At 39.5% G+C, this 287,379-nt stretch overlaps 8 protein-coding genes, 1 long non-coding RNA gene and 1 pseudogene across 18 annotated transcripts; 5 read left to right on the top strand and 5 right to left on the bottom strand.

The window, feature by feature from the left end:
- Positions 1-830: 830 nt before the first annotated feature.
- Positions 831-5,220, bottom strand: adora3a.2 (adenosine A3 receptor a.2). Its single transcript, XM_088339116.1, has 2 exons — positions 4,892-5,220; positions 831-1,503 (listed from the first exon to the last, which is right to left on the bottom strand). The coding sequence occupies exons 1-2, from the start codon at positions 5,218-5,220 to the stop codon at positions 831-833; spliced, it is 1,002 nt and encodes a 333-aa protein (XP_088195242.1).
- A 40,997-nt stretch (positions 5,221-46,217) lies between these two features.
- tulp1b (TUB like protein 1b) lies at positions 46,218-81,442 on the top strand. The gene is made up of 15 exons (XM_088338991.1): positions 46,218-46,306; positions 51,087-51,135; positions 59,073-59,190; positions 59,270-59,383; positions 59,448-59,576; positions 65,390-65,509; positions 65,643-65,780; positions 65,854-65,936; positions 68,786-68,950; positions 71,033-71,145; positions 72,911-73,019; positions 73,107-73,205; positions 77,179-77,350; positions 80,483-80,624; positions 80,687-81,442. The coding sequence occupies exons 1-14, from the start codon at positions 46,260-46,262 to the stop codon at positions 80,614-80,616; spliced, it is 1,590 nt and encodes a 529-aa protein (XP_088195117.1). The 5' UTR covers positions 46,218-46,259; the 3' UTR covers positions 80,617-80,624; positions 80,687-81,442.
- Positions 81,443-86,979: 5,537 nt separating this feature from the next.
- Positions 86,980-165,593, top strand: LOC148364786 (transcriptional enhancer factor TEF-5-like). Of its 8 annotated transcripts, XM_088338982.1 has the most exons (16): positions 86,980-87,146; positions 87,486-87,575; positions 117,025-117,282; positions 131,686-131,750; positions 139,409-139,471; positions 139,624-139,686; positions 143,356-143,367; positions 146,182-146,307; positions 146,382-146,425; positions 146,566-146,622; positions 149,272-149,336; positions 149,437-149,573; positions 155,298-155,471; positions 160,125-160,268; positions 160,351-160,503; positions 161,981-165,593. In XM_088338982.1, the coding sequence occupies exons 3-16, from the start codon at positions 117,276-117,278 to the stop codon at positions 162,092-162,094; spliced, it is 1,224 nt and encodes a 407-aa protein (XP_088195108.1). In that variant the 5' UTR covers positions 86,980-87,146; positions 87,486-87,575; positions 117,025-117,275; the 3' UTR covers positions 162,095-165,593. The 8 variants fall into 8 exon arrangements, with proteins under 8 accessions (XP_088195108.1, XP_088195112.1, XP_088195111.1 ...); XM_088338986.1 differs by lacking the exon at positions 139,409-139,471; XM_088338985.1 differs by lacking the exon at positions 139,624-139,686.
- Positions 165,594-169,209: 3,616 nt separating this feature from the next.
- On the top strand, positions 169,210-184,918 carry smpd2b (sphingomyelin phosphodiesterase 2b). Its single transcript, XM_088338992.1, has 11 exons — positions 169,210-169,441; positions 171,452-171,517; positions 171,631-171,727; positions 172,672-172,748; positions 173,019-173,112; positions 176,170-176,259; positions 176,328-176,410; positions 176,968-177,100; positions 178,801-178,905; positions 179,291-179,459; positions 181,981-184,918. Exons 2-11 carry the CDS (start codon positions 171,471-171,473, stop codon positions 182,385-182,387), a joined length of 1,302 nt encoding a protein of 433 aa, XP_088195118.1. The 5' UTR covers positions 169,210-169,441; positions 171,452-171,470; the 3' UTR covers positions 182,388-184,918.
- Positions 184,919-186,811: 1,893 nt separating this feature from the next.
- On the top strand, positions 186,812-210,629 carry LOC148364783 (plakophilin-1-like). Its single transcript, XM_088337264.1, has 14 exons — positions 186,812-186,866; positions 187,921-188,143; positions 193,536-193,612; positions 196,191-196,543; positions 198,192-198,333; positions 199,622-199,829; positions 200,971-201,139; positions 204,313-204,430; positions 204,502-204,678; positions 206,094-206,264; positions 208,187-208,340; positions 208,443-208,629; positions 210,316-210,400; positions 210,555-210,629. Exons 2-14 carry the CDS (start codon positions 187,948-187,950, stop codon positions 210,627-210,629), a joined length of 2,112 nt encoding a protein of 703 aa, XP_088193390.1. The 5' UTR covers positions 186,812-186,866; positions 187,921-187,947.
- On the bottom strand, positions 209,124-209,244 carry LOC148364784 (U2 spliceosomal RNA; annotated as a pseudogene).
- A 4,086-nt stretch (positions 210,630-214,715) lies between the features above and the next one.
- On the bottom strand, positions 214,716-232,163 carry tnnt2b (troponin T type 2b (cardiac)). Of its 2 annotated transcripts, XM_088337263.1 has the most exons (11): positions 232,097-232,161; positions 229,834-229,857; positions 229,725-229,743; positions 228,147-228,210; positions 227,944-228,060; positions 227,793-227,870; positions 223,536-223,637; positions 223,357-223,463; positions 222,152-222,242; positions 217,938-217,978; positions 214,716-214,872 (listed from the first exon to the last, which is right to left on the bottom strand). In XM_088337263.1, the coding sequence occupies exons 5-11, from the start codon at positions 228,040-228,042 to the stop codon at positions 214,833-214,835; spliced, it is 558 nt and encodes a 185-aa protein (XP_088193389.1). In that variant the 5' UTR covers positions 228,043-228,060; positions 228,147-228,210; positions 229,725-229,743; positions 229,834-229,857; positions 232,097-232,161; the 3' UTR covers positions 214,716-214,832. The 2 variants fall into 2 exon arrangements, with proteins under 2 accessions (XP_088193389.1, XP_088193388.1); XM_088337262.1 differs by having other exon boundaries at positions 223,357-223,637; positions 232,097-232,163.
- Positions 232,164-241,707: 9,544 nt separating this feature from the next.
- On the top strand, positions 241,708-244,435 carry LOC148364781 (uncharacterized). The gene is made up of 3 exons (XR_015850644.1): positions 241,708-241,762; positions 244,156-244,261; positions 244,340-244,435. It is a non-coding gene; the product is annotated as an uncharacterized LOC148364781 (long non-coding RNA).
- On the bottom strand, positions 244,036-249,239 carry tnni1b (troponin I type 1b (skeletal, slow)). Of its 2 annotated transcripts, none has more exons than XM_088337260.1 (7): positions 249,170-249,239; positions 248,374-248,700; positions 248,146-248,258; positions 247,949-248,080; positions 244,553-244,642; positions 244,314-244,490; positions 244,036-244,243 (listed from the first exon to the last, which is right to left on the bottom strand). In XM_088337260.1, the coding sequence occupies exons 3-7, from the start codon at positions 248,152-248,154 to the stop codon at positions 244,142-244,144; spliced, it is 510 nt and encodes a 169-aa protein (XP_088193386.1). In that variant the 5' UTR covers positions 248,155-248,258; positions 248,374-248,700; positions 249,170-249,239; the 3' UTR covers positions 244,036-244,141. The 2 variants fall into 2 exon arrangements, with proteins under 2 accessions (XP_088193386.1, XP_088193387.1); XM_088337261.1 differs by lacking the exon at positions 249,170-249,239 and having other exon boundaries at positions 248,374-248,517; positions 248,596-248,937.
- A 2,402-nt stretch (positions 249,240-251,641) lies between these two features.
- Positions 251,642-262,675, bottom strand: csrp1b (cysteine and glycine-rich protein 1b). The gene is made up of 7 exons (XM_088338981.1): positions 262,656-262,675; positions 257,669-257,749; positions 257,160-257,269; positions 254,842-255,010; positions 253,301-253,430; positions 253,131-253,224; positions 251,642-253,016 (listed from the first exon to the last, which is right to left on the bottom strand). Exons 3-7 carry the CDS (start codon positions 257,266-257,268, stop codon positions 252,940-252,942), a joined length of 579 nt encoding a protein of 192 aa, XP_088195107.1. The 5' UTR covers position 257,269; positions 257,669-257,749; positions 262,656-262,675; the 3' UTR covers positions 251,642-252,939.
- Positions 262,676-287,379: the final 24,704 nt, after the last annotated feature.

Raw genomic sequence — 287,379 nt, 5'->3', positions numbered from 1 at the left:
GAGAGAGAGAGAGAGAGAGAGAGGAGAGATGGAGAGAGAGAGAGAGCGAGAGAGAGAGAGAGAGAGAGGAGAGAGAGAAAGAGAGAGAGAGAGAGAGAGAGAGAGAGAGAGAGAGAGAGAGAGAAAGAAATACAATTACAGTGTCTTTGTTCGAGGCTTTTGCAACATCAAGTTGACATATTTCAACTTGCAGCTTGTTTTTCTCTAGCGCTTCTGAGTGTTGTCTCGCGGGCCGGATTCAATCCCTTAGTGGGCCTGATTCGGCCCGCGGACCGCCCGTTTGACACCAGGGACTAAGAGGCAGCTGACGTAATTGTCTGCCATCCTGGTGCTACAGGCACCCAAAAACCTGAAATGGGCTGGTCAGTCTGGTCACTTTGAGTCTCCAGTGTTTGATGTCTTCCTTACCCATTTTCGGTTGCACAATTCCATACAGCGAAATCAAGTAAACAAAATGTACACACTGTTTGTTTACGAATACAATTGCACATGGGGCAGCACGGCGGCACAGTGGTTAGCGCGTGTGCAGGCACAGTTCTAAGGTCTTGGGAACCTTCTGTGTGGGTTCAAATCCAGCTACCGGACTTCCTGTGCGGAGTTTGTATGTTCTCCCCGTGCTTGCGTGGGTTTCCTCCGGGTACTCCGGTTTCCTCCCACGTTCCAAAGACATGCATTTCAGGTGGATTGGCCGGTCCAAATTGTCCCTTGGTGTGAATGAGCGAGCGAGTTGTCTGTCCCTGTGTGCCCTGCGACTGGCTGGCAACCAGTTGAGGGTGTCCCCTGCCCACTGCCCGATGATTGCTGGGATGGGCTCCAGCACCCCCGCGGCCCTACTGAGGATAATGAGATGAGATGAGATGAGACAATTGCACATTATTGTCCAAACTGCTACTCTGGTTATTGTCTGTGGTTTGACTGGACTGAGAGCTCTGGAGCTCATCTCCACATACCAGACATCGCCTCCAGATCTTCAGGTAAGCCATCCTAATTTTTCGGATCTTAAAAGCGTACACTACCGGGTTGACAGCAGAGTTGGCGTGAGACAAAAGGATGCCAGCGTGGAAGGCGCCGGTCGGCACCGCAGCCACTTCGAAGTAGGCCATGCAGTTCATCACATGCAGCGGGATCCAGGAGAGCGCAAAGAGGGTCAGAACCAGGGCCAGAGAGCCCGCCAGATGTTTCTCTTTCTTCAGATAGATGTGAGATTTGGCCTGTGCCCCGTTGCCTGGCTTTTCTCTGAGGTTGCCACGAATGACGCAGAAGATGTAGCCGTACAGTGCCGACATGATGAGCAGCGGCGTCAGGCTGCAGAGGAAGAAGTTGAAGTAGACCAGGTAGGACATGGGGATGACAGCAATGAACTGGCAGGTAATGGTAGAGTTGGAGAGGTTAGCGTCTTCGTTGTGCCAACCGAGCATGGGCGCGAAACTCAGAGGCAGGGCTGCTAGCCAGCAGGCGGAAACTGCGTACCAAGAATGTTTTTGCTTCACCGTCCTCTTGTACCTGGAAACATTGAAACAGCAGAAGTTTCCTTCAAAGGACTGTATGGAAGTTCTTAACTCGCTGCTGCCATCTGGCTTATGCCATCTTTGCAGCCTCATTCAGCTCATTCATAATCAGGGTTGGGTAGGGTTACTTTAACTTGATTACTTTCAATTACTTTTGGATTACTCCAATACCAAATCTGCTAATAAAGGACAAAAGAAACTAAATATGAATAAAATGATGACTCACAACCCGTGGTAAGTTTTCTCTCCTGGCTTTGATCTCTGGCAAAACTAACACAAAATGCGACAGAAACAAAATGAAAATAAATCCAAACAGCTTGCCAACATCATTTTTGCCATTCCATGTGTTCCGTTACTCCCCAGGCCTGCACAAAATTTAGTCATTTTATTCATATTTAGTTTCTTTTGTCTTTTATGAGCATATTTGGTATTGGAGTAATCCAAAAGTCATTGAAAGTAATCAAGTTAAAGTAACCCTACCCAACCCTGGGTGTGGGATATAAGTAGCCATTGAACCTTGAATTTACCCTCATGTCACTCGACATAATGTTGATTGTTTGAAATGTTAAATAGTTGTATTCTTACCAAATGCGTCATGTCCAGCATGGTCGCCGTGGCGACCGGCTGGCCCCGCCCCCTTGGCACCGGCTGTAGCAGATTTTCTAATTTGCGTGTGTGCTTCTTAAGGGCGGGTTTTGGGGATTGCCGGTGGCGGGTTCATTGCATTACTTTGCATTATTCTGTTCTGTTTGACTTGAGGAAACCTGTACTTGCCCGTTCTGAGTAAAAGCCTGTTTTTGTGAGTATTCCTAGTTCCTGTTTGCCTGTAAGCCTGTTTTTGTTTTTGTCCCTGAGTGTTGGACGACTTTTATTTCCTTAATAAAAGTAACTGATCGTTAACGCGAATGAGTTCACCCTTCCTGCCTCCGATCTGGTCCGGTCTCATGACAAAATGTGTATAATAGGTGAACTGTGAGCCAAGTGTCATAGGCTAATGTTAAGACCTTGACCAGTAATTCTGAATTGATGTGCATCTCCGGGGACAATCGTAAGAGGTAGCATTAGCAAGCTAATTCTCAATGCTTGGCCTTTATCTCGAAAGATTGAAATTTAAGTTTTCCGGGCTGGAAATTAAATAAAAGCAAGTTATCAATGCCTTATTAAAAAGGAGAAGATCATGGATTTCACAAATAAGAAAAGGCAAAACAGTGAGATTTTTTTTCTATGCTACTGTTTCTATATTGTTATGAAATAACTGATGTTTTTAAAAAAGTTTATATAGTTAAATTTTACCAATCAAATGGTGAATAACCTATCCAGTAGCTTCATTTATTTAAAGATATGACTGTGCCTCACCGGATCGACCTCAATGAACATCAAGTCAAGTGAAGTCACATTGCTTTATATAGCCCTTAATCACAAAAATGTCTCAAAGGACTGCACAGGATTACAATTACCGTATTTTCCGCATTATAGGGCGCACCGGGTTATAGGGCGCACCCCCAAAAAGTAGTTTTTGGTCCTATGTCTTCCATACATAAGGCGCACCGGATTATAAGGCGCTACAATGGGAACGTCAACAAAACAGTCGGATAGTTCAATCCAACTTGTTACCCCCCTTAACATTCCGAAAGCTTGCAAAGAAGCAAATACGTATCTGAGACATGTTCGGAACAGTGTCTATACGATGTCACTCAAATGCATCGTTCCAAATATCATTCGGAAGGTTAAAGTCTTGGGATTCAAGAAATGCCAACCATTCCTTAGTTTCTATTTTCTTTTTCGCTCGCAACTTCACTGTGCATATGGCAATAAACACTTGGAATTGAGTTTACCGTATTTTCCGCACTATAAGGTGCACCTAAAAGCCTGAAAAAGATGAATGCGTATAGCATGTGGCTGACGGCATAGAGAAAGCGTTTTTTTCTATTCTGTATTTGAAAATATTTTATTCTCCTGGATTTACTACTCTCACGGATATAAGAGGACATTGCCTGCACATTATTATGAACACAACGACTTCGGTGAGCTACTCCGGCTATATATCTTGTTTCAGACTGAACTCGATGTTTCTGTGATAAGCGGTGCAGATAATGGATGGAATGCAGTGTCTATTTTTAAATTAAACTCAATTCCAAGTGTTCATTGTCATATGCACAGTAAAGTTGCGAGCGAAAAAGAAAATAGATACGAAGGAATGGTTATCATTTCTTGAATCCCAAGACTTTAACCTTCCGAATGATGGAAAGATGCATTTGAGTGACATCCTACGGACACCGCATCCGCACGTGTTCTCGACACGTATTTGCGTCTTTGCAAGCTTTCGGAATGTTAAGGGGGTAATAAGTTGGACTGAACTATCTGACTGTTTTGTCCACGTTCCCATTGTAGCGCCTTATAATCCGGTGCGTCTTATGTATGTCAAAAATAGGACCAAAAACTATTTTTTCGGGGTGCGCCCTATAACCCGGTGCGCCTTATGGTGCGGAAAATACGGTAATTTAAAAAAAGACCCATCACAGAAACATCGAGATCACTCTGAAACAAGATACTGGGAAAATATATAGCCGGAGTAGCTCACCGAAATCGTTGCGTTCAATAATAATGTGCAACCATGGTCCTCTTATATCCGTGAGTGTAGTAAATCCAGGAGAGTAAAATATTTACAAATACAGAATCGTAAAACATGTTTCCTCTATGCCGTAGACAACCAAACTTGCTATTCACATTCATCTTTTTCGGCCAATTGCAGACTTTGTTTCGCCCCTTTAGCCTAAGCCAGCCTGTAAATGATAAAAAGGATCCGCCTCCTTTACCTCCGAATAACTTTAGCCAATAGTGATGGATTCAAATGATGATTGACACATTGGCTGGGAAATGAAACGCCGGCATATGTATCCCAGCATACACCGCGGACGACTTCGCCTTTGGGGGAAAATGTACAGGTAGTCGGCGGCTGCTTGCCTTAGTTGCAAGACTTTGCGACTTAATATTGACCCATGTATAAGGCGCACTGTATTATAAGGCGCATGGTCAGTTTTTGAAAAAAATAAAGGCTTTTAGGTGCGCCTTATAGTGCGGAAAATACGGTACCCAATTACCTGATCTCAAACCAACATGCGAGCAAGGAACAACTCAAAACCTCAGCGTGAGGAAAAAGAGAAACCGTGAGAAGGGACCTCACAAGTGGTATCCCCCTTCCATGATGACCAGGGTGAATCACAATTAGCATTACTATACACAAGCATAGTAAACCCTGGGTAACATGTTGAAAATTTATCCGGAAAGTGCAGTTAGGTTACCATTTCTCTGGTGGTTTCACCTTGATCCGTCTCGACAATGAAATTATAAACGTTGCAAAGTTGTGTTGTAATTTTGGTTACCTGATCGGAATGTATACACGTAGAAAGCGATCCACCGAGATGGCCGTGAGGGTCAGAATGGAGACTAGAGTCAAGAGGACGACCATGCAGCTGAAGAAGAGACAGGCACCGAATGATGTTTTTACCCTGCCGTCTACCAGCACGGCCAATGGTACGGCCAGAAAGCCCACTGCACAGTCCGCCACAGCCAATGACACGATCAGACAGAATGTCGGCTCCCCGACACTTTTGCTGGTCTGCACGGCCACCACGACGAGAGCATTTCCTAGGATGCAGCAGACAGCTACCAGCACCTCCAATGAGGCATAGGCTACCTCACCCGGGTTCATGGCGGCTCCTCAGTGTAACATGTAAGCATGGATTTTGGTTTTGAATGATTTGAGGAAGTTGAGTGTCCTTCTTTCTATTCCTCTTAAAAGGGGCACGCTTAATGTATTTGCAGCACCAGGAAGAGATCATTGCACATGTGTCTGAATGAGAACTGAGAAGCTCTAAAAAAAGTACAGTGAAAATTAAGTGAATGAGTTCTCAGATAAACTATATTAAAGTCTTAACCAAGAGATCACGGACGGGTAGCACAATTGATGACGTACCTGTCAACCTCAGCAGGGTTGGGTAGGGTTACTTTAACTTGATTACTTTCAATTACTTTTGGACAAAACCAAAAACAGGCTTACAGGCAAACAGGAACTCAGACTAGGAATACTCACAAAACAGGCTTTTACTCAGAATGGGCAAGTACAGGTTTCCTCAAGTCAAACAGAACAGAATAATGCAAAGTAATGCAATGAACCCACAACCGGCAATCCCCAAAACCCGCCCTTAAGAAGCACACACGCAAAATAGAAAATCTGCTACAGCCGGTGCCAAGGGGGCGGGGCCAGCCGGTCGCCACGGCGACCATGCTGGACATGACACATTTGGTATGAATACAACTATTTAACATTTCAAACAATCAACATTATGTCTAGTGACATGAGGGTAAATTCAAGGTTCAATGGCTACTTATATCCCACACCCAGGGTTGGGTAGGGTTACTTTAACTTAATTACTTTCAATTACTTTTGGATTCCTCCAATACCAAATATGCTAATAAAAGACAAAAGAAACTCAATATGAATAAAATGACTAAATTTTGTGCAGGCTTGGGGAGTAACGGAATACATGGAACGGCAAAAATGATGTTAGCAAGCTGTTTGGATTTATTTTCATTTTGTTTCTGTCGCATTTTATGTTAGTTTTGCCGGAGATCAAAGAGATCAAAGCCAGGAGAGAAAGCTTACCACATGTTGTGAGTCATAATTTTATTCATATTTAGTTTATTTTGTCTTTTATTAGCATATTTGGTATTGGAGTAATCTGAAAGTAATTGAAAGTAATCAAGTTAAAGTAACCCTACCCAACCCTGAACCTCAGCCACTCAATGATTGCGTTTCTTCTTTTTAAACAATAGAAATCTGTCACAATCACGCGGATCTGGAACACCTGTGCTCAGGATTTGGCGCCAACAGCCAGGACAGCTGATTGGCGCACCCTGTCCATTTAAATCCTCAGCTTCCGGAAACAACTTGTCTGATTGTACTATGCTACCTGTTGCCATCTGCTCAGAAAGCCCGTACCTCCGACTCTTTGCCTGCCTCCTGTTTTTCTGCTTGATCTCCGTTGCCGACCCGTTTCCGAATTTGCCTACGACCTGCCCTGCCCGTCTGATTCCTGACCACATTTCCGAACACTACGACGCCCTTCTTCTCCAGCCCCGACCAACAACACGACGATACCGCCTGTCCGCGACCATTCCCGCCAAGCCTTTGCCCGCCTGTCAAGCTTCGTCCATCTGTCAAACAACGGATCGAAGAATCACGTCTTGTCATTCCTTCCTTCCAATAAAAACCAAGAAACGAGTGCAAGTGATCTCAGTTTTCCTTCCGTCCTGCCTGACAAAAACCTTACAAACGCAACGCATCATCTATTTCAAGGATGGCCAACCCGGCCCTGAGACCCGTATGTCCTGCATGTTTTTGGCGTTTCTCTGATAAATTAGCTAGATCATTATCAAGCTACCACACATCTTGCTAACAAGCTGATAATTTGCATTACCTGAGTTGGAGAAGAAAAGCATCCAAACCACACAGGACATTCGGCTCTTGAAGACCGAGTTGGCCACCCCTGACCTATTTACTCACAGCAAGAGAGACTGTACAGAATTAAAAACAAGGAAAATGTATATAAATGTGATGAAAGATAACATTTGCTAGTGTGCTGATATACTAATGTCGCTATGAAGATGTCATCTGGTACCAGTACCGAGACAATCCAGATTTCAGCCAAAATGGGCATGACGAGGTAGGTCTAACAAAATAATAGTTTATTATTTTTTCACCCATAAAAAAAAAATCTCATCTCATCTCATTAGCTGCAACGCTTATCCTCAGTAGGGTCGCGGGGGTGTTGGAGCCCATCCCAGCAATCATCGAGCAGTGGGCAGGGGACACCCCGAACTGGTTGCGAGCCAGTTGCAGGGCACACAGAGACAGTCAACTCACTTGCTCATTTACACCTAGGGACAATTGGGAACGGCAAATTAACCTAATATGCATGTTTTTGAAATGTGGGAGAAAACCCACGCAGGCACGGGGAGAACATGAAAACTCCGAACAGGAAGGCTGGTAGCTGGATTTGATCTCATGACCTCAGAACTGTGCTGCGGACGCGCCAACCACTCGACCGCCATGCCGCAACCAAATTCCTGCATGACATCCATAATTCCGAATGGTCACCATGCACAATGTCAAAAGGAAAAATAAACCCTCCCTTTTCCTTGAGGGTATCGAGTGTAGTCCCAAAACTGACCAGAAGAGGCACCAAAGAAAAATGGCGATGATAAAAGAAGTGGAAGAAGCAAGCCTAACTTGTATATGTGGTATTTACACTGCGGTATAAAACTCTTTCAGTTTTATTGGAGATCGTCTAGAAAGTTTAATTCATTTATTTTTCGAACCACTTACCATTACAATGGTCGCAAGGGTTCTGGAGCGAATCCCAGCTAACATCGAACAGTTGGCAGGGGATACTCCTGGACTGATTGAGAGCCCACATAGAAAAAGAACCATTTATACACTCATTCACGTAAATTTGGAGAAACCACTTAACGTTCCATATACGGTTTAAGAAAGTGAAAGGAAACCATAGAAAACCAACATAGGCACAGGGAGAACATACAAACTCCCCACATGGAGGCTGGCAGCTGGAAACAAAACCCAGGGCTTCTAAACTCAAGTCTTGTGCAGTCATAGATACCGATACCAAAAGTAGTTGAACTTCCCATATTTCTGCAAAAAAATGATTGATGCGTTTGAGGAAATGCCTTTGTATTCTATAATAACAGTTCTCTTTGATATTGCATTTATTTAACAACAATTCATCATTTCTCATTATTTCTCAGAGGAAAGCTGTACCAAGTACCAATATTTTAAAAGGGCTAGTAGTGTTACACATACCAATAACTGATATCAGTGTCACGTCTGGCGCAGTTGCCATGGCGCCCAATTGGTCCCAGCCGGGTGGCGCCGGATTCTGGCGCGGTTGCCTCGGCGCCCAGTTGGCCCCGCCCATGAGTCGCATTTGACTGAGTGCTTCTTGGAGTACTTAAACGCGTTCCTTTGAACTGTGCTTTGCTGGAGCGTTTGCTATACTTGTTAAACTTCTGTGAAACGTCTGTGAGACTTCTGTGAGACTTCTGTTAAATCCTGTTAAATGCCTAGTTCTGTGAATCTGCCCGTATTTGATCCTGTTTTATTTTTGGCCTGATCCGTTTGTTTTTGACAACTTTTCTTTTGTTTGGATTTCTAATCCACTCCACGACCATCGATCCCCGGATTGAGTGTGAGCACCCTCCTCATCCTCCCCCAATAAATTGTGAGCACGTCTACGCGAATGGGTCCTTATTTCCTGTTTCCCGCTCCGCTACGTGACAATCAGTACTGGAGCATACCTAAATATTATTATTGATTATTTTGAATATAATGGATTTGGGGCAGCACAGCGGCGCAGTGGTTAGCGCGTGTGCGGCACAGTTCTAAGGTCTTGGGAACCTCCTGTGTGGGTTCAAATCCAGCTACCGGACTTACTGTGCGGAGTTTGTATGTTCTCCCCGTGCATTAGTGGGTTTTCTCCGGGCACTCCGGTTTCCTCCCACATTCCAAAAACATGCATTTCAGGTGAATTGGCCGGTCCAAATTGTCCCTAGGTGTGAATGAGCGAGCGAGTTGTCTGTCCCTGTGTGCCCTGCGATTGGCTGGCAACCAGTTCAGGGTGTCCCCTGCCCATTGCCCGATGTTTGCTGGGATGGGCTCCAGCACTCCCGTGACCCTACTGAGGATAAGCGGTGCAGCTGATGAGATGAGATAATGGATTTGGATAATGATGATGATTATTGATATTGTCATCAACATCCTTACCTTGAAAATCGCACATTTGCAAACTGGACATTTCCCAGAATATCTTCCCAAAGTTTCATGAATATAATTGCAATGTTTTACTTCCTACATTGATATTATGTCATGGTCGCCGTGGCGACCGGTCTGCCCCGCCCCCTGGGCACCAGCTGAAGCAGATCAGCTAATTGCGTGGCTGCTATTTAAGGTTGGGTTGTGGGTATTGTGGGGGTTGGCTCATTACACCTTTTCTGTTCTGTTATGCCTTGTCCTGTTTAGTTTAAGTCGGAGGAAACCTGTACCTGACCATTCTGAGTGTAAGAATGTTTTTGTTCTGTTTTTGTCCCGGAGTTTTTGGACAACTTTTATTTTGCTAAATAAAAGTTTTGATCGTCTCGCACTTGAGTTTTCCCTTCCTGCCTCCTGCCTCCGTTCTGGTCCGGTCACCTCACCCACCTCGTGACATATTAAGGGTACTTATTGTATGTTCATGACAATGTCTGGATTGAAATGAAATGATCTGCATTTATATAGCGCTTTTCAAGTCAATGAAGACTTCCCAAAGCGCTTCACATTTCACATTAAGGCGCTAACCTGCTTATTGGGGGTATTAGGGGTTCAGTGTCTTACCCAAGGACACTTTGACATGTAACACGGAGGCGCCGGGATTTGAACTGGGATCCTTTGATCCCAAGATGAGCGCTCTACCTCCTGAGCCACTGCCGCCCCGAATTACTTAAGCTGATAAAAAGTAAAGTAAATACACAAACTTTGTGGAGCAAAATTAGAGGGTGCAACTTCATTTACGCTTGCTTAAACGATATGGGGCGAACTAGTACTTTTTTATTCAATCATGTATGATTTAAAAATACGATATTTCTACCAATTCCCAGGATACTATTAGGCATTATGTCTGTACATAATAATAATAATAATAATAATAATTTCCTTGTATTGTCATTCTGTGTAACAATGTACACAGAACGAAATGTCGATTGCACCTGACCCGTTGTAGCGAGCCGATACAGCCGCAGCCAACATAGGGCGCCGCCGACCACTTTTCAAGTCTTAGGAATGACTCGGCCGGGGCGCGAACCACCGACCTCCCAGTCTCAAAGCGGGCGCCTTACCATCTAGGCTACTGAGCTGGTGAAGCATAATGTAAAAGATAATGAGGATTCCCTCCCCAGAAGACTTTGGAGCTACCACCCTTTTTCATAACACGTTAGTTAACTCTGAAAAGTGAACATGAATATCGGAAGTGTTTGTCACCTGGGATTTGAAGTCAAAACGATACTTTCAAATTTTTTGGCAACTTCTCCCTGTGTTCAAGTGCCCGGTTTTACATCTCATGATAGTTTCTCTCCCAGTTTCACTTCTCTACACCGCACATCACATGCCTCTAGAATTACTCACAAAAGTCTGTAACATGTACTTCACATCAATGTATCACCGGCAGCAGGCAGATATATTTCTACTTTGCATGTCATGTGCAGCCTGGCAAAAATGATAGTTTACCCTATATTAAGGGTCTTTTGGAGCTGAGAGCTATTTTTGTTACTAATTTGCGTATATTTTAAAATATAATGTTATTACCATGTTGTTACTATGTTATTACAAGGTTAATTATAGATGGTAGAGTTAGATAGACTCAGTCAACCACTAAAAAATCATTTAACTGGAAAATCACAATGACCAAGCACTGGTGGGCTATTTTCAGAACGCTCCACAGGCTCCTCAGCTGTCCTCTGGAGACCCCCACCCAATACAATATTGATGTAGAAAAAAAATAGATGTTGCCATTTTAAACAGACTGCTTTATTTGTACAGTGAATTTAAGATAAATAACTCAAAGTGATTCACACAATTGAAAGTACATCACAAAAAATGTCAAAAAACAAAGTAAAGATCTAAAATGGGTTGTTGGAAAAATCACTGAAACAAGAGAGGGCAAACATATTCCTTAAGAATGAATAAGGAGATTCTTATATCTTTTTACAGTATATTCCGTTTGCATGCAACACAAGTTACATGCTCCCTCACCATGTTTGCGTCCAATATATACTTACGCTATAGCATATGAATAACCTATACTTTTCGTGGACAATATCTCTGTATTATTTGTGATTGCAACATCCTTTGCTGTCTGGTAATCCTGGAAGGGGGATACCACATGTCCGGTCCCTTCTCAAGGTTTCTTCATTTTCCTCATGTTGAGGTTTTTTTTTGAGTTTTTCCTTGCCCTCATGTTGGTTCCAGATCAGGGGATGGTGTAATAATAGTCTGAAAAAATAGTCTGAGTAATAACCTGTGAAGCCCTTTGAGACTCTTTGTGATTAAGGGCTATACAAATAAAAATGACTTGACTTGACTTAGTTAGCATTTAGCATATATATCCAGGACATAAACAATTCTGTGATTTACAAATGAGTAATAGGACTTTAAGAACTCTTATACAGCTGATTTTGTGTCAGTAATAAGTCTATAGCAGGGGGCAGGAACCTTTTTGACCCAAAGAGCCATAAAAGCAAAAACTGTTTTAAAAAGAAATTGAGAGAGCCACATCATATATTTTCAGACAACTTTGAAAAAACTACCAAACATGCTCTCTAGACAAAAGCTTATTCTTCAGCACATTTTATTTTACTGTGTGTCTTTTGGTGATCTAATCAAATGTATGAAATGATAACAATGCCAGATCCTGTGTCCCAAATCTATGTAAATATGCCATTTACAATTTGTCTTTTACCTTAAGTTAAGAGTATTGAGGCAATTTTTTTCCATGAAATTTGTCCTTAATAACGGTTTCAAAGCAATGTGCATGCAAAGTTCTTTTGTAAAACTGTCACAAATTACTGCAAACGATAAGCATATCGTCATCTTCACTTTCGGTGTAGACTGCACTGAGCGAGAGAGAGAGAAGGAAGGATCCGTCCTGCTGTACTGCTCACCCAATCAAAGTCGTTTGCCAGCATTCTTATTTATCAGTTGAAATGGTTTCTTATCGAACTTCTGCATTAAGTTGCTTCGGCTTTATATGGACCAAAATAGGGATGAAATCACTTGACTTTGGAACGCCACAGAGAGATGTGCGATAGTTACATTTTCTTTCGGAGCCATATGTAGTCATGAGAAGAGCCATACATGGCTCCCGAGCCATAGGTTCCCTACCCCTGGTCTATGGGCTTGGAATATTCATTATGTGGATTATTCAAGTCTATCAATTGAAAATCAATGTGCACATTAAAGCTTCTGACTTGGTCTACACAAGTATTTACCATAAAAAAACATACTATAGAGAACATTTAAATACTTCAGAACATCAGATGTATTATCAGCAGGGTTGGGTAGGGTTACTTTAACTGGATTACTTTCAATTACATTTGGATTACTCCAATACCAAATATGCTAATAAAAGACTAAAGAAACTACATATGAATAAAATGACTGAATTTTGTGCAGGCTTGGGGAGTAACGCAACACATGGAACGGCAAAAATGATGTCGGCAAGCTGTTTGGATTTATTTTCATTTTGTTTCTGTCGCATTTTATGTTCGTTTTGCCGGAGATCAAAGCCGGGAGAGAAAGCTTACCACGTGTTGTGAGTCATATTTTATTCATATTTAGTTTCTTTTGTCTTTTATTAGCATATTTGGTATTGGAGTAATCCAAAAGTAATTGAAAGTAATCAAGTTGAAGTAACCCTTCCCAACCCTGATTATCAGACAGTTTTGTTGATTTTTTTTTTTCTATAATGTAAACAGTGTTTTTTTCTTTGTAATTTTTTTGTTTATGTTGTTTTTGTAACGTGTTCAAATGAAAAAGTCACAAACAAGACTTTTTCATTTGAACACGTTACAAAAACAACATAAACTTACAAAATTTACAAAGAAAAAAACTCAATACTTGCATGCAATCAGCTGTACAATATAATTTCATTTATTAACACATGTATGTGTCGTTTTTAAATATGTATTGAACTGGACTTAACATTAAAACTCATTTATAAGGTTTGAATGCTGCTGTGTTCGTCTTTTGTCATGTTACGTCTTTTTTTGGGTGGGGGAAAGAAGGGAAATTGTTGTTTATTTTAAGGCAGTATTGAATATATTCTTATATGCATCTTGTGTCATGATGAGTGATTAGGATCACCTGTGCCCACTCGTTTGGCGCCAGCCGTTGCGGGCAACCTGCTTGGCTCCCTGTCCTTTTCAAGCCGATTCCTTTCACTCACCTGTTGTCAGTCCGTCAACAAACCTCTGTTTCTACAAGGCAAGCACTTTGACTCTGACTCCCGTCCGTCCCGCTTTTTGCACCCGTTTTTTCCACCCGCCCGTTCCTGATCTCCACATTTGCCTACGATCTGTTTTTGACCCCGACCACGTTTTGCTCTCCCGTCCCGGCTATTGACCTGTTTTTTCCGTCCTTGACACCAGCATCTCGAAGATCAACCTCCGTATTCGGATCACGATCCGATTGTGTGAGCGGCTTGCTTCCTACGTCCAGCGAGCATCGGATGGCGGGCGCTGCCCTTCCTCTTTCTATCAATAAAATTGTGGTTAACGCTACGCGTTTGGGTCCTGATTCCGTTCTGGTCGTTGCCTGCATATTCTCAGCGCACAAGAAAATCTAGCCAGCTGTTAAAGTTAAACATTATAACTTTTGGTGGCTGTATTACCCAAGTAAAAACAGATATTAAGTTGTAAAACTACTTCGGGGTAGCTGCAGCGCCATGCTCACCCGGCTGTGTCTCTCGGCGAACTGGAACTACCACTCCGTAGGCGTGGTTTATTATTCGTCAGTAGAAAACAGGAAAAGGAACACACACATGAGCACGACTTCACAATAAAAGAATATAAGATTGATAAACGAATAAAAGTTGTAATTAGACTGATAATTGAAACGTTACTTTATGTGTGTGTGTGTGTGTGTGTGTGTGTGAGAAAGATTGTTCTTATATTTAGGAATATAAAAACAAGTTTTTTTCATTGCATTGAATTCTGAGAAATGCACATATCCAAAACGGCAAACTTTCCACCAGCGCAGGTAAAAATACACGGCTTCCCCTGACGTTGTGTCCTAAATGCGGTATTATGAAGTCAATGTCGAATGAAGTTGAAAAGTAAAGTCAGTAGAGTTTTTTGAGAACCGGCTTCTTTGGCTTGGCTCACTAAAGAGAACCGGCTCTTTCGGGTCACAAACGGCTCTTCAGGTTTTTTTTTTGCTTATTTCATACCTACACGACCAAATATTACGTAAAATTGTGCACAAAATGACTTAAAGGAAGGGGGGAAATAGAACAAAAAAGAAAAAAATACCAAAATCAAAAAGTAGTGAAAAGTTGAGAAAAAAGAAACAAAAGGAAGAGAAAAAAGAAGGAAAAATTCAGAAAAAAAGCCAGCAAAAAAGAAAAGAAAGAAACAAAGGAAAAAAGTAAATAGAGAACAAAAAGAAAAAAGTAACAGCTAGGAAAAAATAAAAACAATTAGATTTTTTTAAGGAATTAAACAAAATTGAAAAAAAAAACAGGGAAAAAGAAGAAAAAGTTTGTGTTGCATTTAAATAATTTCCAATTAAACCGAGTCAATCTTGTTGCCAACATTGTACTTCCACTAAAAAAATGTGATTAAATACAGTTGTGTATCGTGCAACTGACTCAATAAGCCCCCAAAAATGTTAGTATTATACGTCAAAAGATACCAGGAAAAAAAAAAAGAAAATCTTGTGAAAGAATTGTAAAAACAAATGAAGGCCATAAAACCTTTGCAAAAATACATGAGTTAATTCATTCAAAAGTGAATATTTTTTTTTCGCATTGCCGGAAACTCAGCAAAATGTAACTTGATGTCAAGTTTTGGACATGTTTGATAATGATTTAGTTGCCACACTTGGGATTGCCGTTGCTCACTGTTGTTTCAAGCGTTGCTCACCGACTTTGTGTGAGCGCTCAGACCCGTGGAAAATTACAGGGAACATTGATCTTGACCCTATGAAAATTGTTTATGTAAAGTTCTTCTATCAAAAATAGAACTTTTTATTCTTAAAATGAAACCACATTGAATTTAAAAAAATGCCACAAAGAATGACAGCAGTATCACTATCAAGTTTTTCAGAATAAAATCCCCAAATAAAGAGTAAATGTTTCCAAATATGTCAGTGTGCTTCTAGATTCACTTGTGCCCCTCGGGGAAGGTAATAGACTGTATAGTTATCGTCACTCATGGGGACTTGGCAGAATCCCACAAACTATACAACATACTACCTCACCTCGCGAGACTCCACTCACCATTTTGTTTCGTGCAGATCCATTTGTGATAATGGTGTTTTTCCTGTCGCTGAGCGAGCTGTCTCACGGGCAAAGACAGTAGATTGTATAGTTATCTCAGAGGGGACACCAACCCCACAACTATTCAATCTACTACCTCAGCCGAAAAGACAACAAATAGAAGGGAGAAGGTTGCATGCCGTCTGCATCTGTGGCACAAAGAGAAAAAACAAGTTATTATTATTATTATTATTATTATTATTATCATTATTGCCTGGCAACCAGTTCAGGGTGTCCCCTGCCCACTGCCCGATGATTGCTGGGATGGGCTCCAGCACCCCCTTGACCCTACTGAGGATAAGCGGTGCAGCTAACGAGATGAGATGGGATTATTATTATTCATCTTATTTTTTGTAGATAGACAATACACATTTCTTTTAAGTCATTTTTATGACAACTAAGTACCGTAAATTCCGGACTATAGAGCGCACCTGATTATAAGCCGCACCCACCACATTTTAAGAGGATAACCGCTTTTGTACTTACACAAGCCGCACCTGTATACAAGCCGCATGCGCCCACATCATAATATGTAATTCAATCACAAAATTAACCTAAACCCGACTTTGAGTCCCACAATTGTAACTAAATATGAAGTACACAGACCAAAAACAACCGCCGGCAAATTGAACGTAAAATGATACCAGTACTTAAGATATGACGCAGACCTGCAGAGTCCGGGTCCCGTTGAAAATAATCCAAGGAAAAGAATGTATATTTCCAAAGATAAGGGTGGGAAAAATACATATCCACTATTGTCCGCCGTGTCCACAAACACGTCTCACCTTTACTCCACTTCCCGTCGGCCCCCGTTTGTTTCGCCCCTTCTTTTCGATTCGCCCGTGGAAAACATATCAGAATAAGTCTCTAAAATAAATACATTACAAAAAGATACAGTTGCAAATACATATTATACATGGTTACACATATTTACAAAGAAAGACGGTACACCGAGAGAGTTTTCAAAGCTTTAATAATAATATTATAACTTTCATCCCAAACCATGTCTGTGAAGGGTAGCAAAACGCTACTAGGAACACGCTCGCAACACAAGGAAACGGGTCTGTAAAGAAAAAATACGGTACTTGTAAAAATCATGGTAAACCGTGCTCATCTTCCTCCTTACAACTGGCGTCAAGTTGTCTTCCTGAGTATGGGTAAGAGACTTTGCCATATATCCTACGCTCCTTTATTCAAAAACACGCTAGCAACCCACTCGCATATATTCCACCGGTCTAAATCTTACCTTTTGTACTCGAGCGCCGCTGGCGGCTGTTAGAAAAAATACCTAAATTGGCCGCATCACTGAATAAGCCGCAGGGTTGAACATATAGGAAAAAAGTAGTGGCTTATAGTCCGGAATTTACGGTAACTGTATAGTGAGGTAAAAATGCATTTAAAGTCCAACATAGATTCAAGTCACAGAGGGTGAAATTGCAAAACTCTAACAATACACTTAAAATTGGTACAATCACTTTTAGATGTCACAATGGCTGCCATCATGCCAATGATGGCAGAGAAGTACTACTGTTATTCTTTTTTGTTGGAAAATAGCGTTGCACACTTTAACTTTATGAATGAACCTTTTTAATATCACATACGAAATGAAAGGCAGTGTTTCAAGCTTTCTTTTTCCCTTCCATCCATCCATCCATTATCTGCACCGCTTATCCTCAGTAGGGTCGCGGGGGTGCTGGAGCCCATCCCAGCCAACTCTGGGCAGTTGGCAGGGGACACCCTGAACTGGTTGCCAGCCAGTCGCAGGACACACAGGGACAGACAACCCGCTTGCTCATTCACACCTAGGGACAATTTAGACCGGCCAATCCACCTGAAAAGCATGTCTTTGGAATGTGGGAGGAAACCGGAGTGCCCGGAGGAAACCCACGCAAGCACGGGGAGAACCTGCAAACTCCGCACAGGAAGGTTGGTAGCTGAATATGAACCCATGACCTCAGAACTGTGCCGCACACGCGCTAACCACTGCGCCGCCGTGCTGCCCTCTTTTTCCCATTTAGACCAATTTTTTTTTCAAGATAAATTAAAAAAAAATACATAGTAACATTTCTAAAATTCGTACAGTGATATGTTTTAATTATCTCAATGAAATTAAACGACTACAACTGCAGCCTAGGGTGTCTAGGTGCCAAGTGCACAGATGGACACCAATATGTTTGAACATTGTGTTCATTATGGACAAGCCATGAAGGGCACAGAAGTCCAAAAATGCTAAACAACTCGGTTTTAGGCAATGTTCCCTCAAAGCTGCGCACATGCGCAATCGCGCACTGCCCGCACATTCTCAGCGCACAAGAAAATCTAGCTTATATACAGGTGCGGCTTGTGTAAGTACAAAATCGGTTTTCCTCCTAAAATCTGGTGGGTGCGGCTTATAATCAGGTGCGCTCTATAGTCCGGAATTTACGGTAAATTGATCTTTCCAGCAAGCCATGGCCTTTGTTGACAGACTTCTTTTCATTGTGTGAAAGTGATGTTTCTTCAGTGATTCTTTATTAAATATTAGAATGAAATCTCTACAGAAATGTGAGTGGTGCACTCACTTTTGTGACATACGGAATATGCCTACAACAGATGAATAAATAGTTCCTAAACCAGAAGTCAAAAATAACACTATAGTGTTAAAAAAATGTAACGACAATTTTTTTTAAACATCGATATTATTTATTCAACAATTAAATGACATTTGTCATGGAAGATGGCAAAAAAATTAAGAGACAGTGTTTTATTTAGCGCCTTCAAGTGGTTAAAAGAAACACTATTTATTTTAAAAACAATATTTCTTTAAGTAAGAAACAAAAATACATGCATGTAAATATATTATGTATACTGAACTATCAAATACTCTTACTCAGTGTTCATTTTACCTGTGAAAAGTGATGGGTCCCGGGGACTCGCATGCTCAAAAATCTATGGGTCTCTTTTCATGTTGTCCTTTTATACTTCCTTTTTTCTTAACTTCTTTATACAACATAATCATTCGTAATATAATGCATCAAAGCAAGTGAGCCGTTTCAGAGCCGGCTCTCTTTAATGAGTTGAGCCGAAAAATCCGGTTCTCTAAAAAGAAACGGACTTTCACTACACAACTCGAACTGGAGATGGGCGTGCAGACGAAAACTCGAACCGCGAGACCAAAACAACAATGGCGGATCTGCCTGACGAAAAGTTTGGAGTGCGGTAAATCTTTGTTAAAAAATGATAATGAAGATTTTGTGTCAAAAAAGTTGCGTCCCGGGGACGCACGTTGATTTGACACAAAGCGTCCCCAGCAAAAATAATGCGTCTAGGACGCAGGGACGCGGGCAAACGAGAACACTGCTCTTTGTTAAAGGAATTTGCAGTATTTGACACACTATTTGCTAAGCAGACGTAATTGTCCACCATCTTGCTGCTATGGATACACAAAAAATCCCAAAACCTCACGAAAAGCCGGGCAAAAAAGGAATGGAAGATAAAATGTGTTACTTGTTATTTTCAGTCTCCAAAATTTGTATTTTTGCATGTGCTTTTTAGCACTCATTTTCAGCTGCCCAACACAATTCAGTGGCATCTGATCAAATAAAATCAGGTCGGTAGCCTAGATGGTAGGGCCGCTCCGAGACTGGGAGGTCGCTGGTTCAAGCCTCGGCCGAGTCATACCTAAGACTTACAACATTGGTACCCATTACCTCCCTGCTTGCCGCTCGGCATTAAGGGTTGGAATTCGGGGGTTTGGTCACCTAATGACTCCCAACACAGCAGTTGGGTCTAAAAACCTGGCGCCGATCGAAGGCGACGAGTCACGTCGATAGCTTCGCGTGACAAAATGATTTCCGTTAGATATCATGTTCGCTCAAATTTAATCCACGTACCTCTAATAATTACAAGGCGTTTGAGGCTCTTGTGATGCGGTCCTCTCTATTGTCAATTTATGTAATAACTATCTATCGTGCACCTGGGCCATACACAACTTTCTTAGACGAATTTGCTGAACTTTTGTCTGAACTAGTAACCTATGCAGACAAAATTATAATTATGGGAGACTTTAACATTCATATGAAATCCCCACTCAATTTACTTACTATTGCGTTTAGGTCTCTAATTGATGCATTTGACTTTAATCAACTGGTTGATTTGCCAACCCATAAAAATGGGAACACGCTAGACTTGATTCTGACTCGAGGAGTTTTAACCTCAAACATTATGGTGTTACCGTGTACTACCGTTATCTCGGATCATTATTTAGTTACATTTGAGGTGCTAGCTAAGTGTAGTGTTAAAAAAGCTGAAGTATTTAGCGGACGCAATATAAGCACTGGCACAGTTTCTGAGCTCTTTGAACTCCTTCCTGGAGCAGTTGCGTCCTTTCCTACATACAATGGCTCGATTGACTCACTCATGAATGAGTTCAATACCACCCTGACTAGTGTGCTGGATTCAATAGCGCCCATAAAACTAAAATCACGTCCTAAAAGACGCACGCCTTGGTTTACTGATGAAACTAGAACCCTTAAACAAGAATGCAGGAAATTGGAAAGAAAATGGCGCGCTACCAAGCTTGAGGTTTTCCATCAAATCTGGTGTGACAGCTTGTTAAAGTATAAAGCGGCCCTTGCCTCTGCAAAATCGGCCTACCTTTCGAAGGTGATTGCGTCTCAAAAGAACAACCCCAAAGCCCTTTTTGACACTGTAGCATCGCTTACAAGGCAACAGACTATCGCAGATAGTTCGACACACTCTGCTCAGGACTTAATGGTCTTCTTTACTAAGAAGATTCAATGCATACAGGAAGAAATTGCTAAAGAAATTATTAATACCACACATATTAAAGGACTGAAATTTACAGATGCACGACAGGGTGACTGCCTTGGGAAAATGGCCGGTTTTAGTGAACTGTCACTTGATGATCTCAAACAGGTGGTAAATGCGGCCAAACCGACAACTTGCCAGTTCGACCCGCTCCCAGGTTCACTTATTAAAAGTCTTTTTGGCGTCCTTGGACCTTCAGTTCTAAATATTATAAACATATCACTCACCTCAGGTGTAGCTCCAGCAGCTTTTAAGTCCGCCGTTATTAAACCCACACTGAAACGACCCAACCTTGATCCAGAAATATTAAGTAATTACAGACCTGTGTCAAACCTACCTTTCCTCTCTAAAGTACTCGAAAAAGTAGTGGCACAGCAGCTGAATGCTTTCATATCCGAGAATAACCTTTTTGAATCCATGCAATCAGGATTCAGGGCTAACCACTCTACTGAGACAGTTCTGATCAAGGTAACAAATGATCTCCTAATGTCAATGGATTCTGGCGCTTCATCACTTTTGCTGCTGCTGGATCTTAGTGCTGCTTTTGACACAGTGCACCACAATATCCTACTAGAACGGTTGGAAAAATGGATTGGTCTCTCAGGAACCGTCCTCTCGTGGTTCAGATCCTACCTCTCAGATAGGACGCACTGTGTTAATTATGGTGAAATGACATCTGAGCCCTTTAATGTTACCTGCGGTGTTCCGCAGGGTTCAGTGCTTGGCCCCCTTATTTTCAACATTTACATGCTTCCATTAGGTGACATTATTCGCAAGTACAATATCAGCTTCCACTGCTACGCAGACGACACTCAACTCTATCTTTCGTTGGAGGAATCTTCCACACTAAACTGTGGAAATTTGGAGGCCTGCCTCACTGAGATAAAAGAGTGGATGTCACTCAATTTCTTGCGTCTTAACTCTGAAAAGACCGAAATGTTAGTCATTGGTCCATCTAAATGCCGTGACTTATTCTCAAAAACTGCTGTGAACATTGACAAATGTCACATCACACAGAGTGACTCAGTTAAAAATTTAGGTGTCATATTTGACCCTGATCTAACCTTTGAGATGCATGTAAAGAAAATTACTAGAACCGCTTCCTTCCATCTTCGTAACATTGCCAAAATCCGTTCAATACTGTCTCAGTCTGATGCGGAAACTATAATTCATGCATTTGTTACCTCCCGTCTCGATTACTGTAATGCACTACTCTCCGGTCTCCCGAAGTCCAGAATCAAGTCTCTTCAGCTAGTACAAAATGCCGCAGCGAGGCTTTTAACTAGGACAAAAAAGTACGATCACATAACACCGATTTTGGCTAACTTGCACTGGCTCCCAGTTAGCCAAAGATGTGACTTCAAGGTTCTCTTAGTATTGTACAAAATCATACATGGACTTGCTCCCTCTTATCTTTCAGATCTGATCTGCCCCTATGTCCCGGTCCGAAGCCTACGATCTGAGAGTGCCGGTCTTCTGGTGATCCCGAGAGCAAAGAAGTGTTCTGCTGGTTCGAGAGCGTTCTCCATTCGGGCACCGGTGCTGTGGAATGCTCTTCCCCCTGAGATCCTATCTGCAACCTCAGTGGAAATGTTTAAATCTAAACTTAAAACTCACTTCTACTTCATTGCATATGAATAATAACCTACTCTTCTTGTCGGCTGAAAAATAGTCTGTGTAACATAGTGTACTAATCTGTGAAGCCCTTAGAGACTTATTGTGATTAAGGGCTATACAAATAAAAATGACTTGACTTGACTTGACATGGTTGATACTGGCTGAATAATAATAAATAAAAAAAAATAAAAAATCAAATAATCAAAATCAAGTGAACATTGCAGTCAAATAATAAAAATGTCGTGTCCAGCATGGTCACCGTGGCGACCGGCTGGCCCCGCCCCCTGGGCACCGGCTGTAGTAAATCAGCTAATTAGCGTGTGTGCTACTTAAGGGTGGGTATTGCGGGTGTTAGTTCATTGCGTTTTCTGTTCTGCATTATTCTGTTCTTTCTGTCTTGAGGAAATCTGTGTTGTGAGTATTCCCTGGTCTTAGTTCCTGTTTGCCTGTAAAACCTGTTTTTGTTTGTTTTGTCCCTGAGAGTTGGACGACTTTTATTTTGCTAAATAAAAGTTCTGATCGTCAACGCAAATGAGTTCTCCCTTCCTGCCTCCTGCCTCCGTTCTGGTCCGGTCTCCACAAAACACTGTCCTTTTAAGTCTGACATAGATCGATATGGGCCTTGGCCCTTAAACTTAATAATTGAAATAGTCCGAAAAAACAACTTTAGTACATCTACCGTGTATTTAGATTTTAGGTAAGGGTGGGGGGTATTGGGGTGGGGGCTGGGATTGTCAACCTTTCCATAGTGGATTTACTGTATTCAGCTGTGGTTACAGTTGTCTTGTGGCAAGCAGCGCAAAAGGCTGTGGACTTTTTGCATAAATTAGCATGTGAACAGCAGCGGCTGAATGAGTCTGGGCCGTTCATTATCGGCCCCGATTCCCTTCTGGCCCAATTTGTAGCGACGGTGATTGAAATGTTTTGGCGGCGGCGAGATTTGTTCGTTGTGGCGAGTGGTGGGGGGTGGTCCAAGGTCATGAGAGAATGGGGTGTCCTGATTGAGATGCTAAATGCGTTAGGGCCAAGAAGAAAAAGATGGATGATTGACATCACAAATAAATGAAGGTACTTGCCTCCTTATATCCGTCCAACAACTGTTTTTGGTTCTCGTTAGGACTGCGACTAACAACTATTTTAATATTCAACTCGTCACCGTCTATTTAAATCAGGGGTGTCCAACTCAATTATACAGAGGGCCAGAACTCAAACCACACAAATAATAATTGAATACACTTCCCTTTTTTTTAATAAATAAATAAATAAATATGAATTTAAAACAGTCAGGAATATTATTCCAGAATATACAAACTTAAACATAAAATGAATTAAAAATGGTTGCTCTCCATAAAAATGTCTCCAGTCAAAATTATAAAAATGAAAATATGAAAAAACGGAAAATATAAAAAAAATGTGTGCTTTTCACTTCATATTCTTCATATTCTTCTTTAACTCTTCAACTGTCTGTATCTTTTCTCTGGATTCAAGGTTTTTCAGCTTACTCTGAAGTTTTGTCTTGTACAGGGTTGCGTAGGGTTACTTTAACTTGATTACTTTCAATTACTTTAGGATTACTCCAATACCAAATATGCTAATAAAAGACAAAAAAAACTAAATTTGAATAAAATTATGACTCACAACACGTGGTATGCTTTCTCTCCTGGCTTTGATCTCTTTGATCTCCGGCAAAACTAACATAAAATGCGACAGAAACAAAATGAAAATGAATCCAAACAGCTTTCCAACATCATTTTTGCCGTTCCGTGTATTCCGTTACTCCCCAAACCTGCACAAAATGTAGTCATTTTATTCATATTAAGTTTCTTTTGTCTTTTATTAGCATATTTGGTATTGGAGTAATCCAAAAGTAAGGTAGAGCGATCGTTTTAGGATTAAGGGATCCCAGTTCGAATCCCGGCTTGTCCGTGTTACATGCCGAAGTGTCCTTGGGTAAGACACTGAACCCCCAATACCTCCAATAAGCAGGTTAGCTCCTTACATGGCTGCACAGATCACGGCCGCTATTGGGAAATGTGAAGCACAATGTAAAGCGCTTTGGGAAGTCATTGACTTGAAAAGCGCTATATAAATGTAGATCATTTCATTTCATTTCATTTCACCTGGCTTAATGGGAGATCAACCGTGCAGCTAGCACGCTTCTCTCTGAATTGGTTTCTTGCTCTGAAAGGAGAAGCCCTCCAATTTCATACATTTTTATAATGACAATAAAGAGCATTTATTCAACTGCAATTCTGTAGTCTGCTTTTTCATTTGTAGTTGTTATTTTTTTTACATTCGTATAGTCTTAGTCGGTAAGGACGTCATCTTAAGGTAAGTTTGACCCTTGGGGACTTTTATGAAGGTGCGAAGCTACCTCACAGGTTTTCTTTTTACTGTATAGTATTGATCCGATCCAAGTAGAAGAAGAATTTACTTTTATTGTCATTCTTTGTAACCATGCACACAGAACGAAATGTCGATACACCTGACCCGTACAGTTAAACTGTAGCGAGCCGATGCAGCCGCAGCCAAACAGAGCGCAGCCATTTTAGTCATTAGGTGACCAAACCCCCCAATTCAAAGCCTTAATGCCGAGCGCCAAGCAGGGAGGCAATGAGTACCAATGCGAGGCTTGAACCAGCGACCTCCCAGTCCCGGAGCGGGAGCCCTACCATCTAGGCTACCGAGCTGGTAAAAAAATTGAAATGGTCTGCATTTTATGTAGCGCTTTTCAAGTCAAGATTTCCTAAAGTGCTTTACATTTCCCAATAGCGGCCGTGCAGCCATATAAGGCGCTAACCTGCTTTATTGGGGGCATTAGGGGTTTAGTGTCTTACCCAAGGACACTTCGACATGTAACACGGAGGATTCGAACTGCAATCTCTTGATCCCAAGACGAGCGCTCTACCTCCTGAGCCATTGCTCAGCATCGATAATCACGACATTTGGAATGATCCGCCCTCCCTGACTCCCAGTTTTTCTATTCACCTTTTCCCCTCGGATGAACATCCGTTCTTCAGATGAACCGATGACCAAAGTGTGTTGAATTTCCTCAATTAAGTGTCTGTCAGCTTCAGCCATTACACGAGCATCTGTTAGCCTCATTGTGTGACATTGTTTCCCTCACACCAATTTCTCAGCCCTTTATCTTGCCTCATTGGCATGCAGCGTGCATGCTGACCACAACCCAGTGCTTTCTTGGCACCAAATGACCTTAGGAAACAGAACAGAAATCCGAACAGAAAACCTTTCTTCCCCCCACATATTTTGCACACTAAAATAAAACTTTCCTTTATATGTGGTGTTGTGCACTTCAGGCAGTTGGTAGAGAGTCTTCTATATCTTCATTGAAAGTTGTAATTCGATATCATGGGGTTATCAATCTTTTTGACAGTATACCCCCTGTGAATTCATTAATTACTCTTCACAAATAAAATAAAATGAAATAGATAACACTTGATTCTATCGTGTAGATCAATTTGATTTTTCTGGGTGGTTTAGTACAAATTAAGTAAAAAAAGAATTCGGTTTGTGTAAAAGACGATTTTTTTTTAAATACCGTATTTTCCGCAATATAAGGCACACCTAAAAGCCTTTATTTTTTTCAAAAGCTGACCATGCGCCTTATAATACAGTGCGCTTTATATATGGATCAATATTAAGTCGCAAAGTCTTGCAACTAAGGCAAGCAGCCGCCGACTAGATTTTCCACCGAAGGCGAAGTAGTCCGCGGTGTATGCTGGGATTTATATACCGGCGTTTCATTTCCTAACCAATGTGTCAATCATCATTTGAATCAGTCACTATTGGCTAAAGTTATTCGGAGGTAAAGGGGGCGGATCCTTTTTATCATTTACAGGCTCGCATAGGCTAAAGGGGCAAAACAAAGCCTGCAATTGGCCGAAAAAGATGAATGTGAATCATACGTTGGGTCGCACTACGGCATAGAGAAAACATTTTTTAATAGTCTGTATTTGTAAATATTTTACTCTACTGGATTTACTACACTCAGGTTGTAAGAAGACCATGTTTACGTATCATTATTGAACGTGATGGCTGCAAGAGAACTTAGGTGACATATGCGGCTTTATATTTTCCCGGTATCTTGTTTTAGAACGATCTTCATGTTTCTGTGATGAGTCTATTTTTAAACTAAGAATAGAATAGAATAGAATAGAATATACCTTTATTGTCATTGTTACAAAATGGGTTAACATATTGTGACAACGAAATTGGGCATGACACTCCAGTTTTACACATTCACAGTGAGGTATGAGCCAAGAAGATAAAGGAAAAGAGAAGATAAGGTTATAAAACAAGGGGGATAAGGCTATAGTTATAATTTACATGGTATTTACACAAGAAATGTCGGCATGTGGGATGTTACATACAGTGTTGTCGTGAAACTAAATTCAATTCAAAGTGTTTATTGTCATATGCACAGTAAAGAACCCCGTTTCCCTGCACAATAAAATTCTTACTTTGCTGTCCACACAGTTGAGAGCAAAAAATAAAATGGAAACTAAGAAATGTTTGGCATTTCTTGAATCCCAAGACTTTAACCTTCCGAATGATATTTGGAACGATGCATTTGAGTGATTGGTGACATCGTACAGACACTGTTTCCGCACATGTCTGAGACACATATTTGCTTCTTTGCAAGCTTTCGGAATGTTAAGGGGGTAATAAGTTGGACTGAACTATCTGACTGTTTTGTCGACGTTCCCATTGTAGCGCCTTATAACCCAGTGCGCCTTATGTATGGAAAATATAGGACCAAAAACTATTTTTTGGGGTTGCGCCCTATAACCCGGTGCGCCTTATAGTGCGGAAAATACGGTACATATTTTAAGGTTATGAACCAGGGGTGAGCAAACAGTGGCCGTGTCTTAGTCCTTATGCTCTGTCGCACTCATTTTCAGTTACACTACACAATCCAGCGACATCGAATGGTCAAAAATGACACAGTGTACCTTACGTCAAATCATTTGTGTTCAGCCCAAAACATCTATCTCAAATATAATGACTAATTTGACGAATAATCTCCTATTCGTATAAATTACAATCACATGTGTTCGCTAACTATTATTGAGTTTTTTAAAAACATAAAATATACCAAATTATCGACATAGTTAATTGGTGTTCTGTGATAAAATAAAAACGATGATTAAGCAATCAAAGAAATTTTACTGTTTAGAAGATCTCATTATCTCATCTCATTAGCTGCACCGCTTATCCTCAGTAGGGTCGCAGGGGTGCTGGAGCCCATCCCAGCAATCATGGGGCAGTGGGCAGGGGACACCCTGAACTGGTTGCCAGCCAATCGCAGGGCACACAGGGACAGACAACTCGCTCGCTCATTCACACCTAGGGACAATTTGGACCGGCCAATCCACCTGAAATGCATGTCTTTGGAATGTGGGAAGAAAACCGGAATGCCCTGAGGAAACCCACGCAGGCACAGGGTGAACCTACAAACTCCGCACAGGAAGTCCGGTAGCTGGATTTGAACCCACACAGGAGGTTCCCAAGGCCTTAGAACTGTGCCTGCACACGCGCTAACCACTGCGCCGCCGTGCTGCCCTGTTTAGAAGATTACATTTGTAAAATTTGATAAATGATAAGTTTCGTACTATTGCAAACAAGATTTCATGAGATGCCAGTTCCTCATCTTGACTCACTGTTGTTCGTGTTTTTTTTTACTATTGCATCCTCGTCACTATCGGCCAATCATGTTGCTGTTTGATTTTCTGACCCTTCACGGTTAATCTGTTTTTTGTTTTTTTTTATACTGAATTTTTAATGAATAAGAGCGTGCTGGGAGGAGGGCATTAATAAGGGCTAAAAAATTTCCTATCCGAGAGCACTTCTTCCGGTTCTCTTGCAAGTTCAAAATCCATTGATGTCTTCTGGCCTGATTTTAATTGGGTTCTAAAGTTTAAACCTAACAATAAACAAGATAGAAGATACAAAAAATTAAACAATCATACTCATTAATATGATTTTGTACAATGCAAAATATAGTTGAAACACAGTGCTGCCCAAACCTCTTCAATTTTTCAACCTAAAACGTCTACATTTCAGAAACTGGTTTGCCATAAGAAAATGGTCATAAATCAAATTAGAGTGAATCCACAATAACTGGCATGCGAAGTAGCAAGGGGTAGACCTTTTTCCGTGTGCCTGTGTGTGTATTTAGACCGCTTAAATGATCCTGTGAGGTTAAACTCACGAAACGTGCTGATGACTGGGGTTAAGACAAATGTGCAGATGCAAACAAGACATCTGGACCGTCCAGATGTTAATTTCAAGAAGGATATCACATACACACACTCTTATATGTGCATACTACACCTCCAACCTTTCTACATTTGGGAATCCATTGCTCATTTCTGCAACTCTTAAAATGGTCGTTGCTACAGAGAAGCACGAGTCAAAATTGCAGATCAGATGCTGTTTATAAAGGAAAACTAACAAACAGGAAGAGCAGCGGGTTTATCTTGAGATATAAAGGACCAAAAAGGACACTTTGATCCCAGCGCACGATCAGTGATATGAGCAGTGGTTCACGTCAGGAGAACAGAACCAAATTGACCATCCTTATTAAACGATATAATCTCTGCACGAGTGTTGGCATTTGTGTGTGTGTGTTTTTCAATGCACGTATGGGCTGCGACATTCAACATTGCATTGCAAGTTTCTTCATGCAACAAACAAGGAATTCAGGTTGTATTAATATGGGGTTCATGTGGATTTGGAAGATAAACCCCTGTACAGTGTTAAACATCAAACCAATCAAGACTGAAATAAGAGTTGAAAGTAGTATAGTGGACCTTCGGTTCTCGACCATAACCCGTTCCAGAACCCTGTTCGAAAACCGATTTGTTGGATCACCGAAATCATTTTTCCCATTAAAAATAATGTAAATAGTTTTAATCCGTTCCAACACCCTGAATGTTTACATTGAATGTTTAACGTAAACATAAAGCTAACCCAGGCTAATCGTACGTTCGCGTTATCGTAATCTTCCGTACGAAGATTCAGGTCGTTTACAAGTCATTTAGCACCCGGGTCTCCACAACAAGTGGTGAGCGGTTCATTGGAAAGGGGGCTCCGTTCCAACACCCTGAATGTCTACCTCGAATGTTTAACGTAAACATAAAGCTAACCCAGGCTAATCGTACGTTCGCGTTATCGTAATCTTCCGTACGAAAGATTACGCTAACATGAACGTGTAAAAATAAAAAAAAGGCTAAAACACTTTGTACACCTATATTAAAAGCGAAAGCAAAACGAAGCACGTCCGCACGCGATAACAGTTGGTCACGAAAAGAGCGATCTACACCCGTACGCTGCTCAGCATCGCACCCTAGCGTACGCACTCGCGCATTACCGGCGTTCGAACTCTGATTTTTTGACCGAAAAGCGAAGCAAGAATTTCTCAACATTTTTGGTCGGACTCCGATTCGTTCGAACTGAGAGGCGTTCGAAAACCGAGGTTCCACTGTATATATGAAGTTTGCTGTTACTTAATAAAAACATAAAAAGCCCAATGTTAGAAAACACAATGCGTGTATCGCAAGAAGACTTAATACTTGTTGCTGATGATATTGCCGGACTGGCAGAAGAAAAACAGGAACTCAGATAGCTGGTCAATCACCTGGAAAAAGCATCATCCCAGTTCACAGTTCACGGTTCACGGATCCCTAAACCGCAAAGGTCACCGGGGAACCAATGAGGACGAAGCTCTCTCCACAGTTGACGGTCCCTGGCCTGTACCTGGCAAAATTGGCACCAGTTCATTCCTCAATGTTGTCGGCCAGGTTCTTTTTCGGAATTCCTCTCCTACTGCATCCTTGGAATGTACCCTGGACAATCATCTTGGTCAGTCCTGATGTTCTTGTGACCAGACCATACCACTGAAGTTTTGATCTGCACACAGTTGACAACAGTCTTGGTAGGGTCCAATGTGCCCTCTGATGGTGTTGCGCACTATTTCGTTTGTCACATGGGCTAAGTAGCTTATGCCCTGAAGTTTTATGTAGCAACGCATCTTCATGGGCTGGATTTTATTTGACAGAGGAAGATGAAAGTAACCAGCGCTTGCATGCTTAGATTTCACTGCTATGTTCTTGTCCCTCCACATCGGTTTAAGTCCAGAAAGTGTGGCTGTGGTTTGAGCTATCTTGGCCATGATTTCTGGTTCTGACCCCTCTTCTTATATGACAGCTCGAGATATCTACATTTTGGGACAGGTTCTAGCTCTCTTTGGTTGATGGCGATATTTGTGGACCTTTAGAATAACTTTACTTGCAAGGCTTATGAGACTGATGGTTCGGTAGTTGGAACATATTTGAAGGTTTCCTTTCTTTGGTAGCATGATAACTAGCAACTTTGTCCATGCAGATGGCCACAGGGCTATTTGCCAAATCTTTCTGCAAATCTTTGTCCAAATGTCTAGAGTTTGCTTGCCACCATGTTATATGAGTTTTGATGGAATGTGGTCGATTCCTGGAGACTTTCCATTCTTCAGTGAGTTAATTGCCGCCTCTACTTCTTCTCTGAGGATAGGCAAGTCATCACTTTCTTCTGGGCTGAAATTCCCAAGGACCTCAGGGACTCACTGTGTCGGGTGGTTGTAGAGTTTAGAGCAGTATTCTGTCCATCTATTTTTCTCGAGTTAGGTCTTGAATCCATTTCTTCTTTACTTCTCTCAAGCTTTTTCTCATTTTTTTGTTGGCTGCTTTATACTTGGCTGCTCCTCCGTGGCTTTTACTTTTCTTCTTTGGTTCCCATCTTTTGTCGCACTGTTGGAGAATTTCATCTGAAAACCAGTGCTTAATCTTCTTCCAGGGTTTTCCCAAAATTTATTTTGCTGCTTTAGTAAGCTTCGTATCTGAGAACTTGGTGGTCAGGGTTTCAACCTCTTCGTTCAACGCAAGCAAAGGAGCAAACTTCCCGCCAATAAAGGCCTGGAAACTCTTGAGCACCTGTGGGTCTTTCAGTCGCTCAAGGTCAAACTTGTTCTGTGGGTTCCGCGAGTTCTTGACCTTCTGGAAGCAAACGCCAAGTAGGTTTTAAGTATCGCAGCGTTTTGTTCACAAGCGAGAGTAAGATGAAACGGGAGATTGACGGACAAATTGGTGCAGTGTTTGCCGTCATACGGGACCCTGAACCCATCCGCCATGATGAAGAAGGAGCTAAGCTGAAAGGCAAAGTCAATCTATGTTCCTACTCTCACCATAAAGTATGAACTGTGGGTTGTGATCAAAAGAACAAGTTTTCGAATACAGCCAGCTGAAATGAGTTTCCTTAGCAGAGTGGCTAGGCTTTAACTTAAAGATAGAGTGAGAAGCTTGGTTATCCAGGAGGTACTTAGTGTAGAGCTGCTGCTCCTCCCCTTTGAGAGGAGCCAGCTAGGGTGACATGGGCGTTTGATGAGAATGCCTCCTAGATGCCTCGCTTGGCAAGAGTTCTGGGCATGTCTCACAGGAAGGAGGCCCCAGAGATGACCCAGGACACACTGGAGAGACTATATCTCTATGTTGGACAAGGAACACCTCTGGATCCCGTCGAATGATCTGGACGATGTAGCTGAGGATAGGGAGGTCCGGGCTTCCCTGCTGAGGCTGCTGGCCTCGAAACCTGACCTCGATAAGTGCTAGTTAATGGATGGATGGATGAATGGATGGATATAAGCATGTTCTGAAAAGTACTGAACTCTAGCATTGAGCGGTTCAGGATAATTATAGAGGGGTTTGTGTTGGAATGCGTAATAAATCGCAATTCACACTTTCCCGGTATCTCCGGATTTACAGTACGAGCGGTTCGTGTGACACAATTCCAAGTAGTTTTGGATATGCATCAAAGCATTACAAGTAGGAAAAACATACATCCGATACCTGAATGGAATCAGGCCTCCTCCAAATGTGGATGCAAACTTGATACGTCTTGCGTTTCTGCCAACTATTGCGTGAATTGTTGGATGGAATATACGCTGTCAATGCCAGCTTGATGAAATACTTAGATCGACCTCCTTAACAACATGAATACCAGTTATGAATGTCAACTGAAGCGAAACGTTAAATATGGTCTAAAAAAGTCTGGATTAGAGATGTGGCCAAAATTCAATTGTTGGTGGAAGTTACTCTGATTTAAATTAAAAGGATTTTTTTCCCCTTCAAGCATTTTGTAAATATAACCTGAGTTTACAGAAAATTATTTCATTGAAATATACAGGTATTAAAACCTGTATATTTGATTTGTGCACTCAAAACAGGGATCTCAAACACCCAAGGAATGATAGTATGAGACCCCCCCTTAATAAAAAAATGTAATGTGCAGCCCACGTGAGTATTGGATACATTTCTTACTATTGATTCATTTATTTTCATAGAGGTAGGGATAGAATTTCTCATTGAAATATTTATAATGTACAGATAATTACAATCCTGAAGTGACAGATGATATACAATAAAATAAAATACTAGATTAATTTGTACTGTGGTAATTTTTTGTGTTTTAAAATATTGTTCTGTGTAAAAAAAAAAAAAAATATATATATATATATATATATATATATATATATATATATATATATATATATATATATATATATTTAAGAACAGCCGAATGTTTTTATCACAGCTTTTTTTGTGTAAAATCCAATTTGGCCCACCGTCATCTAGACCCTAGCTCCAACAGCCCCCAAGTAATTTGAGTCTAACTTAAAAGCATGGTTAAAGTATATAATTCAGTCATATATGTCAGAGTCCTTATCATTGGACATTGCTTTGGATATATATATTTCTACTTTGCATGTCATGTGCAGCCTGGCACAAATGATAGTTTACCCTATATTAAGGGTCTTTTGGAGCTGAGAGCTATTTTTGTTACTAATTTGCGTGAGAGGCACCCAGTATTTCTTAAACTATAATGTTATTACTATGTTGTTACTATGTTATTACCAGGTTAATTATTAAATGGTAGAGTTAGATAGACTCAGCCAACCATTAAAAAATCATTTTACTGGAAAATCACAATGACCAAGCACTGGTGGGCTATTTTCAGAATGCTCCACGGGCTCCTCAGCTTTCCTCTAGAGACCCCCGCCCTATAGAAGATCTCATCTCATCTCATCTCATTAGCTGCACCGCTTATCCTCAGTAGGGTCGCAAGGGTGCTGGAGCCCATCCCAGCAATCATCGGGCAGTGGGCAGGGGACACCCTGAACTGGTTACCAGCCAATCGCAGGGCACACAGGTACAGACAACTCGCTCGCGCATTCACACCTAGGGACAATTTGGACCGGCCAATTCACCTGAAATGCATGTCTTTGGAATGTGGGAGGAAACCGCAGTGCCTGGAGGAAACCCACGCAAGCACGGGGAGAACATACAAACTCCGCACAGGAAGTCCGGTAGCTGGATTTGAACCCACGCAGGAGGTTCCCAAGACCTTAGAACTGTGCCGCCGTGCTGCCAGAGGTAAAGATCAGGCCTAAAAACTCCAACCCGATCGCAGCCCATAGATATTGACCAGACCAATTGACTTGCAGGGCGGAGCTCGAAACAAACCTGAAATTTCAGATTTTTTTGGGTAGGCCTCCGGAGGACAATACGTGATTCAAGATTTTTTTTTTTAAAGTAAAGCCTGTCTTTTGTCAACACACTCGTAATTAAAGAAGACTGCGTAAAATGTACATGTTTTATATTTCAGTCTTTGCAGAGGTTACAATAACTAACAGTAGTGGACTCGTTTACAGGCTGGGGGCGTCGCTGCTGTCATGAAACGGACACATTTTCAACATGTTACCTGGTGTTTACTATGTTTGTGTATTGTAATGCTAAATCTATTTCATCCTGGTCATCCTGGAAGGGGGATTACCACTTGTGACGTCCCTTCTCAAGGTTTCTCCTTTTCCTCATGCTGAGGTTTTGAGTTGTTCCTTGCCCGCATGTTGGTTTAAGATCAGGTAATTGTAATGGTGTAATTGTAATCCTGTGCAGTCCTTTGAGACATTTTTGTGATTAAGGGCTTTATAAATAAATGTGACTAGTAGTCCATCATTGACAGATATTTTAAGAGTTAACAGGAACATTTTACGTACGTCCGTCATTTTGACAGGTTGAAAACCACAACAGTAGTACGCCCTAAAGAACTTTAAGAGGGAGAGATACAAAGAAGAACATGAGAGACAGACACTGGAAGGAGTTCTCTTGATTGATAAGAGTTCCATACAGTCCGTGTTAAGATGAGGCGACTCCTGTTTTTTTGTAGACCATGGTTTGCATAAATAAAAAATTAACATCATTATTTTTTTTCTTTTTTCAATATGTATGTGTTGTGGTTGTTTTTTATTATTCACACATGATTTTATTTTATTTTCTTATCAACATATATGTTTTTTTTTTAATCAGCAGGAAAGAAGCCCCACCCGAAAGTAACGATTGGTCTTTTAGGCCCTACTCGGCCTGCTTCAGCTTGTTGGGTTTAAGATTCTACCTCTGTTTTAGTTTTTGAATTCAAATAAATGATTAACCCGGCGCCCTTCCTAACCATTACACCGGACAAAGTCCCATAATCACCACCACAGCGATTATTTTTGGAGTGTCGAAATACAAACTATTTCCACATACTGGGAAAAATGAAAGCAAGAATTCCCAGGACTAAAACAGGTGACGGAACGCTTTTAAGCTTGAGACGATGAAAGAGGCTGAGCAGTGGAAAGCCTCGTTCTTCTTTTTCCTGCCTGCTTGAGTGAGGAGGAAAGAGGTGACAAAGTATGAGTAGACTGCATAGCGGATGTTCCTTCAAGCCAGCAAGCGACTTCAAAAGCCTCCGGGTTTAGGGCTGCGTTGTCCCCGCAAAGACGTCTCATTTATTCGCGGTATTACAGGAACGAAAAATGCAGTTTACGAGAATCCAAAGTGAGTACTTACAGGCAGGCTTGAATCGGTGTAAACGAGGTCCGACGGCGTTCCGGATGAAGCCGTCCAAACGCTTCTCCGGCGCGATTCGCTGCAAACGACTTGTTCCTCGCTAAGCCTTTTGTCAGCACTTGGCATCAGTCCCAGGTAGTCCATGCCTGGCGGATCTCATTCGTGGCTGTTCGTTTTTTTTTTTAGTCGTCCTGCACCTGCCTGGCTGCTTTTTTTCCCTCCTGCCCAAGATTTCCTGCCAGGAGAGTCAAACGAGGACAACAGCGAACGTTTTAATCCACCGCTGGGTTTTACAGTGGCGAAACAAGAGCAAAGCAAACAGAAGCATAAAAAACCTCAAATCTTTGAAGATTCCTTTTTTTATTCAAAGCATATTCACCATGTGTCAATCGTCTTTCCTCAGGCGATACGCGAGACAGCCCTTCCTCTTACGTCAGCATGAAAAAAAAATCCTCCTTCCTCTTAAATTGTTCACTTTTTTTAATTACAAAAAGCAGAGGAGAAAAATCCCCCCTCTCACGAGTCTGCTCCGTGTCTTTTTGCCTTCCTGCTGGCGAAGGCTCGGCTTGTAAAAGTCGCGCTGCAAGGGTTTGGGCCAGCCTCCGTTGGCAGCGGTTCAACAGATCACTGCTTATTTAGGAGAAACAGGGGTGACGGGGCAGCTCTCTCGCTTTCCAGTCCTCTTTTATTTCTCTCTAGGGGACTCCGGGAAGTGACCACTCACTCTCAGGGACTTTGTGACAGCGTAAAAGGAAGTCCTTGCTATGGACTCAGCCTCCTGGCAGCCAACAGCTTTGTGTCTCTCTGAACCCATTTCCAGGCTGACCAGCATTGGTTATGCACAGGGTTGGGTAGGGTTACTTTAACTTGATTACTTTCAATTACTTTTGGTTTACTCCAATACCAAATATGCTAATAAAAGACAAAAGAAACTAAATATGAATAAAATGATGACTCACAACACGTGGTAAGCTTTCTCTCCTGGCTTTGATCTCTGGCAAAACTAACACAAAATGCGACAGAAACAAAATGAAAATAAATCCAAACAGCTTGCCAACATCATTTTTGCCGTTGCTATCAGGAAACCAGAACAGACCAGGAAACCCCAGAGCATTCGTTTTAGTTCTTAATTTAAGGAAGCATTCAGGGCTTGCGGGAGACGTGATGGCCGTCAGACGTCAGCAGCGACGCCGGGGAGAACACTTCGGAACGAGTCGGTAATCGAAGTGCAGGTCGTGTTTACCGGGGCTGAAGAGGAGATCGAAGCGTGGGACAGAAACAGGTCGAATCGGAGGCAGGCATAAACGGGTAAGCCAAGTTCTTAAATAAACGGGATATCAGGAGAAACACACAGAGTTACCAAACGTACACTCTGACACTGAACTCTGGGCACAGCGCGCCAAAGAGAGAAGTGCCAGCCAATCAGAAGGCGCCCACCCAGGCGCTACATGATTGCTCCAGGTGATCAGAGTTAGTAATCATGACAGTTCCATGTATTCTGTTACTCCCCAAGCCTGCACAAAATTTAGTCATTTTATTCATATTTAGTTTCTTTTGTCTTTTATTAGCATATTTGGTATTGGAGTAATCCAAAAGTAATTGAAAGTAATCAAGTTAAAGTAACCCTACCCAACCCTGGAACGTATGCAGTTGCAAGCTAGCAACTTTGCTACCCAGGACTTTTATGGGGATTCCTCTGACCATGTTCATTTCTAATTAGCATCACTGTTAGGCTAAAAATGGATTTCAAAAGCGAATGAAACAGTATACAAGTTAACAGAGGTCAACATTCAACAAAGTACTCTCCCTGTGAGTAGACGTTAATAATTATTATAATTTCCGAAAACAACTTATGCCCAAATCCTAACGACATTTTACCAAGTGCTTCGACCAATTCACCAAATGACTTGATGCAAACCCTTGCCAAACTACACAAAATCAAATTATATATATTTTGACTGACACATACTTAATTTGTTTTGATGCATGAGTGTTTTACAAAAACATTAATCAAACGCGGCACACTGAAGTTGAAAGCAGAGCATAGCATGACACATGTTAAAGCAAAACATTGTTCTATTTTTTTATGATTATTCTATGTACAAGACGATTTCTGTATGATGCTGCTTTTATGTTGAAAACAATCTCTTGGGGGCAGCACGGCGGCGCAGTGGTTAGCGCGTGTGCGGCACAGTTCTAAGGTCTTGGGAACCTCCTGTGTGGGTTCAAATCCAGCTACCGGACTTCCTGTGCGGAGTTTGTATGTTCTCCCCGTGCTTGCGTGGGCACTGCGGTTTCCTCCCACATTCCAAAGACATGCATTTCAGGTGAATTGGCCGGTCCAAATTGTCCCTAGGTGTGAATGAGCGAGTGAGTTGTCTGTCCCCGTGTGCCCTGCCATTGGCTGGCAACCAGTTCAGGGTGTCCCCTGCCCACTGCCCGATGATTGCTGGGATGGGCTCCAGCACCCCCGCGACCCTACTGAGGATAAGCGGTGCAGCTAATGAGACGAGATGAGACAATCTCTTGAACAGGGATGGATGCAAAATTGTCAATTTCTTGGACAACTTGAACATATTTTTTTCAAAAATACATTATGGGGCTTCACGGAGCCCGGATATCCACCACCATGAAACAGATAATAGTTTGAAGATGGAACACTATTATATCGCGCCTCGGCCGAGTCATACCTAAGACTTATAACATTGGTAAAATGGCGGCGCCCTCTGTTGGCTGCGGCTGCATCGGCTCGCTACAACGGGTCAGGTGTATCGACATTTCGTTCTAACAAAGAATGACAATACAAAGGAAATTATTATTATTATTATTATGAAGGATTTTTACGTTTGGGTGAACTGCACTTAACCTTTTTAATGGTTTTTAGTTACAGGCATGAGGATTCTTTATTGCATTAATTTGCTCACAGCAAACCCACAAAACAAAGCAGAGGGTGATAAATTGCCCAAACGACAATTATAACAGTAATACATTCTTCCTAATGTGTCTCTTACAAACTCAATTACAGTGGAACCTCGCTAGTTCGCGGTTCCATTTTTGCAGGTTCAGAGCTTCGCCGGTCTAAAAAATATACCTTACCTTCTCAATAAAAGCATTTATTGACTTGAGCAAGCGCGAGCTTATGTCAACTGAGGACACGGTGTGGACACTCTTATTGTGAAGGGGAGGGGGAGGCCCTGACACAATGCTTAGTCATGGTGAGTTACCGCTTCGCTCACCCCCCCTCCTTCAACTCCTCCCAGCTTACCCCCTTCTTGTGTGGCGCTGTTTATCATGGAGGAACTCTGCGACGCGACGTAAGTATATTCTCTTCTGTCACATTTCATCTCAAGTTTGACTTTATTATGCCAAAAGCGAGCGGTTGTTTGTACTACCTAAACACTGCTAATTGTGTGTGGTTTCGTGTATTTGTTGTAAAAGCCATTCGATGCCGCTAGCTAAAGTATGTTGTTATTGTCAGAAGGTAGCTCTTTCACTTTCATTAAAATAAACACAGACCAATTTTTTAACTGTTGTTTCCCAAAACGCTACAGAAACACTCATCAAATATTACATTTTCACTGTTTTTATTTTCAATATGTAACCGGTAGTGTTAACAAGCGCAATAAGCTGCGATGGCTGCATGTGGTTGAGAGCGGTTAATACAATCATACTGAATGGTTCGTAGTGGTTTCACCGCGGTCCTATTCCGTGTAAATTGACTATGTAAGACATGGCTACAATTGTGGGTCATGTTTTGGTACATCCAGTTCCAGTGTGAAGAGTTCTGGATGAGTCACCCAATAACTCCTTGCCATCATGCCAGCAATCACTTCGGTTTAATGGCGGGGGGGTATACTGTATACCTGTATACGTTTTTTTGAAGGGGCGCCGCTACTTCGCGGATTTTCAGTTTTCTCGGGTGGTCTCGGTCCCCATCAACCGCGATAACCGAGGGATTACTGTATATGACAAAGCAACAGGATAACTTGAGTCTGTTCAGAGTCCACGCCTGTGGCAGACACAGGAGATTCAAATCTTGTGTTCACAATAAAACAGGTCAAAGAGGGTAAGTAAGGAGGCATGTAACACGTTTCATTAATACAGAACACTGTTGCTATCATACCATAAACAAAAAGCCATCGCTAATGTGCGGGGGCTGGTTCTCTCGATTTAGTTAACATTTTTTTCTCCGTCGAAGCCTCTAAAGGGGGCTTCCTGGTTTTCCAAGCCAGCTGATGGTCCACTGAAGACCAGATGAGACAAACAGAAACATGAGAGCACATCTGGTAGAACTGCACAAAAACAACCTTATATGTGCAAAGGAAATAACTCGCTGGGTGAGATTAAGTGAGTGAGGATTTAGTGTGTTAGCGTAATTAAGGATCTACAGAATGAACAGTGTGTGATATGTAAACCAGGTGACCTTTTGCTTGCTTTAATACATATGAATGTGTCAGGGCCTCGCCAAATTGATGTTGGGCCCAAGAAGTAATTTGCACCCTGGACTGATACCCAGCCAATCACTAGGGGGATTTTGTAGAGGTTTATTGTTCAATATTCTTTATCAATTATCCATTATCCGTTATCGGTCAAATCATAATACACTACAAAGCCAAGAGGCCGAGACACTTGCTCCCAGCCAAAAGGCTGAGTCGAGGTCCTAACCACAGGGCCAAGCAGCGATAAGTTCCACAATAGTAACTACTAGGCCCAGACAGATTCTGTGTTGTGGATGCATCCAGTGTAACTGATTTGTAGCGTCCATTTGACAATATGGTGTAGTCAGAGAATCCATGCACTAAGAGGTTTTATTTTTGCATCCAAAGTGCAAATCAGTGCATGTCATATTTGAAAGTAGAAAATAGATTATGAAAAATCTTCTCAAGGTTTCCAAATATTCCTCATGCCAATGTTTATTTTTCAGTTTTCCCTTGCCCTTATGTAAGATTTAAACAGGGTTGGGTAGGGTTACTTTAACTTGATTACTTTCAATTACTTTTGGATTACTCCAATACCAAATATGCTAATGAAAGACAAAAAAAAATATGAATAAAATTACTAAATTTTGTGCAGGCTTGGGGAGTAACGGAACACATGGAACGGCAAAAATGATGTTGGCAAGGTGTTTTGATTTTTTTTTCATTTTGTTTCTGTCGCATTTTATGTTAGTTTTGCCGGAGATCAAAGAGATCAAAGCCAGGAGAGAAAACTTACCACGTGTTGTGAGTCATCATTTTATTCCTATTTAGTTTATTTTGTCTTTTATTAGCATATTTGGTATTGGAGTAATCCAAAGTAGTTGAAAGTAATCAAGTTAAAGTAACCATACACAACCCTGGATTGAAATCGTTAATAGTAATTGTCAAAAAGTAATTGTGGCCAGTGCAGCTCTTTGAGACTTTTTGTTACTAATCAAAGACACAAATTGCAACTTGACTTGATTTTGTAAACAGTGGCTGGAACAAAAAGGTAAAATCCAGACAGGGTTGATCGATTGATTGATTGATTCATTGATACTGGAAAATATTGCCATATCTAGACCTTGGTGTTTAAATCTCATGGATAAAACAACTCTTTCATATTCAGGGTTGGGTAGGGTTATTTTAACTTGATTACTTTCAATTACTTTTGGATGACTCCAATACCAAATATGCTAATAAAAGACAAAAGAACCTAAATATGAATAAAATTACTAAATTTTGTGCAGGCTTGGGAAGTAAGAGAATACATGGACCGGCAAAAATGATGTTGGCAAGCTGTTTGGATTTATTTTGATTTTGTTTCTGTCGCATTTTATGTTAGTTTTGCCGGAGATCAAAGAGATCAAAGCCAGGAGAGAAAGCTTACCATGTGTTGTGAGTCATCATTGTATTCATATTTAGTTTCTTTTGTCTTTTATTAGCATATCTGGTATTGGAGTAATCCAAAAGTAATTGAAAGTAATCAAGTTAACAATCAAATCAGAATCACAGACAAAAAAGGCCAGAATGAGTATGCTCTGCGGGCTTGGTCATTCAGGAGAAACTCCGAGTAGAGCTGCTGCTCCTCTACATTGAGAGGAGCTGGTTAAGTTGGTTCGGACATCTGGTCCGTTTGCATTTTAGGTGCCTCACTGGAGAGGTTTTCTGGGCATGTGGCACTGTCAGGAAGCCCCGGGGAGGAACTCAGACACTGAGCAGACAATGTCCCTGGGCTCGCCTGGGAACCCCCTAGGATCTTGTTGGATGAATTGGACAAAGTTGGTGGGAATAAAGAGTTATGGGCTGCTACCCCCAGGACTCAACCTCAGAGAGGGCAGAAAAAACAGATGGATCGATGGAAGAATGGTTGGATGGATGGATGGACCTGAAATTAGGAGTATGGCAAATTAGCATTAAAAATTCTAGGAAAAGAGTATGTTTTGATTTTAAGGTATTCCTTAAAAAGTATTCCTATTGCATTATGTTGTAGTATCAATAAATATTACGCTTTGGGTATCGGTTTTTCAAAAGACCTTGTATAGAACATCCCAACAACCCAAACTATACAAATGACAAATAACACATTGGTAAACGAATCATTTAAATTCACAACTTAAATGGTACAAATTTCTCTGTCTCCAGCCCCTCTTTATAAATTTGAAAAGAATAAAATCTCCACCTATAAGCACAGTTAGCACAAGAAATTTAGCAGCAAAGAACCTTGTCACGTTGTCTTGTCGAGTCTTGTCTCTCACCTCTCGGTTGCCTGGGCATGTTTCCTGTTAAAACAAACATACTGTTTGAGTATACAGAAGATTCAGCAAACATGAATACTTCCTGTTGTGTGTTCATTGTCTGTCCTCTCTGCCTACAAGTCACATGTCAAGTCACATTTATTTAAGCCCTTAATCACAAAAATGTCTCAAAGGACTGCACAGGATTACAATGACACAATTACCTGATCTCAAACCAACATGCGGGCAAGGACTCAAAACCTCAGCGTGAGGAAAAAGAGAAACCTTGAGAAAGGACCTCACAAGTGGTAATCCCCCTTCCAGGATGACCAGGGTGAATCACAATTCGCATTACTATACACAAACATAGTAAACACTAGGTAACATGTTGACAATTTGTCCGGAAAGTGCATGACAGCAGCGACGCCCCCAGCCTGTAAACTAGTTCAGAGAGTCTATGACGGCCACGACGCGGTTTCCCATCTCTGCCAGCTAGTCCATGCAGGCGTTCACATGCTTCAGGTCAAACGCTGATCCGCTGACTCATCTCCAAATCGTCCCTCTCCTTCGTATCACCACCAGGCAGGCAGTTGGAAAAAGACAGGACAATACAGGATATGAGGTGGGCATCAATCATAAGCTTTGGAATAGAAGTGTCTCCAAGTTGATTATTTACCCTAAACTCACAGTGCAAGCCAGGTTATGTCCCAAATTCCACAAAAGAAAGGTATTGACTGGGTAGTATAATTATAGAGTTATGTAATTTAATCCGTCGCATTGGCTCATTGTAACTGTAAATACAGTTTGTGGCCCTTTCAAGTTGGATCTACAGAGCCTTACATAAAAAGTGTATTGGTGGTTACATTGTATGCAAAAGTGACACGGATAACCTGAAATGTAACTGCTGCCCCTGATTCAAGCTCGTTTGATCCAAAATGCAATTTATTGAAGGGAAGGCTCAAGTTAATCGCCACGGAAGAAATGAAAAAAGAATTGGGACGCTCCGTCCTCTCGGGATTAGTGAATTTTTCATATTAACTTTGTTAGAGTGGAAACTATATTACAAATTTAGCGTTTAGCAAATTTTTTGGATTAGTTATCTGACTCCATTAACCAAACACAAACTCTATTCTCCTAACAAACGCATGCACGGCGGCGCAGTGGTTAGCGCATGTGCGGCGCAGGTCAAGTCATGGGAACCTTCTGCGTGGGTTCGAATCCAGCTCCAGACTTCCTGTGTGGAGTTTGTATGTTCTCCCCGTGCTTGCGTGGGTTTCCTCCGGGCACTCCGGTTTCCTCCAAAAACATGCATGTCAGGTGAATTGGCCAGTCCAAATTGTCCCTAGGTGTGAATGAGCGAGCGAGTTGTCTGTCCCTGTGTGCCCTGCGATTGGCTGGCAACCAGTTCAGGGTGTCCCCTGCCCACTGCCCGATGATTGCTGGGATGGGCTCCAGCACCCCCGCGACCCTACTGAGGATAAGCGGTGCAGCTAATGAGATGAGATGAGATTGAAAAGAGACAGGCTTTTCCACACGGGGGCAGATTTATTTTCCCAAATTATTTCTCAAGTGAATTCCATCGAATTTTGCCGAATTATTATCGAATTAGTCCAATTAGTCTTGTCGAGCCCCCCATCTTTTCGTCTCCGATCCTGTCTGTCTGTTGTCTTCCGTTTTTTGTTGTTTTCGGTTCTCGAAAAACTCTACTGACTTTACTTTTCAACTTCGTTCAACATTGACTTCCAAATACCGCGTTTAGAACACAATGTCAGGGGAAACCTTGTATTTTTACCTTCATGCACTGTACTTTTGACTTAATTCGCTTCTTAATTAGCAATTTCGTGCCCTGATTTTTGTGCGCTGGCTAGATTTTCTTGTGCGCTGAGAATGTGCAGGCAATGCCCGATTGCGCACGCGCGCATTTTAGAGGGAACATTGATTGTAAATACAATAAAATTGCAAACCTGAAATACTGGCTGATCCAACCTCAATGAAAATGTCTTGGGGCACATCAAATGTAGGCTGCACTTGGCCTGCTTCTGTCCAATTGACTTCCTTTCAACACCTCACTTGTGCAACTGCACTATTTTACGCCTTTTACTAAAGTACATTATGCTTAATTTTTCCACATGTTAAAATAATTCTCTCTTGGGCCACTCCGGCATCTAGTGGACAAAAAAATCCATTACATCTTTATTTCCTTCAGTAAGTGTGCATGGCATGGTAAAGCAAACGATGGAACGTTATTATGTTTAAAATCCTGCTTTACCGAAAATTACTTTGTTAGAGTTTGAATACAAATATCCTTTTTATAAATGTATTGTTTATTGGCCGTAAAAATAACTAAGTGTTTGTCTACAATACATCATTACGTACAGGGTTGGGTAGGGTTACTTTAACTGGATTACTTTCAATTACTTTTGGATTACTCCAATACCAAATATGCTAATAAAAGATAAAAGAAACTAAATATGAATAAAATTACTAAATTTTGTGCAGGCTTGGGGAGTAACGGAATACATGGAACGGCAAGCTGTTTGGATTTATTTTCATTTTGTTTCTGTCGCATTTTATGTTATTTTTGCCGGAGATCAAAGAGATCAAAGCCAGGAGATAAAGCTTACCACGTGTGAGTCATCATTTTATTCATATTTAGTTTATTTTGTCTTTTATTAGCATATTTGGTATTGGAGTAATCCAAAAGTAATTGAAAGTAATCCAGTTAAAGTAACCCCTACCCAACCCTGATTACGTATATCGTTAAAATAATGTGTTGCTTAAAATTGGCTTAACCGCAATCCATAAAATGCTTTTGTTTACTTAAATTTCACCACTTCTTATTTCCACAGGTTTCTGCACACATTTTCTTCTATTTCTTTTATTATCTGAATATTTTAAAGCAGTTTTAAGGGGTTGGCTTCAATGACTGTGGGCAGGCCTTGCTTTGCCTGGAGGCAAAAAGAGTACATACGCTGGTTAGAAGACAGAGGAAAAGAATGCAGTTGTTGCTGCTAGTTGTCGCCATGTTGTGAGTTTGTTTGCAGGTATCGGAGAAAATTGTTAGTGATCATCAATTGAGGTTTTACAGAATCCCAGTGGACAGTCCTGATCAAAAAAAGAAGAGAGTTATGCATTTCACTGAAAAATTAGACTCATCAAAAGTGATCGCACTTTATACCAAGTAAGAGAAATTCAATGTTCATGATTGTTGCTATCGAGTCCATATTAATCATGATATCTGCAAAATATATGGTTCATTTTTTTAGCTTCATCTAACTGTTAGCTACTGGCTAAAAAAAACAGGTGAGGGACCATATTTCATTTTATTGTAATTTTTCATTTTTCGAACCATAATAATGGTTCCCAAGAAAATTAGTGATAAGAAGAGGGAAAAGTGGAAAACACCAACAACAATGATTAGGTCGAAGAAGGAAACAATTTCAAAATGGTCCTGTGTATCGATTTTTATTAACTACAAAATTACATCAATATCAATGTTTAGGTATATGCTTCATAATATTTTGAATTTATTTTAGTATGTGGCTATTTTAGAGCATTATTTAATCTGCACGGATAGTGGGATTGTGAACGCGCTCTTAAGAACGGGCTGGGCACTTGTATGATGCGGCAGGGGTAAACCAGTGAAAGCTATCGAGCCCTGCTGTTGAACAAAAGAGTGTGTTGTGTCACCCTGACCCGAGTGAAATGGCCACTTTCTCGTGTCCCATTTCATCTGGAGGGACGAAAGCATGACCAACTTAGGTGCCGAGGTGCCTAACTTGTTTGGGTGTTTGGGCAATTGGGTTGGTCATAGTCCAAAAAATGTTGTGTGTTTTTTTTGTTGCTATTTTTTTCCCCTTTATCTTCTTTGTTATTTTATGTGTTTGTCTTGCTGTCAGTCACCCCTCTTGAGGGATATGACCAAGGCTAACACATTAACCTTCCTTTTAGTCATCATCCTTCCGATCTCCTCTTTCTTCCACTCAGTCGCTTTACTTCCACATCCTCTCACATTTAATGACCCTATAACTAGGGTTTGCGAGACCTTTCGGTCTCCCGCCCCCCTTTCTTTGCCTTGCTGTCTCTTAGGGAGAAGAGATAGAGAGGAAAGGATCCCCAGTCCCCTCGCTCCCTCCACTTTAGTCGCCTCTTACGACACACAGCGGACCATGGTGGGAGAATTCTCTTACCTCTCACAAGGAGAGGACCCCTCACCACAGGGACAAGAATAAATTTAATATGCGATAAAGGCTTATATGCAAATGCTGTATACTGTATATGGGACTTGAAGTCTCAAACAGTGCTCCCTGCCGCTTTAACCTCTTAGAAGCCTCACAAAACCCTCTCAAGAAAAACTATTTCATTTTGTTCACCTTCCATTTAGCAAACGCGACTAGAACTAACAGATGGCAGTCGCTGATTAAGCTAATCTGTACTAGAAAAGGTGCAGGGGGTTATGTTGGTAAATGCCAGGTCATGTGACTCTCTGTGATGGTTTATGGTGGAGCTTCTCAGAGTGGTGTTCATTCTGACTCCTTGGACGGCCGCCATGCCGGTCCTGCGACAAACGGTGAAGGAGGCTTGGACACACGACAGGTATGTTAACAATATAAAGAAACCATACTCATAATCAATGTTCCCTGTAATTTTCCACGGGTCTGAGCGTTCACACAAAGTCGGTGAGCAACGCTTGAAACAACAGTGAGCAACCATAATCCCCAGTGTGGCCAGATAATTAATTATCAAACATGTCCGAAACTTACATTTTTTACAGTTTCCGGCAATGCAAAATTATTTTTCTCTTTTGAATGAATTGACTCATGTACTATTGCAAAGGTTGTATGGCCTACAAACGTCATTTGTTTTTACAACAATTCTTTCACAAGATTTCCATTTTTTTTTCCTGGTATCTTTTGTCGCATAATACTAACATTTTTGGGGGCTTATTGAGTCGGTTGCACGATACACAACTGTTTTCAATCACATTTTTTAGTGGAAGTACAATGTTGGCAACAAGATTCACTTGATATAATTGGAAATTATTTTAATGCAACACAAACCTCTTCTTCTTTTCCCCTGTTTTTTTTTTTTAAATGTAATCCCTTTTAAAAAAATCTCATTGTGTTTATTTTTTCCTAGCCGTTACTTTTTTCTTTTTGTTCTCTATTTACTTTTTTCCTTTGTTTCTTTCTTTTCTTTTTTTCTGTTTTTTTTCTGAAATTTTCCTTCTTTTTTCTCTTCCTTTAGTTTCTTTTTTTCTCAGCTTTTCATTACTTTTTCATTTCGTTATTTTTTTCTTTTTTGTTCTATCCCCCCTTCCTTTAAGCCATTTTGTGCATAATTTTACATAATATTTGGTCATATAGGGATGAACGAAGCAAAAACAACCTGAAGAGCCGTCTAGGACCCGAAAGAGCCAGTTCCTTTTAGTGAGCCGAGCCGAAGAAGCCGGTTCTCGAAAAACTAAGAACCCACACACGCAGCTTAGAGGGAACATTGCGCTGGATAGATTTTCTTGTGCGCTGATAATGTGCAGGCGATTGCGCATGCGCGCAGTTTAGAGGGAACACTGCTCATAATAATATAAGTCCATGGTAAGGAAAATGATTTCTCCCTCTCTATGGATTTCTAAGTGATAAAATCCAGACTGTGAAATTCTCCGTACTTTTTTGAGTTTTGTCCAGTAACTCCATTTTATGAATTTTTCATTTTTTGAATGAAATATTTGATCACGGGCAGCACGGCGGCGCAGTGGTTAGCTCGTGTGCGGTACAGTTCTAAGGTCTTGGGAACCTCCTGTGCGGGTTCAGATCCAGCTACCGGACTTCCTGTGCGGAGTTTGTATGTTCTCCCCGTGCTTGCGTGGGTTTCCTCCGGCACTCCAGTTTCCTCCCACATTCCAAAAACATGCATTTCAGGTGAATTGGCCGGTCCAAATTGTCCCTAGGTGTGAATGAGCGAGCAAGTTGTCTGTCCCTGTGTGCCCTGCGATTGGCTGGCAACCAGTTCAGGGTGTCCCCTGCCCACTGCCCGATGATTGCTGGGATGGGCTCCAGCACCCCCGCGACCCTACTGAGAATAAGCGGTGCAGCTAATGAGATGAGAGATGAGATATTTGATCACTCACAACTTGACTTGCCCAGATTGGATTTTGCCCGTGTGCCCCCTTTTAGGGATCCATTCCTTACCCTAAAATCTACACCGATGAGAGATTAAAAGTGTCAGGGTCGTTATTCCAAAGTGAAAAGACACAAAATAACATACATTATGTTCTTCCCCTTAGAACTTCTACTCTTTGTCATTACATTGCGTAACATTCCCACACAACTTGCCAAATGGTGTTAAACCAATAAGCAGGAAAGGGAAATCTTTTCCTGTTGTGTCACACAAAGCAACTTACAGGACATGCTCCAGTTTCTCACCCTGAACTGGTCATTGAGAGGCCAAAGATCCAAAAACATTGTGTCAATGGGATCTTCTAAAATACTTTATATTTGAAAAAATGGACGATATGAAAAAGTGTATTGGTTCCGGTGTTGAGCTGAGAATTTTCCCCCGACGAGAATTGCCCCCATAGCACAAGCGTACACGTCGCTCGCACTCAATGTTCCTTCTAAGCTGCGCAATCGAGCATTCTTAGCGCACAAGAAAATCTAGCCAGCTCACAAAAATCAAGGCTCGAAATTGCTAAATAAGAAGCAAATTAAGTCAAAGTTACAGTGCATGAAGGTAAAAATACACGGGTTCCCCTGACGCTGTTTTCTAAATGCGAAATTTTGAAGTCAATGTCGAAGAAGAACGAAGTTGAGTAAGGTCAGTCGAGTTTTTCGAGAACCGGCTTCTTCGGCTCGGCTCACTAGAGAGAACCGGCTCATTCGGTCCCAAACGGCTCCTCGGGTTCTTTTAGCTTCTTTAATCCTTACATGACTTAAAGGAAGGGAGGGAAATACAACAAAAAAGAAAAAAATACTAAGATGAAAAAGTAGTGGAAATCTGAGAAAAAAAGAAACAAAAGGAAGAGAAAAAAGAAGGAAATTTTCAGAAAAAGCCAGAAAAAAAGAAAAGAAAGAAAAAAAGGAAAAAGTAACTAGAGAACAAAAAGAAAAAAAGTAATAGCTAGGAAAAAATAAACACAATGAGATATTTTTATCGGAAATTAAAAAAATATATAAAAAAAAACAGGGAAAAAGAAGAAAAAGTTTGTGTTGCGTTCCAAAAATTTCCAATTATACCAAGTTAATCTTGTTGCCAACATTGTACTAAAAAAATGTGATTAAATACAGTTGTGTATCGTGCAACCGACTCAATAAGCCCCCCCAAAATGTTGGTATTATGCGTCAAAAGATACCAGGAAAAAAAAAATGAAAATCTTGTGAAAGAATTGTTGTAAAAACAAATGACGTTTGTAGGCCGTACAACCTTTGCAATCGTACATGAGTCAATTAATTCAAAAGTGATTTTTTTTTTTTTGCATTGCCGGAAACTCGGCAAAATGTAACTTGATGTCAAGTTTTGGACATGTTTGATAATGACTTAGTTGCCACACTTGGGATTGCCGTTGCTCACCGTTGTTTCAAGCGTTGATCACCGACTTTGTGTAAACGCTCAGACCCGTGGAAAATTACAGGGAACATTGCTCGCACTATGTCATTAAAACTATAAAACCATTTTGTATCTCACTTTTATCTCACTTTTTAGGAATGTAATAGCGAAAATGTCCCTGAAACCATGGTGTCTCGCTTTTGTTGGGAATATAATATAACAGTAACGCACATTGTATAGAAATCACAACGTGCAATGTCAGTAAAACCACTGAGTCTCTCATTTGTTAGGAATGTAATAAAATAGTAATGCACATTTGAGCAAGTAACATGTTTATTTTGCCTTATCTTCCCAATATCACTGGTATTGAGAATGTTATGTTCTTTACCATCTACATCAGGGGTGTCAAACTCATTTTAACTCGGGGGCCACACTATAGAACAAAAATTCTGTTGGGGGCCGGACTAGTAGATTAAAGAGAAGGGAAGAGAAAAGAAAGAAAGAGAGAGAATAAGAAAGAGAAAAAGAAAGAGAAAAAGAAAAAGATAGAGAAAGAGAGGAAGAAAGAAGAGAAAGAAAGAAAGAAGAGAAAGAAAGAAGAGAAAGAAAGAAAGAAAGAAGAGAAAGAAAGAAGAGAAAGAAAGAAGAGAAAGAAAGAAAGAAAGAAGCAAAAGAAAGAAGAGAAAGAAAAAGGAGAAAGAAAGAATATAAAGAAGATAAAGAAAAGAAAAAAGAGAAAGAAAAGAAAGAAGAGAAAGAAAGAAGCTAAAGAAAGAAGGGAAAGAAAGAAGAGAAAGAAAAGAAAAAACAAAGAGAAAGAAAGAAGAGAAAGAAAGAAGAGAAAGAAGAGAAAGAGAGAAAGAACGAAGAGAAAGAAAGAGAAAGAAGAGAAAGAAGAGAAAGAAAAGAAGAGAAAGAATGAAGAGAAAGAAGAGAAAGAAAGGAAAGAAAGAAAAGAAAGAAAAGAAAGAAAAAAAAGAAAAGAAAGAAAAGAAAGAAGAGAAAGAAAAGAAAGAAGAGAAAGAAAGAAGAGAAAGAAAGAAGAGAAAGAAAAAGGAGAAAGAAAGAATATAAAGAAGATAAAGAAAAGAAAAAAGAGAAAGAAAAGAAAGAAGAGAAAGAAAGAAGCTAAAGAAAGAAGAGAAAGAAAAGAAAAAACAAAGAGAAAGAAAGAAGAGAAAGAAAGAAGAGAAAGAGAGAAAGAACGAAGAGAAAGAAAGAGAAAGAAGAGAAAGAAGAGAAAGAAAAGAAGAGAAAGAAAGAAGAGAAAGAAGAGAAAGAAAGAAAAGAAAGAAAAGAAAGAAAAGAAAGAAAAGAAAGAAAAGAAAGAAAAGAAAGAAAAGAAAGAAAAGAAAGAAAAGAAAGAAAGGAAAGAAAAAACAGAAAAGAAAGAAAACAAAGAAAAGAAAGAAGAGAAAGAAAAGAAAGAAGAGAAAGAAAGAAGAGAAAGAAAGAAGAGAAAGGAAGAGAGAGAGAAATAAATACAAGTACAGTGCCTTTGTGAGAGGCACCTGGCTTTGTCAACATCATGTTGACATATTTCAACCTGCAGCTTGTTTTTCTCTTGCGCTTCTCTGAGTGTTGTCTCGCGGGCCGGATTCAATCCCTTAGCGGGCCTGATCTGGCCCGCGGGCCGCCTGTTTGACACCTGTGATCTACATGAACCTTAATGCTTATTAAAGTCTTATTTTTTATTGCTGTATAATTCTCTTCAAGTGTTAATAAATGGCAATAACAAAATATACAATAACTGTTTTTTCAACTGCAAAAATTTGAAAAAAAAATGTATTCTGCTTGTTTTAAATTACGCTAGCATTTCCTTTCCTTTCAACAGCGATTCGGAGGAGGGAAATCGGGCATCATCTCTCCAAATGTCAACTATGGTAAATGAATATCATTCTGTTTTGCATTTCCACTGCACCCATCCATTGTCACGCGGGAGACCGGACCAGAACGGAGGCAGGAGGCAGGAAGGAAGAACCTAACTGCGTTGACGATCAAAACTTTTATTTAGCAAAATAAAAGTCGTCCAAAACTCAGGGACAAGACAGAACAAACAGGCTTTAACTAAAAACGTGCAAACACAGATTTCTTCCGACTCAAGCAAAACAGGACAGAGCAAAACAGAACGGGAAATGCAGACAGAAAATGCAATGAGCCAGCACCCGCAAAACCCACAACCCACCCTCAAGTAGCTCATACGCAAATTAGCTGATCTACTGCAGCCGTGCCCAGGGGGCGGGGCCAGCCGGTCGCCACGGCGACCATGCCGGACAAGACATCCGTATGATGAAATAAATGTATGAATAAATAAATGCCAATAATTATATACCACATAAAGAAATTGATTCATATATAAATCATGTAAACCTAAATAACATATGACATACATTTAATCAATTAATTTATCAATGCATTTTGTCATTTAATTATTTTAGTGTAGTGGTTCGGTTCATAGTTCAGTCAATTTGACCCGTCCCTTCATTTGAGTAACAATAAGTTGCAACAAAATATTTGATGAAATAAATGGTAAAATAAATGACAAGATAAATTAAGAAATCTATACTTCGAATTACAAAGTTAACAAAGATATAAATACATTGTATTTATGTTATATATTTAGGTAGTATGTGATTTAATGATGTGGTATCTTTTTTGTATGGCATATATTTGCAGATATGTATTTATAAATTAATTAATCAAGTTACATTTATTTGCATACCCCTTAATCACAAGATGTCTAAAGGCCTGCACAGGTTACAATTACTCCATCCCCTGATCTTAAACCAACATGCGGGCAAGGAAAAACTCAAAACATCAGCCACAAGGCTGGTATCACCACCAGCCAGTCAATCAGAAAGACAGGTAACAATAAGTATGAGGTGGGCATCAATCATAAGCTATTGAGTAGAAATGGGTCTTAAATCTAGATATTACAACTTCTACTGAGGTTGCAGAACTTATCTTCCGAAGCAGATCATTCCACAGCACCGGGGCTGCAGACTTCTTCTTGGCTCTTGAAATCACAAGTAGACCGGAATTATCCGAGCGGAGGCTCCGTGCAGGAACATAGGGGGAAATCAAACTGAAGTGATAAGAGGGCGCAAGTCCATGTATGTTAGTAAGAGAACCTTAAAGTCACATCTTAAGTAGACTGGGAGCCAGTGCAAGTTAGCGAATTTAGGTGTGATATGCTCAAACTTTTTTGTCTTAGTCAGAAGTCTCGCTGCCACATTTAGAACCAGCTGCAAACGTTTGATGCTAGACATCATGAAATGAAATGAAATGATCTGCATTTATATAGCGCTTTTCAAGTCAAGACATCCCAAAGCGCTTTACAGTGTGCAGCCATGTAAGGCGCTAACCTGCTTATTGGAGGCATTAGGGTTTCAGTGTCTTACCCAAGGACACTTTGACATGTAACCAGAGGAGCCGGGATTCGAACTGTGATCTCTTGATCCCAAGATCAGCGCTCTATCCCATGATCCACTGCCGCCCCCTAGGAGAACCAGAAAGCGATACATTACAGTAATAAGGCCGGGAAGTAATACCCTACATATGGCGGAATTCGTTCCCAATACGAGACTTGTCACCAATCATTTGTATTACCAGCACACACAATACTGTACAGGGAAACAAGCAATAGATCGAGAAGCTCAACAATGAATATTTAAATCCAGTGACCAAAAATTGAGTTATAATGGTCCAGTGCTCAGTCAAGTAACCTGAACTTGGACCTGTTAAGCCAGACAGAAAATGTATGTTCCATTGACTCTTTTTCCTGTAAAGAACATACATTGGTTATTAAATATTTCATCAAGTGTGTGGTTATTTATTTCCTGTCTGTTCTGTGAAGACTCCAGAAGGATTAACTCATTTTGGCTTTCTCATGAAATGAAATGAAATGATTTGCATTTATATAGCGCTTTTCAAGTCAATGACTTCCCAAAGCGCTTTACATTGTGCTTCACATTTCCCAATAGCGGCCTTGCAGCCATCTAAGGCGCTAACCTGCTTATTGGGGGTATTGGGGGTTCAGTATCTTACCCAAGGACACTTCAACATGTAACACGGACAAGCCGGGATTCGAACTGGGATCCCTTAATCCTAAAACGATCGCTCTACCTCCTGTATCTGTACAAAAAAGGATATGTATTTGTTTAAATTAGCCACCTCTGCAATCGTCACAATTTTTCAGTTACAAACTGACCACAGCACTTCACCAGAGAAGTTTAAAGTTATGTGGCCCTTACAGGAAAAGGTCTGCTAAAGGTGTAAATCTGCTAAAAAGCCTGTCAGTGTGCCGTTACGGTAAACAAATTAGTCTCCTCCATTGCCATTACCTGAAGGACCAGAACAGAGCAGGGGACCCCAGGGCGTTCGTTACAAGTCTTTATTTGGGGAAGCATAAGGGTTAGCGGGAAACACGATGACCGTCGAACGTCAGCAGCAACGTCGTGAAGACAACTTCGGAAGACGTAGCTAATCGTAGCGTGGGACGGAAGCAGGTCGAGTTTACCAGGACTGGAGAGAAGATCGTAGCGTGGGACGGAAGCTGGTCGGATCGGAGGCAGGTCGGATCGGAGGCAGGCAGGCAGAATCAGGTAAACAAGAAGGCACAGGTAATCGGGAGAGTCTTACGGGGTACAGAAGTAATCCTCCGACCAAGAGTTCTCCGCGTAACGCGTTTAAAAAGGGAGCATTAACCAATCAGGAAGCACATTCCAGCGCGCCACATGATTACCCCAGGTGGCTCCACTTGGGTAATCATGACATTACCACCCTAAACAGACACCGCACAAAAAACTGAAAAACTCTTGCAAAAACACTACCTCACACGAACGTAAAATGGTACTCATGTCTATATTTCTTGCACAATGTTGACTATTTTTTTGCACTATAACTATTTTTTCGCACCAAATGCATAATCGCACAAACCCTTACGATACCAAACTGTATTACGATACCAAACTGTAGGTAACATCCTACATTTCTTGTGTAAATATTGTGTAAAGTATAACTATAACCTTATCCTCCTTGTTTTATAACCTTATCTTCTCTGTTCCTTTATCTTCTTGGCTTTTTTACCTCACTGTGAATGTGTGAAACTGGAGTGTCATGCCCAATTTCGCTGTCACAATATGTTAACCCATTTTGTAACAATGACAATAAAGGTATATTCTATTCTATTCTACTCCCTGCTGCTGCACCTGCTTAGTTTTACCCATTGACGTGTTCCTGCACAGCAGATGGCTTTACACATAAATCCTATTAACAACCTTTTTGCCAATGGCTATGCGTTGAACACCGGGACACAATCTTCCTTTTAATTACCTCGTTGGAATAGCCTATGTGTTTTGGGTGATTGTATTTTTTAACATTTATCAAGACGTCTTCAGGAGTTACCGCACCATGTCTACAGAAAAGGTAAAGAAACATTTTAAACAGTTTGTGCATCCGACCATGAAGAATTGAGAGGGCTATACCCGGCTATAGTTCTGATCGCTTACCTTACCCTGGTCTGGAAAACGTATTGGAAATATTGTACTCGATTAAACAGGCGACAGTATAGCCGAGATTGTGTTTGTTAAATATATTTTTCCACGAATGGAAGAAACCACCCATGAAACTAATGAGTTTAGAATGTATTAGTGAGTATTTTTCAATTCTTTGTCGATGCCATAACTGAACATGATTGCAGTTAGAAAATGTTGACATTGTAGTAAGATGACTATTCCTTACATTTTCAGGGTGGGTAGCAAAAAGTAATAATTCTGTTTTTTTTTAAATGTAACCAATCAAGAACCGAACCTATATTTAGTAAGTATGGAAAGTTTAGAACCCCAAAATAAATCAAATGTTTTTAACTGCTTTGTATATTAAAATATCTGACCGATACTTTGACAATAATGCAATGGCTTTGTTGACAATATGTCAAAAGCTGCATTTTTTTTTCATTGAAAGGTTTTGCCATCAGTATGTGATATTTAACTTCTACAGACCAATTGATTAAAATGAAATATAAACCTGGCCAAGGTGGAAAGAATGATCAACCATTTAATTTAATGTAAGTGCAAAACCTTTCGGTGATCGTAACAAAAGGAAACATGCAAAATCAATGACTTAAGTATAATTTATTCATTCTGATCAATGCTAGAGTTGTATTCTTATAGGGTTGACGTACGCAACACAAATGGTTTCTTTTTTTCATCCCTCAAAAGTATGCATTTGAATACAAATATTCAGACTTTTTAAAGCCCCTTTTTTCTTAATATACTGGGAGAAAAGTCTGACAATATTCTCAATTATTGATGATGGAGCTAGAAATAGAATAGAATAGAATAGAGGGCAGCACGGCGGGGCAGTGGTTAGCGCATGTGCGGCACAGTTCATGTCATGGGAATGTGGGTTCAAATCCAGCTCCAGACTTCCTGTGCGGAGTTTGTATGTTCTCCCCGTGCTTGCGTGGGTTTCCTCCAGGCACTCCGGTTTCCTCCCACATTCCAAAATCATGCATGTCAGGTGAATTGGCCGGTCCAAATTGTCCCTAGGTGTGAATGAGCGAGTGAGTTGTCTGTCCCCGCGTGCCCTGTGATTGGCTGGCAACCAGTTCAGGGTGTCCCCTGCCCACTGCCCAATGATTGCTGGGATGGGCTCCAGCCCCCCCGCGACCCTAATGAGGATAAGCGGTACGGCTAATGAGATGAGAATAGAATAGAATAGAATAGAATATACCTTTATTGTCATTGTTACAAAATGGGTTAACATATTGTGACAACAAAATTGGGCATGACACTCCAGTTTCACACATTCACTGTGGGGTAAAGAGCCAAGAAGATAAAGGAACAGAGAAGATAAGGTTATAAAACAAGGAGGATAAGGCTATAGTTATAATTTACATGACATTTACACAAGAAATGTCGGCATGTAGGATGTTACACACAGTTGGTATTGTAATACAGTTGGTATCGTAAGGGTTGTGCAATTTTGCATTCGGTGCAAAAGTCATCATAGTGCAAAAAAAAAAAAAAATCAACATATGCATTGGTGCAAACATAGTCATCATAGTGCAGAAAAACTAAACAAATCAGATGCACGTCATGACAACTGGCCTATGCGGTAACGTAGTTAAGTCCTGGATAGCTTGAGGGCTGGCGCGTCTATGCAGGATGTTTTCTAATCTAACAGGATTACATGCACCGTCTCCCCTGACCTGCTTTCCCGTGACCAAGGAGATCTTGGCTTTATTTATTCATTCGCATTTGGATTAAAGTCACTTATGTGTGAAATCCAACAACAGTTTCGAGGCCTTTTATGGAGTTTTTAGATCGTCAAATGATGTTATTAAGATATCATTTACTTTTTAAGGTTGTTGTTCAGGATATGAAAAGAGTTTCTCTGGTCATTCGGTGTAAGATAGCCACAGTGAGTTGATAATGTACAGTTTATTTTTTTCCTCCCTTGCATACCCGGATCTGTTTTTGGGGGTAAGTTTCATGTACGTACAATATACTTGTTATCAAGGTTGGGTAGGGTTACTTTAACTTGATTACTTTTAATTACTTTTGGATTACTCCAATACCAAATACAGTGGAACCTCAGTTCTCGACCATAATCCGTTCCAGAACCCTGTTCGAAATCGAATCGTTTTTCCCATTAAAAGTAATGTAAAATCGTTTTAATCCGTTCCAACACCCTGAATGTTTACCATGAACGTAAACATGAAGCTAACCCAGGCTAATCGTACGTTCGCGTTAGCGTAATCTTCCATACGAAAGATTACGCTAACATGAACGTGTAAAAATTTAAAAAAAGGATTATGAATAGGATTTCTTACCTTTGTGGTGGACGGTGGGGAGAGAAAAATCATCAAAAGTTTTTCAACCTCTTCCAAAACTTGCGGCAGTTGCTTGCTTATAGCGCTAACTTCCTTAGCCGCATCACTCGATTTCACAGCCTCCTTATTCTTTACTATCGTACTGATAGTAGATTTAGCCATGCTGTATTCACTTGCAAGATCGGAAATTCGTACACCTCTTTCATATTTAGCTATTATGTCTTTCTTAAAGGCAATAGTTTTACGAACACCTTTTTTTCCACCTGTCCTGCTTGCACCGACCTTCTTCGGAGGCATAATTAGGGGCTAAATCACCCGTACGCCGCTCAGCATCGCACCCTAGCGTACCGGCGTTCGAACTCCGATTTTTTTGACCGAAAAGCGAAGCAAGAATTTGTCGAAATTTTTGGTCGAACACCGATTTGTCCGAACTGAGAGGCGTTCGAAAACCAAGTTTCCACTGTATGCTAATAAAAGACAAAATAAACTAAATATGAATAAAATGACTAAATTTTGTGTAGGGGAGTAACGGAACACATGGAACGGCAAAAATGATGTTGGCAAGCTGTTTGGATTTATTTTCAATTTGTTTCTGTCGCATTTTACGTTAGTTTTGCCGGAGATCAAAGAGATAAAAGCCAGGAGAGAAAGCTTACCACGTGTTGTGAGTCATAATTGTATTCATATTTAGTTTCTTTTGTCTTTTATTAGCATATTTGGTATTGGAGTAATCCAAAAGTAATTGAAAGTAATCAAGTTAAAGTAACCCTACCCAACCCTGCTTGTTATGTATATACTGTATTATTTTTGATATTATGCTTGTTATGTTTGTGATGTTTTACAGGAGTATGTCAAGCACAATGAAAATTTAATTTTTTTAGATATTTATTGTTATCATTTTTTTTAGATTTTCTATATTTGTTGAAAGCGCAAAGTCAGATTTATCCCATTTGGCCTCGATCAATTTTGACTCCAAAGCGTTTGAGGCAAATGGAAACAACAAAAATGGCTACCTCAGATCAATTGTGCTATTAAGCGCAGTCTTTCCCAATGTTGTCGTTTTATAGGTGCCTACATACAAAAACCATTTAAAGTGACAGTGTGTATCATTTCATTGTGTAGTACAGGGGTCTCCAACATCGTGCCCGTGGGTACCAAGTAGGCCCATAAGAACACCTGAGTAGCTCACAGAACAGTTCTGAAAAAAGCTCATCAGTAATGGGTCATTGTATTTTTTTTAAGAAATTAGATTTGTAACTGGTATGGTGTTTAAGTGGTTGATGTGCCCATTGAACCCTACTTCTGACAATTACAACGGTGATAACATGATAACGACATAGTAACAACATAGTAATTCAATGGTATTTTTTTTTAATGCATATCAAATGGCTAGCTCTTGGCCCTTATCAACAACAAAAATAGTAGCTTTCAGCTTCAAAAATGTTGGTGTACCCTGGTGTATTGCCGTCTCAAACAAGTGCTAAAAATCACAAGGATAAATAAACACTATGGAGACTAAAATGTTGTTTTTTGATTTTTTTCGCCTGCCTTTCGCGAGGTTTGGGGGTTTTGAGTGTACCTTTAGCAGCAGGGTGGCAGACAATTGTGTCAGCTACATCTGAGGTTCATTTTATGTCAAATAATGCAAATTTCTTGGCCTAAGAATATTTGAAAATGCACGTTAATGTGATTTCTTTGTTTGGTGGTTTTTAAATCAGTATTTATTTTGACAAGTGAGTTATTTTCAGCACTACAAGGTGCTAAATAACACCCACTGTCCCTTTAAAAAAAGATATAGATATTGCTTTTAAACATGTATACATTTGATGTTCGTAACTTAACGTAAAAAGAGAACAAAAAAAAGCCCAACTTTTCACTTTCCTGCAAGGCAGCATGAGTTTATTTATTGATGGTTTTGTGGAGATTTGCATCTTTTTTGACTTTTTTTTCCATCAACGCATTGCAGAAAAATCCCTTATAAAGAAGCCCAAGAAGAAGAAAGAGGCCAGTGAGGGCAAGCTGAACAGCAGTGAAGCCAAGATCAAAAAGCTCAAAATAAAAAAGAATGAGGAGGCGTCCGAGGACAATCCAGGCTTGCAAAGTAATGGAAAATGTCTCTTGGTGGTGGAGTTGGCCAACAATGAACCAATCATAATTTATTGTTTTACACATTTTTGTAGGCGACAAAAAGGTTAAGAAAAAGAAACTGGACAAGAACAAAGACATAGACAAAGACAATGAAAAGGAAAAAGAGAAAAAAAAGAAAATCAAAAGCGTCCCCAAAATTAAAAAAGGTAAGTCTGTCTTAGCTTTAATTGTGCTTTGCAACTCAACAATTTCTTTTTGAAAAATATTCAGGTTCATTAACTGACGATGACGAGGAAGACGAGGACGAAAACACTCCAAAAAAGAAAACCAAAAAGAAAATTGCCAAAGACAGCTCGCCTTCTCCGCGTCCCACCAAAGAAAAGAAATCTAAATTAAAAGGTAGGTGTTAAAAGATTTGTTATCTTGACCTCAACGCTAATAATAGGATTAACATGTATATATGACTTGATTGACAAAATTCTCAGGAGGCAGGGCCTAACTTTGAAGAAGGGATTGTAAACATTGAAATGTATCCTGAACTTGCTAGCTATCCAGGGACGCTTCTACATCCCAAAAAAGCAAGCATAAACTCTAGTCAAGTCAAGTCATGTTTATTTGTCAAGTCAAGTCATTTTTATTTGTATAGCCCTTAATCACAAAGAGTCTCAAAGGGCTTCACAGGTTATTACACATAAGCAGTTTAGGTTATTCATATGCTATAGAGTAGAAGTGAGTTTTAAGCTTAGATTTGAACATTTCCACTGAGGTTGCAGATCGAATCTCAGGGGGAAGAGCATTCCACAACACCGGTGCCCGGATGGAGAACGCTCTCGATTCTGCGGAACACTTCTTGGCTCTTGGGATCACCAGAAGACCGGCGCTCTCAGAACGAAGGCTTCGGGCCGGAACAAAGGGGGAAATCAGATCTGAAAGATATGAGGGGGAAAGTCCATGTATGATTTTGTATACTAATAAGAGAACCTTGAAATCACATCTTAGGCTAACAGGGAGCCAATGCAGGTTAGCCAAAATTGGGGTGATGTGATCGGATTTTTTTGTCCTAGTTAAAAGCCTCGCTGCGGCATTTTGTACCAGCTGAAGACTCTTGAGTCTGGTTATCGGAAGACCGGAGAGTAGTGCATTACAGTAATCGAGACAGGAGGTAACAAACGCGTGAATTAAAATCTCCGCATCCGACTGAGACAGTATAGGACGAATTTTAGCAATGTTACGAAGATGGAAGAAAGCGGTTCTAGTAATTTTCTTCACGTGTGTTTGAAAGGCCAGATTGGGGTCAAATGTGACACCTAAATTCTTAAGTGAGTCACTCTGTGTGATGTGGCATTGGTCAATGTTCACAGCAGTTTTAGAGAATAAGTCGCGGCATTTAGATGGACCAATAACGAATATTTCGGTCTTTTCAGAGTTAAGACGCAAGAGATTGTGTGACATCCATTCTTTTATCTCAGTAAGCAGGCCTCCAAATTTGCACAATTTAGTGTGGCAGATTCCTCCATCGGGAGATATAGTTGAGTGTCATCCGCGTAGCAATGGCAACTGATATTATACTTGTGAAAAATATCACCTAATGTAAGCAAGTAAATGCTGAAAAGAAGGGGGCCAAGCACTGAACCCTGCGGAACACCACAGGTAACACTAAAGGGCTCAGACGTCATTTCGCCATATTTAACACAGTGCGTCCTATCTGAGAGGTAGGATCTGAACCATAAGAGGACGTTTCCTGAGAGACCAATCCATTTTTCCAACATTTCTAGAAAGATATTATGGTCCACTGTGTCAAAAGCAGCACTAAGGTCCAGCAGCAGCAAAAGTGATGAAGCGCCAGAGTCCATTGCCCGTAGGAGACCATTGGTTACCTTAATCAGAGCTGTGTCAGTATAGTGGTTAGCCCTGAATCCTGATTGCATTGATTCAAAAAGATTGTTCTCTAATTTTTGACGCCTTTAATCACAAGGAGTCTCAAAGGGTTGCAGAGACCACAGACAATTGCAAACTACCGTCTATTGTGACACCATCCCCTGATCTAAAACCTACATGAGGGCAAGGAAAAACTCAAAAACTTCAGCATGAGGAAAATGAAGAAACTTTGAGAAGGGACCGCGCATTTGGAATTCGGGAGACCGGAGAGGAGTACATTACAGTAATCGAGACGGACGCATGAATTATAATCCCCGCATCAGACTGGGACAGCATAGGTCGAATTTTTGCAATGTTGGGAATATGGAAAAAAGCTGTTTCAGTAATATTTTTAATGTGTGTTTGGAAGGACAGATTGTGTAATGTCACAATGATACGTTTATGTTTCGTATTTTCACATCATTTAGCAAACGGCAGGAAATACTTTCTTGAGTTTCTTCCGTTGTTGCTGTCTGCTTTATCCAAGTTTTGCTTAAAACGTCCATAAAGCAACAACAAAAACACCGATTTTTAAAGCTTTTAATAGGTTTTGCCAAGTATGGGATTCATTGTCGGTTTTGAAGTTTGTGTGCTTCCACTTTTACCTCCAATAATTCGTCCATCCAAAAATGTGTCATCATGCTTTGCCCTGTGAACATCTGCTTGTCGTCACTCAATATCTGCAAGTCACATCAGGCCGTGTAAAAGTGCTTTGTCAGCTCTTTTTCTGGATCGGCCTCTTAAACTGTTTAACTGAGAAGGAAAGGACCCGATGTTGACTCGTTTCACATATGTGACCGATTCCTGCTGAAGCACTCACCCCAAAAAAACGAAATAATAGAGAAAGCAGGAGTTTTCAAACATTTTTCGACACCCAATTCTGTCCTCATTTTTGTTATCCAATACTGAATAAAATAAACTCCCAGTCAGCATTTTGCAACAATATAAAAACATACTGTATGCACACATGAATTTGCACACAAAACAAAATAAAGCCGTTGGAAGGGGACCTTTTAAAGTGACCTTATTAGGTTCTTGGTTTAACCCAAAAAATTGGGTAACAAAATATAATCCACAAACACCTAATAGAAATTGTTTATGTAATACAGTTTAGTCCATAAACAAACACAATTACCGTAGATTCCGGACCATAGAGCGCACCTGATTATAAGCCGCACCCACCACATCTTAAGAGGAAAACCGATTTTGTACATACACAAGCCGCACCTGTATATAAGCCGCATGCGCCCACTTTAAAACATGTAACACAATCACAAAAGTAACCCAAACCCGACTTTAAGTCCCGCGATTGTAACTAAATATAAAGTACTCGGACCAAAAACGACAGGCGGCAAAATGAACGGAAAATGATACTGGTACTTAAGGTTTGATGCAGACCTGTAGAGTCCAGGTCCCGTTGAAAGTAATCCAAGGAAAAATGTGTATATTTCCAAAGGTAACGGTGGGAAAAATATATCAGATGAACACATTTACTCACGCAACTCGTTTTTCTTTAACCAACTGTTTACCCCCTCTCCTTTCCTTGTCTGTCCCTCACCTTTAGCGGTCCCCACTTAAACTCGGCACCCTGTGTTTGTTCCCCCCCTCCTTTTTCGTTCATCCGTGCAAAACATATCAGAATAAGTGACTAAAATAAATACAAATAAATATATTACAAAAATATACAGTTGCAAATACATATTATACATGGGTTACACATATTTACAAAGAAAGACGGTACACGAGAGAGTTTTCAAAGCTTTAATAATAATAATATAGCTTTGACAGGGCAGTTAATAGTAGCAACACTCGAGCGCCGCTAACGGCCGTTAGAAAAATGACATAAATTGGCCGCATCACTGAATAAGCCGCAGGGTTGAAAGTTAGGGAAAAAAGTAACGGCTTATAGTCCGGAATTTACGGTATGTTGGGTTGTTGATTACGTTAATCTTGTACCTCTATTCAGTCAAGAATTAGTTATGTGATGTAAAGTTACGAGAAGTTTAGAGTTTAGTAGACACTGAAAATAAGGAGAGAAGACATTGTTGGATTTAGAACTTGCAAGGAGAGCATGGGAGAGAGCCTTAACCTCAGACAGGAAATTCCCTCCTCCCCGCTAAGCTCTTTCTTTATATTACATCACCTAGCTTACAAAAGCATATCCGCCTTGAAGAGTAAAAAAATTAAAGAACATGAACATGATTGGCCGATAGTTACAATAATGTAAACAGTGCATAATAGTCAAAACAACAAACAACAGTGCACAACACTAGTCAAGATAAAGACCTGGCATCCTATGCAATCTAATTTGCAGGTGTCTCGTATTAAAGAATAAACTTATCATTATGACATGAAATGAAATGAAATGATCTGCATTTATATAGCGCTTTTCAAGTCAAGACTTCCCAAAGCGCTTTACATTGTGCATCACATTTCCCAATAGCGGCCGTGCAGCCATGTAAGGTGCTAACCTGCTTATTGGAGGTATTAGGGGTTCAGTGTCGACATATAACACGGAGGAGCCGGGATTCGAACTGCGATCTCTTGATCCCAAGACGAGCGCTCTACCTCCTGAGCCACTGCCGCCCCGCCAAATTACAGAACACAAGTTGGGTCAAAAATGTGCCGACACAAACTTGTCGGTTTTAATTTTTGTTTTATTTTTTTCTCCCCAAATTTTGAAAAACCCACAAAATAACCTGATTATTGTGGTTTATTTTGGAGTTTTCACCTTTACCTAAAACAAACAACATGCATTCAGGTCAAATTGAACAACCAACCCCATTAAGTATTGCTTTCTTTAAAACACCCCTCCAAAATGGTACGCTCCAAAAAGCATTTGTGTATGAAAATGATCCGGTTCAGAAATTCTTAAAACCACTGGATAAGTATTTTTTTGTTTTGTTTTTGTACCATTGTGTTTTGTTATGTGTGTTCTTCTAAAATTATCTGTTTTAAATAATCTATAAAATTGGGTTGAATTTCTACCAGTTTATTTTCCTTTTTGACCCATTTGTTTTAAAAATGTGCTTGAATATAAGTATTTGCTTTTTCGATATGATTTTCCATCTAAGTAGTAAATTAAACAAATACATAAATTACAACATTTCGAAAAATGTACATTATAGTGTGATACACATTAAAACTGTATTTTTTGTGCATCCAAACAAAGATTGAAGAGAAAGAATGGCATAAATGACAGTTGCGTAACTTGTCATTATGGTTTCAAAATTAAAACATTTGCTTTTTCTTTAACGAAGTAAACATGGCTTAAAGAGATAACCAAATTCCAAAGCATACGAAATGTGAGAAAATATAACACACAAAATGAATATATATATATATATATACATATATATATATATATATATATATATATATATATATATATAATATATATATATATATATATATATATATATATATATATATATATATATATATATATATATATATATATATATATATCCATCCATCCATTATATGCACCGCTTATCCTCAGTAGGGTCGCGGGCGTGCTGGAGCCCATCCCAGCAATCATCGGGCAGTGGGCAGGGGACACCCTGGACTGGTTGCCAGCCAATCGCAGGGCACACAGGGACAGACAACTCGCTCGCTCATTCATACCTAGGGACAATTTGGACCGGCCAATCAACCTGGGGAAACCGGAGTCCCAGGAGGAAACCCACGCAAGCACGGGGAGAACATGCAAACTCCACACAGGGGGTTGGATCTCATGACCTCAGAACTGTGCCGCACACGCGTTAACCACTGCGCCGCCGTGCTGCCCTTATGTATATTAAATCCTAAACCAACCAATACTGGAGCCCTTGGGGGGGCCCGTAGGGTAATAGGGATCTATCTGGCCAATATTATATTAATTGCAAAAAGACACACGACAAGAAACACAAAAGAAAAAGTCACAATCACGTACCTAAAAGATGACGAAGACAAAAAAGGAACATACGGTGTGCACGACGGCAGGTACATCTACCCTACGCAGCTTTTGATGACCAAAGCGACTCGGACAAAACAGTCTGAAGTACCCAGGCGAGACGACAACCCAAGTTCTAATTACTTCAAGCGGGGAATGAGCACCATAAAATCTCTGATTACTACAATCACTGTCTTTTTTCCAACGGGACTGGCCATTTTTTTGAGTCCTTGTTGTCATCCAGTAAAAAAAAATTGAACTATCTGGATGATTTTAGGGAGTAACACAACAAATTATGTGCCTAATTGAAAAAAAAAGGTATTTTGTAACCCCTCTAACCGTCCTTCATTTGTTTTCTCAGAGGACAAGGATTCAGATGGAAAGGAGAAGAAGTCAAAGTCGAAAGATAAAGACAAAAAGAAGGAAGCCGCGTCCCTGTTCCAGATAAACGGCAACAAAGACTCTAAGAGCAAAAAGAAAGGTGATTCTAAAAAATATTTAGGGAAACATGTCCTTCTTTTCAATTAACCTGTGAACATTTTGTTTTCCAGAATAAATTTGAGGTTAACTTGTGTCAAGGTGTCAATTACCCTCTATTTTATCTACCAAAACAGCAGCCAAATCAGAAAGCGACGACAGCGAAGAAGAGACCAAGTCGACAAAGTCCAAAAAAAAGTCTGCCGCCGGCTCCACGTCTTCGTTGTTCCAAACGTCAGGAGACAAAGACAAAGAAAAGAAGACAAAGAAGAAAGGCAAGCTCATCTTAGCTGGCGCCACCTTTCCTAAACACTGGCAACCACTCAAAAATGTGTTATTCTTCTTCAGCAAAGGTAGAAGAGAGCGATGATTCGGAGTCAGAAAAAGAGGAAAAATCCAAAAAGAAGAAGGGCAAAGTCAAAAAGAAGAAGGTATCATCCAATTCCCTAAGTGCGGTACACACATTATAATTTAAGAAGACAAATCAACCTACACCCTCTACGAACAAGTGGTCAACAACCTTTTCTGGACCACAGACTGGTTTAATATCTGACTATGTTCTCGCAGCCAGGCCCAATAATTACAATTAATCATAATAACAATAATAGAATAGAATAGAATATACCTTTATTGGCATTGTTACAACATAGGTTGAATATATTGTGACAACGAAATTGGACGTGGCACTCCAGTTTCACATTTTACAGTGAGGATAAAGAAAACAAAGAAGATAAAAGAACAAAGAAGATATTTGTACTGTCCTTGTTTCTGGCTTTGTTTTCCTTCGGAGGGGGGTTGTATGAGGGGGTGAGGGACAGACAGAGATGGCCGGATCCAACTAGATGTTTGATGTTACTGGACACACGGTCCAGTGTTTTTTCCCTAATTGCTCAGTCCACGTATTGAATGAATTTGGGAAGTACAGTCCTTAAGCATAACTGATTAAAGTCGCCGGCGACGATAAACGCTCCGTCGGGGTGTGCAAGCTGCTTTTTATTGATAGCAGCGGGCAGGAGATTTAACGCTATGCTAACGCGAGCATCCGGTGCAACGTTAGCATCTGGTGGAACGTTAGCATCCGGTGGAACGGAAACAGCAACCACAATGACCATAGTTAGCTCTCTCGGTAGGTAGAAGGGTAATAGATAATAATAGGCTGAAATAGGGCAGCACGGCGGCGCAGTGGTTAGCGCATGTGCGGCACAGTTCATGTCTTGGAAACCTCCTGCGTGGGTTCAAATCAAGCTCCAGACTTCCTGTGTGGAGTTTGTATGTTCTCCCCGTGCTTGCGTGGGTTTCCTCCGGGCACTCCGGTTTCCTCCCACATTCCAAAAACATGCATTTCAGGTGAATTGGCCGGTCCACATTGTCCCTAGATGTGAATGAGCGAGTGAGTTGTCTGTCCCCGTGTGCCCTGCGATTGGCTGGCAACCAGTTCAGGGTGTCCCCTGCCCACTGCCCAATGATTGCTGGGATGGGCTCCAGCACCCCCGCGACCCTACTGAGGATAAGCGGTGCAGCTGATGAGATGAGATGAGATAAGGCTGAAATAGACAAAACATTTCTCTTAATCTAAGGCCTGGAATAATCACTTTGTTCCCCTCTTACATTCTCACTTGCTATGAGCGATCAATGGTAACCAGGGTTGGGTAGGGTTACTTTAACTTGATTACTTTCAATTACTTTTGGATTACTCCAATACCAAATATGCTAATAAAAGACTAAAACTAAATATGAATAAAATGATAGATAGATAGATAGATAGATAGATAGATAGATAGATAGATAGATAGATAGATAGATAGATAGATAGATAGATAGATAGATAGATAGATAGATAGATAGATAGATAGATAGATAGATAGATAGATAGATAGATAGATAGATAGATAGATAGATAGATAGATAGATAGATAGATAGATAGATAGATAGATAGATAGATAGATAGATACTTAATTCATCCCCGAAGGGAAATTCACATTTCCAGCAGCATCCCTGAGAAAAGTACAATAATAAAGCCAAAAGAATCCAATATACAAATACCCAGTGTGACGTGCAAATGCCCACTGTAGCGTGTTATATAGAGTAACTAAATAGTGCTTCACAGAATACATATTGCAGTAAGATTCGGTAATATCCAATGTAGGTGGTGTGGTTTAATGTGGGCCTTTACTCTGCCGGGTGGAGTTAAAGAGCCTCATGGCATGAGGAAGAAAAGATCTCTTCAGTCTGTCCGTAGTACAAGACAGTGACAGCAGTCTGTCGCTGAAACTGCTCTTCTGTTTGGAGATAATGCTGTGTAGTGGATGCGATGGATTGTCCATGATTGACCTCAGCTTTTTCAGTGCTCGTCTCTCAGCTACTGTTGTTAGGCTGTCCAGCTCTTTGCCCACAACAGAGCTCGCTTTTCTAGCCAGTTTATTGAGACGAGAGGCATCCTTCTTCTTGACGCTGCCTCCCCAACACGCTGCCGCATAGAAGAGGGCGCTTGCCACTACTGTCTCATAGAATATTTTCAGGAGCTTTTTGCAGATGTTGAAGGAGGCCAGCCTTCTGAGGAAGTAAAGTCGGCTTTGCCCTTTCCTACATAGAGCTTCTGTGTTGGCAGTCCAGTCCAGTTTGTTGTGCAGCTGCACACCCAGGTATTTGTAGGTCTGGACAAATTCTACACATTCTCCCTTGATGGTTACAGGAACCGGGTGAGTTCTGGTTCTCCGGAAGTCCACCACCATCTCTCTGGTCTTGGTGGTGTTTAGGTGCAGGTGGTTTGCGTCGCTCCATCGGACAAAGTCCTGAATCAATTTCCTGTACTCCTCCTCCTGCCCGTTTTCTGATACATCCCACGATCACAGTGTCGTCGGCAAACTTTTGCACATGGCAGGACTCAGAGTTGTACTTAAAGTCCGATGTATATAGAGTGAATAGGAACGGAGAGAGAACGGTCCCCTGCGGAGATCCTGTGCTGCTAACCACAGTGTCCGATGTACAGCCCCCCTGTTTCACATACTGGGGTCTGCCTGTCAGGTAGTCAGTAATCCATTCTACAAGGTGTGAGCTAACTCCCATCTCTGTCAGTTTCCTACTGACTCACAACACGTGGTCAGCTTTCTCTCCTGGCTTTGATCTCTTTGATCCCCGGCAAAACGAACATAAAATGCGACAGAAACAAAATGAAAAGAAATCCAAACAGCTTGCCAACATCATTTTTGCCGTTCCATGTGTTCCATTTTTCCCCAAGCCTGCACAAAATTTAGTAATTTTATTTATATTTCTGATCAGGAGAGAGCTCCGTCACCTGAGATTGAATTCGAAAACTTGGAGACGTTCGTGATGGAGCCGGCGCCTCAAGGAGCAACTGTCAAATGCAGAGTGACCCGAGACCAGCGGGGTGTGGATAAGAGCATGTATCCGCTTTACTTCCTACATCTTGACAACGAGAAGAAGGTTCGTTGGAGGTTTGATGAAGTCATCATAATGATAAAAATGTACTTGAGTGTAAGTGGCGTACGGTTTGGAGATAGGGCCCCGGGCCCCCGGAGATCCTTTAGGTCAGTGGTCTCCGACATGGTGCCCACTTAGGACAGTTGAGGTTCAGGACCAGTTCTGAAAATAGCTCACCCGTTCTGGCTCATTGTTTAATTTTTTTTATTGGTTAATTGAGTATATTTATCACTAGTATTAAAAATTAACAACATGGTAATAAGATAGTATTAACATGAACGGCATTGCTAGTTTAGAAATTCAAATTCATTCAAGTTCATGGGCTTCTTTGACAAAAAATGTATTCAAGTATTACAAAAAAAAACAATGATAATTCATGAATCTATTAAGATGAATGTATTCATTAGACTTTTTCTTGATTTATTTTACACGGAATGCAACAAACTAAATTATAATTTATAGGTCTTATAAAGCGAATGAGCAAAAAACCTGCAATTTTTTTAAGTTAGCTATCTGGCTATCTATCGTAATCAACATGCATTGTGGGAAATGTAAAATTTTGTCAAACCTCTCGTAAGGCCCATTTATGTTTTAGACAATCAGACATTTTAACCTCTCATTTGCAACATAAAATGATGTGGAGGGCAACATTTGGCCCGTGGGCTATTAGTTTAACAGGCCACATTTGGCCCCTGGTGTCAGGTTCTGCACGGTTGCCATGGCGCCCAGCTGGCACCGCCCCTTGACACTGGCTGACTCGCATTTACCGATTACTTCTGTGGGTACTTCCCGTTCCGTTTCGTGACACCTGGGCCATTAGCCTGAAACATGTGCTTTAACACTTTGATAGAAGAACTTAAAAAAAAAAATCTTATTTTTATGCCATCATTCATTTTTTTGTTTTAAATAATATGTTATGTTTAACTTTTATACGACATTCATTATCAATAAGCAACTAACAAAAATATCCATCTATCCATCCATCCGTTATCTGCACCACTTATCCTCAGTAGGGTCGCGGGGGTACTGGAGCCCATCTCAGCTATCTTTGGGCAATGGGTAGGGGACACCTAGGAGCTGGTTGCAAGCCAGTCACCGGGCACACAGAGACAGACAACTCACTCGCTCATTCACACCTAGAAACAATATGGACCTGCCAATTAACCTGACATGTTTTTGGAATGTGGGAGGAAACCAGAATGCCCCGAGGAAACCCACGCAGGCACGGGGTGAACGTGCAAACTCCATACGGGGAGGTGGGTCCGTGCGCTAACCACCAGGCCGCGGTGCCGCCCACCTAACAAAAATATATAAAACAAAATTGAATCCTTAGTTTAAAAATTTTCAATTATTTGAAAAAAAACAATACACGACGAGAAACACACTATGATATATACACACTCGAGACGTTTGCATTTCTATTAAATATCATAAGCCTCACTTAGATGATGAAATCAAAAACACTCATGAAAAGGAGGCCATAAAATTAGGAGAAAAATGGTGCTGTTTGGTCACTTTGATTTACGTAGTCTGTATTTTTCTTTGTGCTTTTTAGCACTTGTTTTTGGTTGCAGTACATAAAACAGCAGCATTTAGTGATTAAATCATTCCCGCTGTCCCTCTTAATGTCATGTCCTGCACGGTTGTCATAGCGCCCAGCTGGCCCCGCCTCTTGACACCGGCTGACCTGCATTTCCTGATTACTCCTATGGGTACTTAAATTCTCTTTTGGAACTGCCCTTTGCCAGATCGTTGTTTACCCTTGTTGAAAACTTGTTGATACCTGTTTATTCTTGTTTTGCTTGTTGGACTTTGTTGCACTCCGGTGCAACATTTTGAGAGATTCCTGCAAGTTCTGTTTGGATTGTAATTTTGCCTGCATTTGAGCCTGCTTTGTTTTGTTTTTGGTCCGTTTGTGTCTTGGACAACTTTTCTTTCTCAATTAAAGTGACAGATCGTCTACGCAAATGAGTTCCTATTCCTGATCCCCGACCCGTTTCCAAACAGTTCCGTTCCGTTTCATGACACTTAAAGGTTTTTAAATGATAAAAATCCAAACGATCTATCTCTTGCATTTCTTTGTAGACATTTCTGTTGGCGGGCAGGAAAAGGAAGAAAAGCGCAACATCCAACTACCTGATTTCCATCGATGCCACCGATTTGTCAAGAGGTGGTAATAACTTCGTGGGAAAGTTAAGGTACCAAACAGGCATTCAAGGATGGAGTTTCACCGCTAGTCCAAGTATCCAAATCTCTTCACTTTCTGTTTGCATGCCAAGAATCTCACAAGAGGGAGCGAAGCCCTCACAAACAGTGTTTTTTCCCATGCCTTTGAAAAAATTTAGGTCCTGAACTACAAGTGAGAGCTAACTTAAATGATCCACAATTTAGCCAATGTCAGTTTTTCTTCTGGCATAGTGGAACTAGTAGAACAGTGCTTCTCAAGATGAGACTGGAAACCTCTTCCGTGTGTGACTGACTTAAACTACGTAGTGCAAATCCAAGCCAAACTGCAGTGCGGGTTGGGTAGGGTTACTTTAACTTGATTACTTTCAATTACTTTTGGATTACTTCAATACCAAATATGTTAATAAAAGACAAAAGAAACTAAATATGAATTAAATGATGACTCACAACACGTGGTAAGCTTTCTCTCCTGGCTTTGATCTCTTTGATCTCCGGCAAAACTAACATAAAATGCGACAGAAACAAAATGAAAATAAATCCAAACAATTTTTGCCGTTCCATGTATTCCGTTACTCCCCAAGCCTGCACAAAATTTAGTCCTTTTATTCATATTTACCGTAAATTCCGGACTATAGAGCGCACCTGATTGTAAGCCGCACCCACCACATTTCAAAAGGATAACCGCTTTTGTACTTACACAAGGCGCAACTGTATATTAGCCGCATGCGCCCACATTAAAATATGTACCACAATCACAATATCAACCCAAACTCTAATTTGGGTCCCGCGATCTTAACTGAACATAAAGTACACGGTTCAAAAACCACAGCCGGCAAAGTAACGGAAAATGATACCGGTACTTAAGATTTGATGCTGACCTGCAGAGTCCGGGTCCCGTTAAAAGTAATCCAAGGAAAAAAAGTGTATATTTCCAAAGGTATGGGTGGGAAAAATATATATCCACTATTGTCTGCCGCGTCCACAAACACTCACCTTTACCGGTCACCACTTCCCGTCATCCCCCGCATCTGTTACGCCCCTTCATTTTAATTGGTTAGTGCAAGACTTATCAGAATAAGTGTCCAAAATAAATACAAAGAAATACATCACAAAAATATAGAGTTGCAAATACATATTATACAGGGTTACACATATTTACAAATAAGACGGTACACACAGAGAGTTTTCAAAGCTTTAATAATAATATTATAACTTTCATCCCACACCGTGCCTGTGAAGGGTAGCAAAACGCTACTAACAACACGCTCGCAATGCAGTTAACGGGTCTGTTAAAACCGATCTCATCTTTCTCCCCATAACTGACGTCGTCAAAGCTGTCCTTCTTTAGTATGGGAAAGAGACTTTGTCATATAGACTTCGTCCCACGCTCCCTTATCAAAAACACGCTAGCAACACGCTCGCAAGGTAAAGTTTGCGTGCAGTAGCTCTGTTTCCTTCTTTATCGGACTGCTCGATTGCGTTTAGCTTGTAAGCTGCGTCATGTGCCTTGAACTCGAGCGCCGCTGGCGGCTGTTAGAAAAATTACATAAATTGGCCGCATCGCTGAATAAGCCGCGGGGTTGAACGTTTGGGAAAAAAGTAGCGGCTTATAGTCCGGAATTTACGGTAGTTTCTTTTGTCTTTTATTAGCATATTTGGTATTGGAGTAATCCAAAGGCAATTGAAAGTAATCAAGTTAAAGTAACCCTACCCAACCCTGCTGCAGTGTTAGACCAAATATTGATTCAAAATCTGCTTTTCACGTATGCTGACCAGATCTAATTTAATGGGCACCAAGTTTACCGTCTTTGACAACGCACTCAACCCAGAAAAAGCTCTTCCCGACATGTCCAATGCACGGCAGGAGTTAGCAGCCATTATTTATGTAAGTTAGTACAAAAAAAAACCCCGTCTAGTTTCTAATAAATGTAATAAATGCAAATTAAATGAATTCTCTCCTATTTCAAATTAGGAAACAAATGTTTTGGGGATGAAAGGGCCCAGGAGGATGTCAGTCATCATTCCAGGCATGGATAAAGACAACGAGCGAGTACCCCTCCGACCCAGAAATGTGAGTCTGACTCTGGCTAGATCAGAAAATTGAATTGGCAGAGAAAAAAAGTCTCTCTCTATGTTCAATCAATCAATCATGTAATCAATTAATCAATCAATCAATCAGATTGCTACTCAAAATCCTGTATAAAAACATTCAATGTACAATAATGAAATAAAATCCCTTCCTTTTTTCCCACCCGGCCACTTGATTGATTGATTGATTGATTATTGCTCCAGCGAAAGTCGGGGGGTCCCGTCCCTGTGCGTTGAGCCGACCAGATGAACCAGGTTTTTCCAATGCTGGCGGTCTTGTGCCAGCTGTTCTGCATCCTCTACAGCAACTCCGTGTTGTTGGAGGTCGCCCGCAACGACGTCGAGCCATCGAGTGCGGGGTTTCCCTCGTGGTCGTCTCCAGCCTGCGGCCTTTGGGTCAAACTGGAGAATGGCTCGTGTCGGATGGTCTGGTGGTAGACGAAGGACATGGCCAAACCAGCGGGTGCGGCGTTGTGCGACCAAGGAAGATGCTCGGGGCTGGCACGTGCGGGCTCTGAGCTCTTTATTGGAGACTCGCTGGGGCCACCTGATGTTCTCGACGGTTCTGAGAGCCCTGCTATCAAAACCGTCGATTCTTGTGGCCAGGGTGTCGTTCAGGGGCCATGTTTCTGAGCCATAAAGCAGGATAGAGAGTACGGCGAGGTTATAAATGCGGAGCTTGGTCTTGCGTGCGATGGTCTGGTGCCGCCAGAGTGGTTTCCAGAGAGACTGCAGAGCAGATGCTGCCAGGGCTCTTCTGCGGAGAATCTCTGGTTTTAGGTCCCCAGCGTTGTCATAGTTATTATGTTTAGGGGCGGCAGTAGCTCAGGAGGTAGAACGCCTAATACACAGACATAAAAAAATGGTTAGAATAAAAATAAAACAAAAATAAAAAAACAATAAGGCAGGGCACAGATTAACCAGGTGAGGAAAAGGATGTAAGGGAGGCTCATCCACACTTATAGGGATGGCAGCAGACAGCCACTGGAAGGATTTTTTTTAGACAGCTAAGCACACCCTACCAAGTATCTTTTGTCACATAATACTAACATTATGTGGATTTATTTAGTTGGTTGCACAATACAGTACTGTATTTAATCACACTTTTTGGTGAAAGTACAATGTTGGCAAAAATATTGACCTGATGTATCTGCATATTACACTTCTTAAATTTTTTTTCTTCTTCTTTTTGATTAGTTTGTCCTTTTTTTTTACTTCTTTTCTTACTTTTCTTTTGTTCTTTTGTTGTCTAATTTCCTTTTTTGTTTTAATTGTAATTTTTTTTTCTGTTTTTTACCTGGCTCTTTCATTCTTTTTCCTACTTTTTTCCTAGTTACCCTGTTTTTTTCTCTCTATTTTCCTTATTTCTTTTTTTCATCTCTGTCTATTTTCGATTTAGTGCTTTATTTTCCCAGTTTTAAAGTCGTTATGTGCATAATTTTACGTAATAATTGGTAATATACTGGTGGAAGCAACAAAAACAATCTAAGGAGCCATTTGGGAGCCGAACAAGCTGGCTCCTTTTTTTATTAGCAGTGTTAAAAATGCACTTACTCTTAAAAAAAGACGGAAATTTGCGTGATAACCATAAAGTAGACAGGTAGGTAAGAAAGGTCACGTAGCTACGTAGTCTAACTGTGCACCTGATGATTAAAATAAACCCACATTGTCTCTCTCTAATATAATGCTTTAGTGATTTAAAAAAAAAAAAATAAAAGTCGATCTCCTCCAGCATGGCATTACAAAAATCTTGTGACGTAACTGCACAGGCAGAGGCTAGACTTGGTTTTGGGGACCTACAATGTAGAGGTAAGATCTTGGGCCCAGGCACGAACCCGACCCAAACCCAGGTTTGGTCTTGAAATGTCAATCATTAAGTCGGGCCGGCCCGGCTTCTCCCTCGCAATTTTTTTTCCCCTTCATAGAGGATTTGCACAGCATGCAGTAACTTTTACTCAAGTCATTATTTAAATAGAGAACAAGCTTACAAAACTATCAGTTTAACTCCAAATCACTTAATCCAAAGAAATTGTCGGCATTGGAGTCAAAGATGCGCCGCTTCCTCCTTCCAACTCCCTCAGGTCAGACGTCATTTCCGCTTCTGGCTCATAGCTTACAAGCTTTACAAACTTTCTTTCTGCTTTTTGGCCAAATTTTTGCATTTTGTAATCTGAGGAATAGGATTTTATTTTCTGTGCCAATTCTTTCAGTTTCAGTTTCACGTTTGAAATGCGCACTTCGGTGTCAAAACGTTCAAGTAGGCAAGGCAAGGCAAGTTTATTTGTATAGCGCAATTCATACACAAGGCAATTCAAAGTGCTTTACAGAAATGGCTAAGAGACAGGTTAAAAACACACGATTACAGTTAAAACATAGAAGAAAAGACATTGAAAATTTAAAATGTGTTTTTTAAAATGCATTAAAACCACAGATAAAATCAATGAATTAAAATAAAGTAAAAGTGAAGAGTGCAGATTGAACCCTTTCAGTTGTATGCACAGTTGAACAGAGCTGTTTTCAGCCTGGACTTAAACACTGTCAGAGTAGACGCCTGTCTGACGTCATCAGGAAGACTATTCCAGAGTTTAGCTGCATGGAACTGAAACGCAGCTTCACCCTGTTTAGTCCTGGCTCTGGGCACCAGCAGAAGGCCTGTCCCTGAGGTTCTCAGGGTCCCAGATGGTTCATATGGGACCAACATGTCACAGATGTACTTTGGTGCTAGACCATGAAGAGACTTATACACCAGCAGAGCTGTTTTAAAGTCTATTCTCTGAGCGACAGGAAGCCAGTGCAGTGACCTGAGCGCAGGACTAAGATGGTCGTACTTCCTGGTTCTAGTCAGGACCCGAGCAGCAGCGTTCTGGATGTTCTGCGGCCGTCTTACAGCTCGTTTAGAAAGTCCAGTCAGAAGGCTTTTACAGTAGTCTAACCTGCCAGAGATAAATGCGTGAATAAGTTTCTCCGAGTCTGGTTTGGACAGTAAACCTTTGATTCTGGCAATGTTTTTGAGATGGTAAAAGGCTGATGATGTATTGGATTTAATGTGGCTGTTAAAGTTTAGGTCTGAGTCCATTATTACCCCGAGATTTCTAACCTGATTTTTAGCTTTTAAACTAAGTGATTCCAGATGACTGATGACACTTTCTCTGGGTTTTTGTGGGCCGAAGACAATGACTTCAGCCTTGTCTGAGTTTAGTTGGAGGGAGTTGTTTTGCATCCACACAGTGATCTGTAGTAAACCCCATGCTGCGTATTTCAGCCAAAATGCACAGTCCGGCGCTGAGGTACACACGGCCGAAGTATAGCTTCTTGTTCACTTTGGCGGCAAATTAAAGCTTCGGGTTTATTTAGGGCTCAGTTATCAGATCAAGTTATTCCGTTGGGTTTGGGCGGGTTCGGTTTTATATTGCCGCGACTCGGGTCGAGCTAAATTTCTTAGGCCCGATCTTACCTCTACTACAATGTAACTAAGTGTAGGCATGAAAAAAACAACAGTGATTTGGCACCAATTTGTTTTAAAATTCGCTTTGTGTTAGTCAATGACATTTTTACTGTGTATGAAGACCTTTTTGTCTATTGTGGCCAACAATAACATCTTTTTTGTATTGAAATTTTCTCTATTAGGACATGAACCTAAATGATCTGCATTTCTATAGCGCTTTTCAAGTCACTGACTTCCCAAAGCGCTTTACAATGTGCTCCACATTTCCCAATAGCGGCCTTGTATTGCGGGCATGTAAGACGCTAACCAGCTTATTGGGGGTATTAGGGGTTCAGTGTCTTACCCAAGGACACTTCGACATGTAACACGGACGAGCCGGGATTCGAACTGGGATCCCTTGATCCCAAGACGAGCGCTCTACCTCCTGAGCTACTGCCGCCCCTAAACATAATAACTATGACAAAAACATGCCTCGTTTATCTCGTGTTGGATGATTCTATTGATCTTGTAGGACTATGACGGGCTGTTGATACGACACCAAAATCGAAGAATGGAGAATCTGATTGAGCTTCACAACAAGACGCCCGTGTGGAACGAAGAAACGTCCTCACATGTGCTCAACTTCAACGGCCGGGTCACGCAGGCCTCTATCAAGAATTTTCAGATTGTCCACAGTAAAGATTGTGAGTCCAACTAAGCCAGTGTTTTTAACATATTTCACCCAAGGCACACTTTTTTCATTTAAAAAAAAAACAAGAGGCACACCATCCATCCATCCAAATTTTCTAATTCCTGGCACCAGTTTTATGTTTTTTAGTTTAAATCTTCACGTTGCCTTAATTGACAGTATAAAGGTTTCTTATCATTTGTGGTCACCGTGTTCCAGGAGGCAATATATGTTGTTTATATTGGTTAATACTTTTTATTGTACCATATTTCCACCCTGTTTTTCAAGATTTACAATGTTTTCTTGTTTTTTTTTAGAACAAAGCTACCGTAAAGTCCGGACTATAGAGCGCACCTGATTATAAGCCGCACCCACCGCTATTTAAGTGATTTGCCACATTTATACTTACACAAGCCGCACCTGTGTACAAGCCGCGTGCGCACACATATAACTTGAGTCACAATCACAAGTTTAACCCAGACTAGGCTGTATGTTCCACGATTGTAAGTAAACAAATAGTACACAATCTTAGAACCACAATCAGCATCATGAATGGAAAATGATACCCGTAATTAATGTATGATGCAGACTTGTAAAGTACGGGTCCCATTGAAAGTAATCCAAGGAAACAAAATGTAAGGGTGGGAAAAATATATATCCACTAGTGTCCGCTGCGACAACAGACAAATCTACCGGTAACTCAGCTTTACTCCACTTCCCATCAGCCCGCGTATGCTCCGCTACTTCTTTTTGATTCGCTCGTAGAACACATAACAGAATAAATCTCTAAAATAAATACATTACAAAAATATATAGTTGCAAATACACATTATACATGGTTACACATATTTACGAAGAAAGACGGTACACCAAGAGTGTTTTCAAAGCTTTAATAATAATAATATAACTTTCATCCCAAACCGTGCCTTTGAAAGGTACCAACACGCTAGTAGGATCACGCTCGCAATGCATCAAATGTGTCTGTCAAAGGAAAGCATCCCGTAATTGTGAAGTTCACGGTAGATCGTCCTCAACTTCCTCCTCATAACTATTGCCATCAAGGGCGCCTTCCTCATTATCGGAACGTACCTTTACCTTACAGACAATGTATGCATAAACTTAGAGGTTGCAGTCTTTCTTGGCGCACATATTCTACTGGTCTTAATCTTACCTTTGATACTCCAACGCCGCTGGTGGCCGTTAGAAAAATTACATAAATTGGCAGCTTCACTAAATAACCCGCAGGGCTGAACATTTGGGAAAAAAGTAACGGCTTAAAGTCCAGAATTTACGGTAATGCTTAACAAAAAAATGTTTTATACATTCTGAATATTCTCAGTTTTTTGATTTAATATAAAAATAATAATCAGCAAAATTGTGTGCAAGGTTTTTACTTTATTTTATTTATTATTTTTTCCATTACAATCATGAAAAGAATATGGTATAAATATTTGGTACTACCACATGAGCAGATAATTAATACCGGTACGTAACAATAATCTAGCAAATATCTTTTTCTTTAGACACGTTTATGAACCTCCATTTAAGTTCAAACTTAAATGTAGTACACCCGGAGATTTTAGTTAACTGAACTGCAATATTAATGTACAAATATACTAATACTGGAAGAAATAATCCAATATTGGCTCTGTCTCTTTTGGGCTCAGAGCCAGAGGCATAGATTTGGCATGGGGAGAGGGGGCTTGTCCCCACCGATAGCGAACAAACATTTTTTGTCCTCACAAATTGTATGTGATCATTTAAAAAAATGCTCGATGTCACCACCAATGCCAAGACCAAACATATGCCCTTGCCCAGAGCTGAGTTAGTGTAAAGTAGATCATATTTAGTTCATTGTGTATTTCTCTGTGTTCTATGTTACATATAATTCTGATGAAATTAACTCGAATAACTTGTTTTTTCTTATTTGTATTTACTATTTTTTCCATTGTGAATGTATGAGTAATCATTAAAATACACACACATGGTCTGATTTTAATACACACATATACAGTGGAACCTCGGTTTTCGAACGCCTCTCAGTTCGAACAAATCGGTTCTCGACCAGAAATTTCGAGAAATTCTTGCTTCGCTTTTCGCTCAAAAAATCGGAGTTCGAACACCGGTACGCTGGGGTGCGATGCTGAGCGGCGTACGAGTGTAGATCGTGTAGATTGCACCCACCCCTCGTGACCAACTGTTATCACATGCGCACTTGCTTCTTTTCGCTTTCGCTTTTAATATCGGTGAACGGAGTGTTTTAGCCCCTAATTATGCCGCCGAAGAAGGTCGGTGCAAGCAGCAAAGTTGCTACAGGTGAAAAAAGAACAGTAGTGCGTACAACTATTGCATTTAAGAAAGAAATAATAGCAAAATATGAAGAAGGTGTGCGAGTTTCCCTTCTTTCGGGGGAATAGAGCATGGCTTCTGCAGACCACCACAAAGGTAAGAAATCCTATTCATAATTATTTTCTTTATCCTTTAACCGCTCACCACTTTTTGTGGAGACCCGGGTGCTAAATGACGTGTAAACGACCTGATTTTTTAATTTTTACACGTTCATGTTAGCGTAATCTTTCGTACGGAAGATTACGCTAACGCGAACGTACGATTAGCCTGGGTTAGCTTCATGTTTACGTTCATGGTAAACATTCAGGGTGTTGGAACGGATTAAAACAATTTTACATTACTTTTAATGGGATTTTTGAACAGGGTTCTGGAACGGATTATGGTCGAGAACCGAGGTTCCACTGTACTTCAGTTATTTTTTCATTGTATGTACGGAAAGACGTATTTTTGACGTCATTGATAATTTCTACACATGCGCAAAATTTGAATAAAACTCGTTTGCTGTCTGCAAACGGGGTGAGAGAGGTCTTGGTATAGCCTAAAAAGGGAGATACCACCTTTGCTCTCCCTGCTGCGCAGCGGATTCTAAAATCTATACGTTTGCATTTCTGCCTGATCACTTTAGTCAATAGCGTATCAAAATCTTTATTAGCTCTCTCAGTTAGCTACTTCACCCAATTTGGGTTGGTTCTTCTAACCCAGCAATTTTAAAAACTGAAATGCTGTAGTACATCTCACAACCCTAACCCATTCACCTGTCTGTTTTCTAAATTCAACTTGTGTTTATTTTGTGTTTTAGTGGACTATATTGTGATGCAGTTTGGCCGAATAGCTGACGACATCTTCACGCTGGACTACAAATACCCAATGTGTGCGGTGCAGGCCTTCGCCATTGCACTCTCTAGTTTTGATGGGAAAATCGCTTGTGAATAAGTCCATATTTCGTTCTGTGTACATTGTTACACAGAATGACAATACAAGGAAATTATTATTATTATTATATGAATATCACGGGATACATACGCACCTGATGGACTAACACAAGCCATTGGATATACAGTACATTCAAGTCATGACAAACTAATGTGAAGGGATTACAAGAAATCGAGTATGTGTGATTTTGACTTGCTACTTTTCTTAGGCGGGTTAACCCTTACTTGTGAAAGTGCAAACGATGGACTCTTTAGATTCGTATTTAAAATTTGGTGTTACCTGTTAACCAGGGTTGGGTAGGGTTACTTTAACTTGATTACTTTCAATTACTTTTGGATGACTCCAATACCAAATATGCTAATAAAAGACAAAAGAAACTAAATATGAATAAAACGATGACTCACAACACGTGGTAAGCTTTCTCTCCTGGCTTTGATCTCTTTGATCTCCGGCAAAACTAACATAAAATGCGACAGAAACAAAATGAAAATAAATCCAAACAGATTGCCAATATCATTTTTGCCGTTCCATGTGTTCCGTTACTCCCCAAGCCTGCACAAAATTTAGCCATTTTATTCATATTTAGTTTTTTTTGTCTTTTATTAGCATATTTGGTATTGGAATAATCCAAAAGTAATTGAAATTAATCAAGTTAAAGTAACCCTACCCAACCCTGACTTTATGTTACAGAAAACTACCATCACCATCATCACTGCATTTCTTTTTCTTTTGTGGGGGGCTCGGGATGGACTATCAAACTTGGTTTATTATATTGAAATGAGTGGCTGGTGAATATGAAAATAAAGGAAGTGTTTTCTCCATGATACATCGACAAACATGTTCATTTTGGTAAAAAATAAATAAATAAAACATCCCCTAAATCAGGGGTGTCAACCTCACTTTAACTCGGGGGCCAAACAATAAAACAAACATTCTGTCGGGGGCCGGACTAGTAGATTAATAATAATAATAATTCCGGCACAAAAAAACGGCGGAGAAATTCTTCAGAAGATCGCGGAGGCAAGGAAAACACGTGTGTTGAAGCGAACTATTCTACGAAAGAAAATAAACAAAAGGATACTCCTAGCAAGAAAAGAACTTTTCTGCCAAAATGGACTCAATTATATTCCTGGTGACGCTATGATGATGATAATGGATTGGACCTTGAGAAGGCATTACAACTGTGGCGGGACAGCAAACCACGAAGAATATATGAACTGAAAAATCTGAAGTGATAACTGCTTTGTATTACCAATTAACTGTGATGATTAAAACTGCATGAATATATGGACTAATATTTCAGCAATATTATTTTGTATAATGTACAGTATATTTGTGAACTGAAAAATCTGAAGTGATAACTGCTTTGTATTACCAAATAACTGTGATGATTAAAACTGAATGAATATATAGATTTATATTATATATTTGTTGCCGATTTACAATTTCAACCACGATAACACTCAATTTTGGGGATCCATAGATTTCTGTCGGGACCCATAGATTTTTGAGCATGCGAGTCCCCGGGATCCATCACTTTTCACAGGTAAAATGATATCATACGTGCATCGTGCGCCACCTGTATTATATTATGGGTTAGAAGCAAGCTCAATTTAACAGGCACGCCTTCTCCACTTGGGCCCTGCCTACCAGACCTCTTCGACGTACCAGATTTTCATGAAGTTTCATAGATATCCACTGCTTCAAGTCAGGAGCTTGCAGGGCCTCTGACAAGTTTGAGTCGCCCTGCAGCAGCAAAGTGCTCTAAATGAAAAACCAGTTTTAAGTGACAGCTCGAAAGCTAAGTGAGAGAAAGGTGTGTTCTGCCTCAACCTGCTCAGGCAGTTGTCCAAACTTGCAGAGGAAATGAAGCCTTGGGCTTCCACCATTTCAAGGGAAGAGTACTTACTTGCCACGACCTCCAGCAACAGATATTGCCCTTTCCCTCGTTTTGGATATTCACTAGATCATTGTCTAGTTTAAGTGTCCAGGTTGGTAAGAAATGCATTCCTTGAGAAGCAGGGTTGGGTAGGGTTACTTTAACTTGATTACTTTCAATTACTTTTGGATTACTCCAATACCAAATGTGCTAATAAAAGACAAAAAAACCTAAATATGAATAAAATGATGACTCACAACACGTGGTAAGCTTTCTCTCCTGGCTTTGATCTCTTTGATCTCCGGCAAAACTAACATAAAATGCAACAGAAACAAAATGAAAACAAACCCAAACAGCTTGCCAACATCATTTTTGCCGTTCCATGTATTCCGTTACTCCCCAAGCCTGCACAAAATGTAGTCATTTTGTTTCTTCATTTGTATGCATTGTGTAACTGTCCACTGGTTACTGCGATTAAAAAAAAGCCTCAAAAGTTGGTTGAAATGCAACTATAACTTGAAGCAAAGGTTACCCTGTAATGAACGGGACAATTTCCAAGACATGGGCAAAGGTTTCGATATGATGAAGAAATTAAAATACACAGTGCACAATCAAAATAACGTTTTTAAACCAAATGCCTTGTTGACACCAAAACTCAGTTTTTCCTCATAACTTATTATCTAACTACTTATTACCAACTCTGTATTTAGCAGAACAACATGTTGGATAAAATAACATACATTTACAGAGAAGAATGCTTAAAATGGAGGGAATATGATTTAGGATACAAAAGATTGCACTGCTATGTGTGGAAATGTGGTGTTAGTGATAAAAGAGTAACAGATTTTTGAGTAAAGAGCCGTTACAGCAAATGTTTATTTGACTTGTGAACAAAACCTGACATTTGAGTGCCACACAAAAAGCAAGCAGATAATTAGTACCTGGAAAAAGAAGCTTTGAGTGGGCCAATGTATTTCCCAGATTAATGTTAGTATAAAAATAAAGACGGATAAATAAAAAGAATAATGTTAAAATATTATTAAAAAGCAGCCACATTAACCCAATACAATGCTATGCAAAATAATAATGAAAAAACTGATTGTTAGAGATGGAAACAAAGGGAAAAAAAGCAAGAGAATGCTGTTCCCTGACAAGAACGTCTACCAGATAATGGATGTGCTGTATCTGAGTCAGATCAGGAGTATTCTTCTGATACTGGTAACCATGGAAATGGGTACAATCTGTTTTATGTGAGGGATAAAAACCCAAACCCCAAAAAGTAACCACAAGAATACTATGGGCATTATTCCCTGTGGTGTATCTTGGGCAAGTACAGCCTGGCAGGACCCCTCCCTCTCCAGGCCAACAAATGTTTCCACCAGGACAAGGTGTTCCAAAATGGTCTATCCCACAGGTGTCAAACAGGCGTCCCGCGGGCCAGATCAGGCCCGCTAAGGGATTGAATCCGGCCCGCGAGACAACACTCAGAGAAGCGCAAGAGAAAAACGAGCTGCAGGTTGAAATATGTCAACTTGATGTTGCCAAAGCCAGGTGCCTCCAACAAAGACACTGTACATGTATTTATTTCTCTCTCTCTCTCTCTTTCTCTCTCTCTCTCTCTCTTTCTTTTCCACCCCTTTTCTCCCACTCTGTCTCTTTCACTCTCTGTGTCTCTCTTTTTCTCTTCCTTTGTTGCTCTTTGTCTCTTTCTCTCTCTCTGTCTTTTTAACTTGTTTTGCTCTAACTTCCTTTTTTCCTTTTCTCTTTCTCTCTTCCTACCCTTTGCGCTTTCTTTTCTCTTTTATCTCCTTCTGTCTTTCTATTTCTCTTTGGATTTCTTTCTCCCTCTCCTTTTCTTTTCCCCCTCTCTCACTCCATTCACAGCATTCCCTAAAGCAGGGGTGTCAAACTCATTTTAACTCGGGGGCCACACAATAGAACAAACATTCTATCGGGGGCCAGACTAGTAGATTAAGGAGAAAGAAAAAAAGAGATAAAGAAATGAGAGAAAGAGGGAGGGAAAAGGAGAGAGGGCAGGACAAAGAAAGAAAAAAAGGGAGAGAGCGTGAGAAACAAAAGATAAAAAGTTGTGAGAGAGGGGGAAAAGAAAGGGAGAGGAAGAAAGAAATCCAAAGAGAAATAGAAAGACAGAAGGAGAGAAAAGAGAAAAGAAAGCGCGAAGGGTATGAAGAGAGAAAGAGAAAAGAGAGAAAAGTGAACCCGATTTTGGTCCATATAAAGCCAAAGCAACTTAATGCAGAAGTTCGATAAGAAACCATTTCAACTGATAAATAAAAACGCTGGCAAACAACTTTGATTGGGTGAGCAGTACAGGTGGGCGGATTCCTGCACACAGTGCAAGGCACTTCCTTTGCATATATTCTCTCTCTCTCTCTCTCTCTCTCTCTCTCTCGCTCAGTGCATCCATCCACCCATCCATCTATTATCTGCACTGCTTTTCCTCAGTAGGGTCGCGGGGGTGCTGGAGCCCATCCCAGCTGTCTTTGGGCAGTGGGCAGGGGACACCCTGAACTGGTTGCCAGCCAATCGCAGGGCACACAGGGACAGACAATTCCTTCGGTCATTCACCCCTAGGGACAATTCGGACCGGCCAATTAACCTGACATGCATGTTTTTGGAAATGTGGGAGGAAACCGGAGTGCCCTAAGGAGACCCACGCAAGCACAGGGAGAACATGCAAACTCCACACAGGAAGACTGGTAGCAGAATTTGAACCCATGACCTCAGAACTGTGCCGCACACGCGCTAACCACTGCTTTGCCGTGCTGCTTCGCTCCGTGCAGTCTACACCAAAAGTGAATATGACGATATGCTCATTGTTTGCAGTCATTTGTGACATTTTTACAAAAGAACTTTGCATGCACATTGCTTTGAAAACGTTATTAAGGACAAATTTCATGGAAAAAAATTGCCTCAACACTCTAAACTCAAGGTGAAAGACAATTAGCATAATGGCATATTTACATTGATTTGGGACACAGGATTTGGCATTATGATCATTTCATACATTTGATGAAACCACCAAATGACACACAGTGAAATAAATGTGCTGAATAATTACCTTTTGTCTAGAAAGCGTGTTTGGCCGTTTTTTCAATTTTGTCTGAAAATATATGATGTGGCTCTCTCAATTTCTTTTTAAAACATTTTTTGCTTTTGTGGTTCTTTGGGTCAAAAAGGTTCCTGACCAATGTTCCCTGTAATTTTCCACGGGTCTGAGCGTTCACACCAAGTCGGTGAGCAACGCTTGAAACAACAGTGAGCAACCATAATCCCCAGTGTAGCCAGATAATTAATTATCAAACATGTCCAAAACTTGACATCAAGTTACATCTTTTACAGTTTCCGGCAATGCAAAATTATTTTTCTCTTTTGAATGAATTCAAAACTCATGCAAAGGTTGTACTGCCTACAAACTCCGTTTGTTCTTTCAATTCTTTCACAAGATATCCATTTGTTTTTATTTCCTGATATATTTTGTCGCATAATATTAACATTTTGGGGGCTTATTTTGTCGGTTGTAAGATACAGAACTGTCCTTCATCACATTTTTTAGTCGAAGTACAATGTTGGCAACAAGATTCACTTGATATAATTGGAAATTATTTGAATGCAACACAAACTTTTTCTTCTTTTTTGCGTGTTTTTTTTTCTACTTTTTTAAAAATTCCTTTAAAAAAAATCTCATTGTGTTTATTTTTTCCGAGCTGTTACTTTTTTCTTTTTGTTCTCTATTTACTTTTTTTCCCATTTTTCTTTCTTTTCCTTTTTTTATGGCTTTTTCTATTTTTTAGCTTCTCTTTTTCTCTTCCTTTTGTTTCTTTTTTTCTCAGCTTTTCACTACTTTTTCATTTTTTGTTCTATTCCCCCCTTCCTTTAAGTCATTTTGTGCATAATTCTACATAAAATTTGATCATGTTGGGATAAAAGAAGCAAAAACAACCTGAAGAGCCGTTTAGGACCCGAAAGAGCCGGTTCCTTTTAGTGAGCCGAGCCGAAGAAGCCGGTTCTTGACAAACTCTACTAACTTTACTCAACTTTATTCTCCTTCGACTCGACTTCAAAATACCGCATTTAGGACACAACGTCAGGGGAACCCTTGTAATTTTACCTTCATGCACTGTAACTTTGACTTGAGTCGCTTCTTAATGAGTAATTTTGAGCCCTCATTTTTGTGCGCTGGCTCGATTTTCTTGTGCGCTGAGAATGTGCGAGCAGTGTGCAATTGCGCACGCGCGCAGCTTAGATGGAACACCGTTCCTGACCCTTGTTTTATACGAATGTCAAAATGATTCCTCCGTAATTCAGTTCCTTTCCACGGCAGTGGAGTAGTGAGGGCAACTGGGCCGCGCTCCAACTCGTCAAAGTCCCGCCCCGAACTTTGTTGATTGACGCTCACCAATGGCTTCTCTGCCGCAGTTTTTTTTTCTCCTTCTCTCGCTCTCTCTCCCTCCCCCCTTCGCCTTCCAGAGTAGTGCGTTGATTTCATACCAAAGTCATACTTAACATTCCACTTATACTGTCAAACCTCCGCAGAAAATATTGGAACAAAACAAGGGCACCAGAATTAGCCTAAAAAGTCTTCATCTTCAGCAAGTTTAGCGTGGCTGGATGAGCAAATTGTAACAAGGTAAGTTCCATGCAAAATGCTTCTTTCCACCGCCGAGGATTGTTTTTTTTTTCGCCTCCGCGCTCTCTCGCTCGTTGCTCTCCCTCCGTGAAGTTTTCGGATCATTGTCATTTTTGACATTTTTCCGCGGAGCGGGTGGGAAGGGAAGGAAGGAAGCAAACGCGCCAGTGCTGTTTGGGACTCCTAGGGTCGGCGAATGTGATGCCGTCGGTGGGGAAGATATGGCGAGAAGCTCCGGGGACGAGGAACGACTCGCTTAGAAAACTCCATAATGTTTCTTTGACAGCGAACCATTCGACCAACATGAGAAATGTGTTGTGTGTTTGTTGTTCCACGCAGATTTTACACCAGAAACGCAGACCAGAACCGTTTTGGGGCCATGTTCTAGTCGACTGGTCGAGTCTGGTTCGGACCTCTGCAATTGCTGAGGTAAGAAAAAACTTTTTAAGAACCCTTACACCCTAAAGCTAACCCTATTAGACGAATAAAATGTGTATCCCTTTTCAAATATTTTTATCGTACTATATATAAATTGTGCTATCAATCGATCTATTGATCGATCAAGTCACTGTTCGATTATTTTATCCATCGTTCTCTTGTTCTATGTATCTACCATTCGGTGGTACTATTTATCTTTTCGTTCTATCATTCTAGCCATCGTACTATATCTACCGTCTGTCGACCGTACTACCGTTCTATGTTCTATCGTTTTATCATTCTATTTATTGTACTATACATACTGTTCTTACGTTTTGTCTGTTTGTCTGGCTGTGGGTCTATCTATCTATCTATTGTTCTATATATCTAACGTCTACTGTTCTTTCGGTCAATCTATTAGTTTATGTATCTATCGCCCTATCGTGCTATCATTTCCGATATATCGTTCTATTGTTCTATCATCCAATCTATTGTTCTATCCATCGTTCCATCCGTCGTTCTGTTGTTCCATCTATCTACTATTCTAACATTCTATCTATCTACCGTTCTTTTGGTCTATCTATCGTTCTATCTATTATTCCTTATATCTACTATTCTATTGTCCTATCTATCATTCTATCCATTGTACTATAACTACTGTCCTGTTGTTTTCTGTCGACCGTACTACCGTCCTATGTATCTATCGTTTTATCATTCTATCTATTGTACTATGCATTCTGTTCTTAGGTTTTGTCTGCGTGTCTGGCTGTGTGTCTATCTGTCGTTCTATCTATGGTTCTATATATCTAACGTTTCATTGTTTAATCTGTTTACTGTACTTTTATTCTATTGTTTTTTGTCCTATCTTTCTATCTACTGTACTGTCATTCTATCTATCTACCATTCTTTTGGTCTATCTATCGTTCTATCGTTTTATGTATTATTCTTTCTACCTACTATTCTATTGTTCAACTATCATTCTATCCATCGTACTATAACTACCGTCCTGTTGTTGTCTGTCGACCGTACTACCGTCCTATGTATCTATCGTTTTATCATTCTATCTATTGTACTATGCATTCTGTTCTTAGGTTTTGTCTGCGTGTCTGGCTGTGTGTCTATCTGTTGTTCTATCTATGGTTCTATATATCTAACTTTTCATTGTTTAATCTGTTTACTGTACTTTTATTCTATTGTTTTTTTGTCCTATCTTTCTATCTACTGTACTGTCATTCTATCTATCTACCATTCTTTTGGTCTATCTATCGTTCTATCGTTTTATGTATTATTCTTTCTATCTACTATTCTATTGTTCTATCTATCATTCTATCCATCGTACTATAACTACCGTCCTGTTGTTGTCTGTCGACCGTACTACCGTTCTATGTATCTATCGTTTTATCATTCTATCTATTGTACTATACATACTGTTCTTAGGTTTTGCCTGCGTGTCTGGCTGTGTGTCTATCTGTCGTTCTATCTATGGTCTATATATCTAACGTTTCATTGTTTAATCTGTTTACTGTACTTTTATTCTATTGTTTTTTGTCCTATCTTCTATCTACTGTACTGTCATTCTATCTATCTACCATTCTTTTGGTCTATCTATCGTTCTATCTATTATTCTTTCTATCTACTATTCTATTGTCCTAACTATCATTCTATCCATCGTACTATATCTACCGTCCGGTTGTTGTATGTCGACCGTACTACCGTCCTATGTATCTATCGTTTTATCATTCTATCTATTGTACTATGCATTCTGTTCTTAGGTTTTGTCTGCGTGTCTGGCTGTGTGTCTATCTGTCGTTCTATCTATGGTTCTATATATCTAACGTTTCATTGTTTAATCTGTTTACTGTACTTTTATTCTATTGTTTTTTGTCCTATCTTTCTATCTACTGTACTGTCATTCTATCTATCTACCATTCTTTTGGTCTATCTATCGTTCTATCGTTTTATGTATTATTCTTTCTATCTACTATTCTATTGTTTTATCTATCATTCTATCCATCGTACTATAACTACCGTCCTGTTGTTGTCTGTCGACCGTACTACCGTTCTATGTATCTATCGTTTTATCATTCTATCTATTGTACTATGCATTCTGTTCTTAGGTTTTGTCTGCGTGTCTGGCTGTGTGTCTATCTGTCGTTCTATCTATGGTCTATATATCTAACATTTCATTGTTTAATCTGTTTACTGTACTTTTATTCTATTGTTTTTTGTCCTATCTTCTATCTACTGTACTGTCATTCTATCTATCTACCATTCTTTTGGTCTATCTATCGTTCTATCTATTATTCTTTCTATCTACTATTCTATTGTTCTAACTATCATTCTATCCATCGTACTATATCTACCGTCCGGTTGTTGTATGTCGACTGTACTACCGTACTATGTATCTATCGTTTTATCATTCTATCTATTGTACTATGCATACTGTTCTTATGTTTTGTCTGTGTGTCTGGCTGTGTGTCTATCTGTCGTTCTATCTATGGTTCTATATATCTAACGTTTCATTGTTTAATCTGTTTACTGTACTTTTATTCTATTGTTTTTTGTCCTATCTTTCTATCTACTGTACTGTCATTCTATCTATCTACCATTCTTTTGGTCTATCTATCGTTCTATCTATTATTCTTTCTATCTACTATTCTATTGTTCTAACTATCATCTATCCATCGTACTATATCTACCGTCCGGTTGTTGTATGTCGACCGTACTACCGTACTATGTGCCTATCGTTTTATCATTCTATCTATTGTACTATGCATACTGTTCTTATGTTTTGTCTGTGTGTCTGGCTGTGCGTCTGTCTGTCGTTCTATCTATTGGTCTACATATCTTACGTTTTATTGTTTAATCTGTTTACTGTACTTTTATTCTATTGTTTTTTTGTCCTATCTTTCTATCTACTGTACTGTCATTCTATATATCTACCGTTCTGTCAATCTCCCATTATATAGTTGTATCTATCTACCAATCTTCCATTCTATCGTTCTATCTATTTACCCATTTATCAACCGTTCTAATTTTCTACTGTTCTATTGTACTATATATCTACCGTTCTCTTGTGCATCAATCTACGCTTCTATGTCCTACCGACCGTTCTATCTATCTACTGTTTTTTCGGTCAATCTATTGGTTTATGTATCTATCGCCCTATCGTGCTATAATTTCCTATATATCGTTCTATTGTTCTATCATCCAATCTATTTTTCTATCCATCGTTTCATCCGTCGTTCTGTTGTTCCATCTATCTACTATTCTAACATTCTATCTATCTACCGTTCTTTTGGTCTATCTACCGTTCTATCGTCTATCTATTATTCTTTCTATCTAGTATTCTATTGTTCAATATATCGTTCTACTGTTCTACCATTTTATTTATCGTTCTTTCATTTGATAGTTGATTTCTTGAAATAGATTTTGGCCGTTCGCATTGTATGAGTCCATACTTGGTTTAAGATCCTTATTTTTGTTTAGTGAGATTATCAGCATCAAATTTGAATTACACTTGTCCATATAATGTTCCTCTGTCTCCGTTTTATGGGGACGCTGGTCCGACTGTCAGTTCTGCACTGCAGTGACTTTGGTTTCGGGTTACAGCTCCTGAAATTTAGCAAGTCTTATCCTATTCAACATATTTTTGAGTGTGTTGTGTTTTGGAAGTGGTTGTGTTGATTGTATATTAGATCAGATTGGGATTGGATTTGGTTTAATGACACATGCCAATTTGAATGTAATTTAACACGATTTTTTAATGCCTAATGCCGTTTATAAAATTTCTGTGCTCAATTCAAGTCGGATCTGAATTGAGTATTCTGTCAAGGAATCTCTTATGTTAAACTGTTAAGACATCAGACTGTTAATCCATTTTTTGCATTTGTGAGAGTATTAGTGTTAGTCTTCCAATTTCAAATTAAAATATTTCTTTATTGGATAAGGAGATTAGTTTGGAGATAAAAGCCAGTAAAAGTCATATTCCGTCCAAACTAGATATCATTAGAGATTATCAGTAATTTTTAACTGTAAACAAAACTGTGAGTTTTAAATTCAAATTGTATCAGTTCTGATTTGAATTTGGATCATGATCAGGTTCTTTCCCCACAGTTTTTGACCAAATCGGATTTGATTCACTTGTGTATTGTGACTTCGATTGTCAAATTTTGGTGGTAATTACCTAGTAGTTATTGTTCTTTTAAGCCTCGTCAGTAACTGTTTTTTTCATGGGAAAATTGCTACTTTATGAAATGAAATGATCTGCATTTATATAGCGCTTTTCAGGTCAAGACTTCCCAAAGCACTTCACAGTGTGCTATGTAAGGCGCTAACCTGCTTATTGGGGGCATTAGGGGTTCAGTGTCTTACCCAAGGACACTTCGACATGTAACACGGAGGAGCCGGGATTCGAATTACGATCTCTTGATCCCAAGACGAGCGCTAAACCTCCTGAGCCACTGCCGCCCCTACTTTAGTACTCTCAACGTTTAAAAGTGTCAATGTCAAGTATGCTAAAGCAAATGTATTTGTGGGTGTCACAAGCCATAGTCGAGGGCCTGGTTAGTCAGGATAATTATATAACAAAGGGTTGTCACCTCAAACCTATGGCTATTTGTATTGTTGCCACCTCTCAGATAACAGTCAAGTTTTTAGCCCTGATGCTTTTTTTTTTTCCTGTCTTAATTTGCCGTCTAATACACAGGTTTGACTCAACCTGTAGAATGTAGTCCGTCAAGTTGGCAGTGAATGAGCAGACTAACCTGTTAATGTTTCGGTTTGGGTTGCTTTTGGACACAAACTAATTATCTTGTCAACTTTTATTTTTTTTTGTTACTTAGTTTGCTGATTGTTTAAATTGTATGCTGTATTTCATGGGCGTTTATTCTGCATTATTTTTCAGTGCAAAATTTGAATGTAATTGCCACAGAAAAATTCTTTGGAGAAAGATTTGGGTCAATGAAGGAAAAAAGAATACCATTGGGATGATTAGGTCTCCCCACTGTCAGCATTCTGACTTTGAAGTGATCATTTTGATTTATTTTTATGTATTCTGATTTTACAGAATTCTGATCTTATCAAAACTCTACCTTTTAAAGTTGACACAAGTTTGACTTTTAAAGTGAGAATTTCTCATAATCATGTCTTTTAATTGAAAATGTATACTGTTTAAAATTTAAAATGTTTTCTCAACCTGCCCAATTTTTTTTATCCCTTAAAAATAGTTTGATTTTTCTAATCTATAGCAACCTAAAATAAACAGGGCATATTGCAGAAAACAACACAAAAAAGCTTTTTAAAATTGTGTTTTAATCCTCAAATATTCAAACTTATTTATAAGAACCCCCAAAATGATTTAGTTTTGTTTGAAATCACCCAAAATATTGGCGCGGTTTGTACGAAGCAACCGAGAAATTTGGATAAAGTCGATCCAACTTGTAAGATGAGTCCATTATTGACCAAAATTTCATTTTTGCTGACCAACGTTTACTGTAGGAACAAATACTTTATGGTGCTATCAATTATTGTTCAAAAAATACATTATTACTGAAAATAAACACAATCAAATTTAATAAAAATTAATTTGAAGGACTGCCACGCGGCTGACATGGAGCCAGTCTTACGTCACTTGCCTGGAAAGTATTTGTACTGATTTTGTTTTGCACAACTTCACACAAGCAGACACAGTTGTAAATAATACATTGATTTGATGGATAGACTGTCATGGTTGGATCTGCTTGAGAAAAGCATAACTGGACAAAATTCAAATCATATAACACTCTAATGCGATCGGCCGATATTATTTGCTGCACTGTACTTTATATCAGCTTTCTATATACCGTAAATTCCGGACTATAGAGCGCACCTGATTATAAGCCGCACCCACCACATTTTAAGAGGAAAACCGATTTTGTACTTACACAAGCCGCACCTGTATATAAGCCGCATGCGCCCACATTAAAACATGTAACACAATCACAAAATTAGCCCAAACCCGGCATTGAGTCCCGCGATTGTAACTGAATATAAAGTACACAGTCCAAAAACCACAGCCGGCAAAATGAAAAGAAAATGATACCGGTACTTAAGGTTTGATGCAGACCGGCAGAGTCCGGGTACCTGTTGAAACTAATCCAAGGAAAAAAAAGTATATCCACTATTGTCCGCCGCGTCTCGCTCACCTTTACCCCACTTCCCGTGAGCCCGCGTTTGCTCCGCCCCTTTTTTAATTCGCAAAACATATCAGAATAAGTGTCACAAATAAATACATTACAAAAATATACAGGTGCAAATACATATCATACATCGGTTACACATATTTACAAAGAAAGACGGTACACCGAGATAGTTTTCAAAGCTTTAATCATGACATTATAACTTTCATCCCAAACCGTGCCTGTGAAGGGTAGCAAAACGCTACAAGCAACACGCTCGCAACACAGTAAACGGGTCTGTTAAAAAAAAACATACCGTACTTGAAGAAACCACGGTAAACCGTCCTCATCTTCCTCCTTATAACTGACGTCATCAAAGTCGTCTTCCCCAGAATGGGAAAGAGACTTTGTCATATAGACGTCGTCCCATGCTCCCTTATTCAAAAACACGCTAGCAACACGCTCGCAAAGTGAAGTTTACGTGCAGTAGCTCTGTTTCCTTCTTTATCGGACTGCTCGTTTGCTTTTAGCTTGAAAGCTACATCATGTGCCTTTCTTTTTGCAATTTGCATGATGAAGACATGTCTACGCTAATTGAATATGTGCACAAGCTAAGAAGTTGCAGTCTTCCTCGGCGCATATATTCCACCGGTCTTAATCTTACCTTTTGTACTCGAGCGCCGCTGGCGGCTGTTAGAAAAATTACATAAATTGGCCGCATCACTGAATAAGCCGCAGGGTTGAAGGTTTGGGAAAAAAGTAGCGGCTTATAGTCCGGAATTTACGGTACATTTCAGTTCTGTGTGTTCCTTGACTTCCCAATTATCACTTTTTGATTCTCATAATCATGAGGATTGTGTCAAATAAACCATAATGTTCAAGGCCATACCCCTGCAGTATATTCTGTTCGTAATCTAAGTAAACCACATATGATATGAAAATTTTCTTGTCATGTGTGGGGTCTGCCTGGTTCTAAAATTGGTTAATAGGCTCCAAAAGGGCACATGCATGATGCGTGTAAAGGACTCGGTGGCAAACTGCCGTTTGAGCTTTCCCACTCGCAACATGTGGAAATGATGTTCTTAAACGCAAACAAGCCGAGCCAAACATTGTTGTCTTGGTAAAACGTGACACGCCAAAAAGATGCTTTATAAAAGATGCTGTCGGGGATAAAAATCTGGAAGGGATTAAGCATTTTGCTGCTTTGACAGATTCCCTCCATTGTTCTTAAGCAGTGTGAATGTATTGGGGCTTCCGGTGTTTCACAAATGCTCAAGATTTAGTTTGTGCAAAATGTGTTTTTTTTAAATTCAGGCTGTGTCATTGAGGTCAATCGGATTACTTGGAAGTTTTTATCACCATAAAGTGTCTCTTTGCCTTGTGTTCCACCCCCTCCCATGCTGTCCCCAGCTGTGTTCCTTCAGGATGTTTATCAGCTGCTCAAAGAGCACGTTTTCTCTTCAAGATCTCAACAAATATAAATAAAAAGCAGGTCATTTTGATTTCGTGGAATCGAGAGCCTCGAGTGCATACTTTTGTTTGTTTGTTTTGGATCCTGGGCTCTGAACCGCTTGTCAGCGGCGGCTTCACCCGTTTGCGTGGGAGAATGGCTTAATGAGCCCGGGCCCCCCATTTGTGCACGGCTTGCTTTTTGCCATTTTAGCAGCGGACCCACAAGTGGTCGAACGGCCCAAATGGTGGACACTTTCCCTTCTGTCGAGACAGCGCAGAACAAATACCACTTGTATGCGTGTGTTAGTATGTGTGTGATGAGCACACATAGTGGGCCTCACAGTGAAGCGCAAGGCTCTTAACAGTAGGACATTAATGACAATTATGTGGTACAATATGCAGTTTCACAGACATAATCCTGAAAGACCTGGTTGTGTGACACGCACTGAATCTCAGAGCTGTGCGGTCAAGTGACAAAACTAAAAAGCATACCGTCCCACTAAGATCTATTTCAGTTAAGACAATGCAAACTCGACAATAACCTCTAAAAGAACATACCGTAAATTCCGGACTATAAGCCGCCACTTTTTTCCCTAACTTTTAACCCTGCGGCTTATTCAGTGATGCGGCCAATTTATGTAATTTTTCTAACGGCCGCCAGCGGCGCTCGAATACAGAAAGTAAGATTTAGACCGCTGGAATATATGCGCCGAGGAAGACTGCAACTTCTTAGCTTGTGCACAAATTATATTAGCGTAAACTTACCCTGGAAATATATTTTTCCCACCCTTACCTTTGGAAATATAGACTTTTTTTCCTTGGATTACTTTCAACGGGACCCGGACTCTGCAGGTCTGCATCAAACCTTAAGTACCGGTATCATTTTACGATCATTTAGCCGGCTGTGCTTTTTGGGATTGTGTACTTTATATTCAGTTACAATCGCTTAAAGTCGGGTTTGGGTTACTTTTGTGATTGTGTTACATGTTTTAATGTGGGCGCATGCGGCTAATATACAGGTGCGGCTTGTGTAAGTATAAAAGCAGTTTTCCTCTTAAAATGTGGTGTGTGCGGCTTATAATCAGGTGCGCTCTATAGTCCGGAATTTACGGTAGATAAAATATAGGTGGTGGGTAACATGCAACAAAAAAGAGCTGTCAAGCTGCTTGTACGGCGCTTGAATAAAGTCTTTTTTTTCATCTTTTTTGGAGCTTGGGTTGGCATTCGGACTATATTTGAAACAGTCCTTTTCTTACTCTCCCCATTTTCGTCGTAGTAAAAAGAAAAACCTTGGGTATGTGCTTGAAATCACTATTCCCCTCCTTCCCCAACATCTCCTTTCTTGCAGCCTAATGCACTCTGCGGAAAACCGATGATAAACGTAAGATAAAAGCAAATAGGTTCGGTGAAAACAAATCTAAAGGCTCTTTGAACGTAGTTGGTCCTTGTTAACACGTACTAAACTAAGAAAACATTCAATTTCAAACTTTCTAAGGACAATCTACGCACCCAACCTTTAAGTAAATCATATTAAAACATGAACCTTTTTATTTAGTTTCAATTTGAAAATTGGGGTGTCTTTATGAAAACCAGGATAAGTATTCATCCCAAATCTCTAATTTTAAGTGTTATATTGCGAAGAAGCACTTTCGTATCCTGAGGCTAACGTGGCGTAGCATGCTAGGGATGGAAAAGAGAAGCATGTTTCGCTTTAAAACATTGCCGGTTGGGAACATTGACAAAGCGAAAGTGTTATGTATGCTTTGCAAAGCTGAATTGAATTAACATCGGAGCACTTCTTCCCTGACGTATCACTTTAAAGCTAGGCACCCCAAATTCGGTGGTACAGTCAGAGAGCGGACCTCGTCAAACAACTTTAAAACAGTTCGGTGCAAGAGATGAGTTTTCTACAATGTTTCCATACGGAACTTTAATATTTTGTCTATGGAAGATTTGACTTTGACACCAAAAGCTTTATGCACTTTTCCTTTACTTGGTATGCATTTTAAAAAAAAATATTTACAACTGCTTTAGAGCAAATATACAGTTCAACAGTGTTGACATAAAGTACCGTAAATTCCGGACTTTAGAGCGCACCTGATTAAAAGCCGCACCCACTACTTTTTGGATGATTTGCCGCTTTTGTACTTACACAAGTAGCACCCATGTCCCATGTATAAGCCGCGCGTGCCCCCATTATTACTTGTGATTCAATCACAAGTTTAATCCAGGGCAGGCTGTAGGTTCCAGGATCGTAACTACATAAATAGTACACAATTCTAGAACCATAGTTGACATCGTTAATGGAAAATGATACCCGTAATTAACGTATGATGCAGACTTGTAAAGTCCAGGTCCCGTTGAAAGTAATCCAAGGAAACAAAATGTATATTTCCAAAGTCAAGGGTGGGAAAAATATATATCCACTATTGTCCGCTGCGACAACAGACAGATCTAACGGTAACTCAGCTTTACCCCAATTCCCATCAGCCCGCGTTCGCTGCGCCCCTTCTTTTTGATTTGTCCGTAGAACACATAACAGAATAAATCTCTAAAATGAATACATTACAAAAATATACAGTTGAAAATACATATTATACATGGTTATACATATTTACGAAGAAAGACGGTACACCGAGAGAGTTTTCAAAGCTTTAATAATAATAATATAACTTTCATCCCAAACTGTGGCTTTGAAAGTTACCAACACGCTAGTAGGATCAAACGTGCCTGTTAAAAATAAGCATCCCGCAATTGTGAAATTCGCGGAAGATCGTCCTCAACTTCCTCCTCATAACTATCGCCATCAAGGGCGTCTTCCTCATTATCGGAACGTACCTTAACTTGACAGGCAATGTATGCTTAAACTTAGAGATTGCGGTCTTTCTTGGCGCACATATTCTACTGGTCTTAATCTTACCTTTTATACTCCAGGTGGCCGTTAGAAAAAATCCATAAATTGGCCGCTTCACCGAATAAGCCGCAGGGCTGAACATTTGGGAAAAAAGTAGCGGCTTATAGTCCGGAATTTACGGTGCTTGAATATCTTTGTTATGAAAGCTATCTTTGTCATTACAGTCTGTATGCACGTTTACTGTAGTTGGCATAGGCCTATACCATTTGGGGTAATCTATATCTTTCCTATCTGGTTAGCCTGCCGAGGTGGTAAATCCTGGTTTTTACTATCACAGCAGTGCTGCTCAAGCTCCCTAGCAGCTGGCGAAAACCAATCAAGAATGACTGAACAGTGTGTAACATCTCAAATAACACAATACAGTGTGTGCAAGAATCACGGTAACGACTTAATTGTAGAGATAAATATTGAAGAAAACATTTTTTCCTTTTGATACATGCTACAAATAACTTGCGAGAGTCACTTGGCGGAGCTTTGTGTATGCCTTTCGCTTTCGACAACTCAGCTACCATGCTGGTCCAAATCTGTTAAATGAACTAGAAAAATCTATTTCATGCCAGCAAGTTAAATCGGGGAACGAGCTCAGATGACCAGTTCCTATTTAGCTTAGTTTACAAATAAGACACTCTTTAGAATAATCGACTTTCTTTGTCTTTTACCTAACATGGATACATCTTTAGAATTTTTGGGATCAATAATGGTAATGCCAGTAATTATGATGCTTTATCTTTACAGAATACTCTCTTGACACAGAGACGCCATACATTAGGTTGACTTAATAGAAATAGCCTCATCTCATCCTGGTTTCTTTTCTTTATTTAAAAAAGGAGGTTACAAAGTTTTTTTTTTAATTATTTGTTTTTAAATACCCTTTGAAAACTGCATTAGTTTTCAACACAGATAACACGATTTTCCTCTAAAATACTCAAATAGTTCTATGTGGTAAATGGTACAAAATGTGTATAGTTCTGTTATCAGGGTTGGGTAGGGTTACTTTAACTTAATTACTTTCAATTACTTTTGGATTACTCCAATACCAAATATGCTAATAAAAGACAAAAGAAACTAAATATGAATAAAATTACAAAATTTTGTGCAGGCTTGGGGAGTAACGGAATACATGGAACGGCAAAAATGATGTAGGCAAGCTGTTTGGATTTATTTTCATTTTGTTTCTGTCGCATTTTATGTTAGTTTTGCCGGAGATCAAAGAGATCAAAGCCAGGAGAGAAAGCTTACCACGTGTTGTGAGTCATCATTTTATTCATATTTAGTTTCTTTTGTCTTTTATTAGCATATTTAGTATTGGAGTAATCCAAAAGTAATTGAAAGTAATCAAGTTAAAGTAACCCTACCCAACCCTGGTCGTAGCCCATACTCAGGCTGTTAAGCCCACATACTTTTAGTCTTCGATATTCATGCATTCTTTCATATGGTGCTGCTCTCAACATTGACAGAGGTATTACACGTAGGACGAGCGCTCTACCTCCTGAGCTACTACCGCATGGGGCGGCAGTAGCTCAGGAGGTAGAGCGCTCATCTTGGGATCAAGGGATCCCAGTTCGAATCCCGGCTCGTCCGTGTTACATGTCTAAGTGTCCTTGGGTAAGACACTGAACCCTTAATACCCCCAATAAGCAGGTTAACGCCTTACATGGCTGCAAGGCCGCTATCGGGAAATGTAGAGCACATTGTAAAGCGCTTTGGGAAGTCATTGACTTGAAAAGCGCTATATAAATGCAGATCATTTTATTAGCATATTTGGTATTGGAGTAATCCAAAAGTAATTGAAAGTAATCCAGTTAAAGTAACCCTACCCAACCCTGGCTGTTATGTTGTTCTTTCTCAAAAGCGACTGCCATAAAATGCTACAGCAGGGATATCTCCGTTTCTTCAATAAAGCTTTCAAATATTTTGCCATTTTGATATCCATTAGAATCTATTCAACCAATTTTAAATACACGAGGTCTGTCACTGACTTGTTAAAATCTCATGCTTAGATTTGCTACATTCTCATAAACTTTTGAAGATTTTCTAAATTATTAACGGCAATCAGAAAGACCAGTTACCGGATCACTAAAATGCTTCTTTTGTGTCATACTCCTTTTATTTTTTTATTGAAAAATAACATCGCTCAAGTTGGTACCAAGTAGTTCTTTGAAGTTCTCGCCCGTCCGCAATCCGTCTAACACGCCTTTTTTCCATGGCTAGCAGCTAATTTAAGACAGTGTTGTGCGGGAGCATTTTCAAGAAAATTGGAGCCGATTACGCAGTGTGTTCCCAACTGTTTGCTGGGCGACTCAAGTCCCTGCCTTTGGATCATTAGCATGTTCTTGTCGTTTACTTTGTGGTTGATCTTTTAACCTTTCCCATGATCAGCTTTTTAGTACGGGTCAAAAGCCAGAGGGCCATCGATGCTCTTTGTTTTTGTCTTCCATTAGCTGATGCTTTTCAACATGCTTTTTGGTTTTGGTTCCTGGCTTTTAGGTATCAATGGTATTTTTCAGTTTTTCCTATGGTGGTAAAAAGATCGGTTGGAAGAATGGAGTTCTAAGATAGATGTGCAAGAACATGATTACATTATATCACATTTCTTCAGACCAGTGGTCCCCAAATTTTCTGTACCACAGACAGGTCTAATGTATAATATTTGTGCGGCCCCATCCAATATGTATAACTATTATTGATAATTCCAATAATAATAATTATCATAAATTCTCCTCTGTAATCACTAGACCATTTTGGATTCAGATTACATAGGAAAAGGCATTCGGTTTTATTAATTTTCACGCTATATTTAGTCATGGTTCCATCCTGAATGATGTCAATAAATACAAAAAAGCACGACGATTGAAAAAAAACTCTCTGGTGTATCTGATGACAGATTGGAATTTTAAGGAAATTGAATAAATAACTGTTACAATAACTATTAATAATAATAATTGTAACATTTATTTTGGGATTGTGTTTATAGTTTATGTTATCAATAAATGAGTTTAATCATAGCCTCACATATTCAGCAATGTGGTACTGTGAGTAAAAATAGTGTGACTCCAAAGCCTTTTCCCATGTCATCTATATACTTAAAAGTTTAGTGGTTAAAATTTGGTGTTTTCACCGCCGCCATCCAGGTTAGCTTCCCATGACATCCAATGTTGTGGAAATGTGGTCAACAATATTTGTTGACTGTTTAATCACACTTTGAGGGGCGGCAGTGGCTCAGGAGGTAGAGCGCTTGTCTTGGGATCAAAAGATCGCAGTTTGAATCCCGGCTCCTCCGTGTTACATGTCGAAGTGTTCTTGGGTAAGACACTGAATCCCTAATACCCCCAATAAGCAGGTTAGCGCCTCACATGGCTGCACGGCCGCTGTTGGGAAATGTGAAGCACGCTGTAAAGCGCTTTGGGAAGTCTTGACTTGAAAAGCGCTATATAAATGCAGATCATTTCATTGGGACGACAGTGGCTCAGGAGGTAGAGCACTCGTCTTGGGATCAAGAGATCAGAGTTCGAATCCCGGCTCCTCCGTGTTACATGTCGAAGTGTCCTTGGGTAAGACACTGAACCCCTAATGCCCCCAATAAGCAGGTTAGCGCCTTACATGGCTGCACGGCCACTATTGGGAAATGTGAAGCACACTGTAAAGCGCTTTGGGAAGTCTTGACTTAAAAAGCGCTATATAAATGCAGATCATTTCATTTCATTTTTAGTTTTTAGTGTTTGATTTCACACAATAAATCAGGTAAAAACAAAAAGTAAGGCAATTTATTATCTTTCTGTGCAGCTCTTTACCAAACGACACACAGCCGGATCTTGGTTCGCGACCCGGAGGTTGCAGACCGCTGCTCTAGACCATGACATTTTGGTAGACAAATTGCTGAGTGAGAGAGTTTTGCGAACACTATCTTCTTTGTTGTTGACGATATTCAATTCGCTTGACAACACTGTTACACAATAAAGTACTATTTAAAACAATGAATACATTACTGGCTATGAGGTTACAGCTGTAAAGGCTACTTTGGTAAGAAGTATGGGCTAAAAAATACATACATATAAAGTAGCAGTATGTCACACTTCAGTTCTGGTGACCCAAGGGCACTCACGTGAAACTACTTAAATCCCCTTGTTCATGCTGTTTAGGTTGGGGGAGGATCTCCCTCTGCGGCTCAGAGGTATTAATTTTTGTTGATCTTATTATAACAGTGCACAATTGTCCGAATGGCAGGCCTGTTATGTGAGCTCTTAAGTCACCGGCAAAGTTGGCTTCCCTTGATGAACATTTCCTTTCATTGCCCACCACCAATGTTCCCTCTAATTTTCCCCGGGTCTGAGCGTTTACACAAAGTCGGTGAGCAACGCTTGAAAGAAGAGTGAGCAACCATAATCCCAAGTGTGGCAACTAAATCATTATCAAGCATGTCCAAAACTTTACATCAAGTTACATTTTGCTGAGTTTCCGGCAATGCAAAATTATTTTTCTCTTTTGAATGAATTGACTCATGTACCGTCGCAAAGGTTGTACGGCCTACAAACTTTTTATCTCCTGACATATTTTTTCGCAAAATATTGACATTTTTGGGGGCCTATTTAGTCGGTTGTAAGATACAGAACTGTACTTAATCACATTTTTTAGTGGAAGTACAATGTTGGCAACAAGATTCACTTGATATAATTGGAAATTATTTGAATGCAACAACAACTTTTTCTTCTTTTTTTTGTTTTTTTCTACTTTTTTTAAGATTCCTTTAAAAAACATCTCATTGTGTTTATTTTTTCCGAGCTGTTACTTTTGTCTTTTCGTTCTCTATTTACTTTTTTCCTACATTTCTTTCTTTTCTTTTTTCTGGCTTTTTTCAAATTTTTTTCCTTCTTTTTTTCTCTTTTGTTTCTTTTTTTTCTCAGCTTTTCACTACTTTTTCATTTTGGCATTTTTTTCTTTTTTGTTCTATTCCCGCATTCCTTTAAGTCATTTTGTGCATAATTTTACATAATATTTGGTCATGTTGGGATTAAAGAAGCAAAAACAACCTGAAGAGCCGTTTAGGACCCGAAAGAGCCGGTTCCTTTTAGTGAGCCGAGCCGAAGAAGCCGGTTCTCGACAAACTACTAACTTTACTCAACTTCGTTCTACTTCGACTCGACTTCAAAATACCACATTTAGGACACAACGTCAGGGGAACCCGTGTATTTTTACCTTCATGCACTGTAACTTTGACTTAAGTCGCTTCTTAATTAGTAATTCTGAGCCCTCATTTTTGTGCGCTGGCTAGATTTTCTTGTGCGCTGAGAATGTGCGAGCAATGCGCAATTGCGCGCACGCGCGCAGATTAGAGGGAGCACTGCCCATCACCCACTTCACAATTAAATCCATGAGCTTTGGGGGCATTTAATCGTTTTTGTTTTATGCCCAATTTATGCGTTGAGATGAAAGCCCCGGCTGCAAGGAAGTGCATGTCCTGTAGCGTTCACAGATTATAACTTGCAACCGCTCCTCACCACAAAATGCCTATTCCAGGCGAGAATGGTTTCCCTTTGCTACATTCACTGGAAAGTTGGCAATTTTTAGGCCTCCTACAATATGCTGATTCAGGCTTTTGAGGGGAACAAAAGAAGAAAAGAAAGAACAGCTGCAAGTCCAGCGTTTTATTCTATTCGGTCTTTGCTTTCCGGATGGATTAACATTTAAGTCTTACGTGGCGAATGATGTGAACCTTGATAGGCAGACTCTGGTCTCCTTGTGTCCATACTGTAAAACATAAACTTGTATTTTCTTTAATATGTTAATTATCTGTTTAAAATGTTAATGGTATTCATTTGTCTAATGTGTTGAAATTTCATTCATTTCATTTTAACTGTGGTCAGATGACCATCACCAGATAACAGTCACCTGACACAGTTATAGCAGAATTGTGGAGCAAGTATCTAAGCTGTCTTAACTTCAAAATATAACGATACTTTTAAAATTTCAAGTTGTGAACTTATATGTCCATATCAGGGTTGGAAAGGACTATTGTCACTTTTTGAACTTAATAAAAGTAAAAAGGTCACGCATACTTTGTCCACTTGGACATAATTGTCAGGATCAAGTTTAAAATTAAGTTGTTCTTTTATGTCTGAATGGGTTGATTTTCAGACCTCTTAGTGGTGATTGTTCACAATAGGATTAATTGCTTTAGATTTATGTGTTCCAGCATATTGCCAGTTAAGCAATTACAAATTAGTGAAATAGTGGAATCTTTTTGATTTTTGAAACCAATCCGCTTATAATTTACTTCAAAAAGAAAAAAAGATTCTCTTCTTTTGTTCTCGAATCAAAAAACAAGTTGCGCAAATTACAAAGTATTCAGATTTTCATAGTTTATTGATAGCCTCGTATGCAGTACATGTCACAGACCAGAACGGACACAGGACTCAATAGCATACGTTTCTCAGTATTTATTGAAAAGAGTGGGAGAGTAAGGCTTGCTTGCTTGATCCGAGGACTGACGGAAAACAGGAGCGAGCGAGGCGGGAGTGATACTTCCGTGTCGGACGAAGACAGGCGGGAATAGTAAGTCGTTTGGCCTGGACTGGAGATCAGAGGCGATGTCGAGTTCGTAATCGGGGTCGTAGGTAGGAGACAGGCAGGTAACGAGGCAAAACGGGTCAGGTAACGGGGGCAGGCAGAACGTGCGTAATCAGGTCCAGAAACGGGTCAAAAACGAAGATCAGGCAGGAGAAAGGTTTAGTAGAAACGGAGTCGGACGGGAATGCTCACTGAGTGGAATACAACAGTTTGCAACGATCTGACAATGACTGAGAGGAAGCCGGGGGTTTAAAAGGGGAGTGTCCACCAATCAGCTGTCCAGGCTGTTGGCGCCAATCAAGCCGCCGCAGATTGTCAATCATGATAGTACACCCCACAGTTAATAGGTCCCGCTGCATAGTTTAATTCTTATTGCTAAAGTTGAGTCAATTATTTACATTTTGGGCATCCGTGTATAGTTTGGCAGGTAAAACCCTTTTTAAAAATTTTTGCTTTGTAAAAGTGGAAGTCATTGTTGTTAAATACAAGTAACACGTCTGTCTGACAATGTTATTCGCACACAGCTAAAAAATATTTCTCGAAGTGCAATTTTACTCAAATAAATTTCTATACCAGCTGGTAACTCATTGCAAATGTTTGAGTTGACAAAACAAATGTGTGATTGATTCAGTGTGTCTGCAACTGTTGGTGAATGTGCTTCTCACTCTTGATTCTGATTGTTTCCTAAACTCAGCGCCAGATAGGAAGTAGGAGGTTTTTGGAAGCGCTTTAGCATATTTATCACAGCCAAAGGCACACATAAGAGGAGCAAAAGGGCTGCATGGCTCACATTTTGCATTTAAAAAAATAGAAAACACAAAGCAAAAATATCATTTGAGAGTGGCTTGAGGAAGGAGCTAAGCCATGTTCTTGTCGCAGAGAAGCAAGCTAAAATGTTTTCTTTCTCCTGTAACATGACCTTTGAGAGCAGCTGCTCCTTTTGGCTGCCAAGTTCTGTTGTTTCCCCTGTCAAGCCTGTGTGTGCTTTTTGTGTATACGTGTGTTAGTGTTGGTGTTCGGAGGGGCGGCAGTATTAAGGAGTGGAGGTCTGTTTTACAGACTAAAATCATTTGCTTTCCATCTGTGTATAGCATTCAACACTATTGAAGAGTTTGTGGTTTAGCTTGTGGAGACCAAACGTTTACAAAAAATATCAAATGAGAACTGAAAAAACGAACGGTTTAAAAACAATACAATCAGTGTTCTCGTTTGCCCGCGTTCCCCCTATTGTTGTTGGGGACGCATAGTGTCGAATCAAGGTGCGCCCCCGGGACGCAACTTTTTTGACACAAAATTGTCATTATTACCCGGTGACTAGTATTTTAATTAAAGATTTACCGCACTCCAAACTTTTCGCCAGGCAGATCCACCATTGTTGTTTTGGTCTCGCGGTTCGAGTTTTCGTCTGCAAGCTGATCTCGGCAAACAAGATCTCGTGGCTTCGAGATTACGTCATTGTTGTGGTGGTTGTTGTCGATTTAAGGTAAAAATCAACACAAAATTGGTAATTTCTTCAGTGTCGGTAATAAGTCGAAACATAATGCCGAAAGTGATAACAACGGCAATAATTATGAAAAAACGGCGGAGAAATTCTTCGGAAGATCGCTAGGAAAACACGGGAGGCTAGGAAAACATGTGTGTTGAAGCGAACCACTCGACGAAAGAAAATAAACAAAATAATACTCCTAAGCAAGATAAGGACTTTTCTGCCAAAATGGACTTAATTTTATTCCTGGTTACGCTATGAGGAGGGTGATAATGGATTGGACCTTGAGAAGGCATTACAACTGTGACGTGACAGCAAACTACAAAGAATATATGAACTGAAAAATCTGAAGTGATAACTGCTTAGTATTACCAATTAACTGCATGAATATAGACTAATATTTCAGCAATATTATTTTGTATAATTTACAATATTGTGAGCTGAAAAATCTGAAGTGATAACTGCTTTGTATTACCAATTAACTGATGATTAAAACTGAATATATAGATTTATATTATATATTTGTTGCCGATTTACAATTTCAACCTCGATAACACTAAATTTTGGGGACCCATAGATTTTTAGGCATACGAGTCGGGCCCATCACTTTTCTGAGGTAAAATGAACACTGTACAATTGTTGGACATGTGTGTACAATATGTGCTGGTATTTAGAAAAGTGCTGACTAAAAATGACACTGAATCAATTAATAATAATTATTAACAGCTCATAATCGGTGTCAAGAAGGTTCTAACAGTTTCACAGTTGATTATTAAAATGGAAACACTAACCCTGAAGTGGGTTGTTTTGGTACCTTTCTCCCAATAGCTTTTTTTTTTTCTTGGAACAAACTTATGCAGAGGTTGTGCTTCAACTGTTGGTATTGTAACAGCACATGCCCAATTTCAAGGTACAGGTACTCATATTGGCTGCCGTCCTGGAGATATTTTGCATTTAATAACTAGAAATTAAATATTGCAGGAAAGAGTTTCTATTAGTACACCGATATACAATAATTGTTTGTTTTTCACTGGTGCTGTTTGGTAAATGTTCTGCGATAGTCAAAGCCTGTGAACTAGAAATGTATTTGTATTCATTTATTTGTTTACTTATTTATTTATTAAATACGCTGTTATAAATTGAAACTAAAGAACAAACCCTATTCACAGGATCGAGCATTTGTTTAACAAAAACAAGTACCCTACTTCATGAACAATTTTTTTCTTACAAAAAACTTCTGTACTATCAAATTATCTTTTAAAAATAATCTTGCTCTATGTATTGCTGCTATATGATTTCAGGACACTACATTTTTACTTCACATGATACATGTGGACGACATGCAAAACTGTATTTACACCTTCCATTAGTAAGTCCAATTTTGTCTGCGACAGCAAGCAAGTTTCTCTGTCTTTTGGGCCTGGTAACAGTCGGCCTGAGCGTTTTGTTGATATGATGGCCTTTAAAAAAACTTGAAATAATAAAAGTTTTGCACGTACATAGGGTGCAACGGTATCGATGCAAAGGCAGACACAGGCAGAAAAGGGGCGGTGTGACTGTTCAGCCATTCATAATGCAAACAAAGCACAATGAAAGTTTGCAAGGGATAACTGTATATTGTAGATTTACACAGGTATTTGTATTGTAGTATTAAATTAAATGGATATCACATCCATATTTTATTCAATATTGTGCCACATGTTCAGTAGCCTAGATGGTAAGGCGCCCGCTTTGAGACTGGGAGGTTCGGGTTCGCGCCCCGGCCGAGTCATTCCTAAGACTTAAAAAGTGGTCGGCGGCGCCCTCTCTTGGCTGCGGCTGCATCGGGTCAGATGCAATCGACATTTCGTTCTGTGTACATTGTTACACAGAATGACAATACAAGGAAATTATTATTATTATATTATTATGTTTTTTGTAGATCAGTCCAAGGTCACCTTTGAACACTGTAAACTCTGTCATGTGGGCTCTTGCGTAAAACAATCAGGCCTGGTTGTTATGGCTAAAAAAGAAAAACTGTAGCAAAATCTCTGTTCTTTCTAGAAAACTGTACAACATTTTTTTTTCATAATTCCTTGAATATTTATTTCTTGCTTTATCAGCTGCCTTCCCACATGTGACCCAACATCCCTGGCATTGACTTGGTAGTAATGACTGCAGTTCAGTGGCATATTTTGACAGTTACAAAATATTCTTGTCAGAGAAGAAGGGAAACGACAATGAACTCAAGCCAGCCAGCCGCCAATAATGCTTGCGGCTGAAGTAATCCCATTGGCGAGAGCAGGAAGTGTCAAGATGGTCAGGTGCTACGATCAAACGTAGGGAAAAAAAGGAATGAATGCGCCCTACATGAATGGCGACGTTTGAATGAAACGTGCACATGCGGCAGCACTATTTACATTCCTGCTGCACATTGGAATTTTCTTGCATGTTGGTCTGGGCGTCCCGTGGCCTGGCTCCCAGAACGTGGGAGGAGTGGTGTCCAAATTGTATGTCAAGATTGAGCGTTTCTACAGTATATGGGTCATTTCGGCTCTTGTTCAGTTTAAAGGCATACGTGATCCAAATTGGATTTCTCTTTAAAATCTTATTTTTCTAGGCTGACATCCACGCCTGTTTTAGAAAGTGTTCTACAGTAATGGTGTTGAAGCGTCAGCCTGCACATGTTGTGTTACACGTTGAAATGTTCTCTCTTTTTTTTTAGAGCCTGACATTTAGCATTTCCACACTGGTATTGGGACAGTTTTTTTCCACAAATTACAGTTATTTATTTCAATTCTCTGTTTGGGTTTCTGGAGCGTTATAGCACCGGACCCATCCTGGTGTTTGACTGCTGTTGAATTTTCGAAGGAACAATCTTGGCACCGAACTGATGGGTCTAATAGTAACGTGTTTGACCTTCGCTCCCGCATACAATGACGTCACCGGGCAATCAAATCTGATCTGTGTATTTGGAGTGTTTCATACTCTAGGTGCATCACGCCATTTCAGATATAAAACACTTTCGGCAAGTGGACTCAATCAGTTATGTGTCCCATATGACTCTTCACAAAGCTCAGATTTGGTCTCACAGTCTCAATGCAGCCACTAAAATTTTGGACCGATCCCCAAATTAAGCGAGATGCCACAGGAGAAGAAACATTTCAGCAATCACAATTTTAAACATGCAAGTGTGTTGTGGTTGTACATAATTTTCAGTTGCTTAGTGTACATTCTCTCTCAGGGGACAACCTGGACAATGCAACATGTTGATTAACCCCAATTTACAATCTGGGTGGCCTTAGTGAATAGAATAGAATATACCTTTATTGTCATTGTTACAAAATGGGTTAACATATTGTGACAACGAAATTGGGCATGACACTCCAGTTTTACACATTCACAGTGAGGTATAAGCCAAGAAGATAAAGGAACAGAGAAGATAAGGTTATAAAACAAGGGGGATAAGGCTATAGTTATAATTTACATGGTATTTACACAAGAAATGTCGGCATGTGGGATGTTACATACAGTGTTATCGTGATACCGTTGGTATCGTAAGGGTTGTGCAATATTGCATTTGGTGCAAAGTCATCATAGTGCAAAAAAATAGTCAGCATATGCATTTGTGCAAACATAGACATCATAGTGCAGAAAAAAGAAATGGTCAGACATTGTGCAAGGTGAGCAGTAAACGTAGTGCAGTCGACATGTGCAAGAACATAGACATGGACATGAGTACCATTATATTCGTATGAGGTAGTGTTGGCATGAGTTTTCAGTTTAGTGCCCTGGCGATTTGCCGATTTCAGCCTGAGCACAGCTCACAATTCATTGTTAATTCTGTCTTAACTAGTTTGCAGTTTAACAAACAACAAAATGCAGAGTATGTATATGTTTACACACATTTAACCAATAATTTTTGTTTTTTTTGCTCCTATCAAAGTCATTTTATGGCCAGGCAGCACATTCACAAGGCTGAATCAATTATCTTAAAGGAAACCAATACCTAGATTAATATAAACAATGATGATCTGGAAAAAAATAGATTTCTCTGTAAAAAAAATATCTGTGACACAAACCATACAGTCTGAAATAGTCAATGTTTACAAAGAAGCACAGACTGTCAGGATAAGCATATTTAATGACCTCGGCATTGTGGGATTGCCAGGAGGCAATATGCTTGGCCGATTTTTGATTTTGACTCAAACAGGCCCAGTTTTCCAAACCTCAAAGTGGAAGCCGAAATTGGACCCCCTGCGAATAACCCTCCCTTAGCCCCTCCCGTCCTGGATCACCCCTCAGCTCTCCTAAAAAACCAACCAACTTTCCGTCCGAGCCACAACTACCCAACTCCTCCCATTCACTGGTCTCCTGTCCTTATTTGGGGAAGAGACGTTCACAACACTAGGTGGGGAGGTTGAGAAGGGGAATGGGGAGTCTGGGTCGGGGGCGTTGGTCTGACACAAGGGAGGCAGGAGTAGAAACAGTGAGCACTCTCAGCCCTTTCTTAATAAGGACATGTCTGGAATTCGAGCTGCACTCACCTCACTCCCAACAAGCTTGTGGTGCCCTCTCTAGTGCATGCTCTTCCTCCCGCTGCTCCCTCTGTGAGGGACATCTATCCTCTGCTCACCATTCTATTATTGTTATGCCAAAGCCTCTATCCAACTTCTTGCTTTACCGGCAGGCAATGCATGTGCGTCTCCGGGGCGATCTCATTTTGCAGTGTTGAGTTTTGAAACGCAGGCTTTGCAGAGGCCCGTTAAAATTAGCAACCTGATGTGGGGATGATTGTCAAATTCGAGTAGAGGATCAGCCGTATCGTTTTCGGTGAGGCCTGGCGGCTAAATGAAATGAAATGATCTGCATTTATATAGCGCTTTTCAAGTCAAGACTTCCCAAAGCGCTTTACCGTGTGCTTCACATTTGCCAATAGCGGCCTTGCAGCCATGTAAGGCGCTAACCTGCTTATTGGGGGTATTAGGGGTTCAGTGTCTTACTCAATGACACTTCGACATGTAACAAGGAGGAGCCGGGATTCGAACCTGCGATCTCTTGATCCCAAGACGAGCACTCTCCCTCCTGAGCTAATGCTCTCATCTCTAATAAACAACTTCAACAAGCCAAAACATTCAGTCATCCACAAAAAAACAAAAACAAATTAGTACTTTGATTTTTGGTGAGGGGCATACAGTAGAAGCATGATTTACCACAAACACAGGTTGCTTTTTGTGGCAGTAATTGAAGATATCAAAATGATCTTAAAGTGCTTTATTTGAGTTAAACTGTACATGAGAATAATTTTTCCATTTCTACCAGCACACTGGTACATTTGTCGGGAATCTTTCTATAAATTTGGTTTCATAAAGGAGCAAATTGGTTGCTGTGTCAAGCCTTTTTTTTTGCAGTAAATGCTGGTGAATTGTTTTTGGTTTTCTGTAATGCCATGCTTTGATCTGGTTACTGTTCCACTTAGTACACTTCCCCCTGCTCGGATTGAGTTGGGTTAGGCTCTAGGTTACCCACAATCCTAATGACGCAAAATCAAATAGATGGACAAATGCCTTGCATATCTTTCCTTATAAATAATAAAGCACAATTACATTATTTTCTGGCAAGAAGCAGGGGGAATCACATTTATGTTGCAACTTAACATTTGTATCAGAAACACTGATTACTTCCTACTCATCCCTCCCACTGCATCTGCACGAAACACTAAAGTAGAATAAGAAGCTCCCGTGGGGGAGGGAGTTTCGTGGTTATTTCGTAGACTTCCATCTGGAAGACAATTCGAAGCTACGGAGGCAGCTTGAAAAACACTTTGGATTTCTGCTTGCCGGCAGCCACAATCTGACCACACTGAGACACAGTTCCTACAGTTTCGAGACCACAGACATTCTCCGAGGCCAGTCCTGATTAGTGAGGGCTTTAAAGTTAATTTACTGGTGTATTTTCAATGTATTTTTATTAGTTCAGTGCAAGAACAAAATTTCGAGAAACGATTTAGAATTTTGTCATCTCCTGCCTCCTGCCTACGACCCCGATTACCTGTGTATCAAAAGATACATTAGCATAGGATAGATCACTGCACAGATAAATGCATTGATGCTTCATGCTAAGAAGTTTAACTCATCCGTGTACCGTAAATTCCGGACTATAAGCCGCTACTTTTTCCCAAACTTTCAACCCTGTGGCTTATTCAGTGATGCGGCCAATTTATGTAATTTTTCTAATAGCCGCCAGCAGTGCTCGAGTACAAAAGGTAAGATTTCAACTGCAACTTCTTAGTTTGTGCACAAATTAGACATAGACATATCCTCATCATGCAAATTGCAAAAAGAAAGGCACATGACGCAGCTTTCAAGCTAAATGCAATCGAGCAGTCCGATAAAGAAGGAAACAGAACTACTGCACGTAAATTTACTTTGTAATGTATCTTTTTTAGAAACTTATTCTGATATGTTTAGCGCGAGCAAATGAGAAAGAAGGGGCGGGGCAAACGCGGGCTGACGGGAAGTGGAGTAAGGGTGAGACGTTTTTGTGGACGCGGCCGACAATAGTGGATATATATTTTTCCCACCCTTACCTTTGGGAATGTACACTTTTTTCCTTGGATTACTTTCAACGGGAACCCGGACTCTGAAGGTCTGAATCAAATTTTGAGTACCGGTATCATTTTCCGTTCATTTGGCCGGCTGTGTTTTTTGGACTGTGTCGGATATGGGTTAAATTTGTGTTTGTGTTGCGTTTTTCAATGTGGGCGCATGCGGCTAATATACAGGTGCGGCTTGTGTATGTACAAAATAGATTTTCCTCCTGAAATGTGGTGGGTGCAGCTTATAATCAGGTGCGCTCTATAGTCCGGAATTTACGGTACTTGATATGTTGGAGACACGTTAGATAATAAAACTCTTGCAGCCCTGAAATCATACTGTAAAATGATTTATATCTGATGATATTAAGTAGGATAACTCATGTTGGATTCAAATTGGATCACTTCAAGCTCCAATTTACTTTCATATTGCAGCATATAACACAACAGAGACTCATATTACCGACCTGGAAACCTAAAATTCGTGTTTCTGGTCATATTTAAGGAGTTTTTAAAATTGTATTCTGTCTGGAATTGTTTTCTTTGCTGTTGTTAATGTTTGAATGATTTGATCGATAACAATATTTTATCGTGTTTAAAATACTTATCACCTTAAATTAGATATGTGTTGTTTAATTAATTTCAGATCTGTATTACATTTGAGTTCATGCTTCAATTTCTGACCCTATTTTCATCTGGTACTTTGTGTAAGCTTGAATATAATTAACAAAATCTGACAGGTTTTCGCATAATTAATGGGTTTTCGGGTTTTTCTTTATCACTCGTGTCGTGTAAATAATTGCCACCACTAACTGTTGTTAGCAGGTCAATTTTAACCTGGGGTCTAACCCGGTCCTTACCACCAAAAAGAAAAGAGTATCACTCAATATAGTTTATAAGCCATCGTAACAAAAATTATATTCATTCAAAAGCATCCTTTCCCTTTGTAATTTGATTTTGAAACACATCAGTTACTACATTTTATAACCTTGCAACAGGTCACAAGAGGCCGTATCAAAACATAAGGGTTCAATTATCAAATCCCATATATTCGTAAAGCACTTTACAGGCAAAAAATGCCACTTAAAGTGTTGTATAAAAGCATTCAGCATACAACAAGACAGTAAAATCTTGCTCAAGTACAACCCCCCACAAAATGTAGTGATTACCGTATCAAAGGCAGCACTGAGATCCAGGAGCACCCGAACTGTGCTTATAAAATCCATATTATACATGATATCATTTAAATTTTTTTAAAAGGGCAGTCTCTGTATTGGGGTTGATCCTAAAACCAATCTTAAATTTCTCTAAAAAACTTTTTTCTTCTTCTTTTTTTTAAATAATTAAGTTAAATAAAAACTATTTTTTCTAACTTTGCTTAAAAACGGTAGGTTGAACTCTGGACGGTAGTTTTTAACAATGCTAAAGTCTAAATTACTCTTCTTCAGATGAGGCTTCACTAACACCATTTTAAAGTTGCAGGAAGAAGGCCTGTCTGGAGTGAGCAATTGAATAATTATATAAAATTTGCTCCTCAAATGATTTATAATATGTCCTTAAAAGAGATGTGGAAATTAGATATAAAAGGCAGGTTGTTGGGTTGACTTGAAAGAAAACTCGACCAAGACTCCTTGCATCAACCAAGGAAAGACCTTCCAGTTTTTCTCAGGTAAAATCAATTATCCAGCTATTGTAGATCTTACATAAGCTAAAAGGCTGGACGTAAATTTTAGTAATTTTACTTCTGAAGTTGTCTGCAAAGTCCTTATTGATACATTGAAAAGATTGTTTGTGTTCTGGATCAACATTTTTCATCTTCTTTCAGCAATCCTGCATTGTCTTTTGTGGTATTCGATCGTACTGTTTCACCATGGAGGTTTAGATGTCCTAGTTATTGTTTTGATACCCAGTGGAGCTGCTGATTTTAGATTTTTATTAAAATGATCAACAATAAAAACACAGGGTTCGGGTAAGGAGTAGGCCCGAGAGCCCTTTAAAAACTCGATAGAATTTACAGCTACTTTCGGAGTTTGGTATCGTTTCCTCACGATGATTAAAAGCACTGATGTTTAAAAAATCCACCGTATAAATGAAAATGAAATGAAATGATCTGCATTTATATAGCGCTTTTCAAGTCAATGACTCCCCAAAGCGCTTTACAATGTGCTCCACATTTCCCAATAGCGGCCTTGCAGCCATCTAAGGCGCTAACCTGCTTATTGGGGGTATTAGGGGTTCAGCGTCTTACCCAAGGACACTTCGACATGTAACACGGGCTAGCCGGGATTCGAACTGGGATCCCTTGATCCCAAGACGAGCGCTCTACCTCCTGCGCTACTGTAGCGATCGGGTACGGCCAGGATGACAACAGAGGTCAGACTCGAGCTCAAGCCATACGTAACTACGAGTGTGTCCTCTGTTGTGAGTCGGCTGTGTGACGTGCTGTTTAAAATTTACGTAGTTTAAAAAAATCTTCGGGCCTTGTGTCTGAGCCGTTGTCTATGTGTACATTAAAACCACCAGCAATTAAAAATTTTATCATAGCAAGCGTGTAAAGTTGTCAAAACTCTGCAAATTCACTGATGAAAGATGTAAATGTGTGGGGAGGTCTGTAAAGAGTTAGCAGAGAATGGCGGGACTGTAAAGAAAAATGTGTGGTGCTCAAAAAATGAGTTGATTCATTTCCTCGCCGCTGTGGAGCCGGGGTGAATGAGGGAACCGCTCGCCTAAGCCTCAGCCCTGGGGTTGATGAAAATCCACTGCGGGTTGGTGTTTGTATTTATTTCTAAAGTACTGTAAATTCCGGACTATAGATCGCGCCTGATTATGAGCCGCACCCACCACATTTCAAGAGGATAACCGCTTTTGTACTTACACAAGCTGCACCTGTATACAAGCCGCATGCGCCCACATTAAAACATGTAACACAATCACAAAATTAACCCAAACCCGACTTTGAGTCCCGCGATTGTAACTGAAAATAAAGTACACAGTCCAAAAACCACAGCCGGCAAGATGAACGGAAAATTATACCGGTACTTAACGTTTGATGCAGACCTGCAGAGTCCGGGTCCCGTTGAAAATAATCCAAGGGAAAAAAAAGTATATTTCCAAAGGTAAGGGTGGGAAAAATATAGTATACCGACTATTGTCCGCTGCGTCCACAAACACGTCTCACCTTTACTCCACTTCCCGTCAGCCCCCTTGTTTTCGCTCCTTCTTTTTGATTTGCCCGTGGAAAACATATCAGAATAAGTCTTTAAAATAAATACATTACAAAAATATAAAGTTGCAAATACATATTATACATGGTTACACATATTTACAAAGAAAGACGGTACACCGAGAGAGTTTTCAAAGCTTTAATAATAATATTATAACTTTTAATCCAAACCGTGCCTGTGAAGGGTAGCAAAACGGTACTACCAACACGCTTGCAACACATTAAACTGGTCTGTCAGAAAAACCATCGTATATGTAGAAATCACGGTAAACCGTCCTCATCTTCCTCCTTATAACTGACGTCATCAAAGTCGTCTTCCTTCAGTATGGGAGAGAGACTTTGTCATGTAGACGTCGCCTCACGCTAGCAACACGCTCGCAAAGTAAAGTTTACGTGCAGTAGCTCTGTTTCCTTCTTTATCGGACTGCTCGATTGTGTTTAGCTTGAAAGCTGTGTCATGTGCCTTTCTCTTTGCAATTTGCATGATGAGGATATGTCTACGCTAATTTAATTTGTGCACAAGCTAAAAAGATGCAGTCTTCCTCGGCGCATATATTGCACCGGTCTAAATCTTACCTTTTGTACTCAAGCGCCGCTGGCAGCTGTTAGAAAAATTACATAAATTGGCCGCATCACTGAATAAGCCGCAGGGTTGAACATTTGGGGAAAAAAGTAGTGGCTTATAGTCCGGAATTTACGGTAGATATTTTGATCCGGCAGATAAAATTTATATGCCTGAATAAGATGAATGTGATTGTCAATGCTGGAAGTTTTTATATCAGGTTTGAATAAAATGTGGGTACTTGTTTGCATTTCTCGCAGTACATACACACAGGTGTTTGGAATAATGAATACTTGCCTTGTAGCCATCGTTTCAGTATTAATGTTGCGTGCATCTTGTTTACATCTCTTATGTGGAAACATCTTGGAACCATGTGTTCTCCCGTTTGCATTTTCTTAAGAGCTCTTTCTCTGTGAATAAAATAATAAGGGATTTCATTTGGCTCGACACGCAAAACGTAACATTTCTCTTGTTCAAATGCAGTTCCAACTATGCGTGTCTCTTATTTTTTTTGTTTGTTTTTTACAGATTTTATATCGATCCCTTCATAGTGGGGCTCGGGGTCGGGCCCAGGGGGAGCCGCCACCATTGCGTCTCACGATTGGAGTGCCAACGGAAGCCCAGAAGATGGGCTGGACGGCGGGGACAACGAGGACAAGGCCATCGACGGTGACGCCGAAGGGGTGTGGAGCCCGGATATCGAGCAAAGTTTTCAGGAGGCCCTCGCCATCTACCCACCCTGTGGCCGGAGAAAAATCATCCTGTCGGACGAGGGCAAGATGTATGGTAAGTTTGTTTGTATGAGGAGCAATGCAAAAGTTATTAATTTGTCTGGATCAGATCCATGTGGGATTTAGTCCAGTTTTCAGCCTGCATCCACATTGCAAAACCAAAGTTTTTGGAGGAGTTACAATTTTCTGGATTACATTTACACATAATGAAATTGATTTCACATATTCCAATCCTGCATGCATGGTGTAATCTGTTTTAATAGTGGGTTACAGTTGACAAAAATCACTATTGCCAGGTAATGCTAAATGGAAACTCAAGGGATAAAACTTAAATTGGATTTGGTCTGATTTCAATTTGATATGGTATAAACATCATATATGCATACACAATTTCTCAAATTTAATAACATTCCACACATTTAAGAACCTGAATATATTGATTTACTACAGATAGTTTGTGTAATAACGTGGGTTTCATCTTGCAACTTTTGACTTATGCCCAAAATAAGACTAACTTTGTCTATATTGGACTCGTTCAGATTCCAGACAATGATACATGAAATTGTTAGTGTGATCTTCAAATTGATTTTCTGTTATAGTTTCAGACCATTCATTGGAATGTTATTTTTTTCTCAGAATAAAATGTGATTCAACAGACGAAAGCTGTTCAAAGCAATACAATGTATCTCGGTAATATAAGATGAAATATGAATCATCAACAAATTCAATATATATTTGACTACTCTACAACCCAATGATTGACTCAAACTAATTAAAAACACTAGGATAGGAAGTTGTGAGCAGTAGTACCATGAGAATAGGACTATATAATTTCTAGCCATTGCAAGTCTGTAGAATTTTGCTCTGGTGCACAAGTGGCTGCTTCAAGATAAGAGAGGCAGTTTTACTCTGCACCCTCATATCTATGTAACAAGTCTGTGCATGTAGCTTTGTGACCTAGGGGCTGGTTCTTCCAGTCGTACCAGCGCTTGGAGCAGGTTTTTGCTGCTCGTAGAGCATCACTTTGCTTTATTGATACCTGTCCTTTCTACCTATCTTGCAACTTCTTATGATTCTGCTGCTTTAGCTTTAGTCAGACAGTGCTGTCGAATTTGCACAATAATAGAAGTCAGGACATGGGAATATAAGACGTGTACATGTGCTTGTTTTTAATTGTTTCCTGCAACATGTTCATTACATTGCAGCAGGTGATTTGGCCTCAATGTCCCACAGAGCTCCAGATTTTGCAAGTTTTCACATTAACAGGTGTGGCAAATAAAAAGCATCACTCCTTATTCTAAAGTCCCTCCATCATCTTGTCCAATACGATTCGGAGATGGAAAATGTTATTGAGCAGCGGTAATTGGTTGGGACTGGGCCTTGTGCATGAGCCATGTGCTCAACAAACCTCTCTGGTTTTCCCCACTAAATTAAATGCATCCCTCATTTTGAATTTGTACATATTTTTGCTCTTCTTTAGGTTTTGTCCAATAGTTCCCCAAAAGTTGAAATTGAAGCGGTCATGTCAAGTCAAGTCAATTCAAGTCAAGTTTCTTTGTATAGCCCTTAATCACAAGGAGTCGCAAAGGGCTGCAAAGACCACAGACTATTCCAAACTACAGACTATTATTACACAATCTCCTGGATCCAAAACCTACTTGAGGGCAAGGAGAAACTCAAAAACCTAAGCATGAAGATAACTTGAGATGGGACCGCACATGTGATAATGATGTTTTAACAAATAATACAATTTGAAATAAAGTACAAAATAATTAAAGTATAATATAAAATTCAAAAAATAAATAAAAATGATGACAAGGTTGCAACGGATGTTGTTACGAAACGGAACGGGAAGCAGGAAGTAGGAACTCATTTGCGAAGACGTCCTCACACTTTAATTGAGAAAGAAAAGTTGTCCAAAACACAAACGGACCGGACCAAAAAACAAAACGGGTCAAACACAGGCAAAACTACAAACTAGGCAATTCCAGAATCAAACAGAACAGCGCAGTTCAAAAGAGCACGTTTAAGTACCCACAGAAGTAATCTGTAAATGCGAGTCAGCCGGTGTCAAGGGGCGGTGCCAGCTGGGAGCCATGGCAACCGTGCAGAACCTGACAGTTTTAGCATTAATAAACAATGCACAGATATTGTCAATGTGAAGTAGTGTTCATTTATAAGCTATAGAAAATTAGTGTGTTTTAAGCCTAGATTTAAACAGTTCCATTCAGTTTACAGATTGAATCTCAGAGGGCAAAGCATTCCACAGCACCGGTGCCTGAATGGTGAACGCTCTCGAACTTGCGGATCTCTTCTTGGCTCTTGGGATCACTAGTAGACCAGCATTTTCAGATCGAAGGCTCCAGGCAGGAACATAGGGGGAAATTAAATCCCAAAAATTTGAGAGAGCAAGTCCATGCATGATTTTGTACAATACCAACGGAACCTTAAAATCACATTCTAAGATGACAGGAAGCCAATGCAGGTTAGTTGAATTGGGGGTTGGTGATCAAACTTTCTTGTCTTAGTTAAAAGCATCGCTGCAGCATTTTGTACCAGATGAAGGCTCTTGATTTTGGACTTCGGGAGACCTGATAGTAGTACATTACAATAATCAAGGCCTGAGGTAACAAACGCAGGAATTATAATCTCCACATTAGATTGGGACAGCATAGGGCACATTTTTGCAACGTTGGGAAGATGGAAAAAAGCTGTTCTAGTAATATTCTTAACGTGTGTTTAGAAGGACAGATTGGGGTCAAAAGTGATACCTAGATATTTGACTGAGTCATTCTGGGTGTACATTTGTCAATGTTCAGAGCAGTTTTTAAAAACAAGTCACGGCAAGATACATGTTCTGTTTTTAGGTCGCATTTATTTTCATTTTGGGAGGTTACTCTATGGTTCCAATCACATCCCTTGTGGCTTTTTACTGGAACAAAACAGTATTGTATTAATTGATGTTAGTACAGTATTACTGTTATTTATTGATGAATAATCCAAGATGTATTATGACTTTAATTGTGTCATGTGGGATTAGCATCAGGTCACTTCTGACTGCATTCAGGATACTTGGTCAAAATACAAGGATGTTTGGCAATCATAACTAATATGTGTGGCGAAACTTAACCTTGTTGACATTTTTACCTTTGGGTCCCAATAAAGAATTGTTGAAACAATTATAAGGCATCAAGCTCAAGCAAAACTGGAACTGAAACCGAACTTTTTGAGCCACACGTCAACCAGGCGTCTAACATCATTACATTTTGGGGAAAAATCGGCATGGTAACGTGCCTAACTCAAACTTCCAGATACATATACTGTAAAATTCGGACCATATAAGCCGCGACTTTTTTCCCAAGCTTTCAATCCTGTGGATTATGTAATCATGCGGCTAATTTATGCATTTATGCGGCGCCTGAACATCAAAAGTAAGAGTAAGACATGTGGAATATATGTGTCGAGGAGGACGCGAGTTTAATGTAACTTTGAGCTTTGCGCGTGGATAAAACTAGCATGAACAGACCCCTCATCATGGAAAAGGTGTCAATTGAAAAAAGAGGACTAATTACCATATTGAGAATAATTTTACGAGTCTGTTCAATTATAAATGGAAATAATCTGGCGAAATGAACGGATTACAAGACGTAACGTCAAATTAAATATTCAAGGCAGATTCCTATTTATTTGTCGGCATTACTGTGTGTTTTGGAGTAAATATTTTACAAGGGTGGATTCTATGGATTGTCCTTGATGTAACCAAGCCATTTTCGCTGACATTCAAATAAGTTTAAGACAACCAGGGGACATACTGGTAAGGTTGTTCGGCTTCGTAGTTTTCAGGTATTTTGTTTCAGACTGATTGTGATATTTCTCTGATGAGTATATTTTGAAATTATCATCCCGAATCCCAAGAGTTTAAGAATTCAAATGATATGCGGCATGACGTATTTCAGTTATCAGTGACATGGTACAGACAAATATTTGTTTATCAAAAGTCTGACTGCCCACCGGCAGCCCGTTGGAACGTATATTATTAAAACTCTTTCTGTGTACCATCTATCTTTGTTAATATCTCATGTTTCAATGTGGGCACATGCGTCTTATAGTCAGGTGCGGCGTATGTGCTGTATGTACAAAATGTTATTTCTTTTAAAATGTACTGTGTGCTGCTTACAATCTGGTTCGCCTTGCAGTCCGAACTTAAAGGTACTTTACTTTTGGTTGAAATGAAAACAGAAAAAGGGCATTCCAGCAAGCTATTGATTTGTGGGTCGGTATGCAAAGCTCTGGTGGAGCATACTGCTTCACAACCAGACCACAAAGGTTACATTTGACGAGATAGTTCATTAAATAGCCTTTTTTGGGAAAAGTTAGAAATTTCGTCTAAGTCTGATTTAATTATATTTTTTGTTGCACATTCACCTGTTGCCTGAAAAACACCCCCTCCGAAAAACACCAAAACATTTGATGAGAAATCAATCAACTGAGTGTAAATAATTTTCTGAAGTCATGTATTTTTGTAAATGACCACGGTTGCCGTAGTCTCAAAGCTAACTAAGTGGAGGTTAATAGCTTACAAGTCATGTTTAACAGGATCGTGTTGCATCTATATTGCGCAATTGTGCGTTTACAAAGAGGCAGTGCACTCACAAATTGGAACATCTTAAAGACAAACTGTCAAAACCCTCTGGTGGAGGTAACCCAAGACATCCGAATGCAGACCCGTTTGCAAAATAATGACATTTAAAAACTGCTGTGATGGAGCTTTTGGATAAATAAATAAATATTACTGTTTTGATATTTTGTTTTTTCAATTTGTCTTTTGTAGCATGTAACCATTCAAAAATTCCAGACATTCTGCAGAGACGTATTTTGCTCTGTGGGAAAACCTTTAAATTTCCATTGCCTTATCAAGAGGGCCTGGCTTAAAGTGGCATTTTTGGCTCCACACTGCTGTCTAGACTTACCCGGGGCATCATTTCCAAATTGTTAGTAGAGTGGCGGCCAATTCAAGCAGCCAAACTCTCCAATATAATAATTCACATGTTTCTCCTTTATAAACTTGAACACATATCTGTTGTTTAAGGTTAGGGTCTTAAAATTAAGCATTTATAAGCAAAAACTAAATCTGGTCAAACAGGATTTCACTCCATTTTTTTCTGGAAATGTATTTGGTTGATCAACAAACGGGCTCCGTTGTATTCAACTGGAATCAAATATATATTCTTTTAAATTTCTAATCAAATAAAATAGTATGTGGGTGGAATTCTGGCAAAATCCATTCAGAACGGCCATGGGTTAATGTTGAATTCAAACAGTAAGTGGCAGTCAAACATCCTCAAACTTAGTATTAGTAAACGTAGTAAACATAATGAAATGAAATGATCTGCATTTATATAGCGCTTTTCAAGTCAATGACTTCCCAAAGCGCTTTACAATGTGCTCCACATTTCCCAATAGCGGCCTTGTATTGTAGCCATGTAAGACGCTAACCTGCTTATTGGGGGTATTAGGGGTTCAGTGTCTTACCCAATAACACTTCGACATGTAACACGGACGAGCCGGGATTCGTACTGGGATCCCTCGATCCCAAGAGCGCCCCCTAGAGCGCTCTACCTCCTGAGCTACTGCCGCCCCCAATAATATTGAATTGTGCAAAGCAGACTTTGCTAAATCATCTCTTCTAAGTGTTGTCATGTTCCATTTTAAGAATTAATGATTTCTACACATGCCATATCACTTCCCTTGTGGAGTTGCACATGGTTTGAGGATTAGCAAGGGGAAACACTTATCTTTTCGTCTTCACAAACTTTTTAAGTTTCTGTCTGTTTGCGACTGCTTGTGTGTGTCTCTTTTTCTCTTAGTCCGTTGAAAAATGTCACCGATCTTGTTTTTCTCCGGGGCTGTGCTGACATGTTACTCACCTGTGTTTTTTGGACCTCGACGTGCAAACCAAGCACACACAACCCGCACAAACTAACTCCCGCCCTCCAAACACTTGCCATGCAGCTGTCCTTCCCGCAATATGCACTTAGGGGGGTACAAAAGAAAGATATTTATTGATCAGTGAAGCATGTTTCGCATTTGAGGTTTTTATAGTAAAATGTGTACAAAAAAAAGACGTGTACCAAAATAGTACTCTCGCAGACCCGCAGTGATGACAGTGCTTCCCTGTCAGTCGCTCGCTGGGATGTTAGGAATGTTTTCAGTCATAGCAGAGCAGTATGCTAGCAATTTAGGATTACCTCAATGTTATGAGAGAAGGGCTGCTTGCACACACTCAAAGTGGTGGGCTGGAGAGAGAGGCCGGGGGTGGGGATGGGTTGGCTGTTACATGGTGTGAAAAGAGATTACCTTTTTGCTGACTATTTTTGCGTGTATGTGGAAAATTCCAGCGGCCCTGGCCGGGTTACAATAAAAAAACGGCTGATGGGGGAGTGGCCTTTTTGGAAAAAAAGGCTACGGCACTCTGAGTGGGATGTTGAGGGGATGGTAAAGACACGGAAGCAGCACCCCTGTTTACTCTTGCTGTGCTGCCACCCCCACACTGGTGAAAATTACTCATAGAACCAGTCCGACTGGCTCATTGTTCTGACAGCACCAGGTGAATCATTCATTATTACCTCCTTGTACTGTTTGTACGATCCAAATGTGATACACTCTTCTTTTTTCAAAGGGTTCTCATAAACTCCATAGGACACTGGGTTTTAATTAAAATATTGTTTACAGCGGGCGTGTCAAACTCAGTTTGGCTCAGGCAGTGTTCATTTTACCTCTGAAAAGAGATGGGTCCCGGGGACTCGCATGCTCAAAAATCTATGGGTCCCAACAGAGATCTATGGGTCCCCAAAATTTTGTGTGCTCCATACCCTTACAAAATACAAAAAAATCTAAATATGAATAAAATTACTACATTTTGTGCAGGCTTGGGGAGTAACGGAATAAAAATGATGTTGGCAAGCTATTTGGATTTATTTTCATTTTGTTTCTGTCGCATTTTATGTTAGTTTTGCCGGAGATCAAAGAGATCAAAGCCAGGAGAGAAAGCTTACCACGTGTTGTGAGTCATCATTTTATTCATATTTAGTTTATTTTGTCTTTTATTAGCGTATTTGGTATTGGAGTAATCCAAAAGTAATTGAAAGTAATCCAGTTAAAGTAACCCTACCCAACCTTGCTACCAGCTCAGTAGCCTAGATGGTAGTGTGCCCGCTTTGAGACTGGGAGGTCGCTGGTTCGCGCCTCGACCGAGACATACCTAATTGGTATAATGGCGGCGCCCTCTGGCTGCGGCTGCACCGACTCGCTACAACGGGTCAGGTGTATCGACATTTCGTTCTATGTACATTGTTACAAAGAATGACAATACAAAGGAAATTATTATTATTATTATTATTAAGATGCATTTATGACAAAATTGGAAACGTGTTGTCATATTCATGCAATTATTGATCAGTCAATACATTTTATTGCAACCGGGATTGAACCGGAAAGCAATGGTAAGAACACCGAATTCCGACCACCAGATCGCCCAGCACATGGATGGATGTTTACAATCGCACAACATTGGATAGTGCAGGAATCAAAAACAAATCGCATTGGGCGGGGCGCCGAATATTATCCATTACCACTAGAAATAAAGACGGCATGTGCAAAGGCATTTTGCCTAATCTCATTATCACACAATTTTTAGTCACGGTACCAGATATGTTACATGATAAAACAGGGAGTGATGAAAAATTTAGTTGACTTTTTCTTAGCTCTCTTACAAAAGTGACAAACGTTTAAAACACATGCCGCAATGCGTTTATTTTGATCTTTCAGGAATTATTTTCCACAATGCCTTTCCCTTCTTTCTGTTCAGAACGACCAAATTAATTACCACAATGTCTTTGTTTTCGTTCAGTTTAGAATTATTTGTGAGTGTTTGATACAATACAGGGCAGCATGGCGGCACAGTTCTGAGGTCATGGGTTCAAATCCAGCTCACGACTTCCTGTGCGGAGTTTGTATGTTCTCCCCGTGCTTGCGTGGGTTTCCTCCGGGCACTCCGGTTTCCTCCCACATTCCAAAAACATGCATTTCAGGTGAATTGGCCGGTCCAAATTGTCCCTAGGTATGAATGAGCGAGTGAGTTGTCTGTCCCTGTGTGCCCTGCGATTGGCTGGCAACCAGTCCAGGGTGTCCCCTGCCCACTGCCCGATGATTGCTGGGATGGGTTCCAGCACCCCGTCACCCTACTGAGGATAAGCGGTGCAGCTAATGAGATAATGAGATGATACAATACTGTATTTTAGTGTATTTTTCTGTACCACTGACTGGTTTAATGTCTGACAATATTATTGAGGCCCAGACCAAGACCGACGTCAACAACTTGGCACAGTGACTAAAAAGAAAGTGATGATGAAATAAAACCCAATCCCAAGTCATCTAGTGGAAAGTGTTTGCCGTGTGTGTTTCATTGCGATCCGGGCTCAAATCACTCAATTATATTAAACCCTGTACTTTTTTATTTTTTGTGCGATTCTAGCCTTGATTGTAATTTAATTCCACGTGCCTAATACAGTGTTCATTTTACCTCTGAAAAGTGATGGGTCCCAGGGACTCGCATGCTCAAAAATCTATGGGTCCAAACAGATCTATGGGTCCCCAAAATTTAGTGTTATCGAGGTTGAAATTGTAAATCGGCGACAAATATATGATATAAATCTATATTTTCATTCAGTTTTAATCATCAAATTTTTCTGCATGAAATTATTGTTGGTAATATACCGATTAAAAGGGATAATCACAAACCTGTCTTTTTTCATTTTCTCTTTTTATACTTCCTTTTTTTCTTAACTTTTTTATACAACATAATTTGTAATATCAATCATCAAAGCAAGTCAGCCGTTTGAGAGCTGGCTATCTTTAATGAGTTGTGCCAAAAAAGCCGGTTCTCTAAAAAGAGACGGACTTTCACTACACAACTCGAACGCGTTTGACTTGATTGATTTGCCGTTTCGTGATAGTCGGTGTATACCGGATGGTACCCATAATTGACAAATTTTCGTTTTTCCTTACAGATTTTCTTGTACGTCGTACACGTTTTAAAATGCATAATAAACGTACTTTGTACGGCAAAAACGTACAGGTTGACAGTTATGAATTTCTCCGCTGTTTTTTGTGCCGGAATTATTCCCGTTGTTATCACTTTTTGCATTGTTTCGACTTATTACTGACAATGAAGAAATTACCAATTTTGTGTTGATTTTTACCTAATACTAACCGTTTTTTCGGAGGCTTCTTAACCTTCGCTCGACGACAAGCACCACAACAATGACGTAATCTCAAAGCAACGAGATCTCGTTGGCCGAGATCGGCGTGCAGACGAAAACTCGAACCGCGAGACCAAAACATCAAAGGCGGATCTGCCTGACGAAAAGTTTGGAGTGCAGTAAATCTTTGTTAAAAAAAAGTAATCGGCTAATAATGACGATTTTGGGGACACACGTTGATTTGAGACTATGCGTCCCCAGCAAAAATGATGCGTCTAGGACGCAGGGACGCGGGCAAACGAGAACAGTGCTTATAGTCTGGTGTGCCTTATATATTGGAAAAAATGTATCAGAAGACTATTTTTGGGGGGTGCGCCTTATTATCTGGTGCGCCTTACAGTGCTGAAAATACAGTATTTGTCCAAATGTTCCAAAATTCAGCGGTTCGGAAACCTTTTTAGTCATCAGACTGGCAGTTGTTGCGCTTGGCTTTGTTCTGGTTCTGCCGTCTTATAGTTGGACAGTCAGCAGCAGGTGTTGCTGCCTGCCTCGGCCGGGTCACACAGTGGTGTCGTTTTAGCAGGGGGGTGGACTGGCCTCCCCTGTATCTCCTTCTCTGCAGCCAGGTGGCAGTTGTTGGAAGAGACACTGATGGCTTTGTATTGCCTCCAAGAGTTACAGCATCAGCTGCCCTTTTTGCCTCCCTGGCTTCTACCCCCTCAACTGTCAACCTTTCACCCTAACTGTAACCCTTCACGCAACCCCCTTGCCTGCATCGGCTGTTGTAAGTCTGTGTGTGCGTGAGTGTGTTTGTGTGCGGTCGGCCATGTTAGCAGGCCCGGGCCAATCAGACTGGCTTGCACAGATGTGTCAGGCTCAGAAGAATGCGTGGAATGTGGAGTCGCCAGAGCGGGCGTAGCCATTCTTTGGCCTCAGGCAGAAAGTAGGTGGTGCTTGTTGGGTATGGGGCAGGCGGTTTTGTGAGGCATCTGCTGTACTTTTATGGTCACTGCGCGACATAAGGCCCTCTGGAGGCTAAGGGCTAAAAAAATGGGGGGGAAATCAGGACACATTGTCCTGTCATGGATAGGGAGTTAAATAAAATCAGGGTTGGGTAGGGTTACTTTAACTGGATTACTTTCAATTACTTTTGAATTACTCCAATACCAAATATGCCAATAAAAGACAAAAGAAACTAAATATGAATAAAATGACTAAATTTTGTGCAGGCTTTAAGAGTAACGGAATACATGGAACGGCAAAAATGATGTTGGCAAACTGTTTGGATTTATTTTCATTTCGTTTCTGTCGCATTTTATGTTAGTTTTGCCGGAGATCAAAGCCAGGAGAGAAAGCTTACCACGTGTTGTAAGTCATCATTTTATTCATATTTAGTTTATTTTGTCTTTTATTAGCATATTTTGTATTGGAGTAATCCAAAAGTAATCCAGTTAAAGTAACCCTACCCAACCCTGAATGGGATACATGCTTTTAATTCAGCCATCCATTTTCTAAGAAGCTTTTCTTTTTGTCATTTTTTTTTTCTGATTGATAAAGAAGAATTGACTGATTATAGGTTGATTGATTAATTATTTACTACATTATTTTGTGTGTTTTACGCACACTTGTGTATGATGTGGACCCCTAATTCTTTTATTAAAAATCGGTATAGAATTTTGTTTCACTTTTCCTCTGGTCAAATTAAATGTGCGGCCATGATTAATTCATAAACTATGAACACAATACCAACATAACATTCACAATGTACTTATTCAATGTCCTTAAAAGTCTGATTCATCATCGGATACACCAAAAAGTCGATTTATATCTTTCAGGACGACTTACTTTTTTCTCTTTTTTCTAACATTCGTCTCTGGTACGTGTGATAATGAGATAAAACCTAATTCCTTTTCACATGTCATCTATATAACTTGGGGTCCATTGGTTAGGATTCGGCGCTCTAATTGCCGCGACCTATTGTTCGATTCACGTTGCATATAATTGTGGTCAGTGATATTTTTCGGATCAATCATTGCACATATACGGTACTATTCTACCGTAATACATACATACATACATTCATTATATATTCATTCATTTTCCAAACCGCTTATCCTTACTAGGGTTGCAGGAACAACCTTTTTTTTTCAATATTCAAATGGTGGTCACAGCTGAAGCAGAGGATATCAAAATAAACCCAGGTTTTATTATATTGTCAGTCTACATGTGTTGCACCACTCTTGCTAAAATTCCAGTTTGCCAAAATAATGTTACAACCTCTCAAAGTATCATAGCTATGTATAAAGGTATAGTCAACGGCACATCTGGGGCCAACCACTGCGGATCATAAAAACAAACAGACAAACGAAAGATTGAGGAGTGATTAAATACACAAAATCATCCAACCGAGGCTGAAACCAGCTGGGTTGGCGAGTATTTTTTGCATGCCAAAATGACAGAATTGTGAAGGTAATTAAGCAACATCGTCTCCAGGATGAGGCCAGAGATGGAAATATACTCAACAGTGTTGATTTGTCTAGAAAGTCAATCTCAAAATGAAACCCATGAGGTTTTTTTTAGTATTGGTCTCCTGTATTCATAAGTGATCATTTTATAACAAAACAAATGTCACTTTTTTTCAAAACAAAATTTGGATCTCAATATTATCCTACTTTAGAATATTCCTTGTATGTTTTATGAAAATAAATATTACAAATTTAGATATTGTATTTGCAGGATTGCCTAAGAATGTTTGAATATTGTGGTCAGGCTATGTATATATTCTATGATGCAATTCAAACAAAAATATTATACTTTATCTTTATTTATTACAAATCAACTGAAAAGTTGCAAATCTTTTATTATTTTGATATTGCTAATTATGGCTAGTATACCTTTCAATGAGTTTTTGCCAGAAACAGCAATATTAAAACAATAAAAAAATGCAACATACAGTACGTGAGGCACAGTTCATGTCTTGGGAACCTCCTGCATGGGTTCAAGTCCAGCTCCAGACATCCTGTGCGGAGTTTGTATGTTCTCCCCGTGCTTGCGTGGGTTTCCTCCGGGCACTCTGGTTTCCTCCCACATTCTTAAAAACACGCATTTTAGGTTGCTTGGCCGGTCCGATTTGTCCCCAGGAGTGAATGAGCGAGTGAGTTGTCTGTCCCTGTGTGCCCTGCGATTGGCTGGCAACCAGTTCGGGGTGTCCCCTGCCCACTGCCCGATGATTGCTGGGATGGGCTCCAGCACCCCCGCGACCCTACTGAGGATAAGTGGTGTAGCTAATGAGATGAGATGAGACAGTACAACAGTTTATTTGTAGCAAATCCAGTATCCAATGTATGGCTTTTATGTTTTTTAAATCTCAAAACAAAAAATAAAAAGGTTTATCACAAAAATCTAATTGCCTGATACATTCCTGCACGTTTTGGACAGGTCTTAATTTAATATCATTATCATTTTTTTAACTTTATGACTTTACATAAGTATTGATGCAAATACCTGATCATAAGCAGTTATCATGTCAGGTCTCATTTATTTGTATGGCCCTTAATCACAAAAAGTCTTAAAGGGCTGCAGCATCCCCTAATCACAAAAACCTACATGAGAAACTCAAAAAACATCAGGATAAAAATTAACTTTAGGTTATAACAGAAATCATGCAAAAGTACAGTTTACAGCAATGAAATTTCAATTTCTTCAGTCAGTACGTGTCTTAATGTTTACTTTCCAACCCCCCTCTACCTTAAGCATGATTTACAACCACAGAGGCTAAGTCTGGATAATGTGGACTAAACAGATATCCCCCCAAACTGATATGTTTATGTTTTAGCACTTCTCATGCACACAAACATAAGAACAACACATGCTGAAAATAGATATGCAAACAGTTTGAGGACTGTAGAATGTCATAAGTGGCTGCTAAATCTGTTGCATTCTCCCTGTTGGTAGTCCTGATGCAGACTGAGGTGAGATTTTACCTAATTAATGATGCCCACTTGGGTTTATTCTCTGAAAAAAAAGTTTTGCATTCAAGTTTTTCAGTGTTTCTGATGTAGTATTGTGGCTTGTCACTTAGGTATGTTTTTTTTGACTCCTAGTTTTGACACATTTATCAAGGAAGTGGACCCAAATGTAGGGACAAGGGCAAGGTTGTATGCTTAAAATGAAGTTGCTTTAATTAAGAAACAGTAAGGAGTCAATGCTATGAAATTAACCTGTTTTTATATTCCTAAATATAAAAACAATTATCACACACAAACACATAGTCACGTTTCAAAGATCAGTCTAATTTCATTGTTTGTAAATACGTTTTTCAATCTTATTTCCTTTTATTGTGAAGTTGCGCTTGTGTGTGACTCCATTTTTCCTGTTTCCTCCTGACTGATTGGGGGTGTACGGCCAGGCATTCTGAGAAGATGGCTGCACGGTCGTGCTACCTCCATTCGCGAGGGAGGTTAAAACCTAAATGAGTGTTTTCATCTGAGTAATTCTGCCAACAGAGAGTTTATATCTTGTATATCTCTCACAGTCAATGAAGACAAACAATACATCACAAGAAGAAAAAAACTGATGCAGACGGCAAGACAAAATAGATATGACACATGACAATGAGCATACAAGGAAGAAAACCAGGGACTAAATACACTCTGACTTACAGGACACATTGGTCAACACTGGGTATTGGAGGTATAACTTATCCTAACAGACAGACACAAGGCCACACATAAATTCAGAACATCACCAAACCCAGAAAATTAAAATGAAAAGAAACACAGAACCTAACATTATTGATTGATAATGAGCAATCAAAATTCATTTTTCGGATTATGTGTGGTAAATTATTTGGTCATTTTTCTTGGTAAACAAATTCCCATTTTTGTTTTCTCCAACAGTGTAAGAAAAAGATTTGCTATATAAGTAGTTTCAATTAGTCATTCGTATTCTGCAACTTTATGCTTTTTTTATGATTTACTTTGGCAAAAAGGGTTGCTGTTAATATGGTGTTTATGTCAGCTGCTAAGTGACTGACTTTAAAGTATAGAATACATCGTAGCCCGTGATGTGTAGGGGCAAAGTTATTTTCTAAAGGCATCAGCAGAGACAATAGCGTTGAGACATGCAACCATTCTACCTGTTTTATTTTGCGGGTTATTTTTGTAACCTTTAAACTACTTTGCATTTTTTCCAAACAGGTCGCAATGAGTTGATAGCACGGTACATCAAACTGAGGACGGGAAAGACTCGCACCCGGAAACAGGTAAATAGTTTTGACTGTTTGAGGCTTTAACATCTCTGACAGAATATACGATGCCTAGCAAAACATATGGAATCACCAGTCATCGGCAGGCCCTCACTCAGACATTTTATTCTGTAAAAAAAACTCAACATATTGGCATTCAGAAACACATAAAATAAGTTTAAAGAAACATTGCAACGGTCAGTAAATGTTACTTTTATAGAGCAAGTGCAGGGAAATTAATATGAATCACTCAATTCTGAGGAAAAAAAATATAGAATCCGTGCATTTTGATTTGAAAATAAGGACACACCCAGTCAATTTCCTTTCTTTAATTGGGTATTAAGTCTGCTCGTTATTCAGCAGTTAAAACAGTGCAATTATCACACCTTGGAGGGCTCCTGGACAAAGTGGATAGGCAAGAATCATGACTCCAACAAGAGAGATGTCTCTTGAGACCAAAGAAACTTCTTGAAGAAGGTAACTACTTGTTTGGATGCCAAAGATGTGGGCTGTTCACAGTCAGCTGTATCAAAGATTTGGACCAAGTACAAACAGCATGGGAAGGTTGTTAATGTCAAGTGTAGACATATAGGCATCAAGAAAAACAACTAAAGACCATATGTCTTGAAAACAGAAAATGCACAATAAGACAAATAAAGAGGAAATGGGAGGAAGTTGGAGTCAATGTATGTGACAGAACTGTGCAAAATTGCCCAAAGGAAATGGGATTTTCTTATAGGAAAGCTAAAAGGAAACCATCGTTGATGCTTAAACACAAAAGAATAAGACTGCAATGGGCTAAGGAAAGGCAATCATGGACTGTGAATAAATGTATGAAGGTTATTTTCAGTCATGAGTCACAAATCTGCATTGGATACCTTGTCCAATGATGCTGCAATGTTTGTTTGGTGACGTTCAGGGAGATTTGCAAAGAAGACTGCCTAAAGAAAACCTCAAAATTCCCACAGTCCTGAATGATGTGGGGCTGCTTGTCAGGCAAAGTCACTTGGGAGATGTCTGTGGTCAAATCTGCAATACATGCACACATTTACGTTGACACTTTGGACAGCTTTCGTATTCCTTCAATTGAAAAACTTGTTTGGGGATAATGAACTAATTTTTCAAGATGGCAATGCATCATGCCACAGAGTAAAAACTGTGAAAGCATTCCTTGGAGAAATACGCACCCTGTCAATGACATAGCCTTCAAATAGCCCAGATCTCAACAAAATTGAAAACCTGTGGTGAAAATTGAAAAAAGTGTGTCGACAGCGAGGCTCCTACCTGCAAAGATGATCTGGCATTTGCAATCAAAGAGAGCTGGCACCAGATTGATGAAGAATACTGTTTATCACTCATCAAGTCCATGCCTCAGAGACTGCAAGTGGTCTTAAAAGCCAAAGGTGGTGCAACTAAATACTAGTGATATGTTTTGATTATTACTTCTTCGTCTGCTTTTCACGATTCCATATTTATTTCCTCAGAATGGAGTGATTCCCCATTTTTTCCTGTGCTTGGTCTATAAAAGTAACATTTAATGACCTTAGCAATATTTTTTCTTAATTTATTTTAGTGTTTCTGAATGCCAAGGAGTTGCACTTTGGAATGACCTTGCGATTGTTTCATGTTTGTGATTTGAGTTTGTTCTTCAGACTAAAATGTCTGAGTGAGGGCTTGCCTAAGACTGATGATTCCATACTTTTCGCTAGGGGTTGTACATGCTTAATTTTGCTTTTGAGCAACGCATCAGCATGAAACACTACTGAAGATGCAATATCACGTTTTTTACTGATAAATGCAAACCTTCAGGATGTACATGCTGACTGTAAACAGCCATGTACATGTTAGATTTCATCGTCTTGGTACAAATTTTGGTTCCAAAATTACTTTAGTTAGAGATGGAAGAGGGGAGAGTGTACGGTATTTTGCCATTACGGCACTAATTAACAAACAGTAGGGTGGCCAATATGACTCTTGTTTAATATTTGTAGTGCTGACATTTGGATAAAAAAGGAGTAAAACTGTCTAAAACTGAAGCTTTAGAACTTGACACACTTAAAAGAATAAACTAAAGAATCATATTCCTTTTTTATAAATTATTACAGGCTCAAATTCATTTCTTAGCTCTATTGTCCAGGAAATATGAATGTAACACAAAATTCTGAGTTGGCATTGTTGAAATGTATTCAAAAAATGAGTTGCTGTTCTAGAATACAGTGGAACCTCGGTTCTCGACCATAATCCGTTCCAGAACACTGTTCGAAAACCGATTTGTGCGATCAACGAAATCGTTTTTTCCCATTAAAAGTAATGTAAAATCGTTTTAATCCGTTCCAACACCCTGAATGTTTACCTTGAACGTAAACATGAAGCTAACCCAGGCTAATCGTACGTTCATGTTAGCGTAATCTTCCGTACGAAAAATTACGCTAACACGAACTTGTAAAAATTTAAAAATCAGGTCGTTTACACGTCATTTAGCACCCGGGTCCCCACAAAAAGTGACTAGCGCTCCATTGGAAAGGGAGCTTCATTCAAACACCCTGAATGTTTTACGTAAACAAAGCTAACTGAGGCTAATCGTACGTTCGCGTAACCGTAATCTTCCGTACGAAAGATTACGCTAACATGAACGTGTAAAAATAAAAAAAAGGATTATGAATAGGATTTCTTACCTTTGTGGTGGACGGTGGGGAGAGAAAAATCATCAAAAGTTTTTCAACCTCTTCCAAAACTTCCGGCAGTTGCTTGCTTATAGCGCTAACTTCCTTAGCCGCATCACTCGATTTCACAGCCTCCTTATTCTTTACTATCGTACTGATAGTAGATTTAGCCATGCTGTATTCACTAGCAAGATCGGAAATTCGTACACCTCTTTCATATTTAGCTATTATGTCTTTCTTAAAGGCAATAGTTGTGCGAACAACTTGTCTTTTTTCAACTGTCCTGCTTGCACCGACCTTCTTCGGGGTCATAATTAGGGGCTAAAACACCCGTACGCCGCTCAGCATCGCACCCTAGCGTACCGGCGTTCGAACTCCGATTTTTTGAACGAACAGCGAAGCAAGAATTTCTCGAAATTTTTGGTGGAACACCGATTTGTCCGAACTGAGGGGCGTTCGAAAACCGAGGTTCCACTGTATTTAAAGTAACTGAATACGGCAATGGTATATTTAACTTAGCAATACACAAGTACAGTGATTGCTTTTGGTGTTCACAGGATCATATAATTAAAATCAATTTCATATTTTAAGTGTTGCTTCTTGAATCTTGCAATGCAGTCAGTGGTTCTGGGAAAAATGAGCACCACATAACATAAAATAAGCCTTCAAACAAAAAACGTTGGTGTTACGCTAAAATAACTAAAATCAAACAACATACACCAGCGATGATAAGTGCAACATGTGTCCCCCTCTGAGCATTATAATGTATAATAATAAAGACATGGTCACCCTTGCCTCGTAGAATGTAGTCGCCCAATACAAAGTAGTTGCTCTTTATAGAGTATTGTAATTATTGTTAGCTTATCTTGTTTTAGATTGTTGCAAGCCGAAAAATGTGTCACGTGTTAAGGCCCCATTTTACTGTCCTGGGAAATTCATGATATGAAGCTTTTGAAAGGGAAAACTAATAATTAATTCCTCTTCTGGGAGTATTATTTTTAATATGTAATAACTAATCTTTTTGATTGTAAAAAAAATTCCAGTGTTTTTATCCTGATGGTTATTCTGCCCATTTGCAGGAAGTGCTTGTGGATTTTTTTTTCTTAACTAATCTAAATGACTTTACAGTGGAAATTCTCAAATCAGACACATAAAATGTAGTGTGCATTCCATTCCATACACCTTTGTAATTTTTTTTTTTTACCCCATCTGTCAAAGGAAAAGCATTAACCTTGGACATCACATCGTTTAAATCTTAAAACCACTAACATAGATGTACAGTGGAACCTCGGTTCTCGACCATAATCCGTTCCAGAACCCTGTTCGAAAACCGATTTGTTCGATCACAGAAATCATTTTTCCCATTAAAAATAATGTAAATCGTTTTAATCCGTTCCAACACCCTGAATGTTTACCTTGAATGTTTAACGTAAACATAAAGCTAACCCGGGCTAATCGTACGTCCGCGTTATCGTAATCTTCCGTACGAAAGATCACGCTAAAATGAACGTGTAAAAATAAAAAAATCAGGTCGTTTACAAGTCATTTAGCTCCCAGGTCTCCACAACAAGTGGTGAGCGATTCAATGGAAAGGGGGCTCCGTTCCAACACCCTCAATGTTTACCTTGAATGTTTAATGTAAACATAATGCTAACCCGGGCTAATCGTATGTCCGCGTTATCGTAATCTTCCGTACGAAAGATCACGCTAACATGAATGTGTAAAAATAAAAAAAAGGATAAAGAAAAGAATTATGAATAGGATTTTTTACCTTTGTGGTGGTCAGCAGAAGGCGCAGGTGGACAGTGGGGTATTCCCTAGCAAGATCCGACACTCGCACACCTCCTTCATATTTTGCTATTATTTCTTTCTTAAATGCAATAGTTGTACGCACTACTTTTCTTTTTTCACCTGTAGCAACTTTGCTGCTTGCACTGACTTTCTTCGGAGGCATAATTAGGGGCTAAAACACTTCGTACACCTATATTAAAAGCGAAAGCAAAACGAAGCACGTCCGCACGCGATAACAGTTGGTCACGAAAAGAGAGATCTACACCCGTACGCCGCTCAGCATCGCACCCTAGCGTACGCACTCACGCATTACCGGCGTTCGAACTCCGATTTTTTGACCAAACAGCGAAGCAAGAATTTCTCGAAATTTTTGGTCGGACTCCGATTTGTTCGAACTGAGAGGCGTTCAAAACCGAGGTTCCACTGTATTTACTTGCCGTGGCAGCCGTATAACCTCAACCTGTTCTTAACCATGCAACCACATTTAGAAGAGCTGTTTTTCCCTAATTAGAAAAAGTAACAAACTTGTTAGTTTGATTTGTGTATTGTAATAGCTTGTATCAAACTAGCATGCACATGTTAAAACTATGCAAACATACAAATCAATGCTGGTGAGATAACATTTAGTATTTTTCCACCCACTTTTCCCCCCATTTCATTTATTTGGTAATAATTACATCATAAAGGTGATATGAGAATTAAAAATCCAAGACGGATCATTCTCAAGTGATCATTAGCTCGATTATATTGATTGATAATAATAAAATGAATGCATGTTTGAGTAAGTTACTCGCCATCAATTATAACCTATGATGGAATTATGAAAACGTAATTGCGTTGCAGCCATAATTGGCTAATTCATTGACTACTTAATATTAAATAATTAGTGTTTTTTTAGATTTGGGGCAACCTTTTAATTAATTTATACCAGTCTACTGCCAAACATCATAATTACATTATATCACTTATACCTGAACATATCAGAAGCATAATGTTGTTGTTCTATTGCAGGCAGCTTTTGGAGATTTATAAAAAAGATCCAACCTGAAAAGCTTAGTGGAATTAAGGCTACTGATATATTCTCATGCAAATAATTTTCAATTGTCTGAATTTTGAGAGGGTGTGGGCAAACTGCGGCCCATGGGCCTTCACATGACCTATAAAGATTTTCTAAAATGTTAGAAATGTTATAATAATAATAATAATGTCTATTGTATGGCAAAAAAAGCACTACTAATGCAAAATTGTTGATATGGTGCCAATTTCATCCCCAGTTTCTCCAACATTCAAATGGCTGGTTACATTTTTCCTTACTTTCTATTTTTCTCATGCATTTATTTTGTTCATCAAAATATTTATCAAATATAATGAAAAGAAAATGTTTTCTGAGTTAGCCATATTGCATTTTGAGTTTTTCAATGCTTATTATCAAAAATAATAAGTAATAAAGGGACATGATACTGCCTTTACTTTAATTCCAAGCTGTTCAAAACTAATTGGATTAAATGTTTATTCATGGACAAAGGAAAAAAGAAATATGACACATACTGTAGTTATGAGTGACTGCATGTTTTTTAATTCATAAATGCATATTGTCGCTGCTGTTCTAAAAATGCTTCATTTTCTGGCATTTATTTATTTTTGCCTGCATAGAATGAGCAAAATAAATGCATTTGAAAAGGAAACGGAAAGAGAAATATATCTTTTCAAACTGCAACGACAATATGAGAAAAATGGGATCGGCGTACATCATCTTTTTCTGTCATGTATTGCCGAGGGATTGGATTCAAGACTGTATCGGTGGATACAAAAAATTACCGTAAATTCCGGACTATAGAGCGCACCTGATTATAAGCCGCACCCACCACATTTTGGTAGGAAAAACGATTTTGTACATACACAAGCCGCACCTGTATATTAGCCGTATGCGCCCACATGGAAATAACGCAATACAAACACCAAATTAACCCATACCCGATTCAGTCCAAAAAACACAGCCGGCAAAATGAACAGAAAATGATACCGGTACTATTTAATGCAGACCTGCAGAGTCCGGGTGCCCGTTGAAAGTAATCCAAGGAAAAAAGTGTATATTTCCAAAGGTAAGGGTGGGAAAAATATATATCCACTATTGTCGGCCGCGTCCACAAACACGTCTCACCTTTACTCCACTTCCCGTCAGCCCGCGTTTGCCCCGCCCCTTCTTTCTCATTTGCTCGTACAAAACATATCAGAATAAGTTTCTAAAATAAATACATTACAAAAATATTCAGTTGCAAATACATATTATACATGGTTACACATATTTACAAAGTAAGACGGTACACCGAGAGAGTTTTCAAAGCTTTAATAATAATATTATAACTTTCATCCCAAACCGTGCCTGTGAAGGGTAGCAAAACGCTACTAGCAACACGCTCGCAACACAGTAAACAGCTCTGTTAAGAAAACATACCGTACTTTTAGTAAGCACGGTTAACCGTCCTCATCTTCCTACTTATAAATGACGTCATCAAAGTCGTCTTCCTTCAGTATGGCAAAGAGATTTTGTCATATAGACGTCGTCCCACGCTCCCTTATTCATAAACACGTTAGCATCACGCTCGCAAAGTCAAGTATACGTGCGGTAGCTTTGTTTCCTTCTATATCGGACTGCTCGATTGCGTTTAGCTTGAAAGTTGCGTCATGTGCCTTTCTTTTTGCAATTTGCATGATGATGATATGTCTAAGCTTATTTAATTTGTGCACAAGTTAAGAATTTGCAGTCTAAATCTTACCTTTTGTACTCGAGCGCCGCTGGCGGCCTTTTGGCTGAGAGTAAGAGTTCCGGCTCCTTGGCTTTGTAGCGTATTATGAACTGACCGATAACAGATAATGGATAATTAATAAAGAAAATAGAACAATAACCCTTAAAAAATCCCCCACATAAATTGGCCGCATCACTGAATAAGCCACAGGGTTGAAAGTTTGGGAAAAAAGTAGCGGCTTATAGTCCGGAATTTACGGTAAGTCAAAATTTTTTCACCAAATGCCAAAGGTTTTAACCCAATGTGGCCTGCAACTCAAAGGGTATGCCCACCCCTTCTTTAGGGGCTCCACTGTACACGTGGTTAAGTTTGTGCAACCTGTATGTATGCGTGCGAGTGCTTGTGTGAGGGTGTGTGCATGCATCCTAATGCATGTTGTGGTTTTGTGCTCAAAAACTCTCTCACACCCCCATAGGTGTCTAGTCACATACAGGTGTTAGCACGGAAGAAAGTACGTGAATACCAGGCGGGTATCAAGGTAGGTGATGGCCCCTGCCCCTACTTCGCACCTCCGGCGGCACTGAACGGGCATCTCTTTCCTCTTTTGGTTACGGCGTCTCTTCCCTTTTTCTTCTTGTCGTTTCTCTCCTTTCCCTCCTTCCCTACTTCTTTGGCTATTCTTTTGTGCAGGTTTCTAGCCACTTGCAGGTTCTCGCCCGGAGAAAATCTCGCGAGATCCAGTCAAAGCTAAAGGTATGCGCTTCACGCCGGGCTCATCTGGGGCTGAACCATCAAGCTTGGCTTTGCACTAACTACCCCTTTAGAGTCATAGCGGTGAATTAGATGCAAGGCTTGGCCTGTAAGATGTTTTGTAATGACCTAATTCCAGCTTCATTCAGTAAAATCAGAATGAAAATATTCTTGCATGCTGTGGTCAGGCCGACAACACTTTTAAACATCTACATGAAACTGACTAATTTTAAAGGAGGCGTATTATGGAGAATTGATTTCCCTTCGGAAAAGGAAGGATTTTGGTTGTGTCAGTGGTATGAAAAAAATGAATGCTCATGATGTATTAACCTTACACAATATAAAACACAAAAAAGTAGTAAGCAGATGTGCTTACTACTTAATCAAATGAGTTGCAAAATAAGTACAAAGTATATTTGAGACATTGTGAAGGTTAGAAATAATGATTTTTATTTAAAAAAGAAAAATTATCCTTCAAGCTTTGCTTTTGTCAAACAATGGAAATTTTTAAGCAACCCCAAACTTTTGAACAGTAATGTAAGTGATGGAAATATTTTGAAAATAGCAAAGATAGGAACTTACTAAAATGAGAAAAATCAAACATGTTTTAAATATTTGGTTTCCATTTATTAAATAATGCCAATGTGACATAGTTGACATACTGGTAATCAGAATTAGCCATTTTTGATCTTGCAAACGGGGATTGGCTCAATTTCAAAAAAAATTAAAAGTAAGAATGAGAAAAAAACAAAATAAGAATACAAACTGCAGAAGGTAAGACAGGAACTAAGTGAGACATCTGTCTGCACACTATGGTTTCTAATTCTTCGTTTTGTAGATACTTCACATTCTTGTATACCTGGAAAAAAAATTAAAACTGTGAAAAAAACAATAATATGTCTCCTTTATAGCATAAAAAGCGAGCCCACTAAAGCAAATGCAGCAAGCTGATCCAAAGAATCAGTGAAGAGCTTTTTGTCTTTCACGCTTCTGCAGCATGCTCTTTATTCTCTGAGACTTGTCTACTGTTATTTTCTATTCTGACCCTCATGTGCCGCTCCTGTTTTTTAAATGCTCATTGAAAACCTTCCCTGTTCTTTTCCCTTTTTCTGATTTTCAACTGTTTGTTTTCCTAAAATGATCAATCTCATTTATACCATATTCACACAAAGCAGATTTCTGACATTAACCTCTTGCGTAACTAATACAAAAACAGCAGATGACAACTTTTATTTATATTTGGAAACAATTTGAAAAAAAAAAACAAAAAAACCAAGAAGTCCAGCATTAAGTTGGACATTTGAAAAATAACCCTGGACAATACAACTGAAATGTATCACCAACAGAAGTTGACTTTTTGAAATGTTTTAACCTGTGATCAAAACAGGTGAAAGCACTAGATAGCAAACATTATTGGTTTAAAGTTACAGATAATCATATACAACTCTCTAGAGCAAGGGACTAACATTTTTTAAGCTGAGAGCTACATTTTTTTACTGATTGGCACAGAGGGCTACCTGTTTGTTATGCATTTCTAAAATGACACTTTCGTGTTATTACTTTGTCATTACTATGTTATTACCAGGATGTCATTATTAGAAGTTGATTTAAAATAGGCTCAGTCAAGTCATGTTTAGTTGTATAGCCTTTAATCACAAAAGTCTCAAAGGGCTGCACAGATAACCATTACATCATCCCCTGATCTGTAACCAAAAACTGATTCAAGTACTGGTACATTGATTACCTACCACCAAATCATAATGCCAGTTAGAAATCAAGCTACCTGGAAAATCATCATGACCAATAACTGTTGAAGTATTTTTAGAACCTGTCTGTTTGTTACTCAAGTGCTCTTAGGGGCTACCAACCACGTGTTAGACCCCTGCCCGAGAAAAAAATAAAATCAATGTTACAATATTAACAATAATAAGTTAGTGCTATACTTACCTTTACAGCAAAAAATAAAAAAAATAAATCCAATTTACAAAATTAAATAAAAACAAATGAATGATGCAATGAATTATAACAGTTTTTTTCCCCAGTGAACATAAGAAAATAAATAAGTGCAAAAAAATATATTTCTGTGAATAGTTTGTCATTAAACCAAAACTGTAACATTGGCAGCAGCTTGCTGATAATATTTTTATTGCATTTGACTATTAGCATACGCTAACAATTGACTTGAACCTGATAAACATATGTATACTTACATACCTCTTAATGATATTACATTGATGAAATAAATAAAGAAATAAGGTCAAGTCAAGTCACATTTATTTATATAGCCCTTAATCACAAAAATGTCTCAAAGGACTGCACAGGATTACAATGACACAATTACCTGATCTTAAACCAACATGTGGGCAAGGAACAACTCAAAACCTCAGCGTGAGGAAAAAGAGAAACCTTGAGAAGGGACCCCACAAGTGGTAATCCCCCTTTCAGGATGACCAGGGTGAATTACATTTAGCATTAGTTGCAGACACTTTTAATAATAGATCTTAATCGATTTTATTGGGCAAGCATTTATGCTGAAATTTCACTGAGAAGTAAAAACTTGATGCATCTTTTTTAAAATCTACAGTCAAGTGAGGCATATAAAGGAATCAGAATACCTTTTTACCTTATTCAACGTCAGATGCCCGTGCCAGGAAAATTTAGTTTTGCAGCTATATAGGCATAGGACTGTAGGACATATAAAAAAAGTATGAAAAAAGTATATGTCTAGCTTTTACCATTGTTAAGTTAACAACAGTTGAACATTCCTGAAAATTTTTCTTTCCAAAACTTCTGAGAAAATCAGCTTTTTGTAAAGGAAAAGCAAAACTTTTACTTCGTTTTATACTTTTATACGTTATGGCATTGAATGAGTTAAATAGTAATTTTAATTTATTTGTGTTAGGCTCCCCGGTTCTCACATACATGTTGCGTGTTTTTGAAAGGATTGGGGCTCTGTCCCATTTTTTGGGGAGGTTATTTTTAACATGTTGCAAGCATCAAATTCAAAACCAGTGCATATTTGCCAAGGGTTTAGGAATTGTCGTAACCTTTTTTTGTCAAGTTTAAAAAAAATAATACTGTAACTTGTTTTAACTACTCATTACATTAACTCAACTTAGCTGACATTTTTATTTTTCTGCCCAAGTAAGTTAATAAGCAGGGTTGGGTAGGGTTACTTTAACTTGATTACCTTCAATTACTTTTGGATTACTCCAATACCAAATATGCTAATAAAAGACAAAAGAAACTAAATATGAATAAAATTATGACTCACAACACGTGGTAAGCTTTCTCTCCTGGCTTTGATCTCTTTGATCTCCGGCAAAAATAACCTAAAATGCGACAGAAACAAAATGAAAATAAATCCAAACAGCTTGCCAACATCATTTTTGCCGTTCCATGTGTTCCGTTACTCCCCAAGCCTGCACAAAATTTAGTCATTTTATTCATATTTAGTTTCTTTTGTTTTTTATTAGCATATTTGGTATTGGAGTAATCCAAAAGTAATTGAAAGTAATCAAGTTAAAGTAACCCTACCCAACCCTGTTAATAAGTAATTTCCCCTGGCATACTGATAATACAATGTCCATCTCCCTTGGGCCCAAAACGTCTATCAAGACCGTTTAAATGAAGATATCTAACAGTTCTTTTCTCTTTTTTGTTTTGCTGTAGGCGATGAATTTGGTAAGTGAATCCAATGACTGCCATTCGCTATGCTTCCCCTATTGGCATCATCGGCATCAATATGCTTCTTTGTCGCCCTCTGCTGGCATGGCATTACCCAACCCCGCTCCCGGCCTTGCCCCCATTGTTTTGCTATCACAGAATGAGGCTCAGTGCTTAGGAAATAGCCTCACTGTTGAAAACCTGCTGTGCATCCTCGCTTGCTTTTTTGAGGTGCTGTTTTGTTATTTGGGGCTTTGGTCTCGAGATAAAAGCTTGGTGCTTTTGCAGACAAACACGAAACGATATAGAAAGGATAAAATGCTGCCAACAGAAAACAAACCCACACATAAAAACGAAGGCATAATATTTGTCAGAGGCAACCTTTAGATTATGAAACCGAGAGACTCCAATAAGATTCGTTTATTGTTTTGCTCTACTTCAGTTTATCATTACATAGCTGTTCTCCGAATCCTTTCTATTTCCATGGTGATGGCAATAACGCTCAGCTTTTCTTTTCTTTCAAAGACTAAAAGAGAAGTGGGATTTTCTTTTTAATGCATCATTTATTTATTTTGTGTACTTTCACGCTAATTCTGATATGGTATACAATTGCAGAAGGAATGTCAAGCTACACACATACCAATATTAAATATTCCTGATGAAATCAGTCAGTCATTAAACATAACCAATTGCAAGCATGCACGATAAATATCAAAATATCAAATATCAAAACTGAGAAAAGTGAAAGGAAAAGTTAATTTGTTTTTTTGTGATTTTTTTTTAGGAACACCACAAAAAACAACATTGGTTATTGATTATCAAAGGCGAACTACTATATGCACAAAAAACAGCTGTGTAATACAATAATACAATACTCAAACATGTGCTCAAAGGGAGTAGGCTGAACCCGGAGCTTTTTAAGTGCCCATTTTTTCACTTTCAGGTAAGACAAATTTAAAATGAAAACAAGAACACATGACTTAACCCATCCATCCATTTTCTGTTGGAGCCCATCTTCAGGCAGTGGGCTGGGGACACCCCAGACAGGTTGCCAGCCAATCGCAGAGGACTTAACCCCACAAAGGAAAATTAGAAAACAAATAAATTACATTTCAAACTTCTCATAGTAGTGCTAGTGTCTCCGATAACATATTATACACAAAGGGACGCTTGATATATATCAATCTTCTTTAGTATATTTACCTAAAAAACATCATCTTAATCATTCCACGAATAATTACCTATTCGCGTGGCACGATGGCAATGTCAAGCAAGAATATTGGACCTTAAAGATATGGAGTCCCCTGATATAATGAGTCTTTTCTCCGAAGAGAAAAAAATGTGGGAGTTATTTTTGTATTGTCTCTTTCAAACTATAAGGCACACCGGATTGTAAGGCGCACCAACAAAAATAAGTCTTTTTGCAAAATAGTTTCACACACAGGCATCAGATTATAAAGCCCACCTGCAAAAACATCCATCCATTAGCTGCACCGCTTATCCTCAGTAGGGTCGCGGGGGCGCTGGAGCCTATCCCAGCTATCTTCGGGCAGTGGGCAGGGGACACCCTCAACTGGTTGCCAGCCAGTCGCAGGGCACACAGGGACAGACAATTCGCTCATCTCAGTCACACCTAGGGACAATTTGGACCGGCCAAATAACCTGACATGCATGTTTTTGGAATGTGGGAGGAAACCGTAGTGCCCGGAGGAAACCCATGCAAGCACGGAGAGAACATGCAAACTCCACACAGGAGGTTCGATCTCATGACCTCAGAAATGTGCCGCACACGCGCTAACCACTGCGCCGCCGTGCTGCCCCCTGCAAAAACAGTTCCGTAAATCTTCACTACAAGTAGCGTGAAATTGAAACTGCCGTAAAAATTAGGATTAATTAAAAAAAGTCCCCCAAAAAATGAAAATCACTTATTTCATAGAGCATTAACTAGCATTATGAAACCACTAAAACAAATAATGACCTCATAAATGGTTACAGCATGTAATAACAATTCATTGTTATTATGCATTTCCAATTTGATTTACCTTTTTTCGGATATATAAGGCACACTGGCCATCTGTGACTTTCTGGCACATTTTTGGTTTCTAGGTGCGCCTTATAGTCCACAAAATACAGTCTATAAGTAATGTAATTGTCCGCCATTGTTAAAATTCCTAACCAGGGATCCCCAAGGCTGTAGGGGTACCACTATGTGCAACAAATAAATAAGGAAATCTCTGGACTGAGAAGGGAAACTGTCTAACCAACCCAACACCACGGTATATTCAGGAAAATCCATCACAGAGATTTTAGTCATTACTGATTTATAAAATACTGTATTTTCCGAACTATAAGGTGCACCCAAAAACCCCAAATTGGCCAGAAATTTAAACGTACTCCTTATAATCCAATGCAAACAAAATTAGAAATGCCTTACCGTGTTCGAGCAATCAAATATCGCTTGGTGGCAATGGGGCAAACTGAATAGCAATGGTTAAAGCACCAAATTCTAACCACCCAGCCACTAATGCCATAGATTGTTGTACTGCATCATTAGATGCAATGAGAATCAAACCCGGATCACGGCGAGGTGAGCGCCGGTTCCTATCCACTAGCCCACTAGAGATGTTATCTCTTTATCAAACTAGTTTTAGTCATGTATCAGATATGTTGTTTGGGGGGTGAGCCTTATAATTTAGTGAACCTTATATCACATAAAATATGGTATTTGAATTTGGCTCCAATATTGGTATGTGTGTACGTTCTAAGAGTCATGTTCACATTGTGGCGCCCCCTTGTGCTTAACTGCTCTCCTTTTCCTCTACCGTCACACAGGATCAGGCATCCAAAGACAAAGCCCTGCAGAACATGGCTGCACTGTCGTCGGCGCAAATCGTCTCGCCGAGCATGATCAAGAATCATCTACCACCAATGCCCCCTGCCCCCTACCAGCCAGGAAGAGTGAGATTCCCCGCCCTCTCCTTCTTGTATATCTAAATATGCTTTTAGGCTGAAACAATTCTATTGTCCTTTAGTTCTGGCCCCCGACGATTCCAGGACAGCCTGGACCCTCTCAGGAGTAAGTAAAACCCCACAAAAACTCATTGGGGTGCCCAACAGGGGGTCGCTCGTGGCAATAACTCAAGACGATATTGTTATCGGTGCATAAATTAGCTGCATTGTAAAGCATGTTTAATGCGTGATGTTTGTGCACATCAGGCTTGTTCTAGATGTCAACCCAGGAAGGACTCCTGGGCTTGGTCGTACCAGCCATGTGTAAGTTCAACCTGAGCACCCAAGTTTTGCCACTAACTTCCACACGTTTTTTTTCTTGTATGTTTCCTGCACCAAATTGAAATGAAATTCCATCAAACCAAAAATTGAAAAACTAACAAAAAAACCCTCCAGTTACTCCAATGTTTGGCCTGTTGGAAGTTGGAAAGCTATAAAGCAGGTGGACTTACACTTTGCTGGTGCAGCAACACATGCTTATCTCGGGAAGTGATATTTCCCCCACAATTTAAAACAGCCTGCATATGCCTTAATCATGAATATGTTCTAGATATATGTGCCTTTTTATCCTTTTATCCTTTTTTTTCTATTTAAAGTCTATTTTATATTTACCCTTGAGTGCCATGTTCATTCTTGTTTCATAGATAGATAGATACTTTATTCATCCCCGAAGGGAAATTCACATTTCCAGTAGCATATAATGGCGGCGCCCTCTGTTGGCTGCGGCTGCATCGACTCGCTACAACGGGTCAGGTGTATCGACATTTCGTTCTGTGTACACTGTTACAAAGAATGACAATACAAAGGAAATTATTATTATTATTATTATTATCCCTGAGCTGAGAACAATACAATAATAAAGCAAAAAGAATACAATATACAAATACCCAGTGTGACGTGCAAATGCCCACTGTAGCGTGTTATATAGAATAACTAAATATTGCTACACAGAATACATATTGCAATATGAAATGAAATGAAATGATCTGCATTTATATAGCGCTTTTCAAGTCAATGACTTCCCAAAGCGCTTTACATTGTGCTTCACATTTCCCAATAGCGGCCGTGATCTGTGCAGCCATGTAAGGCGCTAACCTGCTTATTGGGGGTATTAGGGATTCAGTGTCTTACCCAAGGACACTTCGGCATGTAACACGGACAAGCCGGGATTCGAACTGGGATCCCTTAATCCTAAAACGATCGCTCTACCTCCTGAGCTACTGCCGCCCCAATAAGATATGCAATGTAGGTGGTGTGGTTTACTGTGGGCTTTTACTCTGCCGGGTAGAGTTAAAGAGCCTCATGGCATGAGGAAGAAAAGATCTCTTCAGTCTGTCCGTAGTACAAGACAGTGACAGCAGTCTGTCGCTGAAACTGCTCTTCTGTCTGGAGATAATGCTGTGTAGTACAATGTTTCACCACGTTGATACCAAACTCAATTGAAACAAATCTATTTTATCCTCAAAACATGTTTGAGAATACTTCCTTTAAATATTCACAAGGTTCTATGATGAGATTGTACAGTGATACCTCCCTACATGAGCTACTTAAGATACAAGAAATATGAAAAACAAGATATCTTTCGATCAAAAATCTTTCCTGACATACGAGAGGAAGTCCCAAGTTATGAGAAATTTCAGATGCTACCAGCAGAGACCGCTCAGTTAAAGACAGACAGATCTGATCCTGCGCACTTGAGTTTTTTTTTCGTTTTGTTTATTTAAACTCATTACTTTTCTCCTGGGTGCACAACACCTTTGCTTTGAAGTCATTTTATTATCATCTTATTTATTTTACTACTGTATTTTTATGTTCATTTACTATTTGAATGTGTTTTGGTGATCAGAAAGATGTGTTTTATAGGTATTTAGGGTTAACTTTGATACTTTTAGGAGGTCGTAGAACGATTGTTTTTTTAAGTTCTTTCGTATGGGGGAAATTTACTCGAGATACAAGCAAATCTGGGCAACACGGCGGCGCAGTGGTTAGCGCGTGTGTGGCACAGTTCTAAGGTCTTGGGAACCTCCTGTGTGGGTTCAAATCCAGCTACCCGGCTTCCTGTGCGGAGTTTGCATGTTCTCCCCGTGCTTGCGTGGGTTTCCTCCCACATTCCAAAGACATGCATTTCAGGTGGATTGGCCGGTCCAAATTGTCCCTAGGTGTGAATGAGCTAGCGAGTTGTCTGTCCCTGTGTGCCCTGTGATTGGCTGACAACCAGTCCAGGGTGTCCCCTGCCCACTGCCTGATGATTGCTGGAATGGGCTCCAGCACCCCCGCGACCCTACTGAGGATAAGCGGTGCAGCTAATGAGATGAGATGAGACGAGCAAATCTAGATATGAGCTGATTCTGGGATCTAATTAATCTTGTATGTCGAGGGTCACTATACTTTAAATCAGGGCTTACTCCAGAAGTCATGATTGGAGAGTTGGTTAGGATGTTTGGCTGTTGTTAGCATGACAGCTATGGGGGGAGGACGCAAGACATGAAAAATATTATTTAAAAAATTACAGTACTTTCCATTAGGCGTGAAAGCACTCATAGAACCATAACCCAAACAAATAATTAAGGGATGTACGGATTATTCAAAATTGTATACGCATGTGTCCTTACTGAACTTGGATTTGAAAATAATTCTGTGTATTTCAAGCTGTTTTTAAAATTGGCGGGTAATAATTAGCCTAGCTTCGAACTTTTGGAGAACATGCTTTTATTCAAATAGAACTCTCAAAACTGATGGATAGTTTATTTTCACTCCTGATGTGTTGTTAAAGAACCCAGAAAAGCATTTTTGAAATCGAGACATTAAAAGTACAGTTTGGATAATAAGCCATTTTTAAAGCTTTAATACCTGTCAGGCAAATGTTGTTTTTTCATGCAAAGTTGAACTGACCAAACTTTTGTTGTTCTCTAGTATTAAACCTTTTGCACAGCCGCCCTACCCGACCCTATCGGGTCCTGTACCTCAGACCATACAAAGTAAGTCTGATGACTTTGTCTATACTGTATTGTCTAGATACAGTATACCAGACTTCAGGATTTTTGACAGTCATAAATGTCTTATGTGTTTGAAATTCAGGTTATGAGTCCTTGGCACCACCTCCTGCGCCTACAGTTACAGCTGTACCCGTGTGGCAGGACCGAACCATCGCCTCATCAAAGCTGCGCATGTTAGAGTACTCGGCGTTCATGGAAGTCCAAAGAGACCCGGACACTGTGAGCACACTGTCGATCTTCTTTGAAAAAAAATATTTTTGACACGATGAACTGACACAGTTGTTGAGGGCAAAACTAACACGACAGCTCAATTGTTGTCGATTAGATCAGTGGTCCGCAAGCTTTTCTGTACCAATAACCGATTTAATGTCTGACAATATTCTCGCGGGCTGGGCCAATAACAACATTAGTAGTATCAACAATAATAATATTAGTACAATAATAATAATATTAATAATAAGTCAAATTCCACTGTGCATTTACTAGACCACTTAAGATCTAGCTGACATAGCTCACACTATTTTTACTTATGGTAACACATTGTACAATGTTGTTTAGGCTGACCTTTTTTCAGAATGCTCCATTACAACTTTGTACAGCAGTGCTCATTTTACCTCTGAGAAGTAATGGGTCCCGGGGACTCGCATGCTCAAAAATCTATGGGTCCCAACAGAGGTCTATGGGTCCCCAAGATTTAGTGTGCTCCATGCCCTTAAAAACTGTCGTATTTTTCCTTACAAAATACAAAAAAATCTTTCTTTTTTCAAACATGTTTATTTATGTAGTTGAACATGTTGTATTGTACATGTGTTTCCTTATATCATATATACAGGGATGTGATTGTTCCGACTATAGTCTGAATTCCGACTTTTTCACTTGCGTAGCAAACCAATCAGACTGTCTCACTCTTTCCTTTATTGCTCTGGCGCACCCTGGTGGCCGTTAGAAAAATTGCATAAATTGGCCACATCGTTGCACAAGCTGCAGGGTCTGAACTGCATTTGAACTGACCTTGCAGTATTTACAAAAAAAATCAGGTATGTGGGCAAATTATTTTGTTATTTAAATCTTCTAAAGATGTTAAATTATTAATTTAAGCATGGTTTTGGACAAGTAAATTGCTTAAAACCCAGGAGCTTTGGGGGGGCATCGCCCCCCCACTGGGCTCTGCCCTGGGCCCCCAAACCCCCGGCTAGGTTTCAGACTTTTTCTCCTCACCTCAATCACATCCCTGTATATATTGTTAATGAACATTTTGTTGTGAGACACTGAGTTGCTCGACATGAATGAGGTTTATTATAAAAAAAGTTCAAAAGTGAAGTGCTTGGACGTTCACTGTAGAAGGAAAAAATACATGCAAATATAATTAAGTAGAATAATACATTTTCTTATTCAAATTATTAATTCATTTTCTGCATTCAATTATTGTTGGTAATATACTGATTAAAAGGGATCCCCACAAACCTGTCTATTTTCATTTTCTCTTTTTATACTTCCTTTTTTTCTTAACTTCTTTATACAACATAATCATTCGTAATATAATGCATCAAAGCAAGTGAGCCGTTTGAGAGCCGGCTCTCTTTAATGTGTTGAGCCGAAAAATCCGGTTCTCTAAAAAGAAACGGACTTTCACTACACAACTCGAACTGGAGATCGGCGTGCAGACGATAACTCGAACCGCGAGACCAAAACAACAATGGCATATCTGCCTCACGAAAAGTTTGGAGTGCGGTAAATTTTTGTTAAAAAAATGATAATGACAATTTTGTGTCAAAAAAGTTGCGTCCCGGGGACGCATGTTGATTTGACACGATGCGTCCCCAGCAAAAATAATGCGTCTAGGACGCAGGGACGCGGGCTAACGAGAACACTGGTACAGTGTGGCACCGTAATTAAAAACAATGTAGTAATGTGATCAAATTGAGAAGCCCTTTTCTATATCATCTACATTCATAGTGATCTAGTTGTTTATATTCAGTTTCAGTTTTTAATGGTACCACATTCTTACAATGAGATTCTCATGGGGCCATTTGAACCCAACTGATGTGTTAGGAATCATTAGGTTACCAAATCCCCCTATTCCAACCCCTAATGCCGAGCGCCAAGCAGGGAGGCAATGTTGTATGACCCGACTGAGGCTTGAATCAGCAACCTCCCAGTCTCAGGGCGGGCGCCCTACCCGCAAAGCCACCGAGCTGGTTATTTGGCACTCTCACCACTGCGATCCTGGTTAGATTCCCTTTACACCCAATGCCTAACAAATATGTTCAGCGGTAACTGTAAAACCTAATATACATGGTGCACCTAAACTCTGAGTTTTTTGACTGGGGTGTAAGAAACAAATGTGTGTTTTGTGGAAATAAATACAGTATAAGCCAAAAATAAAGTTTTTTTTTTATCTCTGCAGCACGGTACCAAACGACCCACTGGCCTGGTACCAATGAATTTGATTACCGTATTTTCCGCACTATAGGGCGCACCGGGTTATAGGGCGCACCCCCAAAAAATAGTTTTTGGTCCTATATCTTCCATAGATAAGGCGCACCGGATTATAAGGGGCTACAATGGGAACGTCGACAAAACAATCAGATGATTCAGTCCAACTGATTACCCCCTTAACATTCCCAAAGCTTGCAAAAAAGCAAATACGTGTCGTAGACACGTGCGGATGCGGTGTCCGTACGATGTCGCTCAAATTCATCATTTAGAATATCATTCGGAAGGTTAAAGTCTTGGGATCCAAGAAATGCCAACCATTCCTTAGTTTCTATTTTCTTTTTCGCTCGCAACTTTACTGTGCATATGACAATAAACACTTGGAATTGAGTTTAATTCACTCAACTCATCACAGCAACATCAAGATCGTTCTAAAACAAGATACCGGGAAAAAAAAAACGCATAGCTCACCTAAGTTCTCACGTTCAATAATGATACGCAACCATGGACTTCTTACAACTGTGAGTGTAGTAAATCCAGGAGAGTAAAATATTTACAAAAAAAGACTAATGAAACATGTTTCTTTATGGCGTAGTTTAACAAGCTTGCTATTCAGTCATCTTTTTCGGCCAATTGCAGGGTTTGCTTTGGCCCTCTAGCTAATCTGAGGCTCCGAATAACTTCAGCCAATAGTGATCGATTTAACTGATGATTGACACATCTTTTTCGGCCAATTGCAGGGTTTGTTTCGGCCCTCTAGCCTATCCGAGGCTCCGAATAACTTTAGCCAATAGCGATCGATTCAAATGATGATTGACACATTGGTTAGCCAATGAAACGCCGGTATATAAATCCCAGCATACACCGCGGACTACTCCACGTTCGGGGGAAAATCGAGTCGGCGGCTGTTGCGTAAGTTGCGAGACATTGCGATTTAATATTGAGCCATATATAAGGCGCACTGTATCATAAAGCGCATGGTCAGCTTTTGAAAAAAATTAAAACTTTTAGGTGCGCCTTATAGTGCGGGAAATAAGGTACTTTCTTTTTTATTAACGTTATGTTTAAAAAGCAGTATAACTGGCCAAAGTACAATGATGTTTTACGCATTATAGATCGTGTGGTTCCGTTGTAACTGCAACACAAAGGTTCTGAATTTTAATTCAGAGAGGTTCTTAATCAATAGCAATTTTTTTTCCCAATTCCACTGTACCTTGTAGATTATTGATGAATAAATTGTTATTCTGAAGCAAGTTAATACGGGAAGGAACTATACAGTAATCGATGTTTGGCACTTTACTTTAAGAAGTTACTCACTACTTACTACAGTAACAGAGTTGGTTTGAATTACAGTGGAACCTCGGTTCTCGACCATAATCCGTTCCAGAACCCTGTTCGAAAACCAATTTGGTCGATCACCGAAAATCAGTTTTTCCATTAAAAGTAATGTAAAATCGTTTTAGATACATAGATAGATAGATAGATAGATAGATACTTTATTCATCCCCGTAGGGAAATTCACACTTCCAGCAGTCTACCCCGTTGTTTATTAACAGATGAACATGATGCCCTAGGGGTGCTTGTAGCGAAGTGGATGACGTCACGCCAGTCCAAAAATTCGACATCCCTGCGGCAGATGGAAAACTTTTCTTTGTGAAAATCCAGGGATACACCACCTCGTGTTAGCAAGTCCGCCTCCTCTCTGATTCCCCCCAGCTTTCGTGTCTCTGTCTAGCGGCGTTGAAGCCGGATTGCTCCGGGTAGCTCCGGGTGGCTACACGTTAGCGTCCGGAATGCTAAACGTGAGCCACGTTTCCGCAAAACACAGCAACTGCGCTCCCTGTGCGCTTCGATGTTTTCCACTAGCACTCGATGATCTTATTTGGTCGTGAGTTCGCATTTACCATGATTACGGACGGTACCGAAGACTTATAACGCCGCTAGCCGCTTCGCTAGCTTCTTCCACGATAGGGCCCTTCATCACGCCGGCACGAGAATTCTTCAGGGCAAGGAGTTGAAATTCCTTGAATACACGCATTTTTTGTGCGCTAAAACCCATGTCCATAGGATAGAAGTAAAACGGGAAGAAAAAACACCGAAGATAGGAGCAGACAATAAAACAATAGGGCAGCTGCTGGAAAAGGCAGCCGCTCGTGGCAGCACCGTTTTGATGAAATTAAAACACTCTGAACGTTTACCATGAAAGTAAACATGAAGCTAACCTATGCTAATCATATGTTCGCGTTAGCATAATCTTCCATACGAAAGATTACGCTAACATGAACGTGTAAAAATAAAAAAATCAGGTCGTTTACACGTCATTTAGCACCTGGGTCTCCACAACAAGTGGTGAGCGGTTAAAGGATAAAGAAAAGATTTATGAATAGGATTTCTTACCTTTGTGGTGGTCTGCAGAAGCCATGCTCTATTCGCTCGAAAGAAGGGAAACTCGCACATCTTCTTCATATTTTGCTATTATTTCTTTCTTAAATGCAATAGTTGTACGCACTACTCTTCTTTTTTCGCCTGTAGCAACTTTGCTGCTTGCACCGACCTTCTTCCGAGGCATAATTAGGGGTTAAAACACTCCGTTCACTGATATTAAGAACGAAAGCAAAAAGAAGTGCGCGGTCACGTGACAACAGTTCTTCACGAGGGGTGGGGGCAATCTACACCCGTACGCCGCTCAGCATCGCCCCTAGCGTACCGGCGTTCGAACTCCGATTTTTTGAACGAAAAGCGAACAAGAATTTCTTGAAATTTTTGGTCGAGAACCGATTTGTTCGAACTGACAGGCGTTCGAAAACCGAGGTTCCACTGTACTTTATAATAAAAACAGCTGGTTACCAGGGAAAATAACTATTTCTGTTACTTTAAGAAAAGTTGTAGTACGCCAAAGAATTTGAAATTTTTGAGCAGTATTTGAGTCACTCAATAAAGAAGAACAGACAGGTAGTTGTGTTGTAGAACCTTGTGATATTTATTGCACCTCACCAGCAACAGATTTTTCCTACACTTGAAGTGAAACAAAAAGAAACAGTAAACAATATAATTAAATAACAATAAGCATGTATATGAACACGCACAAAAATTTACCTAAACATCCACGAAAATGTTTGTTAACACACACAAAGACGCACAAAAATGTATTCAAACACATAAAAACATATGTAAGCACACAGAGAGTACATAAACACATAACCTACATAAACATGCATAAACGTACGTAAACACATAAAATGTATGTTAATACATACTTCAATAATCCTTAAATGCGTGCACGAAAATGTACCTAAAAACACAGAAAACATGCCCAAAAACATACGGAAGGCATTGCTTTTGGCCATCAGTTACTGTGATGCAACGATGGAATAGATTAGTTAGATTACCCCGTTACTAAGAAAATAATGCCATTATGTAACGGCATTATTTATTCCCATTATTTCACTATTTTCATTACTGACTGTAATTAAGGTTAATGTCTCTTCTGGTCTTTCTGTTTTGCAGTACAGCAAACACCTGTTTGTCCACATAGGACAGACCAATCCCTCCTACAACGACCCTCTCCTCGAGGCTGTGGACATCCGGCAGATCTATGATAAGTTCCCCGAGAAAAAAGGCGGCCTCAAGGAGCTATACGAGAAAGGCCCCCAGAATGCGTTCTTTCTGGTTAAATTTTGGGTGAGTTCATGATACATTTCTAAAGTGATAAAAAACTCTTACTTGAGCCACACTTTAATTACAATGTGACAAAAGGGTGGTCGTTTTGCATGTAAATGAGCTTTGCAATCGTGAGTTACTATTACTCAAACTAGAGAAAATAATAAAAATATATACCGTAAATAACGGACTATAAGGCGCACCTGATTATAAGCCGCACCCACCGCATTTCGGGAGGAAAACTGACTTAGGACATACATAAGCCGCACCGGTATATTAGCCGCATGCGCCCACATTAAATAATGGCGTATTTGATTGAACAGATTTATTAATGGGGGGGATTTTGTATAAGTTTACTGTTCTATATTTGTAATCACTTATTCAATATATATTGTCAGTCATTTTATGAGACATTTCTAAGCCAATAGGCCGTAACACTTGCTTCCTGGCAAGGGACTGGGTTAAGGTCCTAGTGAAAGGGCCAAGAAGATATCAATGCAATTCCAGCGTTCCTGGAGGTACTGCAAAACCAGGCCGATACTTAGAGTAGATAGAGCAAGCTACTTATCATTTGATGCAGACCTGCAGAGTCGGGTGCCCGTTGAAAGTAATCCAAGTAAAAAAAAAGTGTATATTTCCAAAGGTAAGGGTGGGAAAAATATATATCCACTATTATCTCCCGCGTTCACAAACACTCACCTTTACCCGTGCCCAGTTCCCATCATCCCCCGCGTCTGTTACGCCCCTTCTTTTTAATTGGAATATGTGTCCAAAATAAATACAAATAAATACATTACAAAAATATACAGTTGCAAATACATATTATACATGGTTACACATATTTACGAAGAAAGACGGCACACCGAGAGAGTTTTCAAAGCTTTAATAATAATAATATAACTTTCATCCCAAACCGTGCCTTTGAAAGGTACCAACACGCTACTTTGAACACGCTCGCAACGCATCAAGCGTATCTGTTAAAAAAGCATGCCGTAATTGTTAAATTCACGGTAAACCGTCGACTGTGATCGTGTAAATGAGTATACAGCTCTATGATCGCAGCAAGGCTTTAAGGCTAGGACCTTAGCTTGGCCTTTTGGCTGAGAGTAAGATTCCCGGCTCCTAGGCTTTGTAGCGTATTATGAACTGACCGATAATGAATAAAGAAGACAGAATAATAACCCTTAAAAAAAACGGCCCCCCCCCTCATCTTCCTCCCTATAACTGTCGCTATCAAAGGCGTTTCTTTCGCCATCGGAAAGAATTTTTGTCATATGGACAATTATTGCATAAACTAAGAAGTTGAAATTTTCCTCAACGCACGTGATCCACCGGTCCAAATCCACCGGTCCAAATCACAAGCGGCCGTGAGAAAAATTACATAATTTGGCCGCTTCACTGAATGAGCCGCTGCAGTGAACATTTGGGAAAAAAGTAGCGGCTTATAGTCCGGAATTTACGGTACCTAAAGACATAATGTCATACGCATGGACTTTTTTTTTTTGCAGATCTTCAGCAAGCTTTTGTATTCCCCTAACCTAAAAATATTTTGACTGATATAACATTCAATTGCTAAGAGCACTCAAACACTGCTGCGACCTTATTCAATCAATTTGGACCACTTGAAGACATTTTTTAGCTGAAACTTTTGGCATCATGCACAGTTGACAGTCTCATAGGAATTTTAACTGGGTTGCCCCTTTCAGCAAGCAAAAACTCGACAACTGGACGACGTTCAATCCTCGAGCAAGGTTCTTTGTTGGCCATCTTTTTTTTAATCATTCGATTTGCAAATGAAAGTTAATCCATGTGAAAAAAATCCCCTAAATCATTACTTTTCAATTAATTTAGAATTTTATTGAGAACATTGTTAATGCCTAAAACCGGAAGTGCCAAACTTTTACCACAACGGAATTTAAATCTATTCACCCCAGGAACTTCAACATAAAGCAGCCATTGACTAAAATACTAGTCTTTAGTCGATATTTTTGTTGTTGTTGTTTCAATTTAAATAAAAAGGTAGAATTTTTTAAAACATTTTAATCATTCAACGTTTTTAAAGGTAGAAAATCGTGAATCTGACGCATAAATCGGTAGTTTTGGTGAGTATGTTTTTGTTTTTATTTGCTCAAGATCCCCCTCATGAAAGAGGTCTAGGTCTCAATGAGTCTTCCACTAGGTTAAATATAGGTTTGATCAGGTTTGGGTAGGGTTACTTTAATTTGATTACTTTCAATCACTTTTGGATTACTCCAATACCAAATATGCTAATAAAAGACAAAAGAAACTAAATATGAATAAAATTATGACTCACAACACGTGGTAAGCTTTCTCTCCTGGCTTTGATCTCTTTGATCTCCGGCAAAACTAACATAAAATATGACAGAAACAAAATCAAAATAAATCCAAACAGCTTGCCAACATCATTTTTGCCGTTCCATGTGTTCCGTTACTCCCCATGCCGGCACAAAATTTAGTCATTTTATTTATATTTAGTTTCTTTTGTCTTTTTTTAGCATATTTGGTATTGGAGTAATCCAAAAGTAATTGAAAGTAATCAAGTTAAAGTAACCCTACTCAATCCTGGGTTTGATATAGAAAAAAAATAAAACACTAACAAATAAAAGGTTTCCTCTGCCTTAGAAGTCTTTATCCTGAGAAATTCAATTTATATATGAAATGGTCCCTCCAAAATTGCCAAATATTGTTAGCGATACCAAATACTACGAATCTTCTGTTGTTGACCACATCGTTTTATAGCAAATTACAAAATAGATGACCGTAAATTCCGGACTATAGAGCGCACCTGATTATAAGCCGCACCCACCACATTTTAAGAGGAAAACCGATCTTGTACATACACAAGCCGCACCTGTAAATAAGCCGCATGCGCCCACATTGAAAAATATAACACAAACACAAAAATAACCCAAACCCGACTTTAAGTCCCGCGATTGAAACTGAATGTCCTTCATTAAAGTCCACAGTCCAAAAAGCACAGCCGGCAAAATGAACGGAAAATGATACCGGTACTTAAGGTTTGATGCAGACCTGCAGAGTCCGGGTCCCGTTGAAAGTAATCCAAGGAAAAAAGTGTATATTTCCAAAAATAAGGGTGGGAAACTATATATATATCCACTATTGTCCGCCGCGTCCACGAACACGTCTCACCTTTACTCCACTTCCCGTCAGCCTGCGTTTGCTCTGCCCCTTCATTCTCATTTGCCCGTGCAAAACATATCAGAATAAGTTTCTAAAATAAATACAAATAAATACATTACAAAAATATACAGTTGCAAATACATATTATACATGGTTACACATATTTACAAAGAAGACAGTACACCGAGAGAGTTTTCAAAGCTTTAATAATAATAATATAACTTTCATCCCAAACGGTGCCTGTGACAGGGCAGTAAATGGTAGCATCACGCTAGCAACACGCTCGCAACACAGTAAACGGGTCTGTTAAAAAAACATACCGTACTTGTAAAAATCACGGTAAACCGTCCTCATCTTCCTCCTTAGAACTGAAGCCATCAAAGTTTTCTTCCTCAGTGTCCGAAAGAAACTTTGTCATATAGACGTCGTCCCATGCTCCCTTATTCCAAAGCACGCTAGCAACACGCTCGCAACACAGTAAACGGGTCTAGTAAAGTTTACGTGCAGTAGCTCTGTTTCCTTCTTTATCGGACTGCTCGATTGCTTTTAGCTTGAAAGCTGCGTCATGTGCCTTTCTTTTTACATTTTGCATGATGAGGGTATGTTTACGCTAATTTAATTTATGCACAAGCTAAGAAGTTGCAGTCTTCTTCGGCGCATATATTCCACCGGTCTAAATCTTACCTTTTGTACTTGAGCACCGCTGGCGGCCGTTAGAAAAATTACATAAATTGGCCGCATCACTGAATAAGCCGCAGGATTGAAAGTTTGGGAAAAAAGTAGCGGCTTATAGTCCGGAATTTACGGTATTTCTATGAAACGTAGGAAAATCTAAAAAATTAAAAGTAATGCTTATTTTGTATTGACAATGTTGATAGTGCCTTGGTTATTAATGGTTCATTAGTGCTATCTGCTGGAAACTTAACAGCAAGTTTAAACTTAACAGCAAGCTTAAACATGGTTCTCTTAAATGCCACTGTTAAAAAATAAAATCTGAAAGTTCTATTTATCCTTTTTGAAAAATAATTTTCAATGTTTGGCACTCTGCATTGTAGTAAATAGACACTCTGTAAATTGAGCTTGATAAACAGGCCACGTCATGGTCAGTTTTTCATTAAAAGCCCATTTTTGAAGTAAGACATTGCTTTCTTCAAAAAGAAGAGTTTTTATGTGTGTAAAAATGTTTATGTTTACACACATAAACAACACAGTTAGATGTATTAGTCTATTAACCGCACAATGATTTATGAGTCAATGGATGGCTCAAAACCTGGAAAGGCAGTAGCTCAAGGGATCCCAGTTCAAATCCCGGCTCGTCCGTGTTACATGTTGAAGTGTCCTTGGGTAAGACACTGAACCCCTAATACCCCCAATAAGCAGGTTAGCGCCTTACATAGCTGCAAGGCCGCTATTGGGAAATGTGGAGCACATTGTAAAGCGCTTTGGGAAGTCATTGACTTGAAAAGCGCTATGTAAATGCAGATCATTTCATTTTCATGATTTCCCCTCCAGGCTGACCTGAACAGCAGCGGAATGCAGGACGGCCCTGGTTCCTTTTACGGCGTCACCAGCCAGTACAGCAGTGCAGATAACATGACCATCACGGTTTCCACCAAAGTCTGCTCCTTCGGAAAGCAAGTGGTAGAGAAGGTCGAGGTAATAGCACTCAGTGATCAATTTTATCTTTAAACACGCAGTTGGAGTATACTAGCTACGTATGTATGTTTGTCTTCCATAGACCGAGTATGCCCGTCTGGAGGGGAACAAGTACGTTTACAGGATCCACCGCTCGCCCATGTGCGAGTACATGATCAACTTCATCCACAAGCTCAAACACTTGCCGGAAAAGTACATGATGAACAGTGTTCTTGAAAACTTCACCATACTTCAGGTAACATATAAGCGTCATGCCTAATTGCCACTACGTACGAAACAAATGCGGTTCTGTTAGGATACACTGCTGCACTCTACAAGCTATCTATTTCTTCCGGATACCACGCGCGGACTAGTATGAACCTAAATAAACTAATATTCAAGGCAGGCATGGAGGAAGGCATCATTTGGAAAAGTTATAAGCTTAATATTTCATAATAATGATGATTCATGATTTCATTGTCGCGTTGTGAGCAATGTTCCCTGTAATTTTCCACGGGTCTGAGCGTTCACACAAAGTCGGTGAGCAACGCTTGAAACAACAGTGAGTAACAGCAATCCCAAGTGTGGCAACTAAGTCATTGTCAAACATGTCCAAAACTTGACATCACGTTACATTTTGCTGAGTTTCCGGCAATGCGAAAACATTTTTTATCTTTTGAATGAATTGACTCATGTACTATTGCAAAGGTTGTACGGCCTACAAACGTCGTTTGTTTTTACAATTCTTTCACAAGAATTCTTTCTTTTTTTTCGTGATATATTTTGTCGCACACTACTAACATTTTTGGGGGCTTATTTAGTCGGTTGCAAGATACAGAACTGTACTTAATCACATTTTTTAGTGGAAGTACAATGTTGGCAACAAGATTCACTTGATATAATTGGAAATTATATGAATGCAACACAAACTTTTTCCTCTTTTTCCCTGTTTTTTTTTTCTTTTTTTTTTTTTAATTCCTTTAAAAAAATCTCATTGTGTTTATTTTTTCCTAGCTGTTTCTTTTTTCTTTTTGTTCTCTATTTACTTTTTTTGTTTGTTTGTTTCTTTTCTTTTTTTCTGAATTTTTCCTTCTTTTTTTGCTTCCTTTTGTTTCTTTTTTCTCAGCTTTTCACTTCTTTTTCATTTTGGTATTTTTTTCTTTTTTGTTCTATTCCCCTCCTTCCTTTAAGTCATTTTGTGCACAATTTTACATAATATTTGGTCATGTAGGGATTAAAGAAGCAAAAACAACCTGAAGAGCCGTTTGGGACCCGGAAGAGCCGGTTCCTTTTAGTGAGCCGAGCCAAAGAAGCCGGTTCTCGAAAAACTCTACTGACTTTACTCAACTTCGTTCTACTTCGACCTTGACTTCCAAATACCGCATTTAGAAGACAGCGTCAGAGGGACCCGTGTATTTTTACCTTCATGCACTGTAACTTTGACTTAATACGCTTCTTAATTAGCAATTTTGAGCCCTGATTTTTGTGCGCTGGCTAGATTTTCTTGTGCGCTGAGAATGTGCAGGCAGTGCGCGATTGCGCACGCGCGCAGCTTAGAGGGAGCATTGGTTGTGAGTGTAAATCTTTCAGATTATTTGCGGTGTCCGCTCAGCCACCTGACTATCCGTTTCATAGTTAACGTGAATGCGGCAAGAAAAGTTATGAGTTTGAAGGATTGAACTCTGTGAATGTTTCCCATTTGAAATGTTCACTGCTTCTGTTTTCGGCCCTAGGTGGTAACGAACCGGGACACCCAAGAGACGTTGCTGTGCATCGCGTTCGTGTTCGAGGTGTCCACGAGCGAGCACGGTGCCCAGTATCACGTCTACAGACTTGTGAAGGACTAAGCAAACAAAAAAAAGTGAAAACACGCCGTCCCCTCCCCTCAGCCAGCAAAACCAGACACAACGCTAGTGAACTAACAATCACATACACATAAGGAATGAAATATCAATCGCACACATTTGTCAGACCAACAGCTTCTGTTATAACGTGCTTTAGATGAAGTGGAGGTACGCCACAGAGCTTGAGGGAATAAGAAGGTGTCTAAAGAGAAGAGCACACGGAGCGGTACAAAAAGACAGATCTGGACCTTGGAATGAACAGGAAGCGGAATTGGTATAGCGGTCGATTTTGTTTGGGAAGAAAAGTGCCTTTTGTTTCTCCAAAGATATTGCCTGCCACTTTGAATTGCCTTGTGTACTACCTCTCTTGTTTTTTTTTTTTTTCATATGACAGATCATCATACAGCAAGTTCAATTGGAAATAAGCTCCGCAGCCGGTCGGTTTTCAGTCAAAAGAGTTGCTGATTCTGGTACTGCCTTTTGTGTTTTAAAATTGTCTTAAGAGGGGGTACACACATCATTTTTAAATATTGCAGCATGTTGTATTATATGTGAAGTGTCACATCCTGCGGGTTTGTGGAATACTCAAGACTACCCAACCCTTAAAGCAGTGGCGGGCTGTGCATTTCACACCCAGGCTTTCAGTAGTGCTACGTCTGATTCAATCCAACCCTTAATAACTATTTTAGGGCTGTAAGACATTTACTGCAGCTACGGCTTCTACTCGTGTAAAACATATCAATAATATCCTCATAAAAATTCAACACTATGTAAGAATGTAGCCACATTTTACACACCAAAAATCCTATTTTTGTGCGCACAAAAATAATTTTGATTTATTTCCTGAAGAAGATTTCAAATTCTCTGTCATGCAGATTCTCCGTGCGTTTCAGTTCAATCAAGAAATTATCTTCTGTCGCCATCGAAGCTAATGCTGAAAGTTGAGCTTGTACTGTCATATTGCTGGCGTGCGTTTTTCTTCGATTCGGGCTGAAAATGTCCATTCGACAAAAGCAGTCGACATGGATATATTTATCTTTCAACCTTTTTGTTGAGGTACTCCAGTTACCACCCCCTCGCCAATCATAGTTTGTGTAACCGCTGGCATTTCCTTTGGCCAGCTAGAAGGCCCTTGCTCCGCTAACTCTAATCTAATTGGCTCGAGCAACAGCTTTTCGTCATTTATATTATGCTACAGGGCCTGCTGAACTGATTGCGAAGGCCTCCGGGTCGCTTTCTGACCCTGAAATGTAATTAATTAAACGCTTGAATATGAAAGCACTCATCTGGAAGAAGCACAACCAGGAGCATTGGAAGATAAGCTGACAGACAATTTGAAATTACAAAATATACAAAATATAACTAGCATTTCATGATTCAGACATTTTAAGGCCATCAGAAAAGACTTTGCCACTGATAAAATGAGAAATTTCACATCCCGTGGGTACGTGGAATACACAAGACAACCAATCACCTAAGAAAGTCCTTCAGTCATTATTCTGTCATCTACTGAACAGAGAGAAGATTATTTAATTTCAGGTAAACTTTTAATATGCATGACTTTCCACCCAAACTGAAGTCACCCTGCAGAAAACACAGGATAATTATTCCAGCGATTTATTGATTTACAGTATAATTTGATTTACCGTAAATTCCGGACTATAGACAAACCTGATTATAAGCCGCACCCACCACATCTTTAAGAGGAAAACCGATTTTGTACGTACACAAGCCGCACCTGTATATAAGCCGCTAACGCCCACATTTAAACATGTAACACAAACACAAAATTAACCCAAACCTGACTTCAAGTCCTGTGATTGAAACTACTGTAAATGTCCTTCATTAAAGCCCACAGTCCAAAAATCAAAGCCGGCAAAATGAACGGAAAATGATACCGGTACTTCAGGTTTGATACATACCTGCAGAGTCCAGGTCCCGTTGAAAGTAATCCAAGGAAAAAAGTATATTTCCAAAGGTAAGGGTGGGAAAAATATATGAGATGAACACATTTACTCACGCAACTCCTTTTTCTTTCCTTGTCTGTCCCTCACCTTTAGCGGTCCCCACTTAAACTCGGCACCCCGCGTTTGTTCCGCCCCTCATTTTTCGTTCATCCGTGCAAAACATATCTGAATAAGTGTCTAAAATAAATACAAATAAATATATTACAAAAATATACAGTTGCAAATACATATTATACATGGGTTACACATATTTACAAAGAAAGACGGTACACCGAGAGTTTTCAAAGCTTTGTTAATAATAATAATATAGCTTTGACAGGGCAGTTAATGGTAGCAACACTCGAGCGCCGCAGGGTTGAAAGTTAGGGAAAAAAGTAGCGGCTTATAGTCCGGAATTTACGGTACAGACAATCCGAGTTTTACTGACTTTGTTTGGAAAAGGTTGAATATAATCGCAGTTGCTGTCATGTGTGTACCCCTCTATTCAAATGAGACTCTTTATTATTTTTGATTTTTTTTCCGAGGCCTTTTAGAACTGCTCGTCTTACAAAACACCAACCTTGCACCACCCCTCGATGATGCCCCCGATCCCCCCGTTTGATACATATCGGCAGACGTGTGCTGGCACGGACAAAGTTAATAGCAGTGTTTTAGTATTCTGCCTAGCCTAAAGAGAAAATAATAATAGTATTTCTGTACTGTGAGTCAGGTGGATCTGAAATAATTACGTGTTGCATAGGATTCATTTTATTTTGAGTAAGGGCTGGGGAATTAATTTTGATCATGTGACCTGGCACAGAGAGTAATGAGCACATTGAAGTCGCTGTTTCTTTTGTTTAAGAAAGAAATAGTGTATCGCGAAGTCATATGTTTTCACTTATTATGCAGAGGAGGTGAAACGGTTCGTATTAAAACGGTAACATCGACATTTAACTTCAACCTGTCGTCTCTGTGTACTGTCAAATGTGATCATTGGTTGTTATTTATAGGGTCGGTTAGCTGATTAATAAGGGCAGGATGGGGTTCAATACATAGTGATATTTCTTTCCAATTTATTAAGAGACGGATGAACAAAAAAAGTGCCTGTTTGTGTGCATGGCTCACTGGACATTTTTTGTTGTAAAATTGGTTACATTTGGACAAAAGTGCCTTCCTAGCTTTGAATGTGTTTTTTTCAGCCTACAAAATAATAATTACACTCCTATTTTATTGTTTTTTTTTACCGTTTTTCGCCATTGCCAACATTTGTGTATGTTTTAATGATGTCATCTTTTTTTGACCGTGAGTGTTTTGTCTCACTGAAAAGTAATGTGTGTTTGTGCTGATATTGAAAATAATAATGAGATATCTAATGTATTATATTCTGAATGGTGTGGGAAGGTTTTTATTGTTTTAGGTTTAAGGTGGTTTACTATTGTTTTTACCACGATTGTGAATTGCAATTTTATACTTCCAAAAAGAAGTTGGAAAATGTAATCAAGCCAATGTATCGAGCAATAAAAGACACATGGTGCCTTCTTGGGCCATTTCCCTCATGATGCGTTGTGTTATTGCTTTGTTCCCTTCATGAATGTCTCCTTTTAAAATCGTCTCATAGAAATATAATAGTTATTAGCATCAAAACCCGGAAAACCTGAATATGTATTAAAATTCATGGATCCCTTGACGGCTTTGGTGTTGGCGGCACCACTTCTTGTGGTGTGTCTTTGGCAGTGTCACGAGACCGGACCAGATCGGAGGCAGGAAGGGTGAACTCATTCGCGATAACGATTAGTTACTTTTATTAAGGAAATAAAAGTCGTCCAACACTCAGGGACAAAAACAAAAACAGGCTTACAGGCAAACAGGAACTCAGACTAGGAATACTCACAAAACAGGCTTTTACTCAGAACAGGCAAGTACAGGTTTCCTCAAGTCAAACAGAACAGAATAATGCAAAGTAATGCAATGAACCCGCAACCAGCAATCCCCAAAACCCGCCCTTAAGAAGCACACACGCAAATTAGGAAATCTGCTACAGCCGGTGCTAAGGGGGCGAAGCCAGCCGGTCGCCACGGCGACCATGCTGGACATGACAGGCAGTGCCCATCCCTTTCCAGGCCCGTTTTATGGATGTGAAATTAAGCAGGGTTGGGTAGAGTTACTTTAACTTGATTACTTTCAATAACTTTTGGATTACTCCAATACCAAATATGCTAATAAAAGACAAAAGAAACTAAATATGAATAAAATTACTAAATTTTGTGCAGGCTTGGGGAGTAACGGAACACATGGAACGGCAAAAATGATGTTGGCAAGCTGTTTGGATTTATTTTCATTTTGTTTCTGTCGCATTCTATGTGAGTTTTGCCGTAGATCAAAGAGATCAAAGCCAGGAAAGAAAGCTTACCTCGTGTTGTCATAATTTCATTCATATTTAGTTTCTTTTGTCTTTAATTAGCATAATTGGTATTGGAGTAATCCAAAAGTAATTGAAAGTAACCCAGTTAAAGTAACCCTACCCAACCCTGAAATTAAGACATACTCCCCGAGCGACTGTCAGACAGGAGGCAAGAAATAATGCACTCTGTCCTTTTGAAAGCATTCCTTCGTGATTTTTATTTTGAATATAATTTTTGGGGTAATTTTTGTTATATTTTCTATACTTTTCGAATATTTTGCCCAGGTGTTTTTTTTTATATAATTCAAAGATGATGGTATAATAATCATTGTATAATTGTTTTTAATACTATTTCAGTTTAAAATTAAATTTGGAATCAAAATTATATTTAATTGTAAAGCAGGGGTGTAAAATATGTGGGCCTGCTTGCTTGATAAGAAAAATGAGCTGTATTTTTTCCCTTTTTTGTTATCTTCCGCTCTTTTGTTCTTTTTTCTTTCTCTTTCTATTGGTTTCTGTGTCTTTTTAGCTCTGTTTGTTTCTCTTTATCCCTGTTTTTCTTTCTCTGTCTCACTTTCTCTCTCTCTTTGTTTCTCTTTATGTCTGTTTTTCTTTTTCTGTGTCTGTATTTTTATCTCCCTCTGACTCAGTCTTTCTCTATCTTTTTCTTTCTCTGTAGCTTTCTCTCTCCTTCTCTCTCTTTGTTTATTTTTCTCTAATCTACTAGTTTACCTGTAAATTTTTTCCTGTGGTGTGTCCTGGGCAAGTACAGCCTGTCGGATGTGCTAACCACCGCACTACGGAAACACTGATCCAATACAGTCATTTATTTGAGTTTCTTCAATGTACTGCTTTTTTATAGAAAATGTCTAAAAGTACGCAGAAGAAAATTACCTGAAAACACTATAATGCGCATGGCGGCGCAGTGGTTAGCCCGTGTGCGGCAGAGCTCTGAGGTCATGAATTCGAACCTCCTGTGTGGAGTTTGTATGTTCTCCCTGTGCTTGCATGGGTTCTCTCCGGGCACTCCGGTTTCCTCCCACATTCCAAAAACATGCATATTAGGTTAATTGGCCAGTCCAAATTGTCCGTAGGTGTGAATGAGCAAGCAAAATGTCTGTCCTTGTGTGCAGTTCAGGGTGTCCCCTGGCCACTGCCCAAAGATAGCTTGGATGGGCTCCAGCACCCCCGCGACCCTACTGAGGATAATCGGTGCAGATGATGGATGGATGGACTATACTTCGCTTAATTCCACCGAATTGAATAGAAAAGTGGAAAACAATGATATACCGTTATCTAAAATTAAATTGTTTTTAAAATGGTTTAATTATTGCTTCATATACATTAACATAAATTCTTACATTAAAAAATAATAATGAAACTCTATTCTAATCGGATGTGACGACGAACGTCTGCCCCTATGACGTCACCCGCGATCAAACATGACACATACTGTACTTTTTGAATATTTTATTCAGGTGTTTTTTTTTTTAATACATCAAAGATTATTGTACAATAATCATTATATCAAAGATGTTGTATAATGAAATTGTGAATATGCTTGATTGCTATTAAGATTTTCAAGAAGGGTTGTTCAAACCTCACATTGTGTTTGCTGTTAAACGTCATATTGAAATATAATATTGTGAATGTGCTTAATTGCTGTTGAGATTGTCATGATTGTTTTCTGTTATTAGTGTCAATAAATTTGTTCAAACCAAAAAATATCATTTTTAAATACACTATTTTAGTATTACATTTTGGATTCAGAATCGGATTATGTTTTAGATGGCCCTCAACTGTATTTCAGTGTAGATTTTTTTTTGTAATTTAACCATTGTGCGTGTGTTTGTATTAGGTTTTTCGTGTAAAGGAGGGTATTTTATTCTTTTATTGCACACTGAGTTTTATACAGCACTTTGAGTGCATGAAAAGAGCTTTAAAAATACATTTGATTTGATTTGCTTGGATAAAACGTCTAAAATGAGGAGAAAAAACTACTGGAGAAAACTTTATTTTCCAGAATTCCACCCAAATCAATAGAAAGGCGGAAGACATAGATAAACCGTTATCTAAAACAAAATTGTTTTTGAAATGGTTGAAAGAGTGTTTCATAGCAATATAACCCAACATAAAATCTTAACATTACAAAAAAAATAATAATGAAAGTGTCCAATTTCTGACCGGATGTGACGACATGGACGTCTATATGACGCCACGCAAAATCAAACATGTCACATACTGTACTTTTTGAATATTTTATTCAGGTGTTTTTTAAATACATCAAAGATTATTGTACAATAATAATTTTATCATTTTTAAATACCCTATTTTAGTATTAAATTTACTTTGGATTCAGAATCAGATTATGTACTGTATTTCGGTCTATATTTTTTTGTGCCTTTGTATTAGGTTTTTTGTATAAAGGAGGGTATTTAATTCTCTTACTGCACACTGACAGTTTTATACAGCACCTTAAGTGCACGAAAACAGCTTTAAAAATACATTTGATTTGATTTGCTTGGATAAAACGTCTAAAATGATGCGGAAGAAAAACTACTGGAGAAAACTTTATTTTCCAGAATTCCACCCAAATCAATAGAAAGGCGGAAGTCATCGATAAACCGTTATCTAAAATGTAACTGTTTTTTGAAATGGTTGGAAGAGTGTTTCATAGCAATACAACCCAACATAAAATCTTAACATTACAAAAAAAAAAATAATGAAAGTGTCCAATTTCTGACCGGATGTGACGACATGGACGTCTATATGACGCCACGCAAAATCAAACATGACAGATCTTTCATGCTCTCTTTTTACACTAAGACCGATAAAGACTTAAAGAGAAACTACGACGACGATGGAGTCGTATTGTCTCTTTCACCCTTCGTGAAAAAGGAACAAGTATGACGACGAAGTGGGTTGTCTTTATTTGTCGATAACGCAAGGAAGTATACTTATCCTCAAGCTGCTCAAACTGCCGCTAAAGCTTCGTCCCGACAGGTAAGTTAAAATAAAAAGAGGCTTTTCAGCTTTTTAATAAAAACTTTGCTCTTTTAATCCATAAAATCCGTGAAGTTCCGTTTAAAATCCGGCGATGGTGTCAATGTAATTCTGTGCAGTCTTTTAAGACATGTTTGTGATTAAGGGCTATACAAATAATTGTGCTGGAATTTGTCGTTTAAAATAATGTTATAAGAATCTCTTAATCAGGGTTGGGTAGGGTTACTTTAACTGGATTACTTTCAATTACTTTTGGATTACTCCAATACCAAATATGCTAATAAAAGACGAAACTAAATATGAATAAAATGACAAAATTTTGTGCAGGCTTGGGGAGTAACGGAATACATGGAACGGCAAAAATGATGTTGGCAAGCTGTTTGGATTTATTTTCATTTTGTTTCCGTCGCATTTTATGTTATTTTTGCCGGAGATCAAAGCCAGGAGAGAAAGCTTACCACGTGTTGTGAGTCATCATTTTATTCATCTTTCGTTTCTTTTGTCTTTTATTAGCATCAACCCCCAAAACAAAGCCTACTTACAACAAAGACAGTTAGTTCTTTGTTCCTTTATCTCTTTGTTTCCTTATCCTCACTGTAAATGTGGAACTGGAGTCGTCCAATTTCGTTGTCACAGCCAATCCCATGTTGTAACAATGACAATAAAGGCATAATCTATTCTATTCATATTTGCTATTGGAGTAATCCAAAAGTAATCAAGTTAAAGTAACCCTACCCAACCCTGCTCTTGATTCAACTAAACAGAATGTTCCCAATGTTTTTTTTATCGTCATGGTCACCTTTTTAATGTTTGCAATGGGTAGCAGAAATACATGACTTCCGATTCTGGTTACATTTGTGCTTGCATATAAAAACATTCAGTTTGAAGGGCTTGTTTTTTCTTTCTTTGTGTGTTGTTTTTCTTTTATTTGTGTTTACATTGAGAAATTCTGAATATTCTAGATGCCCTGCTTATTATCCTTTGAGAAACACATCATCAGGCTTGGTTTTCACTTCAACCTAGTTACATTCCATCCCCACCACTGCATGAGACCGGCATGTTTTTTCATGACGTTTCTCCTTTTTCTATATAAACAGCGCGTGATCCAAACTGCCTGATCAGCTTTTTACTCACACGCACACACAAAAGCATTGTCACTGGTAGAACGTTCAAGTCGGTTAATGACAATGGAAACACGTTATTTTCTCCTGGCTTTTGTACTTTCATGTATCCATGCCACCTTGTCAGTCCATCCATCCATGCCTCCAGGCGTTTGTCTTTGTCAGTCAGTCCATTCATTCGTCCGTCAGCCCATCCCTCCATTTATCCATACTTCGATGCATACGTCCATCTGTCTGTCCATTCATCCATCTGTTAAACCATTTAACTGTCATTCTTCCATACGTGATGGAGCAGGCCTAGCAGCGACTCCACTTTCCAGGAGAAACAACCTGGAATAGAAGCTGCTGGTGTCCTTCTCCAAAGCCACAGTGGAGAGCACTCTGGCATACGGCATTACCGTGTGGTATGCTGGGAGCACGGCAACGGATCAGAAAAATCAATTTATACAGCCCAAACGATCATTTGCTGCTCTATCCAGTGTAGGAGACATTGATGGCTTGCGATGCCAAAGCAGAGCCATCAACACGAACATTCTCTATTATCACATTGGAGGCCATTCTCCAAGCACTGCGTTGTAAATATTTTTTTTTTCTGCCTTTTACCTTATGGTCTTTTATCTTCTTCCTCTAAAGTCTTTATTAAATTTTTACTCTGGAGTGCCATGTCCAATTTTGTTGCATACAATGTTTTACTAAATGGATATTAATGATAATAAAGACAATTGGGTTCAAGCGGCCATTGCCAAGAAATTGGATTTGTAAATTCAGACCATACTACATTACTTATTACATGACTTTATTTTTAAGTCCACGGTCAGTGAACAGAACAAAACAAAAACAAGAAACCTGGCTATTAGTGTCCTTTGATATATTTGACCTTCTGGAATAGGATTTGATGTGCCACCATAATGGATCAGGATTCCGTCAGCATCCGAGTATTCTCCCTCAACTGTTGGTCAGTGGACAAACACAATTTCACCCCCACAAACACACGCAAGCACAAAAACACAAACTATTATTTCAGTGAATGTAAATGGTTGACATTTCACTCATGTCTTGGATTGTCAGGGGGGTGCGCTACCTAAGCAAGCATTGCTCTGAGCGGTACAACATGATCGGAAACATGCTGCTCCAAGAACAACACGACGTGATTCTTCTTCAAGAAGTGAGTTAATGCATAATATAATCGACGACTGCTAAAACTTCTATTCTCACTCTATTAATCTATTAATTAATCGGGCATGTTTAAGGACTGTACTTCCCAAATCCATTCTATACGTGGACTGAGCAATTAGGGAAAAAAACACTGGACCGTGTGTACAGTAAGATCAAACATCTAGTTGGATCCGCCCATCTCTGTCTGTCCCTCACCCCCTCATACACCCTCCCTCCGGAGGAAAATAAAGCCTATACAACAAGGATAGTACAAACATCTTCTTTGTTCCTTTATATCTTTGTTTTCCTTATATCCTCACTGGAAAATGTGGTACTGGAGTGCCACGGCCAATTTCGTTGTCACAATATATCCCATGTTGTAACAATGACAATAAAGGTATATTCTATTATGATTTGATATAATTTTTAAAAATACATTTAGTAAGTATAGACATTTTTATTTAAAATGTAACATTTATTTTATTATTTGTTACATAATTATTTGAAACTTTTGAAAATGTTTTTAGCAGATTAAAGGAAAGTACTGTTTTAAAGTAATTTTGTTACAATTGATCTTTATTTTAAATCATTTTAGTTGGATATATAATTTAGCAGAGGGTTCCTTTTCGTCTCCCGTGTTTTTGCTTCTTTTAAGATTAAGAAAATGTAACACAATCACGTATTCCTACCTCAGTAACATTATGTTTTGATATATAATTTAATATATCATTTGTCTCCATTGTGTGTTGCCTTTTTTAAACAAAGTACAAAAATAACATTGGTGGGTACCGAGGTACGATATTCAACCAGATACTCATGTCATTTTGTGTGTTTATTTTGTTAAAACCTGTTGTTGGAATTGGCATGTGAAATTTAAAATCAAAACAAAGTTGATCTACTCTTCATAGTCACTGTGACCATTTTCACATCTTACATTTCTTTTCTGCTGTACAGGTGTGGAGTGAAAAAGACTACACGTTCCTAAGAAGGAAACTGGCCAATAGCCACATTCACGCACATTACTTTAAGAGGTAACATGTTTCAAGTTGAACTCCTCTTGCAAATTTTGTCCAAGAGGCCTCTGATGTGGCCAGGGCGCTTTGATCCACATTCTAAATGGAACTGAGTGAAGGATTAATAATCTTTAATTCTCTTTTAACCTGCATACCAAGGCAAAGGATTCCAATCTTGGCCGCTTGTTCGTTCAAAATCTAAAAGAAAAAAAATGGGATATTATTTCAGACGTGTTTTAGGTATTCTATTTGAATATCTACTAAAGGTTTCCTTTTTTTTCTTGCCAGTGGGGTGATCGGTAGCGGTTTGGCTATTTTCTCCAAGCACAGAATCCAAGACACACTTCTGTACCGCTATTCGCTCAATGGATACCCATACATGGTAGGTTTTTCTCCTGAAAATGTATAGTTAACTAAAGTACACTACACAATACAAACTGACCTTTGTTTATAATGAGGAACGGAAAATAATAAAAAGGAACCCAAACCGCAATATTTTCATACTACTGCACTATTTTGCAACCTTTTTGGGCAAAGGCACACTTATTTCATAAAAAAATATCCTAAGGCATGCTGTCCGTCAAAAATATATTGTAAAAAATGATTCCTTTGTTTTCCACTTGGGGCCTCTAAATAATACACACTGCCGTTTTAAGAATGTTGCTGTTATTTTGGATTTAACCCAATTTTTAACCCGTTTCTGGATTTTTCATCTTTTCTTTGGAAAATATAACAAAAAAAATACTGAACACTGTCAGGGGAACAAAAAATGTCCAATATATGCACCCTTTTCACTTCTTTTCTTATAATAAAAAAATACAAATCAGCAAAATTATCTGCAAGATTTTTACTTCGATTGATTTATTTTATTTTGTAGCTAAATTTTGAACAGTTCCATCAAAGTTTTTTTAAAGGTGGGCTCCATCGTTTCAGGTGTCAATTAAACAGTTGAAAGTAGAATATTTTCGCTTTTTAAGGTTTAATTAAATTATTTCTCTATTAGGTATGTGTTAACAATGCCCATCTAAGTTCAAAGATGAAATAAGTCTACTTGAGGATGTCTAAAAAAATGCACATACTTGCATGCGCAGCCCAAGAAGCTTGATATAGAGTCTGCATTAATGAAACAAGCCAGAAGAGTGTCAGTGATTAGAGAAGTTCCAAATTCCATACAGCACCTTTAATATATAATATTAATATTTCCCTGCACTAACTCATGAAGGTCCCTGGTCTGAGAGCGGGTGGAAACATTGGTTGACCTGGGGAGGGTTGGGTGCCAGCAGGCTGTACTTGCCCAAGACACACTACACAGAATGGTGCTCCTACAACCCTAGTGGTTAAAGGAAACTAACTCCTTTATGAGCAGTGGCAGGCCGACAAGACTGTAGAGAAGCAAAGACCTGTCTTAACGATGTCACTGGAATATGTCATGACACATATTATTGGAAAGCTTAAACTCTTGGGATTCAAGAAATGAGTGTAGATAAGTCTGAATCAAGATACTCAAAAACTATAAGTCACCAATAGGTACCACAAGTACTTCACTGATGAAAGGATTCACGAAAGTTACATTCACGATAGTCCAGTGAATCAAACCGTGTAAAAAAGTTTCTCCAAAAAGCACGATAATGCCAACAGATTCAAAAAAAAGAAATCCCCATCAAAGCATTTCTGCATTGTTTGACGTTCCTTGTTGTTATACATCTCTCTTATCCCATAATTTCCTTTCACAAGTAAACAATTTTGTAATTTGATTCTCTAATACGGTCTCTGAACATTCAATTGACACCACTCTCCACAAATTGCAAGCTTTTTTTGCACGGTCCACAGCCCGCAATAGCCTTTAAAGGGTCTGTATTGCAAAAAAAGGTGTGTCCTACTTTGGCTACGAAAATCTTCAGCTAGTAGTGACCAATTCAAATGATGATTGACACATTGGGTTAGCAAGTCAACTTCCCAACATAAATATATGCATAAGTACAATTTGTATTTAAGTCAGAGTCGAAAATAAACTTGTGTAATGGAACTCGGGATCCATTTTTAAACGCGATATCACGTGCAAGTGGGTACAACCAGTGATTAAAGTTAAAACATTTTCAACTCTTTTCTAATATCAAAAAAATTGGCCAAAGTCAAATACACTGTTGCAGAGGTTCTAGAGTTGTGCACACGACATCTCCAAATGGCCACTTTTGGAAACGCCTAAACATACCCTTAGGAAATCGTGTAAAATACAATGTTTAGTTTTTCAGATTTTAATCAAATTTGACCTGGGACCAGGAAAGTTCTCATGCTATTGTCTCAGCTGTTTTCCAGCTAAGATGCCCATGATCCAAAAAAAAAAGGCGATAACAAAAACCTTTTTCTGTGCGTTTCAACTTAGATTACGCAATGTTAGTAGCACTTGCAATGATTATATCAGTTGGGGACAAGTCTTCAGAGTGTTGCATTTTAAAATAGACCAACATCTTCCATATTCTCCCAACTTTTCAGGAACAGCATTCAATTTACTTTGGGTTTGTCTTGGATTGGGATTTGTGGCAAAGTTTACAGGATTGTTTACAATGCCCAACCGAGTTCAATAAGCCCTTATATATTTTTTTTATTCTATTGCGCCTTTCTGCCTATATCTTAGTTTTAGCAAAGCTATTTGGACTTTGGAACACATTAGGTAGAATGAAAGAGTGTGAGAGGGGCGTTGAGCGCATCTAAATAATGCACTTACTTGCACATGCAACATGAGGAGCTTCGCAGAGGCTGCAATTATAAGATGGTGTCAGTGAGTAGAGGAGTTCCATATTCCGATGAGGAGATACATATTTTATAATAAGAACAAAATCTGCTGGCACTTACTGATGTGGATCAATGGAAGAAAACAAATAAACGTCATGGCATGTTATTTTGCAAAGATCTATCTATCTCTCTATCTTCTGGTCGTATCCCTCTAGAGGGGTGACTGACAGCAAGAAAAACACATACAAAAACAAAGAAAATAAAAAGGGAAGACGTAGCAAAAAACGCACCCCAAAAAGTTTGGACCATGACCAACCCAAATGCCCAAAGAAGTTAAGCACCTCGGCACCCAAGTTGGTCATGCTTTCGTCCCTCCAGATGAAACGGGACACGAGAAAGCGCCCGTGTCACTCGGGTCAGGGCACACTCTTCTGTTCAACAGCAGGGCCCGACAGCTTTCACTGGTTTACCCCTGCCGCATCATACGAGTGCCTTGCCCATCCCTTAGAACGCGTCTAAACCTCCCACTATCCTTTTACAACACCTCTCCACTCATTCCTAAAATTATAAAATTGAGTGATTACCTTCGGCACACTAGACAATGTTCCACAACACAGTAGTGATCCCAAGCACACTGGTTTAAAAATGATGCACAATTAATTTGGTTTTCATTCCCATATTAAATTTGTAAACGTGTATTTTTCAGGCTCACCATGGGGACTGGTTTGGAGGCAAAGCTGTGGGAATGGCTGTACTGAGCATTGGCCAGCTGACTGCCAACTTCTACCTGACTCATGTAGGTTGAGCCTTCACATTTATCTATTCTGAATAAGCATGAGGTGACGTAATTTCCTGTTGTTGTAGCTACACGCCGAGTACTCCCGGAAGAGTGACTCGTATCTACCTCACCGAATAGTCCAGGCCTGGGAGTTGCAGCAGTTTATTCGGTACTTTTCTAAATCATAATTTCCAATTCTATCTAAAGTCAGAAAGCGGACAAATGTAATTGTTCATTCTAATTCATATTTTTCTTATTTAACTATACCTTGAAAGTTTTTTTCTCCTTTAATATGAAGAAAATAAATGGAATACTATTATACACAGTATTTACACTTTAATTTTTGACTTGATCTTCAAGAGAAATGAAAAAAAAAAATGTATCGGTTCAAAATTATCAATTGTAACTTCAAGTATTGTTTGAAAATTACTAGAACGTTTTTGAAGAATTATTTGTATTTTTATATTTGACTGGATATATAAATTTGAATATACATATAATTTCATTTATATTAGTATTTTTATCTTCCTTAAAGTCTTGAGTTCTATTCTATTTTGTTGGTTTCCCAAGAACTAGTGATTCTTCCACTCACTTATTTCCTCTTATTTGAGTTATTTAATCATTATTAATCATTTTGATTCCAAAAGCCTTTTTCAGTTATTTGTCCCGTGCATGTTTTTATGGTTATATAATTACTCAGCATTTTAACCGAACGTGTTTCCACAGACACACTTCTGTCGGCGCTGATGTGGTGGTCCTCGGCGGCGATCTCAACATGCACCCGCAAGACCTTGGCAACCGGCTGCTTACCTCTTATACGGAGTTGAGGGATGCCTACACCGAATCCGATACCTTTGATGTAGGTCTTTAGAGGACGGATTGATCTTTGGAACAGTTCATTTATCGAGAATGCGCCTTGCTGTACGAGAAATGTTTACATTTTTAAACTTTAAGGAGCTGTACGGAATTTGTAACCCTTCTCTGCCAACTCTGGCTTGTATCATCGTTGCAGCCTCTGTCGAGCATTTTTATCATGCGTGTGTAGCTACGTGCATGTTGACAGACTCCAAAGGAATGGAAAATAAAGCAAAACTGGGACGTTGAACAAGGATGCAAGAGCATAAAAATGACGTCTGGGGAGACTGGGTTGCCCAAACAAACGTCCATAGATCTGGTAAATTAGTGAATTTTGAATGATTGTGGATACGTTTGGACAATTAGCAGGATTGATAATGCGTTGCAAGGCCTGTTCGAGCTGAAATTAAGCATGGGCATTTAATGGATATCTCCTCCCCCGAAAAAATAAAGTTCCGTAAAATTCAGACTATAGGCCGCCACATTTTCCCCATATTTTCAACCCTGCGTCTTATGCAATGTTGCCGCTAAGTTATGTAGTAAAGTTAAGAGTGAGACCCGTGGAATATGTGTCGTGGAAGACACAAGTTTAATGTGACTGCGCTTTGTGCACGAAAAAAAACAGCATGAAACAGACCCTTATCATGGAAAAGCTGTCAATCAAAAGGGGACGGCTAACTATGGGAATAATTTTACAAGTCTGTGTATTTGTAAAATACTGTGGCGAAACGTAATTCAGGAAGCAACATCCAACGAAGCAAAAATGTTTAAGGCAGATTTCTATTTATCTGATCCAGGCACCGACTCGTTATACTGGTGAAGGACAACGTTCATATTAAAAAATATATATATATGAATATGTTTTTGCATTAGTAACATTCTGGAAAAAAAGTAGTGTAATTTTAGATGTTTAAAGGCATACTGTAGGTCAAACAGGCGGCCCGCGGGCCAGATCAGGCCCGCTAAGGGATTGAATCCGGCCCGCGAGACAACACTCAGAGAAGCGCAAGAGAAACACAAGCTGCAGGTTGAAATATGTCAACTTGATGTTGCCAAAGCCAAGTGGCTCTCACAAAGACACTGTACTTGTATTTCTTTCTCTCTCTCTTTCTTTTCCACCCCTTTTCTCCCACTCGGTCTCTTTCACACTCTGTGTCTCTTTTTCTCTTCCTTTGTTGCTCTTTGTCTCTTTCTTTCTGTGTCTTTTAACCTCTTTTGCTCTAACTTAATTTTTTTCTTTTCTCTTCTCTTTCTCTCTTCATACCCTTGACGCTTTCTTTCCTCTTTTCTCTCCTTCTGTCTTTCTATTTCTCTTTGGATTTCTTCCTCTCCCTTTCTTTTCCCCCTCTCACAACTTTTTATCTTTTGTTTCTCACGCTCTCTCCCTCTCTTTTTCTTTCTTTGTCCCGCCCTCTCTCATTTTCTCCCCCTCTTTCTATTATTTCTTTATCTCCTTTTCTTTCTCCTTAATCTACTAGTTCGGCCCCCGACAAAATGTTTGTTCTATCGTGTGGCCCCCGAATTAAAATGAGTTTGACACCCCTGCTTTAGGTGATAGTGACCAATTTGGGTCAAGCAACATTTCAGATACCTGAATCAAGGAACTTAAAACAATTCTGTATTTTCCGGCCTGGTCCTTATTGTTTTCCAAAGGGGTACTGTGTGACTGAATGAGGAACCCTTTGTATGCGTTTTATGTTACAGGGATGTGAAAACGGTCTCACCCTCATATTGGAAAATCCTTTCATCAGCCCAAAGGTGATCGCTCCATTCGAAAAAGGCATCAGGATCGACTACATTCTCTTCAAGGTGGCTGGACCTTTCAATTCACTATGTAGAATAGAATATACCTTTATTGTCATTGTTACAAAATGGGTTAACATATTGTGACAACGAAATTGGGCATGACACTCCAGTTTCACACATTCACAGTGAGGTAAAAAAGCCAAGAAGATAAAGGAACAGCAGATAAGGTTATAAAACAAGGAGGATAAGGTTATAGTTATAATTTACACAATATTTACACAAGAAATGTCGGCATGTAGGATGTTACATACAGTTTGGTATCGTAATACAGTTTGGTATCGTAATGTACTGTTGCATAAGTCAAAAAAGACTTGACTGGAATCATTGACTCAACACTCAAGTTTGTCATATCAGACGCCTTGAACCTTTGTCTCCATCCCACACGCAGGGCTCTTGCAAAGTCGACATCCAGTGTACGTCAATGAACACCACCAAAGGTTCCATCCCTGGACAGCCTTTCCCCTACTCTGACCACGAAGCTTTGACAGCAGAGTTCACACTTGCTTCCAATGAGGCCAGCGGAGATTTTCGCTCCAGCAGCCGTGACTCTGCCGCAGGTATTTATTTTTTTGCCACCACTCAATTTGTACCAGTTCATCCCAATTATATTACCGTGTTTTCCGGTGCAACAAAAAACCCCAAATGGCCAGATATCTGAAAGTGTGCTTTATAAACCGCAAAATACTGTGGATAAGATTGAAAATACATAGTTTTTATACGCGTGCCTTGCTACACGAGGTATTAAGGTATACGACCCTATACAGTGGAACCTCAGTTCTCGACCATAATCCGTTCCAGAACCCTGTTCGAAAACCGATTTTTTTCGATCACCGAAATCAGTTTTCCCATTAAAAATAATGCAAATCGTTTTAATCCGTTTTAACACCCTGAATGTTTACCTTGAATGTTTAACGTAAACATAAAGCTAACCCAGGCTAATCATACGTCCGCGTTATCGTAATCTTCCGTACGAAAGATCACGCTAACATGAACGTGTAAAAATAAAAAAATCAGGTCGTTTACAAGTCATTTAGCACCCGGGTCTCCACAACAAGTGATGAACGGTTCATTGGAAAGGGGGCTCCGTTCCAACACTCTGAATGTTTACCTTGAATGTTCAACGTAAACATAAAGCTAACCCAGGCTAATCGTACGTTCGCGTTATCGTAATCTTCCGTACGAAAGATTACGCTAACATGAACGTATAAAAATTTCTCACCTTTGTGGTGGTCAGCAGAAGGCGCAGGTGGACAGTGGGGTATTCCCTGGCAAGATCAGACACTCGCACACCTCCTTCATATTTTGCTATTATTTCTTTCTTAAATGCAATAGTTGTACACACTACTTTTCTTTTTTCACCTGTAGCAACTTTGCTGCATGTACTGAATTTCTTCCGAGGCATAATTAGGGGCTAAAACACTTGGTACACCTATATTAAAAGCGAAAGCAAAACGAAGCACGTCCGCACGCGATAACAGTTGGTCACGAAAAGAGCGATTTACACCCGTACGCCGCTCAGCATCGCACCCTAGCGTACGCACTTAGGCATTACCGGCGTTCGAACTCCGATTTTTTGACCGAACAGCGAAGCAAGAATTTCTGGAAATTTTTGGTCGGACTCCGATTCGTTCGAACTGAGAGGCGTTCGAAAACCGAGGTTCCACTGTATGTGCAATGATTGATCAATCGGTAAACATCGATGACCAAAATCACAAATCTTTGCATGCTACGGGAATCGAACCCGGGTCATGGGGATAACAGCGCCTGCACTTAATCACTAAACAACCAGTGATAGAGAACATGCAAACAGGCTTTATGTTCTATCTCATTCATATGGTTTTTACTCAGTGCCAGATATGAATGTTAGAGAATGATGAGGACAGAAAGTCGTCTTGAAAGATATAAATATGCACAAAGGTCGATTCATCATCAGATACACCAAATGGTTGTTTCCTTAGTGCTTTTTTTTTTTTTTATTCATATAATTTAGGATGATTTTCTTTCATTAAAATAGTATGAAAATTAAGTAATATTCCTCACGTGTGTTTTAAGGGACGGATCTGGGTCAAATATGACTCCTAAATTTTTGACAGAGTCCCTCTGGATGATATTACATTTGTCAATTTTTAGATTAAAACCAAATGTATCACTTAGAGACCAAAACGCAACAGTAAGTGAACCGAGTGGGGAGTTCATATGAATGTTCAAGTCCCCCATAATTATTATTTTGTCTGCATAGGTTACTAGGTCAGACAACAGTTCAGATTATTCATCTAAGAAAACTGAGTATGGTCCTGGTGGGCGATAGTTACTCCGTAAATTGACAATAAGGAGTAGTAGCGCATAACAAGAGCCTCGAATGCCTTATAATTATTAGAGGTACGAGGAGTAAGTTTAAGTATTTTTTTCAGAAATTAGCGCAACAATTAGCAACTAGGAAGAATTATTGTTAAACCAAGCAAATTATTCTGCCATCTGACTTAATAGTTATATGTTCTTATTTTAAACGTAATGTTTCATATATAACTTTTTTTTAAATTATATTTTTGTCTAGAAAATTGAAACATGTATTGTTTTTTCTTTATGATAGTCTTCTTCCAAGCCTTCCAAATGTCCTCACATTTTGAAAGCTTCTTGCTTTCCAATCGCGTGGATGGCTCTTTGTTTTTTAAGTCCGTGATTCTAAGATGTGAAATCAAACATTGTTTTGAGTTCAAAAAAAACTGTTTAAACAATGTCAAGAAAATATAGAGAATAATCTCAATTTTGTTGTGTGACTTGTACTAAACAAGAGTATGAATGTGATTGGTAGTGAAACCTAGATATACCCATTTATAGGAGAGTGTGCACACTTATGCAAACAGTTTATTTTTTCCCTCTTTTTGAGAGAAAGGATCACTTTCAAATTTCTGGCCAATTGGAGGTTTTATAGGGTCTCTTATCTCACATGATTTTTCTGTACCTTTCTGTTGTCCTTTATTTTGTTTTTGTATATGACTTTCTGGAATATTGGGTGTTAAGAAAGGACAGAGTTTTTTTCCAACGTATGTTGAGTGTTTTTATTTTTCTATCCTGAAGGGGACGTGGCCAGACTGGTGGACATCTTGACAGAAGCCCGCACCGAAGTGAAGGTCGGTGTTCACTGCGCCGAGCGGATGCGCTACACAGCAGCTCGCACGGCCATCATGGGCCTGTTCCTGCTTTTTTTGGAGCTGGCCATAGCATCCGTGCCCTGGGTGACCTTGGGAGCTGAACAGGCTTTCCCTTTCATTACCTTCTACCTGCTGGTGGCGCTGTGCTTGGCCATCCTGCTGTGCACCTCGCTTCTTTACATCTTCTACACTATGGAGCTCAAGTCTCTGCAGGGCACCGAGGACGAGATGAGGCTGACCGTGTGCTCCCTGCAGGAAAAACTGCGCAGCATGCCCTTGGCCAAAACCTCCGATGGTCTCAAGCTGAGCGACACACTCCGAGCTGACGAGTAAATTGGATTTGAAAATTGAAATTGTGCTCTACCACTTATCTTGAAGACGGTTACTTTCTAAAATAGAAATAGAAATAAGTGGATCTGCAACTGAACTGAATCAAATAATGTGACACGCTCTCACTGAGAAAGTCTTAGACTAACTTTGAACTTGTTCTGAATGTAGTAAAATATTTAACCTCTTTACAATCAACTGAAATAATTTTGTTAGTTGAGAATGGAGAGATCACACTGAACTTTATTGATTTAAAAAACAATATATGTACAGTGGAACCTCGGTTTTCGAACGCCTCTCAGTTCGAACAAATCTGAGTCGGACCACTAATTTTGAGAAATTCTTGCTTCGCTGTTCAGTCCAAAAAATCGGATTTCGAACGCCGGTAATGCGTGAGTGCGTACGCTAGGGTGCCATGCTGAGCGGCGTACGGGTGTAGATCGCTCTTTTCTTGACCAACTGTTATCGCGTGCGGACGTGCTTCCTTTTACTTTCGCTTTTAATATAGGTGTACAAAGTCTTTTAGCCCCGAATTATGCCTCTGAAGAAAGTCAGTGCAAGCAGCAAAGTTGCTACAGGTGAAAAAAGAAAAGTAGTGCGTACAACTATTGCATTTAAGAAAGAAATAATAGCCAAATATGAAGGTGTGCGAGCGCCTTCTGCTGACCACCACAAAGGTAAGAAATCCTATTCATAAGATTACGATTAGCCTGGGTTAGCTTTAAGTTTACGTTAAACATTCAGGGTGTTGGAACGGAGCCCAACATTGAGGGTGTTGGAACGGAGCCCCCTTTCCAATGAACCGCTCACCACATGTTGTGGAGACCCGGGTGCTAAATGACTTGTAAACGACCTGATTTTTTTATTTTTACACGTTCATGTTAGCGTAATCTTTCGTATGGAAGATTACGATAACGCGAACATACGATTAGCCTGGGTTAGCTTTATGTTTACGTTAAACATTCATGGTAAACATTCAGGGTGCTGGAACGGATTAAAACGATTTACATTATTTTTAATGAGAAAAATGATTTCCGTGATCGAACAAATCGGTTTTCGAACAGGGTTCTGGAATGGATTATGGTCGAGAACCGAGGTTCCCCTGTACTAATTTATTATTAAAAGGTTATGACGTGTAAGGGACAATTTATCACCATTAAGTGGAAAAGCATATTTATCACTGTTTTTGTAAACTTCCATATAGGATATTTCATCACAAAATCGCTTATTATGTGCATTTGTAATGCTTCGAAACATTTAATGCTTAGTGTGCTACCAGAAAAGTGCTTAAACAACTTTTTGAAAAAAAAATTTTAGAACACGTGCACTATTTACATAGTGACATGAAGATATATATTATACTATATATATATATATATATATATATATATATATACATTTTTGGGGGGTTTGAACAAATTTATTGACACTAATACCAGCAAACAAACAATGTGAGGTTTGAACAACCCCTCTCGACAATCTTAACAGCAATCAAGCATATTCACAATTTCGTTATGTCTGGCAATATGACGTTTTAACAATTTGTTCTGACATTTTCAACATCAATTAAGCAATTTTGTTATATCATATCCCAACAATATGAGTTATTATCGACACTTTTAACATTCACAATTTCCTTATATCATGTTCTAACAATATGAGGTTTGAACCATTTTTATCGAAACTTTTAACAAGCAGTTAAGCAATGTGTAAAGGGATGCCTTAACCATTAGTGTCATAGGGTCACCATTGATAAAACAAAGCTATTTTTGTTCAAAGAAGTTGAAGAGAGGCAGGGAAAGTAATGGTGAGTTATGCCAGCTTTAAGGTTTTTGGGTATCCTGTTTTAGACTGATGGTGATTTTTCTCTGATGAGTACATTTTGAAATGATGATCATATATTTTGAATCCCAAGAGTTTAAGCTTTCCAATGATATTCGGTGACTGGTGACACCGTCCGCCGGGCCGTCAGAATGGTAAGAGATGAAGATACCGTATTGTATTAAAACTCTGTGTGCCCTTTTTGTAAGTATTTCATTTTTCAATCTGAACACATGCAGCTAATATTCAGGTGTGGCTTATGTATGTACAAAATGTTTTTTTCCTTTAAAAATTTACTGGGTGTGGCTTAAAATCACGTGCGCCTTATAGTCTGAATTTTACAGTACTCTTTTGCCCACACTCCAACTATAAATACAAATTCCTTGCAACTTTGATTCCTTAACATTTGACTCCAGAGTGATGGATCATATATTGTTTTTTTTTTCCTGTGCACATATTTTGATTTGATCTTCAATGTCCGATATACTGATTTGTAAAAACATTCTTTGGTATAGGCTTAGAAATCTTAGCAGGAAATAATGATAATCTTTTATTTAAAATGAGTGTGATGCACTTATTTTATCAATGCAATAAATCTCTTCTATCAGGCAATAAAAAGCGACTGCGCCAAATGCGTCATTTAAGTTGTTTTGTTGTGTTCAGAGTTGGGGGATTCTTGAGAAAATTCAATTAAAATGGATATTTTCAATAAGTCATTCCAGCGTACTGTTCTTAGTATTTTGTTGAAAGGCAATGAAACAAAAGGAACTTTGATTCACCACTTGAGGGCAGCCTCGACACCCATTTCGTGAATGTCCTGAATCGAGCAAACAACTTTTGCCAAATATGTAAGTTTTTTTCACTTTTGTAATGTACTGTATTGCATTTTGTGAAGTCACAATTATTTATATCACCCTTAATCACAGTCTCAAGGGCTGCGCAGGCCACAATGACAACGTCGTATAATGTATATATCCATCGATTATCTGCACAGCCTATCCTCAGTAGGGTTGCGGCGGTGTGGAGCCCAGCTATCTTAGGGCAGTGGGCAGGGGACACAATGAACTGGTTGCAGGGCACACAGGGACATTATATATATCTATATATTTATATATATAGGACAAAAATGCCCGCAGTGCCTTTTCTACAGCGTCAATCGATCACAGCAAGTGGCACAATGGTTTCCCTCTGAGATGGATACAGGTGGACAGTACTCCCTTATTTTTGTGGGGGTTGGGTTACGAAAAAGATCCTGCACTAGTAAAAACCCGCAAAGCATGGCCGTAACCAGCCCCTTTTTGAGAGTGTTCAAGCACCCTAAAATCGCCCTTTCTCCTTCGTATCACCACCAGGCAGGCAGTCAGAAAAAGACAGGACAATACAGAATATGAGGTGGGCATCAATCATAAGCTTTGGAATAGACGTGTGTCTTAAGCCTTGATTTAAACACTTCCATTAAGGTTGCAGATCTTATCACCGGGGGCCGGATGGAGAACGCTCTCAAGCCTGCAGACTTCTTGGCTCACTAGTAGACCGGCATTTTCCGAGCGCAGACTCCGTGGAGAAACATGGGGAAGTCAAATCAGAGAGCTAAGAGGGTGCAAGTCCATGCAAACATATGTTAATAAGAGAACCTTAAAGTCACATCTTAAGTGGACTGGGAGCCAGTGCAAGTTGGCCAATACAGGAGTAATATGCTTTTTGGGATTAGTCAAAAGTTTAGCTGCTGCATTCTGAACCAGCTGCAAACTTTTGATAAACATCGGGAGACCTGAAAGCAATACATTACAGTAATCAAGCCGAAAAGTAATAAACGCATGAATTAAAACCTCTGCATCTGATTGGGACAGCATCGGACGAATCTTCGCAATATTACGGAGGTGGTAGAAAGCTATTCTAGTAATATTTTCACGTGTGACTGAAACGACAGATTAGGATCAAATATAACACCTAGATTTTTTACCGAGTCACTATGGGTCATATTACATTTGTCTAGTTTCAGGGTAGTGATTGAAAACCACAAAGTGAAGTAACACCCCTGAACAGTGTTGAATGATAATGATTTTAAAAAGACTGCACTTTATCAAGTTGTGTTCTTGCTGCCTGCACTACTGTATTAAAGAGATCACCCACATTACTTCACTCAGACGACACTTTGTCGCCATCATGTGGACGTTATGGAAAAAACTGTTGTCGACAGGATGGCTTTTAATAGAAACTTGGAATTAAAAAGGATTTGGGCATATGTAATGCAGGTTCATCAAGCTGTTTTATATGTGCAACCATAACGTCATAGATGCACAGGTAGAAAGGGGGCGGGGTTAGTATTCAGCCAATCAGAATGCAGAATACAATAAAGATGAAAATACACCATTGTAGCAAAATGCAATAAGCAAACCACGAGATAGCAAGGGATTACTTTACTGTATTGCTTTTATTTTCATTCCACAAACAGCAGTAACGGAGTCCCCCCCACAGAACCAAGTATGAAAATGACAGAAACATCTCTCTGAGTTAAAAACTTTAGCTATCTCATAATGCTAACAACCGGGGTTATATATACATGCCGGGATCATCTTCCAGATCAATCACAACTCTTACAATTGCCGCGGGAATTGTCTAGTATTGTATTTATAGTTGACCAGTGACTCAAACAACCACAAGGTGAGACTTGTGAGCAGGGTTAGGAAGGTTTTTTTTTTTTTATCTTTGTTTTTTTAACCGTCCTTAACGCGCAAAGTATATAGCTGTATACTCACTCATATATTTTTTTTAATCCACAGAGTTATCACCCAAACAAACTTTTTCAAAGGTTTACAGTTACATAGACTTGCCATTCATTGTCAATTGGATGGGCGTGAATGATTTAATGAATCAATACCAATGTTTAAAAGCAAACCCAAAAAAAATTGATAAGATGTTGCGACAGTTACTCAGTACTTGAGCAGTTATTTTCACAAGGTACTTTACTTTTACCCAAGTAACTATTTGAATGACTACTTTTCACTTCTACTTAAGTCATATTATTCTGAATTAACATTACTTTTACTTGATCCCAAGAGCCAAGAAGAAATCCGCAGGTTTTGGTTAAGGGGATAAAGTAAGAGTAGTCTGGGGGTGGCAGTGGCTCAGGAGGTAGAGCGGTCATCTTGGGATCAAGAGATCGCAGTTCGAATCCCGGCTCCTCCGTGTTACACGTTGAAGTGTCCTTGGGTAAGACACTAAACCCCTAATACCCCCAATAAGCACGTTAGCGCCTTACATGGCTGCTCGGCCGCTGTTGGGAAATGTGAAGCACACTGTAAAGCACTTTGGGAAGTCTTGACTTGAAAAGCGCTATATAAATGCAGATAATTTCATTGTTTTCATTTCATTTCACTTCTACTTAAGTCATATTGATCTGAAGTAACACTACTTTTAAATTATCCCAAGAAGAAGAGCCAAGAAGAAATCCGCAGGTTTTGGATCAGGGGATAAAGTAAGAGTAGTCTGTAGTCCCCACAGCCCTTTGAGACTTCTTGTGATTAAGGGCTCTACAAATATGACTTGAGTCAAATTTGTGGCTACCTTTGCTTGATGCAAACACACCCAAAGGATTAAGAAAAAAAAAAGAAACATATTAACTGCAACCAGGGTGCAGTCTAGGGTGCGCCGTCCCTCCCCCTGCAGCTCCTCCCTCTAACACCGTCCCATTCTCCACACCTTGTCTACCTGCTAGTCACACCGCGTGCGTCTCTTCCTCACGATGGCCGGGGTCCAGCCGCTAAAATCGGCCCTATCTGTAGCCGCTGTGGACGACACCTCCCTGGCCCTTCCCTCGGTCCCGCAGCAGCACCGCTCCGGAGAGCAGCGCGTCCTGGAACAGGTGCAGAGCGTCCAAAGGACCCGGTCCAGGCACTCCAGCAGCAGCAGGACCGGCTCGACCTCTCTGTCTCCAACCAGTAAGTAGTTTGAGTTGTTAATTCAGTGTTGAATTGGTTTTAGTTGAACCTTCTTGTGCTAGGATTACCACCAATGGCGCACTGCCTGCACATTCTCAGCGCACAAGGAAATCTAGCCAGCTCACAAAAATGAGGGGTCGAAATTGCTAATTAAGAAGCAAATTAAGTCAAAGTTACAGTGCATGAAGGTAAAAATACACGGGTTCCCTTGACGTTGTGTTCTAAATGCGGTATTTTGAAGTCAAGGTCGAAGTAGAACCAAGTTGAGTAAAGTTAGTAGAGAACCGGCTTCTTCGGGTCAGCTCACTGAAAGGAAACGACTCTTTCGGGTCCTAAACGGCTCTTCAGTTTGTTTTTGCTTCTTTAATCCCAACATGACCAAATATTCTGTAAGATTATGCACAAAATGACTTAAAGGAAGGAGGGAATAGAACAAAAAAGAAAAAAATACCAAAATGAAAAAGTAGTGAAAGGCTGAGAAAATAAGATACAAAAGGAAGAGAAAAAAAGAAGGAAAAATTTAGAAAAAAGCCAGAAAAAAAGAAAAGAAAGAAACAAAGGGAAAAAGTAAATAGAGAACAAAAGAAAACAGTAACAACAAGGAAAAAATAAAAACAATGAGATTTTTTTAAAGGAATTTAAAAAAAAGTAGAAAAAAAACAGAAGAAAAGAATAATAATAATTAAGAATAATTTTCCAATTATATCAAGTGAATCTTACCAAATATGCTAATAAAAGATAAAAGAAACTAAATATGAATAAAATGACTCCATTTTGTGCAGGCTTAGGGAGTAACGGAATACATGGAATGGCAAAAATGATGTTGGCAAGCTGTTTGGATTTATTTTCATTTTGTTTCCGTTGCATTTTATGTTCGTTTTGCCGGAGATCAAAGCCAGGAGAGAAAGCTTACCACGTGTTGTGAGTTATTATTTTTTTCATATTTAGTTTCTTTTGTCTTTTATTAGCATGTTTGCTATTGGAGTAATCCAAAAGTAATTGAAAGTAATCAAGTTAAAGTAACCCTACCCAACCCCGATGATACCACTGTGAATGCCACTCTGGCAAATGATTTCGTTTTAACTCAAATATTTGTGTGTGCCTGTTCACAGTTCACAGACCAATCGGTGTAATAAAGGCGGGGTCCAAAAAGTAATATAATACCTGTCGTAAACTTAAATACTATGCCTATTATCAGATTATGATAGAGGTAGAGTTCACAGCTGAGGTGTCAACAGGGTTGGGTAGGGTTACTTTAACTTGATTACTTTCAATGACTTTTGGATTACTCCAATACCAAATATGCTAATAACAGACAAAATAAACTAAATATGAATACAAATACTAAATTTTGTGCAGGCTTGGGGAGTAACGGAATACATGGAACAACAAAAATGATGTTGGCAAGCTGTTTGGAATTAGTTTCTGTCGCATTTTATGTTTCTTTTGCCGGAGATCAAAGAGATCAAAGCCAGGAGAGAAAGCTTACCACGTGTTGTGAGTCATCATTTTATTCATATTTAGTTTCTTTTGTATTTTATTAGCATATTTGGTATTGGAGTAATCCAAAAGTCATTGAAAGTAATCCAGTTAAAGTAACCCTACCCAACCCTGGGTGTCAATAATTTTTCCCTGAGCCACCTGCAGAAACATAGGACGGTACCAAATCTTTTTAAACTATTATTTACGTTTTTTTCTCATTTGTTTTGTTTTGACCTCATCTCATCTCATTAGCTGCACCACTTATCTTCAGTAGGGTTGCGGGGGTGCTGGAGCCCATCCCAGCAATCATCGGGCAGTGGGCAGGGGACACCCTGAACTGGTTGCCAGCCAATCGCAGGGCACACGGGGACAGACAACTCACTCGCTCATCCACACCTAGGGACAATTTGGACCGGCCAATCCACCAGAAATGCATGTTTTTGGAATGTGGGAGAAAACCGGAGTACCCGGAGGAAACCCACGCAAGCACGGGGAGAACATACAAACTCCGCACAGGAAGTCCGGTAGCTGGATTTGAACCCACACAGGAGGTTCCCAAGACCTTAGAACTGTGCCGCACACGCGCTAACCACTGCGCCGCCGTGCTGCCCATTTTGATTTGATATTCATTGTAATTAAGCTTTGTAGAAATTAAATCTTCATTTTAACTAGATGACAGTAGCTTGGTTAAGGACTAGTCAGTTTGAGATCAGAATTCAGATTTCCGGACCAATCTGAATAATCCCTTTACCTGATTAGTGACGAGAGTTAACCACGTGTATATCGCATCAACACATTTGGAAACCGGTCGAAGATCACTCAATGAAGCACTATCGTGGTTCCCTCCTTGCTCCAAAAGTGTACCACGGCCGATGTTTTTACAAGTTTGGGTCACCAGAAGTATGGATTTCCGGAAACTATGTACCATTACAACCATGCTAGTTTGAATTAATCCCTGATTCTGTAATATAAAACCAAGGTTCACTGTCGTGTTCATTGCCAACGAAGAAGAAAACAATAGAAATTTAACGTTTAAAGCAGGGGTTTCAAACTCATTTTAACTCTGGGGCCACACGATAGAACAAACATTCTCTCGGGGGCCGGCCTTGTAGATTAGGGAGAAAGAAAGAAAAAAGAGAAAGAAATAAGGGAAAGAGAAGGAGAGAAAAGTAGAGAGGGTGGGACGAAGAAAGGAGAAAGAGAGAGAGAGAGAGAGAGAGAAAGAACAACAGAAGGAGAGAAGAGAGAAGGGGAGAAAGAGAGAAGCGGAAAGCAAGAGAGAGAGAAAAGGAAGAGAAAAGGAAAAAAGGAAGAAAGAGCAAAAGAAGGTAAAAAGACACAGAGAGAAAGAGACAAAGAGTAACAAAGAAAGAGAAAAAGAGAGACGGGGAGAGTGAAAGAGACAGAGAGATAGAGAGTAAGAGAAAAAGGGAGGAAGAGAAAGAGAGAGAAATACAAGTGAAGCATTTGTGAGAGGCACCTGGCTTTGTCGACATCAAGTGGATATATTTCAACCTGCAGCTCGTTTTTCTCTTGCGCTTCTCTGAGCGATGTCTCGCAGGCCGGATTCAATCCCTTAGCGGGCCTGATCTGGCCCGCGGGCCGCCTGTTTGACACCCCCGGTTTAAAGCATCAGATTGAACTAATGTGTTTACATGAACAAGTATCCTCGAATTCAAAGTTGAATTTTCTTTGTTTATGTCATGATTGCTGATTGAGCGCAGCTGGGGCGGCTTGATTGGTGCCAACAGCCCGGGCAGCTGATTGGTGGACACTCCCTTTTTAAACTCCCTGCTTTCTCTTGGTGGCTGTCAGATCGTTGCAAACTGTTGCCTTCTGCTCAGTTAGCCTTCTCGTCCGACTCCGTTTAAGTCTTTTACCTGCCTGATCTGTGTTACCGACCCGTTTCCGGACCTGACTTTGCCCGTTCTGCCTGCCTGTTACCTGACCTGCTTTGCCCCGTTACCTGCCTGCCTCCTGCTACCGACCTCTCTTACGAACTCGACACCGCCTTGAACTCCAGCCCCGACCAACGACGTGCTATTCCCGCCTGTCTCCGATCTTCCTCGTTTGACACGGAAGGGCTACCAGTCACCTGCTATCCGTGTTCGTCGATACGCGGATCGTGGAAGCAAGCCTTTCTCTCCCTCTTTTACCAAACTGAGAAAATGAGCGCTATTGGGTCCTGTCTCTGTTCCTGGTTTGTGACAGTTTAATCCAATTACTTCCTGCTTATAAATGTAATTGACTGGTCTGGACCAGACAGGAAAACAATTTTTTGGTAGCTTTTAGAAAAATGGTTAGCAAGCTGCATTGGCCCCCGGGCCGTACTTTGCATCCCTACAATATTCTCTATAATATTCTCTCAAACCACCCACAGTCCGTGAAACTCGGTAACCACGTCTCTCCCACCCCTACCACTGAACACTGGCTCCCCCCAAGGTTGTGCACTGAGCCCCCTGCTTTTCACCCTCTACACCTCCGACGCTCACCGAGCCACCCCACAAATCATAAAGTTCGCCGACGATACAACCTTGATCGGCCTCATCTCTGAAGGGGACGAGGCGGCGCACAGGGATGAGGTGGAGTCACTGTCAACGTGGTGTTCGAAAAACCACCTCATACTGAACACCACAAAAACAAAAGAACTGATTCTGGACTTTAGAAGGAATGGCAGGATCCCAGCACCACTCATCATAAAAGGAGACTGTGTAGAGAGAGTCCACTCCTTCAAATTTGTGGGTGTGCACATCTCCGACGACCTCTCCTGGTCTGCAAACACCAAAGCGGTGGTAGGGAAAGCCCAGCAGCGACTGTATTTCCTGAGAGTGCTCCGGAAAAATCATCTAAAACAGCAGCTGCAGGTGTCCTTTTACAAAGCCACAGTAAAGAGCATTCTAACGTACTGCATTACGGTGTGGTATGCTGGGTGCACAGCAGCAGACGGGAAAACGCTCCAGAGGGTCATCAAAACAGCCCAGAAAATCATCGGTTGCTCTCTGCCCAGTCTGGAGGACATTCTCTCTCGCTACCTCAGCAGAGCAGAAAACATCATCAAGGACTTTTCTCACCACCTCTTCGACCTGCTGCCTTCCGGCAAGCGCTACAGGTCATACGAAACAAAAACAAACAGACTCAGAGAGTTTCTTCCCCAGAGCCATTACCACTCTAAACAGACACCGCACAAAAAACTGAAAAACTCTTGCAAAAACACTACCTCATACGAACGTAAAATGGTACTCATGTCTATGTTTCTTGCACATGTTGACTGCACTATGTTTACTGCTCACCTTGCACAATGTTGACTATTTTTTTTGCACTATGTTGACTATTTTTGCACCAAATGCATATTTCACAAACCCTTACGATACCAAACAGTATGTAACATCCTACATGCCGACATTTCTTGTGTAAATATTGTGTCAATTATAACTATAACCTTATCCTCCTTGTTTTATAACCTTATCTGCTGTTCTTTTATCTTCTTGGTTTCTTTACCTCACTGTCAATGTGTGAAACTGGAGTGTCATGCCCAATTTCGTTGTCACAATATGTTAACCCATTTTGTAACAATGACAATAAAGGTATATTCTATTCTATTCTATTCTATACAAGAGATACATTTTGATAATGGCTCTGAGTCGGTTACCATACTGCATTGACAAACAGGTTTCTGTAATTACGTCGCCTCCTTCTGAACTGTTCGCACACTTAACTGTGAGTGTGGATTTCTGCGTACGTCTTCAAATGTCCACTTCTCTGCCAAATCTGTCTTTGAGGAATGCGGATCGCCTGATTAGTTCCAAAACTTTGAACCGATGGGAATGACAGTGATAATTACTCCGAGGTTATAAATCTGTAGCGGCAACCTTCGCTCATGACTGATGCAACATGTTTTTCTTTCCTAAAGGCCCTTTTAATGAAGCAAGCTACGAGTCTGGCGTGTCCAATGGAAATGTCTTCTTTGGGAATGGTCACGCTAAAACTGTGAGTACTTTTAAATATATCTGTTTACTTTAACTGGATTACTTTCAATTACTTTTGGATGACTCCAATCCCAAATATGCAAATAAAAGACAAAAGAAACTCAATATGAATAAAATGATGACTCACAACACGTGGTAAGCTTTCTCTCCTGGCTTTGATCTCTTTGATCTCCGGCAAAACTAACATAAAATGCGACAGAAACAAAATGAAAATAAATCCAAACAGCTTGCCGACATCATTTTTGCCGTTCCATGTGTTCCGTTACTCCCCAAGCCTGCACAAAATTTCGTCATTTTATTCGTGTTTAGTTTCTTTTGTCTTTTATTAGCATATTTGGTATTGGAGTAATCCAAAAGTAATTGAAAGTAATCCAGTTAAAGTAACCCTACCCAACCCTGTCTGTGGGGTTAGCAAGGCCTGTTGTGTTTAGGGTTATTTTATAGCAGGGGTCTCCAACAAAGTGTCCCAGGGCTCTACGTAGTTCCCTTAGTATCTGAGTAGCCTGTGGACCAATGTTCCCTGTAATTTTCCACAGGTCTGAGCGTTCACACAAAGTCGGTGAGCAACGCTTGAAACAACAGTGAGCAACAGCAATCCCAAGTGTGGCAACTCAGTCATTATCAAACATGTGCAAAACTTGACATTTAGTTACATTTCGCCGAGTTTCCGGCAATGAAAAAAATGAATTGACTAATGTATTATTGCAAAGGTTGTACGGCCTACAAACGAAGATTTCCATTTTTTTTTTTCCCGGTATATTTTGATGTATAATACTAACATTTTTGGGGGCTTATTTAGTCGGTTGCATGATACAGAACTGTATTTAATCACATTTTTGAGTGGAAGTACAATGTTGGCAACAGGATTGACTTGGTATAATTGGAAATTATTTGAATGCAACACAATTTTTTTTTACTTTTCCCTGTTTTTTTGTCCCCCAAAAATGTTTATTCCTTTAAAAAATCTCATTGTGTTTATTTTTCCTAGCTTTTACTTTTTTCTTTTTGTTCTCTATTCACTTTTTTGCCTTTGTTTCTTTCTTTTCTTTTTTGTCTGGTAAAATGGTCTGTTACTGTGGCAACAACACACATTTACATAAGCATGCGTGAAACGCTCATTCTGCAGAGAACAAACAGCTGTAACTAAAAATGTAAACATGTTACTGTTTCTGAACAAAACCTTGTCATTTTGTAGTCACAATGGCCACAGCACCACAAAGGCTTCTTACTCACTTTTCGAAATATTGCAAAACAGAAGATATTTTAGCTGTCTTGTTGACATTGTTATACAGTATTTGTATTTTTCTTACATTGTTGCTTATTATTTAGGTTTGACACTCTGTTTTTCTTTGTAAACCGGTGTGTTAGAAACATGTTAATTTTCTATACCAGTTATATAGTCGATAATAATCATTCTTGTTTCCAATTTTTTGTGCTGTTTTTACTGTAAATATAAACTAACGAGGATAAGCGGTACGGATAATGAGATGAGATGAGATGAGATTTACAGCAAAAAGTAGCAATTTCGAATGTGCATCGATCTATACTACCCTGTACAGTAATCCCTCGGTTTTCGCAGTTAATGGGGACCAAGACCACCCGCGAAAACTGAAAATCCGCGAAGTAGCGGCGCCCCTTCAAAAATGCTTAAAAAAACGTTTACAGGTATACAGTATACCCCCCCTGTATACAGTACACCATATAGAATACGGGTAGAGAGAGAGAGAGAGTGAAATTCATGTTATAACAAAAAAAAATACTGTAAAATATGTTGAATGCACACGGAATAGGACTTTGGCAAAACCACTACGAACCATTCAGTATGAATGTATTAACCGCTCTCAACCACATGCAGCTATTTCGCTTGTTAACACTACCGGTTACATATTGAAAATAAAAACAGTGAAAATGTGATATTTGATGACTAATTGAGAAGCGTTTTGGGAAAATACAGTTAAAAAAATGGTCTGTGTTCATTTTAATGAAAGTGAAAGAGCTACTTTCTGACAATAACAACATACTTTAGCTAGCGACATCGAACGGCTTTTACAACAAATACACGAAACCACACACAACTAGCCGTGTTTAGGTAGTACAAACAACCGCTCGCTTTTGGTATAATAAAGTCAAACTTGAGATGAAATGTGACAGAAGAGAATATACTTACGTCGTGTCGCCGAGTTCCCTCCTTGATAAACTGAGCGCCACATAAGAAGGGGGTGAGGTGGGAGGAGTTGAAAGAGGGGGCGTGAGCGAAGCGGCGATGACTAAGCATTGTGTCAGGGCCTCCCCCTCCCCTTCACAATAAGAGTGTCCACACCGTGTCCTCAGTTGACATAAGCTCGCGCTCAATGGCGTCAAGTCAATAAATGCTTTTATTGAGAAGGTAAGGTAGATTTTTTTAGACCCACGAAGCTCTGAAACCGCAAAAGTGGAGCCGCAAACTAGCAAGGTTCCTCTGTACTTGGATTAGATAGATACCAAAATTCTCAGTATCACCCAGCCCGTTTGGTCGATGGTTAGCTCGGTTAGGTTTATGGTTTATTCTAGATTCAAACCCAATTGTGTTTTGTCTTTAGTTTCCACTCGAGAAAAGCATCAACCGCCTGTCATGGAGCGGCACCATCAAGACCACCAACACTGCCGGCCGTCGCTTCGAATACGGCTACGCCCCCAAGGGCTGGGTGGCCCCCAACTGGGATCAGCCCAACCTGGGCTTGCAGCGCTCTCTACCCAAAGGCCGTGAGCCTCCACAGAGGCTCGTGTCCAACCGCAGCACCTACAAGACGGAGATGATCCGTAGCAGCAATCAGTTCTCAGGCAACAATCAGAACTTGACCATTCGACCGCTCGACGTTACTAAAACACAATCCAAGCCTTTGACGGTGGAAACACTTGCTCAAAGCAAGCAGCCTGGCAAACTCGATTCCGGGTAAGAGAATGTGATACAATGTGAGTCTTGTTATCTTAGTCAATTAATATAGAAAAATAATCATGGACTATCATAAAAAATGTGTATTTCTCCAAATACTTACAGTGTTCATTTTACCTGTGAAAAGTGATGGGTCCCGGGGACTCGCATGCTCAAAAATCTATGGGTCCCAACAGAGATCTATGGCTCCCCAAAATTGCCCTTACAAACTGTTGTATTTTCCCTTACAAAATACAAAAAAATCTTTTCTTTTTAAACATGTTTATTTATGTAGTTTAACATGTTATATTGTACATGTGTTTCCTTCTATCATATATATTGTTAATGAACATTTTGTTGTGAGGCACTGAGTTGCTCGACATGAATGAGGTTTATTATAAAAAAGTTCAAAAATGAAGTCGCTTGGACGTTCACTGTAGAAGCAAAAAATACATGCAAATTTAATTAAGTGGAATAATACATTTTCTTATTCAAATCATGAATTCATTTTCTGCATGAAATTATTGTTGGTAATATACTGATTAAAAGGGATCACCACAAACCTGTCTTTTTTCATTTTCTCCATTTATACTTCCTTTTTTTCTTAACTTCTTTATACAACACAATCGTTCGTAATATAATGCATCAAAGCAAGTGAGCCGTTTGAGAGCCGGCTCTTTAATGAGTTAAGCCGAAAAAGCCGGTTCTCTGAAAAGAGACGGACTTTCACTACACAACTCGAACTGGAGATCGGCGTGCAGACGACAACTCGAACCATGAGACCAAAACAACAATGGCGGATCTGCCTGACGAAAAGTTTGTAGTGCGGTAAATCGTTGTTAAAAAATGATAATGACAATTTCGTGTCAAAAAAGTTGCGTCGCGGGGACGCACGTTGATTTGACACGATTCGTCCCCAGCAAAAATGATGCGTCTAGGACGCAGGGACGCGGGCAAACAAGATTGACTCGATATGATTGGAAATTATTTGTATGCCACACAAACTTTCCTCTTTTTCCGTTTTTTTTTTCCTTTTTTTTAAATTCCTTTTTAAAAAAAATCTCATTGTGTTCATTTTTTCTTAGCTGTTACTTTTTTCTTCCTTTTTTTCTCTAAAACATTTTTTCCATTTATTTGAAATTTTCTTGCTATTTTTTTTCTTTTTCTCTCCTTTTGTTTCGTTTTTTTCTCAGCTTTTCACTACTTTTTCATTTTGGTATTTTCTTTTTGTTCTGTTTACCCCCTCCTTTAAGTCATTTTGTGCACAATTTTACATAATATTTGGTCGTGTAGGGATTAAAGAAGCAAAAACAACCTAAAGAGCCGGAGTGAGTCAAGCCAAAGAAGCCGGTTCTCGAAAAACTGACTTTACTCAACTTCGTTCTACCTCGACATTGACTTCAAAATACCACATTTAGACCACAGCGTCAGGGTAACCCGTGTATTTTTACCTTCATGCACTGTAACTTTGTCTTAATACGCTTCTTAATTAGCAATTTCGAGCCCTGATTTTTGTGAGCTGGCTCGATTTTCTTGTGCGCGGAAAAGCTCTGGGTAGTACGCAATCGCGGACACACGCAGCTTAGAGATAACAATGCAAAGACCCAAAAATTCTCTTCTATATTTTTGTTTAGCGAGTACTCACCAACATTTAATGTCGCACTCACAGGTCAAGTGGAAACAGCGCGTTGGCCGACATCACCATGAAAGAGGCTGTGGAGTTTTTGTCCAACGAGGATGTCAAATACCAACACTGTGGAGCATCCTTCATCCAACACAACACTTTTATTGACGAGAAGGCCAAGGAAGAGGTGAATATTCACTCCGGCTTTAAGACAATGACACAGTCTGATATACAAATACATAAATCTTCATCTTAGTCATCATTTGATTGCCTCAACAAGAACGTATACATAAACTGTAGCATGGAAAAATGATTTATTGTCTTACCATATCTTAGAAATGAGGTCTATGCTCTGCTCCCTTTTGATTGAAGGCATCAATATATATATATATAATCCTCTGTTATGGTCCATGCAATGATAACTTTTTTAACGATCACTTATTTTGTTGTTTGGGGTTTTCGCCAAATCAGAATCCTCGGTCTGAGTGTCGCCCTCTCCCATGAGGAAAGAGATATGCATGGCTCCCTGCATCTGCAGACTCTCAACACAGTAATGCGTTACCGACTGCTCCTTTTGAACAAAAGCATCCTCCATTATGAGGAAAAGTCAATGAAAGAAGAAAAAGAAATAGTAGCCAGCTAAAACTATCACTAACTTGTGGAGATCAGCTGTGTGTCAAATCATAATTTTTGGTCTCACTTTCGCCCTCTGGATTCAGGCAGGAGAATTACGTGCCTCAGTCTGTATCTGCAGACACTCAGCAGCGTTTTATGTTACATCAGGGTTGGGTAGGGTTACTTTAACTTGATTACTTTCAATTACTTTTGGATTACTCCAATACCCAATATGCTAATAAAATACAAAAGAAACTAAATAGGAAAAAAATGACTACATTTTGTGCAGGATTGGGGAGTAACGGAAAACATGGAACGGCAAAAATGATGTTGGCAAGCTGTTTGGATTTATTTTTATTTTGTTTCTGTCGCATTTGATGTTAGTTTTGCCAAAGATCAAAGAGATCAAAGCCAGGAGAGAAAGCTTACCACGTGTTGTGAGTCATCATTTTATCCATAATTAGTTTATTTTGTCTTTTATTAGCATATTTGGTATTGGAGTAATCCAAAAGTAATTGATAGTAATCAAGTTAAAGTAACCCTACCCAACCCTGATTATAACCACTGAAGACAAAGGATCATTTCTAAACCCTACACATTTATTCAATAGGGAAAAAAGATTTTTCATGTTTGGCTTTGAATTTGTTAACTGGTTTGTTTTAACGGTTGAGTAATTGCTGTTTTACTCCTGAACCAACTCACCACACTACACAAACTCAACACTGCCCTGCAGCAGCCAGGGAGAGAATCTGTTTGCGTTTATCTAGACCCGCCTCTTCGCCTTGGATGGTGTATGAGCTTCTCAAAACAAGCATGAACAGGAATTGAACATGTACACGTTTTGGAATGGTCTCCAACAGGTTCTGAAGCTCAACGGAATCGCTCCACTAGTAGCGTTGCTGCACAGCGATAACCCGTCCCTTAATCAGACCGCCTCAGGAGCCCTGCGCAACCTCACCTTCAAGAACAATGACAACAAGGAAGAGATCCAACGATGTGGTGGCATCGCTTCCGCTGTGGCTCTACTTCGTGAAACTGACTCCGCTGAGGTCCAGAAGCAGGTCACAGGTTGGAGAAATTTGTTTATCACAGCCCAGTGTTCCCTCTAAGCTGCGCACGCGCGCAATTGCGCACTGCTCGCACATTCTCAGCGCACAAGAAAATCTAGCCAGGCTCAAAATTACGAATAAAGAAGCGACTTAAATCAAAGAAACAGTGCATGAAAGTAAAAATACACGGGTTCCCCTGACGTTGTGTCCTAAATGCGGTATTTTGAAGTCGAGTCGAAGTTGTGTGAAGTTAATAGAGTTTGTCGAGAACCGGCTCATTCGGCTCGGCTCACATAAAGGAAACGGCTCTTTCGGGTCCTAAACGGGTCTTCAGGTTGTTTTTGCTTCTTTAATCCCAACATGACCAAATGTCATGTAAAATTATGCACAAAATGACTTAAAAGAGGGGGGGAATGGAACAAAAAAGAAAAAAATACCAAAATGAAAAAGTAGTGAAAAGCTGAGAAAAAAAGAAATAAAAGGAAGAGAAAAAAGCCAGAAAAAAGCCAGAAAAAAAGAAAAGAAAGAAATGTAGGAAAAAAAGTAAATAGAGAACAAAAAGAAAAAAGTAACAGCTCGGAAAAAGTAAACACAATGAGATTTTTTTTAAAGGAATACAAAAAAAAGTAGAAAAAAACCACCAAAAAAAGAAGAAAAAGTTTGTGTTGCATTCAAATAATTTCCAATTATATCAAGTGAATCTTGTTGCCAACATTGTACTTCCACTAAAAAATGTGATTAAGTACAGTTCTGTATCTTACAACCGACTCAATAAGCCCCCAAAAATGTTAATATGTGACAAAATATGTCAGGAAATAAAAAGAAATGGATATCTTGTGAAAGAATTGTAAGAACAAACAACGTTTGTAGGCCGTACAACCTTTGCAATCGTACATGAGTCAATTTATTCAAAAGAGAAAAATAATATTGCATTGCCGGAAACTCAGCAAAATGTAACGTGATGTCAAGTTTTGAATATGTTTGATAATGGATTAGTTGCCACACTTGGGATCGCTGTTGCTCACTGTTGTTTCAAGCGTTGCTCACCGACTTTGTGTGAACGCTCAGACCCGTGGAAAATTACAGGGAACATTGATCACAGCCCTTAATTAGACCGCCTTGCGTCAAGACTCATCAATTTTGGATGGCGCCTCCTCTAGGTCTCTTGTGGAATTTGTCGTCGGCTAACAGTCTGAAAACGGACCTGCTGAGAAGCACCCTGCCCGTCTTGATGGAACGCGTCATTCTGCCTTACACCACAAGCCCAGAGCGAGGCACACCCGGCGGCCCGGATAATGAATCATTTTACCACGCCACCGGATGCCTGAGGTAAAACAATTTACCAGAGGAAATGCTTCGTTACAAATGTCGGTTTGTCTATTTGTGGATTTACATTTTGAGAGAAGTAGGACAAAGCCTAAAAAAAAAATCCAGCCTGACCTGACCCAGGCCCACGGGTATTAAAGCCTGAATTAACCCGAGCACGACCAATTGACTTGATTCGCGGATTGAACCCGGAGCAAACTTGAAATATCATATTTTATGTGTGAGGACTCGGGAGGATTTGTTATGACAAATTAAAGCCCGTCCTTTGTAGCAAAGTGTAAGTTTAACATGACCTTCCAACATTTACATCCGTCATTTTCATATATTTGCAGAAGTTACATTAACTGACAATATTCCATCATTGACAGATTTTTTACAAGAGTTGATGGAAACATTTTAAGGCCGTCCGCCATTTCAACAGGTTGAAAACTGTGCCATTAACAACAGCAGCAGTTCGTCCTTAAAAATCGAACGCGGCACTTACAGAGCAAGATAGGCAGAGAGACGAAGACGAACAATAATGGGTGATTTTTTTTTTTAAAATGCAGCCAAAGAGAAACCAGGTCGAACCCGAACGTAATGATTGACATTTAAGGCCTAACCTGGGCTGAAATTCACGCTGGGCTCAGACTTACGTTTGGGGTAATATCTTACCCTTGGAGGGCAGCCTTATAGAATAGAATAGAATAGAATAGAATAGAGCAGCCCTAATTGTCGTTAATAACAACATAGTAAAATGGCACTCTAGGATAAACAAGATAAACTACAACAACGAATAGTGAGCTGGGCAAAAATAAGTTGCAAGTGCAATTTCCTTTCTTAATAATAATGCAAAAAAAAATGGTGCATCATTACAATAGCACAATGAAAAGTAGTGAAATTGCATCAAGAAGCAAATCAATTTTTTAATACATCTGGCCAGATACATATGTTTTCAGTCTAAGACGCGTGTTTGGGGGGACATGAGGAAGAAACAGTCCCTGAACTTGTTAGTCCTTGTTTTAAAAGACTTTTACAGTCTGCTAGAGGGCAACAGGTTAAAGAGGTGGTGGCCCTGATGAGAGGAGTCCTTTATTGTCACGGGACCGGACCAGATCGGAGGCAGGAGGCAGGAAGGATGAACTCAATCCCGTAACGACCAGTTATTTTTATTTAGCAAAATAAAAGTTGTCCAACACTCAGGGACAAAACAAAACAAAAACAGGCTTACAGGCAAACAGGAACTCAGACTAGGAATACTCACAACCCAGGCTTTTACTCAGAACGGGCAAACACAGGTTTCCACAAGTCAGACAGAACAGATTATTGCAGAACAGAAAACGCAATGAACCAGCAACCGTCAATCCCCAAAACCCGCCTTTAAGAAGCACACACGCAAATAAGACGATCTGCTACAGCCGGTGCCCAGGGGGCGGGGCCAGCCGGTCGCCACGGTGACCATGCTGGACATGGCATTTATATTGTTGCATTATCACAAGCCTGCAATGTCCTCCAGACTAGGCAGACAGAGGCCAATGATTTTTTTGGACTGTGTTGTTATGTAATGTCGTTTGACTAAGTAATTTAATAGTACGCCCTTTTTAATACTCGGGACATGGCAAAGCAATTTCTCATTACCATGACTGCTAGCTAGCCAACCCAGTGTCATGAACTCAAAGTTACCCCAAGAAGCAAAGCCGAGAAACGGACATAAAGCGTTAAGTGGCTCATGGTAATTGTTGAAAACCCTTGCCGTTAGCAACGTCGAGCAACCCAACTCTGCCGCTTGATGTGAAAGTCTCCAAATAATTCTTCTTCTTGAAATGTTTCTCAAAGGAAGATGAATTTTCGCCCTCTGCGGTTTGTTTTACATCCGGCATGTGGGAGAGGATGTGTAACACAAACTAAGGTTGAGCAGTTCATTTGAGGTTTTTATTACGATCACACTATCAATTAACAGAATATGTTCAAGGCGGGTAAGTAGAGAGCAATGGTGTAGTTTTCACAAAATGGCTCAAAATCATTTAGGAATCAAGATGACTGGCTTTTCCAAAAACGAAACGCTAGTGGAAAAACCCTACAAAACAACAGCCCTTTGTTTGTTCTGGGTCTGGCAGCAGTAGATAGGACTCAAGGCCTTTGCAAAAACCCGAGTTCGATTCCCATTGCATTAAAAGTGATATTTTTTAATTGATCCTTCATTACACAAATACAGTACAGTGGAACCTCAGTTTTCGAACGCCTCTCAGTTCGAACAAATCGGTTCTCGACCCAAAAATTCGAGAAATTCTCGCTTTTCGTTCAAAAAATCGGAGCTCGAACGCCGGTACGCTAGGGGCGATGCTGAGTGGCGTACGGGTGTAGATTGCCCCCACCCCTCGTGAAGAACTGTTGTCACGTGAGCGCGCACTCCTTTTTGCTTTCGTTATTAATATCGGTGAACGGAGTGTTTTAACCCCTAATTATGCCTCCGAAGAAGGTCGGTGCAAGCAGAAAAGTTGCTACAGGTGAAAAAAGAAGAGTAGTGCGTACAACTATTGCATTTAAGAAAGAAATAATAGCAATATTTTTACACGTTCATGTTTCGTACGGAAGATTACGCTAACGCGAACGTACGATTAGCCTGGGTTAGCTTCATGTTTACGTTCTTGGCAAACATTTAGGGTGTTGGAACGGATTAAAACGATTTAACATTACTTTTAATGGGAAAAACGATTTTCCGTGATCGACCAAATCGGTTTTCGAACAGGGTTCTGGAACGGATTATGGTCGAGAACTGAGGTTCCACTGTACTATAATGTAAAACCTCATGTAGTAATGCACACGTGTAAATACAGTTTACAACACGTGGTAAGCTTTCTCTCCTGGCTTTGATCTTTTTGATCCCCGGCAAAACTAACATAAAATGGGACAGAAGCAAAATGAAAATAAATCCAAAGAGCTTGCCAACATCATTTTTGCCGTTCCATGTACTCCGTTACTCCCCAAGCCTACACAAAATTGAGTCATTTTATTCATATTTAGTTTTTTTCGTCTTTTATTAGCATATTTGGTATTGGAGTAATCCAAAAGTAATCAAGTTAAAGTAACCCTACCCAACCCTGCTTATAGGGCAACATTTTCCCAAAGGTTTGTGAGGAGTCATTTGCAAACCATTCTCTCAATTTGTGTGATTTTTTTGGGGGGGATTGTAACAGAAACCTTAGCAGTGCAAAACAAAACAACAGGCAGACGATGAGGAAATGTCGAGGTTTGGTGGACTCCTTGGTTGCTTACCTTCAGGACTGCGTGGATGCTGGCAGGACAGACGATAAGGTGGTGATAAGTCTCAGTAAAGTTTCAAATGATTTGTTTATTTATAATCATATTTATTCCTCCTGTTAAAGTGCGCAGAGAACTGCGCCTGCATCCTGCACAATCTGACTTTCGAGCTGCAGTCCGAGGCCCCGGCGTTGTTCAACCGCATTACGGCACTAGCCAAGCCCGCCGGCCCTGCGGACAGCCAGGGTGACGCCGGTCCCATCGGATGCTTCAGTCCGCCCAGCAAAGCCAGTGATAGCAGGGTAATTGAACTTTTTCCACGCCTATTCCATGGAATCAATTGGATTTACCTGACTGCCCATTTTGCACATCTGGCTAGCTGCTCCTCTTGCACTCTTTGCACTACTGTATAATACTATACATATCTATAATTATTAGTATATTATTAGTACTTTAATACTCCAACTCAATACAACATTTTATTTGTATCTGTACATTCAAGGAAACTGTGCGGGTCAGATGTATCGACATTTCGTTCTGTATACACGTGTACAAGAATGACAATAAAGTACCGTAAAATCCGGACTATAGAGCGCACCTGATTATAAGCCGCACCCACCACTTAATAGGTGAATTCCACTTTTGTACTTACACAAGCTGTGAATAAGCCGCGTGCGCCCGCATTGAAACCTCTGACACGATTACAAGATTAACCCAGACCAGGCTGTAAATTCCACGGTTGTGATTTCGAGATTTATTGTTCTATATTCTTTATCTATTATCCATTATCCGTCAATTCATAATACACCTTAAAGCCAATAGGCCGTGACACTCCCAGCCAAGAGGCTGAGTCAAGGTCCTAGCCTCCTACCAACACAATCCAAAAGTCAATAGTACACAATTCTAGAACCACAGTTGGCATCATGAATGGAAAATGATACCCGTAATTAACGTATGATGCAGACTTGTAAAGTCCGGGTCCCGTTGAAAGTAATCCAAGGAAACAAAATGTATATTTCCAAAGTTAAGGGTGGGAAAAATATATATCCACTATTGTCCGCTGCGACAACAGACAGATCTACCGGTAACTCAGCTTTACCCCACTTCCCATCAGCCCACGTGTGCTCCGCCCCTTTTTTTTGATTCGCCCGTAGAACACATAACAGAATAAATCTCTAAAATAAATACATTACAAAAATATACAGTTGCAAATACATATTATACATGGTTACACATATTTACGAAAAAGACGGTACACTGAGAGAGTTTTCAAAGCTTTAATAATAATAATATAACTTTCATCGCAAACCGTGCCTTTGAAAGGTATCAACACGCTAATAGGATCACGCTCGCAATGTATCAAACGTGCCTGTCAAAAAAAAAACATCCCGTAATTGTGAAATTCACGGTAGATCGTTTTCAACTTCCTCCTCATAACTGTCGCCATCAAAGGCGTCTTCCTCATTATCGGAACGTACCTTATCTTAACAGACAATGTATGCATAAACTCGGGTTGCAGTCTTTCTTGGCGCACATATTCTACTGGTCTTAATCTTACCTTTTATACTCCAGCGCCGCTGGCGGCCTTTAGACAAATTACATAAATTGGCCGCTTCACTGAATAAGCCGCAGGGCTGAACATTTGGGAAAAAAGTAGCGGCTTATAGTCCAGAAATTACGGTATATCTGAATCTGAATGATCTTCTTCTGCGCTCAGCGATGCTTTGACTTCCCGGTGGCGGAGGACCCCAACCCGACTGGGGCAGGCTGGCTAATCCATTCCAAAACTCTGCAAAACTACTTGTCCATGCTGGACTCGAGTCATCGGGATGAAACCCAGGAGGCCTGTTGCGGGGCTCTGCAGAACCTCACAGCACAGGAGGGCATTGTGAGTCCCAGAACAATCCGGATTTAAGGTCTTTAAAGAACATTTGGTTTCGGCGGCCGTTCATTTCCAACGGCTCAATGTATTTTTGTTAGCTTCTTTTGAATATTTCTTCTGGGGCTGAGGTTTTGGCTTGACTCCTAACCACTTCTCCATTTTGACTGCTCGGTCTCCAGCTCCAGTTCCAACTCCTTGACCTGTACGTGTTGCGTTATTTCTATCAGGCTATCTAGCAGTCAAAGACATCGATGGTGACATCGTGGTGGATTATTTATGCTATCAAGTCGATTAGCACGTTTCTAAAACCAGGAAACTTGCTGATATATTTTTAGTAGCAGGGGTTCCACATGATCTCCTTAAATAATGTAATAGTATGTCCAAAAAGAGAAGAACCATTTTAACCTATGTAGTTTTTTTTTTTTTTAAATAATCGCTTTAGTTAAATTAATAATATGTGCAGGCAAGTATGGATACAAACAGTCGGCACGGGTGTCAATAGAAAACATTTTTAAGGTATCTGTATTTTAAGTACAGGTATTGGCAATTTTGTAGTGGACATTTAACAGTTAGGAACACCAGATTCGGGAATAGGTCGTTTGTCATCCAATAAACGTTCTGTTTGATCTATAATTGTGATTTTAAGGTGTCTCTTTGAGAATATATGTCACAAAACGGAGCAGGAAACAGGAACAAAGGACCCATTCGCGTAGACGTACTCACAATTTATTGGGGGAAGGATGAGGAGGGTGCGCACACTCGATCCGGGGATCAATGGTGGCGGAGTGGATTAGAAATTCAAACAAAAGAAAAGTTGTCAAAGACAAACAAACGGATCAGACCAAAAACAAAACAGGATCAAATACGGGCAGATTCACAGAACTAGGCATTTAACAGGTTTTAACAGGTTTTAACAGAAGTCTCACAGAGTTTAACCAGGTTTAACAAACGTTCCAGCCACGCACAGTACAAAGGAGCGCGCTTAAGTACTCCAAGAGCAATCAGTCCAATGCGTCTCAGCCGGTGTCAAGGGGCGGGGCCAGCTGGGCGCCATGACAACCGTGCAGGACATGACAATATAAGGAATTTGCCCGCAGAGGGAAAGTAATTTTTTTACAGTAATGGTGGTGGTATATGGTACCTATATCATTAAATACTCAAGGTTTTGAGATTAGTTTTGGTCTGTAAAAAGTGTTAACAAACATTCCCAGTAGATACTGATTTTGTCATTATGAAGCATTTATAAGTGAGTTTTTTTAATAGTCATCATTTAGTGGTCAAATATTTCACAGTGACATTTTAAAGCAAATTTTAAACTGCTTGAATTGGTTTATAGTGAGTGTGAGAGTTAAAACTGCATTCAAAGCTCAGTAGCCTAGATGGTAGTGTGCCCGCTTTGAGACTGGGAGGTCGCTGGTTCGCGCCTCGGCCGAGACATACCTAATTGGTATAATGGCGGCGCCCTCTGTTGGCTGCGGCTGCATCGACTCGCTACAACGGGTCAGGTGCATCGACATTTCGTTCTGTGTACATTGTTACAAAGAATGACAATACAAAGGAAATTATTATTATTGTTATTATTAAAAACTAATATCTTGGGTTAATGGAAATGAACCTGTTTTGGGATGATATGCTTTAATGACTGTGATTTCAAAGTACTGTACAGTAGTTAAAGATTTTCCTGCCCATTTTGCACATCTGGTTAGCTGCTCCTCTTGCACTCTTTGCACTACTGTATAATACTATACATAGCTATAATTATTTAGTATATTATCAGTACTTCAATACTCCAACTCAATACAACATTTTATTTATATCTGTACATTCAAGGAAACTGTGCGGGTCAGATGTATCGACATTTCGTTCTGTATACACGTGTACAAGAATGACAATAAAGTATATCTGAATCTGAATCTGAATATGTTTAGGTTTCTAATGTAATGAGCCAGACGGTGGTCCAGAAGCTGGACGGCCTCCAGGTCATCGCGCCGCTTTTAAAGTCTGACAAAGTCACCCTGCAACGAAATGCTCTGGCTTTAATGCGCAACTTCAGCAAGAACCCCAACCTGCAGGGCATCTTGGGTAACAGTCGTCATAGAAATATGCATCGTCTGTTTCAAATATAGAATTATAACGAGGTTTAACAAAGATTTTTACGCGATCACGTCATGATTGTTGTTGCAGCTCGGAAGGTGTTGCCAGATCTATTGGGGCTATTGGAGGCGGGCACCAAGGGAGGCAACGAATCGGACGACACACTGGCCATGGCATGCCAGACAGCCGACTTCCTGGTGGCAAAGGAGCCTGAGAGTGGCAAGCGCCTGCTCAACGGAAGCTTGATCAACTCGCTTAAGGAGCTTAGCCAGAACAGGCAAGTAAAAAACGAAAAACAAATTCGTAACATCTTAGAATATTACAACCCAATGATTCTGTAGAGAAGAAATATCCCAAAACAAAGGAAATTCCTTCGGTGAATTTGCTAGCATGTAGGACATGGGTGGGCAAACTACCGTAAATTCCGGACTATAGAGCGCACCTGATTATAAGCCGCACCCACCACATTTTAAGAGGAAAACCGATTTTGTACATACACAAGCCGCACTTGTATATAAGCCGCATGCGCCCACATTTGAACATGTAACACAAACACAGAATTAACCCAAACCCGACTTCAAGTCCCGCGATTGAAACTAAATGTGGGGGTTTTTGGGGTTTTTAAGGGTTATTGTTCTATCTTCGTTATTCATTATCCATTATCCGTTATCGGTCAGTTCATAATACGCTACAAAGCCTAGGAGCCGGGACACTTACTCTTAGCCAAAAGGCCAAGCTAAGGTCCTAGCCCTAAAGCCTTGCTGCGATCATTGCGAATGCACCGTTCCCGGAGATACTGCAATACCGGGCCGATGCGTGGAGCGGACAGAGCAAGCTCCTATTCCATCTCCAGATTGCAAAAATCAAAGATCATGGCAAAAGGCCAAGCTAAGGACCTAGCAAAGGCCAAGCTAAGGACCTAGCATCAAAGCCACAGCCAGTACACAGTCCAAAAACAAGGCCAAGCTAAGGACTTAGCATCAAAGCCTTGCTGTCCTTCATTAAAGTCCACAGTCCAAAAAGCACAGCCGGCAAAATGAGCGGAAAATGATACCGGTACTTAAGGTTTGATGCAGACCTGCAGAGTCCGGGTCCCGTTGAAAGTAATCCAAGGAAAAAAGTGTATATTTCCAAAGGTAAGGGTGGGAAAAATATATCAGATGAACACCTTTACTCACGCAACTCCTTTTTTTTCAACCAACTTTTTACCCCCTCTTCTTTCCTTGTATGTCCCTCACCTTTAGCGGTCCCCACTTAAACTCGGCACCCCGCGTTCGTTCCGCCCCTCATTTTTCGTTGCAAAACATATCAGAATAAGTGTCTAAAATAAATACAAATAAATACATTACAAAAATATACAGTTGCAAATACATATTATACATGGTTACACATATTGACAAAGAAAGACGGTACACCGAGAGAGTTTTCAAAGCTTTAATAATAATAATATAGCTTTGACAGGGCAGTTAATGGTAGCAACACTCGAGCGCCGCTAGCGGCCGTTAGAAAAATTACATAAATTGGCCACGTCACTGAATAAGCCGCAGGGTTGAACCCAGCCTTTTTTTGCTTGTTTTGCTTTTATGTGCCAGCACCCCGCTGCAAAACACAATTTTGTTTTTCCATAAGGGCCTGCAAGGCTTTCTCTACTGGCCTAAAAATATCGGAATCATGTGACATTTTCTGTTCATTTTGCCGGCTCTGTTCATTGGACTGTATCAGGTAAGGGTCAATTTCGTTTTTGTATAGCGTTCATTCAATGTGGGCGCATGCGGCTAATATACAGGTGCGGCTTGTGTATGTACAAAATCGGTTTTCCTCCCGATATGTAGTGGGTGCGGCTTATAATCAGGTGCGCTCTATAGTCCAGAATTTACGGTATTCAAATGCAGTAAATGTGTGTCCCCCACTTCAGAAAAAGTCATTTGAATTAGGTTAAGATGGTTTTTTTTTGTATTTGTAGATATTTCCCCAAATCCAGTAAGTCGGCATCAGCATTCCTCTACCACCTGTGGTCTGACAAGGAGGTCCAGAACCTCCTTAAGAAAGTGAGTTTTCCTCTGTTCTTCCACGCCTCTCACTGGTATTTGTGCAAAACATCTTGCAGGATTAGGTTTCCAAAAATGCGGCAGCGCCAGTTCCAGATGAAGCCTTCTGAAGAAATTGTACTGATTTTGCACTTTTTTCGTTTGTGTCCCGCAGCAAGGGATGAGCAAGTCGTCTTTTGTCAATGAGGTCACCACAGCGGCTCATAAGTCGCTCCATGTCATCGACTAGGACTTCATGGGTGAAAACCTTACATTTCATTTTGTGATCTTTGTATAAGTGTTTTTGCTTTAAAAGAAGGTGTCAATAAAGTTTGAAGGGCAAAAAAAGCCAAACCGAGTCTGTTTTTTGGGGTATTATTCGTACTACTGTTCAAAAATACTCAATAAAATGATAATGCCTTAAACCTTAATTTAAAGCAGGGGTGTCAAACTCATTTTAACTCGGGGGCCACACGATAGAACAAACATTCTGTCGGGGGCCGGACTAGTAGATTAAAGAGAAAGAAAAAGAGAAATAAAGAAATAAAAGAAAGAGAGAGAGAAAATGAGAGAGGGCGGGACAGAGAAAGAAAAAGAGAGAGAGGGAGAGAGCGTGAGAAACAAAAGATAAAAAGTCAGGAGAGAGGGGGAAAAGAAAGGGAGAGGAAGAAAGAAATCCAAAGAGAAATAGAAAGACAGAAGGAGAGAAAAGAGAAAAGAAAGTGCGAAGGGTATGAAGAGAGAAAGAGAAAAGAGAGAAAAGGAAAAAAAGAAGTGAGAGCAAAAGAGATTAAAAGACACAGAGAGGGAAAGAGACAAAGAGAAACAAATGAAGAGAAAAAGACAAACACAGAGAGTGAAAGAGACAGAGTGGGAGAAAAGGGGTGGAAAGGAAAGAGAGAGAGAAAGAGACACAGAGAGAGAGAGAGAGAGAGAAATAAATACAAGTACAGTGTCTCTGTTCGAGGCACCTGGCTTTGGCAACATCAAGTTGACCTATTTCAACCTGCAGCTTGTTTTTCTCTTGCGCTTCTCTGAGTGTTGTACCGCGGGCCGGATTCAATCCCTTACCGGGCCTAATTTGGCCCGCGGGCCGCCTCTTTGACACCTGTGATTTAAAGGAACATTATGGCAGTGTTCTCGTTTGCCCTGCGTCCTAGACGCATCATTTTTGCTGGGGACGCATAGTGTCGAATCAACGTGCGTCCCTGGGACGTAACTTTTTTGACACAAAATTGTCATTATTAACCAATACTTTTTTAATAAAGATTAAACAGATCCGCCATTGTTGTTTTGGTCTCGCGGTTCGAGTTTTCGTCTGCACGCCGATCTCGGCAACCGAGGTCTCGTTGCTCCGAGATGACGTCATTGTTGTGGTGCTTGTTGTCGAGTGAAAGAGAAGTATGCCTTCGAAAAAACAGTTAGTATTAGGTGAAAATCAACACAAATTGGTCATTTCTTCCGTGTCGATAATAAGTCGAAACGTAATGCAGAAAATGATAACAACGGCAATAATTCCGGCACGAAAAAACGGCGGATAAATGCAAATAATGGTAATGACAATTCATATTATGATTATATCTTTACCATTTTCGTTTGCCTGGCCGGATTTAAAAATTTCACGAGCCAGCGCACAAAAATGAGGGCTCAAAATTACTCATTAAGAAGTGACTTAAGTCAAAGTTACAGTGCATGAAGGTAAAAATACAAGGGTTCCCCGGACGTTGTCCTAAATTCGGTATTTTGAAGTCGAGTCGAAGTAGAATGAAGTTGAGTAAAGTTAGTAGAGTTTGTCGAGAACCGGCTTCTTCGGCTCGGCTCACTAAAAGGGACCGGCTCTTCAGGTTGTTTTTGCTTCTTTAATCCCAACATGACCAAATATGTAAAATAATGCACAAAATGACTTAAAGGAAGGGGGAATAGAACAAAAAAGAAAAATATACCAAAATGAAAAAATTGTGAAAAGCTGAGAAAAAAGAAACAAAAGGAAGAGAAAAAGAAGGAAAAATTTAGAAAAAAGCCAGAAAAAAAGAAAAGAAAGAAATGTAGGAAAATAAGGAAATAGAGAACAAAAAAAAAGTAACAGCTCGGAAAAAATAAACACAATAAGATTTTTCTTTTAAAGGAATTTAAAAAATAGTAGAAAAAAACACGGAAAAAAGAAGAAAAAGTTTGTGTTGCATTCAAATAATTTCCAATCATATCAAGTGAATCTTGTTGCCAACATTGTACTTCCACTAAAAAAATGTGATTAAGTAAAGTTGTGTATCGTGCAACCGACTAAATAAGCCCCCAAAAATGTTAATATTATGCGACAAAATATATCAGGAAAAAAAAAGAAATGGAAATCTTGTGAAAGAATTGTTATAAATACAAATGGTAGTGTGCCCGCTTTGAGACTGGGAGGTCGCTGGTTCGCGCCTCGGCCGAGACATACCTAATTGGTATAATGGCGGCGCCCTCTGTTGGCTGCGGCTGCATCGACTCACTACAACGGGTCAGGTGTATCGACATTTCGTTCTGTGTACATTGTTACAAAGAATGACAATACAAAGGAAATTATTATTATTATTATTAAATAGCATTTGTATGCCGTACAACCTTTGCAATAATAAATTAGTGAAATTTGTTTTCATTGCCAGAAACTCGGCAAAATTTAACTTGAGTTTTGGACATGTTTGATAATGACTTAGTTGCCACACTTGGGATTGCTGTTGCTCACTGTTGTTTCAAGCGTTGCTCCCCGACTTTGTGTGAACGCTTAGACCCGTAAGGAAAATTACAGGGAACATTGATTGAGGAGGCAAACACAAATAATTACCCTTTCTTTGGCTGTCAAGTCAAAAACAAAGCAAAACTTGCCTTCTCAGTTCCACACAACTGCCGGATAGACTTATTTTTGACCTTGGCTTACCTTTGAGCCACCAGCGGCCTCACAGATGATGTTTCCAATTCACGAGCCTTTTTTTTTTTTTTAAACACGCTTGAGCGCCTCTCAAAAGTCTGCATGGCAGCAGCCTATAAAGAGCTTATTGACTTAATGCTGTTATATTTGATTTGAAGCCGTGCTTGGCAGGAGTCGCACCGGACTCTGAGGATGCCGATGTGTATTAAAAACTAATAATAATACAGGAAACAACTCAGTTCATTGGTAACGGCATGTCGTCATTAAATGAGTGTTGGCTCACACAATGATATAGAATAGAATATTTTGAACACAACCTTTAAGTCCTGTAATCAATGTTCCCTGTAATTTTCCTTACGGGTCTGAGCGTTCACACAAAGTCGGTGAGCAACGCTTGAAACAACAGTGAGCAACAGCAATCCCAAGTGTGGCAACTAAATCATTATCAAACATGTCCAAAACTTGACATCACGTTATATTTTGCTGAGTTTCTGGCAATGCAAAACATTTTTTCATATTTGAATGAATTGACTCATGTACTATTGCAAAGGTTGTACGGCCTACAAACGTTGTTTGTTCTTACAATTCTTTCACAAGATATCCATTTCTTTTTATTTCCTGATATATTTTGTCGCATAATATTAACATTTTTGGAGGCTTATTTAGTCGGTTGTAAGATACAGAACTGTACTTAATCACATTTTTTAGTGGAAGTACAATGTTGACAACAAGATTCACTGGAAATTATTTGAATGCAACACAAAGTTTTTGTTTTTTTTCAACTTTTTTTGTTAATTTTTTATTTTTGTTCTCTATTTACTTGTTTCCTACATTTCTTTCTTTTCTTTTTTTCTGGCTTTTTTTCAAAAAATTTCCTTCTTTTTTTCTCAGCTTTTCACTACTTTTTCATTTTGGTATTTTTTTTCTTTTTTGTTCTATTCCCCCCTTCCTTTAAGTCATGTTGTGCATAATTTTACATGATATTTGGTCATATAGGGATGAAAGAAACAAAAACAACCTGAAGAGCCGTTTAGGACCCGAAAGAGTCGTTTCCTTTTAGTGAGCCGAGCCGAAGAAGCCGGTTCTCTACTAACTTTACTCAACTTCGTTCTACTTCGACTCGACTTCAAAATTCCGCATTTAGGACACAACGTCAGGGGAACCCGTGTATTTTTACCTTCATGCACTGTAACGTTGACTTAAGTCGCTTCTTAATTAGTAATCTTGAGCCCTCATTTTTGTGCGCTGGCTAGATTTTCTTGTGCGCTGAGAATGTGCTAGCAGTGCGCAATCGCGCACGCGCGCAGCTTAGAGGGAACAGCGCCTGTAATACATATTACATAACAGAAATGATATTAGTTGCAATTATTTCCATGATGCCATTCAAACGTTTTTGTTCCCGCACTTAACAAAACACACAGACACAAAAAGTCATTTTGACACTTTTATTCATTCTTGCACTTTATCTTTCATGCAATCATGATGATGATTTATTTTTATTTTAGATGTCGGGCAACTTGTAATGAGAAAAACCAGGGGTCTGTCTTGTTACTTTCTCAGGCCCCGCTTTCCCCTGTTGACCTTTGAACTGGAAAAAAAAGAAATAGAATAAATGGTCAGGAATAAATCAGCTTCTCATACAAACTGTCTAGCAGAGGTGGGTAGTAACCAGTTAAATGTACTCCATTACATTTACTTGAGTAAGACATTTTGTACTTTTTTTTAATCACTATACTTTTTACTTTTACTCAGTAGATTTGTGAAGAAGAAAGGGTATTCTTACTCCGCTACATTATGCTACATTGAAGCCGTTACTAAATACCTTAAATCTGCCTCCATGTATGTACCATACCTGTCAACCTCCGCGGCTCCATGCCGTGGAGGTTGACAGGTATGGTACACGTGGTAAGCTTTCTCTCCTGGCTTTGATCTCTTTGATCTCTTTGATCTCCGGCAAAACTAACATAAAATGCGACAGAAAAAAATGAAAATAAATCCAAACAGCTTGCCAACATCATTTTTGCCATTCCATGTGTTCTGTTACTCCCCAAGCCTGCACAAAATTTAGTCATTTTATTCATATTTAGTTTGTTTTGTCTTTTATTAGCATATTTGGTATTGGAGTAATCCAAAAGTAATTGAAAGTAATCAAGTCAAAGTAACCCTACCCAACCCTGCAGGTATTAATGTATTGATAATGTCAAGTATAAATCGCACCCCCAGCCAAACTATAAAAAAAAACTGCGACTTACAGTCCGGTATTAGTCAACGCAAACAATGACTACTTAGGCAAACTAAACTGTTGCTTTTTTAAATTTTTTGGGTTGTTGTTTTGCCACATAATATGTGACCAATCCGAAGAAACAGCCAGCTCGGTAACAATTCAAGCGTTTGCTATTTGGTGTTTTTTTTTTCTATGAGTGAATGCATGGAAGGAGGAGGAAGGAGTGGAGAGGTGTTGTGAAAGGATAGTGGGATGTTTAGAAGGTGATGGGCTGGGCACCCGTATGATGCGGCAGGGGTAAACCAGTGAAAGCTATCAGGCCCTGCTGTTGTTGTGTCACCCTGACCCGGGTGACATGTATGTTCTTTTGCTATTTTTTTCCCTTTTATTTTCTTTGTTATTGTATGTGTTCGTCTTGCTGTCGTCACCCCTCTTGAGGAACCGACAGTTCAAAAACAGCATATCCAGCTGCTGTGTGTACTGGTGCAAAAATTAGGATGTTAAGGAACACATTTGTAATAAATAAATAAAATATCCAGCCAATTTTGACATAGCTTGTGTTAAAAGTCTTTGTATTTTGGGACTAGTAGCTGTTTTTATGTTGCAGCGCTCGTCTTGGGATCAAGAGATCGCGGTTCGAATCCCGGCCCCTCCGTGTTACATGTCGAAGTGTCCTTGGGTAAGACACTGAACCCCTAATACCCCCAATAAGCAGGTTAGCGCCTTACATGGTTGCACGGCCGCTATTGGGAAATGTGAAGCACACTGTAAAGCGCTTTGGGAAGTCTTGACTTGAAAAGCGCGATATAAATGCAGATCATTTCATTTCATTTCATATGACCAAGGTAGGTAGATAGATAGATAGAATGCATGCATTGGCTGTTGTCATGCTGTCGTTTTTAGAACTCTTGTTCATATCCAACAATGACTCCATGATCTGGGAAGGCGGCCTCGAGTGCTCCAAAGGGAAGTCCAACATGATTTGAATGGCGTTGGAGTCAATGAATGATCGCGTTGCACCTAAGACCCTCCAGCTGTTGGCCCTTGTCCCTCCGTCAACCCTTTGAGACCGTGGCGCTAGCCCCAAACTATGCATACGCTGGTTACACTTAAAGCAGCGTTTTGTCCCACATGAGCCTCGGCGGAGCCCACTTAGCAGACTGGTATTCGATCCTCACAACTGCTTAAGAGCCCGTTCTAAAGAGCCTCATTCTGCGTTTTTTTTTTTTTACATGAGATTAAAGTGTAACCTCGGTTTTCAAACGCCTCTCAATTCGAACAAATCGGAGTCCGACCAAAAATTTCGAGAAATTCTTGCTTTGCTGCTCGGTCAAAAAATCAGAGTTCGAACGCCGGTAATGCGTGAGTGCGTACGCTAGGGTGCGACGCTGAGCGGCGTACGGGTGTAGATCGCTCTTTTCGTGACCAACTGTTATCGCGTGCGGACGTGCTTCGTTTTGCTTTCGCTTTGAATATAGGTGTACCAAGTGTTTTAGCCCCTAATTATGCCTCCGGAGAAAGTCAGTGCAAGCAGCAAAGTTGCTACAGGTGAAAAAAGAAAAGTAGTGCGTACAACTATTGCATTTAAGAAAGAAATAATAGCAAAATATGAAGGTGTGCGAGTTTCTGATTCTCTCCCCACCATCCACCTGCGCCTTCTGCTGACCACCACAAAGGTAAGAAATTATATTCATAATTCTTTTCTTTATCCTTTTTTTTAATTTTTACATGTTAGCGTAATCTTTTGTACGGAAGATTACGATAACGCGAACGTACGATTAGCCTGGTTAGCTTTATGTTTACGTTGAACATTCAAGGTAAACATTCAGGGTGTTGGAATGGAGCCCAACATTCAGGGTGTTGGAACGAAGCTCCCTTTCCAATGAACCGCTCACCACTTGCTGTGGAGACCTGGGTGCTAAATGACTTGTGAACAACCTGATTTTTTTTTTTTACACGTTCATTTTAGCGTAATCTTTCGTACGGAAGATTACGATAACGCGGACGTACGATTAGCCTGGGTTAGCTTTATGTTTACGTTAAACATTCAAGGTAAACATTCAGGGTGTTGGAACGGATTAAAACGATTTACATTATTTTTAATGGGAAAAATGATTTCGGTGATCAAACAAATCGGTTTTCGAACAGGGTTCTGGAACGGATTATGGTCGAGAACTGAGGTTCCACTGTATCTCTTAATGCAATGTCGCTTATCCCCCTTGTTTTATAACCTTATCTTCTCTGTTCCTTTATATTCTTGGCTCATACCTCACTGTGAATGTGTAAAACTGGAGTGTCATGCCCAATTTCGTTGTCACAATATGTTAACCCATTTTGTAACAATGACAATAAAGGTATATTCTATTCTATTCTATTCTATTCTATGTGTCTATATTGATGGTGAGGAAAGTAGTTTAATCTGTACTTACACTTTTTGATGGTCGGAGACGCGGTTCCTCAGCACAGTCACCTGTGTGTGTGTGAAGGTACATGTTAGGTATTAGATACAGACCAGAAAAGTTGGATGTGTATTTTTTTTAATCGTTGCTCTTATTGTGGTATAGCTAGTTGATTAACATTAAATTGGGCCTGTAGTATTTATTATTGAAATTTTTTTCAAGATTTAAATGACAACAAATTACTAAATTGAGTTAAAGTGAGCAGCACGGCGGGGCAGTGGTTAGCGCGTGTGCGGCACAGTTCTGAGGTCGTGAGATCAAACCTCCTGTGTGGAGTTTGCATGTTCTCCCTCGTGCTTGCGTGGGTTTCCTCCGGGCACTCCGGTTTCCTCCCACGTTCCAAAAACATGCATGTCAGGCTAATTGGCCGGTTCAAATTGTCCCTAGGTGCGAATGAGCGAGCGAGTTGTCTGTCCCTGTGTGCCCTGCGATTGGCTGGCAACCAGTTCAGGGTGTCCCCTGCCCACTGCCCGAAGATATCTGGGATGGGCTCCAGCGCCCCCGCGACCCTACTGAGGATAAGCGGTGCAGATAATGGATGGATGGAGTTAAAGTGAGTGAGGCCCAACTTGACAGCATTTGGTATCTCTCGCTTGTGTTTGCAAAACGTTTGCTAAATCATTAATTCTCAACATTTATTTTTCCACTTGTGAATCTCCCAACAAATTGCTGCTCGCCAGGCCAGCTAAACAACATTGGTAAAACAATAAAGAAATATGTACTGTACCTAAAAAGAACTTGGGGTGTGTGTTGTACACAAGATTTTATAGTACATGGAGAGGTTTGTGCAATGATTGACAAAAATATCGCTGACCACATTCGTAAACATCGGATGCAATGGGAATTTAACCCAGGTCGCCTCGGTGAAGTTGCCGGATCTTAACCACTAGACCACAGGTGTCAAACAGGCGGCCCGCGGACCAGATCAGGCCCGCTAAGGAGAAGCGCAAGAGAAGAACAGGCTGCAGGTTGAAATATGTCAACTTGATGTTGCCAAAGCCAGGTGCCTCAAACAAAGACACTGTACTTGTATTTATTTCTAGTCAAGTCTCTCTCTCTCTCTCTCTCTCTCTCTCTCTCTCTCTCTTTTCCAACCCTTTTCTCCCACTCTGTCTCTGTCTCTTTCACTCTCTGTGTCTCTCTTTTTCTCTTCCTTTGTTGCTCTTTGTCTCTTTCTCTCTGTGTGTCTTTTAACCTCTTTTGCTCTAACTTCCTTTTTTGCTTTTCTCTCTTTTCTCTTTCTCTCTTCCTGCCCTTCGCGCTTTCTTTTGTCCTTTCTCTCCTTCTGTCTTTCTATTTCTCTTTGGATTTCTTTCTTCCTCTCCCTTTCTTTTCCCCCTTTCTCACAACTTTTTGTCTTTTGTTTCTCACGCTCTCTCCCTCTCTCTCCTTTTTTTGTCCCGTTCTCTCTCCTTTTCCCTCCCTCTTTCTCTTATTTCTTTATCTCTTTTTCTTTCTCTTTAATCTACTAGTCCGGCCCCCGACAGAATGTTCTATCGTGTGGCCCCTGTGTTAAAATGAGTTTGACACCCCTGCATTAGACCATCAATGATATTGCATTCAATTTTTTATCTCATTGTCACACTATTTTACATTCACAGTACCAGAGATGAAGGTCAGAGAATGGAGAAAACAGAATGTCGTCCTGAAAGATATGATGAAACGCAAAAAAAGTACAACAATGGAAACAACTCTTTGGTCTATCTGGTGATGAATCGGACTTAGAAGGACATTAAATAAATACTTTGTGAAGTTTATGTTGGTATAGAGTTTATGGTTTATATAATCACTGGATGATTTTAATCATGGCCACATGTATTTAACATTTGTCACTTACAATGCTCAAAAAAGTGAAAATTTCACACTGATTTTTAATCCAAATTTAGGGGGTGCATTATACATGAATACATGCAGTAAGGAGTTTAAATACTTCATCTCATCTCATTAGCTACACCGCTTATCCTCAGTAGGGTCGCGGGGGCGCTGGAGCCCATCCCAGCAAACATCGGGCAGTGGGCAGGGGACACCCTGAACCAGCCAATCGCAGGGCACACGGGGACAGACAACTCACTCGCTCGTTTACACCTAGGGACAATTTGGACCGACCAATTCACCTGAAATGCATGTCTTTGGAATGTGGGAGGAAACCAGAGTGCCCGGAGGAAACCCACGCAAGCACGGGGAGAACATACAAACTCCGCACAGGAAGTCTGGAGCTGGATTTGAACCCACGACAGGTTCCCATGACATGAACTGTGCTGCACAAGCGCTAAGTCTTTTGTGTGTGTCCCTGATAAATAATGTTTTTTTTTCCATGGAGCATCAATAGGTACTGCGTTCAAGGCTAAAATTCAAAGAAGTCTTGTTTTTTTTTAATACATTTTTAAATTAAATGTATTATTTTATATATCAGGATAGTTCTCTTTTTTCAATGCTTGTTATCACAATTAGTGATTCAAAACAGGACTTCATTTATTATGCAGTGTTAAAACTGGGTTTCAAGTCCAATTGATAATCTCATCTCATCAGCTGCACCGCTTATCCTCAGTAGGGTCGCGGGGGTGCTGGAGCCCATCCCAGCAATCATCGGGCAGTAGGCAGGGGACAGGGGACAGGGGACACCCTGAACTGGTTGCCAGCCAATCGCAGGGCACACAGGGACAGACAACTCGCTCGCTCATTCACACCTAGGGACAATTTGGACCGACCAATTCACCTGAAATGCATGTTTTTGGAATGTGGGAGGAAACCAGAGTGCCCGGAGGAAACCCACGCAAGCACGGGGAGAACATACAAACTCCGCACAGTTAGGCCGGAAGCTGGATTTGAACCCACGCAGGAGGTTCCCACGGCCTTAGAACTGTGCCGCACACGCGCTAACCACTGCGCCGCCGTGCTGCCCCAATTGATAATATGAAATGAAAATAACAATATTTAGCGCCACATTTATTCACTCTTTGCAGCCCGTGTCTCAAAAAAGTCTGCCCACCCCTAAGATTGGACATAATGAATTAAAAATAATATCACCACTTTATTTGATAGGGTTTATAAAAAACCTTGCTGCTTGGGTTTAAACCATTTGTAATAAATAAATAAATAGCTTTAACCAAAAATATTGCAGTTGGCAAAAATTCTTGTTAGAAAAATGAAGGGGGAAATGTAGTAAAATACTTCAATTAATCATCTTTCGAAGTAAAAAAGTAAAAACACATGCTTTTCTTTTTTTGGGGATTTTAATCTGCACCTGTTATCCTCAGTTGCGGGGGTGCTGGAGCCCATTTTATATATATATATATATATATATATATATATATATATATATATATATATATATATATACAAAAATATTTGAAATATCAAATAATTAATTAACAGTTGAAAACATATACTGCTTCTCTTAGTTGCTAGACCTTGGAATTCAATATTGATCCATATATAAGGCGCACCGGATTATAAGGCGCATAGTCAGCTTTTAAAAAAAAAAATAGATTTTATGTCCGCCTTATAGTGCGGAAAGTACGGTACATCTTTTACAATATAAGAAAAGTACTGAAAATACAAATTGACAAGTAAAGAAATAGATGATCGGAATATGTATACCATTAAAGGAAAATAGTTACATATGAAATGATACATAAATAATTAAGATAAACATACTTTTTTTTTTATTGAATGCCAGTGACGTTCAGTATGCAGAGGCAGGTAAGTGCCTGTCATCATAAAAATAGAGGACTAAAAATATATAAAATGGTTATATTTATTCAGTGTTGAACACTTTTCTTATTTAACTTCTCAGAGGTTTGATTTTCTTTTTCTAAATTGTTGACTTTTCACCTAATATTACGAATATTATTGATACAATTGGTATGAAACGTATTACTGTGCTGGGCATCTGCAGATACAGAGTGAGGCAGTAATGGTATCTATGAAGTTAATGTACTGTAATTTTCTATGCTATAGTTTATATATTGCTTTTTGCTCTGCCAATCAAATGATGACCAAAATGTCGATTGATTTCTTTGTAATTCTAATTTTTCCTCATCAGACACAATCCTCCTTGCACCCATTGCCAAATAATTCAGAAAACTTTTATCTAGACAACCTCACAAATTGGGAATATGATGTGATCTAGTGTTTTGAATTTTCATAGTCAACCCAAATAATATAATAAATTCCTGCCTCACCTCGTATTTCTGCTTGGTATATTTGTACTGAAGTTCAAACTTCTCGGCCTCCAGCTGCCGGATCCAATCCATCAATTCATTGGCCTTTTCCCTGCATACATACAAAAACGTACACACGATCTTTAGATTCATTCAATACGTGGACTGAGCAATTAGGGAAAAAACACTGGGAAAAAAACACTATACCACAGGTGTCAAACAGGCGGCCAGCGGGCCGGATCAGGCCCGCTAAGGGATTGAATCCGGCCCGCGAGACGACACTCAGAGAAGCGCAAGAGAAAAACAAGCTGCAGGTTGAAATATGTCAACTTGTTGCCAAAGCCAGGTGCCTCGAACAAAGACACTGTACCTGTATTTCTTTCTCTCTCTCTCTCTCTCTCTCTCTCTCTCTCTCTCTCTCTCTCTCTCTCTCTCTCTCTCTCTCTCTCTCTTCTTCACCCTTTTCTCCCACTCTCTGTCTCTGTCTCTTTCACTCTCTGTGTCTCTCTTTTTCTCTTCCTTTGTTGCTCTTTGTCTCTTTCTCTCTCTGTGTCTTTTTAACTTATTTTGCTCTTACTTCCTTTTTTCCTTTTCTCTCTTTTCTCTTTCTCTCTTCCTACCCTTCGCACTTTTTCTCTTTTCTCTCTTTCTGTCCTTCTATTTCTCTTTGGATTTCTTTCTTTCTCTCCCTTTCTTTTCCCCCTTTATCACGACTTCTCTTTTGTTTCTCACGCTCTCTCCCTCTCTCTCTATCTTTGCCCTGCCCTCTCTCTTCTTTTCCCTCCCTCTTTTTCTTATTTCTTTATCTCTCTTTTTCTTTCTCTTTAATCTACTAGTCCGGCCCCCGACAGAATGTTTGTTCCATCGTGTGGCCCCCGAGTTAAAATGAGTTTGACACCCCTGGTCTATACAGTAACATCTAGTTGGATCCGGCCATCTCTGTCTGTCCCTCACCCCCTCATACACCCCCTTCCGGAAGAAAACAAAGCCTATGCAATCAAGGACAGTACAGACATCTTCTTTGTTCCTTTATCTCTTTGTTTTCTTTATCCTCACTGTAAAATGTGGACCTGGAGTGCCACGTCCAATTTCGTTGTCACAATGTATTCAACCGATGTTGTAACGATGACAATAAAGGTATTTTCTATTCTATTCTATTCTATTCTATTCTATTCTATTCTATTCTAGATTGTTTGATGGAATAATAAAGCGATACATTCTCGTACCTGAGTTTGTCTTCCCTCAGGTTTTCAATGTTTAACTCTTTCCTGCGGTCGCTGAGGATCTTTTTCTTCTTCTCTCGCTCCGTCACTCGCTTGGTTCCCGTTTGCGTCTGCCGTAACACAACAGAGATATTATAACCCACAAAGTTTCTGAAGAATCCGGGATCATGAACATTTTGTACTTTATAGCCGGTGAAGCTGAGGTTGCTTAAAATCATCTTTTTCCTGGCTTCATCGTCTGCTTTTTTCTTGGCCTCTTCTTCCTCCTTCCTTGCTTTCTCCTCCTGAGAAATTGACATAGAGATTTTCTTTTTAGGTGAAGTATTTTACATTTCTTTAAGCAGTTGTTTATATAGAGGAGAGATATTGATGGGGTTTTTCTGTTTTTCATTATTGGACACCTGAAAATGAGATTGCATAAATTAGTATAATACCTGACTGTTTGTATTTTTTACTATTATGAACTGTTTTTAATCATTATCTCAACCAGCCAATAATGTAGTTGTTATTTGATACCCACACCATTTAGGGCAGATCTGCTTGGGGTAACCTAGGGGATTTAATGAAAAGAAAGGGCTCAGGGAGGGTTTTTAGAACATATTTTGTTTTTGACATTATGAGTTTTTATATTTTTACAGGGGGCAGCATGGCGGCGCAGCGGTTAGCGCATGTGCGGCACAGTACCTAAAGTCTTGGGAACCTCCTGTGTGGGTTCAAATCCAGCTACCGGACTTCCTGTGCGGAGTTTGTATGTTCTCCCCGTGCTTGCGTGGGTTTCCTCCGGGCACTCCGGTTTCCTCCCACATTCTAGACATGCATTTCAGGTGGATTGGCCAGTCCAAATTGTCCCTAGGTGTGAATGAGCGAGCGAGTTGTCTGTCCCTGTGTGCCCTGCGATTGGCTGGCAACCAGTTCAGGGTGTCCCCTGCCCACTGCCCACTGCCCGATGATTGCTGGGTTGGGCTCCAGCACCCCCGCGACCCTACTGAGGATAAGCGGTGCAGCTAATGAGATTAGATGAGATATTTTTACAGTCTCCTCCTGTTCTCCTTGCAAGTACAAAATTCATTCATTAAAATATAAACTTATCACATATCTATCCTCTTTGTTCTGAGGGTCCCAAAAATACATAGTAATTGATACAATCTACCAAGAACACCCACACATGTTATACCTATATAGTTTTCTTAGTAATAACAAAAATGTTACTGTTTAATTTTAATATTTGAATATTACAAAAAAAGACAAAAAGCTGTACAAGTGTGCAAAGTATATAACATGTTTTTTTTACCAAGTAGTGGTACTGTATATGGTGTGGGCCACACTTGATAATGGATACCCATTATATAGCGTATGACTGGGTCTAGTTTTGTAGGGATTTGAAAACGTTTAAAAACTCATAAGTTCCAATTTTGGGGGTTTTAGAGATAACACACAACTTATTTCATGACTATAGAACGTCCAGTGAACACGTTTTGTGAAATTAGACTTTTCTGAATTATTTATATGAGTGAATCTAAATATTTTTAAAACTTGTTTATATAGGGACTTGTATTGAAATGAATTTTTAAATATCACATACTCCCAAGAGTGCCTTTGGTTACCCTGAGAGTTTAAGTACACTATGTGAGACCCGCTTGTTTATAAACTGAGTTTACGTAGAAAAACTATTTCTGTTCTTATCTACTGTATGCAACTTGCATCTGTACAATGTAAAAACCACTATATCCGAATGTACTTGATGAGCATGCTGAAAATAAAGACATGTTGCATGCATTTATTTTGTAAAAAATAAAATTTAAGAAATAGATGGTCAGTAAGATAAAACATGTTCAGTCACTTTTTAGGACTGATTAATGCCAAAAAGTGCTTTTCATTTTTTTGTAAAATACATTTGAGAATATATACAGTTAAAAGCAAGGTAATAAAACTTCTATATGGACCTAGTCACATATGCGCATACTGTATAAATTAGCCATTATTGTAGTACGTTCTTGGCCATACAGTGGGACCTCGGTTATCGCGGTTAATAGGGACCAAAACCACCCGCGAAAAGTGAAAATCCGCGAAGTAGCGACGCCCCTTCAAAAATGCTAAAAAGAAAAAAAAATATTATTATAATTTTTTAATTATTTTATTTTATTATTATTATTTTTTAGACCCGGTTAATGGGGACCAAAACCACCCGTGAAAAGTGAAAATCTGCAAAGTAGCCCCTTCAAAAAAAAACAAAAAACCTTTGCAGTACATTTTCCATTCGCACCATGGTCTTATTCTGGGTGTTTACAACCCTTTTGGCATCTTTCGTGAAAGATATTGCAGCAATTTTGCGGATGTTCTTCTCTTCCTTCTTTATGTACTGTACCGTGGATTCATTCAGGCCATATTATCGGGCTACGCTCGCGTAGCTATTTCCTGCTTTCAACTTGTCCAATAAACTCACTTTTTCGTTAAACGTTAACAATTTTCGCTTTTTCTTCGGTTCACTAGATGCACCAAGGGATAGAGAGCGTTTGGGAGGCATCACGAAGGGCTTCAAAAAACTTTTAGGCTAACTAACTGCGAGCTATGGCGAGAAGCGTACAGTACTGTACTGTATACGAGGCAAGCGTGGTCTACTGCAGTGAATGGGCCAATGGGGAGTCGAGTATTCAGCGAGTGCTGGCCAATGAGCTTGCGTTTATGGCTGTGACGCTTAGCGTATACGTGCATTTCTTTGTGTTTTAAAATTTTGTAAAATGATACAATTACTACTTCTAATTGAATATTTTGTTTTCAAATTTTGTCAAATAATGTAATTTCTAATTTTAATGTAATATTTTTCATTATTATTCATTTTTTATTTTTTTTGTTGATATCATTTTATTATTATTATTATTATTTTAACTATTATTATTTTTTAGACCCACGAAGCTCTTAACCCGCGAAGGTCGAACCGCGAAGTAGCGAGGTCCCACTGTATTTTCATAAGAGTAGAGCATTGATTATGTCTACATGCAGGGAATAGGCAGACTATAGCCAGTGTTCTGTTTATGTAAAGCCATGTAAATAGGCACTGAAAGGTTTCATTTCAGCATGAGGAATAATATGGCCCGCGGGCCACATGTGGCCCATCAGGGTTTCACTTGGCCCGCTAAACAAAAATGGTAAAAATGTGATGAGAATTTATTGCCAGACTAACAACATAGGTGCATACGCTCACTTTTTGGGCCTAATTGAGATTTTCGCTTAAATCAGCTTCCCATAGAAAGCCGCACATTAGCACAAGTGCTCAAGTCGGCCAACCAATCATATTGCAGATAACAAAACAAAAGACATTTTAATACATACAATATTGCAACATAGCAGTTGGATTGTTTTTAAATTCATAAAGTTATTTCGAAAAAACTTGGATCCCTTAACTACACAGGTCATAGGGTTTCCTGTGGTGTATCATGGGCAGGGTTGGGTAGGGTTACTTTAACTGGATTACCTTTAATTACTTTTGGATTACTCCAATACTAAATATGCTAATAAAAGACAAAAGAAACTAAATATGAATAAAATTACTAAATTTTGTGCAGGCTTGGGGAGTTACGGAATACATGGAACGGCAAAAATGATGTTGGCAAGCTGTTTGGATTTATTTTCATTTTGTTTCAGTCGCATTTTATGTTAGTTTTGCCGGAGATCAAAGCCAGGAGAGAAAGCTTACCACGTGTTGTGAGTCATCATTTTATTCATATTTAGTTTTATTTTGTCTTTTATTAGCATATTTGGTATTGGAGTAATCCAAAAGTCATTGAAAGTAATCCAGTTAAAGTAACCCTACCCTACCCTGATCATGGGCAAGTACAGCCTGGTGGTACCCATCCCTCTTCAGGCCTATATACATGCATCCGGTCTTGAACGGTGGACCTTTCACATGTCAGGCGAATTTGCTAACCACTGCACTACAGAAACACGCACGGTATTATTATTTGTTGTCTGAAATGATCCTTTCACGTTTAGATATTAACACCACATTTTTTGCTTTCCAATAACGTCCACAAGATGGCAAATAAATATCAGTTTTAAGTGATAAGTTGAAATCATTTCCACCCCTTTTTGGTTCACTGCAATGTCAACTTATACGTTTTACCTGTATCATATACTTTTTTCGATCATTTTGAATTGTGTACGCCATATAACAATTTTTTTGTACAGGGAAATAAAAACAAGCTAATTCTTTTTTGTTAGATTTTTTTAGAACTATTTTGTCTTATCTGGGATATTTTGGCCTTGCAAGGAACTCTGGACTTGTCGTACGGAGATAAATGATACTTGCTAGAAAGCCGTATGTGTGGAAAGATTTCTTCGTAACATTTCTATTCTATTTTTTGCTCACACAGCGAAAATGCCACAGTTGTTTCCATCCATATAGAGTGTAAATCCATGCCTATGACGACATCTACACTTACGGCCATTTTGTTATGTCGTTCTTTTTCCCTGGCAGCTCTTATCTTCATCTGCTCGGCTCTCTCGGACCGGCGCTTCTCCTGAAAAGTCAGAAAGGAGACGGGAGCGTGTCGCTGGTTGATGATGTCATCAAAAGGCGACGGGCAAACTCACGATGCGGTCGGTGAGGCTGTGAAGCTCCTCTTCCTCCTTTTTGCGCTTCTCAAAGTGATCCTCAATCAGCGTCTGGAGCTCCGTCAGGTCCTTTTCCATACGTTTACGGTGGATGTCCTAACAAAACAAAGCGTATTCTTGGCCAGTCTCTCCATCAATCATTGAGATAGAAATAATTATTTGAGTTAAAAACAAAAACTTACATCAAAGTCCACTCTTTCCCCATCCGGGATTTTGGGAGTGGACAAAAGGGGAACAAATCCGGGCCTAACCAAAAGTCATCATTGAAAAAAAAAACAAATTATTTTTGAGATTTTATTTTTTGAAATGTGTTCAATTCATTCAAACAAAAATGTTCAGTTCGGCTAAGTATAAAGTACAGATATCGAGCATTTTGACAAATATCCCTTCATATTTATTCATTTAAACCTGTTACTTTGGGCAATTACGCACATAAATTTTCAGCTGTGATGCTGTTGATAGATCCCTAAAATTTCTGTTTTTATTTGAAATTAAAACCAACATCTAAGGTAATATGTGACTTTCATAAATGAAATATTTAGGAAAGCTCCTTGCATAAATTTGAATTTAAAATCAAAATTATTTTCACATTTAATTTTAACCATATTTAGTTTGTCATTAAAAACATTTTTGCCAGTATGACACTTTAACAGATGTATTGCGTAGAGCTACCGAAAATAAATGCTAAAAAACACATAGAAAAACACAAACTACAGAGACTCAAAGTGATCAATTGTCGTGTCCAGCGGGGCCAGCCGTGGCGACCGGCTGGCCCCGCCCCCTGGGCACCGGCTGTAGTAAATCAGCTAATTTGCGTGTGTGCTACTTAAGGGTGGGTTGTTGGTTTTGCGGGTGCTGGTTCATTGCGTTTTCTGTTCTGCATTATTCTGTTCTGTCTGTCTTGAGGAAATCTGTGTTTGCACGTTTTGAGTTAAAACCTGTTTTGTGAGTATTCCCTGGTCTTAGTTCCTGTTTGCCTGTAAAGCGTGTTTTTGTTTTGTTTTGTCCCTGATAGTTGGACGACTTTTATTTTGCTAAATAAAAGTTCTGATCGTCAACGCAAATGAGTTCTCCCTTCCTGCCTCCTGCCTCCGTTCTGGTCCGGTCTCCCCGTGACACCAATGTCTTCACATTTTATTTGCTTCCGGGTTTAAGGGTAACCGTAGCAGCAAGATGATGCCAATGATGTCAGCTCCCTCTGGTTGAGGCTCATCTTATGTCAAATAAATACAAATGTCTTGACCAACAAGTATATTTTTGAATACTTGTTTATAGTATAGGACTGGTCATTTGTCGTTGCTTGTTATTTAAAGCCCCAGTGTGTAATGTTTGACCACTAGATGGCACTGTGTTTTTTAGTCAGTGCCACAGAGCACAGTGTGGCGGCAAGATGTCGGACAAACAATGCGCCGACCTGAGTGGGGATTCCACTGTGTAAAAGAAATACAAACTTTTCGAACTTTGATTCTTTTTTTCTAAGAAAGAACATTAATTTTATATTTTTGCCTTGTTTTCAAAGCAACGTTTTTCTTTTTTTACTAAATAAGAGTTTTTTGTACCACTAGGAGGCACTAAATATTACTTACTGTTTTTGACCACAAAGAGTCGCTAAATAATTCACATTGTCGCTTTAAGTGAAATCGAATACTAAATAACCGCATCAGCATTCCCAATCAATTGGTATTGATATCTTAAAAAAATTAAAGTTGAGTGTATCCATTGATATAATTTAATACCATAAAAAAAACATAATTTCTCACCTTGACTTCTTCTTGCCGTCTTTTAAATGCAAGAAAAGTAGATATTTTTTTAAAATATGATGACTTCCTAAAAAATGTAATTATATGTGATATTGGCAGCGGTCCATACCTTCTTCGTGCTCCTCATCGCCATCTAATGATCAGCACACAAAAACGCAGATATATAGTTTAGGAATGAGTAATAGGCTAATGAATTTGCCTGCTCTACATTTTTGACTTTGAGGTAAGAAGTTTTTCCAGTTGATCGAGTGGAAAAACAACAGAAGACAGTTGAGTGACACCAAAAGAAAAAAAGTAAGCAGCTGTCGTCTGTTGTCAGCGATGATGGAATGAAAAGTGCGTGTGCGTTTGTGCACGCGTGTGCAAGTGTGTTCCGTGTACACCGTTCAAAATACCTTAGATGTCATCTATGCAAAAATAGATTTAAATTTAAAGATGGAGTGGAATCGCCAAGCAATGATTTGTTGTTCTCTGATTTTGTATATTAAGTCAAATTCAAATATAATAAAATTGCATACTATTACGCGATCAAGGTTGGGTAGGGTTACTTTAATTTGATTACTTTCAATTACTTTTGGATTACTCCAATACCAAATATGCTGATAAAAGACAAAAGAAACTAAATATGAATAAAATGACTAAATTTTGTGCAGGCTTGGGGAGTAACGGCAAAAATGATGTTTGGATTTATTTTCATGTTGTTTCTGTCACATTTTATGTGAGTTTTGCCGGAGATCAAAGAGATCAAAGCCAGGAGAGAAAGCTTACCACGTGTTGTGAGTCATCATTTTATTCATATTTAGGCCTTGCCTAGTGTGATGCAGGAATATCGTTTTTTGATGCATCCAAAAAAGTATGCCATTTTTTAGTATCTTTACCGTCATTCATTTATCAGCTGAGTCACTGTAACATTCCTCCATGACAGCAGATTACAATTTATTTTCTTTTTACAACCTAATTACCTGCTCGTGATGTAGTTCGGGGAACGATATTAACTTGCGTATAATGTTTGCTGAAGCCGTTTTAGATTGCACAACAAAAAAACAGCAATATAGCAAAAATATTGCACATAATTTAGCTCTTTTTGATGATTGATCAGCTGATTGCTGATTTTGTTATTTTACAAAGACAATTTTTAAGACCTAGTAAAACATCTCGAGTTCGACTGGCAGATACTTGTTGTTTAAGTTTTTTTTTTTTTTTTCAATAAAAAAATCAAGATGAAAATATAGTAAAACAGGATATAATGTGCTTACATTAAAAATTATGTCAAACTTTTGTCATGTATTTGTTCTGTATATTGTCATTTATTTATTTTTGTATTTGTCATGTATTTTGTCATGTATTTTGTTCTATATTTCCTCATTTATTGTGTCTTTTATTTATGTTTTAATTTTTTACGCCTTTTGTCGTGTATTTTACCGTGTATTTTGTTGTGTATTTTGTAATGTAGTTTGACTTGAATTTGTTTCGGTATTTATTTTGTCATGTATTTTGTCACGTATTTTGTCGTAAGTTTTCGTTTGTGTATTTTGTTATGAATTTTTTTTTGTCTATATTTGTATATGGTCCAGTATTTTCCTTATTCCCTATTTCCCTATTTTCCCTATCCACTGTTTGGCTCTGTATTTTGTCATGTATTTTGTAGTGTATTTTTTGTGTATTTTGTCCTGTGTTTTGTTGTGTATTTAGTTGTGTATTTTGTCATGTATTGTGTTCCGTATTTCCTCATCTATTGTGTCATTTTTTTATGTTTTAAGTTTTTACAGCTTTTGTTGTGTGTATTGTTCTTTTGTCATGTATTTGGTTGTGTATTTTGTCATTTATTTTGTCCAATTTTTGTAAATGATTCTCTTCTCAGTAGCCTAGATGGTAAGGCGCCCGCTTTGAGACTGGGAGGTCGGTGGTTCGCGCCCCGGCCGAGTCATTCCTAAGACTTAAAAAGTGGTCGGCGGCGCCCTCTGTTGGCTGCGGCTGCATCGGCTCGCTACAACGGGTCAGGTGTAATCGACATTTCGTTCTGTGTACATTGTTACACAGAATGACAATACAAGGAAATTATTATTATTATTATTATTTACATATTTTAGTTCAATTTTGTCATGTATTTTGTGATGTACAGTACGTTGTTGAGTATTTGTCATATATTTTAACATGTATTTTATTACAACAAAATGTTATACAAACAAAGAGGCAGCTCAATTGCCTGAACATTTAAACTTTTGGTTGATTAGTGATAAACAATCGATGCGGTACGTGATTTTTGTATGTGTTCATTTACTTATATAGCATATATATTTGTGTTTATGTATTTATTCTAATTTCTAAACATGGAAGGATTCATGCAATAAAAGCTGCAGAAGCGCAACTACCTCCATCTATCCCCTCCTCATCTGCAACCTCCACTTCTTCTTCTTCCTCGTCTGTGCAAAGCAAGCATGAAGAGTTAGCAGCAAACAAAGCAGCATTGAAGTGATGATGATTTGGTGATGACCGTCTGTGCCCGGCCCGTCTTTCACACGCTACGACCACTCCAGTATGGATGTGAGTGTGAGTGTGGGGTAATTCTATCTCCACCTCAAGGGAGGTACATGGAGTAAATAATGGTGGCTATTGTGCCCTTTCAGATTGAAAGTCTGGGAAATAGTTCAAGTTATGCTGTGGTGTGTGTTAACCTTGGGTCCAGTGTTCCCTCTAACTGCGCGCGTGCGCAATTGCACACTGCTCGCACATTCTCAGCGCACAAGAAAATCGAGCCAGCGCACAAAAATCAGGGCTCAAAATTACTAATTAAGAAGCGACTTAAGTCAAAGTTACAGTGCATGAAGGTAAAAATACACGAGTTCCCCTGACGTTGTGTCCTAAATGCGGTATTTTGAAGTCGAGTCGAAGGAGAACGAAGTTGAGTAAAGTTAGTAGAGTTTGTCGGGGGACCGGCTTCTTCGGCTCGGCTCACTAAAAGGAACCGGCTCTTTCGGGTCCTAAACGGCTCTTCGGGTTGGTTTTGCTTCTTTAATCCCAACATAACCAAATATTATGTAAAATTATGCACAAAATGACTTAAAGGAAGGGGGGAATAGAACAAAAAAGAAAAAAATACCAAAATGAAAAAGTAGTGAAAAGCTGAGAAAAAAGAAACAAAAGGGAGAGGAAAAAAAGAAGGAAAAATTTAGAAAAAAGCCAGAAAAAAAGAAAAGAAAGAAATGTAGGAAAAAAAGTAAGTAGAGAACAAAAAGAAAAAAGTAACAGCTCGGAAAAAATAAACACAATGAGATTTTTTTAAAGGAATTTAAAAAAAAGTAGAAAAAAACACAGAAAAAAGAAGAAAAAGTTTGTGTTGCATTCAAATAATTTCCAATTATTTCAAGTGAATCTTGTTGCCAACATTGTACTTCCACTAAAAAATGTGATTAAGTACAGTTCTGTATCTTACAACCGACTAAATAAGCCCCCCAAAATGTTAATATTATGCGACAAAATATGTCAGGAAATAAAAAGAAATTGATATCTTGTGAAAGAATTGTAAGAACAAACGACGTTTGTAGCCCGTACAACCTTTGCAATAGTACATGAGTCAATTCATTCAAAAGAGAAAAATAATTTTGCATTGCCGGAAACTCAGCAAAATGTAACTTGATGTCAAGTTTTGGACATGTTTGATAATTAATTATCTTGCCACACTTGGGATTATGGTTGCTCACTGTTGTTTCAAGCGCTGCTCACCGACTTTGTGTGAACGCTCAGACCCCTGGAAAACTAGAAGGAACATTGCTTGGGTCTCTAACTTTTTTAAGCAGAAAGCTACTTTTTGTTACTAATTAGCGGAAAGGGATCCCAGTACTATATGCATTTGCGTAATAATCATCTTACTACTATGTTGTTACTGTGTTATTAACTGGTTAATGCTTAGAAGAAAGGTTAAATATACTCAGTCAACCTCTATAATAACCATTTTACTTGAACATTACAATAGTTGTCTGTCGGAAACTCAGCTGTCATTAGGAGGCACCACTGTCATTAGTGAGGAAAACGGGCCAACGCGAGGGCCCGCGTGGCATTCATATAACTGCCGGACTTCCTGATTAAAAGCTGCATGCTCAGCTTTAAGAACCAAGCTCGGTTTTGGTTTTGTACGACATAAAAAGGAACCTATTCATGTCTGTTTCGCTTAATTTAAGCCCCACCCACACCCCCGAGTTGTTTACTTCACGTGTTTCTGATCATTTGACCGTTCAAGATGCCATTTACAAAGACGAACACCTATTTACTACTGCACCGAAAGAAAGCACGAATAGGGGCTGCAAATGTGGCGGAACATATTCATGTCTGTTTCGCTTATTTTAAGCCCCACCCACTACCTTGAGTTGTTTACCTTACGTGTTTCCGATCATTTGACCGTTCGAGATGCCATTTACAAGGCAAACACCTATTTACTACTGCACCGAAAGAAAGCACGAATAATGTGTTGTAAGGTCGTCTTGGGATCAAGAGATCGCAGGTTCGATTCCCGGCTCCTCCAAGACACTGAATCCCTAATTCCCCAATAAGCAGGTCGGCGCCTTGCATGGCTGCATGGCTGCCAATGGTGTGTGAGTGTGTGTATGAATGGGTAAGTGTGAAGCACATTGTAAAGCGCTTTGGGAGGTCTTCTTTGACTTGAAAAGCGCTATAGAAATGCAGACCATTTACCATTTACCACGTTGGACTCCCCTGGTGTAAACAAATAACAATAAAGGTGGATGCAACGTTTGTGGTGTCCTTCAAAAAATTAAAGGTAAATATTTTGTCTACTAAGTATGTCTTAACAATGCTCAATTTTCCACTGTGCCTATATGCTCTTAGTTTAAGCAAAGCTGTTTGGGGCAGAACACATTGTGTTCAAGGAAACGGGACTTGAGGGAATGATGTAGAGTGATGTCATGTTCGTCCTGATGTTCTTTCTTAAATTTCGTATTTGCAATTTTAGCGTAAAAATGGGGAAAGTTAGTTATAAGAGGTTTTCTTCAAGTAGAGCCCAAATGCCAGGTCAAACCCCAAAAACAACAAAAGACAACCAGCTCGAGTCTGAGTACTTTCTTGCACATCATGAATGGGCTGACTGACCCTGAGTCGGTAACAGCGTTGTAACGGCGGAAAAAGTAATTATTTAGATGACCCCGTTACTGAAAAATAACGGTGTTACGGAACAGAGTTATTTATAACGGCGTTATTCCGAACACTGGTAATAAAAGGTATTTTAGTTGCCTCCTTGACATTGTTACAGAGTATTTGTATTTTCGTTACATTGCTGCTTTTTTGTGGTTTGGCTCTCTTGACTTTTATTCTAAATTAGTTGTTTGGTAGAAGTATTTTAGTTTACATTGTGATTTTGACACTATATGTACTTTCTGACTTTATTTTAAAATAATGTGCAATACAGGTTTACTAAAGTTGTGATGTTTTCATTGTTATATTTGTATTTTAGTTCGATGGCCGCTTTTTTTGGTTCAACTCTCTTGACCTTTGTTTTGAGACATTTATTGGAGGAGACATTTTTTATACTGTAAAAGTTTGCAATGTAGTTAATTGTTTAGAAAAGAAAACATTTATGAGTCTGAAACTCATGACAAAAAGTTGCCTGCCCCATTTTTCACATCTTGAAACACAATAAGATGAGTAATCGCAAAAAAAAAAACCCAATTGTTGCAAAGTATTAAGGATTGATAATCAGAATATGTAACAGAACAACACTTTAAAATTAAGTTTATTATAAATCTACTTATAACATTCATTGCATGCAAATAACATCGCTGTTTTCCATCTGGCATCAGTATGTACCTGTATTCACTCATCTTCATTCATACAATGTTTGCGTTGCATCGTCTGCTACAAGCCACGTGAACTCCTCTTTCCACGATGCTTTCAATGTACGTTTACGTTTTGTAGCGTCATAAATTTTGTTAGCTTCTTTTGAATTCTCTTCTGGGGCTGAGATTTTTGCTAGATTCCTAAACACTTATCCATTTTTCTTGTGTTCTCTGTGAGTCTAGTTTGGAAAACTATATGTAAATACACAACCTTATAACGCTCGGGAAATTCTGGAAGCACAAAATTATTCGATTCAGGCTTCTGATTGGCTGCCGAGTATGCAAATTGCCAAAAGAACCGAAATTCCGAAATTTCCAAACCGAACGAAGATTTCGAAATCACAATATAGCAAACGTTTGATTTGAAAAAAAATATATATATATATATATATATATATATATATATATATATATATATTTATTTATTTATTTTTTTTCGGGCGGAGACGTTTTGTAAGTTGTACGCCCGACGTAAAAGATGTACGCCCTGGGCGTCCGGGCAGACGTTATTTCAGACACTGATATTGCCTAAAAATATTTGTGGTGTGCAGGGTTGGGTAGGGTTACTTTAACTTGATTACTTTCAATTACCTTTGGATTACTCCAATACCAAATATGCTGATAAAAGACAAAAGAAACTAAATATGAATGAAATTATGACTCACAACACGTGGTAAGCTTTCTCTCCTGGCTTTGATTTATTTGATCTCCGGCAAAACTAACATAAAATGCGACAGAAACAAAATGAAAATAAATCCATCACAGCTTGCCAACATCATTTTTGCCGTTCCATGTATTCCGTTACTCCCCAAGCCTGCACAAAATTTAGTAATTTTATTCATATTTAGTTTCTTTTGTCTTTTATTAGCATATTTGGTATTGGAGTAATCCAAAAGTAATTGAAAGTAATCAAGTTAAAGTAACCCTACCCAACCCTGGTGGTGTGTCTGTCACTATTATAATTACCTCACTTAGGGAAAGGGGTGATTTAATGATCAAGGCATCGTATCTATATTGGCAGAATCGTGGAATCGTGTCGATACCAACAATCCCAGTAACGCCCAACCCTACTATAACATCTCCAGAGACGCTTGGTCGCTGCAATGCGAAAATTCCAGCTGCAAGTTCAGAGCTCCAGACTCCGTATGGACCATGTTTGCTTCAAGTCTGTAACATGCAGACTGACAACCATGAAGATGAATCTAGCGTGTCATAAATGTCAACTGGTGGACAGGCAGAGCTGTTGTTACAGTGGCAGCAGGACAAAAATACAAAGTGCAAAGGAGCACGGGGAAGCTGGCAGGTTAGCACGCCACGTGCTAAGCATCGAGCTTAGGCGCTTAAAGTGGCAAATAAAGTGACAGGGGAAACACGTGCAGTCTAACGGAAGGCAGAGCTTTAACGCATCACGACAAACATCTGAATGTCTTTGTGCCGCTAAAGAAGGAAGTGTGCGTGTGCTTACTTTTCATGAATGTAGTCAGGACAAGAAAAAAAGGACATTTGCAACGTAACTTGACAAGCTCAAATCACACATATTTTGGAATCTTTTGTTACAAAAACGTCTAATATGAAATCATTTATTGGGGATGCTTTCCATAGTGGTCTACTACATAATTATTGTAACTATCACTGTTTGTGGTATAGTTTTACCAAAATAGCAGCTGACAATGTTAACTAACATCAATTCAATTATCCTACCTGTACACATTTCACATATTTCATCAGTTGTATCAAGATGAGCTGATATATTGTATTGTTTGATGTCTTAGTTTGCCCAATAAGTGACATCTTACTTTTATTTTGATTTTTTTTGCCAGTTCTTTGGCATGGCAGTACACATTTTTGGCATAAGGTGGTGAATGTACCACAGTAGCACATTTTACTATGTAATGTAAAAAAACATAATGATGTATATATTTATATATATATTGGCCTTTTTATTTTTTAATTCATTATCACTTAATTTTAGACTATTACCCTTACTTTTTAAAAGTTGGTATTTTATCTTATACACTTTTTAATTCTTTTGTGCATTTAGTTTTAGATTTAGTTTTTCAGAACTTTTTAAATATCAGTTGATTGGCTGAAAAATCCTGATTGTGTTAAGTCTTTTTCTGAACAGTTTAGTTATGTTTTGTTTTTTTACATAGTAAAAACAAGTTATGAATTGTCATTTTTTTAAATTTAGTTTTGAAATGTAACTTAAATTAGATGAATAAAACATTATTGGGAACTGATCTTATTGATTTCCTGTTAGTTATGTCTAAATATATAACAATTTCATGGTTAACACAGTTTTACGATACAGTTTTTTTAGTTAGGAAATGTGAAAAAAAAACCCTAAACTTATTAATTATAAAACCAAAACCACATACTATATAGCAATGATTAATATATAATTTTCTGAATAGTATTATTGCTTCCTTTTTTCAGTTATTTCCAGATTTTGAAAATCTTTCAAAAAAAAAAAAATATATGTATATATAAATATATATATAGATATATATTTCTCTGTAAATCTTCAGTTTCCCGGTCATGTAGCTAACCCTTTACTATATTTTTGTCAGCATGTTGCCCTTTCTCTTTTTTTTTCTGAAAATAAGCCGCATAACAGCATTCATCATCTTGAAATATGTTTTGCAAATAGGAGTCTATTGACTTACGGTGCTCCCTGCAAGAAAACAGACACACACAAAAAACCAAAACATTGCATTAGTCACCCAGGTCTCCATGATGTCATGGCAGTGTCATCTTGGCGTGTACTTACTCATATGTTGCCTCCTCGCCGTCCGACATATTGCTCGACAAAACACGGGCACTTAAAAATGTAAAAAGTACGTTTTCATTTTATGTTGGAGAACAACACGAAAAGCAATAACAACTGCAAACTCACCTCACACTGGTGGAGATGTTGAGGTGTGAGATAGCGGTCTCCTTGCTGTCCCCCCACGCCGTGATGCGGGTAAGCTTTTAAACCGGGCTTGGATCACATGGCGGCACAATGGCGGCCGGCACATACCTGCAAACAGATGGCGGCTTGCATTAAAAAATACATTCTTACTGGACGTGCTTTGACTATTTTTATACGGCAAAAAAACCTGGACGAGGACACTATACAGGGATTAGACGGTGGGCTTAGTGAGGCGTGTAAACTTACTCCCGAAGGGCTCCCAGGGGCCCTGAGGCCTGCTTCTTTGATTTGCAAGAAGACATTCATTGGGGCATTTGATTTTGAACGAGTGCCATGGTTGTGTAACTACCACCAAAAGTAGGCATGATCCAATTGTGACCCCCCAAAAAACAAAATAAATAAACATATAAAAAAGGGCCAAATGGAATCTTGGATCAACAGCTTCATAAGATAACATTTCGTACAGCTTTTAAAAAAAGAAGATGATGTATTAGAATTATTTGTCATCGATAACAACTGTTGAAATATTAAAATCTGTCACTGCATTAATGGTCATGATTGAATGAGATTTTCAATCATAAACGTTTTTAATTTCAGTCATTTACAGTGGGACCTCGCTACTTCGCAGTTCGACGTTCGCGGCTTCAGAGCTTCGCGGTCTGTAATGGTTAAAAAAAAAATAAAAAAAAATTGGGGGTTAGGGGCTTGCTCACGGGAGCGACCGAACAGCACCCGCGGTGCGGCGCAAGTATAAACCCTGTCGTGAATTTGTTTCCGATTGTCCCGGGCGGACGGAAAATCGCCCAGCTGTACGACTCTTAGTGGCGGATCACTCGGCTCGTGCGTCGATGAAGAACGCAGCTAGCTGCGAACTAATGTGATTTGCAGCTGGGATTTGCTGGCAACCAGTTCAGGGTGTCCCCTGCCCACTGCCCGGAGATGGCTGGGATGGCCTCCAGCCCCCCGCGACCCTAATAAGGATAAACGGTACAGATAATGAGATGAGATTTATTTTTTTTTTCCTTTTTGAAGGGTCGTCGCTACTTCGCAGATTTTCCTGTTTTGCGGGTGGTTTTGTTCCCCATTAACCGGGTCTAAAAAACAATAATTAAAAAACAAACAAAAAAACAGTTGTTTTTTTTTTTGAAGGTGCGCCGCTACTTTGCTGATTTTCACTCATCGCAGGTGGTTTTGGTCCCCAATAACCGTGATAACCGAGGTCCCACTGTATATCTCCTCTACATATTCACCTATTAACTTTTGTTTGGTGTAACAGAGTTGAAATTTGATTGTTTTGAATGTTTTTTTGAATTCTCACAAAATCTGTGTTTTTGTTGTATTATTGTTAATATTCCGGTACCTCATTCAGTTGTTAAGTCATGGGCGTCTGCGACTGTTTTTTTCGTTTGGCACTATGGGCTTCAGCGCTTGCCGTAGCTTAAGTGAGTTTGTAAGCGTTGAAGGTAAGATGTGCCCAATATCAGTTGGATAAAAAAAATGCATATTTTGCTAGACATTTGAGCTGCTTTCGAAATTATTTTTGTATATAAAGATATATAAGTTGTGCTAAATGATGTATATAAAAAAGCACTAAATAAGAAGTTAAGCAATACAGCTTGAAATGAAGATGCAACGTGTTTTGATGCAAACACGCCACGAGGTGCGGCCTGTTGAGTGATGACCCGTTCTTTTGTATCTTTAATATTTTAGATAATTGCAGTCGTGAACAGAGGCCCCTGACTTTTGTATTGTTTTGTTTATTGAATGCAGGTACGTGTGAAAGTTATGTTCATTGTTATTATCGAAGTTTCATTATTAATGTGCTCGCATGTTGTCTGCTTGCCGTAGCTGAAGTGAGTTTGTAAGCGTTGAAGATAATTGCAGTCGTGAACAGAGGCCCCTGACTTTTGTATTGTTTTGTTTATTGAATGCAGGCAATAAACCCAGAGATTGTGAAACCTTGTGTCGTGCATGAAAGAGGGTCGCTACATTTGGTCATCCTGCGGTAGCTTCTATCTCGGTATCGTTTATTTCGTTGCAAACAAAGCGAGCGTTTGATGCTACTGTGGGCATGCGTCTGCCACTGTAGTGCCTCATTTCGACTCTCCTGCAAAATCCTCCCCCCCTCACGTGAACGCGCATTCTGCTGCGCTTCCGACAATAGCAATCGTATTCTATTTAATAAGCTTATTAAAACAATAAAACATTATTTTTTTGTTGAGTTACAGTTTTTGTTCTGTTTTTATTTTAAAGTTCGAAATAAAGTATTCATTCATTCATTCATTCAAATTTAAAATACAAGCATCAATGGTTGATATTGTGGTTTTGTTTACGAAATAGAAATGCCTACTATATTTTTCCTCCCAAAAATATCTTTATTTACAAATTTAATTTTAAAGTGTTATTAAAGGATATTTTAGTTACACTGATAACAATTGTTCCTGATTTTTTTTTTATTTATTTTTTTTTAGTTTGTTATTAAGAATATGTACGGAATGGGGCAGCACGGCGGAGCAGTGGTTAGCGCGTGTGCGGCAAAGTTCTAAGGTCTTGGGAACCTCCTGTGTGGTTTGAAATCCAGCTGCCGGACTTCCAGTGCTGAGTTTGTATGTTCTCCCCGTGCTTGCGTGGGTTCCCTCCGGGCACTCCGGTTTCCTCCCACATTCCAAAGACATGCATTTCAGGTGGATTGGCCGGTCCAAATTGTCCCTAGGTGTGAATGAGCGAGCGGGTTGTCTGTCCCTGTGTGCCCTGTGATTGGCTGGCAACCAGTTCAGGGTGTCCCCTGTCCCTTGCCCACTGCCCGATGATTGCTGGGATGGGCTCCAGCACCCCCGCGACCCTACTGAGGATAAGCGGTGCAGCTAATGAGATGAGATGAGAGATGTACAGAATGATATAACGAAAAACATGTACAATATAACATGTTAAACTACATAAATAAACACGTTTGGAAAAAAAATATGGTGTAAGATTATTTTGTATTTTGTAAGGGAAAATACGACAGTTTGTAAGGGCATGGAGCCCTGGAACTTGACAGGTATGATGATTAGTAGCTAATAGCATTAATTTTTCATGATTTTTTTTTTTTGCATATTGAGTATTGTTTGCCCTCACAAGAATTAGTTGATCTAATCAAATTGTGGAAAAAAACCAAAACCAAATACAAAACAAAACAAAACCCCTGCAACTACCGTGCTAGTTGTACAATTTCCGGGCTACACTTGAACGCGTCACGCCTGAAAAAGAGGTCGAAACGCTTTAAACAAACATCCCAGGTAAACAGAATAAAACGGTTTAAACTTGAACAAATGAACGTTTTCTGACTATTATGTCATGTAAACATTTATTAACAACATGGTGTGAGTTAGTCATGTTCACTCTAGAATAAAATCAATTTTTAACAAAGCTAATGCTGCTTTACAGTATTTACGGAACCGACAAAATGTTACATAATAAGCCGTTAATTGTTGTTGTTTTTTGCTGAATATGTTGACCAGGGTTTTGTTCAAAGCCTATGACGTTTTAAAAAATATCCAATTTAGTAGAGTTTTGAGATTATTGTTTGATTTTGAACATGTCCAAAAAAAAAGACATCAAGTGGTCAAACCACCATTAATATTTTCGACATTTTTGGGGCACTAAATAAACTAAAAGCCTTTAAGTAAACTGGTTAACATTCAATATTTAATATCCTAACACGCAAAAAGAAGACTTCACATATTAATATTCTGTTTTGTTTTTTAAAGAAAGAAAATATTTTTTAAATGTATTTGAAAAAATACATGCGTGGAAGTGCCTTCTCTTTCCACCAATAGAAGTTGATTTTGTTTAATCTGTACTGTATTTAGGGTTGGGTAGGATTACTTTAACTTGATTACTTTCAATTACTTTTGGATTACTCCAATACCAAATATGCTAATAAAAGACAAAAGAAACTAAATATGAATAAAATGATGACTCACAACACGTGGTAAGCTTTCTCTCCTGGCTTTGATCTCCGGCAAAACTAACATAAAATGCGACAGAAACAAAATGAAAATAAATCTAAACAGCTTGCCAACATCATTTTTGTCGTTACTCCCTAAGCCTGCACAAAATTTAGTCATTTTATTCATATTTAGTTTCTTTTGTCTTTTATTAGCACATTTGGTATTGGAGTAATCCAAAAGTAATTGAAAGTAATCAAGTTAAAGTAACCCTACCCAACCCTGACTGTATTACATTTTATTTTTTATTGAAAGAAAACGTACTTCTGCCTCAGGAATTCCATAATTATCAAAACGTAATGTAAAAAAAAAGAACTGGGAAAAAAATCTTGAACGACCAGTAATGTACTCATAGCTGCCTTTTCTGAAGGCTCAACAGTATTCAAGTTTATATTTTACATGTCCGTCGTTGGAGATTATTGAGAAAACACTGCCACCGTGTGGCTAAAGCTAAACTCGACAGCCCTTATATGGTGAACCTAAAATTTCAATTAGAATGATATTTATTGATAGAAACGTAGTGAAATATTGTTTACTACGAGATCAGACATGGCTCCCCAGGATAAACATGCACTAAAAAAGGAGAAAAATAAAATAAATAGAATGTCAGGATAAAAGGCCAAACACCTACTCCTCTTGTCGGTTGAAAATAGTTTGTGTAATATAGTGTAACAATCTGTGAAGCCCTTTGAGACTCTTCGTGATTTAGGGCTATACAAATAAAAATGACTTGACTTGACTTGACTTACAAATGACTGGCAGAAATTGTTACGGCGTCAGAATAATAGTGTAATAAAAAATGTCACCCATATTGAATTTGTCGGCATGTCATCAGAAACAGACACAACTTAAGCATCAGCCTGATTTATTCCTGGGAAGTAATTATTTTCAACAAAATCTCCATGCGTACTGATTTATGAAACCCTTGAATATTTATTTTAAGGTCATGAATTCATTCAAATTTGATTTTAAAGTCAGTAGTTCTGTATCTTCCATTCACAGAAGACCCAAGTTTTGGTACTTTAAGACAATAAGGCTTATTTGAATATTTACTAAAACAGTATCTCGATTTTTATCAACTTAGTTTGGTAAGATGTTGCATTTATTGCCAAAGCACAATGTTTTAAATGCTTTTGATACATTGACAACTTTAAGTCAGTCTCCAAGAACTAATTATATATTTTTTTCCTCTTTTTATTCTACCTTTATTATCTTATTTTTCAGTTTTTTTTATTATGCCTTTCGTCTTGGTGTGCCACGTATAGTCTCATTGTGAACAATGTTTACTTTGTTGTTATGAATAAAAAAAAAGACAATTCTAATTCTACTGATAGAAAAATATTAACATCTTATCCTTGATGATGTCATTCATTAATGAAATTGGAAATGTTGAAGGGAGGTGAAATGACATTTTGTTGCCTAACGCTTAATTATTTGAAGTTGAAAACTGAAAACTGAACAGGGTTCAGTAAAAGTAAAGCTTTAAATCATCTGCAGCAGATAAACGGGCAAATCTGTTCTGGAGTTTTTGTCGTAACATGAAATGACAGACAGCAAACACATTTTCAGATTGTGCTATATTTTTATTGTATTGTGGCAACAAAAGAGAAGGAAGCTCTGAAAAATTCTCAGTGAGTCTTTTTGAAACTGTTTATTGTGCATCATCACTTATTGGGGAGGAGCTTGAGCATCAAACATCTTCTTGCGGCCTTCCATGCCAGACATGGCCTCCACGTTTTTCCTCCAGTCGCTCACCTCCGTCGTCTTCTCCTGAAGAAGAAAGACACAGTGAGTAAAAGGAATCGTTCTGGCACTCCATCGCTGTCCATGGATTACTGACCTTTTCCGTGTCTTCCTTCTTGACAGACTTGAGGTTGGCTCGCAGGTCCAGGGACACTTTATGCTTGGATCCCAGCAGCGAGCGGAGAATGGCATCTGCTGAGACCCTCACACGACGCAGGTTAGGCCGCTTGAACTTCCCTCGTAGGTCCAGGACCTTGATGTTTAGGTCTTTGATCTAAGTGGCACCACACTGTTTATAAACAGACTGCTGTCGACACCGCCCGTGGGACTTCTTACCTCTCGGGTGTTGTGCATGACTTTGGCCTCGATGTCGTAGCGTTCCTCATCCACCACGTCTATTTTGGCATGGAGCTCTTCACATAGCTTCTGCATAATAGAGAATCAATTGATGCTTTATTTCCGAAAATAATAGAACAGTAACATATTTCCCCGTTTGCATCTATATATATTTAATTGAAAATTATTGTTATATTTTCTAGTAAAAAAAGTCAAAAATAACTAGATTTTAGTTTTATTTTTCCAAATAAATGTAAAAATTGTATAAATGATCTAGCAATGCAAATCATTATTTTACTTCATTTATTTTACCATATCATCTACTAAAATGATTATTTTACATGAGCTATTTTATTAGCTCTTTAACTATTTTTTTATTTAAGGAGCTTTATGAAATTTAGAACTCTCTGCTGCCATTTCTGGGCATATGTTATCATTGTAGCCTCCGTCAGCTTGGTCATTATGTGCATGCAAATACGTGCATTTCTTAGACATGCTCCAAAAAACCTTTTTCATCTTTATGGGGTTTGGGTTGATGTTTGAACTCTACTTGAAGCTTGCCTTTTCTTACTTTTACCATTTTCATTCTACACGGAAAAATAAAAACAAAAGAACAACCTGTTGAGAGCATTACATCACTCTCCAGCCCCCATTCTGGGAACCTAATGTGTTCCACCCCGAACAGCTCTGCTAAAAGTAAGATAAAAGCAGATAGGCACAGTGGAAAAAAAAGCATAAGAGCACTCTGAACTCAGTTGGGCATTGTTTACACATACCTGAAAGAGAGAAAAAAAATCTACTTTCAACTTTCTAAGGACACCTCAAATGACGCAGCCCACCTTTAACATAAGAAAAATAATCCTTACAGTGAGCACCATATAGAAGGGGAAATAATTAAAGGAATAGAAATAAAAAGTCAAATTTTAGGTACTTTTCTTTTTTACATTATTTTGTATGCTTTTTATAGTAAATTGTATAAAACTAATCACTATTAAAATTATTAGAGGTATTCAATGTTGAATATTATGTGTAGAATTTAGATTTTGCTCTTCTTAAGCTTTATTTGAGCTAAAATAACACAGTTAATATTACTTAAATGTTCTCAAGTTTGCCTTATGATCATTATCGAATCTTTAATTTTTACTGGAAAATTAAATAAAATATCTAAAAAATATGGTAAAAAACTGGAAATGGGCCAGTAAAACGTTGTTTTTATCATTATTATCATTATTATTGTAATAGATTTTTGCGGTGTGTAAAGGTAGGGCGCCCGCTTTGAGACTGGGAGGTCGCTGGTTCGCGCCTCGGCCGAGTCATACCTAAGACTTATAACATTGGTAAAATGGCGGCGCCCTCTGTTGGCTGCGGCTGCATCGGCTCGCTACAACGGGTCAGGTGTATCGACATTTCGTTCTGTGTACATTGTTACATAAAGAATGACAATACAAAGGAAATTATTATTATTATTATTATTATTATATATATATCTTTTTAGGGATGAGGTCTAATTGCAGCCACATTTGGATCAATTCTATCACGTAAACACATTTCTATGTAAATTGCCGAACAATTCGACTTGTAAATATACACCTAAAGCCATTTATTTAACTGTAGTATTTAGCTAGACACAAAAGTCAGCCATGTACCAAAGATAAAAGTTATATCTGCTAGTTGAATTGCTCATTTTAGCCATTACAAGATTCTCTAATTATGTTAATCAGTGCTTGTAAATTTTATCCGATTTATTTGAAATTTGAAGAACTTATACAAGATAACAAAATGCTCTGACAATTACAGGTTTTGTTTTGTTATGCACTGTATTTGAAAGTATTACAATGCACTTGATTTGTTATTATAATTCAATAACAAAAGAATGTACAATCAATACACCATTTTTAAGAATGAATTTCCAGTTTATTTTTTACTTTTTCATATTTTGTACAGAACTCTAGGAGGAAGAATTTTCCCAAAATCTGGATGGGCAGTTGTCTTCCACACAAAGCTTCGATTTTTGAACATGGAGCTTCCCTCAAATTGGTCCAAAATCAGTACCTGGTTTAGTTTCTTGTCCATCCTTAGTCAAAATGCGTCAAAATTTCATCCATACATTTCATACAGAATGTCAAGTTTCCTGAAGGAAAACACCCCGCAAAACAGGGAATTGATGTTTTGTTTTGTTTTTAAAACCTTTGATGTAAATTACCAACACTTTCTGTTGCCATGATTGTGTGGGGGCATAAGCAGATAACTACATTTGATGACGTTTCAGAAATCACTAAATACAGTAAATTAATCCCTCTAAAATCATCCCCTGAAACCAATTTTGAGCTTGAGTCGGCAGAAAAGAGTCTCAAGTGCCTGGAGCCTTTTGAACCAAAGAGCCATAATAGGAAAATATATAAATACATATTTTATATTTTAATACAAAACCTGCTCTCCAGGCAAAAGCTCATTTTCAGTGCATTTTATTTCACTGTGTTAAAATACATAGAGGGTCTAACTTTTTCGAGCTGTGAACTACTTTTTTTCTAATTTATTTTTTTACTAATTAGCGCACAGGGCACCTATTTTGCTATGCAGTTCTAAAATAACAACCCTATTATGTTCTTACTATGTTGTAACTATGTTATTGTGAGGCTAATTATTGAAATTAGGGTTAGATACACTAAAACACATTTTTTACTAGAAAATCAAAATGACTTAGCAATGGTGACCTATTTTCAGAACAGGTCCATGGGCACCTCAGCTATTATGAAGGGGCACCACATTGGAGACCCCTTCGTTAGATGATTTGATAATAGAATTTTTGCGTGTTTGCAGTTTGTTGTGTGGGTTTTTATCGTAAAGTGTGTCAAGAGTGAACATACATTATTTATTGAGCTTCCATATAAAAGACTACTTAGTGACTTTTGGAGTGTCACCTTGATTGTAAACTGTGGTTGAGACTGTGCCCTTTATATACTGAACCGAGCAATTCCTGACGACAGTGTTGCTTCCGCAATGCACGCACCAAACTCAAATTTGAGCTTATCAGAATTGGGATGCTACATAGGATATTTGCACAAGTAGCATTTTATCTTAGAGCCGTATGCACTCGTGAAAACAGCAATACCTGGCTCACGAGCCTTAGGTTCCGGACCCCTGGTCTGGAGGATGCAACATATCTGTCAGGTTGGGTGATGTTAACTTTTGGGTCACTTTAGCCATTATTAGTGTTCCTTCAATTTCAACTTTTCCTTGAGATTTGGTCAGGTGTCTTACAAACAAGAGCAGCACACTCAATGAAAGTTGAAGAAAATTGTCAAAGACATATTTTTTTCCAAACTTTCTCAGAAAATATACATTTTACGAATTGTTGCTCAATCAATGGCTAAGTGTTGCAAAACCTTCAGGTACCTGCAGCTCCTCCAAGCTCATGGAGTTGATGTTTAAAGGGGGTGCATTCTCTTCAAGGTACTCCTCCTTCTGCTTCTCTTTCTCCACCAGTTCCTGCTCCAAATCTTCTTTGGCCTTTGCCACCATCAAACTCTGCAGCACAAACACACACTTTTTTGCCTTCCTCCACGTTTTTACACATTTCACACAAACCTCACCTTAAGCATTAGCTTGCGAGAAGCTGAAATTTTCGATTTCTTCTGCGTGCAATAGGAGGACGCATACGTTACAATTGGTTTTAACACAAAGTGTCAAAAGTCTTACCTCGATTCTGTAGTGGGAAGTATTGGAAACAAACGACAGAATTAATGTCATCACAATGATTGTGTTACCTAATCAGTCTCGCAAAATAAACATAGAGGAGAGAGAACAAACACAACACTTACACTTTCTCCGGCATCTTGGCTATCTCAGTGACCCTGAAAGACAAAAATAACACCTTTTGGGGCCCCCAAAAGGATCTTAATACACTTTCCACTCCAGAAACATTCCTGCACATTGATGAGCGTCTGGCCTTTCCCAGAATGGAACTGGACTCAACAGATATTTATCAAATTACTCACGCGCGGGTCTTATTGTTCGTTTGTTTGTTTTATGTGAATGCTTACCCCGTATTAGCATGTCTTAGTTGTAAAAAGGCCTGCTGGGTAAGATCAAGCTGTCAGGCGGCCCGCCATCCCTTGTCCACACCCTCTTGTAGCGCTTATTGCATTCTTGCATTAGCCAAAAAAAGGCCAAGTGATGGCAGACGTGACAAAACAACATGGCAACAACTAGGGTAATTCTAAACTATAATTATTCTGGGAATGCTGGGAGCGTCCAAGAAACACAATAAGATTGATAATTTTTTTGCATCGACTTAACTAATTGGAAATCTCAAACCCAACAATGACAAGAAAAACAAATGGAGAAAATCCGCGAAGTAGCGACGCCTCTTCAAAAATGCTTAAAAAAAAACAAAAAAAAAAACTTTTTTTTTTTTAATTTTATTTTATTATTATTATTTTTTAGACACGGGAAGCTCTGTACCCGCGAACGTGGAACCGCGAAGTAGCGAGGTCCCACTGTAGATAATGGATGGATATCCATTCTTCCTAAAATGTCCTATTAAATTCATCAAATTATATGTAAATAACTATTTAAATATGAAGAGTGTTAGTAGTATTGTGAGGAGTTACGTACCTCTGCAGGAAGATGATGTGAGACAGCAAGTGATGGGTGGAAAAAAAGCAGTGGAGATATTTATCCCTCCGTTGCTTTTTGTCCCTCCTCTTTTACTTGATATGAACGCACACACATTCACACACTCGCATGCTGGTTCCATCATGAATAAAGACAGGCAACATTGACGCAGATACATGAAGTGTCTTTTGCATGTCACTAAGATGGCAGTTGCGGTAAAAAAAGGCCTTAATGTCAGAAAACATTAAAGGACAAGCATGCTCTGATGTGGCCTCTTTATTTGCTTTTATTGTGCTCACAGAAATGCTGCCAGCGAATCATATTAAAGAAAGAGCAATGTTGGTTAAATGTGTGCTTGTCTTAGCTGTTCCTTACTATTAGTTCTTATTCTCTGATCTATCTCCAAGCACAATTATGTCCATTTGAAACAAATATTAGTCAAGTCATGTTTATTTGTATAGCCCTTAATCACAAGGAGTCTTAAGGGGCTACACAGAACGCAGATTATTAACTACGGACTATTTTTTTTAAGGCACGTGGCAACAAACAACTCATTATAAAATTAACGAATAATATAAAATAAAAAAAGGGGTGAGGGGGTTCTCCTCCTCACTCTCTTATAATATTGCTGTCTATTAAACCTGGGACAGACATTTTCACATGCAAAATTAGAGTCATCAATGCAGCCCAGAAAATCCTCAGCAGCCTTTTATCCAGTCTTATTTTAATACATATCGCTAACATCCATCCATCCACCCACCCATCCACCCATCCATCCATTATCTGCACCGCTTATCCTCAGTAGGGTCACGGGGGTGCCAAAGCCCATCCCATCTATCTTCGGGCAATGGGTAGGGGACACCCTTAACTGGTTGCCAGTCAGTCGCAGGGCACACAGGAACAGACAATTCGCTCGCTCATCCACACCTCGGGACAATTTGGACCAGCCAATTAACCTCAAATGCATGTTTTTGGAATGTGGGAGGAAACCGGAGTGGCCAGAGGAAACCCACGCATAACATGTAAACTCCACACAGGAGGTTCGATCTCATGACCTCAGAATTGTGCCGCACATGCGCTAAACACTGCGCCGCCATGCTGTCCATGTTGCCAACATATTATAGTTAATTATCAACTGGGGTGAAGAAAAAACAAAGGGAATTGTCCAAAAGTCTTATACCGTGTGTGTTCATTTTTGTACATGTTTTTTTGGGGCCCGATAATATGTTCTTATTTTTAGTGTTCATCAATTGTGAAGACTGTTTTGATAGTTTATGAGAAAATAGGCTTTCTAGATTGACCAATAGTGTAACATATTTTAGACACCTTAGAGAGACGTGTTTTCGTCTTTTACTTTTAAACCAAATCAAGACCTTTTGGAGTGTCACGGTTGCCATGGCGCCCACTTGGCCGCGCTCGTGTGTGTCACGGTTGCCATGGTGCCCAATTGGCCCCGCCCATGTGTTGTTAACTGCGGCTCGTTTAGAGATTGACTTTCCATGTATATAAAGCTCACCGCTCTCTTGCTTCAGTGTCAGCCCGTCAACGAACGCATGCCCCACAAGACGTGGGTTCTGCATTCCGGTATTGTTCCCGTTTATTTTTATGCTGTTTGATTTCGGGTTCCAGTTTTGTTTTCCGTCTATTCTGGTCCTGTTGGTTAGTTTCTCCAGTTTTGGTCCCCGTCTAGTTTCTCCTGTTTATTTTCGTTACCCTGATTCGTTATCGATCTCGTCGGTCTCTGGCGTCCGGTCCTTCCACGCCAGACCGGCTTCCTAACGTGCATGACTCCCCATTTCCCATAAAATAAAAAGCTTGTGTGAAAACGTCACGCGATTGGGTCCTGTATCTGTTCTGGTTCTGACATGGAGAGTATTTAAACATCTGTTACTGTGAAGATAAAATCATAATACATTGATGCCGAATATATTTTTTCAAGCATAACGATTGTGAAATTAGGGTAGGAAAAGTCAACATTCTATACCTGTCAACTGAGACGGTTTCCCTGTATTTTATACTTTTTTGATCTTTTCAAATTGTGTACACTGTATAACAACTTTTTTTCACGGGGATTTTCTTTTTTTCTACAAAGACCCCCATTTTTTTGCTCACTTCGGCTCTTATCTAGATCTACTCAGGCACTGGTAGCAGAGGACAACATCATCAAAGATTGTCTAATGAAGATGAAGTCTGCGAAACGCTGCATTACTATGTATAATAACACTAAATTTTCTGCAAGTGGAAAACTAACTCAGAAGGATGGTGAAAAAATGTTTTAGTTAATTGCTTTTTGACACAAATGTTCTTTGTGTTTATCTTACAGTATGTCTTGCATTGAGTAAACAGGGGCGTTGTGATTTTAAGGTTTAATGATAAGGGAATCCTGCAAAGTGTTATTTAGTGATTGGGTGGGCAATATGACCCAAATCTCTCCAATGAAAAAATAAAACCAAAAGAAAACTACAAAGTAACTGAGCCAGAAATCCATATTTTATTTCAAATGCATTGATTTTTTTTCATAAATCTCACTTCACTTCACCTCACGTCACTTATATACAGTGTGCATGATACGCGATGAAAGCTGCAGCTGCTAGTGCTGTTAAGTGGCCACAAATGCAAGCATGATGATTTGACAGATATGTTACTTGCTAATGGAAAAGGCATTGTGTGTTTGCTCACCATGGCGAGCGGTTCAATGTGTTCCTTTGGGGGGGATAAGTCTCAAAATTCTTAACAAAAATAAACTGACATTTTTGCTTATTTTTTATTCACCAATATATTAACAACTTTGTCATTGTTTTGGCCATTTATAATGCTTTCGCAGCTCATTTGTGCTTGTTAAAAGTTGAAAGTGTATTTTTGAACTTAAAAGCGAGATTATTTGTTTTAGAAGAAAGAAAACTACGCTCAATGAAGATACTCTTGTTTTTATACTTAAGGCACATTTTTTCCTTTTTTGTCCAAAGTGAGACAGTCTTGCTGTCTTGATAGCGGACGCTATAAACATAATTTTACCAAATCAATAAAGGGGTCAATCATATGTGTGTTGCTAATACTAAATACTGTACAGCCATCTTGCGCCCAAGTGCGACAGGGAGTTATGCATTGACCGTTTACATTAGATGCCTAAATGTTTATAAATAATCTTTATAAATGAGACAAATGGGACCAGAATAGGCAGTGTAATCATGCGGACTTCTCATGTAAACTACTATGTTAACTTACTTCTGGGTAACGCTGCAGTCCAATAGATAGGGTGCTTGAGGTATACTCTATTTAATTAAACATCCATTTCCATATCGAAGTTAAATTTGGATTTGTAAGACAGAAACAGATCTTTATCTGCCTTTCGGTCAGGTGTTAACAAGATATATAAACGGATAAAATAAAACAGATTTTTGTCACAAAAAACTAAACCCAACATTACAGTGTCACCAAAATGTTCTTTTAAACAATTCATAGATCATTTTCAAACAGCAATTGTTTTTTCTTCAAAATTGTACAATTTTGTCGTGTGACAATCAAAGGTTATTTTCACCTATTCATATATTTTTTTTCTGCTTAAGTGCTTCAAAACTGCTTGGTTGCATCAATACTTGACTTAATTACGAATTCTTATTTAAAGTATTTGGAAGCTTTAGTTGACATAAAAATCGGCAAAATATTGTGCTTTGTTTTCCATGTAACAGGAGTAGCGTAGGGCAATGGACGTGAAAAAGCAGCACGGTTGATGACATTGACAAGACAGAGGTCTGTTGAGGCTTCAGGATTTACTGGGAATGAGCCAGAGCTCCTGCACCCTGACCAAAACCGAAGCCCTTGGGTCCAAAGTTCTTAGCATAACAACCTGCAAGAACAGAACACAAATGCACTACTTTTATTTACTTTAGCTGTTATATAAGTAGTAAATGCTAAACTCCAAAACTTTAAAAAAAAATAGGCTTCATAATGAATACTGCACCTTTACAGAAAATCTGGCCGTCCCTATCTGCAACAGTGGTGGACTCCAGTCCTTTTCCGCAGTTTGCACAACGGAAGCAGCCTTTGTGCCAAGACTGGGCAGGAATAGAAAAAGTTAAGTTGTTACCGAAAGAATTCAATTACTGACATAGGTGCAAAGGATTGGAATACATTGCCGCCGCCAATAACTTTCTCTGCCGCATAAACAGTTTTGTCGCAGCGTGGACAAACATCAGCACCACCAGCTTTCTTGGCAAATTTGGAGGCGTTGGGGTTATTGGTGGGATGGTGCGGAGTTTCTCTGCCAATAAAACAGAACAATATTATGTTATAAGCATTGTCAAAAAAATGTCTTACATTTTCTGATATCACATATTTTTTATTGTTTTATTATTCTGTTCTTGTAACATTTCAATAATGAGCAGCATCAATTACAATCAATGAGGCTTTTAAGTCTTTCGGACTTTGATGTCAATTGATCTTAGTTGTAAATGCACCCATCGGAACTTAAAAAGTGTTTGAAAAATTTGACATAAATAACCCTAGATTTTCCTCCCCATTCCCCCTATAGATGAAATTTCAGACTGAAACAAGGGTCATTCAATGAACAATATATTTTTTTTAGTATAAAAACTTCCAAAAAGAAGCTGACTTTTAATTTTTTTGGTTTTGTTTTTTTGCTTTTTTCAAGGGGATTTATTTTCTTTTTCAGGTGGAAAAAAACCTGGGGGGGGTTGGAGATTAACAAAGATGGCTGACCAAGATGTAAACTCCAGGGTTGAATCACGGTATGTTATCAATGTTTTCATTGCTGAAGGGTGTAAACCTGTGCAAATTCATAGAGAGCTGTTAAAACTGTTAACTGTGTGTATTGCCAAAAGTCTAAAAAGTGGAACACATTGATTGAAGTTAAGGTGGCCTGTGAGCGATTGGCTGATAAATCAATCCAAAGATTTTTTTACGCTGAGGGAATATGGTTTATTCATACATGGAATAAAGTGTGTGATAGAGCTTAGATATTGAAAATTAAAAAGTAAGCTCCTACTGTATACCAAAAACTGAATGACTCTCGTATTACCACAACATTTTCTCAAATAATTTCTTTATTCTATTGTGTTGATCGCCATTTTCCCAAAAGCAGCATTTTTTTTTAATCTTGTCTGATGCAAATATGATTTACGGAGTTAGTAAGCAACTATTTGTCCACTTTGCTATCACACTGAGAGCTTTCCTGTATCCGGAGTCTTCAAAATCAAAATTAATAAAGTTACGAATAATCATTATTTTATTTTTTAATGTTTTAACTTCTAGCACCACTTTTTGGTGAGGAAAATTGTTACTGTTGTTTTTTTGTGTAAAATCAATTAGGGATGGACAAGTGCAAATAACTAACTATAAGGAATCAGTCCTTACAACAGTGGAAAAAAAAACCCTTGGCTGCCCCTAGTGGCGGTTTTGCATTTAGAAACTATATAAATATTACATTTTCATTACTTCCATGCATTTTAAATGTAAATATTTTGGAAGTATTTTTGGGCATTTAAAAAATATGAGATATTTTATGAGGAGGGGGAAAACAGTTTTATGTACTGTGGGTGTTAGTATCCGGTATCGGTATCAAAGATTATTAGACAGTTTTGATGCATATTAAAACAAATAGTATTGAGGAGCCTTTAAAACAAATCAATGCATGTAATACATTATCTTCTTACACTGGAGGCTTAATTCCAAGACCCTGCCCTGCATCCATGCTGAGGGTCCCCGCTCCACCTCCAAAGCCATAGCCTTTCGGCCCGTACTTCTTGCCGTAGCATGACTTGCAGTAGATCTCGTCCCCGTGCACGGCCACTGTTGTGCTGTCCAGGTTCTTCTTGCATACCACTTGCAATGAAAGAAAAGCCAGCATGTTGACTGGATGTATTTAGAGACTAATTCATACATGTATTTGCTTCCCATTTCCTGTATCAGGTAACATCACTAGGGGTAGTACAACTAACTTTCATATACGTCTAACAACCCTGTTTTCCTTGATGTACCATAAAACACAAATACATTGTTTCAAAAGAAATTCTACCAAAGGAAACAATTGTCTTTGAAGGGACTGTGTTATAATATTGCCTTTTATTACACAATCTCCGTTACAGTCATGTTTAGTGATAATTGATAAACAACAAAAGTCATGTTTATTTTTTAGCCCTTAATCACAAAAAAATTAAAGGGATGAGCAGGCCACCATTACATCATCCCCTGATCTGGGGACAGACATTGAGAATTAGCCTTGGATAAAATGTTTTAGTATATGACATGAGTTTAAAGTACCATTGATAACCTGTATTTAAAGTTTTCAAACAGATGTTATAAACTAATCATTGAATTATATTTCTTATCAAGCTTGAGCAGATATTACTAATAGACACTCACAAAGCATGTTATGCTTGTTTCAATATAATGATGTTATGAAAGGATTCTTTATATTACAATTAACGTGCATTTTTCTGCCGTGTATTTATAATATAAACTCCTAACCTTCCGTGTCAAAAAGACATTTCTTCTGAAACATGTTTGTGGCTTACAAAAAGGCCCTCTGCAATCTTGTCCTCTCACATGTACTTTTATAACATTAGATATACATAAAACTATACAATTGCTCTGAATTAAGTGTCATAACCATAACTATTTACTAATTGTGCTTTTTATGAAATCATCATATCATCGGGCAGTGGGCAGGGGACACCCTGAACTGGTTGCCAGCCAATCGCAGGGCACACAGTGACAGACAACTCACTCGCTCATTCACACCCAGGGACAATTTGGACCGGCCAATCCACCTGAAATGCATGTCTTTGGAATGTGGGAGGAAACCGGAGTGCCCGGAGGAAACCCACGCAAGCACGGGGAGAACATACAAACACGGCACAGTAAGTCCGGTAGCTGGATTTGAACCCACACAGGAGGTAGACCTGTGCCGCACATGCGCTAACCACTGCGCCGCCGTGCTGCCTAATTAATCAATCAATGTTAAATACTATATTTAGCTTGACACATTAAACACTTTAAAAATGTTTTTGCGACACAATTGAACAAAAAAAAAATCACAATTTGTTCCATTCTTTTGTCTATCCATCCATTATCTGCACCGCTTATCATCAGTAAGGTCACGGGGGTGCTGGAGTCCATCCCAGCTATCTTCGAGTAGGGGACACCCTGAACCAGTTGCCAGCCAGTCGCAGGGCACACAGAGATAGGCAACTCACTCGCTCATTCACACCCAGGGACAATTTGGACCGTCAAATTAACCTCACATGCATGTTTTTGGAATGTGGGAGAAAAAACGGAGTGCCCGGAAGAAACCCACGCAAGCACTGGGAGAACATGCAAACTCCACACAGGTTTTCATCCCATGACCTCAGAACTATGCCACACACTCGCTAACCACTGCACTGCCGTGCTGCCCCAAATTTTTAATCAAATTAAATGAAAACGATAATCAATTCGCAAAATACTTAAAAGTGGCAGCTTTCTTATGAACATTTGTTCAAACTTAGATTACACCGATTTGTTTTTATCACATTTTATTTTATCATGATTAAAATAAAATGTCTTTTCTTACAGCATTCTTTTTGATTCGCTCTATATTCTAACTTGCCGTCATTAAATTCAGTATTTCATGTTTTTTAAATATCCCTCATTATTTTTACATAGAAGGGGGCAATCCAATATTTATAGGCTTACTTTTGTGGATGTACTGTTTCAACGAATTCCCCACTTTTGCCGGGATTTATGCAGTAAAGAAGCAGCATAAATCCTCTCAAATGGCACTTGGCATTAAGAAAAGCAAACAACTGCGTGTCATAGATAAACACTTTCCTCAAAGGGGAGCGTGTGTGTCTTCCGCTTCCATAAAAGGACAACTTTGTCAGATGTTTCCAGCACCATATAAGGACTACGACGTGTCAAATCACACGTTTACTTTCTGGAATCTCTGCATTTCACGCAGATACTTGACACTCTCGGTAGTCGAATTACTTACTGCAGAGGAAGCAGGATTTATGCCAGCTCTTCCCTTCACATTGCACTTCCTCTGCAAAGTAGACCGTCTTCTGGCAACAGCCACACTTGTTTCCTCCTCCGAAAGGCATCCTGGAGACATGCAAGTTAACTGTTTGTTGGTCGTCTTAGACATCTAAACTCTTATATGGATAATACTGTAATCCATGTTTGGAGAAGAAATATGTAAAGATAGTAGCTGAACACAGTCTGAACACACTTGCAAATCTCACAGAATTCTCAGTAGCATACTCAGGCTTTGTGAACCAGACATTCCTTGGTGGTGACATCAGGTCAAGATGAAATGTTTCTCACTAAGTTCAGTGTTTAAAAATGCGTCGATTAAAAACCACAATTCACTGTTTTGAGGTTTTTGATTCATCCTATCTGACTTAATCAAAATAGAATCAGAAAGTAAACATGGAAGCTTTAAAAGATGAAAAATTTGTAAATATTCTGACAAAAATGACTAAGAGGGAGAATCAACCCTACCTGGATGGATGTTGTCTCACTGTCAGTTCTTCGTCAACTGTGATGAAATAGTAAAGTGCGAGTTACTCTCAGGACATTGAGCTGATCGGAGGGAGGAGTTGGAGGCGTGAGGGAGGGAGATAGACAAGACACAAAGGGGGAGAGAGAGAGATTAATTTGCTTTATAAAGGTTACATAATCAATTTATTTTTTCCAAAGGCCACAAAGGAATAAAACAAAAGTGTACTGGTAATACAATAATAGATTCAGATTAAAAAGTTCCTCATTTCTCTGTGCTGTGTGGTCGAAATAACCTGTATATTTAATGCATCAACTTCATCACTCACTTAAACAAAAAAAAAACCCTCTTGAATGTCTTTTAGGGAGAAATACATGTTTCTTCAAAGGCTGGTTTAATTCAGAACAATGGCCTTGTTCTTTTTTCCACATTTGTTTAGGACCATGGATGCCACAACATTTTCACACATACTCTAGCAGTATGTTTGTCTTTAATGTTTTTTCTACAACTGGTTTCCTATGATGATTACTCTCTTTAATTTGTGGACACATACGTTGCAAAAGAATAAATAAGATAATTCACAATATTGACCGAAATGTTAGTTATTGGTCAGTCTAACTGCCGCGACTTATTGTCAAAAACTGCTGTGAACATTGACAAATGTCACATCACACAGAGTGACTTTAAAAATTTAGGTGTCATATTTGACCCCGATCTTTCCTTTCAAACACACGTGAAGAAAATTACTGGAACCGATTTCTTCCATCTTCGCAACATTGCTAAATTTCGTCCTATGCTGTCTCAGTCGAATGCGGAGATTATAATTAATGCGGGGCGGGTACTTAGGGAGTGCGCCGATCAGCTGGCTTGTGTACTAACAGACATTTTCAACACCTCGCTAGACCAAGCCAAAGTACCATCATGCTTCAAATTTGCCAACATCATCCCAGTGCCAAAGAAAACCCAGATCTTATCACTCAACGATTACCGGCCCGTTGCACTGACTCCTATCATAATGAAGTGCTTCGAGAGACTGGTTAAAGAGCACATCACCTCCAGTCTCCCCTCTTCATTCGACCCCTTTCAGTTTGCCTACAGGACAAACCGCTCCACCAGGGATGCCATCTCCTCTGCGCTTCACCTGAGCCTGACACACCTAGAGGAGAAGAACACCCATGTGCGGATGCTGTTCCTGGACTTCAGTTCAGCATTCAACACCATCATCCCACAACATCTGGTAGACAAAATGGGGCTTCTGGGTTTCAACACCCCCCTGCGGAACTGGCTGCTGGACTTCCTCTGTGACAGACCCCAATCTGTGCGGATAGGTCAGAACAGTTCAGATGTCATCTACCTCAGCACGGGCTCCCCCCAAGGCTGCGTCCTAAGCCCCTTGCTGTTCACCTTGATGACACACGACTGCGCCCCTAGGTCCGCCACAAACCACATCGTGAAGTATGCTGACGACACAACGGTGGTGGGCCTCATCAGGGATGACAACGACCTGGCCTACAGAGAGGAAGTGGAGCAGATGGTGGGCTGGTGCAAGGACAACAGCCTGGTCCTGAATGTTGACAAGACTAAAGAGATCATTGTCGACTTTAGGAAAAACCAGCCCAACCATGCCCCACTTTGCATCAACAACAAGGCTGTGGAGGTTGTCAGCAGTATCAAGTTCCTAGGGGTGCACATCACAAACAAACTCACCTGGTCCGTGAACACTGCATCTCTGGTTAAGAGGGCACAGCAGCGCCTGTACTTCCTGCGGAGGATGAGGAGAGCCCACCTGCCCCCACCGTCCCTCATCACATTCTACAGGGGCACCATAGAGAGTATCCTGACCAGCTGTATCTCTGTGTGGTGTGGAGGCTGCAGCGCTACCGACTGGGGTAGTGTGAGGAGGGTAACGAGGACAGCGGAGAAAATAATCGGGACTACACTTCCCTCCATTCAGGACATTGGCCAGAAGCGCTGCTTATCCCATGCTAAGAACATTACCGGGGACCCCTCTCACCCCCATCATGGACTATTCACTCTGCTAGCCTCTGGGAAGAGGTACTGCAGTGTGCGGTGCAGGACCACCAGGCTCCGCAATAGTCTAGTCCCCCTGGCCATTAGACTGTTAAATGGTCAATCTAACATATAGTTAACTTAAATCTAAACGGCTGCTAATTTGACTTTTGCACTAGTGGCAGTTTTTTTATAGCTTGCCACTCCTTGCACATTTGATCTCTGCAATATTGTTACTTACAGTGTTACAGTGTTATTGTTTACAATATAATGGTACTGTGTACCTGACTTGTTAACCTGACTGCCCATCTTGCACATCTGGTTAGCGTCTCTTCTTGCACTATCGGCACTATGGTAAATAACACAATACAGCTTTATTTATATCTGTACACTGAAGGACACTGAGGGAAACTGTGGGAGTCAGATCCATCGACATTTCGTTCTGTATACACGTGTACTAGAATGACAATAAAGTAGATCTGAATCTGAATCTGAATCTGATACCTCCTGTCTCGATTACTGCAAAGCACTACTCTGCGGTCTCCTGAAGTCCAGAATCAAGAGTCTTCAGCTGGTGCAAAATGCTGCAGCGAGGCTTTTAACTAGGACAAAAAAGTCAGATCACATCACGCCGATTTTGGCTAACCTGCATTGGCTCCCTGTTAGCCTAAGATGTGATTTAACTAGGATAAGAAAGTCCGATCTATGTTCCGGTCCGAAGCCTTCGTTCTGAAAGCGCCGGTCTACTGGTGATCCCAAGAGCCAAGAAGTGTTCCGCAGGTTCGAGAGCGTTCTCCATCCGGGCACCGGTGCTGTGGAATGCTCTTCCCTCTGAGATCCGATCTGATCTGCAACCTCAGTGGAAATGTTTAAATCAAAGCTAAAACACTTCTGCTCTATAGCAAATGAATAACCTATATTTTTTGTTGTCAATATCTCTGTACTATTTGTAATTGCAACATCTATTGCAGCCTGGTCATCCTGAAAGGGGGATTACCACATGTGCGGTCCCTTCTCAAGGTTTCTTCATTTTCCTCATTTTTAGGTTTTTGAGTTTTTCCTTGCCCTCATGTTGGTTTCAGATCAGGGGATGGTGTAATAATAGTCTGAAATAATAGTCCGTGCAATAACCTGTGCAGCCCTTTGAGACTCTTTGTGATTAAGGGCTATACAAATAAAAATGACTTGACTTGACTTGACAATAAAGCAATAGTGTATGCAAAGTACATGCCACCATACATACAATGCACCTGCAAGTCAGCAGCAAATGCAGACACCTTTACAAAAAAACATATCAATCCATTATCTGCACCGCTTATCATCAGTAGGGTTGCGGGGGCAGTGGACAGGGGACACCCTGAACTGGTTGCCAGGCAGTCGCAGGGCACACAGAGACAGACAACTCTCTCACTCTTTCATACCTACATACAATTTGGACCGGCCAATAAACCTGACACACTTGTTTTTGGAATGTGGGAGGAAATCAGAGTGCCCGGAGGAAACACATGTAAGCATGCAAACTCCGCACAAGAAGGATGGTAGCTGGATTTTATCCCATGACCTTGTTAAGAATGTTTGTGTCATGTTTATCCTCTTACGGAAACCATAGCATTTTCCAGTATCAAAAAGCATCAGGGAGCCACTAGGGGGAACCAAAGAACCACACATGGCTCTGAAGCTGCTAGTTGCAGACCTTTGATTTGATGCATGGATATCAATGTGGTTTCTTTGTTAATTTTTATTTTAAAATCTTTGCAGCATCTGGTTGATCATCACTGCTCAAGGTGGCCAGCTTGATTTGTCTTCTCGCAACTTTCACTTGACAATAGGCCTAATTCCTAATGAAATACTTAAGTTAAAGAGATGGAACATTTAAGTGTAAAATTGAAAAAACGCCGGTTTGGATTCAGTATAAGGGGCTTTCTTCTCAACTGAGAAATAACAAATGTGTGAGTTGAAAAGTTGGCTAGGGAAAACTTTCTTAAAGTAAACTGTAGCTGTTTGTTTGTTTTGTTGGTTGGTTGCTTGGTGTGTCGGTCGGTTGTTTGGTTTGATCAACTGTTGGTTGGTTGGTTGTATCCCTTAACCACAAGGGTTTTAGGGGCACCAATTCCCATGGTGTGTCTTGGGCATGTACAGCTTGTTGGCGCTCATCCCTCTCCGGTTTACACTTGACTGAAATTCCCACCTCTATTAAAGACGCTAACAAAGCATTAATTAGTTAGTTTCTCACTGTATGAAATGGTATAAGTCTCTGGCATCAGCAAATATCCACTAACAGGAGCAAACATATGGATGAAAAGTGAAAAAAAAATAAAAATGTCAATTAATCCATCAACACTACCATCAAATGCATTTCAAACACATGCAGTTATTATTTCATTTCATTTCATTTCACTTATGTTCACCAGGGGTTCTGGAGCCCATCCCAACAGACTTCGGCAGTGAGCAGGCGGCACCCTGGCCTGGTTGCCAGTCGCAGGGTGATTGACCTGCCATGGATGTTTTTGATATAGGAGGGACCGGAATACCCGGAGAAAACCCACGCATGCACGGTGAGAACATGCAAACCCCATACAAGGAGGCCTTTAGCTGGAACTGAATCCTGGTGTCATGAATTGTGATGTCAATGTGATGACCAGTTTTCTACCATGTGGTCTTGAAAATACCAGTCATTTCAAAATTATTCTTTAGGAAAGTGATTTTATGTACTGATGTTTTCGGTACATGTTCAGCACCGTCCGAATGTTTGTACAGAACACTAAAACCACATGATAACTTTATCACGTGTTGAATTATTATCAGAATAGCCACTGTTTAAAAAGCTAGTGTATTCCAATTTCGTGTTATAGCACCTACTATTTTTAACTTGTTTTGCAATACAATTTTAATCTGTATTGGACTCCTAGTCGTTAGATAAATGTTATAACCCAGAAAAACAAAAAAAGGATTTAAATAAAGAATTGAGTGTTTTCTTACATTGTTATTTTGCACCTTCTACTCTTCTGGGAAGTCTTGACACAAGATGTTCGAGCAAGTGACGTTGTCCGCCTGCATCCTTCTTCGTTCGCTTGGAGCATCACGCGAAGAGACAACTACGGAATGAAGACATCTATTTATAGCCAGCCTTTCGGACACCGCTCACCCTGGCTACAGTGCTATGAGAGCGGGAGAGAGGGAACGCAGAGCGACGCTGGAATAATCCGGAGGAAAACGACGGAGGCGAGGCGCGATAAGAAGCAGCAGGCGCAAGAAGGATGAAGAGTGCAGCAGTTTCTCTTCTGCTCGGGATCCGAAAGCAGGGCAAGATAAGAAAGAAGGGTGAGCTGACAGTGTGACTGCTCAATTCTTTGTCTATTTGCATGTTAAATGTTGAGTAGTTCAGCCTTTTGCAAAAAAAATATTCAGTTTTTTGTTAAATTTTCTATTTTTTTGATGGGCATAATTACAATAACTTAGATATCATTAAATCTCCATGAGTTGATTTACCACCACTAATACTGTATTCTCTGTATTGTTTCCATCAGATTTCAACGGCATACGTATCGATAAACATTTTTTTTGCAATTATGTCAAACTACCTTTTTTTAATTTGAGAATGCAAGAGTACCTGGATCTTTCAACTTTGCCTGTTACTCAAATTGTTATGTGTGGTTACTGTGCCGGGACTTTAAATTTATTTCAACATTTTGATTAAAATTCTATTATGAATTATTGGGCGGGTTTATATCCTGCCAATACCAGCTTTTTAATAACATAATAGGACTCACAACTGTCATTATTGGCTCTTTTGGAGTCGAAAACTATGGTATCATCAAATTCAGTAATACATTTACTATGTATTTAACGTGCACGCGGTTTTTTTAACACGATTACTCTTATAACACACCTTTTAATGGTAAAATTGGTATTCTATGCAATTAATAGAATTTTCTTACCCGAAAGCACCCCGCCCCACCCCTCCATCTAGTCTCACTGTACTCAAGATGATGTCAAATAGTGATAATTTGTTTACATAATGCCCAACAGAAGAAAACAAATCGAAACGTCCTTTAATTTTTAAATCCTTGACATGGTCCTAAACACGGTGCCTGCAGGCATGGCCTGTTCTAAAAATAGTCTATTTACAAGGAATGCTGTTTGCTTGATCATTTAATATGCATGTAGACACATGAACACAGAAAGAAATAGACTGCACTTGCTTTTTTGATATCCCTTATCTTTTTAATACAATACTCATTATGAGAAGCGATCAACATGTACCTGTACACGTGCACTCACCTTAACACCACTTCATAGACAGAAAATAATTTAATTTAACTAAAATTGTGGCATGTGCATTATTTAAAGGACCAGAGAAACACATTTCTTGTTTTCAAAAACCTTAGTGAACTTGCTCTGCTAAATCTTTGCTTGCTTGCCATTAGATTTAATTGAGAATTATTGTTGCAAGACGCATTGTGGCACATTTCTGATGTCATGTTTTATGTTGTTTATGTTTATTTTATTTTATAGAATATAGAGGAGCCTACTGTGCTGATCTTGTTCAGATTGCACTGATTTGTGTCTTAATGCAGATTCACCTGTACGGCGCTAGGGGACACCAGTGAGCAGTGTGTGTTTGCTTGCATGATTAGGGAACACTGTGAGACATGCACGGTTACTAATTAGATGATAACGATAAGAAGAACAACGGGATGTTAGAGGAACTTTGTTATCAAGAGTTGCTGCCATCTTCTTTTACTTGTCATGAGATTATTTATCCGAACGACATAGCTTATTAACTTGTGATTGTGTTTACCAGGCTAGGGGTGTAATCTAACAGATAAAGATAAGTAAGGATGTGGATGTGTCGAGGTCCAACTATCGGTGTTATGTATGTTTGGAGATTGTACATCGTATGTATTAGGATAATCTCCTTTCTTAAGTATTGATTGACAGTAAGTCACTAGAAAGATGAAAGAAGGCAGTAGTGTTTTCACAAAACGGCAACATTTTTCAACGCAAAACAAACTTTTCACACCAGACTAGGCGCCTGCATGTGTTTTGTAGCTAAAGCTTATTATTTATACTTCTAGGATATTGATTCTATTCTTTCATTTCAGACATAGCTTTCTGTTGTGAATGAATGAAATCCATCCATCCATCCATTATCTGTACCGCTTATCTTCAGTAGGGTCGCGGGGGTGTTGGAGCCCATCCCAGCCATCTCCGGGCAGTAGGCAGGGGACACCCGGAACTGGTTGCCAGCCAGTCGGAACGAATGAAATATCATTCTATTTCTGTTATCAATATACTTTATTAAAAGTTTTAAGGGTGCACCAACAGCAAATTTTAGGTCTATCGCAGATCCTTCATTGTGTAAAATGTGAGACCTTTTACCTGTCGACCCCTATTTTTACATATTCAATTTTTTAACACACACATACACTTTTAGATTTCCAATGTTGCTGTATGATTAAACATTTACCATTATCTGCTAATCTATTATGTAGATAAGCAGAGATTTACTTCCCAAGTTTTAACTATCGCGGGTCCTGTATGGAACGCAACCCTGGAAAAACGAGGGATTACTGTAAACCTTTTTTTTTTTACAAAGTAGTGTAGAACTGCATACTGTCATATTGTCTCAATGTATCCAGTAAAATGTGGTTCTGTCTGGAGCCTGAGCTCCAAAACGTGCTGTGTCAATTTAAATCATCAGCCCAGTTGAACAGTTCTAGCTGTGAGCGATCCGCCATACCACAGATGGACAATCAGCTAAAATTAGGGACTTTTATAACAGGTGCCATGATTAACACTAGGAGTCAGCATGGCTTCACATTTATAGAGAAGGCAGACTGTAGTGGCTGATGTGACTGGTTATGCAAAAGGAGGAGAGGTGCAAGCTCCCCACTCGGAGGCTAGCGGCGGATGTCCCATCTGCGGGCGGGTTGGAGAGAGAAAGACTAGTCAGGAGGATGCTTCATCATCACAATAGCATCCAGCATTTAAGATCCTCGCTGGTGAGTTGGAATTCTTGCTTGCAATTTCTTGAAAATATGTGCTAATATATTTGGATGACAGTAATGAAGTGTGTAATTGGATGCAAAGGCATGTCCTGTAATGCACTTTGTCGTAAGAGGATGTGTGCTGACTCACACAAGCAGAGTGAGGTCTTCCAGGCGCTTTTCACCGCTTTGTTTGCCACATGAAGTTCTCGACAGGCAATATCGTGCATCGTTGTCTCAGGAAGGACAGACTCCACACAAGCTCACTTATTATTTTAGACAGGAGACATTATGCATCCAGCCGTTCATTTTCCACATCAGTTGTCACCGTTTGGGTCAGCTTTGCACAGCAGACTTTTTGCAAGTGGGGAAGAACATCACAGTTTAGGCATCAGCCAATAACAGGGCTCATACAAGCAAACAGTAATGAAACAACCAAGCATTATTTTCATGTTTCAGCCGAGTTCCGAGGAAATCAAACTCAAATTTGCAGCCAATACCATAATGAAATCAGACTTTAGAAAATAAAAATAGTACACTTGAAAATTATGAATAATTAAATTTGATGGGCAGCATGGTGGAGCAGTGGTTAGCGCGTGTGTGACACAGTTCTGGGGTCATGAGATCGAACCTTCTTTGTGGAGTTTGCCTGTTCTCCCCGTGCTTGCGTGGGTTTCCTCCGGGCACTCCGGTTTCCTCCCACATTCCATAACCATGCATGTCGGGTTAATTGGCTGGTCTAAATTGTTCATAGGTGTGAATGATCAAGCGAATTGTCTGGCCCTGTGTGCCCTGTGACTGCCTGGCAACCAGTTCAGGGTGTCCCCTGCCCACTGCCCGCAGATAGCTCCAGCACCCCCGTGACTCTAATGGGGAAAAGTGGTGCAGATAATAATCTGTGTTGTATTGTCTGAAGGATTGGATCGGAAAAGGCTATGTAACAATATTCAAATGTCACTAAACAGTAATTATCTTATTTTCAACTACACAACAGAAAAATTTGACTGATGTTGCGGAAAGGTTGGCAAAATATAAAAGCTAAATATTTTGTGATTTTGAAACTGGATTTTCAAAGAAATAGGCTACCTGTCACTATGTTTACGTTCAGGGAATAGTCCAAATGGAAAAAGAATTCAGATTTTTGGACCAATCCAAACGAATCGTTCTCATGCAAAGATAAACAAATAATTGCTGTTTGCGAGCAATCTGATCCATGGAGTCAAGCACAACCAATGTCATGATTCTCGTAGACATTTACACATTTAACTTTTGACTTTAAATAAAGGATGATTCAAATAATGTCACTCACCATAAACAAAATCAGAACTATTGTATTTGTTTCCCTTTTGGTTCCAAAAGTTAAAATAGAAATGTCTTTACGGCTGGGGAATTCTCTGAGGTTCTATCTGCAACCTCAGTGGAGCTCTTAAAATCTAGGCTTAAAACACTCTTATATTCTATTGCTTTCAATGACCTATATTTCATGTTGATGATGTCTGTGTATTGTTTCTCGATGCCCTTGCAACATCCATTGCAGCTTGGTCATCCTGGAAGGGGGGACTACCTCATGTGAGGGCCCTTTTTAATTTTTCTTAATTACCTCATGCTGAGTTTTTCCTTACCCTCGTGTAGGTTTTAGATCAGGGGACAGTGTAATTAATAATAGTCTGTAATCTGTACAGCCCTTTGAGACTTCTTGTGATGAAGGACTATACAAGAAAACATTACTTGACTTGACGTGACAACAAAATTAGACGTGACACTCCAGGATAAACATATGACAAACGACTTTTAGAAAAAGAAAGCAGCAGTTCAAAGAGGATGGAACTGGTGTGAAGAGTTCTTAATCACGTGTTGGCTCTGCTGGGCAGAGAACAGCTGATTATTGTCTGCTACCATGCTCCCAGCACACCACAACGTGATACGATTCCAATCAGATTACTCGCGGTTGGACCAGAACAATGATTACATTTCTGTGTGGCTTTATTTTGCTATTCAGAACAGGAAAATCAACAATAAAATTTAGGTATGTGAATAACTGGCACAGGTTTGCAAATCTCCTTGGTTATGTTCCATCAAATCATCCAAAATCCATGTATGTCGTTGAAGTTGTAAAAAAAACAAAAAAAGTACATATATAAATATATATATATATATATATATATATATATATATATATATATATATATATATATATATGTATATATATATATATATATATATATATATATATATATTTATATAGAATAGAATATACTTTTATTGTCATTCTTTGTAACAATGCACACCGAACGAAAGGTCGATACACCTGACCCGTACAATTGAACTGTAGCGAGCCGAATGCAGCCGCAGCCAAACAGGGCACAGCCATTTTTAGTCATTAGGTGACCAAACCCCCCAATTCCAATTCCAACCCTTAATGCTGAGCGCCAAGAAGGGAGGCAATGAGTACCAATTTTGTAAGTCTTGGGTATGACTCGGCCGAGGCTTGAACCAGCGACACAGTCTCAGAGCGGGCGCCCTACCATCTAGGCTACTGAGCTGCTATTATATTGTGTTATTTCTAACACTGCTCCTTACCTAACATGAATAAAAGATTTAAAAAAAAATGATGAGTCAAATCTGGTCTAGTTTTCGCAACATCATAAAATACAATTCCTAACAGAGTCGAAATAAAACATTACACCACATCGTACATCATCAATCTGTTTGAACTAAGGCCAACGACAGCAACCAAGTTAACAACATCCAAAATTTCTTTCTGTTCACATCTCAAGTGGTCTGCATGTGTGTGAGACTCACCATGTGTTGTGCAGACTTCCTCTCAGACAAAGCGTTTTGACCGCCGGGAGAGGAAATGAGCAATATGGGTTGCTATATATAAAAAGTAGATCAAGTATTGAAAAAAATCTTAACACAGATAACGCACTCCATGCACTGTTCAGGGCAACGTCAGGGAATAATCAAAATTTTATACAACTTCATTTCATGCAGTGCATCGAAGATTCAAAGAGGAGGAAATGTAGAAGGTGTTTCTGCTTGGTTTGGTCATTTATATTTCATTACAAGTCCTTTTTATAGCATTCAGCAAATGGACTCCTCTGAAGTCTTATGAGTATCGGTAAATGGATGCTGGGGCAAGCATTTTTTAGATAAAATTACTTTATTTTGTCAACTGTTTTTAGTTCCCTGCAGAAACCACAACTGCTCTTTGTGCTGCTTCTCACTTGTCCTCTTGTGGAAAAGGTCACTCTGATTTGTGAACCCAAGTAGGTCAAATATGTTGTTATCAAGCAAACAATGTTGCTCAATATAACACCCCTGTCATCTTAATTTAAAATCCAGCTTCAAACATCACACCAAACACCAAAGAATCGTTTTGATCACTGATCGCCAATGGCAGGACACAGGTGACAAATAGCCACAGCTTACAGCAGACTTTAGCAACATTCTAGCCTACGACCCTAATTTGTGGACCCATTTATTACAGTTCATGAAAATCCACCAGGTCGAGACTGTCTCCATACTGAGGTTGGCTTTTGCTAATGGTTTATTCAGAGTACAGTTTACCTATGGTATAAATTACTTAATATAATGGAAGGTAGAGCTCTTGTTGGTGATAGAAAGGAGTGGAGAGGTGTTGTGAAAGGATAGTGGGATTGTGAATGCGTTCTTAAGGATTGGCTGGGCACCCGTATGATGTGGCAGGGGTAAACCAGTGAAAGCTGTCGGGCCCTGCTGTTGAACAAAAGAGTGTGTTGTGTCACCCTGACCCGAGTGACACGGCCACTTTCTGGTGTCCCATTTCATCTGGAGGGACGAAAGCATGACCAACTTAGGTGCCGAGGTGCCTAACTTGTTTGGGTGTTTGCGCAATTGGGTTGGCCATGTTCCTAAAATTTTTGTGTGTGTTTTTTTGCTATTTTTTTCCCTCTTATTTTCTTTGTTATTGTATGTGTTTGTCTTGCTGTCGGTCACCCCTCTTGAGGGATATGACCAAGGTAGATAGATAGATAGATTAATTACTTGCACTTATATACAGTATAAAATGTAACATTAAGATCAAAATCCAGCCTGAAGAGGGATGTGCGCCACCAGAGTGTACTTGCCCAAAACACACCACAGGAAGTCGTGCATAGACGACCCAGGCAGTTAAGAGATTTCTGAAATGCCAAACAATAACTCGCATAGAAATGGCCGTCTTTTCACGAAGGATTATCCACTTATTTTTACCCACCCCTTCATCCATTATCTGCACCGCATATCCTCAGCAGGGTAGCGGGGGTGCTGGAGCCCTTCCCAGCTATCTCTGGGCAATGGGCAGGGGACACCCTGAACTGGTTCCCAGCCAGTCAAATGGCATTTTGGCAGTCATTTTTTTAAGATTGTGTGTCAATGTTGCTCAGACTGAAGCTAATGTCCAACCATGCTTCTGAAAGTAAGTGAACGGCAATTGGTTGTTAGTCCAGCCCTTGGCAAAATCAATACCATCATCCCTCGACACCCATTCTCAAAAAGGCCGACCCTAAGTTTAGGATGAAAACAGATGGATTTATGTTATTTACTGATGTTCTACAAAAGCAACATTAATTAAAACGCCTTGTGTACACTTGTGGCTGCCAATTCAATATTAAATATCTTTAAACTTAGCAAATCGTTTGGGTACACTTCCCTTTTAACATGGCTTAGTGTTCTTTATTTTATATATTCATTTTAACCTTAGTAAATATTGACATTTAGTGTGAGAAATGAAATGAAATGAAATGATCTGCATTTATATAGCGCTTTTCAAGTCAATGACTTACCAAAGCACTTTACAATGTGCTCCACATTTTCCACTAGCGGCCTTGCAGCCATTTAACGCGCTAACCTGCTTATTGGGGGTATTAGGGGTTCAGTGTCTTACCCAAGGACACTTCGACATGTAACACGGACGAGCCGGGATTCGAACTGGGATCCCTTGATCCCAAGACGAGCGCTCTAGCCTGAGCTACTGCCGCCCCAAAATGAAACAGCAGGGAAAGTTACATTCTACAGCTCCCTTTTGGTCTGATCAGAGTGATTGTCCTTTCACTTTGTGGTAATGGATCTGCGTTTGGCTATTGCAGCGGTCGGGAACCTATGGCTCTTTCTATGAGTACCTGTGGCTCAGAGACAAATTTGATTGAATGCAAATATTCTCCATCTCGTTCAAAACTTGAGCCAATAATCCTGTTCGGGTACACGCAATGCCAAACCAAAGCTAGAGATGTTTGATATCATTTGTGATTTTTTCAACTAGGATTTCATAGTATTTTGAGCACATGTTTAAGTGTGTATCACATTATAGGTTATTCGAAAGAGAAGCTCATGAGGTTTTAATGTCAGACAAAGAACCTAACATCCTTGTTTGGAATGTGTAGGAAGCCAAAGTACACATATAAATGTTACACAAGTTCAAATGAAGAACTTTCGAACATAGAGGCAGGGGTGCTTACCACATGTCAAATTTTCTGCTCATACTGTGAAGTACTTAAAATGAGAGCGTCCTGAACAGTTTATTTTAATTGTGGAATGCTTACCCAATAAAGGTTGGCTTTTTTGGTAAAATTTTGAATAGTGTTGACCCGATGAGTGGCATTGCTAATGGCTGTTTATATCAAAGCTTGCCCGTTTATTGACCAGCGACCAGTCTCCGGGTGTGGTTTACCAAACATCTGTTGTAATAAGCTCCAACTGCTCAGTCTCTTTAACAGGATAGGCTGGTTAGAAAATGACGTGATGGATATAGAACAGTTTTTGGAATATGCTGTGACTAAGCCCCCCATCCTACGTGTGCACACACCACACCTTTGAAGTGTGGCGGGCCGGAGTGTTGGCACGGTCTGAAACGAGCCATCCTCTTCATGCTGTGTGAGCTGAGCCGTGTCAGTCACTGTATGTTTCACACATCCGAAGACTGTGAATATATTATGACCATATGTCGCTATTAGTAGTGTATATCGCTTATCTATTATTTATTAAGCCATCACCTCTGAAAATGTTTAGTTTCATAAAATGGTAACTGCATGGCTCAACTCCTAAAAATCACCCATTCCACTTTTTCTGTCACTGCTGTTAATTGTCTCCACTCCGTCAGCAAATCTGCGGTCAGAAATGTTCCGTCTGTGGCTCAGACACCGTTCTTTTCGCCATCACCCCATTACTGTGTAAACCATCACCCTTAAATAGTGCCAACAAATACTTGGGCTGCCATACTGATCTGACATTGAGCATTTTTGTCCTAAAATATTCCCATAGTTGTTTAAAATTCGACTGGTATCATTGTTTCCTTTTGAACTTCAAATGCCACCTATATGTATACTCTCATTTAAAATCCTTGCACCATAAGCTACTGTATGTATATGCTATAATTCTTTTTCCTTCTACTTTGCAATGCCTTTTTATGAAATAAATCAAGGTATTTTTGGGGGGGAAGAGTCAACGCACAAACATGGGTCAAAACACAGCTAAGAAAGGCAGTCCATCAGGCCCTTCTATGGCCTTGTTCAAATCCATAACACCAAAGACAAAAGACACTACAGCTTGATGGACACATGCAGGAGAAGTGGCATTACACACTTACACAATCTCCCTGATTTAGATAGATAGATAGATACTGTATTCATCCCCGTAGGGAAATTCACACTTCCAGCAGTCTACACCATTGTTTATTAACAGATTAACATGATGCCCTAGGGGTGCTTGTAGCGGAGTGGATGACGTCACACGCTAGTCCAAAAGTTCGACATCCCTGCGGCAGATGGAAATCTTTTCTTTGTGCTCTCCCGGGATTTTAATGAAAAAGTTTGAAGCACATTGACATAATCATTACCCGTCATACTGTTCACTTCTTAGTAGTTAATATTCCAAGCTGTATTCTTACAAATCTTAGGCAGACTCATTTACTCAGCATCAAAGGAAATGAGAATAGCTGAACCTTTTAGTTGACCAATGCCTGTAGTTGGACATCACACACTTTGCATGTATTGTGACATCAGACTCTTGTGAACAGGAAGAGGCTCAAAAGAATGAAGTACTAATACTAGTATATGAGTTAGTATGTGATAACTAGATCCTGTTTGGTAATTGCATTCATTAAACATTATGCTTTATTTTGGAAGAGGCCTTCGAGCTATTCAAGCTGTTATATTATATTATTTTTATCTTTTCAGCAATTTAATCAGCATTTGCCAGGGATAATCTGGAAACCTGTGAGTGCAACCAAAGCAAACCGCGGTAGAACCAGGAAAAGCTCTGTTGTAAATTTGTGTTTGTGTTTCCTGAAAGGCGAACCATACAAAACTTAAAACCCACTTAGATGCTTGTTATAATATGTATAATTTGGAATTTAATGAATCTGTCTACCTTGTCTTTACAGCCATGACCATCTTAAATCAGCATCTGATTGTCCCTTGTTAGCATAGACACCCAAGCAGGATGCCGCTCTCCAAAGCGGACCCAAAACTTCCATACAGTGGCCTCCTTAATCCCACTACACATCTCCAACTTTCTTCAGGACGAATACCTTCCTGTGTGTCTCGTTCCCCCGAGCTGTTAGAGAGAGGTTCCTCTCTGAAGAACCTTCTACAACAAAGTTCTGGTGCATATCCTCAAGGCAGCCTAGCCTCGGCCAGACAGCATAGTGACGGAACAAGCTCGGCTCACAGCAGCCCTCGTATCCCTAGGAGGGAAGCCCCACGCTCAAAGGACACGTTAGACCTCCGCACTGGAGCACTGAGGGATCTTCAGCTCAGAAGGAACACCAACAAGAACTGGACCTTTGGGAAATATCGCCAGAGGAATGTGGACAATGCTCACAGTGTTGACAAAGCCGCCTTGTCACAAAAAGATTGTGCCAAGGGAGGTAATAGAAATGAGGTGTCTTTGGAGAGAATGGTGAGTTTCCGAGGAAATGTAAAGAGCAGCCGTAAACAGGAGGGGAGTACTTCCAAAACAAAACTTCCAGGAATGGTCAACATGGCAGCTGTAGCACCCTTCAGGTACAGGTGAGGACAATATATGGGAGAGTCACTGGAAATGGAGATTTAACTGCCCAAGAATACACATGTGTTTCAAGACATCCCATTGAGAAATTCCCATAACCACATTAAGCACATACAGTCCATAAAATTTTTTGACCTGTTACCAGTCCATTTTTCTGGATGTAACACGAATTCTGTAAGATTATGTTTTCAAAAAGTGTAACTTTTAAAAAAGGGATCAACTGCTTCAAGAAAAGCTTTACATTTATTTTATATTTTGGAGTCGGCTATAAGAATGACTTTGGACAAAAATTAGGATTCTGTCAACATTTAAATTACAATTATTTATTGTCATGCTTATATTCAATTTTAATTTCATTAATGTTTTTTTATTTTATTTTGAAATCAGACTTCAGGAAACTATTTACTTTGCAATTTTGTGTCCAATTCTCAAAACTTTGATCCTGTATTGCTACGGTTCAAGTAGTGAAAATACAATTATGTTTAGGTTGAGTTGATTCTGTAAATATTTTGACTCTTGCTTTCATCCAGACTTTTCAAAAAAGTATATCTTACACCTGAGATCTCAAATGAACAGTGCCATATGTAATTCAGGACTTCTGGGACACACCAAGTAAAATATATTGTACTAGAAGAAGACACTTATGGGCTGACCTTTAGCTTGTCCACCTACATTACTGTTAGGTGTTTATTAAGGATCCCTGTTAGTTTCCACTTGTGTGGTTTTTATCATTTTAATGTTCACAATACATGATAAGTACAATAAAAAAAATTAACATTATATGGACAGAAATCATAAATACATTCCAAACAATACAGCAAAAGCAAAAACATTGCACTAGATCCTCAAGAACAGAAGAACAAAGAAAATAGCAACATATACCAGTTTGCAATTTGAAAATATATTTCAAATCCAAAAATAGATTTTAATGTTTTTTCATACACTCGTGTATGTGGCATCCCACCATCTTTGGGAATGTTTATTTCCAATTCCAGACGAACTGTAAATTGACACTTTTGTAAGAAAGTTGTTCTGGACAGATTGATAGATATAAAAGCACTTCAAGCATCTCAAGTGCATTATTAGTGTTTTATATTTTGAAGACTGTCACAGATTCAAGTCAAGTCATTTTTATTTGTATAGCCCTTAATCATAAAGAGTCTCAAAGGGCTTCACAGGTTATTACACATAAGTAGTTTAGGTTATTTATATGCTATAGAGTAGAAGTGAGTTTTAAGCTTAGATTTAAACATTTCCACTGAGGTTGCAGATCGGATCTCAGGGGGAAGAGCATTCCACAACACCGGTGCCCGGATGGAGAACGCTCTCAAATCTGCGAACACTTCTTGGCTCTTGGGATCTCCAGAAGACCGGCGCTCTCAGAACGAAGGCTTCGGGCCGGAACATAGGGGGAGATCAGATCTGAAAGATATGAGGGGGGAAGTCCATGTATGATTTTGTGTAATAATAAGAGAACCTTGAAATCACATCTTAGGCTAACAGGGAGCCAATGCAGGTTAGCCAAAATTGGGGTGATCTGATCGGACTTTTTTGTCCTAGTTTAAAGCCTCGCCGCGGCATTTTGTACCAGCTAAAGACTCTTGAGTCTGGTCATCGGAAGACCGGAGAGTAGTGCATTACAGTAATTGAGACCAGATCCGTTTTGTTCCACTTTTACTGGGGTGAACACACACCTAGACACAATCAATACTTTTTTCTACAGTTTTTGTGTCAACCAGTTTCTCAGAGTGTTCAATCTTGATACCAGTAATACTGATAGCAATGCAAAACTTTGCTCACTAGAAACAGGTGGTGTGATGTGGGTCAGACAGAGCAGCCCCAATAGACATTTAATTAGGTTTTATATCCGTTACATTTTTAACAGTTTGAATTGGGACATCAAAATGACCTCTTTTTAAATTGCTGTCTTACTATAGGAGTCCAGCTCAGGAGGAGGCAGAGGTCACATTGGAAGACCTGAGCGATTGCTCTTCAGACTCCATGGAGGTTTGCTGCGATGATCTTAGTGAGTTCTACTCGTCCATCCACTTTTTATGATGCTCATCTTCATTAGGGTTTTGACCAGTCCTAGTTCACTTAGGTTGGAAAACAGGATCCCTGCAAAAAAAAAAAAAAATCAAAAACAAAAAAACATTCACTCCAACATCAGGCCTTAATCTGTCACCCACTGTTTGTGCTCCCTCCCTTTGTATTACGAACAGAGACAACATTTATGCCTGCTCAGTTCAATGTGGCTGCCAAGGTTTATTTCCATCTGAGGGAGCACATCACCCTGGGCCTGCTGTTGTGGCACGGGGAACATGACTGCCTATCAAAGCTTCACACTATTGTGCACGTCTCACACCTGTTATGTGCATCAACTGCTCCATATCCCCTCTGCTTCCTTGGAGACCAGCAAGCAGGAAAACCATATAGAGAGCTTTCCTTAGTTGCCAACACATCCTATTTTCTGGTCTCTCTTGGTGTCCATCCAGATGCTGTAAAAGTAAATTTTTATGCTGCGTGAAATATGAAAAAAATTAATGTTGGGAGTTTTGCGGCAAAAGCTTGTACTTTATGGTTTGAGCATGTAAGTTAGCTTCAATATTGTTGTGCATTACTGAAAAACAGAATTTAATTACAGTTACTTCATTCAAAAATAATTCAGTTACCCCCCAAATTATCTATCCATCCATAATCTGTACCGCTTATCCTCAGTAGGGTCGCGGGGGTTCTGGAGCCCATCCCAGCCATCTCCGGGCAGTGGGCATGGGACACCCTGAACTGGTTGCCAGCCAGTCGCAGGACACACAGGGACAGACAATTCGCTCGCTCATTCACACCTAGGGACAATTTGGACTGGCCAATCAACCTGACATGCATGTTTTTGGAGTGTGGGAGGAAACCGGAGTGCCCGGAGGAAACCCACGCAAGCACGTTGATAACATGCAAACTCCGCACAGGAAGGTTGGTAGCTGGATTTGAACCCATGACGTCAGAACTGTGCCGCACACGTGCTAACCACCGCGCCGCTGTGCTTTGTTTCCCAGGCATAATAAAAAACTAATTTTACAAATAAAATGACTAAAACTTTCACATTATCCCCATTGATTTCACATTGGTTTGTTGTTCTTGTTCAAGCCAACCCCCCATCCACACACACTGCACACAGCTCATACAGTGGCTTGCGAAACTATTTGCCCCCCTTGCACTTTTTTTTGCTACATTTCAGACTTCAAACATAACGATATAAAACTGTAATTTCGTGTGAAGAATCAAAAATAAGTGGGACACAATTGTGAAGTGGAACACACTTAATTGGATACTTTAAACTTTTTTTAACAAACAAAAAACAAAAAAGTGGGATTGATATATTTACTTGACTTCTTGATCTATTATTTTTTTTAGTTGTTATTCAGTCTGCACACTGTTTCAATTGGTGTTAGTTTTCAGTTCGTTTTAAGGCTTTGAGTATAATCAGTACTTGCCAGACCTGGTCTAGACAAAAGGCTCATGTGAAACAAAAATTATTCCGTTTCTTCTACGGTATCATTTTTGTCGTAGCCCGCCCCCAGGGAAAAAAGATTCTCAGCCATTTTGTCTGCAAACTTTGTGAAACCATAAAGCCTTGTTCTATATCACATGGCCGGAATATTCTGTTTCGTAGTCCAATAATACAACTTCAAATAGGTGCTCATCTCGGCCTTAGTGCTTGTTTTCCACGCCTCACAAACCGGATGTAAACGAATACATGGAGAAATAGCTCAGGAGGTAGAGCGCTCGTCTTGGGATCAAGGGATCCCAGTTCGAATCCCGGCTCGTCCGTGTTACATGTCAAAGTGTCCTTGGGTAAGACACTGAACCCCTAATACCCCCAATAAGCAGGTTAGCGCCTTACATGGCTGCAAGGCCGCTATTGGGAAATGTGGAGCACATTGTAAAGCGCTTTGAGAAGTCATTGACTTGAAAAGCGCTATATAAAATGCAGATCATTTCATTTTTATTTCATTCAGCATCTTACAGAATAAATGATCACTATTAATTCTCAAATGAATGGCCTTTTAGATGGATTTAATATGTCAAAATATTTTACAGGTACTGCAAAAAACAAGGCCACCTATTAAAAGTTAAGAAAATATTATTACTTTGTCGGAGCTCCAGACATCTTACTTTGGGATACCGAAAATAAGACCAAATGAACCTTTAAGTTTATTATCACTTGGGGATTTGGCAGTAAAGTAGGGGATGCAAGGATTCCTCTATGCTCTGCTTGAAGCTTTCACTCCTATCCGTTTCTATGTTCATAACCTACCCCTCAAAACGTCACATTTTGAAAGCTTTACAGCATCATAAACACCACTAACGACTTTTGTCAGTCAGATTTAGCACCAGAAACAAAGATCCGTCTTTTTACAGACGTCACTATATGTTGCACTCCGGGGAACATGATTTGTTTTCATTCAAAGTAAACATTGGTGCAGTTCATTTTTAAGACAGTTTTGAATATGTTAGTTTGACAACATTGTAGTACAAAAAATGATGTCATATGTTGACCTCAGAGAGAGAGAGAGAAAAAAAACCTATATATCTTAATTGTCATGACAATAAAGAGGCTCCCCTGGGAGACAGACGCCAGACCAGGGACTAAGTGTGTCCATCAGGAAGCTGGAAGGACACAGACTTAAGTGCTTTGATGAGAGTAAAGCTTTCATTAAAGTGTCTGGCTTTTTTTTTTTGACTGACCAACAGAAGGCGAATTATAGGTTGCATTCAATTAGTATTTTACAATTGAATAGCAGCTTGTTATAACGAATTGTGCTACAGCATTTAAATCACTTTTTTTTCCTACTTCATGCAAATCGTTTTTTTTTTTTCGGAATACTCTTAAAGGAGGCTATTTTTATAGGAATTTTTGCAAAACAAACCATTTCCAGTGTTATAATTTCCTTACACATTTTGATTGGTAATTCTTTTCCCGCTGTTGATCAAATTCAAGGTTACAATGAATGGAAAAACAACAACTTAGATATTAAATTTACAAAACATAAAGAAAAAAAAAATGTCTGAACAAGGCCAGAGTCCATCTTGGTTCTGTCAACTGAGAATCAAAACACTGTTTCAATTAATCAAATCATGTAAAAAATATTATAACAAGGCACTACAGTTTATGTAATATGGATCACATCTCATCATCATACAAAATAAAGGAAATAATCATAAACACTTAATAAAAAAGTAAATTCAAATAAATAAATGCATGTAAAATTATCCAATTTGCAGAGGTAAGGGGGTTCAATTCCTCCCCATGCAGAGTTTGCATGCTCTCCCTGTGCCTGCTTGGTTTCCACCCACACTGCAAAAACGTGCATGACAGGTTAATTGGCATGTCCAAATGTGCTGAAAAATTAGCCTTTGTCGAGCGAGTAGGTTTGGCGTTTTTGATGAATTTTGTCTTAAAGGGACAGTGTAGTAATTTGTGCGTCCCTGTGGTACAAACAACATTTGTTTAACAAAAAAAACATTGATTTAAATGTTAGGCAAAAAACACAAACTATCATACCAAGGTCAACTTTTATATCAAAGAAAAATAATGTATACGTCGAGAATTTTTTATTTCTTTCAAATGGTGGAATCCATACCTAAGGTCACTGCCATGTTTTTCTGGCGTCGTTCTGCTTGCTTTTACACTGGTTTTTGTTTCGCATTAGACAACAGTGCCATCTAGTGGTAAACTATTACAGACTGGGGCTTCAAAGTTTATGTTGTGGTTCTCTCAAACAAAAAAATCAAAATATTTTTGCTTTTATGGGTTTTTGGGTCAAAAGGTTCCCGATCCCTGTGTTAAAATGATGTTTTATCAGGAACTGATCAGGAATGCCCATTTTAGCAGTAATGTACTGTATATTGAAACATTTTGTCAAATCAGGTTTGTGAGCACTGAAGACAAGTTTTCCCTTTTTATGTGTAATAGCTTTAAACTCCTAGAATCACTGTTTCTGCGCACCTCTTTCCTACACATGCTTCAGATCTTTAATTTGCGTTGTCGTCATTTTAGTTTCATCCTTGCAGCTGAGCAGTCTTAAAATATGACGCACAGTACCTTGGGAAGGCCAGCTGTGGAAGAGTCAGTCCACATAAACATTATGGTGAACTGTGATGCTGGATTGGAGAGGAAATCAAAGCCACATGTAAAGTTATCATTAATAACAAATTTGAGACTCAAGCATTACTTTGATGCTTATTCCAAGTTTTTTATCTGTTTATGAGATTGTTTATTCAAAGAATAGCAAAGGCTTGTGGTAACGTGACAAATTTTGTCAACAACGTTCCAGACGATGGTTGTGTTGACACATTTACTTGGGCAAATCAAGCGTAGCGTTACTTCCTTCCTCGTGATGGCACAGTCAAATACTGAACTCCAAATGAACAACATGGTTGGTTTGCGGAAAATTAGCATGGCGGGAATTAGTCACACAAGGTTGAATTTATGTTTTCTGTTTCGCTCCCTCAAAACAAGCACACTATTGAGCCAATGTTGGGTGTGGCCCCTTGACATCAGGTCAGCACAAGTTGTGTGGATTTGAACGCGTTCCCAGAAACTAATTGGTAGAACAAATGCGATAGACCGTGTCCGTCCCTTAGTTGCAGTATTCAAAAGTAAGCGCTGGTGTGTATTCAAATCACAACTTGAAAATGAAGAACATTGAGTTTGTACCATGAATAGGTTAATATGATGGATAATGCTCTAAAACATGTTTATTTTCTGTTATCATAAATTTGATATCCTGATTAAAAGCACTCTAGAATACCAGGGGTCAGAAACCTTTGAGACTCGAGCCACATATGGCTCTCTTCATGAGAACATATGGCTCAGAGATAGAACTTGTGTAATAATTTAATACACATACAGCTGATTGTCAAACATGTAAAGCCGAGACTTTACCGACGACTTCACATCTGGTTATGTCCGAAATATATATAGGACACAATTTTTACGACAGTTTGCAGTCAAGTTGTCACACCAACAGAGCTAATTTTGGCTGTAAATCGCTGAATAATCCTGTATATGGAATCTCACTAAGCATTCTTTGTTAATTGTTTAGACACTTTATAATGAAAAGCCACACAAGCTAATTTAAATACTCAGAAGCATTAGCAAGGAACCTGGAGCAATTTGATTGGGTGAGCAGTATGAATAGGCAGAGCTATACACAGGACAGGACACACGCACTCCTTCTAGCCCAGCGCCGTCTGAACAGAAGGTAAATAGGTTTGTATCCTTGTTTGCAGTATTTTGTGACATTCTTACAAAAGAACTGCTTGGACTTTGTTTTGAAAGCATTATATATGACACAAAATTAAACGTCAAAATGATCCTCACAGTTCTTGGGTAACTGAGGGAAGGGAGACACATTTTAAGTGGTATATTCATATTGATATTGTCATGATTACTGATTTTACTCACCTCGCCAACTGCCTCTGACTCTGATTGGCTTCCTGTCCCTTTTTAAACCCATTCCTTTCTGTCACCTGTTGTCAGTCCATCTGCGAACCTCAGTTTACTCTACACAAGCCTTTCTCGACCCTGACTCCCACCTGTTTTTGCTCCCGTCTGTTCCTCGGCTTCGACCCGTTTTTGATCCTGACCACGTCTACTCTCCCCTCTTGGCTTACGACTCGTTTCCGACCCCGACCACGTTTTTGCTCCACTGTCCAGGCTACTGACCTGTTTTTCCGTCCCCGACACCGCCATCGCTCACCACGGAAGTCCCACTTACGCTTTCTGTTCCGACCTGCTTCCCGCGCCTAGCGATCACCGGATTAAAAAAGTTTCACCAAGTCATGAATTTAACTTGCTTTAAGCTGTAGGAACTCTGTGTATGCATAATTATGATAGCCTACTTTTTTACCATTAGTAGCCTATGTCCTTACGTGATCAGTGTTTCTTTTACATCCATTGCATTTATGGTTGTGTTGGCCCAAGTTAAGGTACCAAATATAGCACACATTATTTTAATTTTGGGAACATCCATAATTTTACACCGATTCTACTTTCACCTCGGTATACCACATAACACTCCTAAAGAAAACTAATGTTTGTCACCCTGTTCATTTACTTATCCATTCATCCATTATCTCTACTGCTTATCCTCAGTAGGGTCACGGGGTTGCTGGAGCCCATCCCGGCTATCTTTGGGCAGTTGGCAGGGGACACACTGAACCGCAGGGTCACTCGCTCATTCACACTTAGGGACAATTTGACTGGCCAATTAACCTGACATCAATGTTTTAAAATGTGGGAGGGAATCTGAGTGCCCTCAGGAAACCCAGGCATGCACGGGGAAAACACGCAAACTCCACACAGGAAGGTTCGATGTCATGACCTCAGCACTTTGCCGCACATGCGCCAACCACTGCGCTGCTGTACTGCCTTCATTTAACTATCAAAATAACGATTAGAAAATTAACAATCAAGCAATCCAGGTTTCGGTTTTCATGATACAGATTTGCAAGGGACACTGTGTAACTGTATGGTTTGTTCGGCTGTGGCTTGTAAGGGCAATGAGGTCTCGTGTAGATATCATCTGAAATTGGGGGAGTTCCCATGGCACACTTTTTGTAAGTCCCCCTCTGTGTACTGTGTCATGTGGAATATTATTTTACATGTGGAATACTTTAAGGGAGGATTAGCCTCATGTGTCAGTAAAAAAAATTGAATTCTGAATTCTGCTTGTGCGTGTGTAATTACATGTTTCTTATGCATAGTTATGCATGCGGTGTGTGATTTTTTTATATCGGCCCTTTATTAACTGAGGCGCTCCAAATTCCACCTTTTAAACAGTTTTTGTTTTAAAATCAGATGATTAGAAGCAACACATCTTTATGACATATTTCTTTATGTTTTATGAGTTATTGTGGTTCATGATTGTTGGAGTTAATTGTAAAGTAACTCAAAACAAATTCGATTGGATGAAAGATTAAGCAACGGGTCTGGATTTGGATCAATGTTAAATGCAGTTGCTCCAGTTGTTGCATCAACTGAAACCTCAACAGTTGGTGCTGGCTGCCTCGACGTCTGTGACTTCATAAGTGGCTCCACATTCAGTGCCGAGAAGGGGATTTTCACTCAAATTAGTGTGTAAGTCAAGAAAAAATGTCTAAAAACTTGCTGGTAATATTGTGTTGTAGTTACAGGATTTTAAACATTATTGTTGAATAGAGTCTGGTCCAGCTGTTTTGAAACATTTTAAAGGGTATGGGTTTTCACCTATTTTATCATTTATCATTATTCAGTAGGTTCATGAAAGGCTGACAAAAGCAACACAATTCAGCTGTTTTTGACTTTTACGATCACAAGCTATTGCTGAAACTTCACTGCCACTGAACGGTTGTCCTATTTAACACTAGGAATTAGGAGTGATAGGCATTGTTTTCCCTATGCTACTATAATTTGCATATTGATTTTCAACATCATTAAATTATAAGCCTGCACAATTTGAGCAATTTTGGCTATCAGTATTTTTGCAACTATTACAACATGTAGTGGGCAGCACGGCGGCGCAGTGGTTAGCGCTTGTGCGGCACAGTTCATGTCATGGGAACCTCCTGCGTGGGTTCAAATCCACCTCCAGACTTCCTGTGCGGAGTCTGTATGTTCTCCCCGTGCTTGCGTGGGTTTCCTCCGGGCACTCCGGTTTCCTCCCACGTTCCAAAAACATGCATTTCAGGTGAATTGGCCGGTCCAAATTGTCCCTAGGTGTGAATGAGCGAGTTGTCTGTACCTGTGTGCCCTGCGATTGGCTGGCAACCAGTTGAGGGTCTCCCCTGCCCACTGCCCGGAGATGGCTGGGATGGGCCCCCCGCGACCCTAATGAGGATAAGCGGTACGGCTGATGAGATGAGATGACAACATGTAGTGTATTCCAAAATATCAACGAGGGACAGACACACAACTTGTTTTATTGAGAGTTTTCACTATCCATAAAGACATATACTGTTCCGTCTGCAGTGACTGAGAGAATGCATACTAAAAAAACAAAACAAAACAAAATAAAACAAGAATAGCATTCAAGTACTTAGAGTAAGCTAAGCTAACTGTTAATGAAACATTCAGCATGACTGTTTGCTCTGCTTATGCAAGAGATTGAGCTCCAGGGCAATTCGAATGTGGCTTTTGTTCCAGTTCATATCACAATCCATGCTTCGACCAACCTAATTGTTTACCACACATAAGTTTTGGGATTGTAAACATGGAATATCTTTGACATGCAAATATCAGACATGTAAAAAACCGTTGTTGACCTCACCACATCATAACAGTTCCTCAGAATGACTCAGAAAACAATATAAGAGGTGCTTGCACATGCTTACTATCTTAAGATCTAGTGTTGTGTGCCACGAGTTCTTCTCTTCCCCCTCTCACATCAGGTAGGGTTGCCAACCATTTTTTATGAAACATAAAAGTTTGGTATTTACAAAAAAAATACATGTTCCATATTATGTTGCAAAGGAACTCACTTTGTCCTGTCATGTAGTGAAGGACCTTTTTAATTAGCAAAATAACAATGTTATTGATGAAAGACAGTGCTCTTTAGATGCCGTTCAATGTTATCGTTCCAAGTTACGCCCTACTCAGTGATAGAACTTTTATTCACATGTATGACACTACATAATCTGCTTATTTCATTGGTTGAAGTACCTCTGCGCTTTCACCACAGGCAGAGCAGGGTAGTTTTTTAAAAAAGCTTTGCATATTAAGTATCTTTTTGCTCCCCTTATAATAGCATGGCGTACTGACTGAGAACAGCAGGTATAGAAACATATTTTTTCATAATCGCTCCTTAAGATTATTGGACAATGTCCTCATTGTATGGACACATGATTTTCTAGAATGAAGTAGAAGTAGTCTACTAATAATCACAAGTTTGTTAGTTAAATCAGTGGTCGGGAACAACCAGGCGGCGGGCTGGTACCGGGTTGTGCGTCACTTGGTACTGGGCTGCACGGAAAGAAATAAATGTTGCCTTTGCTTTTTTCTTATACCTTATTTATCGTTGTGTATATCTCATCTCATTAGCTGCACCGCTTATCCTCATTAGGGTCGCAGGGGTGCTGGAGCCCATCACAGCAATCATCGGGCAGTGGGCAGTGGACACCCTGAACTGGTTTGCAGCCAATCGCAGGGCACACAGGGACAGACAACTCGCTCGCTCATTCGCACCTAGGGACAATTTGGACCGGCCATTCCACCTAGGGACAATTTGGACCGGCCAATCCACCTGAAATGCATGTCCTTGGAATGTGGGATGAAACCAGAGTGCCCGGAGGAAACCCACGCAAGCACGGGGATAACATACAAACTCCGCACAGGAAGTCCGGTAGCTGGATTTGAACCCACTCAGGAGGTTCCCAAGACCTTAGAACTGTGCCGCACATGCGCTAACCACTGCGTCGCCGTGCTGCCCCGTTGTGTATATTGTGTATATTATTTCACCTTCCGTATTAAGTTACCACATTGAAACAATGGTTAATCAGTTTACAAATACTGTTGACCACTTTGCTCAACATTGGATGCAACGGGAATCGAACCTGGATCGTGACAGTGAGCACTATTGATAACATAGGAAAAGGCATTTGATTTTAGAGGATCACACTATTTTTACCCATGGTACTACATTGTCTCGCCTTTCTTATCCTGAAGGCGCATGGGTTTGGTTAATTGATGTACAAAGTTGTTTTGGCTGAAATCATTCCCATAATGCTCCATTACAGTGCCATATTGTACAAATTTGTAATGGAGCATTATGGGAATGAGTTCAGCCAAACTACGTTGTACAATGATTGACCAATCATGTGCACCTTTTAAAAAAATAAATAAATAATAAATCCCTAGTGGTCCAGTAATTACACGTCACGACACACGACCATAATACGACACACTTAGTTGTATTGTCAGTGTTATTATTACTATTATTATTATTACTATTATGAAATGAAATGAAATGATTATTACTGTATGATACTATAAATTATACGATTAGTATAATCATTACTAATGTCATTGGTGTGCTAGGCTGCGGGAATATTGTCAGACCTTAACAGGTCTATGTACAGAAAATGTAGCCGACCACTGAGTTAGATAATATGTACATAATATAATTATAAGTAATTATTGATAATATACACACAGCTTTATTTAATATACTTTTAGGAGATATACCTACATCTACCGTGCAGTCTGTTGATATACCTCGCTAATTACTAATATGTACTGTAAATTAAAATAGCTCTCCCTGCGGAGGCAGTCCCTGTCAGCTGTAAAGAATGAGATAACTACAGAAATTAAAACCATTAGAGGTATTTAATTATGGTTAAAACAAATTAGCAATGTTCTGTACACTTTAAAAAAAAAAAAAACGACTGCCAACTTTTGAGTGATCATCAGTTGTGGGGACAAATCCCCTGGTAACAAAAGTTCACCTTTTTGCAAAAATATGAAAAAATAAGGCAGCACGGCGGCACAGTTCTAAGGTCTTGGGAACCTCCTGTGTGGGTTCAAATCCAGCTACCGGACTTCCTGTGCGGAGTTTGTATGTTCTCCCCGTGCTTGCGTGGGTTTCCTCCGCGTACTCCGGTTTCCTCCCACGTTCCAAAAACATGCATTTCAGGTGGATTGGCTGGTCCAAATTGTCCCTAGGTGTGAATGAGCCAGCGAGTTGTCTGTCCCTGTGTGCCCTGAGATTGGCTGGCAACCAGTTCAGAGTGTCCCCTGCCCACTGCTCGATGATTGCTGGGATGGGCTCCAGCATCCCCGCGACCCTACTGAGGATAAGCGGTGCAGCTAATGAGATGAGATTAAAAAATAAATCATTTTCAGGTAATGGTTTTATTAATATTTCATGTAATTCTTCACCATTTTTTTAAATCTAATTTTGCCCATCATTTATTTATTCAAAGTAGTGCTGACCCAACCCCCCAGAAAAAGCAATTACATCCAACTTTAAGGACTTCTGAAGTAGATTAAAAAGGGTTAATTACACAATAAAACTTTGGTGATAGGTAGAATGAGGTAAAGCTGAGAGCAAGACCAAATTTGCTCTGCATCTATGTTGGGACACTTCCATAAAGTATATATTCCTGGTGATGTGTTGAAAAAAAACAACAATAAAAATAGATATATACATATTATTTATTCATTCATATATATTTTTTACATATATGGCATTCATTATATAGCGCAAAACAGTGCATTTATAGTTAGCGTCCTTTTCTGACGTACATACGTATTCAAGGTAAATAGCTAGCTTTGGAAATAACTCATATGTGACTAAAGAACAATCTCTTCTTTAGAATGAGGTAATATCAAAACGTGAACGTGAGCCAATGGTAGAACTCAGCACGGCATACCCCACTGTGTCTAATCAGTACTTAAGTGGGGTACAAAATATGGTTTGAAAATTTTTATTATCTTCATTTTGGGGAAAAAAAACACAGCCAGTGAACCAAAAATCAACAAATGGTACAGACCATGGTAATTCCTCCAAGTGTGCCACCCCTAGTTGACTGCAGATAAGGGTTGGTGGGGGTGATGGGGAGAACAAAGGCATCTGAGAAAAAAAACCTCAGTTTCGTCAGACCAGGGCTATTTTTTGTTCTCTTGCAATGAGAAAGGTGAGAATCTGTAATGC

The sequence above is a fragment of the Urocampus carinirostris genome, chromosome 6, assembly GCF_059441175.1.
Source record: "Urocampus carinirostris isolate Australia breed hairy pipefish chromosome 6, RoL_Ucar_1.0, whole genome shotgun sequence".
Lineage (NCBI taxonomy): Eukaryota > Metazoa > Chordata > Actinopteri > Syngnathiformes > Syngnathidae > Urocampus > Urocampus carinirostris.
Note: the sequence above shows the minus strand (reverse complement) of the source record. Positions and strands in the feature narration are given on the sequence as shown.

Excerpts from the sequence above, each read along its gene's own strand:
- adora3a.2 (XM_088339116.1), bottom strand. The coding sequence starts at position 5,220 with ATGAACCCGGGTGAGGTAGCCTATGCCTCATTGGAGGTGCTGGTAGCT. Across the intron at positions 1,504-4,891 it reads CGTGTATACATTCCGATCAG|GTACAAGAGGACGGTGAAGC; the intron begins GTAACCAAAATT and ends CAATGTTTCCAG.
- tulp1b (XM_088338991.1), top strand. The coding sequence starts at position 46,260 with ATGCCGGTCCTGCGACAAACGGTGAAGGAGGCTTGGACACACGACAG. Across the intron at positions 73,020-73,106 it reads AGTTAGCAGCCATTATTTAT|GAAACAAATGTTTTGGGGAT; the intron begins GTAAGTTAGTAC and ends ATTTCAAATTAG. Across the intron at positions 77,351-80,482 it reads GATTGTCCACAGTAAAGATT|TGGACTATATTGTGATGCAG; the intron begins GTGAGTCCAACT and ends TTTGTGTTTTAG.
- LOC148364786 (XM_088338982.1), top strand. Across the intron at positions 131,751-139,408 it reads AGACTCGCACCCGGAAACAG|GTGTCTAGTCACATACAGGT; the intron begins GTAAATAGTTTT and ends ACACCCCCATAG. Across the intron at positions 160,504-161,980 it reads AAAACTTCACCATACTTCAG|GTGGTAACGAACCGGGACAC; the intron begins GTAACATATAAG and ends TTTCGGCCCTAG.
- smpd2b (XM_088338992.1), top strand. The coding sequence starts at position 171,471 with ATGGATCAGGATTCCGTCAGCATCCGAGTATTCTCCCTCAACTGTTG. Across the intron at positions 173,113-176,169 it reads TCAATGGATACCCATACATG|GCTCACCATGGGGACTGGTT; the intron begins GTAGGTTTTTCT and ends TGTATTTTTCAG. Across the intron at positions 178,906-179,290 it reads TCGACTACATTCTCTTCAAG|GGCTCTTGCAAAGTCGACAT; the intron begins GTGGCTGGACCT and ends TCCCACACGCAG.
- LOC148364783 (XM_088337264.1), top strand. The coding sequence starts at position 187,948 with ATGGCCGGGGTCCAGCCGCTAAAATCGGCCCTATCTGTAGCCGCTGTG. Across the intron at positions 193,613-196,190 it reads GGAATGGTCACGCTAAAACT|TTTCCACTCGAGAAAAGCAT; the intron begins GTGAGTACTTTT and ends TTTTGTCTTTAG. Across the intron at positions 206,265-208,186 it reads TCACAGCACAGGAGGGCATT|GTTTCTAATGTAATGAGCCA; the intron begins GTGAGTCCCAGA and ends GAATATGTTTAG.
- tnnt2b (XM_088337262.1), bottom strand. The coding sequence starts at position 228,042 with ATGGAAAAGGACCTGACGGAGCTCCAGACGCTGATTGAGGATCACTTT. Across the intron at positions 222,243-223,356 it reads CTGAGGGAAGACAAACTCAG|GGAAAAGGCCAATGAATTGA; the intron begins GTACGAGAATGT and ends GTATGTATGCAG. Across the intron at positions 214,873-217,937 it reads GTCTCCGACCATCAAAAAGT|TTCAAAGGTCAACAGGGGAA; the intron begins GTAAGTACAGAT and ends TTTTTTTTCCAG.
- tnni1b (XM_088337260.1), bottom strand. Across the intron at positions 244,643-247,948 it reads TGAGCTTGGAGGAGCTGCAG|AAGCTATGTGAAGAGCTCCA; the intron begins GTACCTGAAGGT and ends TCTATTATGCAG. Across the intron at positions 244,491-244,552 it reads TCATGCACAACACCCGAGAG|ATCAAAGACCTAAACATCAA; the intron begins GTAAGAAGTCCC and ends GGTGCCACTTAG.
- csrp1b (XM_088338981.1), bottom strand. The coding sequence starts at position 257,268 with ATGCCTTTCGGAGGAGGAAACAAGTGTGGCTGTTGCCAGAAGACGGTC. Across the intron at positions 253,225-253,300 it reads AAGTTATTGGCGGCGGCAAT|TCTTGGCACAAAGGCTGCTT; the intron begins GTATTCCAATCC and ends ATTCCTGCCCAG. Across the intron at positions 253,017-253,130 it reads CGGCCAGATTTTCTGTAAAG|GTTGTTATGCTAAGAACTTT; the intron begins GTGCAGTATTCA and ends CTGTTCTTGCAG.